We start from the raw sequence: 288358 nt of genomic DNA on the forward strand, positions 1-288358 counted from the left end.
TTCAACTTTTTCCCATTTTGTCACATGAATAACACAAACTTTAAAGTGTGCATGTGCAAATTCTCAGTTATTCGGGCCATGACAAAAAAAGGCTTTAATTGGTGACAACCGGACTTTCAGTCAGTTTTTCTGTAAAGGTTTTGACACCTAACCAGGAGTCTTTGTCAGTTCTGGCGTTTTGCACTTGAGCAACTTGTTGGAACATTGCTTTTTTTTTTCTTTTTTTTTTTTGCTTGGTGTTAGGTGATTACTTAGTCACCTGAATCATGATGAGACAGTTTATGTGATCTCCTTGTAATAACTTGGAGGACAGAGTTGTATATACTAGGAGATTTGTTATGCCTATTCTTGTACTTTGTATTTAGCTCTCTATTTTTCTTTTTGAAATCCTCTCTTCCCATGTTTCACTATTTTCATTCTGACCAATTATTTTCCTCTGTGTTCCCTTGTAATGACGCACCTGCTTTCTACCCAGTAATCACCTCTCTAGCATATACTTACCCACTGTCCATTGTTCTTTGTCAGATCCTGCCCTGAGCAGCATTTTGTGTCACAATTTGGTTCGTCAATGTAAATCCAGTCCAATCGTGCATCTTTATAATCCATTTAAACCATCTCTTTTTTTTTCTTTTTGTCAGCATCTATTTGGGTTTATAGTTGTGTAACCCAATGCTAATGATCTCGACAGTTTCCTTTGGGTATATTTCATATTCTTTCTCCTACGTGAAGTGAAAAAAAAAACACGGAGTCAGCTTTAAAACAAGCAAAAACGTCTGCAGTGTGATGCCAAAACAAAGTCCAAATGACTGTAATGTGTCTTCATGAGGTAAGAAACAGAGTCACTCAGTGGGATGTATGTTCGTCCTTACAAGTCTGCAGTTCTCAGAAATTATGTTGTTTACTTTGGAGGGAGCATGAAAGCTTAGCTGGCTCTCACAGCTTGCTGTCCTGTCTGCACTATTTATGCGGCAGTGGTATATTGCAGATCTTTGGGCTGTAGATGGATATCTGGAAATGTACTGTTTTTTTTAGGGAACTGAACTGATATCTATATTTTTATTCAACCTCCTGTTTGTTTCTTCTTTTTAATAAGACCTCCTGCTGCCTACTTGCTCCCACTTCCTATCAAGTCCACCTCAATACTCTTATCTTTTCCCCCCATCTCCCCCTTGACTGTGTCTCCAGCTGACGGATGAGTGTGGTCAGGGGTTATGTGGTTGTAATTAGGAGGGCTGTGCCGCAGCGATAGGCCCCGTTTCCTGTTTCCAAACTACAAGAGATCCTCTTGCAGCTCAGCCAACCCTGAGAACAGCTGTTAGCCCCAGGCTCAGCCTTCAAACTCTCAAACTTAAATAAAACTGTCTTTGAGCTGTCTTTATAGTCTCATAACTTGTACTGTAACGTTCCCACCGACAAGCCAGCTTTCCGCTCTGTGATTTCCCCTTTTTTTGTTGGATCTGTTACATAACTGCTGAACTGCCCACTGGAATTCACTGACCTCAGAGTGCTTTCACTCATACCAGGAGTTTTGATGCTGACTGTGCACTGAGTTCAGTTAAACAAGTTTATTTATCTGAAATTAGGAATTAGAAGCATGCATACTAAAGTTATGCTGCATGTGGGTCATGGATACAACAAAAAGCAAATAAATGCATTTTTTTAAGTGTTGGTCCCTTCACAGTTTTGGCCATGTGTCTTCATCAAACTTATTTAGATTAAATAAGCACCTCATCTTCAAAGTGTGCTTTTTATAGAAGTTTAACAAGAATATGACTAAGAGTACTTTTAAAGGGTGTTGGTTCAGCCCTAGCATAATCCTTGTTTAAGAGATGTCATTCTGGGACATGAATTAACCAGAAGCTTATATATTTTTTTCATTAGATGGACTGGAAGGCTCCAAATGTAACAGATGAACCACCAGGAGGCTAAAGTTCTCCTGGAATCCAGACAGTGATTTAACTGTGTTAAGTATATATTTCTTGTCCTTCGGTCTTTTGCTTTGAAACAAACATACAGTGCTTTAATGTTATTGTGCTCTTTCACATTTTGTCATGTTACAATCATAACTACAGATGTCAAGGCATTGGGGTTTTATGTGACAGATCAACACAAAGTAGAGCATAATTGTGAAGTGGAAGGAATGCAAAATTTTCAAAGACGAAAAAAAAAAAAAAAAAAAGGTCTGGGACGCATTTGCATTCAGCCCAACCCCCACAACCCCCTTCTAGATACTCAACCACCTTCCTCTGCAATTACAGCTGAGGTACTGTAGGTCTGCCAACAACTAAAGACTCAAATCTTTGCCCACTCCTCTTTGTAAAATGCATTAATCATCAAACTGGATGGGAAGTATGGAATTGTGAAAACATTGGTGAATTTCCTTTGTGGAAATCTTTATTTGTCATTGTACATTTGTACGTTCCAATGAAATTTGCCTTCTGTATTCAACCCATCCCTAAGGGGGTAGTGGGCATCTTTACAGTGCCTGGAGAGACATCTGGGGCTAAGGGTCTTGCTCAGGTAGACCTATAGTGGCAGTCTGCAGGGTTTCAACCAGGTATGTGCAGCCTTCTCAGAATGCAAGTATGTTGCACTGACCACTAGCCCACTACTCGCAGAGACAACAGTATATATATATATATATCATCCTAGTCTTTCCAGCTGTTTTGTGAAATCCAGTTGGAAGGCCATTTGTTTGGTTGAACTTTATAATGTTGGACGAAGTACAAGTAAACTCTCAAGTGTTACAAACAAAGTTCTAGCACAAGAGAAAATAAATGTTTCCAAATGGCAAGCTGTTTAACCTTGGAAAAAAAACTTTAATTTAAAGCCTGTTGACAGGTCATGAAGCATCTTCACACATCCCTGCTCCTTTGTTTCCAGTATGAGTCCCATCTCTGTGTCTGTGCTGGCTTTAGAGTCCTGTGTGGACAGGATTTCTTAACCCTGCCTTTGCTTTTAGAAAACGGTTGCTTTTGGAGCTGCTACATATCTAGACTATGTTTAAAAAAAGGTTGTGACTACTCCTGTTTTCCATTTAAGGACATTGAGAGTTGATTTTGTTAAATTGGTTTGTTACAAAAAAAAAACAATTATTCGAATCTTGCAGTGTGCAGTGCTTTCTTGGTGTACGGACAAAATAGAGAAGGGTGAAGGTAGGCAGCAGGTGTCAGAAAGCAAATTTTTCTTTTTCAATAATACTTGTGAAATTACATACATTTGAGAAAACTTTAATGTGGCTTTTTCTACATTAACTCTTCAATATAATTAGCTATTTTTTTTTTATTAAAGAGACAGAGTTGGTGTGCTGGTAGTGCACATCCAAGAGTGTTTGTACTAAATGTCACTCACAGAAAATTTGTATTTTCCCCACTAATGTGAAATACCCATCTATTGACACTGTGCAGACATGTAACAGTTTAAAACATACATTTATAAAGTGGAACTTAGTGATGGTAAAAACATTTCTCTTCCATCCCTGTTTAGAACCAGTGTCACACAAGAGCCCACAGTTTATTTATCTGACTCACTGCTACAGCTACATTAAAATTGCTGTATTGGGTATTTATGTTAGGTCCTTCAGGATCCCAGTCCCAATGTAGACTTAAGCAACCAATAAAATGTAAAGAAAAGTTACACTAAAGTTTTTTCTTTTACAAGTGTTGCACAAACGTGTGTATTTCCTGCTTTAAACTTCTACTGCATCAACTCTGTTTACTTCAGTTTCTCCTTATGCTGCCTTTTGTTTGCGTTCTCTCCAAGTACTCCAAATTCCCCCTACAGCCTCAGATGTATGGATGTTTATCTTTGAAATGTTTGCAGAGAGTAAAGTGTATTGCTTGAAAAAACGTCAAAAGTGATGTACTTGAACAGATGACCAATGAAACAGGTCAAAATAACAAGAAGGTGTATTTTCCAACATCTCAAACTTAAAAGTGTATAAAACGGAAGGTATTAGATTAGACATCTGCATCAAGTCAGTAATTCAGTACAAAGGTCAAAGGGGGGGGGGGGGGGATTTAATTCCAATGGATCCTCTGGTTCAAATAAATAAAAAGAATCTTCACAAGCAAGGCAGATGTAAAACATCTACTATAGGGGGTTATTACATTTAAATTCAGGGCAAGAGCTGAATGTTTGATGTGAAAAGACAATTTCAACATTCCTTATAAGATTTTCTGTGCACTCTTGTGGTTAGTATCAAATTACATGTATCCACTGAGCCAGGGCTATTTGATCCAGAGACCTGCCAGGAAGGAGATTTATATAACCAAAAGCGTGATTGGAGCATAACTTCAGTTTTCTACTGAACACGAAGGTCAAATAGAGTCCTTGGAGAATAGCATTCTTTAGACTGATAAAAGGAGATGTTTCCAGCCAAAGAAATAGTTTTTAAATTGGATGCAAGCCATATACTTCACAGGAGAAAAAAAGGAAAATAAGCAATCTTTAAAACATAATTGTTGACTGTTGCAGGTAGGATTGCTTTACTCCCTCTGGGACTGTGCATCTTACTGTTTAATATTTTTGCATAATATCAAAGATTTATGAAAACTGAATCTGAATAGCTAACAAAAAATAAATAAATTGGGAACATGGATTTACAAACACACCAAGGTTCGGGACGATGCCAAAGTTAAACTCTCCGTCGCATCCAGTTCAAACACTGTGGGGGAGATCCGAAGTGTTGTAAAGGCAGGAAAGTCCCCAAACAGCTGGCAAATGAGGGCGATGCTGCATGAAAGAGAAGTCAAATGTTTTACAGCTACAGAGGCAAGTGAACAATTATGTAAAGCACCTACATCAAGCTACAAGCAACATCAAGTCAGATGTGCCTTCTGTCTCCCTTGGAAACTGGAACATCTGCTGCAGAAGCATTTCTTCGTTGTTGATGTCTAGGGCTGTGGCAGAGCAGGTGAGCAGAAACTGCAAACATCGAGAAACTCATTTTCTCTTATTGCCAAAACAAGTTGCACTGACTGATGACTTTCTAAATTATTATCTAAAGTATTTTTATATACTCACATCAGTAACTGCAGATCACAGTTCTTTAACACAAAAAAACCCTACAAAAAAACTAACTAATTCAAGAAGAAATTTTATTCAGAAGTTTAACCTTTACTGAACAATCTAACTGTTGAACCCTTTTACATTTTATTATGTTACAGCTGCAAACTTCAATGTATTTTTATGTGATAAACTAACATGAGCCAACACATACAGTCGTGTATTCACTACAACCTTTTTTTCCTCACTGTCTGATGAGGCAAAACCTTTCCTGCTTCAGGTCAGTTAAAATTACCGCAGTTGTTTTTTGGTTGCTAATTGCCATTATAAGATATATATTATAAGATCCTTAATCAGAGATTTCTGCATTTTCAGACCTTTATGTGTTTCTCTCAGCATCATGCAGCATTAGCCTATAAACTGTATGAATTGGGTCAGATATTTCACAAGCTTCTGAAAATTGTCTGCTTGAATTTTGGCTCATTCCTTCTGACAGAACTGGTGTATCTGTGTCAGATTGGTGGATGCTCACACATATATTTTCAACTTTGCACACAAATTTTCATTGCAACCAAGATCAAGGCTTTTTGAAGGCTTATCGTAAACATTGATTTTGTTGTGCTTCAGCCGATTTGAAACTGCAGGTGAATGTGCAATGAACTGCAGTTAGTTCTACAAATGATTTTATCAGAGGAGCTGGAAAAAAAGATGCACACCAGATTTCGCTGATATCAATTTATAGAACTGAAAAAAATCCAGAATTAAAATATTACTTTGTGTTTTTCTGTTGAATAAAACCCCAATACAACACACTGAAATTTGTGGTTGTAAATTGGGATATTAGTTTTGTTAAGCCATTACTTTACCTGACTTCAGTTGTTATCTGTTTATTGATCTCCCTGCCTTCAGAAAAGGAAAGGGGAACTGATGGGATGAAGCCAAAGTATTGCCTCAGCTGGGGCAGAATATTGCATGTTTCTTTGGCTTCCATCCTCCTGCAGCCTCAAGTGCCTTGCAATGCACTTTACAAACAAACATTATTATCTATTTTCACAGAAGAAATGATAAAGTCCCTTGCCTCACATCCTCAATATGTGGCAACAAAGATGTCTGATTGCATCATCACACTGCTTCCATTTTGTCACAGATGATGTTAAATCCTTTCAGATCTCAAGCGGTTTCAAGCCTTACTCGTACAGTTTTCCTTCCCTTTTTTTGCTGCAGAATGATGGATTCTATCCAAAGAAAGCTCTTTCAGAACTTGTTTGGCTTTATGAGCAAATTCTTATCTATCTTTGCAATACTCTGAGATAAAGCCACCATATTTAGTTTTGTAATGCCCTGTCTTGGAACTTACGTTTCTTCTTGTTAGAGCGTTTGAATTTGTGCGATGTGAGAAAATATCCGTCAGTCTGCCTATCTTCCGCATATCTAAAATTGGCTTGCAGTTTTAAAGGTCCAGGAGGGAAACCCAGACATCCATCTCCAGGAAAACATTATCCAGCTCATTCTGGGGGATCCAAACATGTTCTCAGGACATGATATAAAGTCCCACAAGTTCTGCATTTCTGGATTGCTGCTAATGGGATAGATATGGCTTAATAGATGGAGCTGCAGACTCTTTTGCTGTTTCTGGGATGTTAACATGGGCTTTTAGTTGTTTATTTTGGAGATATGGCTAGATTATAGGGTTAAATCCAAAATACAACTCCTTTTGTGGGGTTCAAGTGCTCTAGAAAAAAACAACAAAAGCACCACAAATTAGATGGTCAGGTAACGCTCAAAGCACAACTGTGAAATCAACACATTTCTTGCATGTGCTTAGTTTTTGTAAAAAAGATTACAATTTTCTTGCAGATGATGTGTGTGGAAAATACGGACTCTTAGAGTTGTGTTAGTGTTGCAAAATAGTCGACCGGTAATCACGTTGTTTGCTGCAGTGTGCAGGATGCTTAGAGTGTTATTTACCTAATGCTATATAATGTAAATCCTATGCAGTTCAAACATAGGCTAGATTATAATGTGATTGGGCATAAGAGTTGACTGGTCGCAATAGTAATTGGACCCACAACCAGTGGAAATATGACGTCATATAAGATTGTACCAAATAATATAAAGTTTCACATGACATTTAAGAATTCTGATAATTAGTTATCTGTTATTCATCAAAACACTTGGGAATGAGAACAAAATAGTTTGCTTCTGGTTACGGAAATAGAAGTATGGACATGGAAATAGGTTGGGATAAAATGGGAAAATTGACCTTGAAACTTCCTAAATTTACCCAACATTGATGTGTTTTCATGTGGCGATGTATTGCTGGTGGACTGACAAGAACAATTCATTCCTCAAATAATGGTGAAACACAAGTGCTCTCATTGCTTGCTCCTCTCATTTGCCCAATATAAGGGTTATGTCTATCTCCTTGACATTTTTGCTGTTTGTTGATGCACTGAGGTCTCTTTTACACAGGTTGTGAGCTTGTAACAAAATTTGCAACTCTGTTTTGCCAATTACCCATTTCTCAATTTTGTTATGTAGCTCAATTTAACAAGAAATTATTACAGTTGCAATATTTGTAATATATAGTCTTCCTTTCCCATCTGCTAAAAAAGCCCTGTATGTTTATCTTGAATTTTGACTTGCTTGATGTTAATGGCTTACAATGGCTTATGGTTAACAACTTGAACAAGGCCATATTATAAACTTTCAGGGTGCTTTCTACTCACAGCATGTCTATTGTGTACATTGGAACAGCCTCCTTCATTCTGGGCTGAACCAGGAAAGATGCCATTTGTTGTTTCCCAACCGAGCCTTGCAGATCTCCTCTGAAAGTCTCAAGTATTTACAATGCCGCAGTGTGTTTTCCCCTGGCAAAATCTCCCGTTGGATGGCATCACTGCTAATGGGATAGATACGGCCAAACAGATGGAGCTGCAGACTCATCTGCTGTTTCTAGGGTTTTAAGATGGGCTTTTATTTGTTTATTTTGGAGAAGTGGTTCAATTCTAGGGTTAAATCTAAAATATGACTTCCCTAAAATATGATTTCAAGTTCATTATAAACCAAATGCACCAAGAATGGTCGGGTAATATTCAAAGCAGAAATGTGAGGTGCTTGCATCTTCTTTGTTTTTGTAAGAAGATTTATATTCAGATCTTGACAAAAAGAGGCAGATGCTATCATATTTGATGAAATGATGCAATATCTATTTATTTGTTTGTCTTAATGACAAAATACAAAAGTACTATAGAGAGGAAAACTTTACAGTTTGTTTACAGCCTCAACAAGATAAATGGTTACAAATATAAAAGCCATTACAGACAGGACATATACAAATATTTACATAAAACTGCTCTGCAGTTTGAGGTCTGTCCAGCAAGAACAGAAGGCATTTATTTAGTAAATCCCTGATGTTTGCTTGGATTGGAACACACAGCAGATTTGTTAGTCATTTTAAGATGTTTCCCTAATATTCAGTTCACTAAAATGACAGAAATACAGCTTTACCTGTGAAGGAAAATCTTTTTTTCTTTTTCCAGAAAGCAACAGTTAACAATATTGTTCTTTTTTTGTGTGTGGATTTTACCAATTAATCTTACTGACAAAGGATGAAACTGGTCTTAATGTGCGATAAAATAAAATATTTTACCCTGTTAATATTTAATTGAAAGGACTTATAGGTCAAGCATACTGTTATTGGGCTTTCTTTATGTCGTAAACATAACATACAAGAGGGGCGATGATGGAAAAACTGAGGTTTAACAATGTTATGATATGGCAATTGACTGAAATGTTCGTTTTATTTACTTTTTTGTTAGTAAGAAAAGCAAGTTCAGCCAAGCCTTTTTTCAGTTGATTAAAAATTACAGTAGTCTAAGAAAATAAGCAAACCAAAAAAACAAAACAAAAATATTGACTGGCCTCTAACAGACTACTTTGGAAGAACCTTTTTGAAATGTAGGTCAAACACAAACTTCTAACAGTAAAAGTTGCTATAAAATGGCCTTATTACATGGTTATTTCATATTTTAAGCCAAAACAAAATGTATTCTGCGAGCATTTAGTGGAGAAAAATCTAAATCTGCATGGGACTTGAAAATGAAAAGACACAGTATAGTATAACAAGATATCATCAAAAATGTGGTTCCAAATAGCTTTGTAACATGATATTAGTTAATAAGACTTTGTGGCCAACAATAAGGTGAACATTACTTTCTTTTAAACCCATATAAGGTTCTAAAAATCAGGTCCCAAAATGCTGTTGAAACCAGAAATTTACATGGACTGTACAAAAGACACAATGCCTTTTTTTATTTTCTGACGATTAGATGAGAGTAAACATATTCTGTTTAAAGTCAGAATTACCAAAATTACTTGTATTTCCTAAATGCCAAAAATAATGAGGGAGGGAAGGAATGCTTGATTACTTTTTCAAAATCAGGAGTTTGCATACATTGGTTTAGTGGTTGTTTAAACTGCATGACTTTGGTCAAACATCTTAGATATCCTTCCAGCAGCTTGTTTCAATAGTTTCCAGGAAATTTACCCTGTTAATCTTGACAGACCTGGTGTCAAGTAAAGAACTAACACACCTACACAACATATTGTCAACATTGTGCTTAAAGGAGCTATAAGTAATATATCTACTGTAAAATCAACCTAAATCATTCTCATTTGTCACCTGAGATGGAAGTAACAGTCCCTTTAAAAAGAATGGTCCTCTCTATCAACAATGTCTTAATCACTCTTTTCTCCTTTCAAACCTAGAGGTACGGTCCGGAACTACTTTGGTGCAATGTGCAGCCCGTGTTTACTTCCTGGTTCCTGAGCCAATCATATGACAGTTCCCAGGGTTCCCGAAGCAGAGCGCAGCATTTGGTATTTCACTTTAAATCATATCGAAGTAAAAATTCAGTGCAACAATGGACTGTTGAGTAAATGGCGGGTCTCCATGAAAGGCATTGTGTATGTGTTGTTCCGTTTTTAACAACTAGGTGTCATTATTACTTATTGTTCCTTTAACAGTTGGGACGGTGTTCTTAGGTTTGCAAATCTCCCCCTTTTAAGTCCAACTGTAACAATGTTCATTATGGTCTATATTGGCATGGTGCTCATACTGGTACATAAATGTTTACTTAGACAAAACAATAAAATAAATAAAAAGAAATTATCCAGCACATACAAACTTCTGGTTTCAAATCTGTTTAGATTTATATTTTAATTTCTATTTGTCAGAGAATAATTTGTGGAAGTAACATCTGTCATTCATTTAGAGTGAGAAAGCACAGTTTTGTTATGTTATCAGGTTTAAAGCAGCACCGTGTAACTTTTAGCCACTAGGGGGTACTAGACCTGTAACTTCCAGATTTAGTGCCCCCGGAGGCAAACTAAACAGTCTGCCTTCATGTTTTGGAATCTGATAGCAGATCTCTTTGGACCAGCAGGTTAATAAATCATCGAGTTACTTATAAAGACAAGGCCACATTCACCCCTCTAGATTAAATCCTACATCAGAGAACCAAAAATATGTCTGAACAGGTAAGTGTTGTATGGGCGTTGTTAAGCTAAAATGAACAAACAAAATAAACATTTACTAAGGTTATCTTAGCAGCCCATCAGAGCTGTATTCAGTTTGACTAATATGTCCCAAATAATGTTTCAGAGTGGTTGTGGTTGCTCTTAAACCTATTTTCCCCCTAAACTCCATGATAAGACTGATCTTAGATGAACTGATAGAGTAACAAACATTAGGAAACATGATTTGCTTTTGACAAAACTATAATTCAAGTGCAAAGGAAAGGTTTTTGTTGTTTTTCCAAGCATTGCCTTTTGTTACCTATGTTTTTATTGTTCCTTTTAACTTTTGGTATTTTGGGGCTGCCCCCATTTATTAAAACAGCATTTTTTTCCCCTTCTCAAGAGTGAAAGGAATAGCACCAGTTTTAGAATCTCCTCTACCAAAAATAATATATTTCTTTTTGAAGAAAAAAAAAACAATTTCAGAATGAAAACAAGTGAATAACCCAACCCAGATGTTATGCCAATCCTCATTTATTTCCAGTTTTACTGGAGACATTAGGTGCCACCAGGTAGCCGTTGAATGTGATGTAAATATCCACATCATCGCTGTATATAGCATTCTCCCTCTCCCTTTTGTAGAGCCGGACCCAGACCTCATCATTCAGAGCCAGATCCAGCATGACGCTCTGACTCTGCATGATGGACCTCTCGCTAGGCTGAGCATAAAGGATCACTTTCTCCTTATCGTTGTGCATAAGGTGCAGGTAGGTCTCCTTGAAGTTCCAGGTGTGGATGTTGATGTTAAAGAAGTAGATTCCTGGCACGTAGCAGTAGAACTTCCCTTTAAACATGTTGAAGTGCTCGTGGAGATTGACGAACACTGTGTCAAAGACCAGAGCCTGGTAATAATCCACGCTGTGCAGAGACTTGCGACGCCCCACGGAAAAGGAAGAGTGAAGGACCTTGCAGGCATCTCCGGGAGCACCTGGCTGGCCTTTGCTGCCTTTTGGGCCCATGGGTCCTTGCTGTCCAGAAGGTCCCTCCAGACCCGGTTTCCCGGGTGTGCCTTTGTCTCCTCTGTCACCTTTATCACCTGCAGAGACAGGATGAGGCAGAAGCTTAATGTATGTATTTAATATCTATGATATTAATGACATTTTATTTACATATGTAAAACACTAAGTCTTTTATTAGCAATAATAGGGTTAGGGTTATATTTTCATATGATATTATATGTTATATTTGCTTATAGTACATAGTGTAAGTTCCAGGATTTTTGCGGACATCTGCCCCCTCTGGCAACAAGTTGAAATGACACCACTGATGTGAACACGTATGGGAGAAGAGGAAAAACATCTGCGCTGCAACTGCACAGGTCTTTTTTTTAGAGGCATAATGTCTTCTGAGGTAAGGAAGCTATACGTATTGAAGTTAGCGTGTGTTCTCTTGCAAATGCATCGATTACAGCAGAGAATCAACAAAGTAGGCCAGATGAACGAGAGCGCGCAGCCCGTCACACCCACGCACAAGCCCAGAAAATCCCTCTCTTATGAACTGTGGATAACTCATTTCTGGCATTTGTAAGGGCATGTATGGCAGACAAAATAAATTATATTTAAGTTAAAAAGTTGCACTATGTACCTTTAATCTAATCATGGACTTCTCGGGCATATCTGAGCTTTAATAAGAGACCATCTGTTTTATTCCGATTTCATGATTTTCTATCAAAACTGATGAATTCAGTTTTAATAGAAAATCAAAACGAGACTTCTTTGCAAAGTATTTGTTCTCTTGATTCAAAGAGTGGTTTACACTTAAATAGCAGTTGCTTCTAAATAATGTTTGAAAGATTTTTCAAAGGAAAATGTCTTCTTTAATATAAATCTCCACATGCTGGGCTTCTCTGAAAGTATATTTTATGATGTATTTCCCTTGTTAGGAATTGTGAAAAGGCGTAAAGATTACTGGCACTTTGCTGGCTGATTGTTCACAAAAAAACATTGAACAGGGGTTGATTTTAAACGTGGTGCCGGGTTGTTTAGATCAGTGGAGCATCTAATTTCCTTTTCAACAGCATGTCTCTTTCTTATCTCATTTCCACTTAACCATGAATGCATAGTTAGTCTCTGCAACCCAGTCCCAGCATGATTGCTCTTCTGACTAAGCACTACTACACTGAGGCACACAGCCATCTGCTTTAGCACAGAGCGATGAGATGGTGGCAGAGATACATGAATTAAATGATGCAGTCAAGTACCATGTAAACTCATTGCAACTCCGCATTACTCTCTAAATGTAATCTGATTGTGATAAAAAGACAGATATGATGTTAGGATTTTGCATGTTTCAGGAACCAGAAGAAAAGAAGATGCATATCTGATTTATTTTTTATTTTATTTTTTGCATTAAACAGAGTCAAGTAGTAAGCTAACCAAACTGATGGTACCTTTGAGAATGGTCATGTTGATAACAGTTTTGACTTCAGGCATTTGATAATGAGCCGTGGTGGCTGGAGCATCCTGCTGGTCGCAGCATCGTCTGCAGAGTCTGGATGGAGATCTGGATTGAGAGGGGCTGCAGCAAACCAAGGGGAGGAGGAACAGCAGACTCAAGCTTACAGTCAACATGGCCATCATCACCTGGCAGGAGGGAAAAAACAAAATAAGCAGACTCATTTGAAAATCCTGAAAAAAATCATATATATATATTTTTTTTTACAATAAATCATAACTGTTTGAATTTTTTTATTCAACATCTGAAACATTTTGTAACATCAAGTAAAGCCACACCCATTTTTGCTGGTTTTACTGTGTGCTGGATTTCTTACATTCCTGTGGCTTTCTGGTCAAATGTGAAGATACTTCTTTGACAAAAACAACATTTTCTGCTTAAAGTAATTCTCACAGATTACTGCCAAACTTTATGACTGTCTCTATAACTCCTGGCAGTTAATGGACTCCTGGAACAGACTGCACGTCCCAGACACTCAGGATAAAGAACATATTTGTACTGTGACTTTGCCAGGGATGTAGTCTTTAAAACATAAAAGCAAAGCAAATCCTAAAATCTCCATGACGGAATCCTGGCCTGTCAGAGGTTTTAGACCAGAAGCACGAGACAAAGGTATAGTTTAAAACAAGCAAGTACTGAAATAATGTTTTCAGATGTACAAGTGTCCTCTGGATTCAAGTGGATGCTAAAAAACATTAGTAGGGATATGATCATTTGATTGGCTTCTAAAAATATTTACAGAGAAATGTGTGCACTTTCTTTGCCCATGAACTTCATTGGATATTTTTTTTCTGAATCACTTAAAATATTTCATTCAGAAGAAGTTTGATTTGCATAAAAATGTGACAAACCACCAGAGCTTCCCAGAGCATTCAAAAACAAAGAAACAAATCTTTTTTTTCTGCATCTTTTTTTCAATTGAGTCAATCACCTCAGCATTGTATCTACATACTTTCTCAGGACTGGTGCACGAGATAGGTCGGGATAAGGCTGTGGAGAGGTTTGAAGCAGTGTCTGCTTATATCCAAACCTTTGAACATACAGAACAATAGAGGCACCACTCAGTCATCAAAAATATGGCACAACTGCAGACATATCAGGATGTGGTTGTTTATCTAAACTAAGAGACTGGGCGGGCATTAATCTAAGAAGCAGCAAAGAGGTCCAAGGCAATTCTAGAAGAGCTCAGGTGGAAGAATCAGTTGACAGATACTCTAGTTGTTCTCACTATTGTACATTTGATGGATAAGTGGCCTGAAGAGAGCTGTTGATAAAATAAACTATTTTGGGGATACAGCAAACATTTGCTTTCGTCAGATGAGACCAACTCTGAACTTTTCATCCAACATGAACAATGGCACGCGTAGCAGAAACCACTGCGCCATCATCCTGTACACACCATCCTGGATGTGAAACACGACATCGTCAACATCATGATGTGAGCGTGCTTTTATACAGGAACGGTGAGGTCGGTCACGGTTGTTAGTGAGATGGATGAAATAAAAAAATACAGGGTAATCATGGAGGAAAACCTGTTAGAAGTATATAAGTATATTCATCTTCATCTTTGAATCTCTCTTCCTTCTTCAGACTTTCATCTTTTCCCCCCACCACTTATCCAAACCCTTCATCTATGGCACAGAAAACTGAGGAAATAAAATAAACAGGGATGAGACACAAGAGAGAAATAACAGAGCCTCCCTTGTGTTTTTATTCTGATGAATGAATGTTAACAGGATTTTTTAAATGATGGATGTGGCATGACGGTGAGAAAATGAAATGGCTGGAGTTCTGCCTCGACATTTTTATCCGACCACTGCCAGTAAAATCTAACCACTGTAGTTATGACGAGCATCAGTATCTCTGTTCCAGTCAGCCAGATGTCAGAGGACATGCTAGTGATACATTTTGCAATTTGTTAGCATATTTAGTTAGGATTTGAAACTTCTCTGATTTTTGTCATCTGCTTTAATACTTATTGTATTGCTAATATATATCAATCGGAACAAGTATGGACATTGATATCCTTTCAACTGTATTCATGTAATAAAGCCCCAGTCAGTCGAGACGGATGGATAGATGGTTGGTGGTACCTTCCTGTTAAAAGTGAGTCCGACTTTTCAGCCATTGCCAAATGCTGACTCGGTATGGTATTTGTTGTAAATTGGCGTTATATGAATAAACTGAACTGCATTAATCAAGATCAACTGTAGGGATAAATGATGCAGAGTAAATTAGCTTACTTGTACTTTCTTTTTCTTTTGTGCTTAGTAGCAATCCCAAAAATGTCCTTAGGCTCCTCTAACAAGTGATGATTTCAGGCCATTGCAACTGAACTACTTTCTGTTTGCAACACAGATAAACCGATGCACCCACTGATTCACAGACAAGGGGAAGTAGTAGGGTTGCTGGTAATAATTAAGCATCTTGTTTGATGGATGCATTAAATAAACTTTACTGACAAGGAGGTTTCGTTCTAGTCTTGGCCACATTAATGTTCTTTGCAGATGGAGCAGGACTAATCGTGTGCTGAACTGGAAACAGAACATTTCCTTCATACAGGAGAAACTCTGAGAAGATTTATTTCAAGGCAAAATGGTTTTGCTTAGACAGTCATGATCTCACAGTGTGACATGTATTACTTTAGGTGATTCTCTTATATTATAATGGGCAGTTTACATTTATAACCATGATTCAAAATTCTTTGAAAGTCATGAGGGTTGGCACCATATCCACAGCAGATGGAAATTGGATTGCAGTCATACATATACTCATTGTTGTAACCAGACTTGACGTTTTAAAAGAATATATTTGTGCAATTCACAATGAGCTGTGACAGGGTTCTTTATGTAAACATAATGGATGATTGTGTTTCGCAAGGAATATGACGGTCTTCTGTAGGAATTTCACTTTTTCTCCAAAGTAGAAATATAGTGTAATAGTGTTGCACACATTTGCCAAATCTTTTAAAACAGAGCGCGAAGACCACCAGACACAAAGGATGCCTTGTAAGTGCATTAGACAACAAAAATAATTTGTCTAAGTTTGGTAGGTGTTGCATTATGTTTATGCATGCATTCCTGTCAATGTTTTGCAAGTGTAGCAACAGAAATTACTCGCAATACAGGATCAATAATCGGGTTGTTTTGAGCCTTTGCTATTATAGTATAGTATAGGTCAAAATCAAGTATCAATCAATCTTGACAAAAAGACAGTTTCTAATGGGAACATGTCAAATTGATGAAATGGACAAGAATTGACAAGAAATGGACAGTATGAACACCCCTAATTTCCCTTTGACATACGTCTTGCGGGAAAACTGAGGGAGATCTGTGTAAATAGCTGAGCAATAAAAATAATCTACCTCTCTAAAAAAAAAAATTTAACCCACAATTTAATAAACAGTTAGAATCTTGGCTTTAAAGTAAAACCCCAAGACTAAGCTATGACGACACAAAACATTTGACGAATCAGGTGGTGGTGTCCAAATATCTGACCAATCCTTGGCACAATTTTACAACTAAAAAGAGTATGCTAGTTTAGTAAGTATTGTCTGGAGTTTCGGTTTATTTTTCTGGACTTTTTGTGGACTTTTAGTCTATGTTTAAGCCACTTTTAGGCCAAGCAATCTTGCTTGTTCTAAGTTTTGAAAAAAGGTCCAAATCAGAACTACCTGACAAAATGTGGGTTTATGTGTAGCCTCGACCTTGGAATCGAAGGGTCAAGCTGAGCAGTTTTAGGTTGCAGAACTATATACTTCTGCTACTTAAAACCACTTGTTCTGAAAAGAAGTGTAGCTTTACTTTTATAGATAATTCCACAGTTGCTATGTGTTGTTTCGTAAAAAGCTTGCATTATAAAATGACCTCAACATCCCTCATTCTAAAATTCCCCCCGTCCCTTAAGAAATGTGAGCACATCTTGTCCAACTTAGTCATAAACCTAATGAGCTGAACACGCTTTGCTGGAGCTGATTCAACCAGAGCACACATCCAGCAGTCAGAGGGATTTCATTGTGGAAGCCACGTCTACAACGCCTGAGCATCAATTTGGCATGCAGCTGCACTTCGGATAAGCCCAACAAAAGAGTTACACAACTCTCCCACACACACACACACACACACACACACACACACACACACACACACACACACACACACACACACACACACACACACACATACGCACACGCTCGCGCGCATAAACAGAGTCGGCCAGTGCGTCGAGCGCGTGAGAAAGCGCGCGCCACCGTTACTGTAACTTTTGAACAAAGAAAACTTCTGCTGAGTTGGCGATTTATGAGGAACTTCAATAATCCTGCACGTCTCTGCAGGCACCCAAACGCGCCGCCGGCTGCTTCTTTTGCTTCTTCCTGTCCCCTCTTTTCTTTGACATTTTACTCCCTTTTTCCCCGTCTCTGTCTTTCCAAAATTATGATGCAGACCTGGGACGCGCGCTCGTCGCAAGTCGCTGTCACATCGTGCGCGAGAGTGTGCGGGTCGCTTCTCTTACCTGGTGGACTTTCTCCACAGTTGAGGAAGGCGGAGGAAGAAAAAAAAAAGCAAGCTGCTGTTGCCGCTGCTGTCAGATTGAGAGGTGGAACAACTGAGAGGAAACCTCTCTAAAAACACACACACACTCTCCCTCCCTGCTGCTCAAGTCTGTACACTCACACATGGCACACTTAACAGTGCTCCCTCCATCATGAAACAACACTAGAAGTCAGAAGTTCATCCCTCTGCACATCAATCACCCCTGCAGAAGAGATTTAGGCTTGCTGTGCCTCCTTTCAGATGTTTTGCAGCAGAAAGCTGTGAGTGGCATTAAGGGACTACCCAAAGAGAAATATATCTAGGTCATCACTCCTCCCTCTCTCCTGCTTAGACTGTACCTTTTGGGGCGGTGTTCTGTACTGAAGTTGCTGTTTACATCTGGACTCATACAGTCCGATTGTGGCTCTTTAATTTCAGCAAACTTAACTGCAGACCAAGCCATTAGCTTCACATTAGGTTAGCTGTCTCTTGCTGAAAAGGACAGTCATATGGTGTTAAGGTAATTTAAGGTAAACACACTGAAAACTGCTGGGTTACGTACAGTATGCTTTTAGCTGGGTTGAAAATGGGGCCCATAATAAAGGTCTCAGAAATCATACTCTTTGTGTTGAAAAATGTACAATAAAGCAGATCAAGGTCGGACCAGTCTGGGTATTTTATATTTTGAAAAAGGGAGGATTAAAAAGTAATCCCTGTGCTTAAAAAAGAGAGATAGCCCATTCATTAGTTGTCAATTAAACTCATTAACACCAACCATTGGCAATAAAATAATATGTAATATAATTTCACAATCTTTTTATTTCTTTGTTTATCCTGTTGAAAAGGTTTAATAAATTCTGATCAGGTCGTCCTATTGTTCAAAATGATGGTCTGTTTCTTCTTTAACCCATTTTAAAGTTTTTGACCTGGTAAAGCAGGGGTGTTCTAAGGGTGCCCCCGTAGGCCATATGTGACCTTTGGAGTAATTTTTGAGCAGCCTGTAACCACAATACAAGCATGATACAAATGTGACGCTCCAGCACACAGTGTTACCTGACAAATGAGAATGTGCTTTAAATGTCAGATGTAAGGATAAACACAAAGTATTTGTGTTTTATAACCAGTGCTTTTTGCCTTCACCTTAAATTCCCACTAAAAAGGACCACAACCATCCAGCAAGCTTTACTCACACAGACATGTGCACACCCAGGTTATGACCTTGGCTAAATTCAAATAGCATTTTTAAAGAATGAGTGACCCATTCTTTTTGGAAACCATGTTCTTTTGTTTAACCAGGAAAATAGAAAACTATCAACCAAAACATTTTGTAAACTGAGTGCCTGGTATACGGGAAACATGCGAGATGCTTCTTTTTATTTTATTTTCAGATCTACAGTGATTCACAGATGCCTCTAAGAAAAATCGAGTTGCTATTGATCAGCTTTTTTGGAAATGTGGCATGGATAATTTACTGCTGGGCAAATATAAAAGATCACAACAAATGTGTCTTTTTAATGAATAACTATTTTTTGTGGCCCACGACTACTTTCCCATGTGGCAAAAATATCGAACACCTCTGGGTTAAAGCCATCTGTGTTGACAGCACCAATCCAGCAGAGTAAAAAAAAAAAAAAAACTATTACACAACAATCTTTTTTCCTCCTTTCTTAGACTAAATTAAAGGTGATCAATTTACTTGATGTAGATTTCATTCCATCTTTGCTGTTAGTTTGTGTGAGGAAAGATTCATTCACTTCAAAGTCCTACCTTGCAGATACACTTAATGTCGCATAGCTCAGGAATAGAGGACTCTAATGCAAGACCCGACACAGTGGATTCAGACTCAAAGTTCCTTTAATATAGTCCGATGTCGAACACCAAAAATCCAGCAGAAACAGAGGCATCAAATACAGAGGCAAAGACAGGTCCAAATTCAAGCTGGGGTCAAAAACACTAGAAAGCTAAAGTCTTACTTTAGCTTTCTAGTGTCAAAAAGGCTGGAACGCTAGGCTCTAAGAATAAAGATGAAATGGCAAAAGGAAGAGGCATAAGTGAGAACTAAATAGGCCAACAAACAAAGGAGGAGCACAAAGTCCAGGTGAATGGCATTAGGCTGTGGCAGATCCTGATTACAGGGAGGAACTCAGGAAGTGAAGCTGCCTATAACGAGACAGGAAATGAGTACAAAATAAAACAGGAAGTGAAAAGAAGGTTTTTTTTGTCCTGTTTTGTTGTCCTGTTGCAAGCCAAAATGTAGGCTCAATATATCTGGCGAAAGTCAGGAAATGAAAAAAATAACAACTTTTAACATTGTTCCTTTTTAATTTTCTGTTTCTTTAGACCAGCTTTCTTTTTTATAACAGTCCTCTAAAAAAGACTTAGACCTACATTTATCTGTTACATTAGTTTGCTATTGTTTACTCATATTGATTGTAATTTAAAATGTGCGTTGATGTGTTTTGACCACAATCCCTTCTTAGATCCTATGTTTATTCAACGCTAAAACCAAAAAAGTTTGATATTCAGACCTAGTTATTAAGACATTTCCACACTTTTTCAGCTTAGTTTTTAAAAAAAGCTGTGAAATAACTTTTCTTAGAAGACCACTGACATCTGGAAAAATAACATTGTTTATTAGAGCTCACTGAGTGTCTTATTTATGCCCAAAGCTTCTTGATTGATTGCAGTACGTACTAAAGAAAATCATCAAGTGAGTCGCTTTCAGAGCAACTAGTGAAAAACCTTTTTATTAACATTGATCCCAAAATCTACCAATTAATATTAGAACATAACTTAAGCCAAAAACTCAAATTACCAGACAACAATCTCCATTGACAACATTTGATTTGATGACATATCTTACATGTCCTGATAAGTATCAATTAATTATTGTTTAGTAGAAAGCCCCTAAAGAAATTAGTGAAACACGTACATTTCAGGGCAATTTGATTCTATTTAAAGATATTAGCTTTCATCTGAAAAAAAACAGATCAAAGTCAAAGTACAATAAACTCCCATTTTAGTGGCGTCTGGCAGAAGCCAGTTCATGCAGCTGTCCAAAAATAAGCACTGAAAGAAGGCTTTGATGGTAAAAACGGATAATTACACATCGAACACCTCATGCATTGCCCCAGAAAGTTTATTTGTTACCAGAAGCTCTTTAACGACCTTGCTGAATTCCTGCAGCATGCTTCATACGAATTCCTTCATTTAAAGGTATGTCAGTGCGCTGAACTTCAGCGCTTTTTCTCTTAAATTCATAATGATCTTTTGGGCTGCTTTCATTGACTCACCTTCTACTGTCTTCCATTTACGGTACTCACATCTACCTGTTTGCTTATTAGTTTAGACATAGCATTGTTTAAATTTAATGAATGTCCTATTATAATTTTTTTTACCCTTAACTACCAAATAAAACTGTATTAAACATACATAACTTGCATTGCAATAAATGACTGGCTTAATTCTCATATGAGTCATAACAGCCTAGCATGGTGGCCAGACTAATAATGTATTATGTGTTTGCCCCATATTCAGACCCAGTCTTCTCATCTGTCTGTCTGTCTGTCTGCCTGCCTGCCTGTCTGTCTGTCTGTCCTTACCATTTTTGTTTCATCTCCTTTTAACTCTTTCAATTCAGTTTTTCAATCTTTTTTCATTCGATCATTTCCTACATCCAGCACTCATCACGCCCTTCTCCTCATTTTTCATGTCCCACTTCTCATTTTTCAGCCATTTTTTTATCTTCCTCTCATGCTGTCGATTTGACTAGGCCTCGTTTTCATCTGTAACTTTGATGTCTTTTTCTGTCTATTTCATTGTCAAATTCCTCCTTCCTCCTCTCTTTTTTAAGTAGCTCGGATGCCCCTTTCTCTCCATACACTTTTATAGACATTCTTCTTGTCTGACTTTAGTACAGACAATGGTGTGAATTCTGTTGTTCCTCGTCACAGAATGTCATCAAAGAACAAAGCACAACATTACAGGAAGGTCTTCATTTTTTTTTGCATCTCTAAGCAATATTTTGAGAATCACACTGTATTGGATTTTGTTATTTCTATCTCTTCTTCAACTACAACCAGATGATTTTAGTGAGTTCACTATTACCTCTTTTCTTATCAGAACCCATAAAGTTGGCAAATATTGTGTTTAAAATATCTACTTATTCTCAATATATTTTATTATAACTTTAATGTAATGGTATATCTCTATTTTATGTTGTCTCACAAGTAATTTCCCTCACAAGTAATTTCCCTCCAAAGCCTCCAAAGCAAACCCTTTTTCTTTCTGAAAAAGGTTTGCTTTCAAATTTTATCCAGCAACCTACAATAGTGACGTAAATATAAGAGATGTTAGAACTTTTCAAGGTAGTAGGGACTCTGTTTAGCAAGAATTTTACTAAGAAAATAACATTTTTCTGTAAATTAAAAGGTAAAATGTTCCTTTTATGTTCCACTCTTAGGTGAATTAAGCACCTTTCTCGCCACTTTTCTGATTCTTTTCATCTTACAATAAAGATCATTGAATAAAAATGTTCCTGTTCTCTGAAATGTGTGTGTTAGATCTGAGCCAACAGATACTATAGATATGAATCCCATTACCATCAGCACTGAAGCACTCTGGCTCAAATGCATGACTCAGCACAAAGTAAGCAGCTGCTATTGCACTCCAGCTGCAGACCTCAGGTCAAGTTTTCACAGGTAGTGGAAGTAGGTCAAACTAATCAATGCACAATTTCAAAGTCACCAATGATCCCTGTTTGCCATATATTATGTCTGACTCTCACAGCATCACTGCCACCACTGCAGAGACACGTTACAGTGCGAGAATGAGGTGAACCCGGTCGAAGACAAACTGCGGCACCTTCTGAAGAAGATTCAAAATCTCCCCCCGTTTACTTCAAAGGTTCTGGTTCCTCGCAGGGGTTGGCACTTAATCAAACGTATATCATCAAGACAGAACCAGTGTTATAAGACTACTATAGCAAAAGACTAAAATGCATTATTTTCTGACTGTAATGTTAGCATAAATTAATTTTTAGTTGATATGTTTGCCCTGTTGGATGGATACTTGCCGCACTGGATGAGTTGAGCGGGACTCCTACTTAAATATGATCGACTTTTAATTGTGGGTGATTTTAATATTTACGTCTGCTGGGAAACTGGACTTCAGTCAAAGAGTTCTTAAAGATTACTCACTATTATGAATGACGCAGTCTGTGTCTGAAAAAGGCCACATCCTTGGCTTTTGGGTTGGATGAACATGGTTTAGCAAACTGTCAGACTCGTCTGTCAGATAAACTAACTACCTGTGATATTTTCTAATACATTATCAGGCATAATAAAAAAGTGTTTGTGTTATGAATCTTTCAATTTCAGAGCGTTTTCATACAATATTTAAAAACTTGGTTCGTTGGAACCTGCAGCTGTGCCCCGACGTGCGTGTTGGCGAGTCTTTAAACTGTTTTAACTTCAACTCTGTTGTTCACTTCAAACCAAGCGCATCAAACCATTATCTCAGCCCTAGTTAAATGAAACTACTACGTTCTCTCAGACGTCAGCACAGACGGGCTGAGACAGAGTGGAAAAAAGACAAAGTTTAGCACTCTAAGGGACTGTTTGTTAAAGTACCAACGGGTCGTAAAAACAGATTAAACTGCGTTTCTCTCCAACATAGTTTTTAAACAACCACAGACCTCAGGTTTTGTTGGATGTTCTTAATTTGTTGTCAATCTGTGTCCTCTAAATCCTTCTGTGCTGTCCCCTGCTCTGTGTGAGAAGTTTTTACAAATTTTTGTCGAAAACATTTGTGCTTTCGGAGTCTCAAAATCTCATCTTCTCCCACATGCTCAGCTGCTCTTCAGTAGTTTGAGCCTGTGAGTAACGTTCTCTGCTTTAAAGCAGACAGGTTTTTACCAAGCGGTTGTGCAGCCTCTTTTGAAAAAGAAAAAAAAGAAACATCAAACTATTCTCTCTCTACCTATAGGCCAATATCCAAACCACACTTTCTCTCCAAAGGGTAGAGAAAGGTTTTTTTAATCAACTCCAAAATTGTTAGAATCAGGTTTTAGATCACTCCTCGGGACCAGAACAGCCCTGTTAAGTGTTTTAATGACACTCTTTTAATTGGAATCCTGTTGTTTTAGTGCTTAAGGACTTATGAGCAGCCTTTGATACCATAGACCACAATGTTCTGCTGTCCTGGTTGGAACATGTCGTAGATATTAAATGTACAGCTCTGAGCAGGTTCAAGTCATACCTCACAGAGTCTGTCAGTCTAGGGACTTATTTTCTTTCAGCAGGCCTTCTCCATTTTTGGGATTCCCCTGGGGTCTATACTGGGACCGTTGCTGTTTGTTTTGTACATTTTGCCACTAGGGTCTCTTTAGGAACCATTACATACCTTGTCCTTGTTTTGCCAGACAAGCAGGCCTCTATTCTGGTTAAACTAAGCAGAAATAAAGCACTGACAACCTCATTAAACTGTCTAGCTGAAATGAAAATCAGGATGAGGTTAAATTGTCTTTACTTTAATGAAAAGAAGACTGAGGTCATCTAGTTTGGAACATCTAATCTCCCCTCTATTACGTCAGCTGCACTTGGTTCTTCATCTTTATCTAAGGAATTTGGGTGATTTTCTGGACAGTTCTCTTAAATTGGACAAAGAGATGAGTGTTGTTATTAAGTCAAGCTTTTTTCCAACAACTGTTTGCTAAAGCAAAGCCTTATATCTCTTTTAAGGGATTTCGAGAAGGTTATTAATGATTTTATTACCTCTCATCTGGACTATTGTAACTCTGTATATGTCGGATTAAACATCCCTGCAGCATCTGCAAATAGTTCTGATGGCTGCAGCTCGTCTTCTAACTAGTACAACGAAGCATAAACACAGTAGCCTACTCCAGTATTAAAATCTCTATATTGGCCTCCTGTCCGTCATCACATTGGTTTTAAAATTTTATTGCTTACCTTCAAAGTTTTAGAATGTCACGTGACTATCAACATCCACACACCCTTTAGGTTACTCTGGTCAACCAGCAAGTTTTTCCTCGATGTTCCACAGAAAAAAGGTAAAACACAGAGGTGATCAAGCATTTTCTGCAAGAATGTGATATACCCTACCCATATATGCCTGCGCCGCTCCGAGAATGGAATAATTTACATGTCTTTTAAAAACTCTGATCTTTTCCCTCTCCTTTGACTGATTGAGTGTGGGAATGCTAAATAGTTCTTAGAAATCTTAACTGTTTTGCATTTTATTTATTTGTGTTACAGCTTTATTCTGTTGGTTATTTTATGATTGTTGGTGTAACTGTGAAGCACGTTGGTACATTGCTGTTGTTTTTTAAACTGTGTGCTACATCAGTACATTTGGCATTGACATAGATGCTTCTGCCTAAGAGAATAGAGTCAAAACGATGAAGACAACAGAAAGTGCACAAAGTTTGATGATAATACAAAACTCTAATGTGATTGCAAATAACATCAATAACGACGATATAGTCCGAATTGCATTATTTCCTGTGAGCGTGCAACCCTAGATTCTGGTTTATAGAGCATATTAAGCATCCCATTCAAGAATTGTAACAAAAATAAAGTGATATTTAGTTATTGATTTATTTGAAGATTTTCTTTGTCTGAATGTTTCACATTAAAAGCTACTGAATTACCTGAATCAGCTGACGTTAATATTGTTAAAGGTCTTGTTCCTGAGGTAGTTTGTCAAACGATTTTAAAACCCACCGCCGCTTGAATCGTAGCACAGAGGGTTTCCAAAGGGGTGTGTAGGTCAGTAAGATATAACACATAATCTTGACACCTCTTTATCATCTAAACAACCTCACTTGAAGTATATTCCTTGGAAAAGTTTTACTTCAGTAATAAATAAATTGACAATTTTTAGAGGTTTTTTTATGTTCCAGGTGAAGCAATAGTTTAAACACTGAAGCACATTTTTCTGTAAATGGGTGCAGAATTACAAAGATCTGTTTAAAAAAATCCATAAAATTGCAGAAATCTAGGAGACAACAAGAAGAAAGGGGAGCATTTTAACCAGGCGTGTTTCAAATATTTGCTTGGCTTTTTTTTTTCATTCTTCGTCTTTACAAATACTTTTGTCCTCTCCTCTCATATTTCTTTGTAACCTCTGCACACCCTAAACACCCTCCTCCCACGTCCTTCTTCTTCCTGAGTCTAACCACTGCTCCCAAGATAAATCTAAACCACTGCTAGAAAAAAACACCCACACAGGCTTCAGCTGTGGAAGCCATCAACCAGGGAGAGGAGCCCAAGGGAACAACGGAGAAAAGAATACATGAAGAGAAGAAAAACAAAAACAAAAACCTTAAAAAAAAACAAGATTTACCTCCATTGTATTGTGAAGGTATTGAGAAATTTTGAATATTTTCACATTTTTGTCACCGTAAACCCAAAAAACTTTGATGTGAGTTAATTAGACTTCATGTTCCAGACTAATGCAAAGTAATGCGTAATTTACAATTTACAAATGAAAATGTGAATAGTATGGTGTGCTCTAACTTCTTGAAGGTGAACCTCCATTCTTGAATTTTTTGCTCTTCCAGGAAAACCCTGTGTTTTTCCAAATTCTATCTTCCTATCAGCCTCGCTCTGCTCCCCTGTGGCTAGTGAGGAAATGCATCTCCATAGCATCATGCTGCCATCACCATGTTTTACCATGGGGAGTGTGTTAATGCTGATGAACAGTCTAGGCATGTCCTTCATATGGCTTGTTGCCAGCTTTGAAATGGTATTTTCAAGGCTCTGTTTTAACACTGGCCTTCATCTCATTTCATTGTCCCACCTGAGCTATGGATCTCTGTAGCTCCTCCAGAGTTTCCATGGGGCTCTTGCTTTTCTTTTCAACGTTGGTTTAGATTGACAAATAAGTGTTGCTCGGTTTACGGTTGTGCTCTGTTCTTTCCATTTTCGTATGGTGGATGGATGCCAGTTCTTAGTATTTAGGGAAAACACCTCTACATGTCTGCACAACTTAGAGACTAAAGAGATGGCTCAACACAAAGCTATTTAAAAAAATGTAGACTTTTATTTGAAGGGGGGGGGAAGTAAAGCATTTATTTAGTCACTTTACTTTCACTCAAAAGTATAAAAGTCTGCTTTGTCTATCACTTAAAATACAAATTAAAACATTGCACTTAGTGGCTGTAATTAAAGGAAAACTGAAGTATTTTAAAGAGCATACTCTTGTTCTGAATATTTTTTTCATCAATTGCAAACCGAAATTTGCAGCTTTCCAAAAAAAAATTATAAACAAGAATAAATACAAAAATAATATTAAAGAAATATGTGCATGCTTCTCTGTGTTGATACTTATAGGTTCTGCTCTACAAGATTGTAGTATTGGGCTTTTTTCATTCTAGTTTTTTAAAGCAATTACTCTGTGTGGGAGTAATCTGTTATCTGTGGGGTCACCGGGGATGTTGGTGAACATCCATCTCAACGTTACCGGGGGGGAAAAAACCTCACTAGGGCAGGATAACATCCCTCCACCAGAGTTTGACTTCTGTCGGTTCTGGAAAGGGCTGTTATCATTTGTCAGTCAAAAGAGAGTTAAAGCGCCAGGAGCTGTTTATCCACCTTATTGGTATGGTTGCAGATGGATTGTTTCATGGTTGGGTTGCTTTTAGAGAGTGTTAAAACTTGAAATGACTTACACATTATGCACTAGAAAAAAAAGGTCAACATCCCTCTCCTCATAGCCATGGGACAAAAATGTAAACATTAGTCTGAACAGAGTAAGACAAGAGGGGAAGCTTACAAACCCTGAGGTTCGCTGAATAAATAGAATGTTGCCAGAAAAGCAGAGAATATTTTAAAGGCCGTCTATTGTAAAGCAAGAAAGAGATTTAACCTTTTGTTGTTCAATGCAGAGAAGATACAGACAATGTTTTGTCCCTAGCACTAAAGAACACAGCAGCCCACTAAACAGGTTGTAAAAGTGCACTCAGCTCTTGTTAACAACATAAATCCATGAGGATGTCAGTGCAATCGCAGGAACCCTTTTGACCAGGGAGTGAGGAGCACTTGATGGGACTATTTATTTATATAACCTTGGTAGCAGTTTGTTTTTATAAAGGTCTGAGTTTTCCTACAGGAGCTATTTATGTAACTGTAGTACGTAAATTATAAGTAACCTGACCAGTTTGGGGGGGCAAGGCTTTTACAAAGCCACTGTTTGTGATTAAAACAATAATAAAAAAAGGTAAACATATTCTGCTTTAAACCATAGAGAAGACACGAAATGTACTCATCTCCAAAAGTGGCTGAGTGACCACGAAAACATCTGGAACTCATCTTCAGGGTCTCTGGAAAAGAGCAGTGGCCACAGCTTGTTTGTATTTCTCCAGGCGTCAGCTTTAGATGTCCATCAGCTCTCTGCCCAGTCTCATTTTTACACTGATATGATATAAACGGTTCAAAATGGAACAAAAAAACAAAAACAAAAAACATTGGGTACATTCTTTGAACACAGATGTGGTATCTCCAATGGTATACCAGCAAAACTGTTACCCTAACTCGGCTAAGAGCTGGTCTTCAGTAAACAACTACACAAGTAATTTGTACACCCCCCCCCCCCCCCCCCCCGCAAAAAAAAAAAAAAATTTAATAAATAAATAAATAAATAATTACAAGGGGGCATGGCTGCAGGCTACTGGACAGAAGCGTTAACAAAACAGTCTCCTGCAGCTTGGACATTTGCTCTCCTCCCAGTAGCTTTTAACTCTGCTGAGATCTGAACATAGACACTAGACTATGATTATCTTCTGAACAAAAGCAATGACATTTTGTCCCATTGTATATTTGCCAAATATTATTTATATGAATGAAATGACAAATTAATGACTCTCCACTTGTTACATACACATGCATATTCCCTCCCTATTGTTTAATTCCAAGTGTAGCTTGTGCAAATATGCTGAAATTGGCTCATAAATATTGCAATTAGTGTGTAAAAGGGTTTGAGTCTGATAATGACGAGCATTATTATGCCCCGTTAGCTTAAATTAAACCAAATTCATCTTTCATAATTGCATTTTTAAAAGAAAGTGAAACACCAGAGCAATAAGCTGGGCCCAAGCCAACTATTTAATCAACATCCCACACTAAGTTTACAGGTCTTTCTTTGGTAGTCATTCTTAATTATTTATTCTCCACATCAGACTTGCCTCGTTTATCTGAATCTGTATTACCAAAATATCTCTTGATCTCACCCAGCAGCTTCTGGCCACCCTTTGGCAGAATAGTCTGTTTACTTCTTTTCCCAGCTGCCACTCTTTTTAGCATAGCCGTCTATCAGTGGCATGAAAATGATTACGTCCCGAAGGCAAAGTCTGGCACAGTCGATTATGCAGCACAGCAAACAACCCTAGACAGACATTTTAGCAGAAGTCTTACATTTTGGGAGGTAAATATAAACGTTCCATCAGAATATGGTCTATATATATATATATATATATATATATATATATATATATATATATATATATATATATATATATATATATATATAATACAGCAAATGGGAAGGCAACTACGTTTTGTAATTATTGCTAACAAAATTTAACCATCTTTGCAGACAACAACATGACGCCATCATAAATTGCACGCTCATGAACCCAGTCCCCTTTTAAAAGGGGGAAAGAAATTATCTTCCTATTTTGCTCAGACCATGTAAACACCGGAAGTAAATGAAATGCCTACTTGTGCTCGGCATTGTTCTAAAGCGTTCACAAGAAATATCAGCTCTTTTACAGCTTTATGAATGTGGCTCAGCCAAAATGGCCATTTGAAACACACCCAACAGGAAACTGTGGGTCATTTCAAGGCAACAAACATCGCTTCAGGCGGCTGGTTTGATTGATTGTCTCTGTTGCTGCTGAAGTCCTGTTTTGTGGCTGTAGTTATGCTTCATAGAACAGAACTTCTCAAACGGTTTGCCGCCTAATAAAAGCTCAACTGCAACAAAAATGGAAAGTTTAGGATGAGGAAACATCCCCTGAGGATAGGGACTCATTTACACAGAAATAAGAGGGTAATATGAATGAATGCAGGGAAGCCTGAATTACAATCAGTTTGCTGAAAAAAAAGGCCTTTTTAACCAAATCTGGCCACCATAACCCATGACTAACCAGCTGGAGGGAGAGATGACAAGCATTTTCAGTATTCCACATGCATTAGCCCTTTATCTTGAGCAAGAAAATATCAGAGGTTTATTTATGTCCTTGGCTTCATGCATTGATTTTAAAACGACAAAGTTGACTCTCAGATGGTCCCTGACATCTGAGAGAACCACAGACAATGGAGACTTTTTAAAAAAAGGACTAAAAACATTCAATTAATTTACCAGAACTGAGTTTTAACCTTACATAAAAATGTTGTGCAATATTACTACATATATATTTTACATTGATGTTTTTATCTGCCTTAGAATCTGACTTGTAGCACTTTGACTTTTTTTTGTAAAGTGCATTACAAATAAAAATTATTATTATTATTATTATTATTATTATTATTATTATTATTATTATTATTATTATTATCATCATCATAAGTGTTAAAGGCTGGCCTCTGAACTGGTGAAAAGATGTACTTTTATCCATGCCAACATTATGGCTCCGGGAATGATTTTAACATTCATATTCCGAGCTGTTTGCTTGCATAATACTTTGGGTGAATCTGCTTTGAACCCTGGTAAATACCAAATGTTTAAACCGACATTACTCTCATAAACTCTGCCAGTTGACTGCTATTTTTCTGCCCATGTGTGCATGTAGGTTTGAAAGTGTTTCTTGGAGTAGGTTCTCAAACTGTAGTGAAAAGACTAGTTGTGGCACTTGAGCTGCCTTTTAGTGGTACTCAGAGAAACCTTTGTTATAAATTACCAGCAAGGTAAATAGAAACACATCAGGTGTGAAGAAAGCTGTATTACTCATCAACGGTCAAAGAAGTGTTTAAAACACATCCATGTTTCTTCACAAACATCTCAAAAGAGCAGTAAATTGGTTAGAACTGATAGAACTCTCAGCATGAGCTGAATGAAGTGCAGACCAGAGTGCATATGGTTGCTTGCGCTAAAGGGAGTTTGCTAGAACTTTGTTTGTGAAACATTTGATGAGATACAGGATATGTCCCCCAAAAGCCGAATCGTGTTTCTGCACAGAAAAGTTTGAGCACAAAGATGAAACCGCACACAGCCAGAGGAGCCATAATAGACGTTGTAATACCTATGCTGTGCCAGTGAGTGGTGCGATAACGCTGCCCAAGAAGTAAAGAAGAAAAAAGAAAGAAGAAAAGCAGGGAGAGAACAGCAAATGCAGGGAAGGCGTTTGTGTGGACGGACGAAAAGGCAGTCCACACACACACACACACACACACACACAGTAGAGGTGCAAAATGTTTTAGTGTAAAATCCACCATAAATTCGAATAGTGCTTGAAACACAACCACAATTTTGAAGACTGTTGTTTGTGTTAGCACATGCGTTTTAAGGGAGAGGCGAGGTCTATGTTGTCATGCGCAGACACGGCAGTTCGTAGCTGGTTATGTGTGTCCAGACAGAGCCACCAAAGGGGGCAGCTTCAGATCTTCCCACTCTTGGAGCTGGTTCCAAATGTTGTCGGTTCTGTTGCCACTTTGTCTGGATGGGACCCCCGATCCAACCAAGAAGTTTGTTAGACACAGCCAAATCCGTCTTCTTGTGGATGGGGCCACAGAAACCATATAGCCCATGTAAAATAAAAAACAGTGGCTGCACCGGGTTTTTATTTACCTGGAGACATTGTGACTGGTAAAAGTAGCAATTTTAAGGGATGAAGAAATGAAGTGCAAATAATACTGTCCATTTTTAAAACTGTGGTTATCAGTAACATTTACATGAAAAGAAGCCATTTTGGATTTTGGGGTTAGGGTAGGTGAGTAGCTTATAATTTTCACACATAGCATTTTGACGGCTGACCTTTTAACTTAATTTATCTACCTTATTACTGGAAAATTTGACTTCTGAGTAAAAATGGAAAGTATAATGAAACTGCACACTTCATGAATAATTTCCTGTTGTTTCTTATGTTGTGACAGCTGAGGCTCATTCGGCAATTAGCAGTCTACTTTGTAACTCATTAGGAACATAAAAAAATGGTGATTCCTACGTCACACAGTCAACGAGAGCTGTGCTGGTGCTTCACGCGTGATCTCCCACACACTCATCAGCACACATAAACTACCTCACCGATTTGAGTGGTCTATTTAAGGTATTCCCCATGCCTTGACGCTACTGGTGGAGACAACCATTGCTCTATGACAAGTTGAGCAACACAGATTCCTAATTAAAAGGTTGGTATCTAGACATCAACCACAAACTTATTCTACACTCTAATAAACATCCATATTTAAACAATTAGATGTGAGTTTAATAACGGAGCTGAAAATACTGATCTGATCGTGAAAACAGACACACAAATTAGCAATATTTTTGAAAAAAACTCATCCTTCAGTTTAAATAAAGTTTAAGTTTTACTAACTATAAACTGTAACCAACCTATGTATTGAACTTCTTACGATTATTTCATTTAAGGTGGTTATGGAGCAAAAAAATTATTGTAAATGCATTTTTTGCATATTTTTAACGAGCAGAATAAACGTCTCACCCATCAAATTGGGTTTTATTGAATCTCTGTAGCATTTTGAGGGTCAAAAGATTTCCAGACTCCTTAAAAATGGAAAAGTAAGGCCATCAATTTGGTGTCTAATCATAAGCTGCAAATCTTTTACCAACTCACGCGTCATCAGAGAAGTGAGGTGTACAGCAGAGCTTTCCCTGCTTGCATTGCATGCAACACATTGGGGCACCCACTCCTTATTGGCTGGATAGGTAAATAAGGACAAGAAAAATCATGTTGGCTGAAATTCACAGATTACATTTTATTGTGGACCCCAACAGGTAATGTTGACCATGAACCCACATCGCTTATATTACAGAACAAAACTTAGTGGCTAAACTGCATTTGTCTTGAGACCTGACTGATAACTGCAGCATTTTTAAGGGAGGAAGACAAGATGGCGCTTTGATCTGAGGGCAGATAATAGACATGTAAAAAATTATTGCGTCTTCTGTTAAACTACAAATCCAAATGCATTCAAACGCGCTGTGTATGCATATGCAACCAAATTCATGTGTTCACGTTGCAATAAACTTGCGTTTTATTGTTCATTTCAAGCAAGCCATTCAAATACAGATTTTAAAGGAAAAAGAACAAACAATTTTTATCAGAGGACACAATTAAAGAATAACGGAGATACAATTCTTAAATTGATCAAATTATCTTTAAAAGGTGCCTCATAAATAATGACATGCACTCTATTACTTGATGACTTTCAAACAAAGTCTGTATCATTTTAACTAAAAGCTTTGCTGATGTGCCAGAATTAATCTATCAGCGTTTCAAGTCATAGTTTGACGGGTGTTTGTTGATTTATGGGCTGTTGATGACCTTCTTGATCCATTCAGTGAGTCTCGTGATGCGTGTGTAGACACCGTAGAAGTCTGGGCGGCCGCAGCCAGCGCCCCAGCTCACCACTCCGGCCAGGAACCAGCGCCCTGATGGCTCCTGGCAAACCAAGGGCCCGCCAGAGTCTCCCTGGCAAAGAAAAGCAGGAAACTATGATTGTTATACTGTCAAGAAAAAGATAAATTAAGGACAGAATCTCTAGTTTTTGTCAGCAGCACAAAGTGATTGGTGTCAAGCTTTTTTTTGGGAATAGTATAAACCAGGGGTGTCAAACATACGGTGCGCGGATCGGTCCCGGCCCGCCGAACAATTTAGTCCGGCCCGATGGCTAAATGCATTATCATTATTCAACAACAATTTATTTTATTTTTTTCCAGTGTCCTGACTGGCAATGTTGCAATAATAATTGTTGTCTTAATGGCAAAAAGAGCTCAACAGATTTGACTTTCACAAGTGGAGCAGTACTGCTTTTGCCATAGTGCTCCGCTTGATTTATGAATGTGAATAGTTTTATTATGTTTCATGCGGGGAATATGTCAAATGATATGGACACTACAATGGGAAAGTAGGAGAGGAAAGGAAGAACAAGAAGAAAAAAAGAAAAGGTGAAAGAAAGAGGAGATAAAAGGAAGAGAATGATAAAACAATTATTGAAAAAAACATGTACTTCGTTTAATTGAAAATCTGCAGTTCCTATATTATCCATGAGGGGTGCTGTGTTTTAATCAGCAGATGATAGCATTGTCTATCATGTAAAATTCAAACAAAATAAATAAAAGTTTGTTACTTGACAATTGGCCAAGAGTTATAAGTACTTCTAAAAGGCACTTTAATTATAAGATCCACTAGGTGAATAAATCCAAGGAAAGGAAGGCAGATCACATGTGGAATGGGTTGAAAAAAAGTGTGTGCTTGTGCTATCTATATAAATCCATGAAGAAGTTTTCATTTGCAGACCATTCCATTTTAATAAATAAGTTAATGAGTGCTCTTACTCATGTAACTGGCAGCAGACATATTGCTATTTTCTGCACCTCACCAAATAAAAGTTGTGTTTATGTCAATCCAGGTTTAATACAACTATGTCAAAATGGCAAAGATATAGTTTCAAGGAAAGTTCGCTTTGTCAGAGATGCACAGCAGAGTTCTGTGGCTCAAAACTGGAATCTGACATGTACAACTTTTTTGCTGATAAAAAGAAATCAGTTCATATTGGTTTACAAACCCTGGTTTTAAGATTCTGTGTCTGTACCTGACAGGCGTCTTTCCCTCCACTACGATAACCGGCACAAAGCATTCTGGGAGTGACTCTGTAGCCGTAAGAGCGAATGCAGGCTTCCTCGCTGACGAGTCGAACGTCCACCTTCTGCAGCATATTACTGGCCCTGCCTGCAGGAGATCAGAGGACATACATCAAAACACGATGGATTCAGCAGCATCAGAGACACTGCCAAGCTATGTTGTATTTAATGCTATTCATATTCGGCTCCAGAAAACAAAGCTGTAACTGACTGCTTAATAGCCAGCTCCTCCACTTCTGATTGTGTTAATCATTTAGCCATCTACCAGCCTCTGACATCTGTCTGGGAAAAAGTCTGTTCCACTTCTCGATGTCTGAAGGGTTTCTTGCAAGCAGCATGTTTGAATTCAGTAGATAGCATGTCACTGAGATCAAGATCTGGATTTTGACTCTGTCCAGGACTTTCCATTTCTTAATTTTCAGTCAGTCCATGATTGATTTATTGGTATCTTTTGTGTCAATGTCAAGTATCAGTGTCCATTTCTGTTTCTGCTGTAATTGTTTAACAAATGGTCTCACGTTTTCCTTAAGCGCCTTCTGACACATGCAGGGGTGCCACAAAAAAAACTCCATGTGGCACCATGGACTCATGCTATTCTAATCCTTCCCCTCTATACACCCCCTCCTTCCCCCGTATACAAGGTATAATACATGACGGATTCAATGATATGAGCTTTCTAGGTAAAAAGCACGACCCTTCCTGCTGATTCACAATTGGAATTAAGTTATTTTCCTGAAATGCTGTGTGTGGTTTATGCCAAATGTGTCTTTTGCTCTGGTGTCCAAACAATTCAATTTAAAACTCATCTGTTCAAATAATAATATACCAGAAGTCCTGATCTTAAACTGGATTCTCTGAGAGTCTGCCCTTCATTTTTTTCTTAGACAAGAAAATCAAACTGCCTTCCAAACACTCCATTAAAAGTCAAACTCGTGCAGTCTCTTTGTGATTGTCATGGTCAGCACCTTCAAATCAAACAACAGCAACAGCCAGCTGTGGGTCCTGTGATGTCAATTTAGAGTTTTTGGAGATTTCTTTTAACATCTTGTGGTCTCCTTTCAAGGCAAATATGCTTAGACGGTCAGACCCGGGCATGTTGACTGTTGTTTGGAGTGCTTTTCATGTAGTGACACGGCTCATTTGAAATCCTGCTGAACTCCTGACCTAATGGGGAGTGGTGGGCTAGTGGTTAGAACGTGGAGCTTGTGTCCTAGAGAAGCTGTAAATTCCCCGGTTTGAATCCCACATTATAAAGGGTCCTGCTTTTTTTTCTTCTCCTCACAATAGTAGTTTGGTTTCAACAGAGGCAGATGACCGTTCATACTGAGCCCGGTTCTGCCGGAGGTTTTTCCTTCCCGTTAATGGGTGGTTTTTCTTCCCACTGTCGCTTCATGCTTGCTCAGTATGAGGGATTGCAGCAAAGCCATGTACAATGCAGATGACTCTTCCTGTGGCTCTACGCTTCCCCAGGAGCGACTGCTGCTTGTCGGGACTTTGATGCAATCAACTGGTTTCCTTATATAGGACATTTTTGACCAATCTGTATAATCTGACCCAATCTGTATAATATGATTGAACTTGACTTTGTAAAGTGCCTTGAGATGACATGTTTCATGATTTGGCGCTATATAAATAAAATTGAATTGAATTGAATTGAATTCTATTACTGGGACACACTGCTTTCTTCCCAAGACCTCTAACCTCTTGGCCAGCTTACCTCCCTCCTGCTGTGCTCCCCAGCCGGTGACCCAGCAGAGCAGGCCGGGTTCCAGCTGGTGGGTGGGCGGTGGCAGACAGGCAGGGCGAGCGTGCCCAGTTAGCAACGCGTATGCAGGCCGGTCCAGTTTCAATAAGGCCAGGTCATAGTCATGAGACTCATCGTCGTAGTACTGGTGGAGGTGTATTTGTTGAACTCGAGCCACCTCTTCCGTGGGGCTGCTGCGGTTCAGCAGCAGTTTACCCAGATACACTGTCCACACTGAGGGGGAATACAGACTGTTGTAGGAATACAAGAGAGACGGGTAAATCACAGAGGGTTTGCTTTTTCTATATTCAGCCAACATGGCACACCATATGTATACAAAGATGTTTTAGATTAAATGACAGGAAATATGTGTCCAACTCTTTATATTTACCCATAATGTTTCATTCATCAGACAAAATAAAACAGTAAAATCTATAGAAGCTTTTAATCCTTTGCAAGAAAATTAGGTAACTGTTAATCCTCTGCAAAATGTTGCGATATTGATTTTATCCGCAGTCTGATTAAGCTGTTTTTGAGAGACAGGTACAAGAAGAGAACATAAATCCACTTATTCCCACTGACATGACTTTAACTCATATCCTCAGCGATCATTTGAGCTGAATACAGAGGAAGAAAACGAAGAGACGATCCTGATTTATAAAATAGAGAAGTCAAAGAGCATAACTCAAAGTGTAGGTAGGGAGTGGAAAATGCTGAAATTAGCACCCCTAAGTGCCCGCAGTTATCTGTTTGCTTTTGGCACTGTCTGAGAATGCAATCATCACTTTAGCTCTTTCCTTCTTACTTCCTGTACTCACCGGTCATCATAGAAGCAGTGGGCGGCAGACGCTACCCACTGACTGGAGATCAGTGCTCCTCCACAGATGTGGGTGCCCCGCACCTGCAGACTGGCCTGCCAGGGCCACTCCCCCTCTGATGCTTCGGTGCCCCCTACGATGCGGCTGGAGAACTGTCTTAAGCCACAGTCTGAACGTAGGCAGAGATATGGTAGTTAACTGCGCTGCTCCAAATATGCAACACCTTGCAATGGCATGTTTACCCTCTGCACTTTTTCACATTTCATCGCATTACAACTAGGTGTTTGAATTCACTTTTTTAGATTTTAGTATGACAGAAAGCAGCACGCAACTGTGAACGGTAAGGAAGGAATATGTAGTTTAAAACATTTTTGGGTTGAAAGTGTTGTGTGCATTTGCATTCCTTGTCCCTGCTGAGATTAACATTGCCCACATCATCTGACAACTTTTACCAGGTTTGATACGTTCCTTTCATTGCTTGCGGCAAAGTTGCAAGGTAAATTGTTATGGGTTTGACACTGGCTGTTTTCCTGGGACTGTTCCATAAATGGCAGATTTTTTAAGTGCCTATAGTTATAACTAGTTCTCTAAACAGATTTTTCTCAAGGGAGCTGTGGATCTCTGTCCAACCAGTTGCCATTGCCTTCTTGGCCGCTGCTGTGATTAATGCGATCCTTACATAGTTTGGCAAATAAAGTTTAAACCAATATTTTTGATAGATTTGCTTTTGTCATAACCTCTATTGTTTGACAAAAAAATTAACTGCACTATATGAGCTGTTCACAGCTTTGGTTTATAACCCTTAAGCTTCTCAAATGTATCCCTGACCTGTCAGTTCACTAACCGTTTGTTGTTTTAATAAAACTCTGAGGCCTTCACTGAACCGCTGTCTTTATACTTTAAACAAATTACACACATACAAAGTGACTTCTGACAGCACAATGGATGAACTGGATTTTATTCAGAGGTATCCGATTAAAGGGGGATTATTCACATAAATTCATTAAATGAAGTGCATAAATCAAGTGTTTTATAGCTTTCTTGTTTTTACAGTTAGAGATGTGTGTAATGTACTTTTCAGACTCTTTTTGAAATGCCAGAAAAGATGGAATAGTGTGACTAAAGTTAGAATTATGTGTTTTTATGTTGTTTATGTGTATTATCAGATTTACAATATGAAGTTCTTTCTACTTTTTGCTTTTGATATCATTAACTCCAAACAGTATGTAGTCCCAACTTAGACAGAAATCAGATATGAATGTAAATTGACTCTGGTTTCTAAGTTTCCTAACTCATATTAACTGGATGACTTCTTTCCAGCAGGTGGTAGTAGTGTTACAGTGCCAGATCAGGAGTATCACAGTCTCAGGTGCCGACCCACACAAAGAACAATATCCTGAAACAGAAGCCGGTGTGGCAGTAATTATTAAAAAAGCTGCAGTTACTGCCCAAACAAGCCCAAAGGTGATCGCTGTCTTACTTTCTTCAGTGTTTCTGTGCTTCTATCATGGCTAATTCAGTTACAAGTAGAAGATTTTACTTTAAAATTGTCCCCAACGTGGATGTTTTTTACTGTACTTTGACATGGTGTCCTCCTTCCTGTCTGACTTGTTCAGACAGGAAGGATGCATAACTTGATGCATAGGAGTGTGGAAACCTATGCATCAAGTTATTGTTAACTTGATGCATAGGTTTGACAAAAATAGGCCTGTGATCTATTTTGGACAGTCCAAGATGCAGTCACAGGGAATCTTAAGCAGTCTGCACGGCGCCATTCACTTCAGGGTATTCTAATTGCTACGGACATCATGCAACATGATTTTCTGTTGGATTGAATAACATGCCAAATCCAATGTGTTTTGTCCCAAAATGAATACAAATGCACACCACACTATTCAGATTATGTGCACTTAAAAAAAAAATTGTAAAGCATATATTATTTTACTTCCACTTTTTCCAAAGTTGTGCAATACTTTGTGTTGGTCTTTCAGCTCATGTCCTAATAAAGGGATATGCCTGACAAAATGTAAACGACTTGGAGAAGCATTAACAGTTTGAAATGCTCTACATCTAATAAAAGTGCACACCCAGTTCACTCCTAAGATAACTGAACAGGAATGTCTAAACAATCTAATTTATAATGTGATGCATTCAATTATTAAACTGCATGGTAAAAAAAATGGCAAGTAATTTCATGTTATTTTACATTGTTATTATACATCAGGACTATTGGGCACCTACTGCATTTCCCATGTAGCTGCTTTTAAACATTTACATCAAGGGAGCAAAACCTTTTTTGGTAATGTTTACTTAAACCTATAAAGTCTTCATGAGCAATGAGAGGAATACAACTTTAATCTGCTGGACTCTAATCCTCTGTTATTCTTTGCACCCAGTGACATCTTACGGAAGCATATTGCTGTCACGAGAGAAAATACATTTTTGAAAACAATCATGTTATAACATGATAATTATGTTGTACAAATGTGATAATTACATTAAATAAATGTAATAACTATATTGTATAAATGTGATAATTATATTGTATAAAAGTGATAACTATATTGCATAAACGTGTTAATTATATTATATAAACATGATAGCATTATCCAGATCGTGGCGGTATGCTTTTACCCTGCATGTCATCTAATCGGAACGTACAATGGCAAATTTACAGGACTTGATAAAGTTTTACTCTATGCTCGGTCTAAGACACGGAGAGATACTGATGCTGCTGCACACTGTGGATGAGATCATTATTAGCATTCTCACACTGAAAGGAATCCTCAAAAGATTGGGACTCTACAGAAGGAAAAATCAATCAGATCCTCTAGATGTGGCGGCCTTCCTTATTGACCAGCTGGAGAGTTATGGGAGCCTGCATGGTTGCAATTACTGGACCCCAGGAGTGTGGAATGAAGGCGGAGGAGGAGGCCGATGCGACGCATGTATATAAATCTTGGATCTAGTTTCATGTTGCATGTCGACTCCTATGATAAACTGAAGCTGGTTGGAGCAATGGGCTGTCCATCTTTTTAGCCATCCTCTCCACTCGAATCAAAAGTTTACCTGGAACGCCAACTTCTTCTTATTCTTATTAAATGAGTCTCATGGTCAATACAGAGTAAAGGCATGCTACTGCCACCATCTGGATAAAGTTATTCACTTTATACAATGTAATTATCATGTTTATGCAATATAATTACCATGTTTGTACAATTTAATTATCACGTTTATACAAAGTAATTATCATGTTTATACTATGTAATTATCTTGTTTATAGAATACAACTATCACATCTGTACAATATAGTCATCACGTTTGTACAACATAATTATCATGTCATAACATGATAGTTTTCAAAAATGTATTTTGTTTCGTGACAGCAAATCGCTTCCGTATTTTAGCGAAACTGCAGGAACGTTGTAAGATCTCACCACATTGGTTCTCGTCTGAGGCATCGGGGCAGTCGGTCACAGAGTCACACTCTGGGTTTGGTTTCTTCAGGCACGTTCCATCAGAACAGATGTAGGTCATGTCTGTACACTCCACACCTGGACACACAAACAAACCCACAAACAAAGAACCCAATGCTCTGCATGGGCGATGATGATTGCTATTGTACTGGAAAGCTAAAGTGGAGGGATATTGTGACTTAATGTTGCATATCTAATTATACACAAGCTGTTTGCTTTGAAATGCTTCACTGCAAAGATTAAAGGAAACAGTGAGGTTTTTCATGCTGTGACACCTTTTAATGTGTGATCTGTTGTGTGTGTGTGTGTGTGTGTGTGTGTGTGTGTGTGTGTGTGTGTGTGTGTGTGTGTGTGTGTGTGTGTGTGTGTGTGTGTTGGAGGTCAGAGTGTTACCATCAGTACAGTTCATCTCGTCTGAGGCCTCGGGGCAGTCTGGATATTGGTCGCACACTTTATAGTAGTCGACACACTGACTGTCCTCGGGGCACTTGTACTGTGCCACACACACTGAAATATACATGATAAAGTGACAGTTTGCACATGTCTCTGTTTACTTGGCTGCAATCGCTGAGGCAAGATAACCCTTAAAGCCTTGGAAAACCTTTAAAAAATGGATTATTATAAACATTTTATCAATGTATTGATTTTAAAGCAACATAAAGCATCAAATAAATACATATTTTCAGTCCTAGCTGTAAAATATTTAAACTTTTTTTTAACTACACAGAATAGCTGCTGAATCTCATAGATTTTTAATTGTTAAGATACTTTCTGGTCACTTCATTGTATTTGAAGATTTACAGAGAAGGAGTTCATCAGTATCTCCTTTTAGGCCACTCTGCTTGGCAACACATGTACTGATCAGACTTATATTCATGCTTTTGTTTTGTTTTTTTCCTTATTTAAACATAGCAACCCTCATAAGTTCAACATTTTTCATGTTTATGCGTACTGAAGTGACCGAGGTCCAGGGCTGGTCTAGGATAGAATGGTGGGCAAGAAGCAAAGTTTGATTAAGGAGCCCACTTTAAGACTAGACTATTACCTCCCATGAAATGCAATATGGTTTAGAAAGAATAACATATAATTGTATCAAATGACGTATCATTTGAGTAGTTTTGTGACATTTTATTTATAAATAAAACACTTAACTATAAAGAAACAAAAAAACATGTTAAGTTTCTGGGTCCAAGATGGTTTGTTTACAGGGTTGGGATGGAAGCAGGAACGATTGAAAAGACAATGTGTACATATTGGGGTTCGAACCAGCAAAGGGGTGAATTTCAAGATTTTGGTAAACTTTACCACAAGCAGTAAGAAGTTCTGAGATCAACGTTGCTGATATTTTAAAGGCACCTGCTATAGTCTGGGGCTACAAAAAATGGACACAGAATATGGTTGCCATTGTGTTGAGTGTTTGAGTTTTTAGATTTGACAATATATAAAATGTTTGCCCTGTGTCTGCAAAAAGGCCTTCAGGACAGAATTAGAATCAGCTTTTTGTGGCATGTGCACAATCAAGGAATTAGACTTTGGTCAGGTTGGTACAGGCATTAGGTATAAATATATACAAAAACTATGCTTTCTGTTTTGTTTCTGTAATATGTAAATACATAACTACATACAGTAGGTGATGTATGTAGTTATGAATTTAAAATCTGAACGTCATACCACAGTTTCTCTCATCCAGTCCATTGGGACAGTCCTTGATTCCATCACACAGGGGGACACAGAGGCCATTCGGAGTGCACAGGAACTGACCTGGGCAAGCTACGCACACACACCAATAACAACAAAAAATCATGTTGGAGAAGTTATCTCTTCTTGATCTGCATTTCGTGGGGATCTTTCCTGCATCCACAACTTACGGTCAGAAATGTTGAAGATGCTGTAGCGAAGCTGGAGGCCTGGCCCAGTCAGTGACACCTCAGATGTCATAACAACAGTGGTTGAGTTTGTGAGCAGCAGGAGGCGTTCGCAATAGGGCTGCAGTACTCTTGTACCACACAACCTAAGAAGAAAGAAAAACTGCAATTCAATGGAGATCTAAGGTTTCTCGTCAATTAGACTGTAAAAAAAAAAACTGAAAATATGACAGTTGCATCCCAACAGATTGATCTGATTTTTTGCCTCTTACAGCACAAAACAAATTCTCAAGATAAATAAAGACGAGAACATGAAGGGTTCAAATAAAAAGATAAAAAAGATGGTAGATGGTAGTAGGAGGGTTCGATGAGACAATAGTGCCACCCGGTGTTTAGAAGAGGACACAATTGTGGAAATCCCTCCAACATAATTTCTTTATTGTTATTTAATACAAATTGAAGTCATAGTTGTAAAAACAAACTTTAGTATTAATTGGGAATTGGAATCTTTCAGGTTGCTTAAACAAAGCTGCTACTGAGCAAATGGTTTGGCATATGGACGATATTTATTGTATTTCGCTCAAATGTACATTGTAAGTGTGCAGTTGAATGACAATAAAGTCTGTCTATGTCATTTTTATCTAACTGTCATGAAACTGGGATGCAGTGAGTGAAAACTCCGATCAGCTGATTCATCTGTAAATGTCATGTGTTCTAGATTTTCAGCTGCCACCTGCATGTGTCGTCTAAATGTGGGAAAATTAAAGGAGAAGTGGACCTAAACCTAAAACTTTTGTCTAAAAACCTCAGTGGAGCAGCACCTGGGCTTTGCAGAAAAAGATGTACGCAAGACTTTTTGTTTTGTTCTGTTACCAAGATAGCTTCTGGACCAGAAATGCTTTTGAAATGAGACGTTTTTTTCCTCATTGTCTAACACTAAATCACACATAACCTTTCCTTTTATAAGTCAGTTAGGATTATGAAAAAATATATTTTGTCATAATTGTATTTATGTATGTAATATCGGGTTTGCACCTGTATATCAGTTTAACATTCGAGAATGAGAGACTATCCAGGTATGCCAGACTCAATATAACAGAGGGTACCTGCGGTTCTGGATGATCCACTGACCCTGGGTGCAGGCGTGATTGTAGCTGGCTCTCCTCAGCTCATAGCCTTCGAACTCTAGAGCCAAGCCCATTTCAGCACTGGGCATCTAAGACAAAGAAGGAAATTTAGTGTCTGTCTGTCTGTCTGTCTGTCTGTATATATGGATAAAAAGAAAAGAGACACTGACAACAAAAGTCCAGGTACAGTTGGTGTTGGGTGGGAAGAAGCTGGGAAAGAAAGGTGTCCGTAGAGTCCCCTGGGCCCCTGGTACTTCTTTCAATTGTACAAAGGAGTAGCAATCTGAGAAATACCAAGCAGAGATGGAAGAAAATGTTAGAAAACACATTAGAAATCTATTTAAGCTTGTGGAAGAATCGCAGGAGTTAAGCAAAATTTGGCATGATAATAAAACTGTTTCCAGGTCTCAGCTTAATGATTGTTTGTTGATTTTTTTTTTTTTTACACACATTATTCATATCAGTATAAACTAATGCAAACTGACCTACTGATGTCAGGATGTATTGCTTTGAGACTGCAGATATACAGACACTTTCTGATTGCGTTCATGGTTTGCTTTCATATGTAATGCTAAACATTACTACTTGTTTTCTCATTTTTTGAAAAAAAATAATAAAAATTATTATTAAATCTGCTGCTAAAAATCTGACAAGCATCAGGTCATATTTAAATAAAATTGTTGGCTTAACAGATCTTAAAGGGGGCCTATTATGCAAAACTCACTTTTTGCTCCTTTTTGTACTTCTAAAGTAAAAAAAACACATTTAGCCAATTTTTGGCAATAAGTTAATGTTTTGTTGGTGTCTGAAAAAACGAGCCATTTGAAAAACCTGCCAATTATCACGTCGCAATCGACAGTCACTGCCCAACATCGAGCAACCTCAGCCGAGCCCAGCCCAGGCCCTCACCTAGGAACCCAAGCTCTGCAGATGTAGCTCCGGAGCTCTGCACGCAGCACGATTTGCCACAAGACTTAAATGGGCAACTGAAAGAAAGTTATGTCCCTACTGTTCGTTGCAAAGCTGCCGATGAAGGAAATTTAAGTACTGAAAGTGTAAGTTAACCCGATGTAAAGGCAAAATGCCACAAAAGTAAACGGATACATTTTTATGCAGTTGTACCTTTCATCCACGCATAAACGGTGTTTTACTTGCCTAAAAACAGATGATACAGGAAAATCCAGCCAAGGTGGAGATTTATAAAAACTCGGCTTTTGAGTCTGCATGTGTAGACAGAGTTTTAGGGTCCCGTGCATCATGGCCCTGATGTTACATGTGTGCCCATTATTTCAGACTTGGCTATACAGTGGAGTAAAAAAAAAAAGAATGCTTCAAAGTAAAAGCATGCATAGATCATTATAAACATTACAGTTGGGTCAAACGCTTTTTGTTTGTTTGTTTTCACAAGGCTAGCTGCTCCAATATGTTGATGTGCAAAGGAGAAAATGTGCTTGAATGTCTGCTGTTTCACATCTCTTTTGTTTTAAAGGACTCTGAATGGCTGATGTAGGTTTTCGCTCTGCGGTACACTGCCCACTATGCGTCTGGCACCATGTCTATGGTGAATTTACACGGGTTTGTATGCATGAAAACGTTTCTAAAAACGACCTTGTTTTTATTATTTTTAAAAACAATGTGGGGGGCCTATTTTTTCTAAGTACCCGGCTACGTGTGTACAAGGCCTAAACGTGGGGATAAGCGGTGGGTGTTGTTAGTGGTGGGAGTTGTTAGTGGTGCTTGTTGTTAGTGGTGCATGTTGCTGAGGTGGTCACGAGGAGAGAAAGTGACATGTGAAACAAGGAGTAACCAAGGCGGTCTTGTGGTTTTGTCACAGAACTGTTTTTCTGAGTTAAAGGATTTTTTAATTCCCCCAAATACAGAGCTATTATGAAGAAAGCATGTACTGCTTGAACATATATGAAAATTGTACTGCAATGGCCACTGTTCAACCCTAAGAGGGAAGCACTAAAAAAGCTTTAGGACAAATATTGAGTTACACTTTATTGATGTGTCTTGTGTATTGCTGTTCAACATGAACATAATTTGTCATTTAGCACAAGCTAATGCTAACAATAAGCTACAGATAGCCCTGTGTTCATTTAGAAACGTACCGTTCAGAAACCGTTTGCTGCATCCTTGCTACTTCTGAGTATGACTCAAGGTCAAAGATCAAAGGTTGTACCATTGTGCATCTGCTTGCAGCCATTTTCATGTGTATGAAGTGTGAGTGTAAATAATGAGTTGGGGGGCTTGGCCAGTTACATTTTATTTGCATAAAAGTGACAAAGCCCTAACACACCTTATTATGAAAGAGCCTCAAAATAGGCAGAACTGAGGAGGGGAAATCTCATTATCTAAGAATGATTTTGTGCAGAAATGTTTTGTATAGCAGGATAGACGTATCCTGACTTGTTTAAAAGGAAGCATAATAGGTCCCCTTTAAAAGGGCTCAGGTACTGATGGAAAGCGGGATACAGTAAGCAAGCAAAGATACTTCGTTCCAGAGGCTTGTGGACTTTGTGAATTAATGAAGGCATCATTCAAAAAAATAAGAGACTCTCTAAAAGTCCTTAAATCCTCCTTATTGGCAGACTAGATTATGTTGAATACGGTAGCACTACATTGTACAATCTTATCATGTCTACTTTTCCCAGGTTCAACAACTGATTTTAAGGTAAATAAAGTGGTATTTAGATGGCATGTTTTGGTTAGCTCTATTGTGAAGAGAGGATAGATAGAGGGACCATTTATAGTTTCATCTCCTGTTAGCTCTACGAAAGTAATGCTACACAAACCTTTTAGACATTGGTGTCAGTAAGTGCCATAGAATGAATGCAACTGGTGTGATGATCTTCATCCACATTCTTTAATTTAAAGAAAAATACTAATATTATGTTTATGAAATAATTTTAACATGTACTTTTTTGCTATACCATGTTAATAATTTTAAAGTGAGACTAAACACTGTTGAAATTGTGAACAGAAGTCTAGTGGAAAGCAGTTTTTCCTAAAATGATTATGTACTTTTTAAATTTGAACATGTTTTAGATAATAGATAAGCTCTCAAAATCCACAAGGAATAAACAATAATACTTTTACAACATGTCTAAGAAATATCTTTGAAGCAAAGTTCAGAATAATCAGTGACCCCTCATTCCCTAATAGATAGTGAGTTTAAACTTTTACTTTCAGGGAAGAAGTAGAAAGTGACAATTATAAAGAATCCACAGTCCTTGATCATATTAACGTGATAATACACCAGTTCTCACATCTACGACCAAAATATAAAGTGCAACATATTTTATTCAGCAGTGTACGTTACAAAATAGTTTTCTGTTTCCTTTTTTTTTTTTTTTTTTTACATAAAATGTATTACCAGGCTGGTTGTTGGATAATTGTGTCTTTACATGATTTTATGTATCTTAGGTCATGGTGAGACCAGTGGTAAATTTCAAGTTTTCTTATTTATACTTTGGGTTATCTCGGCAAGATAGTGCATTGATTTATTTTTTCAAGAAGTAATTTAGAAACATACTCTTTTCTAAAATTGCAATTTTAATACTTTATGTTTGCTTTGATTTGGCTAAATCATTTCAAAGCCAATTGTACCTCTCTGCCTGCAACATTCAACAGAAAAATCATCTCTATTCAAAATTCCAGACTGCGGCTGCATAAACAACATTTCTTCACGCTTTCTGTAAGATGTTGTTTGACAGTTCCAGGCTTACCCTGTTGGGGCCAGGCTTGTGCAGACAAGGAAAAGGGGTCTTTGTAGTTGTAAAGACCTTGTTTCCAAACCACGGTCATCCACTCGCCTGAAGAGAGGACGCGCACCACATCCTCGTGTCTGCTGCAGCCGTACACCCTTTAGTAGAAAATAATGTTTTCATGTAGCTACATCATTTCCTTATTTGTTTGATTTGAAGTTAAAGCACAAAAATTTAAATGATGAGTGAGCTTGTTATAAATGTACGTGGGTAATTTTGTTGAAAAAAAATGTTGGAGGTAAACTTACGATGTAATTAGACGATGATCTGAGGGGGTGAGGGAGTCGTAAACCACCAGCCTGTCACGGCATTCCGGTAGCAGCCACTCTATGTGGAGCTCCAGCTGGTAGCCGGGGTCAGCCTGGAGATGCCACAAACAGGAGGGACGAAATGTTTCAGGACCATGGAGGGCCACGGGACTGCTGGACACCACCTTCTGATAACGGTAACAATCTTCGGAAAAAGAAGTCAAAAACTACAATCAATGCTTTGAATAAGGATAAACTTTTCACATATGCTTGAGGGGCGCATCAACCAATGAGTGAAAGAGAACAAATAAATGAAATGTTATCATATCACTTTATAGTCACAAACGCCTATGTATTTTACTGTGGTTTTATGTAAGAGATCAACAACAAGGAGCTCATAATTGTGACGTAGAAGGAAAATGAGCCGTGGGCTTCCGAATTATTTGTGAAAAAATCTGAAAAGTGCGTCATGCATTTGTATGCTGTTCATCTGAGATACTTCATAGAAACACCATTCACCATAACTATATCTATGACATCTAAAGACTGGCATTCTTCTGTTCAAAAAGGTTAATTGGGTGCTTGAAGATTGGGTGCCTAAAGATCAACCAGTCTTTTGCAGCCTTTTCTTTCAGTATATAGCTACATCCCATTTCTTTTCAACTTTGACTTTCCTCCATGTCTTTTTTGGAAGAAAAAAAACTGTGGGGATGGTGTGTTCAGAGGTTTGAGGAGCATTAGTTTTCTACCAAGTATTTAGCAATTTAAAAAAAAAGTTTTATTTAGGGATAATTTAAGCAAGGTATCCTTAGCTACATGCTTGCAGTGGCTTGTGGCTTTAGCAGTGGTCCTTATGGTTGTTTCTCCTTTAAGGCTTTTTCTCCCCGCTTTTCTAGAGTTTTGGGAGTACACAACCAATCGTTATCATGTCCCCCACCTGAGCTTTGAATCTGCAGCTCCTCCGGAGTTACAATGGACCTATTGGCTGCTTCTGTGATTGAGGCTCAGTTGCCCATTCTGTCTGTTGAGATGAATGACCATCTTTAGAAAGGTGTGCCATACTCTTCTCATTTTTAGATGATGGATTATCAGTGCTCACTGAGATGTTCAAATTTCAGATTTGGTTTCATAATCTAGCCCTTCTTTAACATTCTCCATGTGTTTCTCACTAATGTTCTTTAACAAACCTCTGAGGCCTTCATACCACACTTCCCTTCACTCCACAGTTATGGCCCTTTCTGGGAGATGTGATCTACAGTATATGCGAAGGAAAATAAATACTGCATATTTGTAGCACTTTTTATATTTTCTTTTTTGTTCAAGCCAGTATTTAGTATATTGTACCTCAATATTTATTTGCTGAAAATGAATAAACATAAAATCAAAAAACGTTATAAGGAGGCAAATGAAAAGAAAGACTTCATACCGAACGAAGCTGTCAAAAGCTCTATAACTTTGGTGTCCGTTTCTGTAGGGCGCAGAACAAAAACAAATGAAACCAAAGTAAAAGCATAATATCGCTTTCTTGAGGTAATTTCTGGCTTGTGCACATAACTCACACCCTCTTTCTCTCACCACTAACAAACAATGTAGGGAGGTGGAACAGGTAGCCATCAAAATATGCTGTTTCCTCCTGCTTTGATCCGTCGTACCACCTGAAGCCGTCCACCAGGGTTCTGTTGACCTTTTCTACTGTGACTTTCCCAGTGTGACTGCTGGGCACAGACAGCACAATCCAAAAGTGAGCCACCACGCTCCCCTGCCTGCACACACAAGGTCAAGCATTAAATTAACACAATCATTAATGTAATAAATGGATGAATAATAAAACAATATAATAATAAAACACCCTCTAAATAATAATATTTAGAGGGTGTTTTATTAATTTGAAGTGTACCATGTTGGTCAACTTGACATGATGTCACTATGTACTCAAATCTCATGAAGTACATTTCTATAGCAATTCTCACAAGATAACTTGAGCTACTTTAAGAGAGTTTTAATTGAATTCTGGTGCTTGCATCCTCTGTGCACATGAGCATCCTCATTAATATATATCACTGGAATTTTCCACAATCACTTGCTTTATTATTCATAAACACCTTCTCTGGCTGATTTGGACATTACCCACTACCAACAGGCTCTTCCAGATAAATAAATTATGACACCTATTTGCAGAATTTCAGTAAAGTCACAGGTTTTGGCCTTTGTTACTCTACCGCTGGTCCACCTACCCAAATGCGAAGACAGTGGTGTAGTTAAAGTATTTGGAAAGAGATGAAGCTTTCATGATCTTCTTCAACTAAAACACAAAACAAACACTTTAACATTCAACAGTGGATTAAGCCGTTACTTCACAATCTTTTTGAACATTTATGTTTCAGTTAGCATGTTTAAGTGTAAATGTATTTTAGTTTCTGATTTTTGTTGCCTGTACCCACTACTTTCCTCAAGGACCACCTGCAGAGACGGCCAATTGGGCACCTGACTGGCTATCTCTCTGTTCACGGCCACACATACTTTCTCTATAGGAGGGCAGAATCTATGTCAGGGCGTGGTGGACCTGCAGCCATGACCCTCTAAGAATGCTGGGAAGAGGGTACTGCCATTGGATTTTACAGTTTGATTAATTAATAATTATCTGGGAGGGCAGTTATAAATTTTCGCAGTCAGTGACGATTTGGGGTGCCGTGTCATCTGTTGGTGTTGGTCCAGTGTGTCTTCTAAAGTCCACAGTCAACACAGCTGTCTACCAGGAAGTTCTAGAGCATTTCATGCTTTAGCCTGATGACAAGCTGTATGCAGATGTTAATTAATTTTCCAGCAGGAATTGGCATCTGCCCACACTGTCAAAGGTACCAAAAGCGTTCAGTGACTATAGTGTTACTGTGGTTCTTCTGACCCAAACCCCTTAGCAAGTCTATGGGATGTTGTCAAGAGAAAGATGAGAGACCCAACAATGACCTACTGACCTGAAGCCCACTATCACAGCTACCTTGGCTTTCATTAAACCTCAGCAGTGGGATTGATTTGTGTTTAAAATATACTTTAATATTGATCTCATGTAATATTATTTTTTTCTGAAACACTTGGGGTTTTCTTTTCTGTAAACCATATATAAAAATTATATTTATCCAGACTACCAGAAGTTAATGACTGAAATCTTTCAATCTGTGTGTATTGAAGATAATCAACAGTGTATATAGCATTGAGTTTCTCTATCTGAAAGTAGAAGCTTTTTCTCAATATTCTATTTTTTCAGATGTACCTGTACCTTTAAAGTTTTAATGGACACTTGTGTCTGAAACTATGTTCACATCAGGATTACTTCAGTTAAGATCAAACTTTGATCTTAGCACTGCTGTAGTTTTATTGGGAAATTAGGAAGAGCAGTTTGTGTCTGCATGTCTCATGGTCACTAATGCTGTATATTTTAGTATGAAACAATATCCAGAGAAAACCACGTGTCCTACTCACCGTGTTCTGTACATGTTTTGCTTCATTCTTAAACGTAGGGCTATTGTGAAAGGACAGATCTGTGGAGAAGTTCCTGTTGAGGATTGTTAAGTAAGCTGTGTACTGCTGCTGGACCCGGGGCTCTAAAGTCCAAACCCTGTATTCTGTCACATAAAAGAAAGAAAAAAACATGCACACACATTACACATAAGTGTTTAGCTATGGACAATGACTTTTGACAGATTTTACATTGTTCATGCTGCTTTACCTTATAGCGCCTTATAAACTTTTCACTTAATTTTTACATTGACATCATTCAGTTGTAAATGGTAAATATACTCAACTTATATAACACTTTTCCAGTCATACCGACCACTCAAAGCGCTGTGCACTATAGCCACATTCACCCAATTGCACTCACTAAGGTGCACACATTGATACACATACAACTTGGGGTTAAGTGCGTCGCCCAGGGGCACGTCGATTTTTGACGGGGGAAGCTGAAATTGAATCCACAATGTTCCGATTGCAAGACGACTACCCATTGAGACTGTGGCTCAATGGGTCTATATCAGGAGTCACCAACACGGTGCCGGCAGGCACCAAGTAGCCCCCGAGGACCACATGTGGTGCCCACGAGCCTGTTTCAAAAACGGCACAACCTGCCAGTGAGCTGCATCTAAAACTTTATTTTTATTTTGTCCATCCTCCTGTTTATTCGCTCTTGCATTTATATTGATTTAAAAACAACAATATTTATAGCAAAGCATGAAAATATGTTTATTTTACATAAAGTTAAGGTGAACCCTGACTCTTCTAATGCAAAGGTCAGCACAGGTTAGCCTCTAGTATGACACAACACCAATGAAGTAGCTCTCAGTTTCAAAAAAATTGGTGACCCCTGGTCTAGTGGAACTGCAATGCTTTGGTCAGAATTCCTCATTTTGTTGCCCCACACCCTTTTTTACCCCTGTTCTGAGGTTCATCTGAGAGCAACTTGTTTTGATGGGGTCTATTTAAAATCAATTGAGGCACTTAACCCCCCGCCACATGAATTCATGTATGGCATATAGATATAAATGTTATCTATAATAAATGTGTGCTGTGACATGCAGCTTCATATGTGAATGAAAGAAGATTTCTTTATGCTGTAAAGCCCAATCATTTCAAAATTGACTTTAAAAAAAGGCTCGCTAAAATCGATTGATTCAAAGTGTGGAAAAAAATCATATGGAGCTAAAGGTAAAAATGAAAAAGCCTTCTTCAGTGGTCTGAAGAAGCGAAGAACACTTTCTGGATTATAATTATGCTATCCTTTAAAGGTTTTACATATAGACAACTGTGCTAGTGCATAAACAGTGGGTTACACTCAAGATCAAAACCATTTCTAAGTACACTCGTAAGTGTCAGGATTCTGCAGGCAGTGCTGTGCAGCTTTCTGCCAGCACTGCCTGCTCTCTCTTCTCTCCCTCTTTTACAGGTAATTGCAGTTTGACAGGTGGGCGTGGTGCGCACCTGCGGCTCGTTCAGCAGCTCCGGGCGGGTGCTTAAAAGCAGATTGAAGGCAGCTCAAGGACGCCAGAGTGTTAAATCGTTGTGTACGCTTTAGCGGCCGCTGGCTCTCAACAGTTTCTCTGTTCCCAGCGCTAACTCGTGTTTCCTGTTTCTCACAGATCGCTTCATGCTCAGGATCACTCTCTGGACACTCTTCCAAGTTCTGAAGTCTCAAGTCAAGTCCCTGTATCCTCTTCAAGTTATGAAGTCTGAGGTCAAGTCCCTGGATCCTCTTCGCTCAGATTCTGCTCTGGCACTCCTCTCGAGCCCCCTTGGTGTTACCACGCTGGACATGAGTTCCCCTCTGGATTCTCCCTGGTTCCTTCAGCTGCTCACTGCCCGCTGCTTCCAGCTGCGGTGCTGCTCGGACTGCCTTGCTCCATCTGCCCGCACACCTGTCGCTCAGTCACCTGGTTCCCCAGCCCGGTTCACGTGCTCTGTGGTAAGGTCCCTGCTCATTCGCGCATCTCGCATTCATTAGAATTATCGAAGCACTCTCCTCTCGTCCTTAGATCGAGTGAGTCCTGGCTTCACATCTCTCACTGGCGCTGCCCCATCGTGATTTGTCCCCTTGTTCTCCTCTTTTTCGCCTGAGTGTCTTAAATAGACATCTTAAATGGAACATGGTATGATGTCACACACCATCTCTCTGTGTTGTTCTCCAGTCTCTTGTTTAAAAAGCAGGGCCGGCCGAAAGTGCATGTACGTGCATGTGAACAGCTGCCACTTTCTGCCCATGAAATGCAACCACCACGTTCACCTGCAGATCAGGAATTGTTGTCACACAAAACAATGGTGTTTGGCAAAGAAGTTGTCAGATAAGGAAAGAGACAAACGAGAGTTAACATTGGCCTCTCGTTTCCAAGGTGGAGAGCATTTTGAGAGCAGAAGCTGCTCCAGTTTGACTCGGAGCAATTTGTTCTGCTACAGACAGGTTGGTAACAGCATGAAATCAAATATTTGTTTTAGTTGGTGTTACAGTCTTGTTAGATTTGTGTTGCTAATTGATGCTAAAATTGTGGCATGTGAGATAATGTTTGGAGTTTGAGCAGCAATTGGGCTGGAAATTACTGTTATATGTGGCGAGTAGCCAGTAGCACCGCTAACACAGTTAGCATTGTTCAATGCAGCCGGGCGGGCTGATGACCTGACAAATGTGATCCTCATGTACATACGGGTCATTCTAAAAGTAAAATTGAAATGGACAACTGGCCTGTTGCTTAGATTTTGGAGGTAGAGAGAGGTGTGGCTTGCCACACATCTTGTTTTGGTCTAAAGACCATGCTCAACAGTGCACCTAGTGGTGAAATTTCAGTTATTGCTCAGTTTAAGAAATATGATGGTAAATATGTCTGATGGAACTCAGTTTCTTATATTAAAGTAAAGGCAAAAAGAACAAAGGATTGACAAGCCATAACTAAAGGAAAAATCTGTTTTTTTTTTCAGATGTTCTGAATGTTAGATACTCCCTGCTCCAAATGATCAGTAACAATGTATAAAAGATCCATCCATCCATACATTTTCCAAACCGCTTAATCCCTCATGGGGTCGCGGGGGGTGCTGGTGCCTATCTCCAGCGTACACTAATGTTTCACTTAATTTGTTAGTATACAGTTTTATCTCTGTACATGTGAACACTTGAAAAATGTGCTTTTTATAAATTACAAGAGATGATTAATAACCTGCCAGTTTAGCAATTACTGTGTGATATTAACCTCCACATGTATGGACCTAATAGGATAAAAAGAGACACTTATGCTATGAGGAATTAACATGTGATCAGGAGGATAGATTTGCTGACTTTTGCTTGGAGTGCAGGAATTCAAAAGCATTTGTTTTTGCTAAAGCTGAATAGTCAGATAAAAAAAGAAAGAAACGCTCACCTAGGAAGTACCAGGCCAGTGTGGCTGCTAGAACTATGAAGATGATGATAAGGACGAGGAGGGAGGCAAGCAAGCCCTTGCAGGTCTGTGTCTTCTTTCTTGGTAGAGCTACATTTGGTGCAGCAGTTCCTACCTGGTCAGAGCAAAACAAAAAAAAAAACTGATGTAACTAAAATATTATGTGTGCTGTACAAATATGTACTACCATGGTATCTGAAAGTAAGTTAAATAAAAAAAAGTGCTTTATTTTGGTAGAAAAATGCAAAACATGTTTTTGTTTTGTCATCCGGTATCTTGATTAATCAGAGATAAATACAGATCTCAGGTGGTTTCTCAGTGGATTCTTGCCATATATATCCCTTCAGTAAGGTAGCTGGGGTTATATTCTTTTAGGTAAAAAGATTTCAGCAATAATAATAATGACCTGAATTCAAGTGGGAAATAACTCAGAGATTGTATGAGTTCAGAGTGTTCAGGGTGTCATTCACTATTTCTCTTAACATCTGTTCATTCCCATGTTTTTCTGTGAGGTTCTGCTCTCTTCGTTTCCCTGTGAGATCATTGTGATCTCTCCCTCAGCTTAAAGTCTAACTCTTGGACTGAATGTATTTTTTGCCAGATGCATTCAAATAGTCACCAGAGTAAAGAAATGTATATTATGTGAATTATGTGCGCCGTTTGGAAGTAATTTCGATAAAACTTGCCGTATAAGCGAAAGAGCACGAACGTTTTTCAATCGAGCAGTTTCGGAATGCGACGTCACAAACAGAACCAGTACCGTGCATCCGGCTGCAAACACTATGACTTTCGCTACCGATTTATTAATTTTAATTAATAACTCTTACTCTACGTACAAAAAAAAAAAAAAAAAAAAATGTCTGATACATCTACAAACTCCACCTCAAGCATCGGCGACTCCAACACCGAATATATATGCGAAGAAACGGAGTTTGAACAAGGTGAACCTGAGGAGACTATATCTAACGCTGGCCAACACATAGAGCCCATGCTCCATTGTAAGTACCCCTCAAAATCCTCGCTCGTGAAGTGTGAATTGCATAAAACACTTTTTTCACTGCCGGCAATTCAGTCCTTTCGCGTTTCTTTTATGAATTTATCCCATTTCTTTCAGACCTTTTAATCATTCGGCCAAGTATGTAGCACTACTTTCTGGCCTGCACTAGACCACAGTGAAGTTGGCTTGACATGGACATTCAAGCTCCGCGGCGTCAGCGGAGCACTCTTGAGAAACAAAAATCAAATCAGATTTGTTGACGGTCCCACCACGTATGGGAGAAGGGAGCAGCTGAGAGACGCTAGCCGAAATCGGAGTCCTTCAACCGTGAGCTAGATCCCGCCCCGCTGACTCCGCGGAGCTTGAATGTCCAATGTCAAGCCAACTTCACCGCGGTCTGCACCACAGCCGCTAACTACGGCGATTTTTGTTTAATATACGTACATCTACAATGTATGCAAACCCTCTGGCATGAGTCTGTGAAAAGGATTAATAGGACAAAAACACCGAAATAATCCTTAGTGAACAATTGTAGGTTAAAACAGTTGTAACCTACCAGGCGGCTCGTCCTCTTTGCTGAAGCCTGTGTGTGTCCGCTGTGTGTCCGCTTTCTGATGTTACACAAACATGTCTGAACGTCCATCCATCCATTTTCTTACCCGCTTAATCCCTCATGGGGTCGCGGGGTTGTCCCGATATAAAATAATTCTTAGCCGTCCAGTGGTTTCATGGTTCCATGCTCTGTCGTGTGTGCTGCCTGCCGTGTTTATAAGGCAGCTATACTACTAGCTATGTCGCCGTACGGAACCCTTGGCCAGCATTTCACAGACTCGCTCTGTCCCTTCAGGCTTTTGCTGTATAAATCTGGCAATATGATACCATCAACCATCAACTTACTCTTAAAACGATCTTGTGATACGTTATCTAAAGAAGAAAAATACGCCGTGAACTCGTCAGCTTCCTTCCAGTCCAGCGCGCATGCGCGAAAAACCCGGATGAAAACGATAGAAGTGAACTGGTCTAAAGCGACCCTAGAAGGCATTTTATTGTGGATTTAGTTCGGCGATTTTTTTTAAAAGCGCTTGCTCAAAGTAGACGTGGATCAGCAGATTTGGTGTGTGAAAGAAGATACTGGAAAACATCCATATAGCCTTGTTCGCCGTACCGGTTGTACAACCTAAACGCCTGTTTCTATGCAAGTTCGCTGCGCGCATTCTCGGTGTTCTGGAACTGACGTCACACGTCGGAAATGGCCGAGCGTAAACGAAGATAGCACAAAATTCGGAATACCAAAATCGGTGTATAAAATGCGTAATATTTCATATTTAAACTTAATTTGAACACTTTTGACACCTGAATATTCAAAGTTTACCTTGTTCTGGAAGTTATTCAACGGTTTTCAGGATTTTTTTTCAGTCCAAGAGTTAGACTTTAATTACCATTACCTGTGCTAATTGCGCCACCTGCCTTCCCCTCTGTCTCCTCCTCTATTTATTCTTCCAGTTTATTCGCACTCATTGTCAGGTCCTCGCTATGCTGTCCCTGCCGTGGTTCTCTCCTTGTCATGTTTCTAATCCTTGTTTTACATGCCTGCCTGCAAGTTAATTATTCTCAATAAATCGTCTTATCCATTCTACCATGCGGCTCCCAAGGGCTTGCCTCCACTTTCCTCTTTTCCCCACAAACAATATTCTGACAAATTCTCAGTATGGCAGTTTAAAGGAAATGATTTTGTAAACATTTGACTCATACTGTACTTTATGTAGACTGCTACTACTACACTACTACTTTTGTTTCTAAATATGGGACAGTTGTTTTTTCTCAAGGGACAGTTGGCAACCCTAATCATGCTCGTCCAGTTTTAGAAAAAAGTGTGAAGCAAATTTCATCACTCATGATGATTCAACTTTTGGAATTTTGGAAACATTTTAGTTTTGACAAGATTCTTTAATCTAACACCAGACCTCAGCTGCAGTAACACTTGGCTTACAATAATATCTAAAGTGAAACTCGATTTGGCTTTAGTTCAGGTCATAGAACCACGTCAGCAGCATTTAAAGGTGTCATGACATCACTGTATAAACCATTTCATGTAGTTGATATTTCTACATATGTAAATTCTCCAAAGAATTCCATTAAAATATAACATAAGCTTTTTATAGGGGGTTGCTTTGGCAAGCCAAATGTCCTTCCTTAAAAAAAGGGTTGGGTACAGTAATGATATGCGGCTCTGCTTTCTTATTGGCTACAACCATATTTGGAAAACCGGTCAAACGTGCCCCCCATACCCCTTCCCCCATCCATCCACACCTCTCTACTTGGCACAAAACTCTGTCAAAAATCCATAATTATGGTATTATGGCTAGTGGAAATATTTATGTTGCAGGATGATGAACAGGCAAATCCAAATTGATCAAAGACTTTAAACTGGCGCCAGGATTTATCATCCACACAGTGGGACCGAAGTTCAAAGCCAGTTGTTTTATACAGGCTGTACAGCCACGACACAGGAATGTTGCTAAGTTAGCACCGAATGTCCGCTAGTACTAGCCTCTGTTAGTCTCCATCAATAACTTACTATTAACCCTGGTAAACATAACTATGATAAAACATGCTTGTTTTTGTTTGCTTATACTTGAATAGAGGTTGTCACCCATGTATTCCATATGTGTGCAGAGTTTGCTATTAAAAGAATACCAGTGCCTGAATCATCCATTCAACTAGTGTCATAATATCAGCTGTTTGGGCTGATATTAGGCCAATACCTAACAGACTGAGGGTTATTTGATAAACATTGAATGATTTAAAAACACGCATAGTGGCACAACATGTATTTTGAGGCTAATGTCAAATTTTCATCTTCTTGCCTTACACTCCCTTAAAAAAGGTTTAATCTAAAGACATCTTCTGGTCCCTTTAGATTAAACAAACAAACAAAAGAAAACATGGACCCAGAAAAGTTACATTAAGCTGAAACACCATAGGGAAATCTAAAGCTTTATACTGTTACTTTTACTGCAGTAAATCAAACAAACATGTAGAAAGAACATTATATGTTTTAGGGAACTGAGTACTTTCATGTCTAATTTAATATTTTGCAAAGAGTTTCAAGTGGTTTTCTCGGTTATCATATTAGTTCTAAAAACATTTTTGTCAAGAAAGAAAAGCAAAAACTGAAAGGGCAACTTCCACAATCATAATCGTAATCAAATTTGCATATCAGTGTTTCCATCTTTTTAAGTACCTGAAGTACCTGCTGTGGCATTAAGCACAGCTTCCTTGCTTTATCTTTTCTCATCTTCAAAGTTATAGCAAAAGCCAACTCTGACTCATAAGTCACCGCCACACGTCAGCCTGTTTAATTTTTTTACGTGTGCAACTGTTCCCTTTAAGATGAAAAATATTTTATTGTAAATATGGAGGAGTTCCCCTCTTAGGTTTCTGTGAAATTGTGTACACGACGGTTTTTAAAACACAAAAAAAAAAAAAATCAAGCGTGGTTGAACAGGAAGAGGTTTTGAGTACAGGAACCTGAAAGTTATTGCGAGACTTAAGCCACGTAAATGCAGGATTCTTGTCATGTGATTCCAGTTTTCACTAAAAACCACACCAAAAGTTTCTGTTTACATTAACGCTCCAAGAATGTCTATCCTGAAATACACAACAGTACAATTGGCATTTTAGACAATAACTGAAAGCATTTTGTCGTTTAAGCATTACTGACCTCATTGCTCAGAGTAGCAGGTGTAACCTCCTCGTCACATGAAACAGACTTCTTTGAGCCGCACCCGAGTGCCATTGAATCACTCCAAATAACTTGTTGGCTGAATAGACATCGTAGTCTCCTTGAGGGGTCCCTGTTGTAAAAAAAAATTCAATGTAGAAGCTGTTAAATTTTTTTGTAGTTTGAAAACAGCAAAAGAGGCTGCTTTTCAGACAGAGTTCACCCCCTGTTCTGTTTGCAAGTCCAAAGGTTCCCAGGGCTCGTTTGAATTTGGACATTGATGTCAGACAGAGCTGTCTCTATGCAACCACAAAGCTCAGACATGCTTCATTTTGTTTGAACACAGTGTTAGCCATATTCGTATTTAATAACAGGAGCAGGAGTCAGGTGCATTGCAGTTACGCCAATGCCATCGCCTGGCAACCGAGAGGTAACCAGTCAACACCCCTGCTCTGGTGAGTCTGTGGGGGAAAAAGCCAGTGCCAAGGTTGTTTCTCCAGTTCATTTCAATTTCAATGCAAAACACATATGAGTTTATTTAAATAATTTGTCAATGCTTATTTCATTTGGATATAATTTCTTACATTTCTTCATGTTTTGATTTGATAGCAGAAGAAAAAGAATAGCAGTTTACAATATAACCAGAAAATCCCACAAACATAAAAGATACATAGCAACATATACAGAAATATGATATAAAAAAACTACCATGCAAAATATTGTAGTTATTCCTTCTCTTTTAAGCATTTGATCCCCAAATGGGCCATGTTGACTATAAAGTCAGTTGATACAGTTTTGGTGATAAATGCACATTTCTTTTTAGTCACCTCGCAATTAAATTCTAATTTGTGGTATATGCATTTGCTCCCTCCTTGTTCTTAGGGTCACCCTTGCAGTAGCACAGCAAAACCATTTCTGAAAGAACCCCAGTGGAGTCAAACTAAGTTTTTTTTCCCTTCCCCTCTTCATCATTTTTACCTGTGATACCACACCGGCCAAGGAGGAGATTCTCAGGAAAATATTAATGACATGCAGGAATGCATTTGCTTTAGAATAATAATTACATTGTTAAAAAACAGAATTTGATTTAACATACATGCAGATAGTGATGTTAGCCCCATTACTCAGTCCAGTGCATGAGGAGTTAACATCCCCCTTTGTAGAGTTGGCGCAGCCTGTTTGTTGGTGGAGGAAGAGGAGGCACATTGCCTGATTGGCACTTTATCCCACCCGACATCTGTGAGAATTTCCTAGGCTTTTTTCAGGATAATGGCAGGTGGTGTTCCTCAAACTGACCACGCATTAGCTGGAGGATAAGATAACTTGTGATATTGGGCGTGTTGGTGGCACAAGGAGAGAGCGTGGGACCCATGTTCAGAGGCCTCAGGTCCTCTACTCGTCTGTCCTGGGTTTCAGTCTAGGCCTGTGGATCTTTGCAGCATGTCTTACCCCTCTCTCAACCACAATTTCCTGTCAGCAAACTGTCAAATAAAAGCCACTAATGTCAAAAAAAAAAACAGAACTTGTGACATCCTGTTTGCTTGTAGCAAGAGCTCTCACTCTCTCAGAGCTCTCAGACAAGCTACCCAGGGTGGCGTTTATGCAAAAATGGCCACTGCTTGCTGTATCAGTTGCATCACCACAACTTTCAGAGCAGTTTATGCTGGCAAATAGGATAAAATCCTCACAAAAAGTAGTTATACGAGTAAGTAATGAGTAAGTAATCGCGCATATGCATAAACCAGCTGCGATCTAGAGATGTGAAAAAGACACTAAGGGGTTTACCAAGGTAGTAGGCTGAAGAGGAGGAAACAGGAAGAGAGTACCTTTGGTGGTCCTATGATACTCATTTATGCTGTCCTCCTGATTCTCCTCAACAACCCTGCTAACTCCTGAATTCAGGCTTTAGACTTAATTTTTGGCCTGAAAAAGGGTTTTATATTACCAAGATTTTGTTATGATGGATAAAAGCAATGATTTCGCTCAAGACTTTCACAAACAACCCTATGTTGGAAAACATAATGAACACATTGCTTACATGACATGACAGTGTATTATAAATGTCTTAAACGTCCAGGAAGCACTGTAAGCAATCAAAAAGGCCCCTAACAAGAGCTCTGAAATATAGTCAGAGAGACCTAGAAATAACTTGTACATTTTTTTTTTTTTATGACAGCAAATAGTAATACTCAACACAACAGGCTTGTGTTTTTTTTAGTATACGTCTCACATTTCTCAATTCCTCAACCTAAACACAGCCGCGTGGTTGATACTGATACCACGTCATGTGGTTTGAAGTCACTTCTTTTTTTAACCTGTAGGTGTGAAAGCTAATAATTACTTGTAGGTTTGAAAGTTAAAGATTACTTATCGCTGACTGGGGTGACGTTCCTAACACCTCAAAGCCAATTGCTTTTATTTCCTTTGAACACATTTTTTTTTTAGAAATACCCAGATTTCCGAGAAGCTTATTAATATTCATCATAGGAATGAAGGTTATAACGGTCATTATTCATTAAAAATAAATAAATAATAATTTGGTGCACATGTTTAAATTTGGCAAATTTCTACATTCAAGGAAAAATATCTCCAAATACCCAAACTTTGATAATTAGGGGTACTCTTGGGGTATTTGGGGATTTAATATTTGGTTAAATATCCCTGAGCAAGTTGCTCCTGAATAACAGACAGATATATGGTATATTAATGTATAAATAAATACTTAGTTTCATACTGAAATTCTTTGTTTCATGCTATTTAACAAAGACAGACATATGGTGTGGTATATTATTAAATATGTAAATAGATACATGTTTTCATGCTACAATACTTTGTTTTATGCTCTTAAACAAAGACGTGTGGTATTACTAATTAATAAATGTATACATTAATGCATTTTTATATTTTAATAAAGAAACAAGTTGGATTGCTCGTTTACATTTATTTACTCTCTCACACACGTACAATCCCGATCGTTCTCCGCACACGAACAATAATTTCTTCCTATTTTTGCGTGCTGTGCGTGCACACATGCATACACAGTTTTATAAAGGCCGGGAAAAGTGTTCTTTAAAATTCACTCCACACTGCTTGCAACTAGGGCTGGTGCTTAAGATCCTTGAAAAAGAACTGGTTTTCACAGCCTCTGACATGTGCTGGCACTCTGTAACTCCTGGTAATTTGGCAACGTGAATCAGCCTTAGTTAGTGAAATACAGAAACAAATTAATAAGCACAAAACTATGGTACATGGGTTGGGTTTCTGCAATATTCTCGCCAAGTAAAAACACATCTTCAGGACCATTCTCAGCTCAAAATGCTGCTCTGCACTGAGTGATCTACTTTCAGTAGTTATCGCTGGTTATCGCAACCATAAGCTGCAAAAAATATGAGAAAAGTTGCTCCCTCTGCGTTTACTTCCATTGGCCCCTATGCCAGCCTGGAGTAGGAGAGACCCATCCAATATGGCAGCGATGCCGGATGTGCTCCAGCACGTAATGAGATGTATTCATGTCTATGGATTCTATCAGGTGTTGCATGTTCATGTAAGTAAAGGATCTAAACTCCAATCAGGTCAATTTCATGCGCAGAAACGGTTTGGGCTGAACGGCTGTGAATGAAAATAATACAGCTTGGGTTCTAAGATCACCTCTGCACTCATGCAATCATCATTACATTTTTTACAGTTTGTGCATTAACTGATGGAACTGGACATGAAGTGTCATTCACTATGTGCTTGTGTTGTCACAGGTTCAGTTGCTAATGGGCGCAGTGAAGCAGCAGGTAGAGGAGGAGGAAAGAGAGTCGACATGGGCACACGCTTTGAAGGCTCAGATTTATGTCTCCGACAGGAAAACGCTGCACTGGTGGACATAGCTTGCATTGACCTGCCAAGGAACTGTCATTCCCACCAACAATAAGTCTAGCTTGTTCCCCAGCAGCTTTGATCTGTGCTGTAAGCATTATTGCTCTCTGTAAAGTAAACTGCGGCTTAAGAAGCAGCCCTCTCGTGTGATGATTTGCAATGTTTTCCACTAGCTGACCACACAGCTTTTAGTCCAACTCTGAACCAAACTTGATAAAGGTGTTGCGCTCAGACACAACATTCCGTCACAGAGAAAAGTGCATCTTCTGACAGCTTTATGCCTTCACCTTCATTTGGTAATGTGTAAAACAGTCCCTGTCCCTCGGTTTAGAAGCAGTTTAAAAGGAGAGTTCACCTCCAAGAATTCGGCAATCCCTTGGAACTAGTTGCAATCACTTGTAGATCTGGAAGATCTTCATCCATGTGTCAAAGGCCTGAGTGGGCTCACCAAGGCATGGAAGAAATGGCACAGAGAAAAGAGTTGCAGCCATTGTCTCGTAGAATGGGAATAACTCATTGACAATTTATGATTTAAGTAGAAGTAGAATTATTAACCATCTAACATTTGTTGAAATTTAAAACAGTAGCAAAGGGCATCAGCCATGAAGCTAATTCTTACAGTATTTTTCGGACTATAAGTTGCACTTTTTTCATAGTTTGGACCATACTGCGACTTATAGTCAGGTGCAAATTATATATGAACTTTAAATGGTAAATCTTTCTGACCAAGATGAACCAAGTAGTAAACATTACTGTTTAATAGTCGCAAGAGGGCACTCTTGGCCTGTGAAAACTACATGCTGCTCTTGCACCGTTTAAAAATTAATTAAAACATTAACCTATAAACAACAAAGACTGAACACATGTATAAATGTTGTTTCACTGTTTCAGTATGCATTCATGCAGTGAAGCGTTGCGTGGTGCAGCTCAGAGGAAACAGACCGTGACAGAACCCTGTTATTAGGCTGTCAATGAAGCTAATAACAGCTAGTGCTAGCTTACAGGTCTGTTCTCTGGGCAGGTTACAGCTTCCCTGATGCAGGTCAGCTTTATGTTGCACTGAAACATCCGTGTCATACTGTTAGCTTAGCATGTAGCACCGTTACATTCACGGTCTAATTTAGGCGTAATTAGACCCAAATGCTCTGACGAGAACTTTCCTGGTTTGAGTTGGTGGCTTGTTGTGCTAATTTACCCCATCCAACCTCCCAGGTATGTTCCATATTATTTGGCCGATTGTGGATGCAGCTGTGTAATTTAATAAGTTTCCTTACCAGATTAAATATTTGTTTTTAGTCTTGGATTGCAAAAAATAAATTTCTAAATAAATACAACTTATAGTACGAAGTGATTTATAGTCCAAAAATGCAATACTCTTCTGTCTTCTTTAATTGTACATACATGTAATAACATATCTGTACTCACGCCACCTGTTGGCAACTTAATGAACACAATACACATCGGCAAGCACAACAGTGAGGAAGGCAGACCGAGGCAGAAACAAAACAGAGAATGTTGGAGAGTGAGCTGTCAGGAAACCACTGAACACAAACACGCTGTAGAGACTGACCATGAATTGGTTTCCAGGAAGTTATTTTCACAGATGTAGCTTGAACTAGACTCGAAGGAAGAGTGTGTTCCGATGAGGAACTGTGAATGTGGAGGCACCAAAACTAAATGATGAGCTCAGAGTTAAGAGAAGGGAGAAAAAAAAAACTTTTTAGTGGCTGAGATATTAAGTTCACAAAAAAGGGTGAGAACATTTTGTTGAAGAAAAAGAGAAAAAGATTAGCTAACTGTAAGCAATGCTGTCATCCTGTTATTGAGCAACAACAGCACAAAATGTTATCCTGATGTTGTTCTGCCGGGGCACAAGGGCTCTCCTTCGCCCAGTCTTGTCGTTGAGAAAATTTGATCAATTACAATGAGAATCCAGCTGATCAGATCCATAATTTACAATTTGGAAGATATGTAAAGAGAGGCTCCAAACAGATTGATAGAAGCAGAAGGAGGGCATATACGGGGGAGAGAGAGGGGGAAAGGAGAGGAGAAAGAAAAGCGTCCACCTTCACCAAGATCAGGAATTACTGCCCTGTTTATGTGTGTTTTATTTAAGACTTATCTTCTTAAAACCTCCCAGATAAATTACGTCACAGTTGTAAAGTTGTTATAAACGAGAATATGGTTTCTCCTTCTTTTCATCCCAAGTTTATTTGTTCTCTAGCACCTTTAATCAGCTGCGTTATTTAAATTGAAATAATGTTACATATAATCGGTTGATAAATAAAGACGGAAGAAAATAATGCAGGTGACACATTCAATGCATTGCAAGAAAACAAACAAAACAAATTCCCACAACTCTAAACAAATCTTAAAATTATCATTTAACAATTAGGCCTATATATGTTAAGTTTCAAAACGAGCCAAAAGGATTTAAGCATTAAGCTAAAAAAAAAAAAAAAAAAACAGTGAAAAGTTCAATAAAATTACATTTTGGTAAGCTGACAGGCTTTAGGTGACTTACTTGTCTTAGCATGTCTATTTAAAACTTAAAGTTCAGATTTTCTCAACCAGAGAGCTTAAGGAGAGGACAATATTCAGTGTTTGACTACTACGAAGTGTCACCACAGAAGCTATGTCTTTTACGTCATCAGTGTGAATTCACCTATGATCTCTTTAAAGCTTTGCTTGTGGGAAAACTGAATATAACCACTGAATGTGGTGAAGTGCATTTTCCTTTTCAAGTTGCAACATAAGTTTCTAGTTCTACTTACCAAATCTGTGTGGTTACATGAGAAAATAAAAATCAAGCACAATAATATGCTTGCAAGTGGATGCTGGTTGCATCAGGACTTGTGTAAGCATTTTTTCACCCTCATTCAATGTTACAGCTAGTTTTTTTTGTGTCTGATTTCCATTGCATGTTTTCTGCATTTGAAGTGAGCAATTACACCCAGGATGTGGTACAATGGGTAGAACTGTGATCAAACTGGAACAACTATGTCATTATGAATTTCTACAACAACTTGAGCAATTTTGTGTTTTTGTTGTAAACCTGTATGGGTTTTGTCAAAGTATCTGTTTTACTGCCACACAAATAAATCAGACAAATTTTTTTGATTTTCAGTTTAGTGAACCCTTACTTTTCCTCAAAGACAGTTTGCTGGACAGTCAGCACGCACACACACGCACATAGTCTTATTATGCTGAAATTTATCAGTCTGATGAGCCAAGATAAATGCAGCAAGTTTGGTATTCTTATATTATTTTTTTTTTGTTTCCTGTCTGGCAATGTGGCAAAAAAAATTCTAACAGATTTTACTTTCACAAGTGGAGCTTTACTGCTTTTGCCATAGTGGTCTGCTTGATTTTTATAGGCAATAAGCTTTATGCTGGGACTATTTTATACTCAATAGACACTGAAATGGTGAGGTAAAAGAGGGAAAAAAAGGAAAGAAACAAATGAGAGAAAATGCTAAAAGTAGAAACGGGTGAAAGAGGAAGAGGAGATGAAATAGAGATGGCAACATAACATCCTCTGAGTTTGCTTCTTCACCTGCAAAGAGAGATAAAAAACACAGCAAAATAAACTGATAAAGTATTACAAGTAGAAACAACCAATGTCTTGATACCATCATAGAAAGATATACAGTATTATAAGTGACAGCTAAATATATTAATAGGGGTTTTCTGTACGGAAGTGTATCTGTAAGTACCTGAATCCAAGCATACACTGCAAAAACAGAACTAAAAGTAAGTGAAATTTTCATGAAATCATTGTATTTTTCCTTGATTAGAGCAGGTAAATAAGACTATTTGCCTATGGAATAAGATTTTTGCACTTAAAATAGGAACAATTCATCGCCATCGTCTTATTTCAAGTGCAGGATGTCTAATTATGTTATTTTAGAGATGAATTGTTCCTGTTTTAAGTGCAAAAATCTCATTCTATTGGCAAATAGTCTTATCTAACTGTCAAATCAAGGAAAAATACACTCATTTCAAGACATTTTTACTTATTCCCTTTTTGCAGTGTATGTAGGTGTTTACGAGAGTGCACTTGTGTATGCAAGGCTTTTCCATATGAAAAATGCTAAAAATTGGTTGCGATGAGCCAAAGACCCCGCCTCCACAGTACTTAATCCATGCAGCTGGTTGACCGTTCTGTCAGCCAGTAACTGGTCTTTAGCTCCTCTGGTGTTTTTACATATGCCTTTCTGGGCCAATGTCATGTGTTGATCCATGACATTGGTTGAGCCTGACAGAAGCTTCCATTTTGTGGAGAGACAGGCCGATAGTTGGTAGGGGCCGTCACCTTCTGGGGGTCTTTCATTATCAGGACTGTTCTGCCCTCTGTCAATCATTCAGGGTGGGTCCCATTCGTCAGCAGTTGGTTCATTTGTGACGCTAGGTGTTCATGGAAAGAAGTCAGCTTCTTCAGCCAGTAGGCGTGGATCATAATCCTAATTCTGTTTGATCGTAGAGAGAAACCCGAGGTTAAGAAGGAAGGCAGAAAGGAATGATCCAGACATCTGGGAGTCATTGTTGAAGGCTGCCTCTATTAAACTACATCTCTCAAAGAACAGTGCATTTCTCGGTCTAAATTAGGATCCAACAAATACTGATTGAATGAAAACCACCCATCTTCTTCTTAATTCAGAATAGTATGTTTTTTCCTTTAACAAGGGTAGCAGTGCTAACGACGGCGCCACCATGCAGGCCCCGTTAGATTAGTCTTGTCAGATGGTATATCAATTTTAAAACAATGCATCCAAGTGTAGCTAAAAAAGCAGGACAAAACACAAAAAAACGTTTACCTTTCACATGTATTTATTGAAAATTCAACCATAGCTCTGAATGCTTTGAAACAAGTTGAAAATCATAGACATTAAAATGTAAAAAATATAGAAAAAATACATTCTAAAAGAAAAAATCAGATCCTGGTTGCTGATGCATGGTTTAGTAAGCTATTAAATAAAATAGAACCAAGACACTAGAGCTGCTACTCTGAAAAGTAAGTTTCCTATGTTTAACATTATTTGTGCTATTAACATTTGTGTTGCTGATAGAATCATCTGATCGGTCTAGGTGTCACTATCAGATAAAACGTTACTTTCCATCATCACCATCACCAAATTAAGACCTTAAGGGTAAGCAGTTTATTGAAATTTTTCACATCAGTTCACAGAATTTTTTATGTTAGTACATCTTAGTACATTGATCACCGGATAAATTCCAGAAAATAATGTTATGGTATGTCTGACTGTAATATAAGGTCTGCTGCCCATTATCAGGTCTCTTTCTGCCTCACCGGCATGTAGCCATCATCACAGGACTGCTGCTGTGCACTACCTGAAAGAGCAATCTGCTTAAGGAAGTCATTAACATGGAGAGATGGTAAGAATGGACTCCTAGTTGACTCACAGATGTTTAAGTGCTGCTGTGGTAGGGTGATGGGAGGATGAGGAGGGAAAAGGAAGCTTGTCATTTCAGAGGGCTTATCGTCCTCGTCTGTTCTGTCTTCCTGTATCTCCTCAGCTGTCATGTAATTTGACCATTTCCAAATCTTTTTTGCCACTAATTCATGTTCAATGTTTATTTCTTCAGCTTGGCCCCCAACAGGCTTGTAGGGGGCATCAACTGGACAGGCCTGCAGTTTATCAGTAGGCACACAAGAAGAAGTACACAGCTCAGAGAAACTGGGGTTGGAGAAGCTGGAGCAGCTCGTGTTGTAATTGTCGCTTTCTGTAATAATTTTTACAGTTGGCTTGCAGAACTGCACGGCATCCATGGTGGAGGTTACTTCATAAGGGACAATGTCCACTGAGCTAAAGAAAGACTGGACATTTTCACCAGTAAAGTGAGACCCCAACCAAGTCTGTGGAAGAAACAAATAACAAGGTCAGGGGGGGTTGAAGGAATACACCCAAAAAACAGCTCTTCTATATGAGTTATAATGCCATAAAGTTATAGAGAGGTATTTCAACACATTTAAATATCATCAAAAAGTTAATTATGAACACAAAAATCCTTTATGACTTGTTATGAGCATGGTATGGCCGGCCCTACAGAATTATGAACAAGACAGTTGGCTTGTCTGTGTTTTCTGTAGTAGTCCAGCAGACTGTAAGCAGCGCCCTCCACGGGACGTTCCATCCCAAAAGTTAATTGTTAAAGAAGCTGGAATTTCACAAAGTTCCTCAGAAGATTCACTGCAGACATTAAATCATATGCTATACAGTCATATTAATAGTAAGCTGAATGATGGGAAATGAGGGATAGAAAAAGTTAGTCCAGCAACACCCCAGAATTTGTTTTTTTTTTTTTAGCCAGCAACAGGTTTCTGAGACTTTCTGGTTCAGTAATGGAAGGAATGTGTCAGCTGCAGCCCATGTCCCAGATAAGTTTTATGTGGTGGTTCTTGAAGCGTGAACTTGCTGCACAATCTCCTCAAGGTTGGTGTTATCCCTGATGGTTGTGCAATTTTTTTCTTCTACTCAGCTTTCCATTAATGTTGGCAGATAAAGAACACTGCCCCCAGTTCTGCCCTCCAGTTCAAGAGTATGGTTTATTTTGGAGACGACATACTTTTGTGACCATGATTTTTTCCCCCCTTTTTCCAGAAAGCCTTGTGAGCTGCCATCCATCCATCCATCCATCCATCCATCCATCCATCCATCCATCCATCCATCCATCCATCCATCCATCCATCCATCCATCCATCCATCCATCCATCCATCCATCCATCCATCCATCCATCCATCCATCCATCGTTCCGCTTATCCAGGGTTGGGTCACAACGGACCGGTACAGCAGTGTGTGTGTGTGTGTGTGCGTGTGTGTGTGTGTGTGTGTCTGTGTGTATGTGGGGGTGGGGGTGTTGTATAAATGCACCCATTGATTTTAGATTTTTATTTGCAATTATACACAGGCATGTGTTGTGCTATCGAATTAAATCATAACAAAATACAATAGTTTGTGGATTGCAAAGCGCTGCTGCAAATGTGTGCTAAGGCCTGCATGCAAGAAAAATGTATTCTAAAGTCAGTGAAAAGTTAAAATATTAAAGTCAAACTCTATTTAAAGGTACCTAAGCAGTACTAAAAGTGAAAAAAGCTATCTCTCTCTCTTCTCTCTCTAAAATCTAAATAAGGCTCCTCTGCTAAAACATTTTCCAATAAATGGCTTGCATTAAAAACCTCATCATAACATGTTCTCTAAAAACATGCTCCCTCAATTGTCTGCCTACTAGCTCCTCTCTCATTAACTCTCAAGAAGATGTAACAAATCTGCTCTTTTTGGAAGAGTAGAAGCCTGAGAGAAGACAAGAACTATTTAGCGTCTTACCTGCATGTGAAGCAGTTCGAGATCTGCCTCAAATTCCTCAATTTCCCCCCACGCACTGTGAAAGAGCGTCATACAGGGTTTTTCTCTGAACATATATCACACAAAACCACTGCTAAGATTGATAAGATAGAAACTGTCTGAACTATTGAAAGATCACTACTAAGAACTGCCACCATAAAAAAGTGTTAAATGTCTTTTAACTGTTTGATTCCACCCTCTTTGACTTCTGCACTGCTTTAACACAGTGGCTTGCAAAAGTATTCATACCCCTTGAACCTTTCCACATATTGTCACATTACAACCACAAACATAAATACAGCATATTTTTGGAATTTTATGTGAAAGACAAACAAAGTGGTATACAGTCATGAAGTACAAAGAAAATTATATGTACATGATTCTTTTTATTTTTTTTATTTTTTTTACAAATAAAAATTGAAAAGGGCATTATGCAAAAATATTCTGTCCCCCTGAGTCGATAAATTGTGGAATCACCTTTTGCTGCTATTATAGGTGCAATTCATTTAGGGTATGTTTCTGCCAGCTTTGCACATCTAGTGACTGACTTTTTTATCCAATTCTTCTTTGCAAAGCAACTGTAGCTCAGTCAGATTAGATGGAGAGCATTTCTAAACAGTAGTTTTCAGCTCTCACCACAAATTCTGGATTGGGTTTAGGTTGGTGCTTTGACTGGGTCATCACATAAAATGTTTTATTTTAAACCATTCCATTGCAGCCCTCGGTGTATGTTTAGGGTCGTAGTCCTCTTGGAAGGCGAACCTCTGTCCCAGGTTTCAAATTATTAGCAGACTCCAACATGTTTTCTTCCAAGATTGCTTTGTATTTAGCTCCATCCATCATTCCGTAAACTCTGGCAATCTTGTCATGGTTTTGGGTTTTTGGGTTTATTTGGGGACTATTCTGGACTGTTTATTGTTTCATTCCTCTCAGCCACCAGTTATTTTATCAGCTCATTAAATTCCCAGCCAATCTGTCACCGCCCAATCAGCTCAGTCCATTCCTCAGTCACTAGTTAATCAGTCAGACCAGCTCCACCTGCTGCCACTAATGAGGGCCAACTTGGATCACCTGTCACCCTCAGCCAACCCACCTCTCCCTGAACATATCGTCTCCTGCCAGGCGTCCTTTTACAGTCCAGTCCAATCCAATCCATCCCCGAGCTATCGATCCAGTGGCTGAGCTGGTGGGTCCAGCATCTCCCCACAGCCTCCTCTCCATCCTGCTCTCGTCCCTGGCTTGGATGGGTCCCCCTCCATCTGGCCAACGTGCGCAGCATCGTGAGCGACAGGTCCCGGCTCATGTGCGCCTCACCATGACGCCGGTGGCTCCTTCACAAAATTGTCTGTCTGTCTGTCTGTCTGTCTGTCTGTCTGTCTGTCTGTCTGTCTGTCTGTCTGTCTCATCACTGTGTGTGGCCGCCCCTTTTCTTCTCCCCCTATACTCACTGTGTAATTAGTAACTGGCCAGAGGGAGGGAGTAGGAACCGGTGTGTCCTGCAATAAGCATGCACAAAAATGCACAACAACCATGCAACAAACCTACACAGTCAAAACCAACATGCACCTAAAAACAGCTACCTTTCTACATGTGCACTGTCTGCTGCTGAGATTTCTACCAGCTCCTGTGTGCTCAGCCAGCTGGACACTGTGTCTCTGCTCATGTTCAGCCCCACCGATGTTTTGGTTCCAGTGTCTGCGTTATGCTCATGTCAGCTTTGCTCCTTGGGAGATCCTGCTTGCTCTGCCTGTCCTGGTGGTTCCTCCGTCTGCATCATCAACTCTGGTCAGTTCCTGCTTTCATCTCTGGTTCTGGTCTGCCATACCTGTTATAGTCTAGTCTGCATGCTTGCCTGCCTTGTCAGCCTCTACTTATCAGTCTAGTCTGTTTCTCTCTGCATACATCATCAGCCACTATTCATCCATTTCAATAAACCTTTTAAAGCGTAACTCTGTTGTCTGGCTGAATTAATGGGTTCTCAGAACAGTATTCGTAACACATCTTCTCTCTCCCTGTCGAAGAGAAGCACCCCCAAAGCATCATGCTGCCACCAACATATTTGACATTGACATGGTGTGTTCAGGGTGATGTTCAGTGTTAGTTCTCCACCACACATAATGTTTAGCATTTTGGTCAAAAGGTTCAATTTTGATCTTATCTCACCAAAGCACCTTCTTCCACATTTTCTGCGTCGCCAACATGGCTTCTGACAAACTGCAAACATGACTTCTTATGCTTTTCTCTCTTTTTTGGCACTCTTCCATAAAGACCACATTTGTGCAGTGCACAACTAATAGTTGTCCTGTGGACAGGTTTCCCCACCAGAGCTGTGGATCTCTGCAGTTCCTCCAGAGTCACCATGGGCCTGTTGTGTCTGATGAGTGCTCTACTTGCTCGGCCTGTAAGTTTACGTGAAAAACCTTGTTTTGGTACGTTTACAGTTGTGCCATACTCTTTCCATTTCTGGAAGATGGATTGAACAGTGCTCCGTGAAATATTCAAAGATTGGAAAATCTTTTTATAGCCTAAGCCTGCTTTAAACTTTTCCTCAACTTTGTCCCTGTCCTGCCTGTTGTGTTCCTGGACTTCATGATGCTGTTTGCTCCCCAATATTCACTTAACCGTCCTCTGATGCCGTCACAGAGCAGCTGTATTTGTACTGAGATTAGATTACACACAGGTTGACTCTATTCAGTTACTAGCATCAGGTAACTTCTGAAGGCAATTGGTTGAACTCAGAGAAAAGCGGGCTGAATGCTTTTGCTCACCACACTTTTCAGTTTTTTATTTGTAAAAAAAAGTTTTAAATCATGTATATTTTTCTTTCTACTTCACCATTGTATATTACTTTGTGTTGGTCTTTCATATGAGATTCCAATAAAACATATTTATGATTGTGGTTGGGATGTGACAAAATCTGGAAAAGTTCAAGGGGTGTGAATAATTTTGCAAGTGACTGTATTTTCTAACAAATGGTTAGAAATCTATTTGACCCATTAGAGAAGTAATTCTACTTTTCATCATCTGATGAGCAGGGAAATGTTTATAAAAACGACCACTCTGGGGCTAACTCTGTATCAGTAGCATAAAGAGTGCATAATGTATCATTACAAAATATGCATTTTCAATTCTGCTATATATTTGCATGCTTTCCTTATGTTATCTCATGTATGTCCACATACTCCGGGTGAAATTATTGTCTTATGCCATGCAGGTAAAGCTACTCATGATTTTATTGATGTGTGCTGCATAGGCAATCACCAAACCCGATCATTCTCATCTTTTCCATCAGAATCACAGGAGCATTTGAAGTATGACACAAACGGGATGAAAAGATATGCAAATGTGGGTTTCATGTAGAATTAGCTGTCTGTGGTAATTTTAGTCAAACATCCACAGCCCCCTGCAGCATCTACTTTGCACAGCAACAACAGCAGGAGCAAACACTGCTACGAATTTCCAGTCATTTATGCTGAAGAAAAACATTTTAAAAGCTCTAGACACTAGTATAGATTAAATATTCATCTATCATATGCATCTATCATATTAATTTACATAAGGAAAGCAGGGGATATAATTCAGAACATTACCAATTCCAAACCGACACTACTGTACACAACTGTGCAAAACCACATCCAAATAAATTGAGTCATTCTGCACAAACTGATTAATGGAACAATTGGTGACAATTGGTAGCTGCACTTTTCGATTAATGTAATCATTTCTGATGATGCGTGTTTTCTTTCATTTCCGTGCACTAAGGGACAAACGTGTTCTCGCTCTCTCCGGCCACCTGTTTATGAGGTTTAATAAAGGTCAAACTATTTTTTTTCTTCTAAAAACCATAAAACATTCCATTATTTTGACAGGTGCACATCCTGCAAACAACACCTCCACCCAGGTCAATGGCTTTAATCTGAATAGAAGGTAAAACTTTTTAGAAGCCGACCAAATAGGGATGCAGAAAAGTAAAGTGTGTATTTTAAGTTAGCAGAAATTAGTAAGTAAACAATTCAAAGAGCAAGACTATATTTAAGCGACATTTACTGAATATTCTTAGTGTTATCATAGGAAATTGCATTTATTTTTGTATTAAATGTTCCAGTTACGCTGTTAAGCTACAGATGGCGCCTACTGGGGATCAAAAACGTTTATCTCAATATTAATTAATCCCTTGCTGTTGTTAAAAAAATATCACAATTCAAACAGGTCAAATGCACTTCAGTACATTCTTGATGATTTAATTTGGCATGTTCATACTTAAACATGTTTGTAGCTCTGCAAGGAAACAGAAAAACTCTCTTTGAAATAATGAATTTATAAGGACCCAAAGCCAGGCAAGAAGTTTGCTTGTGATATCACTTAACCTGTTGACATTATTAAGGTTGGGCAACAACATAATATGGAATAATAAGATTTTTGTTGGTGTATTTTAATATCATACTGCAGATCAATCATAAGCTATTTACTGCTGAGTTAAGACATAATCTTTGCAAATATATTTTTTCCCTGAAATCAGTCATTTGGACTGACCAACAGCACTTTCTGATAAGCTTAAAGCATGCAGATAGTCTTTAGCATCTAATAACACTCATTTCAATTCAAAAGACACATAGAAGTCCCTTTACAAAGCAATCAGATTACCGTGCAGTTGCATAAGTATATCACACAAACGCTCCAACATGTGATCCACTTATGCACACAATAAAATACTGTGCAATAAATGTAGTTCTTCAAGTGACAGAACTGTTCAGTTTACATGGATGTCCAAATACACATTCCCTGAGAAACTGAAGTGTGCAAATAGACATTAGAATGTGAGAGACAGTGTAAATGATTCACATGGGACCAAGAACGTGTCACCATGTGTGATTGTAATGTATAACAGACAACTGGGCTGGTGGTTTGATTCTCAGCAGGAGCAACTTTGGGATACTAAGGTTAATTTTACAACATAGTGCAAAGTAGCAAAAAAGACGATGCATACATTTGCTTAATATGATCTATTTTTTACATCCTAATAATGTAATGCAACAGCTCTGTTTTGTTTTGATCATGCCTGTTCTTTCCCTGACTGCTCTGCTTCCCTCGTTAGCTCCAACCAGCAACACCTCCCACCACTAATTAGAGGAAGTGGCAGCACCTGCACTACTCACTATATATACCTGTCTCGTCCTGCACAGCTCAACAATGCCACCCTGGGAGTTTTCATCCAGGAAATATAAACCTTCTTAAGGTACACATGTTAGTACATTCAAGACACTGAGATGTGGTTCCAAGTTGTCGAAAATTTGATTTATTAAACCTCTAATAAAATTCTAAAAAACAGACTAAAGAAAGGATTAACCTAATCAGAAGCTGAGTATACCAGTTGGAAAAGGGCAGAGGGAAACACTAAAGACAGCAAAATAAAACCTGTAAGAAACCCAGACACTTAGTGAGACAACCCAAATTCAGGAAACACGGCTCTCTCTGCCTCAACAACTGAAAAGGAAATAACAATTAACCCACCCAACTATCTAGGTTAGAAAACAGATCCCCCAAAATAAGTAAATGAAACAGACTACATCCATCAAATCACAGAAAATAATAATAGTTTTAACTACAGAAATCAAAAATGGGGAATACAGCCCATACCCCAACAAATGACTCAATTTAGAATTTAGGCCCAGGTCTGCAGTGGGGCCAGTTGTCCACGTCACCGTCACACAGGAACCAAATGGTCACAGAAGTGAAATACTAAGTTTTTACCAAGAGCACTGACATGCCCAAAAAACAGCCGCCTCTGTAGGTGGACAGCAATCAACTGGAGACAAAACAGCAGCTGCCCATTGGTCCACTGGGTAAATGTTACGTGGTGCCTACTGGTCCTTGCAGCTTCACACATGTAAGGAGGAGAGAACAGAAGGCAGCAGCTAGTGTTTACCACAGTGGAGTTAAGGCAGATTGCACCAAACCCAACACGGAAATCTGTTTGGTCAGATGCCAGAAAGTTCCGTCCCGGAAGTGAGGTATGCAGTGGGAACGTCAAGAGGAAGCATGAACGAAGAAGGAGCTCCGTCGCTCCTTTTATACCCCACTCACTCATCTAATCGGAAATGACAGTTATAGAAATACACATTTCTTTACTGCTACAAAACCTTTAAACCTGCTCCAGTGTTTCAGCTGAATTATCTGGTCCATTACTTGTTACATTACCAAAAAAAAAAAAAAGCTTCCATGTCAACAGATGTGGGTACACTTTAAACAGAAGCTGGAATTCTAGTTGCTCTGCGGATAAAATCATCTCCAGTATCACCTCCAAAGACATTTCAAAAGCTACTTTTTACCTCAGTTTTGATTGTAGACGATGGTTTCCAGATAGATGTCTGGTATAATTTGATAACAGGGTAAAAGAGGGTGGAAGGAGAAAGTAGCTCAACAGCAGGATGTGACATGTGGGAGTAAACAGTCTAAACCAAGAGAGTAGCAGCAGGCGGTGTGTGACTAATCAGTGGAATAATGGTGTGGGTTTGTTGCTAGTTTTAAAATACAGTGATTCAGTTGATAGCACTGTTGCCTTCCTGCAAGAAGATCCTAGATCGAAATCCAAGCCTGGGAGTTTGTATGTTCTCTACATGAATGTGTGAGGTTTCTTAAGGCACTGTGGCTAACTCTCACAGTCCAAAAACAATGCTGCTAGATTGAGTGGTCTCTCCAAATTGTTTGTGCTTTGATGTGTCTCTCTATGTTGCCCTGAGATAACCTGAGCCTAGCCAGATGAATTTTGTTCTGCCTAGCTTCACTCACATCCATCTGGGACATCTTCCATAGAGAGTGATTTCTTCAACCAATTTCATTGTCCAGCCAATCAGGACGCAGGGCTGGAGTTTCATAGATGTGACGTAGTGGAGAAGCGACCGTGACGTAAGACTGTTTTGATTCAGACAACAATGGCGGCTCGCATCGAGGAAGCAAGTGTTAACATTGATGCTGCTATTTCTTCCGTGTTGTCCAATCTACCTAATATTGTTTCATTAAAAGAACATCAGAGAACGGCTCTGAAGGCTTTTGTTGGTGGAAATGATGTTTTCGCCCTTCTCCCGACCGGATTTGGCAAGTTTTGTTTTCCGGGGCGCGCCCGTGGCGGAGCGGTTAGCGCAAACCATATTAGGAGGCCTTTAGTCCTTGACGCGGTCGGCCCGGGATCGACTCCGACCCATGGTGCTTTGCCGCCTGTCTTCCCCCCTCTTCCTGTCAGCTCACTGTCAATAAAACGCATGCCACTAGAGCCGCAAACACATTTAAAAAAAAAATAAAAAATTCCTGTGTCGCTCTCATTAGTGTCACGGGTTGGCTTCGGTGTGAGTGGTTGAAATAGCACGTCGATAAAGATGACAGACAAGTGGCTTACCCAATCATATGCATGGGTTTTTTATAAGGCCCAGCCTTCTGAAACGCCATTCCTATGGGTCTGTTCCAGATGGATGAGTGGAGCTAGGTGGAGCGAAATTCATCTGGCTAGGGTCAGGTGAGCCCTGAGATGGACTGGTGACCAAAAAGAGAGCCCAACAAATTTATTTTCACAAGTGGAGCATTACTGCTTTCACTATAGTGCTCCACTTGATATGTGTGTAAAAAAAAACCTTTATTGGATATTAGTTTGGGATTATTTCAAATTCAATGGACACAGAAACAGTAAGGTAAAAGAGGAAGAAAGGATGAGGAAAACAAAGAGACTACAAGATAATATCCTTCGAGTCTGCTTCTACATCTGAAGAAAGAGATATAGAAACAACAATACAAACAGAAAAAGTATCACAGGTACAAACAACCAATGGCTATCATAACACTGCTGATAAATATGCAGTATTATTTAATACAAAATGTATTTAGTCACAGCCAAAGCTAACTATAGGTGCACTTCCACTGGCCTTACTTGATTTCTCCCTCTCGACTTGGCTCTTGCCTACTCGGATTATCTTTGCCCGTCTTGTAGTTCGACTGGGCTGGAAAGGCCTAGAAGAGGGAAAGGCCTCCTTGGGGGGGCTTTAGGGAGAATCAAGGTCATAGTCTTGTTGATAGTAATTGTAGGGGAAAGACCTGGTGCCATGGCAATGAGGTGGCTGCCATCTGCCTGGACTGCAGTATCGTCTCTCTTAGCTGAAGGAGTGGTCATGGCGATAAGGTAGGGTGACCAAACATCCGTATTTCCCGGGACATGTCCGTATTTCACGTCCTGTCCCGGGCATCCCGGGTTTTTTTTAGAAAGTGAGGAAATGTCCTGTTTTTTAAATTACCTTCATTGGACCATTAAATTGACAGGCACTAGGGCACTGCGCACAGCGCTGCGTGTGACGTAATCTCCGAGCCGCGTCAGTGCGGGCAGCCCTGTTCTTAATCAGAAGATAGATAGCGTGGCTGTCAGTACGCCAACAACATGCCGAAGCGCAAATGTATGTTTACCGACGATTTATAAAAGAGTTTCCCCGCTTTCAGACCGGGTCGAGACAAATGGGAGGCCTTTATTGTGCTATTCATTCATTACAGGAATTGTTAAGCATTTTTTAATAAATTAATTTTGAATAAAATTATCATTTGTTATTGGAGTTATTGCTGTTGACTTTTACTGAAAAGCATTTTTAGTAAATCAACTGTAAATATCATGTTATTGTAGGATTACGTAGGCCTATGTTAAGTGAGTGCATGCCACAGACATCTCTATGCATGGGAACAGAGATCCCCCCCCCCCCGCTCCAAGGTGTCCTGGTTTTCCCAAATGAAAATGTGGTCACCCTAGATAAGGTGGAGTCAATGGAGGTGTAGGTGAGCATCGGCAATCACGATGGTCCAGCAAATAATAATAATAATAACAATAACAATAATAATAATAATAATAATAATACATTTAATTTATACTGCACTTTCCATCAAAAGATGTCAAGGTACTACAGGTAAAAAAGAAAAAAAGCATACAATTTTTTTAAAAAATAGCTATTTTAGAAGAGATGAAAAAAAAATCTAAAGGGAACCAACAGCTTTGCTAAACATAAATCTTTTAAGGCCTTTTTTAAACACTCAGTGGATTGAGGTGCCCTCAAGCTGTCAGGGGGGACATTCCACAGATGTGGGGCAGCAGCACAAAATGCCCTATCTCCCATTGTCCTGAGTCTGGTTCTGGGAATGTGGAGGAGGTTTGAGTGAGTGGAGCGAAGGGAGCGGGTTGTCTTCTGTGGGTTGAAAAGTTCTTTGAGGTAGACGGGGTCATGTCCATGGATGCATCGATGTGTGAGGAGGGAAACCTTGTACTCAATCCAAGTGGAGATGGGAAGCCAGTGTAGTGAATGGAGAATGGGGGTAATTTGCTCATGTTTCCGCACTCTTATCAGGATCCTAGCTGCAGAGTTTTGAATGTACTGAAGCCTCTGCAGACTTTTTCTAGGGATCCCTAGCAAATATCTGTTGTAGTTGTACTCACACTGCAATTGGCTGGGTTAATGATAGATGGGTGTACAGTAGTGAACATGTCAGGCAGGAGGCACATATTGTATAATCTGATTGAATTTGACTTTGGAAAGTGCCTTGAGATGACATGTTTCATGAATTGACGATATATAAATAAAATTTAATTGAATTGAATTGAATTGGAAATTTAATTTATGGAGTGCGGCAGTATCTCTCTCTGCCTCTTTCCCATCTGGAGTAGTCAGAAATTCATAGTCAGGTCTGGATAAATGATGTGAACTGGCATATCTGCTATTGTGTTCTTGATGTTTAACATGTAGTTTAAGGGCCTGCCCATTTTTGGTCAGCCGTTTAATTGCATCAATAAGTTCCTCTGATATGTCTGTCTCTTTTCATGTTATGTGAACACCATGGCAGACAGTGGTTCATCTCTAGTTAGGGAAGGAGTTGCATAGAGTTTGGTGCCAGGCGAAATGGGAGGAGGTAGGAGTTTCAAAGCCTCTTGTGCAAGTTCCCACTTACATGCAACTGCTAAAGCATCTTCCAGTGTACCTACACCATGCTCGTGACATTTTGACTGAATAATGGGGTCTAGTCTGGCAAAAAAAATCTTCTAATGCTCTCAACAGCAATAGCTGGCTTGCTGTAGTTGGGAAAAGCTTCCAGGACTAACCTTGGGATTTCAGCAGCATAAACCTAAAGTGTTTCTTTAGGCAGGTGTTGTCTTGCATTAGCAAAAGTTTGAAAATGAAGCAAAAATTCTTTCCTGACAAAAGCAGAATTTAGTTTAGCTGCAAATTGTTCATAGTCCTTTTGCACTTCTATTGATAGACAGCCAGCAAGCTAGCACATCTCCACTAATGCGGATAGGAAGTAATTTGTAACAATATCTAGTTGTTGTCCATCTGTGCAGGCTTTAACTGCAAGCTCCAATCTGGTTTCCCATAAAGCAAAACTTTCTTTGTGGCAAATGTGCTCGGTTGTGAACTACAGCCTTTGAAGTGTCCTGTTGAGCCTGTGCCTCGATGACGCGGACAGCTGAGTCATAAAGCAGGGAGTCCTCAATGTCGACGTCAGACAGCTGGGGCAGCATAGTTGCTGTCAAACTAAATATAACTGAATGTAACAATTACATTCAATATCTACATGATCCCTCTAGCTCAGATCATAAGAAACAACATCAGCTACCATAACTATGCAGATGACACACAACTCTACATCACCATGTCACCAGGTGACTATGAACCAGTTCAGGCACATTGGTTTGTTTAGAACAAACCAATACGTGGATGTGCAAAAATTTTCTTCAGTTGAATAAAAACAAAACAGAAGTAATAATATTTGGACCAATAGAGGAGAGATCAAAAGTTAGCACACAGCTTCAGGCCCGAAATCTGGGTGTAGTAATGGACTCAGACCTGAACCTCCAAAAGCATCTAAAGACAGTTACAAGGTCGGCTTTCTATCACCTGAAGAACATTTCTAGGATTAAAGGACTGATGTCTCAGCAGGATCTGGAAAAACGAATCCATGCGTTTATATTTAGTCGAATTATTTACTGCAACGGTGTTTTTACAGGTCTGCCTAAAAAGTGGATCAGACAGCTGCAGCTGATCCAGAACGCTGCTGCCTGCGTCCTCACTAAGACTAAGAAAGTAGAGCACATAACCCCAGTTCTAAAGTCCTTACACTGGCTCCCTGTATCTCAGAGAATAGACTTTAAAATACTTCTGTTAGTCTATAAATCCCTGAATGGCTTAGCACCTAAATACATCACAGACTTATCAGTGTATCAACCATCCAGACCATTAATGTCTTCTGGCTCCAGCCTGCTCTGCATACCTAGAACAAACAAGGAGAAGCAGCATTTAGTTCCTATGCTCCACTTAACTGGAACAAACTTCCAGAAAATTGTAAAGGTGCGGAAAGCCTGAGTTCCTTTAAATCAAGATTAAAAACACATTTGTTTAGGATTGCCTTCAACTGTTTTAGTTAACTGAATCACCACTTTTTTGTTCTTTTTTCTAACTACATTTTATTCCTATTTGCTTTTATTCTGTTATATTTTGCTATATTTTATTCATGTAAAGCACTTTGCATTGTTTTTGTACTAAATTGTGCTATATAAATAAATTTGCCTTGCCTTGCCTCACTTCTTCAATCAACATCCAGCCTCATGTCACCTGGCAGTGTTACTGTATCAAATCAAAAAGGAATGATTAGTCTTACAATAAACAATATAATGGGGCTGGGCAAGAGGTTTTTTTTTTTGTTCTTTACAAGCCTTGGTGATAGTATATTTGACTTCTGGATAAATTAAGCCGGTTGTAGTCTGCAACAAGTAAAAAAAAAAAATATCAGAATGCACACATAAAAGAAAACCAAAACTCAAAAAAACTCTGGATAACGACAAAACAGTTGAAAACATGTATAAATACATTCTGTTTAACAATACATGTAACCATTTTTTGCGGCATGATTTTTTTCATTTAGGTAATTTAGGATTACCAAAATAATTTTATTCTGCCCAATGGCAGAATGATTATTATTTAATTATTATTTATTATTATTATCATTCCATCCATTTCAAAAACGTTTCATCCAACTCATGCAGTTCTATCATATGCTAAAGAAGGTTTTATGAAAACTGAAGCAATTATGGTAATCCTTGTTCACCTTAAACAACAACAGTTTAGTCTTATCTAATTCTGTGTTGACAAATAGTTATAAAGGTTCTACATGTCAGCGCTTTTATGCGGATGCTTACATGCACTGTTTAAAAAGATACATAACCTTTTTCCACCTGCATTTATCTTTCTAGGCGAACAAAAACTGCTGCTGCAAAAACGGAATAAAATAAAATAAAAATCCAAAAAGTTGTGCTGAGGCAGGTGAAAGTTCATTATACCAGCAGGGCCCATTTAGCCTCCATCTATATATAAAAAAAATGCCAGAGCCTCCTACAGAAACAGCAGAAACAGAAAAAGTGGTGAAACAAGAAGCCCAATTACCCTGCCATGTCAGCCACATCCTTGTTTGGGAGGCTAGCTGGCGTGAATGTTCAACAGCTTCTTTAACATATCATAAAATTGTGTGACATGTTGGCTGGGACACTGCTATATAAGTTTCATTATTAAGATATGCATACAATGCTGTGTTTTTGCCACTTCACGGAGTTGCTGTGTTCACACCTCGGAATTGAATTATATAACAGATAAATCTTTGGAAACATCTTACATCTCCAATTTAAAACTTCAAGTTGTTCTAATGTAAAGAGTATTTTGGGTTCTTATAAGCTATTGTTTCTGTGTACCTAATTACTTAGACTTAGACAAACTTTATTGGCTTTTTGTATGCACAGAGTGCATACAAAACGAAATTTTGTTGCATACAGCTTACGACAATGTAATGAGATTGCAATTGAAATAAAATAACATTACAATATAAAGTGATAAGGATGTGACAGTGCAGGAGAAAAACAGTTTTGTTTTGTTTTTTTGCAGAAAAAAAGTGTACAGAAGAATGTTCCACAATGTCTGCGTCCTTTGGAGGATGCTGATTTAGTTACAGAACTGCGGTTTTCAGAATTAATATGTGAAGAGGATGTCAACTGTAGACCAATCTTAAGGACTTTGTTCATGTTATGAGAAAAATCCAGAAAAGGAACCTCTGGGCTTTGTGGAGAGCAGAGGGAGGCGGGTGCAGTCTTGATCGGTGTTTGTGACGATGGAGGTTCTTGGTCCTCTCTTTGTCCTGCTGAGATTTGGGATGAATCCTCCTGTAATTCTGATGTAGCCTCTTTCTGTGACATCTTTCTGGCCATCTTTATCTTGGCTTGTTCGGGCTGTACTGGGCTTATCATTTGTTTTGGCACTGGATGAACTTTGTTTTGGAACAAAGCTGATGGTGCATGGTTCACAGAATAGAAGATGTTTGAAATCAGCCGTTTTGCACCTGACCTATTTAGAGAGAAACCATCTCTGTTGAACAGATGTCACCTCTCCCAAAAGATGTTAAAGTTGTCTATGAAGGTTACAGTTGTTTGTTTGCATGTTTTTTCCAACCAATTGTTTAGCATCAAAATTCTTGAAAAAATCTCGTCTCCACAATTAACAGGCACATGAGGGCCACTGAGAAACACCTTGACATTAAGGCCATCAACTAAGTTCAACAGATGAATGTAATCCTCTTTCAATACTTCTGATTTTCTTATCTGGGTGACGTCGCCCAGGGCTTCAGCTTGTATTATGAGTTTTTCCAAGATCGGGCGTTCTTTCAAGATCCTTGGAAGGATGTCTGATATATCAGACACCAGGCCACAGTTCGAATCGTTATAAATCAACACCTCTGTGTTTTTCTTGTTAGAGAAATGTTTAATCCCACTTACAGATCGATTGCATAAAATCAGGGTCAGTAAGTTGCTGGGCTGGTGGTCACCGTTTGGAGTCGCAGGCAGGGTTGTTTCATTTCCATACGCACCGTTTACATCATAATTCAGTTTGAGTCGGCATATCTTCTGTTCTATAACAGCGATCTTCTGTAGAAGCGTGTCAAGGTCCACTGTGGTGAAGGTAGGCATCTTTCCAAAATCAAAATCAAAAATAAATAAAAAGAAAATAAATAAAATAACTAAATCCAACTTTCCGTGGTTTTGGCAAAGAGATAAAAAGGAGATAAAAAGTAAAAGGCAGGAAAATGCAAGCAAGCAGGGAGCAGAGAAAAAAGCATCCGAGCAGGCAGAGAGGCGGAGACAGATGAAACAATGTACAGGGTCTACACTGTCTGATTCATATGGTGTTTAGACAGAAATTTCTGCTGTACTTTGGGCTGTTGTCCTTCTCTCTCTACCTTTGCTAATCACACACATAAAGCATAAATGGGGTTGAATGTGCATACAACACCTTGAACTACACAAGCCAAGAAGCTACTGGAGATAAGCCATTTCCGTCTTTTGGTTGAGGGGTTGAGCGATAGTGGGACTGAATCCACGTTTTAGCCGGATATAGCTTGTTGGTCACATTTAGGTTTAGATTGAGTTTACAGGGGTTGAATAATTGTTTCACGGCTGACAAACTAACCTAAGACTTTTTCTTCTTAGTTCAGAATAGTAATATTTTCCGTTAGTAAGGGTAACAGTGCTAACAACTGCACCCCCACACGAGCACTGTTCGATTAGTTTTGTCAGCTGTTGTGTGAATTTTAAGATTATCGAAGTGTTGCTAAAAAGCAAGACAAAAAACAGAAACGTTAACCTTTCTCATGGCTTTATTGAACATTTAACAATGGCTCTAGAATGGCTTCTCAACAAGTTGAAAAGCACAGACCTTAGATATAAAATTATATTGAAAATATAAATAAAATACATTCTGAAAAAAATCAGATCCTGGTTATTGATGCTTGGATTAGTAAATTGTTAAAATGAAATAAAACCAAGACACTAGAGCTGTAACACTGAAACTTAGGTTTCCTATATTACCAGTATTTCTGCTTTTAACATCTGTGCTGCTGATAAATCATCTGATCAATCTAGGTGTTACCATCAGAAGACACATTATTTTTCCAACAACACCATCACCAAAGTCAGACCTTTAAGATACGCAATTTATCAAAAATAATTCACGTCCGTTCAAATATTTATATCATGTCAGTGCATCTTAAAGCTAACATACACATTTAAATCAGGGACATTGTTAAAAATAGAAACGATGCCAATAAATGCTGCGCCAAATAAATAAATTAAAAGATCTGTTAAACTTCTTGCAGGACATCATCAAAAGACGTCTTATCTTTACTGACACTATGCCATATCCAACAGAAATGCATTGCATTCATTGTGACTGAAAGAAAGGAAGAAGATAAACTAGAAACGCTACAATACTGTTTGTATAAAAGCTTTAAAAATTGACTTCTTAAGAAAACAACACCGTCATTGTAATGAAATTACATTTTCTGACTTAAGTTACTGCACCCTGAGCTCAGAGATTTAATCTGTCTGATTCACATCAGAGGAACTACAGATAGTAATGACTAATATGAGCAGTAAAAACCTTCATTGCTTAGAAATCGAAGAACAACTGTGAAAAGTGTCTGTTGTACAAACATAATTCACATTAACATGCAATTTTTTTTAGACATACAACGGTTCAGCATCCAGATTGACACATCTCAGCTGTTTTAATGAGCAAGATCAATGAAAGACATTATCATATTCAAATAGCATGTTGGTTATGTCTCGTATTTCATAAGATAAGATAGACTTTATTGATCTCACAGTGGAGAAATTCACGTGTCACATTGGCTCAATAACCAAAAGAAGGTGCCAAAAGGAGGAAAAGGTGCATGAGGTATATGATGTATATACTGGTAAATACACTAGTATCAAAATGAGAAAATACATTCATTAAAACTGTCATCTTCCGTTAGTACATTGAGCACTGGATAAATTCCTGAAAATAATGTTATGGTATATCTGACTGTAATATAAGATCTGCTGCCCATTATCAGGTCTCTTTCTGCCTCACCGGCATGTAGCCATCATCACAGGACTGCTGCTGTGCACTACCTGAAAGAGCAATCTGCTTAAGGAAGTCATTAACATGGAGAGATGGTAAGAATGGACTCCTAGTTGACTCACAGATGTTTAAGTGCTGCTGTGGTAGGGTGATGGGAGGATGAGGAGGGAAAAGGAAACAAGTCATTTCAGAGGGCTTATCTTCCTCGTCTGTTCTATCTTCCTGTCTCTCCTCAGCTGTCATGCTAACATCTTGCCAACCTGAAGGTTGCAGCCCTGGGATTTTTTTATAACCTGAACAAATCTGGATAGAGTTTTTGCCCAAGATGCTCCCGCTGCCTCCAAACAATGTCTGGAAATCAAACTTTTTCTCATTCCCTTCCTTGTCTTCCTCCTCTATTTGTCCCTTGTGGGGTGTCTCCTCATCTTGTCCATAACTCATATTGATGCTGTCTGCTTCCATGCTTTCCTGACTGACTTCTTCACAACTGCACATGCCTGAATCTACACTGTGGAGCCTGTGGCGCTCGGCCTGTTGCTTTTTAACCTTCTCATAGTCTGAAACAACCACTGACACCTTTTCATTACCACTCATTAACAGTAACTTGACCATTTCTGAATCTTTTTTTGCCACTAATTCACTGTCATGTTCAGTGTTTTTTTCTTCAGCTTGGCCCCCAACAGGCTTGTAGGGGGCATCAACTGCACAGGCCTGCAGTTTATCAGTAGGTACACAAGAAGAAGTACACAGCTCAGAGTAACTGGGGTTGGAGAAGCTGGAGCAGCTCGAGTTGTAATTGTTGCTTTCTGTAATAATTTTTACAGTTGGCTTGCAGAACTGCACGGCATCCACGGTGGAGGTTACTTCATAAGGGACAATGTCCACTGAGCTAAAGAAAGACTGGACATTTTCACTGGTAAAGTGAGACCCTAACCAAGTCTGTGGAAGAAACAAATAACAAGGTCAGGGGAGTTGAAGAAATACACCCAAAAAACAGCTCTTCTATATGAGTTAAAATGTCATCAAGTTATACAGAGGCATTTCAACATATTTAATTATCATCAAAAGTTATTATGAACACTAAAATCTTATATGACTTGTTATGAGCATGGTATGGCCGGCCCTACAGAATTATGAACAAGACAGTTGGCTTGTCTGTGTTTTCTGTAGTAGTCCAGCAGACTGTAAGCAGCGCCCTCCACGGGACGTTCCATCCCAAAAGTTAATTGTTAAAGAAGCTTAAATTTCACAGAGTTCCTCAGAAGATTCACTGTAGACAATAAATCATATGCTATACAGTCATATTAATAGTAAGCTGAATGATGGGAAATGAGGTATAGAAAAAGTTAGTCCAGTAACACCCCAGTAATTTGTTTCTTAGCCTGCAAGAGGTTTCTGAGACTTTCTGGTTCAGGAATGGCTAAACACACAGAATGTGTCACTTGTAGCCCATGTCCCAGATAAGTTTTTGTGGTGGTTCTTGAAGCGTGGACTCTGACATAGGATTTGCTTCACAATCTTCTCAAGGTTTTTCCTTCCACTCAGCTTTCCATTAGTATTGGCAGATAAAGAACTCGAGGAACTGCTAGCTTCATTTTAGCAATGACCATTTTTTTTAACTTATTGTCCTTGTGGAGGGTGTAGTAGACCATAACATATCATTTCTGGCCTGAAACCCACAATTTTAAATTAGTCTTATTTAATATCAAAGTTAACAGAAACCAAACCAGAAATATAACATGAGTAGTAATAATATATGTGCTTTACTTTTTGAAATAGTTACTGAAATAAATTAACATCTTAATGATAATCTATATTGTTGAGCTTTACCTAAACGTTATAGAAACAAAAAATTAATACCATTTTTTAGTGAATTTTAAGTCAAATTTTTTTTTCCGATTACTTCACTGATTCCACTTTTTTCATTTTCCTGGCTCTTCCAAGTTCTTCGACAAAATCTGGTTGTGTTTTTATCACGACTGTACAATTTCACGATCTAAATGCTACCCTATGCTTAATTTCTTTGACTGATGCCTTCAATCCAAATACCTTTGAAATATCCCCATTTACAAACTGCCACAGAAAAAAAATCAATCTGTTCTGATAAACATTTTAATAGCTTCAACTCAACAATATTAAGGCAAACACTAAAAAAAAGAAATTAACAAACTTACCTGGACTGCAGATCTCTCCGGTTTTGATCCAAGAGAATCCCCTTTGTCTTTAGAATTCAGAGTAAACCAGTCCTGTGAAGAAAATACAGTTTCACAATTTAACCACAGTTAGCGTTTAGCATGTAGGCCCAAAAAATGCAGTTTTGGTATCCTATTGTGCACCTCCTTAAACATATTTGCTTGGGTCCAATAGATGCTTTATTTTAGACTACAAACAAGATTTGATTTCATTTACCTTTTTTTTGCCAGTTCTTGATAAAAATCTGATTTATTTAGCGTACGACTAAAAGTTATGTCACAGATTATTACAAAAAGCTCTGGATCTCTGCAGTTATTCCAGTGTCACTATTCTCTAATGAACACTCTCCTTTGCCAGTTCTTCAGTTTAGATGGACGGTCCTTACTTAGTTTGCAGATGTGTTTAAAAGTTTTGAACAGTACTTTATGAGATGTACAAACTTTATAATTTAACCCAATTCTGCTATAATGGCTTTCACAACTTTATCTGTCTGCTGTGTTTCTTGGTCTTCGTAAGGGGCTGTTTGTTCACTCAAGTTTTCTAACAAACCTTCACAAAATAGTTGTATTTATACAGAATTAAAATACACAGAAGTGGACCATATTTTCTGATTAATGTACTTCTAAACTTTGAAAACATGAGCTCTTGTCTTACTTTAGACAGGTCTACCACATAACATCCCAATATAATGTACTAAAGTTTGTGCTTTTACTATGTAAAAAGTGCTTGCAAGTCAGATTTAATGGTGTTTACCTTATGTAAAGTGTAAAGAATTGAAAAAGTCATATTTTTCATAGAGTAAACAAGTGTGATATCCTCTTCAGAAATCAAATGAAATAACAAAACTAAATCTAGCAAACCGAATGTATGGTATAAATATTAGAAGAGATCAAAACAAGAAAATAAAAGCGATACATTGGCTGTTGATTATTCTCTTCTCTCATTAACTGGCTTTTTGCTATACTCAGTAGATGGCCAGGTCTCTTTAACTTATTGTGTAGCCTGGAAGCTAAGACGATTTGGGAAGCATTGCTCCAAGTCTATAATATATTTGTTGACTGCTACATTAATCTTAGTTTAAGTCTGATTCAACCCTTCCAGTTCATGAGTCTGGTTTATTTAGGAGAAGATATACTTTTGTGACCATGTTTTTATTTTTTCCAGAAAGCCTTGTGAGCTGCACAGCATGAAATCATTTTCAGATACACTACAGATTTCCAGCCTCTTGCCCTAAATATGGAGTCATTATTGCCACGATCTATGTTGTCTACTTACTCAAACGTCAACAAGTAAATTGTGGCATTTCTAATTTTTCTTTGTGTAATATTTTATAAATTAAAGATTTACAAAAAAAAGTACATTTGGTCAAATAAACAGCTTAAGAGTAAATTAAAGAAATCTACACGATTACCTGGAAGATGTCAGATTTCCCAGGGTCTGGTAAGGGTGGACCTTTAAAACTCTTCACCATGTAGATCCTGAAACAATTAAAAACATAATAAATTATCAGAGCTCTGATTACCCCGTATGTTCCTAACAGAGCACTTCGCTCTCAGACTGCAGGTCTGCTGGTGGTTCATAGAGTCTCTAAAAGTAGAATGGGAGGCAGATCCTTTAGCTATCAGGCTCCTCTCCTGTGGAACCAACTCCCAGTTTTGGTCCGTGAGGCAGACACCCTGTCTACTTTTAAGACTAATCTTAAAACTTTCCTTTTTGACAAAGCTTATAGTTAGAGTGGCTCATGTTACTCTGAGCTACCTCTATAGTTATGCTGCTATAGGCTTAGGCTACTGGAGGACATCAGGGCCTATTTTTCTCACTCTAATGAGTTCTACTGTTCTCCAGTTTTGCATTGCCTGTCGTCATTTCAGCTTTTCACTTTTTGTTCTCTCTCTTTTTTTTCTTCATAGTAGGTACACCTGGTCTGGCGTTCTGTTAGCTGTGACATCATCCAGGGAAGACAGATCATCCGCTATTATCATCTAATGTAGAACAGATTACTAGATCAATGTGTGCTTCTGTGCTTCTTTGTCTCTCTTGTTGTGTCTCTGCTCTGTCTTCTCTAACCCCCAGTCGGTCGAGGCAGATGGCCGTTCATACTGAGCCCGGTTCTGCCGGAGGTTTTCCTTCCTGTTAATGGGGAGTTTTTCTTTTCACTGTCGCTTCATGCTTGCTCAGTATGAGGGATTGCTGCAAAGCCATGGACAATGCAGATCACTCTCCCTGTAGCTCTACGCTTCTCCAGGAGTGAATGCTGCTTGTCGGGACTTTGATGCAATCAACTGGTTCCCTTATATAGGAAATTCTTGACCAATCTGTATAATCTGACCCAATCTGTATAATCTGACCCAATCTGTATAAGGTAATATGATTGAATTTGACTTTGTAAAGTGCCTTGAGATGACATGTTTCATGAATTGGCGCTATATAAATAAAATTGAATTGAATTGAATTTAATAACATTTTCCAAAGATGTTTTCATCACAATAACACAACAGCAGATTAACATTGCATATTGCAGTCTGATAAAATGTTTTGTGAAAATGATCTTATAGTCTCTCACAGTGTCTTTTTACGTATTATCAGGACCACACCAGTGAGTAAAAGACCCATCGCTGCCAGGGTTAAAACACCAGTTCTTGTAACTCCCATACCCATACTCTGAAAAACACAGAACAGAGAGATTAAAATTAGTTGAGATCAATGCTTACAATATTTATATTGCTGCAGAGATTCTGATTAAAGTGTGTTGTGGTTGAGATTTAGGCGGCATTTTTATACCCGACTCAATTTAAAAATATAAATCTGCAATATTCCTTCGGTTTGGGAGTGATTCATACATTAGCTAAACTACCAAGGAGAGTTTAATGTCCTGCTTCTAATCCAGTTTTTGAAAGCTTCAAACAGACTTTAACTCTTAAACTAAGGACTGTTGAGATTAAAATATGGATTCAGCCAGACCGAATAACTTTATTCAGTTTTCCAACATTTTACCTGATATTGGTTTCTGTGTTCCCACTGGTGACACCCATGACTCTGTGGGGCTCCAATCACTCCAGATCCCATTTAGAGCTTCTTCAGAGACTTTCACGCGAACACGCGCTTCATAAGTCTCGTCTCTTATGAGCAAACTGGGATCCAGCTGCACCTCACAGGACCTTTCGCACCGATCCTTCTGTTTAGTCTGAACAGAAGGATCCTGACAAAGAAAAACAATTAGCAGATAGTTAGCAGGCTGTTACAGTTTATAGATTACTCACTTAAAACAGTGTAACAGTGTAATTATATTTGAATATTTACTTACATTCCATGACTTATCTTTTTGTTTCCACTGTAGCTGGGACTGGAATTGTGTAATTACGTCATGCTCTTTAACTTGTGTAAACCACGTCACAGTAGTCTGGTTTACATTGGGTTTTCCTGGTGGATTCAACTTAACTGTAAAATCCAACAACCAGTTGTCAATAGCTAGATGGATGCCAGTTAACGCAACAAGAGGTTATACAGTGGCAGGCAAAATGATTTACACCTTGTTGAACTTTCTCAGATTTGTCACTTTACAACCACAAACTCCAATGTATATTATTTTATTGTGATTTTACACACTGGACGAGACAACAGCAACATGCAGCGCCAGAGTCCCATGTGGCTCCTTGGCTCTTTTACTGTGGCTCATAGAAAAATGTATTAAGTAGTGTTTTTAGCCACTTAAGAAGTGTGGTTTTAGCAGTTCCACTGTATTTTATGAAATATCTGTTTAGAATCTCTACAAAAGAATGAAAATAATGGTACAAGGATGTTTTGCCATTTTGTTTTATTAATTTGCAAAGTATGTGCTTAATTTATTTTTATTAGAACACCTATTTTTCCTTGAATTTAAATAAATATTGAAAGAATCTTTGCCTGTAAAAATTAGATGATTTTCTTTGTTTTTAAATCTGGAAATAGAGTTAAAATTAAATGTTATGATTTATCTTTGACAGTGAAACATTTTACATATTACAAGTTCATACAATTTTATATCCAACTTGTTGATGGGAGTTCCTGAGGACTGATTATGTTAGCTTCTTCCAACTACACTAATTTGGCTTGGTCTGATATGTACCAAGCTGCATTTTTAAGTAATTGGTTACTTTAGCTAAATTTCCACGTATGTGTTGCAATAATGCAGTTGCACTTTAATCAGACTAAGATTAATCTGTGGCTTTGTGGCTGTTAAAGACAAATTATTCCAGCTATCAGTGGATAATTTTCCTTCAGTTACCAACAGATGTGGAATCAAGATGTATGTAGCTAAAGAATCTAAATTTAAAGTGACCCCCAAACCTCCGCAGTGGTGCTGATTTTTAGTTATCCACTAAATGGATGATGAAAATCTTTACCCCACTGCCTGGGCCGATCGACCGCCAAAGGAAAAACAACAGCTTTAGAAAAGGAAAGACAACTCTGCTGACAGCATATCACGCATGACTTTGAATTTAAAAAATAGCAACATAGTTTTGCCCTTTTATGATTGGTAATAAGTCATTAATGAATGATGGCTGGTGAAAAGAAAATTTCTCTCCAGGGACAACAATAACATTATACTGACTTATTCTGGCCTTTCTCTTCATGGCAATAATCTCAGCTGTAAGCAAAAAATTACCACAGAAAAATACTCAATACACAACTAATAAGACACTGTGATATAAAAGCATTGAAAAAAGAAAATTAAGGGATTAAGACTTAAATAAACATTTCCCTGTAAAATCCCACAGAAGGGAAATTTTCCTCTGTGTTTAACCCCTTCCTTAGGGCACAGGGTGCTGCCACACTGAGTGGTGCATGGGGAGCGATCTGTGGTCAAGGGTTTTGCTCAGGGACCCAGACTGCAGGCTGAGTTTCAAACCAGCAACCTTTTCTGCTTCTCCAAGGGGCAAATGTCCAGCTCCCTAACCTCTAGACTACCACTCCCACTTCAGCTTATCCTCCCATCTTTGAAAGACAAATGATGATGCTATTAAGGTTAAGATGTAAAAGCTGATGTTCCCTCATGCTTTTAACTAAGTTTTGATGTACAAGAGGCCATTTTTTCTTTTTACAAATAAAAATGTTGTACTAGAAGTTGCCAGCACATGTTATTTGGCAAAAAGTTATACAACACATCTTTTTCTCAGAGGTTCAAATAAGTTTTGCAGCTCTTGGTATATTTCAGTTTTTTGCAGTGGGTAAAAAGATGGCTCTTTCGATTGAAAAGACTGCTGTTTCCTGGGACAGTCCCACAAAAGTAATACAGAAACTATGAAAGGAAAACAACACAATACTATTTTCAAAAACAGTTGGTTGCACTAGATTTTATTTAGGGTTGTCAGATGAAAAAGCTGTTAATGCCTAAGTATGCCACAGTTTTTATATTCATATTTGTAAAAACCTTTCATTATGATCCAGTTTGTGTTGGTCTGGTTGAAAGTTTGTCGTTGTATAGTGACAACATTTAAGGAGCAGAGATACTTTTGTAAGGTGTGCATCAATACTCACTGTGACTCGAAGGCTTGTAGAACATGTTTTGAATTTGTTTTGAATGTGTGCAGTTCGCCTTAACGGATAACACATCAGAGGACATAAACTGAAAATGAATAAATCAAATATTTTTACATTTAGAAAGTAGGTACATACCAATTTACAAAATCTCTTGAAACAATAACATCAGGTTATTCCTATGTGATAATGAAACATCTTTTTTTCTTTCTTGACAATATATATTTTAAAATATTTTATACGTTGAGCAAAGATAAGACAGGAAAAGTTCCACATCCCAGAAAAAAATAAAACAGGGAAACAGTGTAGAAACAGTGTAGGATTTTCAGTAGTTTTTAAGCTGTTTTTTTTTTTTTTTTTTTTTTTGGCCAACACAAAGACTGATTTTAATCCTGCCATCTAAGTTAATTCAGCACATAGGTCAGACTTAACATGAAAAAAGTGGAAGCAGTGGCGCAGTGGAAGGACTATCATGTTTGGTTTTATGGAAAAGGAGAACCACACCGTCAGCATGTGTGAATTTGATACCATTGATTCATCTCAATGTGTACTCACAATATAATCCTCTTCGAAGACTAGAGAGAAGCTTTTAGAAGCTGAGTTCAAGGCATCAAATGGTTTTAAGTCACAGGAAGTCCTGTAGGGCCTGGTAAAAAGAGAAAAAGTCTTTGTGTTAATTTTTTTCATCATACTATGTTACATAAAGCATTTAATTTAAATAAAAACAGCACTGCTTATTACTCTGAATCATTCGGTTCTGGAACTTGTTCTGCTTGCACTGTGCACACATCATCTGTATGATCACAGACAGGTGACTCGTTCCACACACAGGTGATGGTATGATCATAGTCATTGTAGCAAGTAAGACCTAGAATAGAACATTGACATTTTATTAAGGGAAATAGAACTATTATAGGTTTTTATCGAGTAATAAGTTGAAAAACTCACCCTTCAGTGGAAGGCTGGTGCAATGATCACCTCTAGCTCTGTAGAGTTGAAGAAAATATAGCAGAAGAGAAAGAGAAAATCCCATTCTAGTTCTCCCCATTATTCCATATATGGGTTCTTCTTTTGGGAGATATGATCATCTGGGATGGATGGATTTCAATCTTCTGTGGCCAGAAGGTTTGAGGGTGTCTGCTTGATTGAGAGCATCAATCACTGCCTAATTGATTTTCTTTCCATCTTCCAGCTGACAAAGGAAAAAAAGGGAACAAATTAGTTTTACTCTTAGTCACAAACTCTCCTGAACACTTACATTGCAACATAAAGACATAATAATCAGGAAATGTTCCACAACCTATAAGTGAACAATCAAAACAATCTTTAACTGTTTCTGTAGGTGTGAGTGTACAGGTAGGCAGATTAAAATCACTTAGAATTTAACTGAAGATTTTCTGCTGAAATATTTCCTAATAAATGTCTTTTATGCAAACCTCATCAAAACATGTTCTCTAAAAGAAAGTGCTCCCTCAATTGCCTACTAGCTCCTCTTCATTAACTCACAACAAGATGTAATAAATCTGCTCTTTTTGGAAGACTAAAAGCCTGAGAGGAGACAAGAACTATTTAGCATCTTACCTGCTTGTGAAGCAGCTCGAGATCTGCTTCAAATTCCTCAATTTCCCCCGACACACTGTGAAAGAGCGTCAAACAGGGTTTTTCTCCCGGCAAAAACCCTATATCACACAAAACCACTGATAAGATTGATAAGATAGAAACTGTCTGAACTATTGAAAGATCACTACTAAGAACTGACAGCATAAAAAGGGTATTTTCTCAAAGACGTCTGCACTGCATTAATATCTTCTAACTAATGGTTAGAAATCTATTTGACCCATTAAAGAAAAGTGTTTTATTCTATTACTCATCGGCTGATGAACAGGGAAATATTTATAAAAACACCTACTCTGGGGTTGACTCCACATACTCAGGTTGAAATATTTGTCTTATGCCATGCAGGTAAAGCTACTTATGATTTTCTTGATGTGTGCTGCATAGACAAACACCAAACCTGATCATTCTCATCTTTTCCGTCAGAATCACAAGCGCATTTGAAGTATGACACTAACAGGATGAAAAGATATGCATATGTGGGTTTCATGTAGGATTTGTGGTCTGTGGTAATTTTAGTCAAACACCCACAGCCCCCTGCAGCATCTTTGCACAAAAACAACAGGATCAACAAGTGCAAATAATTTCCAGTGATTTGTGATAAAGAAAACATTTGAAAAGTTTTAGACACTAGCGTAGGTTAAATTTTCATTTATCATATTCATTTATGTATGGAAGGCAAGGGATCTAATTTAGCACAACATTAACAATTCCAAACACTACTGTAAACGTCTGTGCAAAAACACTCACAGATTTATAAATTGAATCATTCTGCATAAAAATTTTTGCAAACTGATAAATGGAACAATTAGTAGGTGCACTTTCCATTATTTGAATTATTTCTGCACAGCACTGTGGATGTTTTCTTTCATTTCCGTGCACAGGTGGAAACACATGTTCTCACCATCTCTGACCACCTGTTTATGAGGTTTAATAAAGGTCAGAAGGCTTCTTTTTTTTTCTAAAACCATAAAATGTTCCATTATTTTGACAGGTGCACATCCTGCTAGGAACACCTCCACCTCAGTAAACGGCTTTAATCTGATTAGAAGGTGAAACATTTTTTTTCAAGCCGAACTAACAGAAAAGTGAAGTGTGTATTTTGAGTTATTAGAATACAGTTAACGCATACTAGTAAAGAGGAAGAAGATATTTAAGTGGCATTTCACGAATATTCTTGGTGTTAGTAAAATAAATTGCATTTATTTTTGAATAAGATATTCCACTTAGGCAGTTGAGCTACAGGTAGCGCCTATTGGGGATCAATAGATCTCTCAACATTAATTAATACCTTGCTATTGTTAAAGAACATCTCAATTCCAGACAGCCAAGATGCCTTCAGTACATGCTGGATGATTTAATTCGAGTATTTACACACCTAAAACTGCAGCTCTGCAAAGTAAAACAAGTAAAAAAAAATTGTAAATGAAGCTATGAAGACCTAAAGACAGCCAAGAAATGTGCTTGTGTCACTTAACCTGTTGTCAAAAACAAGTGTATGCTCTTGCAATGCATACTGTGTTTTGATGAGAATGAGACTCAATGTAGCCTAGTTTTTTGCAATGGGAAATCACTAGAAATTCAATTGACTCACTATGGTTGACCTTGTGTACAAAACAGCAGAAACATGTTTTCTTTATATGGCATTATCAAATCAAGAGTTCTGTCTTATCTTACGCCTATTTTAACAGTGTATCTCTCTATGGCTTAAAAAAAAAAAGTATGTTCATGTTCGGTATCCGTCTTCCTCTGACATTTGGACTTCCCCTAAACAAGTCCAACTGAAAAACTGAAAACACATACTGTCTCTTCTCACTCTGTTTTATGAAGACCTGAGCAAGAAAAAAACCACAAACTACAGAAACTAAAGAGAGACAAAAAAACCCACTTCCTAACCTCTTTTTCTTCCCAGAAGATGACTTTAGTTTCAAACAAGAAATGTAGAAATATGTATATTTTGGTCATGTCCTGCTCTATATATTTTATAGATTTTTACATGTAATGTAAATATACTGAAACCAGACAGAAATGCATGTTGTTGTTTGTTTGTTTTTTTCAAAGCAGTCCTCTTAAAAGTAATACTGCAGTTGTGCAAATGTTTAATCCAAAGTTTTGCTGCATTAAAATCATGTTAGGATGACATGCTGTTGCACTGTGGTGTAGTTGGTAGCACTGTTGACTTGCAGCAAGAAGTTACTGGGTTCAAATCTTAACTTGCATGGGGTTTGTATATTCTCTCTGGTTACTCCTGCTTCCTCCCAAAAACATGACTGTCATGAAAGTCTCTCCATATGTGCATGGTTGTTTGTCTTGTGTGTCTCAATTTCCCCTTTTCCAGAGCCTCTACTTAGGACAGCTCCATTCAGCCCGCTATGTGAGCGTTTTCATTACTGTTTTCTGCCCCCACCTCCAAGAAGTGTTTCCTCTCATCCAGCCATTCCTGTGTCAATGGAAAAACAACAAGTTCTTGGCCGAGTCGCGTACAGCAGCGTGGAGCTGAAACCATCAATACAAAAGGAGTGCATGTTACCTCTGATGGACTGGTGAGCTGTCTTGCCCGATAAATGTTGCAGATAGGCATACTTTTTTGAAGCAGATTTAGGTTCAGTTCCAGTATTCAATCTTCTTCGGTAAACTCCTACTGTCGATTCTAGATAATCTGATAAACCTAAAATTAAGTTTAGCTGTCCTATAATTATTTTGACATTTGCTCATTTGCATCCTTTAGATAAAAAGACATTACAAAGGACCAAATGATCTCATAGCACAAGGTATCAGCCATGGGAAGGACATAAAGTATGACCACAGCCCTATATTTATATTACGGTGATAATATCGAATTTTTGACAAGGTCACCTACTAGATGTAGCAATAACCTCCAGTATAATCTACATATGTCTGCTTTATGTGAGTTAGGTCGGAAGGCAGAAAGCTTTTGGTAAAGAATACATTTGTAAAAGCACACCATACTTACATTGACATTCATTCTTTTTCATGTTCTACAATCAAGAATCTTTATTGTCATTATGTGCTACCATAATGACCTTTTTGAATTTCCCTTAGGTGTGAGTGTATTTGTGCTTGGCTGCGTGTCTGTATGTTGGCCTGTAATGGACTGGTGACCTGCTCAACTTGGACCGCCCACCACCACCCACACCTCAGCAAGTAGAAGCAGGAATGGATGATGGATGAATGGATTTATCTTAATTAATCTTTCAATCCCTGGCTCTACCAAATGGGTTATATGTTTGTCTTCTTTGAAATAAAAATAAAAAAATCTAAGTTTGTCTTGTATTTACATTCAACAACTCAGTTGTAACCCCTTTGACCACAACATTGAACTTTTTATAAAGGCTGGTTGTCTTTCGTTTTGGTTTTCCCATACGGTTTACACCTCCACAGTGCTGATGTCATTTCTCCTTCTTGTTATACTTTCTTCAAGCTTCCTGCTTTTACCACACATTTCATTTACATAACACAGCAAAAGTTTCCATTTCGTCCTCTCGTCTTTTCCTATGAAAGACACATTTACTCTCATGAGATACTTTTCGAAGCGGTGAATAAAGGTTTGTGATCATTCACCAAGACGGAAATCTTCATTTTGAAAACATCGTATAGATTGACCTCATCTCCAAGTGACATTTATGGATACGTTTCAGCTCTACATTAAATGACACAAGAAAAATAACAATTTTGTTAAACTACACTACAATATTTTTACTGGCAGCTTTATCTCCCTCAGCCAAAAACGTAAAACTCGAAAAACCACACTGGTAACTTCTCAAAGTACTCAATCTTATCAACCTCTACATCAGGATGTCAAGTCTGTCGTGACACAACTTCTCGCCACAGACTCATTCATGTCTTACAATGAAATGCCTGATTGACACAAATAACTGCTTGATCAACATCAATAACTGTTAGCCCAAAATCAAAAAGCAAAGGAGCCTACCTTCAAAACGGTGTTTTGTGAAGAGTTCTGACCTTTTCTGATTGTTTTGTATCTGTTGAACTCAAAGTGACTAATCTGGAGTTTTCATGCATGTTACTCAGGCTCCCCCTCTAAAGTGACGACCTGGAAAGGTTGTGCGCAAAGCACTAAAAAAAAGCTGTGGCTGACTGCGGCATGTGGTTTAGTTGATAGTAATTGTGTGATCTTCGATCCATCAAGCAATGCAAAACAGCCGGGTGGAATCCCCAAAGTATATTTTCTGTTTCCTTTTCTCAACACTTCATCTCTATGCTGATGGTAGGAGAATCTGCCTTTCTGGAAAATGTTGTTTCATTTATCGTGTGATCAATTCACAAACTTCTAAGAAAGGATGTGACTTTCAAATGTTGATGAAAAATTTTAATTCTGAAAAGAGGAAGTTATACTGGATGCAAAAGATCTCACATAAGTACTGGGGTGGTAATTTTATGAGTGGATATAAATTTCTCCTTTTTAATGACTGAATAATTCAATTGAACAAATAAATAAAAGTTCACACTCTTTACATTAGAACAACTTAAAGTCTCAAATGGAGATGGAAGTAGTTTCCAAAGATTTATCCGTCAAGTAATTCAGTTCCGAGCTGTGAACACAGCAACTTAGTAAAGTGCAAAGACACAGCATTGTATGTATGCCTTAATAATTAAACAGTGTCCCAGCCAACATGTCACACCATTTTATGCTATGTTAAAGAAACTGTTGAACATTCACTTCAGCTGGCCTCCCAAACAAGGAAGTGGCTGACACGGCAGGGGAGCTTTTTTTTTTTTTTTACCACTTTTTCCATTTCTGCAGCAGGTTCTGGCTCTAGATCCAGAAAGACAAATGCAGGAAATGGTAAATGGCTTGTACTTGTATAGTGCTTTAACTAGTCTTGACGACCTCCAAAGCGCTTTACACTACAGTCAGTCATTCACCCATTCTCACACACCCTGACGGTGGTGAGCTATTTTAGTAGCTACAGCTGCCCTGGGGCAGACTGACAGAGGCGAGGCTACCATGCACCGGCACCACCAGGCCCTCTGACCACCACCAGCAGGCAATGCGGGTGAAGTGTCTTGCCCAAGGACACAACAACAGAGACAGTCAGTGCGGGGGATCAAACCGGCAACCTGCCAATTGCAAGATGAACTCCCTAACCTCTGTGCCACGTCGCCCGGAAAAAAGGTTTTGTAGTAACCATCTACATACGACGCTGACATGTAGAACCTTTGTAACGATTTGTCAACACAGTATACAGATGCTCACTTACAATGTATGAAAATATTTTTATATAAATATTTTTTCCTCACTGACATTTAATAAGACTAAACTGTTACTGTTTAAGGTGAGTAAGGATTACCATAATTATCTTAGATTTTCATAAAACTTCTGATTCCTTTAGTATTTGGCAGGACTGCATAATTTGGTTCAAACGTTGTGGCAATGTTTCATCTAGGGTGGTTGGCTTTAATGATTTCAATACGGTATTTTCTCAAAAAAATGTTTCCTTATGATGTCATCAACTTTGTGAAGTGTAGCAGTCCCTCCAGCAGCTAAACAGCCACAAACACAATACTGGGATGTCCATATTTCCCAGTGGAGAGGGTGTTTTCAAGCTTGAAAGATCCCCCTTGTTGTTCCAAATGTAACAATGGTCATCATGGCCAAACACTTCAGTTTTACTTTTATCAGAACACAATTATCCAAATTACTCCAAAAGTCAAGTTCTTTGCCCCTAGGTGTGCTTAAAAACTTTAAAGTCTAACTCTTGAACTGAAAAAAAATCCTGAAAACCGTTGAATAACTTCCAGAATAAGGTAAACTTTGAATATTCATGTATCAAAAGTGTTCAAATTAAGTTTAAATATGAAATATTGCGCATTTTTTACACCGTCAGCGGAATCTAGCTCACGGTTGATCCGGTTGAAGGACTCCAATTTCGGCCAGCGTCTCTCAGCTGCTCCCTTCTCCCATACACGGTGGGACCGTCAACAAATCTGATTTGAATTTTGTTTCTCAAGAGGGCTCCACTGACTCCGCGGAGCTTGAATGTCCAATGTCAAACCAACTTCACCGCGGTCTAGTTCAGGCCAGATAGTAGCACTACATAGTTGGCCGGTGGATCAAAAGGTCCGAAAGAAATGGGATAAATTCGTAAAAGAAACGCGAAAGGACTGGATTGCCGGCACTGACAAAAGTGTGTTATGCAATTCACACTTTACTAGCGAGGATTTTGAGGGGTACTTACAATGAAGCATGGGCTCTATGTCTTGGGCAGCGTTAGATATAGTCTCCTCAGGTTCACCTTGTTCAAACTCCGTTTCTTCGTATATATATTCGGTATCGGAGTCGCCGATGCTTGAGGTGGAGTTTGTAGATGTATCAGACATTTTTTTATTAATTTTTTGTACGTAGAGTAAGAGTTATTAATTAAATTTAATAAATCGGTAGCGAAAGTCGTAGTGTTAGCAGCCGAATGCACGGTACTAGTTCTGTTTGTGACGTCACATTCCGGAGCAGCCCAATTGAGGAATGTTCGGGCTGTTTCGCTTATACAGCAAGTATAAGCACATAATTCACATATAATATACATTTCTTTACTCTGGTGACTATTTGAAAGCATCTGTGTTAAAATACATTCAGTCCAAGAGTTAGACTTTAACCTGGCTTTTAATGTTTATTTTGGAGTAATGTCATAAAAGCATAGAAATGCTGGTAATATATACAATGCCAGGGTGTTTGGATCCAGCTAGCAGACCGCTCTTTGTTTAGGTCAGACCAGACGGCAGCCGCAGAGAGAAGCAAAGATGGGGGCTAGCAATATACATCCACAACACCTAGTCCACAGCTGCAAAGGGGATCAGAATCTTCTTCTCCCCTGACAGTACAGACCATTTAAAGTTGTTAGATACTTCAGCTTTGTTATCTTCATTGCAGCAAGCATCCAGCCAAAAGCTTTATCACCAGACAGATTTATCACCAGTCAAATGAACAGTAACCAAGAAGCAGCTGTGGTTGTTGCAGGAGACTTTAATCACTTTGAACAAAAAGCTGCGCTCCCCAACTTCCATTAATACATTAGATTCCAGAAGAGAGACAATAATATATTAGAGAAAGTTTACTGCAATATCCCAGTAGCATATAAATCTGCTGCAGCTCCTCATTTTGGATCATCAGATCGCATCTCTGTGGAGCTGATCCCATTCAGGTTTGGACTGAGGAGACCTCCTCATCTCTACCGGACTGTGTTGAAAACACAGACTCGGAAGTTTGTGTTAACCTGTTGGTTTATCTGGTCTGTAACCCTATTGGAAGTGCCGTGCAAGGTCTGTTCATAAAACTTACCTTTATGATGGCTCTGCGTTGCCTTCGCTGCACTGTTGGTCCTCGACAACCTCAAATCATGACACATACAGGTTTGGACGGAAGAGGCCTGCTCAGCTTTCCAGGACAGCTTTGAAAATACAGACTGGGAAGTGTTTATGTGGCTGACGTGGTAAGCTTTCTGCTGGTCGATGCATGTGACGATATTTTCTTTTTATGTTCATTCCACATTTGACATTATGCATCCATCTATAAAAACAACCTTTCCAGTATCTTTCTTTCATTCTTTGTCTCATAGTGTTCTTGTGTTGGTGCAATTGTTGCAATCGTTTGTCTCCATAACGTTTGATGACAGAAGACCTTTGTTTCTGTTGAAAACAGGGTTAGGGACACATATGACCTCATGCAAGATTTAATTTTATCTCTGAATACAAGACATTCTCTTTACGTTTTCTTAACACCTTCTTTTTGCCTTTCTCTGAATATAGAAGATTGTGCATTTTTTTGATATATTGTGTTTTTTTGTTTCTAGTTTCCTCTCTTTGTTGATAGATCCTCATTCGTGCTTTCTTTTTTTTTCCCATAAAACCATCTTTTTCTCTATACATTATTCTGTAATGCTCATTTTATATACAGAATATTTTTGTCCACATTTTTCTTCTTTGTCTGATCTGATTGGGTTGTTTGTTGTTCTAGTTGGAGCAATAATCTCTTCCTGATTTTTATCTTTTCCAGTTTGTTATGTTTCAACACTTTATGTGAAAGTTCCTGTAATGCAGAGCAAGAGATGTTTTCACGAGCTGTCTTAGTTGAGGAGGATCATTTATTTGAATGATTCTGAGACACAGCATGACAAGTCACTAGTGTTTGCCTCATAGATGATGCCAGTGTTTGTTTTAACAAATAATCAGAGGGACAATGGTTCATTTATGCAGAAGCGGTGACATGTGATAAGGAATCCCTTCTGTGTGATGTCACTTCATCTGGATCATTGGAAAGGGCAGTGTCTTCAGTTAAATTTACCTTTCACAAAGTTGTTGTGTGTCTGTTCAACAGGTGTGTGGGAACTTGATTCATGGACAGCTTCATCCAGCGTTGGTTGCACTTTTGTAGCGGGTTGTCTATAATCTGGGGTTTCCGTGGCATTTCTCTGGCCAGCGGAGTTTTCACAGCAAAACGTGACTGGCTGAAGATCATACTGGCAGCGTAGAGCAGTTTTCTGTAGACAAGTTTGATCCTGTCAATCATGTCATGAAGACGAGTACATTTCAGCATAACAGCTCTTCCACCAGTTACACCTAGAGGCAATGGCATTCCCGTTGACTTGCGTGAGGGTCAAAGTACGCATGTTCAGGACTCAAGAATCAGCCGTACTTTAATGATCCCAGGGGGAAATTACTTTTGTTACATGCTCCAGAATACACACATTGTTATATATATATTTACAACATTCCACACAAGGTATTACCATATCACAATAGTCATATAACTTCACTGGGGAATCCCAGTGAAGTGATGGTGACTTGTGCAAGAACAGTGCAGAGAATGCTTAAATGACAGTTACAGAGGGGGGGGTGTTAGGATAACTGAGGGAGGCATTGTAGAGATTGAGCGCCACAGGCAGGAATGATTTCCTGTGGCGCTCAGTGGTACATCTGGGTAAGAGGAGCCTTCTGCTAAAAGAGCTCATCTGCTGGGTCAGTGTGTCATGGAGGGGGTGTGAGACATTATCTAAGATGCACTTTAGCCTGGACAGCATCCTCCTCTCTGCCACTGCCGTCAGAGTGTCCAGCTCCTCCCCCACAACATCCCCCGCCCTCCTGCAACCCCTAGCCCAATGCCCCAGCATGTGACAGCGAAGAAGAGCGTGTCGGCAACAACGGACTCATACAACATCCTCAACAGCGTCCCACAGAGGTTAAAGGACCTCAGCCTCCTCAGGAAGAAGAGTCGGCTTTGACCCTTTTTGTAGACCGCCTCGGTGTTCCTGGTCCAGTCAAGCTTATTGTTAAAGTACACTCCAAGGTACTTATACTCATCCACAATGTCAACAGGGACCCCCTGGATGGAAACAGGGGTCACAGGTGTTTTTGTCCTCCTCAGATCCACTATTAGCTCCTTAGTCTTTGTCATGTTGAGCTACAGATGGTTCAGCTCACTCCAAGTGACAAAGTTGCCCACCAATGACCTATATTCACTACTGCTGAGTCATCAGAAAACTTCAGAAGGTAACAGGACTCAGTGCAATAGTTGAAGTCTGAGGTGAAAAGGGTGAAGAGGAAGGGGGAGAGGACAGTCCCCTGAGGGGCCCCGTGTTGCTGACCATCCTGTCAGACACACAGTTCTGCAGGCGTACATACTGTGGTCTGCCCGTCAAGTACTGAACAATCCAGGACAGGATGGGTGCCTCCACCTGCATTGCCGTCATCTTCTCACCCAGTAGAGCCAGGCGGATGGTGTTGAAGGCACTGGAGAAATCAAAGAACATGATTCTCACAGTGCTCGCTGGCTTGTCCAGGTGAGTGTAGACTCTGTTCAGCAGGTAGATGATGCTGTCCTCATCTCCCAGGTGGGGCTGGTAGGCAAACTGTAGTGGATCAGTGAAGGGCCTGACCATGGGCCGTAGCTTCTCCAGGACTAGCCTCTCAAAGGTCTTCATGATGTGGGACATCAGTGCTACCGGTCTGTAGTCCTGAGGGCCGCTAGGTCGCGGCGTCTTTGGCACAGGAACGATGCAGATTGTGGGGGACGTGAGCAGTGGGGAGGGGTGGAGTCGGTGGATGTGGATTGGTGTGGAGAGGAGCGGACAGGGGGTCTGACCGGAGGAGTAGGAGTGGGGGGGGTGGATCTGGCCTTGAAGGCAAAATAGAAGTTCAGTTCATTGGCCCAGTCCACACTACTTTCCAACCCCATGACAGTGGACTTCTGGAACCCTGTGATGGCCCTCATCCCACTCCACACATCTTTCACATTGTTGGTCTGCAGTTCCTTCCCCAGCTTCCTCCTGTATTTATCCTTAGCCTCCCTGATTTTAGGCTTAAGTACTCCTTGAACCCTCCTCGTGTCTTCACGATTGCAATCTCTGAATGCCCTCTTCTTCTCATTCAGAATGGCCTTTATTTCTTTGGTGATCCATGGTTTATTGTTGAAATAACTAGATGGACAATCTCGTCCATCTAGTTATTTAAAGAGCGGACGTTTCCCATAATAACGGATGGGATACACTGCTTAAATCTTCTCCTTTCAATAAGCCTGTCACGTCTCGGGGTTAAAATAAAAATAATCAATTTGAATGAATTTTTTTTTCTAATCAGCCCATATATTCCCGGGGCGATGGACATCATGCCACATTAGTTACCTCACTTGCTTATTGTACAAAGTCAACTTTAACCAAATCTCAGCTTCAGAGCCTTGGCGTCATCCTGGACAGCCCTCTCCATCCTCTCCTTCACTTTCCACAACCTTGGACTATGCAGGACACATAACCAACACTATGATGACGTAATACATTTTAATTTAACTCATATCACACATTACAATAATCAGTGTCTGCTTAGCCTGCTTTTGCGCAACAATTAACTATCACAACTCATGAGTTTATAAAAAGGCATTATTACGTTTTATGGAAGTTTAATAAAACTGTTAAATTTTAGCCCTGTGACTGGCGACCTGTCCAGGATGGACATGGTTAAAGTCTCCCGACATGATGATGAGTGCATTAGGATGTTGGGTCTGTAGTTTAGAAATGGAGGAGTGTATGATGTTGTTGGATTTGGTATGTACAGGACTGAGGGATCTCTCTAGGTAGCATGTAAGGACGTAGTTCAACGACCAGCATTTCAACATCTGGACTGCAGAGCTGTTCTTTAATGGTGATGTGACCAGGGTAACACCATCTGCTGTTCACTAGGATGGCGAGCCCTCCTCCCCTTCGCTTACCGCTCATGGTGTCCCGGTCAGCACGGACGGTGTGAAATCCTTCCACGGAGACAATCTGGTCTGTAACGTCCTTGTGCAGCCAGGTCTCGGTAAAACACATCAGGCTGCACTCGCGGTAATCCGGTTGACTCCGCGTCAGCGCCGTTAGCTCGTCCATCTTGTCATTTAAAGAGCGGACGTTTCCCATAATAACGGATGGGATACACCGCTTAAATCTTCTCCTTTCAATAAGCCTGTCACGTCTCGGGGTTAAAGTAAAAATAATCAATTTGAATGAATTTTTTTTCTAATCAGCCCATATATTCCCGGGGCCGTGGACATCATGCCACATTAGTTACCTCACTTGCTTATTGTACAAAGTCAACTTTAACCAAATCTCAGCTTCAGAGCCTTGGCGTCATCCTGGACAGCCCTCTCCATCCTCTCCTTCACTTTCCACATCCATAACATCACCTGGCTAACTTTCTTATTTGCAGCATCAAGCAACTTAATTTTTGCCAAACTGGTTTACAGTCAACTCACCTCTCCACTTTACAATTTCAACTACCTTCCCTCCCTGTTCCCCAGAAAACCCTCCATAAACTGTAACTAGTACAAAAGACAGCAGCTTGCATCATTACATCATCCACTTCCCACCTGTACATTAACTCCACTGGCTCCCTGCCACAATAAATATTGCACATTGCACATGTGCACATATGCCATCAGACTGTTCAACTACTGAAACCACAAATGGACTCTGTACCACATTCGTATATTGCACGGTTTTAAATAATACTCACCTGGACACAGTGAATTGCACACTGTCTATTTCCCCTGCATTGTTTACATTGTTTACATTCAATTGTTTACATAAATCACTGCTGCGTCTTTATCCTGAAACTTACTGCAATTTACTGTCATTTTTCAAGCTGTATGCAAGCGAAATTTCGTTCTGTACGCACTTTGTGCATACAAAATGACAAATAAAGTTGTCTAAGTCTAAGTATAAATCAATCTTATGAGCATACAAGGCCAGCCACAACCTTGGACTATGCAGGACACATAACCAACACTATGATGACGTAATACATTTTAATTTAACTCAGATCACACATTACAATAATCAGTGTCTGCTTAACCTGCTTTTGCGCAACAATTAATTATCACAACTCATGAGTTTATAAAAAGGCATTATTACGTTTTATGGAAGTTTAATAAAACTGTTAAATTTTAGCCATGTGACTGACGACCTGTCCAGGATGGACTCTGTGTCCCAGCCTCTCACTCATTGACTGCTGGAGATAGTCACCAGCCCTATGACCTCCGACCCTGTTACATCGAGCCGCGTTTCTCCATCAGAAATGGCTTGGAGTAACACCTGTTCGGAAAAGTGGGTAAAGAAGATCCATGGATGAATGCGATGTTAAATTTTGTAAAAGTTTAATAAAATTGTTCAAAGTTTATCAGAAAAACATGTAACTTGATTTTAAAGATGAATGCCTTTTAATTAGACAAATGTCATTAAACTTTTGCGTAAAGTCAAATATTGTTTTAGATAATCTTGGGTCTGCCAGGTGTTTTTGGGTTGGAGTAAAATGAGTCCATAGATCTATAGGAGGCTTTTTCAGCTGTTTCTTGTGCGACTTGCTTTTACAATGTTGCTTCACATCATGCTCTCCTCCGTGTAAAAAAATAAAATAAAATCATAACCAGAATCGCCTTTCTCTGGCCTCACCCAGTGAGAAACCACTTTCCAGTCTATGTTATGGCAGCAGTTTATTTTTTATTTTATTTTTTTTTTTGACGTAGTTTCCTTAATGATCTGTATGCATCAAAATCCTTGTGATTTTATTTGAGTGTCCTGGTGCGCAGCTGCTCATTAGGTGAATGCTGAATTCTTTGTTTCAGAAAAGCGCATGTAGAATATATATATTTATTTATTTATTTATTTTACTTTTTCCAAATCGGACCAAGTCAAATGCGGGACGTTGTTTCACATTCTGACCTTTCTTCAAAAAAAGCGCTTTCATGCTAAATTACTTTCTAAATGCTCACTTTTGGAACCTTACCTGAGGTTCACTCTGCATCTGTAGAGGTTTGGAATTTTGTAGATGTAAAAACAGGCACCCTACACAATTTTATTTTATTATTTGCTTCACATAAAATATATAAATACTGATATGGTACCATTGTAACTCAAAATGAGTAATCGCTATACCTATGCTTGCCACAAGAGGGCGCACAATCCGCAACTGATAGAGAGTAGAGCTGCACACCACCTGATGAAAAATAAATTAAATTCAGTTCAATTCAATTAAATTGTATTTATATAGCGCCAATTCATGCTCATGTCATCTCAAGGCACCTTACAAAGTCAAATTCAATCATATTATAAGGCTTCAAAATATAACCCTGTCTAAAGATATGATATCGAGACAGAACTATAAAAATAGAAATAGAAGCTGGTTGCTCGTTTAAAGCTGCATTCTGGGATGTTAATGGAAAGTTAAGTGGAAGGGAAATCTTAGCAACACCACAAAAAAGCAGTCACCCAGCCTAACACATGCACCCACAAGACAAAATCTGTAATGGAAATATTGGAATTGGGCAGATTCAGTTTCAATTCTGTTTCTTATGGATCAATTTCTCTTAAAAGAAATATTTCTTCTCATGTAATATCATATCACACTTAGAGAGGCAATGACAGCAAAATTTTTCTGAGGTTTTGGGGGTAGAATATTGTCTGTTGTGCACGGATGAGGCGCTGTTAATGTCAAAAGTGAATACCAAAGCACCTGCTCCGGGACGGTCAGTTTTCTTAATTAGCTCAAAAACGATCATAGATCAGAAAACAGGTTGTCTTTCTACGTAGTTCATATTGTGCAATCAGAGCACACCATCAAGCAAACAGCCCATGTACAGCAGGCCCCGATGTTGGGGGAAGAATTGGACCTTTTTTCATTACAATTTACAAGTTCATTACTGTCAGTTGTCTTAGAGCAATTCGGTATCCACAAAATATCTAAAATTAAACCAAGATTATTCAGGTGGAGTTTGTGATTACTGACAAAAATATAATTACCATATTTTCCAGCCTATAAATTGCATCGGAGTTTGGGTCACACCAGCCACTATATCCATTATAAATAAGAATAAGCCATAAATAAGTTGCACCAGACTATAAGTCACATACAGGTATGTTAACAACATGAAAAGTTCGGATGATAATATTGTGACGGCAAAAGGAAGAAACAGCACCACCTAGGGTTGAGAAGATTTATTTGACACAATGCATGCAAGTAGTTCTGCAACAGATGTCATTACTCACAACAACCATGTCACCCAGGGTGAAAACTATATATATTTGCATGTGTTTCTAGGGTCAAACCATAAAGCATTTCTTTAGAATATTGCACCAGCTTAGAAAAGAAATAGTCAAGTATGAAATGATAGTACATCAAACCAGTACAAATGTGAAAAGACTTTAATAATCAATTTTCCATAATATTTAGAAATTTATGAAAGCAAAATGTCACTCTAACAATTTTTTTAGGTTAAAAAAAACTATGTACAGATTGGAAGTGCAAAACCTACAGACTCACATTTTCAATTCAATTTCTGTGATTAATTTACCCTCAACAGACACATTTGCACACACATTCCTTTTTTAGCTCCTTATCCATCGGCTGCCATGTATTACTGTCAATAAACAAGTTTTCCTTGTCTTTAAGAAACAGCTCATACAGTCTGTCTGAGATGCCTTCTTCAGGCTCCAGTACAGCAACAATGGTGATGATGGTCCTCTTTTTGACTTCTTTTTTTCTGTTGAAAAAAGATACAACCCATATTTAAAAAAGACAAACAAATCAGTAAGCAAGGTAATGTGCTGTTTAAAGTGTATTTATATAGAACATTTCAGTATCAGGACAATTTAGAGTGCTTAACATAACTCAACATGTGAAAATGTATTAAACCACAATGTACATTGAGAAGAGGAATGAAATATTTTATAGCAGTCTGAAAAAAAGCTTTAAGAATGTATTATATGTCTGTATTTTATGTATATAAATTGGTACAGACTTGTGTGTAAATAATCCTGTAATTTAAAGAACTGCAATAAAACAATAGCTTATAATGGTATTCATACCCTTACCAGGTTTTGTCAGATTCCAAGTTCAAATGTTTATCCATTTAATTGTTTTTTTTCCTTGTCATAGGAAAAAAAAGAAGGGAGAAATACATGGTTACCAGTTTTCTCCACAGATACGTAAATAAAAAGTTAAGTTCTCCCTGCTTCACCCCAGACAGTTCCAGATCCTTCCACCATTCTTCTTCTTCTTCTTCTTTTCTATTATGGCGGGTCGCAATCAACTTTGAGGTGCATACCGCCACCTACTGTACACGAGTGTGTAGCTACTGTATTCTACATCAGTCATATTCTATTTTTTAATTTTGTGTTATGAAGAAAAATAAATAACGCTTTTCTTATCATACAAATATCCATTATATTTCCATCATTTCCCAATATTCCTTTCAAACTCCATTCTTGATCTGTCTTTCCAACTATTCTTCTCAATTTCTCCCTTTCACGTTCATATGTTTTACATTTCAATAGTATATGTTCTACATTTTCTTTCTCTCCACATTTTTCGCATTTATCATTATTTTTCTTCCCTATTAAATATAAAGTATCATTTAAATATGTGTGCCCTACTCTCAATCTACTCATTATTATTTCTTCCCTTCTATTTCTCTCCTTAACATTTCTACTAAATATTGACTTCTGTATTTTATATAATTTCCTTCCTTTCTTATCTTCATTCCATCTTTTTTGCCATATTTCCATTTCTTTATTCTTAATAATTGATTTCCCTTCCCCTTTGCCAATAGGTATTTTAATCGTTATTGCCTGATCTAAAGCCCTTTTTGCTAATTTATCTGCCCTTTCATTGCCTTTTACACCTTGATGTGCTGGTACCCAACAGAACCAAACATCAATGCCACCTCTGTATAATCTAAATAAGCTATGTTGAATTTCTAGTACTAGATCTTTCCTATTGTTTCCTTCTCCTTGAATACTTTCTATGACTGCTCTGGAATCTGTGCAAATTACTACTCTGTCTGGTCGCACCTCCTCTACCCACTGCAAACTGATGATAACTGCCACCATTTCTGCCGTAAATACAGACAGTTGATCAGATAGTCTTTTAGATATGTCAATTTTAAACTCAGATATATAAATTCCTATTCCCACACATCCTTTTGAATTCTTAGAACCATCTGAATATATTTTAACATAATTATAATATGAGTTTCTTAAGTATATATCGGTTTTTACCCCTATTTCTTTTAAATACCAATCGTTTTTCATTTTAAGTAGTTTTATGTCTACATTTACTGCCGGAAATATCCATGGAGGGCTAACGTTAATTGGATTAAATTGAGCTATTTCTTTATCTTCTAATTCATATATTTTAATCCATTTGTTTATGATCCATCCAAATCCATTACTATGGAACTTTGAATATTCCCAACAATATTTTAATATTGTTGCATTTACATTTTCATCTTTTTTACTTTTTATTTTCATCCAGTATGTCAAAGCTAATTTTATTCTTCTTATTTCTAGTGGAATCTCTCCAGTCTCTACTAGAAGGGCATTAATAGGTGTCGATTTTACTGCTCCTGTACATATACGTAAAGCCCTATTCTGTAAAGTATCTATTTTTTGTAATGTTGTTTTAGCTGCTACTCCATATATAAAACTACCGTAATCTATTGTTGATCTCATGAGAGCCCTATATATGTTTAATAATGACTGTCTATCTGCACCCCAGTTATTTCCAGCCACAGCCTTTAATAGATTTATCACTTTCTTACATTTAGTTTCCAGATTCTTTGTATGCGTTTTCCATGTATATGATTGATCCAACCATATTCCCAGATATTTAAATTCTGCTACCCTTTCCAATGGTTGTTCATATAATGTTATTGTACCTATGTCTATGTTTTTCTTATTTGTAAAAATCATATAACAAGATTTACTTGTTGATAATTTAAAACCCCATTCAAAGGACCATTTTTCTACTTTATTAATCGCTTTCTTAATTTTACCTATAACAAATCTTGTATTCTTTCCTCTCATCCATAAAACTCCATCATCAGCATATAATGCAGATTTTATACATTCTTCTGTTTCAGAAAAGATATCATTTATCATAATATTAAATAGTATTGGGCTAATTGCACTACCTTGTGGAATTCCATTTTCAATATTCAATTCTTTTGAGTAATCATTTTCAATCTTAACTTTTATTTTTCTATCCTTCAAAAAATTTGCTATCCAATTAAACATTTTCCCTCCTATTCCCATCTGTTTCATTTTTATAAGTAATCCTTCTCTCCATAATGAATCATACGCTTTTTCTATGTCAAAAAATACTACAATCATAATTTCTTTCATTTTTAAAGCTTTCTCTATATCATTACTAACTCTAGTTATTGCGTCCATTGTTGATCTTCCCTTCCTAAATCCGCACTGATTTTCATTGATTAATTTCTTATGATCAAGAATAAATTCTAGTCTATTAATCACTATTTTCTCCATCCACTTACTTAAGTGTGAAGTTAATGCTATTGGTCTGTAATTATTTGGATTTGTAGGATCTTTCCCTGGTTTATTAAACGGTAGAATTATTGCTCTCTTCCATCTATTTGGTATTACACCTTCTTTCCATATTTTATTAAACAGTTTTAATATTAATTCTAATGTTACTTCAGGAATCTGTTTAAACATAGCATAGCATAACTGATCTTCCCCAGGAGCTGAATATCCTGTCCCTTTCAATACTGCTTTAATTTCCTTCATAGTTATATTTATGTCTAATGTTGAATTATATGTTTGACTTTTTCCCAAAATATTTTTATGTTTGCTAATTTTTTGATTCATCTGTTGTCTATGAATGTTTGTAAGATGTTCCCCACTATGTACTGCCGCAAATGCTTCCCCCAACAAATCTGCCTTATCTTTATTTACCACTACTACTTCCTGATCTCTGACTAAGGCTGGTATTTTAATACCACTCCTTTCCCCAATCATTTTCCTAAACATTGACCATACATTTTGCAATTTAATTTCAGATCCTATTGAGGAAGTATATTCTCTCCACGTTTTCTTTTTGGCTTCTTTAATAATTTTTCGAGCTACTGCTCTTTTCTTTTTATAATTAATAAGAGTTTCAAGTGTTACATTTTTCTGCAGTATTTTAAATGCCCTGTTACGATCTTTAATCGCTTTAGTACATTCATCATTCCACCAAGGGACTACTTTTTTCCTTCCTTTTATTATTGTTTTTGGTATACTTGAATTTGCAGCATTTAAAATATGTTTTGTTATCTGGCTTGTACACTCTTCTATGTTACCTTTTAATGTAACCAAATGTCTGCTTTCCTCACACTTTACTTTAAATTTTTTCCAATCAGCTTTATTAAAACACCATCTTGTGATTATGACATCTTCTTGCCTCTTTATATTATCATTAATTATAGTACTTACTGGAAAATGATCACTCCCTATTGTGGATTCCCTATTGACGTTCCATTCACATGATCCTACAAGACAGTCAGATACTAATGTAATGTCTAGACATGATGTTGTATTTTTATGTACATTAACTCTGGTACCTTTTCCATTGTTAAGACAAACTAGTGACCTTTCATCCATTATTTCTTCTATTATGTTGCCATTTTGATCTGTCTTTTTGCTGCCCCAGAGACTATTATGAGCATTAAAATCACCGCACCATACTTCTCTTCTATGTAATTTCCCAGCCATTTCCTTAAGCTTTTTACAATCAAGATTTTTACATGGATTATAATAGTTTATAATTTTAATATTGTTATGATATATTTTTCTGGGATGAACCCGGACACAGCACGCACACACAGAGTCAGTTCTTATGAGTGAGTTTTATTGAATAGTTTGGAAGATGGAGGATGAGACCAGAGTCTTTCAACGGACGGAGGTGAAGGGTGTAGAAGCTGGCTGGCACGAGGAGTGTGGAGAGACTGACCGGGAGGAACTCTGGAGCCGAACACTGGAGAGCAGGACCTCTGAGCAGAGCCGTGGAGCGCAGAGCATCAGAGCCGAGCAGAGCAGTGGCGAGCAGAACGTCAGAGCCGAGCAGAGCATCGGAGCCGAGCATCAGAGCCGAGCAGAACGTCAGAGTCGAGCAGTGGCGAGCAGATCATCAGAGCCGAGCAGAGGCGAGCAGAGCATCGGAGCCGAGTAGTGGAGCATCTGAACGTCTGAGCCGAGCGGTGGAGGTCTGAACGTCTGAGCTGAATACTGGAGGAAACAAAACTGTCGGAAAGTCTATGGGCTGACTGTAACATGACCAGGTGAACGGAGTCTTCAGGCTGACGGGTACGAACGGAGCTGACAAGAAAGACTGGCAGGGACTGAGCGGGAGTGAACGCTATGGACCGGCGACGGGAACAGAAAGAGGTGAGTCTGATAAAGCGGTGGGAACAGGTGGAAGCAGTTGTGGGTTAATTGCAGCCTGCCAGGTGAAACTGATCAGGCTGCGCAGGAACAAGAGAGAGGGAGAGAGGCTCAGCATGCAGCCAATAAGCTGCATCCTGACAGTACCCCCCCCCCCAAGGCCGGACACCGGACGGCCCAGAATCCCCACGCCGGGCGGGTGGAGGGGGCCCAGGAAGGCGGGCAAGAGTCGAAACCGAACTCTGAGGGACCAAAGAGCCTGCAAACACAAAAGGGGCCAGAGAACACGGGGAACCAAGGAGCAAGAGAACACTGATGTGCCAAAGCACAATCAGGGGGCGGCACATCAGGGAAAGGCACGAACGCTTGACTGCACCGGGGGAAAAAGCGAGTGCTTGGCAGCGCTGGGGAAAGAGCGAGCGCAGCACAGCGCCAAAGGGAAGGAACGGGCGCAACACAGCGCCAAAGGGAAGGAACGGGCGCAACACAGCGCCAAAAGGGAAAGAACGGGCGTACACAACGCCAAAAGGGAAAGAACGGGCGTACACAACGCCAAAAGGAAAGGATCGGGCGTACACAACGCCAAAAGGAAAGGATCGGGCGTACACAACGCCAAAAGGAAAGGATCGGGCGTACACAACGCCAAAAGGAAAGGATCGGGCGTATGGAAACGCCAAAAAGGGAAGGATCGGGCGTATGGAAACGCCAAAAAGGGAAGGATCGGGCGTATGGAAACGCCAAAAAGGGAAGGAACGGGCGTACTTAACGCCAAAGGGAAGGAACGGGCGTACTTAACGCCAAAGGGAAGGAACGGGCGTACTTAACGCCAAAGGGAAGGTACGGGCGTACTTAACGCCAAAGGGAAGGTACGGGCGTACTTAACGCCAAAGGGAAGGTACGGGCGTACTTAACGCCTAAGGGAAGGAACGGGCGTACTTAACGCCAAAGGGAAGGAACGGGCGTACTTAACGCCAAAGGTAAGGAACGGGCGTACTTAACGCCAAAGGGAAGGAACGGGCGTACTTAACGCCAAAGGGAAGGAACGGGCGTACTTAACGCCAAAGGGAAGGAACGGGCGTACTTAACGCCAAAGGGAAGGAACGGGCGTACTTAACGCCAAAGGGAAGGAACGGGCGTACTTAACGCCAAAGGGAAGGAACGGGCGTACTTAACGCCAAGGGGAAGGAACAGGCGTACTTAACGCCAAAGGGAAGGAACAGGCGTACTTAACGCCAAAGGGAAGGAACAGGCGTACTTAACGCCAAAGGGAAGGATAGGCGTACGACAACGCCAGAGGGAAGAATAAGCGTACGACAACGCCAGAGGGAAGAACAAGCGTACGACATCGCCAGAGGGAAGAACAAGCGTACGACATCGCCAGAGGGAAGAGCAAGCGTACGACAACGCCAGAGGGAAGAACGGGCGTACTTAACGCCTAAGGGAAGAACAGGCGTACGACAACGCCAGAGGGAAGAACAGGCGTACGACAACGCCAGAGGGAAGAGCAAGCGTACGACAACGCCAGAGGGAAGAACAAGCGTACGAAAACACCAAGGCTCAACAACTCCTGCTGGAACACGACTGGTGTACAGAAACGCCAGGGGAAAACCCGCCGGGGCGTGAGGGAAACACCGGGGCTTGGGGAAGAGAACGCCGGGGCGTGGGGAGAACGCCGGGGCGCGAGGAAGAAGAATGCCGGGGCGCAAAGGGAACGCCGTGGCACAAGGGAAACAGGAATATCTAAAACACCAGGGAACAAGAACGGAGGGCGTACTAACACGCCGAGGAACCGAGAAAAGAGGGCGTCCTAACACGCCGGGGAACCACGAATTAGAGGGCGTCCTAACACGCCGGGAAACCGAGAATCAGAGGGCGTCCTAGCACGCTGGGGAACCGAGAATCAGAAGGCGTCCTAACACGCCGGGGAACACTAAATCTAAACGCCAGGAAAACAGGACCTAAACACCAGGGAACTAGAGGGTGAGCTAGGCAGCAACAGGCCAAGCGCGCCAGAGGGCACAGACAGCGACTTAAGCACTGGAGGGCTCTGGCAGCGACCTGCGTGCGCTGGGCAGCGACAGGATGGCGCACCAGAGGGCTCAGCCGGCGACATAGGGGCGCCGGAGGGCTCTGGCAGCGCCTAAACAAGGGAACAACAACAAGAGGGTGAGCTAGGCAGTAACAGGCCAGGCGCGCCAGAGGGCACAGACAGCGACTTAAGCACCGGAGGGCTCTGACGGCGACCTGCGTGCACTGGGTAGCGACAGGCTGGCGCACCAGAGGGCTCAGCCGGCGACATCGGAGTGCCGGAGGGCTCTGACGGCGACCTGCGTGCACTGGGTAGCGACAGGCTGGCGCACCAGAGGGCTCAGCCGGCGACATCGGAGCGCCGGAGGGCTCTGGCGGCAACCTGCATGCGCAGGGCAGCGACAGTCTGGCCCACCAGAGGGCTCAGCCGGCGACATGGGTGCGCCGGAGGGCTCTGGCAGCGACCTGCACGCGCCTAAACAGGGGAACAACACAGATACACTAGGGCAAGACAGAACAAAACAACTACGGAAGGGAACTAAACTAACCTAAACAGGGCAAAACATACAACGCAACGAAAACAGGAGACGGGTGTAGGGACCTAGAAAGCGCAGGGACCTAGAGAACGCAGGGACCTTTAAGAGCGCTGGACTCCATCCAACGCAGGAACCCATACAGCGCAGGAACCCTGACACCTAAATACTAAAGGGGGGAAAAATAAGGACAAAACAAAACTAAAAATAAGAAAAAAAAACAAAAAAAACAAAAAAAAACAAATACAGAACAAGACTAGAACTACAGGGCTAGGACAGAAACTACAGAGGCTAGACTGGAATTACAGGGGCTAGACTGAAACTACGGGGGCTAGACAGGGACTACAGGGTCAAGACAGGGACTACAGAGCTAACGAAACTACAGGGCTGACGAAACTACAGGGTCTCAAACTGAAAAATCAAAACAAGACTGGTAAACTAGGAAAGGAACCAAAAGCTAAAGCAAAACCATGAAACGAAACAGAACAGGGAGATGAGGGCAAGTACGACTAAATTAATGAAAAACTAGATAACTAAAGCTAGAAATCTGTACAGAAGCAAGCAAGAAGTCTAAAATAAAAACCTGGAACTCAAAAACAAAACTCAGAAGACTAAGGCGAACCTAGAACACTAAATCAGGGCTATGGCTAAAACAAGAAGACTGAGAACAAAACCCGAACTAGCTGACTAAGAAAACCAAAAACTAGACTACTAAAAAAAACCCGAACGACTAGAGTAAACCTGGGACACAAAAACCCGGACAAAACCAACAAAATAAAACACAATACTCAAAAGCAACATAAATCTCAAAAAATCCTAAGTAAAGCAAAAACTAAGGTTGAGCCAAAACAAAGAACAGAAGGCGGAAATAAATCTTCTAAAACAATAAAAAATATACAAAAAGACTAGAAACTAAAGCAGATCTAGAACACAACACCAAAAAATAACTCCAAACAAAAACCAGAAGGCGCTGGGCAGCAAAGTCTGAATCTGCTGGGCAGCAGCAAAAGTTAACGCTGGGCAGCGACGACGAGGAGCGCCGTCTTTAACGGCTGCGCAGCGTAGGAGGCGGAACTTGCAAAAAACGAACCAGGAAACTGAGTCAGAAGCGGGGCGTCGCGGATGCGACCTCGGCAGACGAACCAGAAGCGTAACGTCGCAATCCAGCGACCATGGCGAAACAGAGGCAAGGCGTCGCCGCACGGCGACCCAGGCGAGGCGAGACGGAAGCGTGGCGTCGCAACTTTGCGACCCAGGCGAGACGAACCGGAGGCGAGGCAGATCCTACCAGCTTCTACACCAGGCTCTGTGCGTGCTCGGGTTCATCCCTTGGCCGGTCCATAATGTTATGATATATTTTTCTGGGATGAACCCGGACACAGCACGCACACACAGAGTCAGTTCTTATGAGTGAGTTTTATTGAATAGTTTGGAAGATGGAGGATGAGACCAGAGTCTTTCAACGGACGGAGGTGAAGGGTGTAGAAGCTGGCTGGCACGAGGAGTGTGGAGAGACTGACCGGGAGGAACTCTGGAGCCGAACACTGGAGAGCAGGACCTCTGAGCAGAGCCGTGGAGCGCAGAGCATCAGAGCCGAGCAGAGCAGTGGCGAGCAGAACGTCAGAGCCGAGCAGAGCATCGGAGCCGAGCATCAGAGCCGAGCAGAGGCGAGCAGAACGTCAGAGTCGAGCAGTGGCGAGCAGATCATCAGAGCCGAGCAGAGGCGAGCAGAGCATCGGAGCCGAGCAGAGCATCAGAGCCGAGCAGAGCCGAGCAGATCATCAGAGCCGAGTAGAGGCGAGCAGAACGTCAGAGCCGAGCAGTGGCGAGCAGATCATCAGAGCTGAGCAGAGGCGAGCAGAACCTCAGAGCCGAGTAGTGGAGCATCTGAACGTCTGAGCCGAGCGGTGGAGGTCTGAACGTCTGAGCTGAATACTGGAGGAAACAAAACTGTCGGAAAGTCTATGGGCTGACTGTAACATGACCAGGTGAACGGAGTCTTCAGGCTGACGGGTACGAACGGAGCTGACAAGAAAGACTGGCAGGGACTGAGCGGGAGTGAACGCTATGGACCGGCGACGGGAACAGAAAGAGGTGAGTCTGATAAAGCGGTGGGAACAGGTGGAAGCAGTTGTGGGTTAATTGCAGCCTGCCAGGTGAAACTGATCAGGCTGCGCAGGAACAAGAGAGAGGGAGAGAGGCTCAGCATGCAGCCAATAAGCTGCATCCTGACAAATATTACCATATTTTCTTACATTAAATATTTCTATAATAATACATTCTAATTCATCATTCATTTGGATTTTCTTATAAGCTATTCCATCTTTAATTAAGGTAGCACATCCTCCTCCATTACAATCACTTCTATCCTGTCTTTCCATGTTATATCCAGGGATCTTAAAATCTAGATTTGGTTTTAACCATGTTTCTTGTATACATATAATATCAGGTATTATTTCTAATTCATAAATATACTTTTTAAATTCTTGTCCATTGGCTATTAAGCTTCGAGCATTCCATTGAAGTATATATAGAACCATTAAAAAGAACACTTGAATCCTAGTCCTGGGTATTTCCTGTAGTTTCAGTGGCACTTAGAATGGTATGTATTTGATCTGCTTGTATTTCTTTCATATCTAAAAATCTTCCAGCTGCTGTAACTATTTCCTTTATTTTATCACTTTTCTTCTTCATTTGCACTGTTACATTAACAATATGGCATATAAATGCTACGAAATTTTCTTTTTTCACCACCATCGTATCTTCATCCACTCTACATTTATGCAAGCATGCATTTTGGATATTTGGATTTGGAGCCAGTATTTGTCTCTGCCCGTTCTGCACTTGATTTATATTCCAAGCTGAGTTTCTTTGACCTGTTTCTCCCATTCCTCTATTACTGTCTTTCTTTACTCTTTTTAAGGCTTCAGCATATGAAATTCTTTCTGTAATTTTAACTCTTTGAGCTTCCCTAGCTTCCTTTTGTATTTGACATCCACCATAAGCTGCACTATGTTCTCCTCCACAATTACAACATTTGATTTTTGCATCTTTCTCACATTTTCCATATTCATGTGGACCTCCACATCTTGCACACCTGATTTTTCCTTTGCATTCCTTTGCAGTGTGTCCCATTCTTTGACACTTGAAACAGCGGAGGGGTTTAGGGATATACTCTCTAACTCTATAGTTCATGTAACCCAGCTGGATATTTCCAGGCATACTATTTTCAAACTGTAAAATTACTGCCATAGTATCTTTAAGTTCTCCGTCTCTTTTACTTTTAATCCTAGTGGCATCAGTTATTTTCCCTCCTTTGATTTCTGCTTTTACATCTTCCATTGTCATTTCCAGCGGAACTCCTGAAATCACTCCTCTTAGCCTCGCTAACAATCCTGGTATATGAGTTCTAACTCTTTCCCCCATTAGGTTTTTCATTTTCATGATCTTTTGTTGCTGTGATTCGCTGTTAGCATGTATCAACACTCTTCTGTTGTTCATGATTCTAGCCATTTTTATTTTTCCTATTTCTGCCTCTATTGCTTTAGTCAGTTTTATGGGATGTATAGCTCCCCCCTCTTGCTTGAATTCTACCACAACTTTATATTCTGCTTCTAAATTAACTTGACTGTGTTCATCTGAATTCGCCCTTTCATTTGTTTTTGTTCTTTTGCTAATGTCTGCTCTTGTCTCACTTTCTTCTGACCAACTTCTTGCTCTTTCTTGTCTTTTCTTAATTGTTCTTTTCATTCGTGATGATCTAGAAATCATCCATTCCATCTCATTCCCACTATTTCCTCCTGATGTAGAAGCCATGTAGCTACAGTCAATGTACAGTTTATGCTAACCGCCAAAATTCAAATCCTACCGCCTTGTTTGTTCCGTTCACTCTCCCCCTTCCACCATTCACTCAGCCCAGTTCCACTCCATGTCTGATCAGTTTCACCTGTTGCAATAATCAAGTCCGGACTCAATACACCTGCCAGCTCTCCTATATATACTCACCTCAGTATGCTCCTCCCTGCTGGTTCCTCGTCGTCTTTCCTACGTCTGCTCTGTCCTACCTGTTTGAAGTAGCACTTTTCTGATCCTTTTACTCTGGAAGTACAGTGGAGGCGTCAGTGCAGGCACTGATCTGACAAGTTGCAGCCCATACCCAAATAAATGACTCAGTTTAGAAATTAGGCCCAGGGGTCCGTTCTTTGTACGTCGCTAACTCAGTTAGCTGGATTTGATTGTTTACGATTTGGCTTGATCTTGGATCGTTTGGTTCTTCGAAACTCATCCTGGACTTGCTGTCATAGCAACATGTGCGCCAGCTTAAACCTGCTCGAGAGCAGGCTTATTTCATGTAAACAGGATTAGATTGCGGCTTCATAAGCGGTGGAGATAGGGAAGTCTGTCGTAGCCATGTCTTGTCCATTTTTACGACAGCAACCTGTTGCGGAAGGTGCAAGAATAATTTGCAGAGCTTTTCGAATGAATCGCATATTGCGAAATAGACAGGATCCTTTAGCAGTGAATTGTAGAGAGATTTTTTCTTGGTGGCTATTTAAACAGACAAACCTCATTTAACAGTGGTTTTTAAAAAGAGGGAAAAGTGGCTTTTTAAAATACAGTATAATAATTAAAGGATACCATTTTGAAGAATATTCTTGCACTTCACTTTTACTTGTCCCCCATGTTCTAGTGCAGGGGTGTCAAACATAAGGCCCGCGGGCCGGATCCGGCCGAACAATTTAGCCCGGCCCGGTGGCTAAATGCATTATCATTATTTAAAAAAAAATATATATATTTTATTTTTTTCAGTGTCTTGTCTGGCAATGTGGCAATAAGAATTGTTGTCTTAATGCCAAAAAGAGCTCATCAGATTTGACTTTCACAAGTGGAGCAGTACTGCTTTTGCCATAGTGCTCCGCTTGATTTATGAATGTAAATAGTTTTATGATTCATGCGGTGAATATCTCAAATGATATGGACACTACAATGGGAAAGTAGGAGAGGAAAGGAAGAACAAGAAGAAAAAAAAACAAAAGGTGAAAGAAAGAGGAGATAAAAGGAAAAGAATGATAAAACAATTATTGAAAAAAACATGTACTTCGTTTAATTGAAAATCTGCAGTTCCTATGTTGTCCACGAGAGGCGTTGTGTTTTAATCAGCAGATGGTAGCACTGAGCTTCAAATGTGGAAAATTGATTTTAAATAATTTCTTAATTTTTATCTGTTTGATGTATTTTGTCATGCAGGACAGTGTTTTTAAGTTCCAAAAAATGTGAATAAATGTTTTTCAACATTGTACAATCACTGTGATCAGTTCTTATGCATAATGCAATTAAGTACATGTTTAACTGAGTAAAAGTATTGTTGAAATTGCACATACTTTCTTAAAAACGCTGAGGTTATTCATAATGTTTAAAAGTGAGATTAATTTAACATAAAAATCAACAACAAGTCCACTTTTATTAGTTCTATTTAATCTTGCAATGAGTTAACTCGTGTGGCCCTCTTGAGATCAGATTCAGCTGAATGCGGCCCCTAAACCAAAATGAGTTTGACACCCCTGTGGGTCCCCTTATTTTGTAAGTTGATGTTTCAGGTGTAGGTAGATCCTAAGGAGCTTATATGGTTTAACTCGTCATAACCAGGGCAGCATAATACTCAGCCTGTGAAGCCTAAACAGGTGGCGCAGTCCAGGCATATGAAAACTCCAAAACTCTGTACCTGTAACATTTACAAGTGGCAGCAGGATATTCTCTGGAAAACACCTGGCTGTGCTTAATGAAAGATCTAGCATATAAAGCAAGAAAAGGAAATTGTATAGTGCACGTGTCACCAACATGATGCCCGCGGTCGCCAAGTAGCCCTCAAGGACCACATTTGGTGCCCACTAGCCTGTTCCAAAAAAAGCACAATCACCAAAACTTTATTTTATTCAGTTACTCTTCTTGCTTAATCACACTTGCATTTATGTAGATTTAAAAATTACAATATCAATAACATCCATCCATCCATCCATTTTCCAAACCGCTTTATCCCTCATGGGGTCGCGGGGGGTGCTGGTGCCTATCTCCAGCGTTCAATGGGCGAGAGGCAGGGTACACCCTGGACAGGTCGCCAGTCTGTCGCAGGGCAATATCAATAACAGTGCAGGAAAAAAAATATTTATTTTACATAAAGTCAAGGTGATCTTTGACTCTTCTAGTTCAAAGGTCAGTACTGGCAGCCCTTCATATGACAACACCAATGAAGGTAGCTCTCAGTTTCAAAAAGGTTGCAAGCAATACCACTTGTCTAATTGTGCATGTTGGGATATGATTTATCCAGTAGCCATATCATAAACGCCCCCACCCCCTCTGTTTTCCAACCCACTATGTTAACCAAGGTGACCTGCTTCAAAAAATGTAAATGCTGCCGCTGGACGTTTAATGTGGGTGACTATCCATCGAATACTATGTAAAAACGTATGAGGAAGAGACGTAAGAGGACTGGGAGCTCCACTCGCCGATCAGGCTTCTTTATTGCATGGAATCGACGAGGAGGGGGCTGTAATCAGGCTGATAGGAGTGACCGAGGAGGATGCATGACCTATTAGGAGAAATGCATTCTCTGATGACATACTTTGCAAAGATTTTTGTGATCTAATTCATAGAAATACTAGCTTACCTTCCATGCCACACGATTTCCAGTGATGATTCTGCTCAGCAGTGTGATGAACCTCAAGGTCTGTTGTTTCCTGCGTCTGTGTTATAAGAATTATTATTCTGAAGTCACTATGGCGACCTGATGTCTGTGTATAAGATCCACTGTTTGCTGATTGCAAGGCCAAATGCTGCAGCTGCTGAGGGATACTGATTGTTTACTATAGACTGTCTTAGTTTTGTCTCATGGGAAGGTCACTGTGCAGTATTAGGGGAAAAGCAAGACGGGCAGAGACAGTGCAGACGCAGACTGCAGCGGGACCGGGACAATTATAGCCAAGCATAACTTCCTGAATGTTAAGGGCGCCGGCATTTTGATTTGCTTGAGTCGCTCCTTAAATCCTAGAGAGCAGTAGTACCGTAGATCGTCACTAGGAGGCGAGGAACCGTGCTAGCGTGATGTGTAAACGGTCGTCAGAACCAAGCTCGGCATGGTTAACTGATCCAAACAGAACTTTGGTGAGGCCAAAGTGACTTCAGAATAATTCTCCATTAACAGTGTTACTATCAGAAGACACATTATTTTTCCAACATCACCATCACAAATGTCAGACCTTAAAGGTAAGCAATTTATCAAAATAAGTTACGTCCGTTCAAATATTTATTTCATGTCAGTGCATTTTAAAGCTAACATACACATTTGAATCAGGGACATTGTTAAATATAGAAATGATGCCAATAAATGCTGCCCCGAACTAAACAAATTAAAACATCTATTGAACTTGTTGCAAGACATCATCAAAAGACATCTTATCTTTACTGACGTTATGCCATATCCAACAAAAATGTACTACATTAATTGTGACTGAAAGAAAGGAAGAACAGGACTCTGAAGATTCACTGAAGACATTAAATCATATGCTATACAGTCATATTAATAGTAAGCTGAATGATGGTATAGAAAAAGTTAGTCCAGTAACACCCCAGTCATTTGTTTTGTTTAGCCAGCAAGAGGTTTCTGGGACTTTCTAGTTTAGGAATGGATAAACACAAAGAATGTGTCAGTTGTAGCCCATGTCCCAGATAAGTATTTGTGGTGGTTCTTGAAGCGTGGATTCTGACATGGGATTTGCTTCACAATCTTCTCAAGGTTGGTGTTATCCCCGATGGTTGGGGACCTTTCTCTACCGTGGTTTTTTTTTCTTCCACTCAGCTTTCCATTAGTATTGGCAGATAAAGAACTCTAGGAACTGCTAGCTTCATTTTAGCAATTACTTTTTTTTTTTTTTTTTTTTTTTTTTACTTATTGTCCTTGTGGAGGGTGTAGACCATAACATATAATTTCTAAATTACTTTGAACTGGTCTATCCCATAGCATTCCAATAAAATATATTAAACTTAGTAGTTTTATGTAAAAAGTGCTTGCAAATCAGATTTAACTGTTTCCCTTTATGTTCTATTTAAAGGGTAAAGAATTGAAAATGTCATATTTTTCATAGAGTGTGATATCCTCTTCAGAAATCAAATGAAATAAAACTAAATCTAGCAAACCAAATGTATGGTATACATGTTAGAAGAGATCAAAACAAGAAAATAAAGTGATACATTGGCTGTTAAAGCTTCCCCTGCTGTCATTATACCACTATTTAACTGGCTTTTTGCTATACTCAGTAGATAACCAGGTCTCTTTAACTTATTGTGTAGCCTGGAAGCTAAGAAGATTTGGGAAGCATTGCTCCAAGTCTATAATATATTTGACTGCTACATGAATCTTAGTCTGTTTCAACCCTTCCAGTTCATGAGTCTGGTTTATTTAGGAGAGGACATACTTTTGTGATTATGTTTTTATTTTTTCCAGAAAGCCTTGTGAGCTGCACAGCATGAAATAACTTTCAGATGCACTTAAAACATACAGATTTTTCTTTGTGTAATGTTTTATGAATTAAAGATTTAAAAAAGTGCATTTGGTCAAATAAACAGTTAAAGAGTGAATTAGAGAAATCCACATGATTACCTGGAAGATTTCAGATTTCCCAGGGTCAGGTAAGGGTGGACCGTTAAAACCTATAAAACTCTTCACCATGTAGATCCTGAAACAATTACAATCATCACAATAACACAATAGCAGATTTACATTACATATTGCAGTCTGCTAAAATTGTTTTGGGAAAATGTTCTTATGGTCTCTCACAGTGTCTTTTTACGTATTATCAGGACCACGCCAGTGAGTAAAAGACCCATCGCTGCCAGGGTAAAAACACCAGTTCTTGTAACTCCCATGCCCCACTCTGAAAAACACAGAACAGAGAGAGTAAAATCAGAGATCAATGCTTACAATATTTATATTTCTGCAGAGATTTTGATTAAAGTGTGTTGTGGTTGAGATTTAGGCTGCATTTTTATACCCGACTGAATTTAAAATATATATCTGCAATATTCCTTCGGTTTGGGAGTGATTCATACATTAGCTAAACTACCAAGGAGAGTTTAATGTCCTGCTTCTAATCCAGTTTTTGAAAGCTTCAAACAGACTTTAACTCTTAAACTAAGGACTGTTGAGATTAAAATATGGGTTCAGCCGGATAACTTTGTTCAATTTTCCAACATTTTACCTGATATTGGTTTCTGTGTTCCCACTGGTGACACCCATGACTCTGTGGGGCTCCAATCACTCCAGATCCCATTTAGAGCTTCTTCAGAGACTTTTACGCGAACACGCGCTTCATAAGTCTCGCCTTTTATGAGCAAACTGGGATCCAGCTGCACCTCACAGGACCTTTCGCACCGATCCTTCTGTTTAGTCTGAACAGAAGGATCCTGACAAAGAAAAACAATTAGCAGATAGTTAGCAGGCTGTTACAGTTTATAGGTTACTTACTCAAAACAGTGTAACCTTAAATTATATTAGAATATTTACTCACATTCCATGACTTATCTTTTTGTTTCCACTGTAGCTGGGACTGGAAACGACGAATTCGGTAGTGTTTTTTAACTTGTGTAAACCACGTCACAGTAGTCTGGTTTACATTGGGTTTTTCTGGTGGATTCAACTTAACTGTAAAATCCAACAAGCAGTTGTCAATAGCTAGATGGATGCCAGTTAACGCAACAAGAGGTTATACAGTGGCAAACAAAATTATTTACGCCTTGTTGAACTTTCTCAGATTTGTCACTTTACAACCACAAACTCCAATGTATTTATTTTACTTTGATTTTACACACTGGACGAGACAACAGCAACATGCAGCGCCAGAGTCCCATGTGGCTCCTTGGCTCTTTTACTGTGGCTCATAGAAAAATGTATTAAGTAGTGTTTTTAGCCACCTAAGAAGTGTGGTTTTAGCAGTTCCACTGTATTTTATGAAATATCTGTTTAAAATCTCTACAACCAAATGAAACTAATGGTGCAAGGATGTTTTTGCCATTTTGTTTTATTAATTTTCAAACTATGTACTTCATTTTTATTTGAATTTAAATAAATATTATAAGAACCTTTGCCTGTAAAAGTTTGATTATTTTTAACATCTGGAAATTTAAAAAGTTCAGATTAAATGTTATGATTTATCTTTGACAGTGAAACATTTTCCATAGTACAAGGTCATACAGTTTTATACAATTTATTCTTGATGGGAATTCCTGAAGACCAGTATCACATTTGTAACGGCACTAAATTGACTTGTTCTGATATGTACCAAGCTGCATTTTTAAGTAATTGGTTACTTTGGCAAAATTTCCACGTATGTGTCTGTTGCGATAATGCAGTTGCACTTTAATCAGACTAAGATTAATCTGTGGTTTTGTAGCTTTTAAAGACAGATTATTCCAATTATCAGTGGATCATTTTCCTTCAGTTACCAACAGATGTGGAATCAAGATGTATGTAGCTAAGAATCTAAATTTAAAGCGCCCCCCAAACCTCCGCAGGGGTGCTGATTTTTAGTTGTCCACTAAATGGATGATGAAAATCTTTACCCCACTGCCTGGGCCGATCGACCGCCAAAGGAGAAACAACAGCTTTAGAAAAAGAAAGACAACTCTTCTGACAGCATATCACGCATGACTTTGGATTTAAAAAATAGCAACGTAGTTTTGCCCCTTTATGATTGGTAAATTTAAGCTACTGTACATATGTGTAAAACTTTATTCGCAGTAATATCCACCTGCTATTGCACTTCTGGTTAGACCTAAACTGCATTTCGTTGCCTTGTGCCTTGTGTTGCCTGTGTAATGACAATAAAGTTGAATCTAATCTAATCTAATCTAATAAATCATTAATGAATGATGGCTAATGAAAAGAAAATTTCCCTCCAGGGACAACAATAACGTTATACTGACTTATTCTGGCCTTTCTCTTCATGGCAATAATATTCAATACACAACTAATGAAGATCCTGTGATATAAAAGCATTTCCTCTGTGTTTAACCCCTTCCTTAGGGCACAGGGTGCTGCCACACTGAGTGGTGCATGGGGAGCGATCTGTGGTCAAGGGTTTTGCTCAGGGACCCAGAGTGACAGGCTGAGTTTCAAACCAGCAACCCTTTCAGCTTCCCCAAGAGGCAAATGTTCTGCTCCCCAACCTCTAGACTACCACTCCCACTTATGCTCATCCTCCCATCTTTGAAAGACAAACGATGATGTCATTAAGGTTAAGATGTAAAAGATGATGTTCCCTCATGCTTTTAACTAAGTTTTGATGTACAAGAAGGCATTTTTATTACAAATGCAAATGTACTAGAAGTTGCCATTTAACAAAAAGTTATAGGTTCAAGTAAGTTTTGCAGCTCTTGGCATATTTCAGTTTGTTGCAGTGGGTAAAAAGATGGCTCTTTCGATTGAAAAGACTGCTGTTTCCTGGGACAGTCCCACAAAAGTAATACAGAAACTATGAAAGGAAAACAACACAATACTATTTTCAAAAACAGTTGGTTGCACTAGATTTTATTTAGGGTTGTCAGATGAAAAAGCTGTTAATGCCTAAGTATGCCACAGTTTTCATATTCATATTTGTAAAAATCTTTAATGATGATCCAATTTGTGTTGGTCTGGTTGAAAGTTTGTCGTTGTATAGTGACAACATTTAAGGAGCAGGGATATTTTTGTAAGGTGTGCATCAATACTCACTGTGACTCGATGGCTTGTAGGACATTTTGTCAATTTGTTTTGAATGTGTGCAGTTCGCCTTAATGGATAACTCATCATAGGACATAAACTGAAAATTAATAATAAAAAAAAATAATTTACGTTTAGAAAGTACTCATTTACCAATTTTCAAAATTAGGTTATTCCTACGTAATGATGAAAAGTCTTTATTTTTTCATTCTTGACAAGTAAAGACTTTACAGGTTGATTAAATATAAGACAGGATAAGATTCACATCCAAAAAAAAAAAATAAAAGCATGAAAAACAGTTTTAAAACAATAAAAAGTGTAGGTTTGTCACTGAATTTTTAAACTGTTTTTTTTTTTTTGGGGGGGGGGGGGGGGGCACAAGAAGACTGATTTTAATCCTGCCATCTAAGTTAATTCAGCATTTAAATCAGACTAAACATGAAAAAATGTGGTGCAGTGGAAAGATTATCATATTTGGTTTATGAAAAAGAAAAGAGTACCTTGATGATAACGATAAAAAGCTATTTAAGGAGCAAAAACTGCCCCCTCACACACCACCACCACACCTTCCAGCATGTATAAATTTGAGACCATTGATTCAACTCGATGCGTACTCACAGTATAACGCATTTTGAAGACTAAAGAGAAGCTTTTTGAAGCTGGGTTTGAGGCATCAAATGGCTTCAACTTACAGGAAGTCGTGTAGGGCCTTGTATAAAGAGAAACATATTTGTGTTAATTAATTTTGTATACATCAGTTGTTATATGGATGTGTTTAATGTCTAAAAAAGATACTGCTTATTACTTCGTATAACTCGGTTCTTCTTGAACTTGTTCTGCTTGCACTGTGCACACATCATCTGTATGATCACAGACAGGTGACTCGTTCCACACACAGGTGATGGTACGATTATAGTCATTGTAACAAGAAAGATCTAGAAAAGAACATTGACATTTTATTGAGGGAAATAGAATTATTATAGGTTTTTATCGAGTAATAAGTCGAAAAACTCACTCTTCAGTGGAAGGCTGTTGCAATTATCACCTCTAGCTCTGTAGAGCTGAAGAAAATATAGCAGAAGAGAAAGAGAGAGTCCTATTTTAGTTCTCCCCATTATTCTGTATACGGGTTCTTCTTTTGGGAGGTATGATCATCTGGGATGGATGGATTTCAAACTTCTGTGGCCAGAAGGTTTGAGGGCTTCTGCTTGATTGAGAGCATCACTCACTGCCTAAATGATTTTCTTTGCATCCTCTAGCTGACAAATGAAACAAAGGGAACAAGTTAGTTTTACTCTTGTTTTCAAATAGTCACAAACTATCTCCTGAACATTTTCAGTGCAACATAAAGACATAAAAATTAGGAAATGTTTCAGATCATGCTTCAGTAACTGCTGTGATTACACCTTCACCTACTGAGAGAACATGTGGTTAAAATGCGCTATAGTAGAGTTACCACTTACTTCAGGTAAGACCAACCTTATGAGTACTAAACTTCTCAGAACAACTGGATTCATACTGAAACTAAAATACACACAGATCAACTCTGTTTTTAAATTAAGTGACATCTTAACATTGGTTGCATTGGATTTCATTTTGGGATTTTAAAGTAAGGGGTTGGGGGTTATAAATGAAAAGATGAAGATTCAATGTAAAAATGTACTTAAAGGTACCTAAGAAATACTAGGAGTGAGAAAAAGCTGTAAATGTACAAATAAGTTAAACCACATGTAATTGTTGGAGTTTTTCACATCCTATAAGTGAACAATCAAAACAATCTTCCATTGTTTCTGTAGGTGGGAGCGTAGAGGTAGGCAGATTAAAATCACTTAGAATTCAACTGAAGATTTTTTGCTGAAACATTTCTATAATAAATGTCTTTTATCCAAACCTCAAAACATGTTCTCTAAAGAAAGTGCTACCTCAGTTGTCTGCCTACTAGCTCCTCTTCATTAACTCACAACAAGATGTAATAAATCTGCTCTTTTTGGAAGACTAAAAGCCTGAGAGGAGACAAGAACTATTTAGCGTCTTACCTGCTTGTGAAGCAGCTCGAGATCTGCTTCAATTTCTTCAGTTTCCCCCCCACGCACTGTGAAAGAGCGTCATATAGGGTTTTTCTCCGAACATATATCACACAAAACCACTGATAAGACTGATAAGATAGAAACTGTCTGAAGTATTGAAAGATCACTACTAAGAACTGCCACCATTAAAAAAAAAAAAAGGTAATTACTGTTTAGGACCACCCTCTTTTCTCAAAGACGTCTGCACTGCATTAATGTCTTCTAACTAATGGATACAAATCTATTTGACCTGTTAGAGAAAAGTGTTTTAGTCTATTACTCATCGGCTCATGAACAGGGATATGTTTATTAAAACACCTAGGGGCTGACTCTGTACCAGTAGCATGCATAGCGCATAATGTAGCATTACAAAATATGCATCTTCAATTTTGCGATAGATTTATATGCTTTCCCTATATATTGTGCATGTTCACATACTCAGGGTGAAATGCTTGCCTTATGATATGCAGGCGACTGATGATTTTCTTGATGTGTGCTGCATAGGCAAACACCAAATTAAACTATTAAACCCTATCATTCTAATTTTTTACCATCAGAATCACAAGCGCATTTAAGGTATGACACTAACAAGATGAAAATAAATGCATATGTTGGTTTCATGTAGGATTTGTGGTCTGTGGTATTTTCAGTCAAACACCCACAGCCCCCTGCAGCATCTACTTTGCACAAAAACAACAGGATCAACAGGTGCAAATAATTTCCAGTCATTTGTGTTAAAGAAAATATTTAAAAAGTTTTAGACACTAGCGTAGGTTAAATATTCATCTATTATATTAATTTACGTAAGGAAAGCAGGGGATCTAATTCAGCACAATGCTAACAATTCCAAACAGACACTACTGTGCATGTCTGTGCAAAAACACTTCCAGATAGATTGAATCATTCTGCATAAAACTTTTTTACAAACTGATAAATGGAACAATTAGTAGGTGTACTTTTCCCTTATTTGAATTATTTATGCACAGCACTGTGGATGTTTTTTTTATTTTTATTTCCGTGCACAGAGGGAAACACATGTTCTCACCATCACTGGCCACATGTTTATGAGGTTTAATGAAGGCCAGAAGTTGTTTTTTTCTCTAAAAACCATAAAATGTTCCATCACTTTGACAGGTGCACATCCTGCTAGCAACACCTCCACCTCAGTAAACGGCTTTAATCTGATTAGAAGGTGAAACGGTATTACAAGCCGACCTTCAACAAAAGTAAAGTGTGTATTTTGAGTTATCAGAATACAGTTAACATATACTAGTAAAGAGGAAGAAGATATTTAAGTGAAATTTCATGAATATTCTTGGTGTTAAGATAAGATAGTCTTTATTGATCTCACATTGGAGAAATTCACTTGTCACATCAGATCAATAGTCAGTCAATAGTCAGGAGAAGGTGCCAAAAGTAGGAAAAGGTGCATCAGTTATATACAGTGTACCTTCCTATATACAGTGGATCAAAAAGAAAATGAGAAAAAAATAAGAATGAAAATACAAAAGAAATCGGAGTAGGCAGATGATGTCATGTGTACTTTCATGGTACACATGTTAGTTAAAGAAATTGCACTTTTTTTGCATCAGATATTCCATTTAGGCAGTTGAGTTACAGGTAGCACATATTGGGAATCAATAGCTCTCTCAACATTAATTAATACCTTGCTATTGTTAAAAAAACATCTCAATTCCAAACATCCGAGATGCCTTCAGTACATGCTTAATTTGGGCATTTTCATACCTAAAACTGTTTGCAGCTTTGCAAAGAAATAGAACTGTAAATTAAGTACTGAAGCTATAAAGACCTAAAGCCAGACATGAAATTTGCTTGTGATGTCCCTTAAACTGTTCTCAAAAACAAGTGTATGCTCTTGCAATGCATATTGTGTTTTCATAAGAATTACACTCAATGTAGCCTAGTTTTGAGCAATGAGTAATAACTAGAAATTTGATTGACTCACTATGGTTGACCTCGTGTAGAAAACAGCAGAAACATGTTACGGAACAGGAGACTTTGTATGGCATTATAAAATCAAGAGTTCTGTCTTATCTTTGTCATGTTTGCTTTTAAATGTTTGGCCCGCATGCAGAATACACTCGGTGAAACAGATTAGATTTCCCGGGTTTTATTCTCAAAGGAACAACAGGGAGGACGAGGGCTAATCTGCCACAGCAGACGCCGGGGCACACGAGTTGGGGACCAGGGAACCGGAACACACTAAGGAGGAGAACAAACGGTTAGTCCACAGAAGAGAGCCGGCGGAAATCAGTAGGAGCGTAAGCTTACCACGAAGCGCTGGGAACCTGACCGGGGAGGGGGCAGTGCGGTCTCAGCCCTTGCACACGGTGGAGGAGACGGGTGTCCATGGGAAGCTGGGGCAGGAGCGGGTCCGAGCAGCACCGGGGAATCCAAGGGATCAGAACAGCGGGAGGAACCAGAAGGTCGTCGGGGGGGTACCTTGGGTCCGGAGAAAGGGGACAAAAAATTTTGCAATGACAAAATTGAATTCTATTTTTATATATATATATATATATATATATATATATATATATATATATATATATATATATATATATATATATATATATATATATATATATATATATATATATATATATTAGTCTCCTCAGGGGACTGTCCTCTCCCCCTTCCGCTTCACCTTTTTCACTTCAGACTTTAACTACTGCACTGAGTCCTGTCACCTTCAGAAGTTTTCTGATGACTCAGCAAGAGTTGGCTGCATTGAAGGGGGTGATGAGGTGGGCAACTTTGTCGCTTGGAGTGAGCTGAACCATCTGCAGCTCAACGTGACAAAGACTAAGGAGCTAACAATTTCAACTCCCTTCCCTCCCTGTCCCCCAGAAAACCCTCCATAAACTGTAACTAGTACAAAAACACAGCAGCTTTCATCATTACATCATCCACTTCCCACCTGCACATTAACTCCACTGGCTCCCTGCCACAATAAATATAAATCAATCTTATGAGCATGCAAGGCCAGCCACAACCTTGGACTATGCAGGAAACATAACCAACATTATGATGACGTCATACATTTTAATTTAACTCAGATCGCACATTACAATAATCAGTCTTTGCTTAGCCTGCCGTTACTCAACAGTTAATTATCACAACTCACGAGTTTATAAAAAGGCATTATTAAGTTTTATTGAAGTTTAATAAAACTGTTAAATTTTAGCCCTGTGACTGGCGACCTGTCCAGGATGTACTCTGTGTCCCAGCCTCTCACTCATTGACTGCTGGAGATAGTCACCAGCCCTATGACCTACGACCCTGTTACATCGAGACGTGTTTCTCCATCAGAAATGGCTTGGAGTAACACCTGTACGCAAAAGCGGGTAAAGAAGATCCATGGAAAAATGTTATTAAACTTTTACGTAAAGTTAAATATTGCTTTAGTTAATCTTGGGTCTGGCAGGTGTTTTTGGGTTGGAGTAAAATGAGTCCATAGATATATAAGAGGCTTTTTCAGCTGTTTCTTGTGCGACTTGCTTCTACAATGTTGCTTCACATCATGCTCTCCTCGGTGTAAAAAAAAAAAAAAAAAAAAAAAAAAAAAAAAAAAAAGATTTCATAGCCAGAATCGCCTTTCTCTTGCCTCACTAAGTTAGAAACCGCTTTCCAGTCTATGTTTTGGCTGCAGTTTATTTTCTTTTTTTGACGTAGTTTCCTTAGTTATCTGTATGCATCAAAATCCTTGTGATTTTATTTATTGAGTGTCCCGGTGCGCAGCTGCTCATTAGGTGAACACTACTGCATACTGACAGCTGATGCAGCTCTCAATGATGATGACTGCAGCTCTGAATTCTTTGTTTCAGAAAAGAGCATGTAGAATATATTTATTTATTTATTTATTTTACTTTTACCAAATCTAACCAAGTCAAATATGGGACATTGTTTCACATTCTGACCTTTCTTGAAAAAAAAGGGAGTATTCATATTTCAGCTGAAAAAGTTAGTTCATTTAATGTAATTTAACCTTAAAACTTCAGTCACTTTTCTGTATTTGCAAATCCAATTCTATTTGCTTTAAGGATTAAATATAATTAATTATTTCTGTTGGCTTTTATTTATTCCTACCTTGAAGGTTACAGTTTTGCAGATTTTTCGCTCTTATTTTGACATTTCTTGCTGTATTATTTAAATTTCAAAGCTTGCAAGTGATTTGAAGCAATTGCATTTTAAAAGGTGCTGGAAAGAAATCCTCTTACCGTCTCATGAAAGACAGGTTCGAATTTGATCCCGCACCGAAGCCCCAGATTCGTCCCGAGACCAGTAGCCCCTCCTCGTCCATTGAATCTGTTCGGGGTATCACAGGCTGGAAAACTTCTCCTGGCCGGCCAAGCAGCTCCTGTCCCCGGACTTCCTGGCTCGTTGGTCGGAGATTGTGTCCGTTTACGTAAAAAGTGGTAGGAATTCTAAACAATAACTGACTTCCTAGAATTATTGAATAAGGAAACGGTGGAGTGATGAAGTTCCAGCACTTTTATTGAGAAAGAGCAGAGATCACATAGATAGAAAATAATCGCACCGCACAGTCCGGCTGCTAGCCTGTCTGCCCTGTGTCTGTCTCTCCTCTGTCTCTCAGCTCCCCTAATACCCGACAGTGACCTTGGCGTGAGACAAAACAGAGACAGTCTATCCTAGACAATCATCATCCTGCACAGTATCTACGCAGCATTTGGCCTTGTCAATCAGCAGAGCCATGCTCACATGTCCGAGTGGAGTGACTTTAGCATACTATTCCAATAACAGGCAGCAAAGGAAGAAAACAATTATCAGAGACAAAACACTTATAATACGCATATATTTATTACAATTGAAATTCCAAAGGGAGACAAACACCTACAACGTTACCATAAAGCTTCATTTAGTATATTACCAAAGTCCCCCTCCATGACCATTGTAAGCATCTGTCTACCCGAAAACCCCCAAACACATGTTTATTATGCCGGCTCATCATGGAGTAACTGGGGGTGTTGTCCACGCACACACAATCTCCAAGTGCTTATCTTCCCACAAGCAAAACAGATCCTCAAGTGTCAACTCAGGAACAAATTTTTAATTAATAGCCCAGGTGGTTTTAAGATTCTAACAGGAAAAACATTAGGAACAATAAAAAAGCCTTTCAAACCGTATACCATTTTGAAAGGTCCCCTTTTTTTATGAAAATACATGTTTAACACAAAAATTATATATTTCCATAACAGTGCCATTCAAACATTTGAAATGTATTAGTAATTCATGATGTGATTCAAATAAGTTCATGGGTTATGATATTAAAAATGCAAATGTGTGTGCTTGATAAAAATTGGAATTTATTTAAAAAAGGAATGTTATAAATACTGTATTTCATTTAATGATAAAAATGTTAAAAAGCGTAAATATAGTGTAAACAGTGTGATGCATAAGAAATTTGTGTATGCAAACGAAATTTCGTTCTGTATGCACTTTGTGCATACAAAATGACAAATAAAGCTGTCTATGTCTAAATATGATACATGATCAACAAAATGTATTTTATTTTGGTTTACTTGTGAATGTAATGACTGCAATACCTTAAAGAAGCCGTGGCCATGATATTTTGAATCTGGACTTAACTAAGGTCACATATCTAGTCAATATGGACATTTAGATAATTAATAGGTTACTAAAAGACTGAAGTCATGTTGGTTTTTGAGGAAGAATAAATCCTCCCGTTGGGACGTTCGCATCAGCTCAACACGTGTGCTGTCTTTATTCTTTATCACAGGTTGGTAAACACAAAACCTGCTGCAGACTTACAGGAAATATTTGACTTTTGTCATTGACAAAAAAGGTTATGCTACAAAGTATTGAGATGAACTTTTGTTATTGAGCAAGAAATTATTTTCCACCATAATTTAAAAGAAATTCTAAAACAAATCTTACAATTTGATTTTTCCTGGATTTATTTGTTTATTTTTTTCATTTCATCTGTCATAGTTGAAGTTAATCTAAAAATGAAAATTACAAACCTCTCATCTTTCTAAGTAGGAAAACTTGCTAAATCAGTGGCTGACTAAATAGTTTTTTGGCCCACTGTTTTTGAGAAAAAACTACTCTTATGCTATATTACCGGCATGAAAAATTAATTGAGGTCAGACTGAATTCTGAACAGTGGAAGAGTTTGACAAAATAATTCTATAGGCCCGTTTACACTACACTTTAACCGAGCCGAGACCAGTCCGAGCTCGGTAACCGAGATAACTCTTGTGTGTAAACGGTCAGCAGACTGAACCGGACCACGCTAACTGCAGACCAGTTCCTGAGTAGGTCTCGGCCTGTTTTTTTTTTTTCTGGCCCGGTTATCTGATAAAGAGCGCATGAGCAGACCGCGTCATCCCCTTACAGTCAGCTGACTGTCCGCGGTTTTTCCCGGCGTGTCTGGCTGCACGTCCCGATTCACACTCCATTCAGACAAATTTCAGACATTCATAATAATACTAGCTTCCTTACCGTGCCACACGGTTTCCAGAGATGATTCTGCTTAGCAGTGTGATGAACCTCAGCGTCTGTTGTTGTTTCCTGCGTCTGTAAATCCTTATTAGACGTTCGTTTGTCTTATCCACGTCCCAAAAGCCAACTCTGTCTAACCATAACATCCTGAATGTTACGTTCGCCGCCGTTTTGTTTTGCTCGGTCCCGCCTTCAATCCCAGAGAGCGGTAGTACCGCAGATCGTCACTAGGAGGCGAGGAGCAACCAAGGAACCGGGATAGTTTGGTCATCTTGGTTTGGGTAACTGATCCAAGCTTAGACTGGTCTTGGCTCGGCTCAGTTAAAAAAGTGTAGTGTAAACGGGCCTTATCTGGCTGCAAACATAAGGAGACAGGCCGGAAGGAACCGCGCTAGCGTGATGTGTAAACGGTCCTCAGAAACAAGCTCGGCACGGTTAACTGATCTAAGCTCGGTCCGAGCTCGGCATGGATCGGTTTAACAAGGGTAGTGTAAATGGGGTTTATATCTGTTACTTCTTAATACAGAATAGTAATTTTTCCATTAGCAAGGCTAACAACTGTACCACCATACATGCACGGTTAGATTAGTCTTGTCAACTGTTATGTGAATTTTAAGATTTTCCAAGTGTTGCTAAAAAGACAAAAAACAAACGTTAACCTTTCACATGGCTTTATTGAACATTTAACCATAGCTCAAGAATGCTTTTCAACAAGTTGAAAAGCACAGACCTTAGATATAAAAATGTGTTGAAAATATAAACGAAATACATTCTGAAATAATTTCAGATCCTGGTTATTGATACATGGTTTAGTAAGCTGTTAAAATGAAATAAAACCAAAACACTAGAGCTGTAACACTGAAACTTAGGTTTCCTATATTAACAGTATTTGTGCTTTTAACTTCTGTGCTGCTGATAAATCATCTGATTAATCTAGGTGTTACTATCAGAAGACACATTATTTTTCCAACATCAACATTACAAAAGTCAGACCTTAAAGGTAAGCAATTTATCAAAATAAGTTACATCCGTTCAAATATTTATTTCATGTCAGTGCATCTTAAAGCTAACATACACATTTGAATCAGGGACATTGTTAAATATAGAAATGATGCTGCCCCAAAGAAATAAATTAAAAGATATATTGAATTTCTTGCTGTAATGATCAGAGGCAGGTGACCCAGAATTCAACCAGACCAGCAGAAGTTTAGTACAGGCTATTTATTAATAAAAAAAAATTAATAAAATTTAAAATAAAACAGCAAAAAGCAAACATGACCGTCACACCAAAAAGACAGCAGAAAAAAAAAACATCCAACAGGGCAGGAAAAAGCAGGTAACAGGCAGAACAGGATGGCTCAGATCACTGGAGTGAATAGGGTCAAAATCCATAAGCAAAAACAACATTTGCTGGAGAGGACTCACCCGTAATCTCGACAAGACGACCTGGAACTGATGTCTCGTCTGAACGCGGCTTATATGGTGGTGGGAACAGGTGAAACCGGTGAAAGCTGATGTGAGGAATGATTAATCAGACCAGGCATCCGTGCCAAGACCCAAAACAAACTCAGGAGCAGGCCAGAGACAGAACATAAACAATAACTGGACTAAACAGGAAAATAACTCAAAACAGAGAAAACTAAACATTGGGCAGAAGGCAAGCTATTACACTTGCAGGACATCATCAAAAGACATCTTATCTTTACTGACGTTATGCCATATCCAACAAAAATGCATTACATTCATTGTGACTGAAAGAAAGGAAGAACATGAACTAGAAAGGCTACAATACTGTTTATATAAAAGCTTTAAAAATTGACAACACCATCGTTGTAATGAGATGACTTAAGTTACTGAACCCTGAGCTCAGAGATTTAATCTGTCTGATTCAAATCAGAAGAACTACAAATTCACATTAACATGCAAACTTTTTTAGACATACAACGGTTCAGCATCCAGACTGACACATCTCAGCTGTTTTAATTAGCAAGACAAATGAAAGGCATTATCATATTAAAATATCATGTTGATTATGCCTCATATTTCATATATACTGATAAATACACTGTTATCAAAATGTCCGATGAAATGGAAAAAAATACATTCATTAAAACTGTCATCTTCCATTAGTACATTTTTAGTACAAATTCCTGAAAATAGTCTTATGCTATGTCTGACTGTAATATAAGGCCTGCTGCCCATTATCAGGTCTCTTTCTGCCTCACCGGCATGTAGCCATCATCACAGGACTGCTGCTGTGCACTACCTGAAAGAGCAATCTGCTTAAGGAAGTCATTAACATGGAGAGATGGTAAGAATGGACTCCTAGTTGACTCACAGATGTTTAAGTGCTGCTGTGGTAGGGTGATGGGAGGATGAGGAGGGAAAAGGAAGCAAGTCGTTTCAGAGGGCTTATCTTCCTCGTCTGTTCTGTCTTCCTGTCTCTCCTCAGCTGTCATGCTAACATCTTGCCAACCTGAAGGTTGCAGCCCTGGGATTTTTTTATAACCTGAACAAATCTGGATAGAGTTTTTGCCCAAGATGCTCCCGCTGCCTCCAAACAATGTCTGGAAATCTAATTTTGTCTCATTCCCTTCCTTGTCTTCCTCCTCTATTTGTCTCTTTAGGGGTGTCCCCTCATCTTGTCCATCACTCATATTGATGCTGTCTGCTTCGATGCTTTCCTGACTGACTTCTTCACAACTGCACATGCCTGAATCTACACTGTGGAGCCTGTGGCGCTCGGCCTGTTGCTTTTTAACCTTCTCATAGTCTGAAACAACCACTGACACCTTTTCATTACCACTCATAAACAGTAACTTGACCATTTCCAAATCCTTTTTTGCCACTAATTCACTGTCATGTTCAGTGTTTATTTCTTCAGCTTGGCCCCCAACAGGCTTGTAGGGGGCATCAACTGCACAGGCCTGCAGTTTATCAGTAGGCACACAAGAAGAAGTACACAGCTCAGAGTAACTGGGGTTGGAGAAGCTGGAGCAGCTCGAGTTGTAATTGTCGCTTTCTGTAATAATTTTTACAGTTGGCTTGCAGAACTGCACGGCATCCACGGTGGAGGTTACTTCATAAGGGACAATGTCCACCGAGCTCAAGAAAGATTGGACGTATTCACCAGTAAAATGAGACCCTAACCAAGTCTGTGGAAGAAACAAATAACAAGGTCAGGGGGGGTTGAAGAAATACACCCAAAAAACAGCTCTTCTATATGAGTTAAAATGCCATCAAGTTATACAGAGGCATTTCAACACATTTACATATCATCAAAAGTTATTATGAACACTAAAATCTTATGTGACTTGTTATGAGCATGGTATGGCCGGCCCTACAGAATTATGAACAAGACAGTTGGCTTGTCTGTGTTTTCTGTAGTAGTCCAGCAGACTGTCAGCAGCACCGTCCACGGGACGTTCCATCCCAAAACTTCATTGTTAAAGAAGCTGGAATTTCACAGAGTTCCTCAGAAGATTCACTGTAGACAATAAATCATATGCTATACAGTCATATTAATAGTAAGCTGAATGATGGGAAATGAGGTATAGAAAAAGTTAGTCAAGTAACACCCCAGTCATTTGTTTCTTAGCCTGCAAGAGGTTTCTGAGACTTTCTGGTTCAGGAATGGCTAAACACACAGAATGTGTCAGTTGTAGCCCATGTCCCAGATAAGTTTTTGTGGTGGTTATTGAAGCGTGGACTCTGACATGGGATTTGCTTCACAATCTTCTCAAGGTTGGTGTTATCCCCGATGGTTGGGAACCATTCTCTACCGTGCTTTTTTTGTTCCACTCAGCTTTCCATTAATATCGGCAGATAAAGAACTCTAGGAACTGCTAGCTTCATTTTAGCAATTACCTTTTTTTTTTTTACTTATTGTCCTTGTGGAGGGTGTAGTAGACCATAACATATCATTTCTGGCCTGAAACCCACAATTTTAAATCAGTCTTATTTAATATGAAAGTTAACAGAAACCAAACCAGAAATATAACATGAGTAAAAATAATTTATGTGTTTTACTTTTTGAAATAGTTACAGGAAAAAATTAACATCTTAATGATAATCTAAATTGTTGAGCTTTACCTAAATGATATAGAAACAAAAAAAATTAATACCATTTTGTAGTAAATTTTAAGTTTAGTTTTTTTTTGTTTTTTTGTTTTTTGATTACTTCACTGTTTCTACTTTTTTCATTTTCCTGGCTCTTCCAAGTTCTTTGACAACATCTGGTTCTGTTTTTATCACGACTGTACAATTTCACGATCTAAATGCTATCCTATAGTACCATATTCAAGTTTAGCTATTGTTTGTGTCCTGATTTTACTGCTTAATTTCTTTGACTGATGCCTTCAATCCAAATACCTTTGAAATATCCCCATTTACAAACTGCCACAGAAAAAAAATCAATCTGTTCTGATAAACATTTTAATAGCTTCAACTCAACAATATTAAGGGAAACCCTAAAACTTACCTGGACTGCAGATCTCTCCGGTTTTGATCCAAGAGAATCTCCTTTGTCTTTAGAATTCAGAGTAAACCAGTCCTGTGGGAAAAAAATACAGTTTCACAATTTAACCACAGTTAGCGTTTAGCATGTAGGCCCAAAAAATGCAGTTTTGGTATCCTCTTGTGCACCTCCTTCAACATATTTGCTTGGGTCCAATAGATGCTTTATTTTAGACTACAAACAGGATTTGATTTCATTTACCTTTTCTTTTACCAGTTCTTGATAAAATCTGATTTATTTAGTGTACAACTTAATATTATGTCACAAATTATTATAAAAAGTTGTGGATCTCTGCAGTTATTCCAGTGTCACTATTCTCTAATGAACACTCCTTTGCCAGTTTTTCAGTCTAGATGGACGGTCCTAACTTAGTTTGCAGATGTGTTTAAAAGTTTTGAACAGTGCTTCATGAGATGTACAAACTTTATAATTTAACCCAATTCTGCTATAATGGCTTTCACAACATTATCTGTCTGCTGTGTTTCTTGGTTTTCGTAAGGGGCTGTTTGTTCACTCAAGTTTTCTAACAAACCTTCACAAGATAGTTGTATTTATACAGAGATTAAAATACACAGAAGTGGACCATATTTTCTGATTAATGTACTTCTAAACTTTGAAAACATGAGCTCTTGTCTTACTTTAGACAGGTCTACCACATAACGTCCCAATATAATGTACTAAAGTTTGTGCTTTTACTATGTAAAAAGTGCTTGCAAGTCAGATTTAATGGTGTTTCCCTTATGTAAAGTGCAAAGAATTGAAAAAGTCATATTTTTCATAGAGTAAACAAGTGTGATATCCTCTTCAGAAATCAAATGAAATAACAAAACTAAATCTAGCAAACCAAATGTATGGTATAAATGTTAGAAGAGATCAAAACAAGAAAATGAAAGCGATACATTGGCTGTTAAAGCTTTCTCTTCTCTCATTATACCACTATTTAACTGGCTTTTTGCTATACTCAGTAGATAGCCAGGTCTCTTTAACTTATTGTGTAGCCTGGAAGCTAAGAAGATTTGGGAAGCATTGCTCCAAGTCTATAATATATTTGTTGACTGCTACATGAATCTTAGTCTGATTCAACCCTTCAAGTTCATGAGTCTGGTTTATTTAGGAGAGGACATACTTTTGTGATTAAGTTTTTATTTTTTCCAGAAAGCCTTGTGAGCTGCACAGCATGAAATCATTTTCAGATATGCTACAGATTTCCAGCCTCTTGCCCTAAATATGGAGTCATTATTGCCACGATCTATGTTGTCTACTTACTCAAACGTCAACAAGTAAATTGTAGTATTTCTAATTTTTCTTTGTGTAATATTTTATAAATTAAAAAAGTACATATGGTCAAATAAACAGCTAAAGAGTGAATTAGAGAAATCCACGTGATTACCTGGAAGATTTCAGATTTCCCAGGGTCTGGTAAGGGTGGACCTTTAAAACTCTTCACCATGTAGATCCTGAAACAATTAAAACTTAATCAATTTTAACACAACAGCAGATTTACATTACATATTGCAATGTGATAAAATGTTTTGTGAAAGTTATCTTATAGTCTCTCACAGTGTCTTTTTACGTATTATCAGGACCACGCCAGTGAGCAAAAGACCCATCGCTGCCAGGGTTAAAACACCAGTTCTCGTAACTCCCATGCCATACTCTGAAAGACACAGAACAGAGAGAGTAAAATTAGTTGAGATCAATGCTTACAATAGTTATATTGCTGCAGAGATTCTGATTAAAGTCTGTTGTGGTTGAGATTTATGCGGCATTTTTATACACGGCTCAATTTAAAAATATATATCTGCAGCATTCCCTTAAATTGGGGGTGATTCATACCATCGGGATTCTGCGGGCAGCACCGGTTAGGTTGCTGCCGGCTTCCTCTCTCTCTCCCCCCACAGATGGTTGCTGATTAGCAGGGAGGCGTGGGTCCGCAGGTGGTCCGTGTTACACGGCCCTTGCGGGGAGCATATAAGCGGAAGGCTGCCAGCACACCACTGCCAGAGTGTCAACCTTAGCGGTAATGGCTCAGTCGGCCTCCGTCTTTAAGACATCCCTTGTTTCCTCGACTAACCTGTGTTTCCTATGCTCCAGGTTGTGTCTGCTCCGGATCCCGTTCCGCAGCACTCCCTCGTCAAAATCTCAAGCCGTGTCCCGTCGAAAACCTCTCAGTAATCTCCAGTTGGCAGCTGGCTGACTAAGTTTCCTCAAGCCTTGCCCATCGGACCCTGCTCACCCTCCATCGCCCAGTCTCCCTGCCTCGCTGCCACCTTCCGCAACCGCAGCCCTGACATTGCACGTCTGACTGTATGCCCCGCAGAATCCACTCGTCTCCTCCCCCCCTGGCGGATTCCCGACGTGCCCGCAGTAAGCTTCTTGCCCCATCGATCTCGCTGGTCCGTAGTCCCTGTGCCAACCTCTCATTCTCTGCCTCCACAGTTTTGATCTTGTTCCCACACCTCCTGAAGTCATCGGCGTCTCTCTTCGCTTTAGACTCCATCGACCCCCTTCGCCATTATACACCTGCTTGCTCAATAAACGTTGTAACACCGTATCCTTGGTCTCCCGAGTGTGTCCTACATGTGGGCCAAGAACCTCAAAACCATGACACATACATTAGCTAAACTACCAACGAGAGTTTAATGTCCTTCTTCTAATCCAGTTTTTGAAAGCTTCAAACAGACTTTAACTCTTAAACTAAGGACTGTTGAGATTAAAATATGGGTTCAGCCAGACCGGATAACTTTGTTCAATTTTCCAACATTTTACCTGATATTGATTTCTGTGTTCCCACTGGTGACACCCATGACTCTGTGGGGCTCCAATCACTCCAGATCCCATTTAGAGCTTCTTCAGAGACTTTCACACGAACACGCGCTTCATAAGTCTCGTCTCTTATGAGCAAACTGGGATCCAGCTGCACCTCACAGGACCTTTCGCACCGATCCTTCTGTTTAGTCTGAACAGAAGGATCCTGACAAAGAAAAACAATTAGCAGATAGTTAGCAGGCTGTTACAGTTTATAGGTTGCTTACTTAAAACAGTGCAAACTTAAATTATATTAGAATATTTACTCACATTCCATGACTTATCTTTTTGTTTCCACTGTAGCTGGGACTGGAAATGACGAATTCGGTAGTGTTCTTTAACTTGTGTAAGCCACGTCACAGTAGTCTGGTTTACATTGGGTTTTCCTGGTGGATTCAACTTAACTGTAAAATCCAACATGCAGTTGTCAATAGCTAGATGGATGCCAGTTAATGCAACAAGAGGTTATACAGTGGCAGGAAAAATGATTTACACCTTGTTGAACTTTCTCAGATTTGTCACTTTACAACCACAAACTCCGATGTATTTATTTTACTGGGATTTTACACACTGGACGAGACAACAGCAACATGCAGCGCCAGAGTCCCATGTGGCTCTTTGGCTCTTTTACTGTGGCTCATAGAAAAATGTATTAAGTAGTGTTTTTAGCCACCTAAGAAGTGCGGTTTTAGAGTTCCACTGTATTTTATGAAATATCTGTTTAAAATCTCTACAACCAAATGAAACTAATGGTGCAAGGATGTTTTTGCCATTTTGTTTTATTAATTTGCAAACTATGTACTTCATTTTTATTTGAATTTAAATAAATATTATAAGAACCTTTGCCTGTAAAAGTTAGATTATTTTTAACATCTGGAAATTTAAAAAGTTCAGATTAAATGTTATGATTTATCTTTGACAGTGAAACATTTTCCATAGTACAAGGTCATACAGTTTTATACAATTTATTCTTGATGGGAATTCCTGAAGACCAGTATCACATTTGTAACGGCACTAAATTGACTTGTTCTGATATGTACCAAGCTGCATTTTTAAGTAATTGGTTACTTTAGCTAAATTTCCACGTATGTGTCTGTTGCAATAATGCAGTTGCACCTTTAATCAGACTAAGATTAATCTGTGGTTTTGTTGCTTTTAAAGACAGATTATTCCAGTTATCAGTGGATCATTTTCCTTCAGTTACCAACAGATATGGAATCAAGATGTATGTAGCTAAAGAATCTAAATTTAAAGTGACCCCCAAACCTCCACAGGGGTGCTGATTTTTAATTGTCCACTAAATGGATGATGAAAATCTTTACCCCACTGCCTGGGCCGATCGACCACCAAAGGAGAAACAACAGCTTTAGAAAAGGAAAAACAACTCTACTGACAGCATATCACGCATGACTTTGAATTTAAAAAATAGCAACGTAGTTTTGCCCTTTTATGATTGGTGATAAGTCATTAATGAATGATGTCTAATGAAAAGAAAATTTGCTAGAAAATTTCTCTCCATCGACAACAGTAATGTTATACTGACTTATTCTGGCCTTTCTCTCCATGGCAATAATTTCAGCTGTAAGCAAAAAATTATCCCAGAGAAATATTCAATACATATCTAATGATGACCCTATGATATAAAAGCATTTCCTCTGTGTTTAACCCCTCCCTTAGGCACAGGGTGCTGCCACACTCAGTGGTGCATGGTGAGCGATCTGTGGTCAAGGGTTTTGCTCAGGGACCCAGACTGACAGGCTGAGTTTCAAACCAGCAACCCTTTCAGCTTCCCCAAGAGGCAAATGTTCTGCTCCCTAACCTCTAGACTACCACTCCCACTTATGCTCATCCTCCCATCTTTGAAAGACAAACGATGATGTCATTAAGGTTAAGATGTAAAAGCTGATGTTCCCTCATGCTTTTAACTAAGTTTTGATGTACAAGAAGGCATTTTTATTACAAATACAAATGTACTAGAAGTTGCCATTTGACAAAAAGTTATAGGTTCAAGTAAGTTTTGCAGCTCTTGGTATATTTCAGTTTGTTGCAGTTGCAAACAATTGCTTGCACTAGATTTTATTTAGGGTCGTCAGATGAAAAAGCTGTTAATGCCTAAGTATGCCACAGTTTTCATATTCATATTTGTAAAAATATTTAATGATGATCCAATTTGTGTTGGTCTGTTTGAAAGTTTGTCGTTGTATAGTGACAACATTTAAGGAGCAGGGATACTTTTGTGAGGTGTGCATCAATACTCACTGTGACTCGATGGCTTGTAGGACATTTTGTCAATTTGTTTTGAATGTGTGCAGTTCGCCTTAATGGATAACTCATCATAGGACATAAACTGAAAATTAATAATAAAAAAAAATAATTTTTACATTTAGAAAGTACTCATTTATACAATAACATCAGGTTATTCCTATGTGATAATGAAACATCTTTTTTCTTTCCTGACAATATATATTTTAAAATATTTTATAGGTTCAAAATCAGGTTATTCCTACGTAATGATGAAAAGCATAATGATGACAAGTCTTTATTTTTTCATTCTTGGCAAGTAAAGACTTTACAGGTTGAGTAAATATAAGACAGGATAAGATTCACATCCAAGAAAAAATAAAAGCATGAAAAACATTTTTAAAACAATAAAAAGTGTAGGTTTGTCACTGAATTTTTAAACTGTTTTTTTTTTTTTTTTTTTGGGAGGGGGGGGCACAAGAAGACTGATTTTAATCCTGCCATCTTAGATAATTCAGCATTTAAATCAGACTAAACATGAAAAAATGTGGTGCAGTGGACAGATTATCATATTTGGTTTTATGAAAAAGAAAAGAGAACCTTGATGATAATGATAAAAAGCTATTTTAGAAGCAAAAACTGTCCCCTCACACACAACCACCACACCTTCCAGCATGTATAAATTTGATACCATTGATTCAACTCGATGCGTACTCACAGTATAACGCATTTTGAAGACTAAAGAGAAGCTTTTTGAAGCTGGGTTTGAGGCATCAAATGGCTTCAACTTACAGGAAGTCTTGTAGGGCCTTGTACAAAGAGAAACATATTCGTGTTAATTAATTTTGTATACATCAGTTGTTATATGGATGTGTTTAATGTCCAAAAACAATACTGCTTATTACTCCGTATAACTCAGTTCTTCTGGAACTTGTTCTGCTTGCACTGTGCACACATCATCTGTATGATCACAGACAGGTGACTCGTTCCACACACAGGTGATGGTATGATTATAGTCATTGTAACAAGAAAGATCTAGAAAAGAACATTGACATTTTATTGAGGGAAATAGAACTATTACAGGTTTTTATCGAGTAATAAGTCGAAAAACTCACTCTTCAGTGGAAGGCTGTTGCAATTATCACCTCTAGCTCTGTAGAGCTGAAGAAAATATAGCAGAAGAGAAAGAGAGAGTCCTATTCTAGTTCTCCCCATTATTCTGTATACGGGTTCTTCTTTTGGGAGATATGAACATCTGGGATGGATGGATTTCAAACTTCTGTGGCCAGAAGGTTTGAGGGCGTCTGCTTGATTGAGAGCATCACTCACTGCCTAAATGGTTTTCTTTGCATCCTCTAGCTGATGAATGAAACAAAGGGAAAAAAATAGTTTTACTCATGTTAAAAATAGTCACAAACTATCTCCTGAACATTTTCATTGCAACGAAAAGACATAAAAATTAGGAAATGTTTCAGATCATGCTTCAGTAACTGCTGTGATTACACCTTCACCTACTGAGAGAACATGTGGTTAAAATGCGCTATAGTAGAGTTACCACTTACTTCAGGTAAGACCAACCTTATGAGTACTAAACTTCTCAGAACAACTGGATTCATACTGAGATTAAAATACACACAGATCAACTCTGTTTTTAAATTAAGTGACATCTTAACATTGGTTGCATTGGATTTCATTTTGGGATTTTAAAGTAAGGGGTTGTGGGTTATAAATGCAAGCAACAATTTCAGGTTTTTATTTGCAATTATACACAGGAATGTGTTGTAGTATCCTATTAAGTCATAACAAAATACCATAAAGTTTGCAGTTTGCAAGGCGGTGTAGCAAACATGTGGTGGGGCTAAATGCATGTAAGAAAAGATGACTTCTAAAGAGAGTGAAAAGGTGAAGATTTAATGTAAAAATATACTTAAAGGTACCTAAGAAGTACCAGGAGTGAGAAAAAGCTGTAAGGTACAAATAAGTTAACATTAATAACATTGGGGCTATTCCACATTCTATAAGTGAACAATCAAAACAATCTTCCATTGTTTCTGTAGGTGTGAGAGTACAGGTAGGCAGATTAAAATCACTTAAAATTTAACTGAAGATTTTCTGCTGAAACATTTCTATAAGAAATGTCTTTTATGCAAACCTCATCACAACATGTTCTCGAAAAGAAAGTGCTACCTTAATTGTCTGCCTACTAGCTCCTCTTCATTAACTAACAAAAAGATGTAATAAATCTGCTCTTTTTGGAAGACTAAAAGCCTGAGAGAAGACAAGAACTATTTAGCGTCTTACCTGCTTGTGAAGCAGCTCGAGATCTGCTTCAATTTCTTCAGTTCCCCCCGACACACTGTGAAAGAGCGTCATACAGGGTTTTTCTCCGAACATATATCACACAAAACCACTGATAAGACTGATAAGACAGAAACTGTCTGAAGTATTGAAAGATCACTACTAAGAATTGACACCATAAAAAAAAAGGTGTTTACCGTTTAGGTCCACCCTCTTTTCTCAAAGACGTCTGCACTGCATTAATGTCTTCTAACTAATGGATACAAATCTATTTGACCTATTAGAGAAAAGTGTTTTAGTCTATTACTCATCGGCTGATGAACAGGGATATGTTTATAAAAACACCTACTCTGGGGCCTGACTCTGTACCAGTAGCATGCATAGCGCATAATGTAGCATTACAAAATGTGCATCTTCAATTCTGCTATATATTTGCATGCTTTCCCTATGTTATATCATGCATGTCCACATACTCAGGGTGAAATGCTTGCCTTATGCCATGCAGGTAAAGCCACCGATGATTTTCTTGATGTGTGCTGCATAGGCAAGCACAAAATTAAACCCTATTATTCTAATATTTTACCATCACAATCACAAGCGCATTTAAAGTATGACACAAACAGGATGAAAATAAATGCATATGTGGGTTTCATGTAGGATTTGTGGTCTGTGGTATTTTCAGTCAAACACCCACAGCCCCCTGCAGCATCTACTTTGCAAAATAACAACAGGATCAACAGCTGCAAATAATTTCCAGTCATTTGTGCTAAATACATTTTTTTAAAAGGTTTTAGACACTAGCGTAGGTTAAATTTTCATCTATCATATTAATTTATGTAAGGAAGGCAGGGGATTTAATTCAGCACAACATTAACAATTCCAAACAGACACTACTGTGCACGTCTGTGCAAAAACACTCACAGATAAACTGAATCGTTCTGCATAAAAAGATTTGCAAACTGTTAAATGGAACAATTAGTAGGTGCACTTTTCCATTATTTAAATTATTTCTGCACAGCACTGTGGATGTTTTCTTTCATTTCCGTGCACAGGGGGAAACACATGTTCTCACCATCTCCGGCCACCTGTTTATGAGGTTTAATAAAGGTCAGAAGGTTTTTTTTTTCTAAAAACCATAAATTGTTCCATTATTTTGACAGGTACACATCCTGCTAGCAACACCTCCACCCCAGTAAACGGCTTTAATCAGATTAGAAGGTGAAACGGTTTTACAAGCCGAACTAACAGAAAAGTGAAGTGTGTATTTTGAGTTATCAGAATATAGTTAAAGAATACTAATAAAGAGGAAGAAGATATTTAAGTGAGATTGCATGAATATTCTTGGTGTTAGTAAGGTGTAGCAAATAGAATAATTTAATTTTAATTCGCAGTGGCACCCTTTCAAGAAACCTTACTCATTATTTTTATTTTATTTTTTTTATTTTTTTATCTTCTTTTTTGTCAGCTTTTCTCATTTAGGCATTAAGGCAGTTGAGCTAGAAATAGAAATAGAAAAACTGTAAATGAAATACTAAAGCTATAAAGACCCAAAGCCAGCCAAGAAATTTGCTTGTGATGTCCCTTAAACTGTTCTCAAAAGCAAGTGTATGCTCTTGCAAAGCATATTGTGTTTTCATAAGAATTACACTCAATGTAGCCTAGTTTTGAGCAATGAGTAATAACTAGAAATTCGATTGACTCACTATGGTTGACCTCGTGTACAAAACAGCAGAAACATGTTACGGAACAGGAGACTTTGTATGGCATTATAAAATCAAGAGTTCTGTCTTATCTTATCTTACACTTATTTTAACAGTGTACCTCTTTATGGCTTAAAAAAATATACGTCTTCCTCTGACATTTGGACTTCCCCCAAACAAGTCTAACTGAAAAACTCAAAATGCAGACTTTCTCTTCTCACTTTGTTTCATAAAGACCTGAGCAAGAAAACAACCACAAACTACAGAAACTAAAGGGAGACAAAAAAAACACTCCCTAACCTCTTTTTCTTCGACTTTAGTTTCAAACGAGAAATGTAAAAAGAATATATATTTTGGTCATGTCCTGCTCTATATATTTTAATGATTTTTAAATGTAATGTAATTATACTGAAACCAGACAGAAGTGCATGTTGCTGTTTTTTTTTCAAAGAGGCCCTCTTTAAAGTAATACTGCAGTTGTGTAAATGTTTAATCCAAAGTTTTGCTGCATTAAAATCATGTTAGGCTGACATGCTGTTGCACTGTGGTGTAGTTGGTAGCACTGTTGACTTGCAGCAAGAAGTTACTGGGTTCAAATCTTAACTTGCATGGGGTTTGTATATTCTCTCTGGTTACTCCTGCTTCCTCCTAAAAACATGACTGTCATAAAAGTCTCTCCATATGTGCATGGTTGTTTGTCTTGTGTGTCTCAATTTCCCCTTTTCCAGAGGCTCTGCTTAGGACAGCTCCATTCAGCCCGCTATGTAAGCGTTTTCATTACTGTTTTCTGCCCCCACCTCCAGGAGGTGTTTCCTCTAATCCAGCCATTCCTGTGTCACTGGAAAAACAACAAGTTCTTGGCCGAGCGGCATACAGCAGCGTGGAGCTGAAACCATCAATAGAAAAGGATTGCATGTTACCTCTGATGGACTGGTGAGCTGTCTTGCCCGATAAATGTTGCAGATAGGCATACTTTTTTGAAGCAGATTTAGGTTCAGTTCCAGTATTCAATCTTCTTCGGTAAACTCCTACTGTCCATTCTAGAGAATCTGGTAAACCTAAAATTAATTTTAGCTGTCCTATAATTATTTTGACATTTGCTCATTTGCACCCTTTAGCTAAAAAGACGTTACAAAGGTCCAAATGATCTCATAGCACAAGGTATCAGCCATGGGAAGGACATAAAGTATGACCACAGCATTATATTTATACTACCATGCATTACAGAAACTGAACATTTCTCTATAAATGATAAAAGGAGAAGGAACTGATCAGGGCGGCTGCCAAGAGCAGTGCAACTAAAAAAAGCAGCAGGAATTTCTGACAAGGTCGGCTTCTACATGTGGCAATATCCTCTCATATAATCTACTTATGTCTGCTTTATGTGAGTTAGGTTGGAAGGCAAAAACCTTTTTGTAAAGAATGCATTTGTAAAAGCACACCATACTTGTCATGATGCAGCAAGAAGGCTGCATTCTGAAAATTTCTGACCCTGTCTCCAGTGCAGCCCTGATTGGGAACACCTGACAGGCTGCAATCAACCACAGACACGCTCCACCTGCTCACCCTGCCATAAAAGCCTACTTCAGTTTGTTCTTTGTCACCGGTTCGTCTCCAGTCCTCTGAACAGCATGCCTGTCCTGTTCCTGCTCGTGTCCTGGTCCTGGTCCTGGTCCTGTTCCTGTTCCTGTCTGCCAGTTCCTGCATCCCTGCAACCTCCGTCTGGTAAATGGGTCTGGCTTTCATCATCCACTTCTTGCTGCTTCAATAAACTCTGGAAACCAGCTCTGTGTGTGTGTGTGTGTGTGTGTGTGTGTGTGTGTGTGTGTGTGTGTGTGTGTGTGTGTGTGTGTGTGTGTGTGTGTGTGTGCTGTGTTCTGGGTTCATCCAAGACAAATCATGACAATGACATTGAAATGCCATGTTTTTTCATGCTCTACAATCAAGACTCTGTACTGTCATTATATGCTACCATAATGACATTTTTGATGAGACAGACACCGACGTAGAATGCATTTAGATTATGCACAACATGCAGGCACAACCGACAGAATCTTTCCAAACCCTTTTTTTCTTGAAATCAGTTGATTGCACTGACCAAACAACACTTTCCAATAAGCTTAAAGCAAGCAGACACTGCTTAGCTTCTAGTAAGACTTATTTTCGAGTCAAAAAACACAGTGTGTTCTCTTTGCAGACAGTATAGATTACCGTGCAGTTGCATACGTGGATCACATGCACACAGTAAAAATACTGTGCAATAAATTTAGATTTTCAAGTTATAGAACTGTGCAGTTTGCATGGCTGTCCAATTAGACTTCTGAAGTCTGCAAATAGACAACAGAATGAGAGAGAGACAGTGTAAATAGTTCTCATAAGACCAAGAACATGTGTCACCAGTAGTATGTTTGTAACATGTAACAGACGATGCACTGGGATGGTGGTTTATTTATTCTCAGCAGGGGATGATAGCCCTCACAGCTTTGGGATACTAGGGTTACACTTCTTAAGATGGCACTAGGAAAGTGGCAAAAAAAGGGGATGTAACTAACTTACTATGATCTATTGTTTTACATCCCCAAAAGCTGGCATTTCAACAGAAGTGCGTATACTTCAAAAAACAGAAGCAGGAAATCTAATAACTCTGTGTCATGATTTTGAAAGTGAACCCGAACACAACCACAGACAGAGATATGTTTTAAAAGAGTTTATTGGATGATGAGTAGTGGAAGCAGGAAACCAGAGAGACTGAACCGGACTGGAGCCAGAGGATGTTGATGGCAGGAACTGGCAAGCAGGATGGAGCCGGAGCACGTAGGTAGCAGGACCAGCAGCACGGCCAGGGCTCTCAACTCTCACGCATTGACCGTGTGACACACGCATTTCACTAACTCCACACGCTCACACGCAACACATGACATTTCACACGCAAACATGGAATTTCTCACGCATAAAAATCACAAAGCCCATCTGGGCTGCGGACGACAAAACTCCGCCTTCTGCTGAGCTGTTTCGGCTTCTTTCACAGCTTGTGGCCATCAGTAATTCCTGCTGCAGTTCGTGTTAACAGAGCAGCAGGAAGAGTGATCAGAGTTGTGAATAATTTTAGTCTTAACAGTGGTGAAAGTAAGCCGGTAAGGTCCTTTACCGCGTACACAGGAGGGGGGGGGGGGGGGGGGGGGGGGAGAGCTGCTGCCAGACAGGTGGAAAGAGTCCTGGCTTGATTAGTGGCTGACAGGTGTAGGTGATTAGAAGGTGGAGTGGAGACTGGGGTGTATGGAGGGTGGAGAGTGCCAACAATATGTCCATGGTGCAGAAGGCAAAGCTGCAGCATGACACTGGAAATTAAACCCTCTCCATTATCACCTCCATTTCATCAGCAAAGACTTTGAAACAAAAAGCTACTTTTTTTTATCTCAGTCTTGCTTGTACATGATGGTTCCCTCATAGATGTCTGGTAGTTTTTGATAATTGGGTAAAAGTGGGCCGAAGCAGAAAATAGCTCAGCAGCAGGATGTGACATGTGGGTGTTAGCAGTCAAAACCCAGAGAGTAGCAGCAGACAGTGTGGGTGTGACTGATCAGTGGAATAAAAGTGTGGGTCTGTTGCTACCTTTAGGATGCAGAGTGGTGCAGTTGGTAGCACTGTGGCTTTGCCAAAAGAAGGTCTTAAGTTCAAATCCAAGCCTGGGAGTTTGCACATTCTCCCTGTGCATGTGTGGGTCCTCTCTGGGTGCTGAGGCTTCCTCTCACAGTCCTAAGCCAATGCTGTTAGGTTGAGTGGTCTCTCCAAATTGCCCTTAGGTGTGTGTTTGTGCTTGGCTGTGTGCCTGTATGTTGCCCTTTGATGGACTGGTGACCTGCTCAGGTTGGACCACCCACATCTCCAGTAAGGAGAAGCGGGTGTATTGATGATGGATGTATGGTTTTATCTCAATTAATCTTTCAATCCCTGGCTTTACCAAATGGGTTAAATGTTTGTTTACTCTGAAATAAAAAAATAATCTAAAATGATCTTGTATATACCCCTTTGACCACGAAATTTACCTTTTAATACTAAGTAAAGTTTGATTGTCTTTTGTTTTGGTTTTCCCATACGGTTTACACCTCCACAGTGCTGATGTCATTTCTCTTTCTTGTTACTTGTTGTTTATGTGAGTAAGGTTGGAAGGCAGAAACCTTTTGATAAAGACTGCATTTGTAAAAACACACCATACTTACATTGAAATGTCATGCTTTTTCATGTTCTACAATCAAGACTCTGTACTGTCATTATGTGCTACCATAATGACATTTTTGATGAGACAGACACCGACTCAGAATGCATTCAGATTACGCACAACATGCAGGCACAACCGACAGAATCTTTCCAAACCCTTTTTTATTCCTGAAATCAGTTGACTGCACTGACCAACAACACTTTCCAATAAGCTTAAAGCAAGCAGATAGTGCTTAGCTTCTACTAGTCAAAAAACACAGCGCGTTCTCTTTACAGACAGTATAGATTACCGTGCAGTTGCATACATGTATCACATGCACACAGTAAAAATACTGTGCAGTAAATTTAGATTTTCAAGTTATAGAACTGTGCAGTTTGCATGGCTGTCCAATTAGACATCTGAAGTGTGCAAATAATCAACAGAATGAGAGAGAGACAGTGTAAATAATTCTCATCAGACCAAGAACATGTGCCACCAGTAGTATGTTTGTAACATGTAACAGACGATGCACTGGGATGGTGGTTTATTTATTCTCAGCAGGGGATGATAGCCCTCACAGCTTTGGGATACTAGGGTTACACTTCTTAAGATTGGCACTGGCAAAGTGGCAAAAAAGCGGATGCAACTATCTGCTTACTATGATCTATTGTTTTACATACCATATAGCTGACATTTCAGTGCGTATACTTCAAAAACAGAAGCAGGAAATCTAATAATTCTGGAAATTAAACCCTCTCTAATATCACCTCCATTTCCTCAGCAAATACTTTGAAACAAAAAGCTACTTTTTTATCTCAGTTTTGCTAGTACATGATGGTTCCCTCATAGATGTCTGGTAGTTTTTGATAACTGGGTAAAAGTGGGCGGAAGCAGAAAATAGTTCAACAGCAGGATGTGACATGTGGGAGTTAGCAGTCTAAACCCAGAGACTAGCAGCAGACAGTGTGCGTGTGACTGATCAGTGGAATAAAAGTGTGGGTCTGTTGCTAGCTTTAGGATGCAGAGTGGTGCAGTTGGTAGCACTGTGGCTTTGCCAAAAGAAGGTCTTAAGTTCAAATCCAAGCCTGGGAGTTCACACATTGTCCCTGTGTGTGTGGGTCTTCTCTGGGTTCTGAGGCTTCCTTTCACAGTACAAAAGCAATGCTGTTAGATTGAGTGGTCGCTCAAAATTGCCCTTAGGTGTAAGTGTATTTGTGCTTGGCTGTGTGGCTGTATGTTGCCCTGTAATGGACTGGTGACCTGCTCAGGTTGGACCGCCCACCACCACCCACACCTCAGCATGTAGAAGCAGGCATAGGTGATGGATGAATGGTTTTATCTCAATCTTTCAATCCCTGGCTTTACCAAATGGGTTAAATGTTTGTTTACTTTGAAATAAAAAAAATCTAAGTTGATCTTGTATTTACATTCAACAACTCAGTTATAACCCCTTTGACCACGAAATTGACCTTTTTATACTAAGTAAGGTTTGTTTGTCTTTCGTTTTGGTTTTCCCATACAGTTTACACTTCCACAGTGCTAATGTCATTTCTCTTTCTTGTTTTACTTTCTTCAACCTTCCTCTTTTTACCACACTTTTCATTTTTAAAGTTTCCCTTTCGTCCTCTCGTCTTTTCATTTACTCTCAGGAGATACTTTTCGAAGCGGTGATTGAAGGTTTGTGATCATTCATCAAGATGTAAATCTTCATTTTAAAAACATCGCATAGATTGACCTCGTCTCCAAGTGACATTTCTGGATATGTTTCAGCTCTACATTAAATGACTGGTTTTATGTAACGCGTTGAGGAAATAGACACAAGAAAAAGACTTTGCGTTTAAACAATTTTGTTAAACTACACTATAATATTTTTACTGGCAGCTTTTTCTCCCTTAGCAAAAAACGTAAATCACGAAAACCCACATTGATAAATTCTCTAATACTCAGTTTTATCAACTTCTACAACTTCTCGCCACAGACTCATTCATGTCTTACAATGAAATGCCTGATTGACATCAATAACTGCTTGATCAACATCAATAACTGTTAGCCCAAAATCAAAAAGCAAAGGAGCCTACCTTTAAAACGGTGTTTTGTGAAGAGTTCTGACCTTTTCTGATTGTTTTGTATCTGTTAAACTCAAAGTGACTAATCTGGAGTTTTCATGCATCTTACTTAGGCTCCCCCTTCTAAAGTGACGACTGGGAAATGTTGTGCGCAAAGCACTGAACAAAAAGCTGTGGCTTAGTGTGGTTTAGTTTAGCATGTGGTTTAGTTGATAGTAATTGTGTGATCTTCAATCCATCAAGCAATGCAAAACAGCCGGGTGGAATCCCCAAAGTATATTTTCTGTTTCCTTTTTTCAACACTTCATCTCTATGCTGATGGAAGGAGAATCTGCCTTTCTGGAAAATGTTGTTTCATTTATCGTGTGATCAATTCACAAACTTCTAAGAAAGGTTATGACTTTCAAATGTTGATGAAAATTTTTTATTCTAAAAAGAGGAAGTTATACTGGATGCAAAAGCTCTCACAAGGTACTGGGTTGTACATTATAAACATAATAGGATATATATTCTCCTGTTTAATGACTAAATAATTCAATTGAACAAATAAATAAAAATTCACACTCTTTACATTACATCTTTTACAACATTACTTTACATCTTTGGAAGCATTTTCCAAAGATTTATCCATTAAGTAATTCAGTTCCGAGTTGTGAACACAGCAATTTAGTAAAGTGGCAAAGACACAGCATTGTATGTATGCCTTAATAATTAAACCTATGTAGCAGTGTCCCAGCCAACATGTCACACCATTTTATGCTATGTTAAAGAAACTGTTGAACATTCACTTCAGCTGGCCTCCCAAACAAGGAAGTGGCTGACACGGCAGGGGACTTGAGCTTTTTTTCGCCACTATTTCCGTTTCTGCTGTTTCTGTAGGAGGTTCTGGCTTTTTTTCTAGATCCAGATGGAGGCTAAATGGGACCTGCTGGTATAATGGACTTGCCTCTGTCTCAACTCTTTTTGGAATTTTTTTATTTTATTTTATTAATTTTTAATGCAGTTTTTGTTTGTCTAGAAGGACAAATGCAGGAAACAGTGTAAGCAAGCATCTATATATGGCGCTGACATGTAGAACCTTTGTAACGATTTGTCAACACAGTATACAGATGCTCGCTTACACTGTATGAAAAGATGTGTGAGCTTTTTTTCTCACTGACATTAAATAAGACTAAACTGTTATTGTTTAAGATGAGCAAGGATTACCATAATTGTCTTCAATTTTCTTCAAACTTCTGATTTCTTTAGTATTTGGCAGAACTGCATAACTTGGTTCAAATATTGTGGAAATCCTTCACCAGGGATGGTTGGCTTAGTGGTTTCAATATAATATTTTGTCATAAAATTTCTTCCCTCATGATGTCATCAATTTTGTGAAGTGTAGCAGTCCCTCCAGCAGCTAAACAGCCACAAACACAATGCTGGGATGTCCATATTTCCCAGTGGAGAAGGTGTTTTCAGGCTTGAAAGATTCCCCCTTGTTGTTCCAAATGTAACAATAGTCCTCATGGCCAAACACTTCAGTTTTACTTTTATCAGATCACAATGATCCAAATTACTCCAAAAGTCAAGGTGTTTGCCCTTGTGTGTACTTGAAAACTTTAACCTAGCTCCATCCGTCCGTCCGTTTTCCTCCGCTTATCCTGGGTCGGGTTGCGGGGGTAGCAGCTTCAGTAGGGAGGCCAAGATGTCCCTCTCCCCAGCCACTTGGGCCAGCTCCTCCGGGGGAATCCCAAGGCGTTCCCAGGCCAGCCGGGAGACATAGTCCCTCCAGCGTGTCCTGGGTCTTCCCCTGGGCCTCCTTCCGGTGGGATGTGCCTGGAACACCTCTCCAGGGAGGCGTCCAGGAGGCATCCTAACCAGATGCCCGAGCCACCTCAACTGGCTCCTCTCGACATGGAGGAGCAGCGGCTCTACTCTGAGTCCTCCCCTGATGACTGAGCTCCTCACCCTATCTCTAAGGGAGAGCCCAGACACACTACGGAGAAAACTCATTTCAGCCGCTTCTATCCGGGATCTCGTTCTTTCGGTCACGACCCAAAGCTCGTGACCATAGATGAGGGTAGGAACGTAGATGGACGGGTAAATCGAGAGCTTTGTGTTTTGGTTCAGCTCTCTCTTCACCACAACGGACCGGTACAGCGCCCGCTTCACAGCAGACGCCGCACCAATCCGCCTGTCGATCTCCCACTCCACCTCCCCCTTATTTGTGAACAAGACCCCAAGATACTTGAACTCCTCCACTAGGGACAGTACATCCTCCCCAACCTGGAGGAGGCACTCTACCCTTTACCAGTTCAAGACCATGGTCTCGGATTTGGAAGCACTGATCCTCATCCCGGCCGCTTCGCACTCAGCTGCGAACCGCTCCAGTGAGAGCTGTAGATCACGCCATGATGAAGCCACTAGGACCACGTCATCCACGAATAGCAGAGACGCAATCCTAAGGTCACCAAAACGGATCCCCTCAACACCTTGGCTGCGCCTAGAAATTCTGTCCATAAAAGTTAAGTCGGACTTGTTTCTGGTGAGAGTTGGACTCTGCCAAGGTTGCCCTTTAACCAAGCTTTTAATGTTTATTTTGGAGTAATGGCATAAAAGCATAGTAATTATGCTAATATATTATGGTAATATATACAACGCCAAGGGGTTTGAATCCAGCTAGCAGACCGCTCTTTGTTTAGATCGGACCAGACGGCAGCCGCAGAGAGAAGCAAAGATGGGGGGCTAGCAATATACATCTACAATACCTAGTCCACAGCTGCAAATGTGATCAGAACCTTCTGCTCCCCTAATCTGGAATATGAAATAGTTAAGTGTGGACCATTTAAAGTTGTTAGAGACTTCAGCTCTGTTATCATCATTGCAGCAAGCATCCAGCCAAAAGCTTTATCACCAGACAGATTTATCACCAGTCAAATGAACATTAACCACGAAGCAGCTGTGGTTGTTGCAGGAGAGTTTAATCACTTTGAACAAAAAGCTGTGCTCCCCGAGTTCCATAAATACATTAGGTTCCTGACTAGAAACAACAATACATTAGATCAAGTTTACTGCAATATCCCAGGAGGGACAGAGCAGGGAGGTAGTGAGCAGCAGCAGCAGGAAAAAACGGCCGCCTCTACTGAGAGACAGACCAGCAAAGGCAACACATGTCTGAAACCTTACCTGAAGTGCCGTGCTAGTTCTGTCCATTAAAGTTACTTACCTTTATGATGGCTCTGTGCTGCCTTTGCTGCACTGTTGGTCATCAACAACCTCAAATCATGACACATACAGGTTTGGACAGAGGAGGCCTGCTCAGCTTTCCAGGAAGGTTTTGAAAACAGACTGGGAAGTGTTTAAAGATGATGCTAACATATAAAGTTAAACATCATCTGTGCTCTCTTATATTCACTTCTGCCACTATCCAAGGAGACAATAAGGTTTATGGTTTCCTAACCAGAAACCATGGGTAGATAGCACGGCGCAGTTCCTGTTGAAGGCCCATGATGCAGCATTCAGGTCAGGAGACAAACTGGCCTACAGCAGGGCTAGAAGTGAACTGAAAAAAGGCATCCAAAAGGCAAAACACATGTACAAGCAGCGCATTGAGAACCACTTCAGCATAGAGCGATATGTGGAGAGGCTTCAGAACCATCACAGACTACAAGCACAGCAATCACCAGCTAAGCAATGACCTGGCTCTTCCTGACACCTTAAAGGGTTTCTTTGCACATTTTGACTCGCACATCAGCCCCACTGATCCTTAACACAAAAATCTCTTCACTCTTTTCACCCAGGACTGTTCGACTATCCACCCCACAAACACAGTGGTGAAGTTTGCGGACGACACCACTGTGGTGGTTCTCATTTCCAACAATGATGAGACCCAGTACAGAGATTAGGTCCACAATCTGACACAGTGGTGCTCCAGGAACAACCTGATCCTGAACACGAGTAAGACAAAGAAGTTAATAGTAGACCACAGGAGGTCCAGGAAGACGGAGCACGCTCCTCTCTGCATACAGGGCGAGGTGGTGGAGCGTATTGACAGCATTAGGTTCCTGGGCATTCACATCTCCTCCGACCTCTCCTGGTCTATGAACACCTCCCACATGGTGAAAAAGGCCCAACAACAACTATTTTCCTCAGAAAACTGAAATGAACTGGACTTTCCACTAAGGTGCTAAAAAAACTACATTGCTACAACAGAAAGTGTTTTATGTATCAGCATAACTGCGTGGTATGGGAGCTGCAAAATGCAGGAGAATAAGGACTTAGCATGGGTGGTGAAGATATCGCAGGGGATTGTGGGATGCCGTCTACAGGATTTTGACTCAGTTGATGTAGCACGAGAAGGGCCACCCTATCTCCACTGATCCCACCCACCCAGACAATGCACTGTTTGCCCCTCTCCCATCAGGCAAATGCTTCAGAAGCATCAAATCCAGAACTAATAAACTCAGAAACAGCTGCTTTCTAAGAGCTCTGAGGGCTATCGCCCCCTGCTGAGAAGACTGTGGTCCATCAGATGTTATAACACAAGTCATGATTTAACTTCAGTGAATAAAAAAGTGTTACATGTCTTTTTAAAAATGTGAGTATAGATATATGGTTTAAACTGATTTGAGGTGACCAAGAGTATTTTGGGTTTAGAATTTCTATTGTATACGTATTCTGATCATTTTGTTGTTCTTTCTGTGTTCATCATTCATGCTAGGTGTGTCAGCATTAGTTCATTTCTTAGCACTTAGCTGTTTAGTTTAGTTGTGGGTAATTTCTGTAAGATATTACCCTATGTTTTTCTATCTACCCATCCATAACATATGTCCGCTTAGCGGTCATATGTTATGGATACGGTCATACCTGGGGACATGTCCGGGCAACCAGTGTTGCCAACTCAGCGACTTTGTCGCTATATTTAGCAACTTTTCAGACCCCTCAAGCGACTCTTTTTCAAAAAAGCGACTAGCGACAAATCTAGCAACTTTTCAGGTGTCACTGGCGACCTTTGGAGACTCTTACGTGAAAGCACGTATCGTTCCTACTCTTGTCCTCCAGCGGCAGGCGCTGCCGTGGGGCGCCTCCCCCGTCCCAACCCCGTTCTCCTGCTCCCGCAGGTGGTGTCCCTCTCAGCGCTGCAGTCAGAGGCACAGCATGTTTACTCTCAGTGTCCAGACTGCAAATGAAGCGCGCATGCGCCGGGATTGGCGCCGCAGGTTGATCACGCGGTGCCGCCCCACCCTGGCTTACATTCAGGGTGGGAGCGAGCGGGATGTAAATGTAAAATGTTATTTGGTATAAAATAAAAAACTGAATTTTAAATGTTTTAAAATTCACACAGCCCCATATTCATGTTTTACCGTGATTTGTAGGATTTGTAGGGGACCACAAGGGAAAAAAGAAAAAGTAAAAAAATATATATTGTAACTCCGCCATAGTGTCTAGTTATGGTTCATTTTGCCGGTCCCAAGCCCGATTAAAGGAGGAGGGTTAGTATTGTAATAAAATAAACATTAATTTAAAAAAATAAATAAAAAATAAAAATAAATAAATAAACTTTAATGGACAGAAAAAAGTAGGTCTATATAGTCTGAGTGTTTTTACTCACTTTTTGTCTCTCTAATGATGTTATTTCTCCCACAGTGTCAATAACATGCACATCACATCATGTGGCAGATTATCCAAATTAGGTGATGACGCCATTCACCAACTTCTAGCGACATTTAGCACAGCCAATAGCTACTTTCCTTACTGAGGAGTTGGCAACACTGTGGGCAACTCAAAGTTAAGTCTGCTGTCTTAACCTCAGCGTGAGGAGCAGGAGTAAGGGATCCTGTCTGCCAAAAACAGCTTTGTTTTATTTCTCCTCAGCCGTTACAGGAAGCAAAACCCAGACGGAGCTGGAAAGCAGACGGACCCGCATTCAAATGCTGAGGAGAACCGGCTTAAATCTGACTGCATCCAGGTCAGAGAACGTGGCAGAGACCAGGCAGGGGACTTTAGCTTTTCATGAAACATGTCATCTCAAGGCACTTTACAAAGTCAAGTTCAATCATATTATACAGATTGGGTCAGATTATACAGATTGGTCAAAAATGTTCTATATAAGGAAACCAGTTGATTGCTTCAAAGTCCCGACAAGCAGCATTCACTCCTGGGGAAGCGTAGAGCCACAGGGAGAGTCGTCTGCATTGTACATGGCTTTGCTGCAATCCCTCATACTGAGCAAGCATGAAGCGACAGTGGGAAGAAAAACTCCCCATTAATGGGAAGGAAAACCTCCGGCAGAACCGGGCTCAGTATGAATGGTCATCTGTCTCGACCGACTCATGAATGAGTCGGTCGAGGCAGATGATAAATCACCACGTATAAATCAAGAGGATTTAAAAAAAACTATTTTCCAAGAAGAGTGAGAGAATTGAACATTTTTAACATAAGCACTGCTAAGCTGCAAACAAAGTTTCACATCTTTATTTTCAGTGTGTTTGTATTCCGGCACTAAAGTGAGTTCCTCATTTTCAGTATTAGTAACAGCACTGCGGGATCTTAAAAAAAAAAAAAAAAAAACTATATATATATATATATATATATATATATTTGAAAAAATGCCATCAAGGCATTTTTTCAAGGTAGCTCAGTAGGGTTGAGGTCACTTGACATTTTGTCATACTTCCTGCCAGCACTCTAAATAGTCTTGTTACTGAAAAGTGCCTTGCCTTCCTCCCCTGTTTTCATACCCCTGAGGTATGAAGAGTCCCTTGATACTTTTGCAGTGCGTAGGATTAGGCATACCTATAGGGTGGGTTCATTCCATTTAATTTAAGTTTTGACATGACTGAAAGTCTACCAAACATATTATTGGATCTTTAGTCTGTCCTATGATGGACTGGCAACTTGTCCAGGGTGTACTCTGCCTCTCACCCAATGACTGCTTGAGAAAGGCACCACGGCACATGATAGGCACATGACCCCACATGGATAACCAGGTATAAATATGGATGGATAATGGATGGATGGGTTAGGCTTTTGTTAATGTCATAAATACTGTTATGACAAAAAGGGCAACAAGCTGAAAGCCCAGTGTACTGCAAGTCTTCAGCACAACAATGATTTATCTCTTAGGTCCTGTTTCAGGTCTTTCTTGGACTCTCTTCCAATTGTTTAAAGAAATACAGTTTATCTGTTGGTCATTAGGTCTGACACGTGTTTTCCTCTGCTCAAACTCTCTTAATTCTCTGAGCACACGCTTTCCTCATACACAATTGTGACCGCACTTTGTGCAAAGAATGAAAAGGGGTAAAAACTTTGAAAATACTATCAGAAAGCAAACCCTTTAAAACGTTTAAAAATCAGAAGATGGTTTCGCTCCTTGGTAGAATGATATAAAGAATAGTGGGAAGTTTATTTTTTTTCCCACAGAACCACATATATTGCCTAATGATACTACATGCTACACAAGTAAATGTATAGAATCAGTCACACTTAAATCAAGTGACACACGAAATGAATTTAAGTTTGTATTGGTAGTAGAAATATAAAGATTTTTTTGTTGGACTTCATAATAAAAGTGGACCAAACAGATACATTCTGAGTCTCGTTCCTAATAGTTTAACTGATACGCAAGATAACATACTCACCGGTTGCAGCTGGAACAGTGAATCCCTCAGGACATAATAGCTGCCATAAAGAAGTTAGTTGACCATTATTCTTGTATCCGTAGCTACATGTGTATAGGGAATAGTTGGAGATAAAAAAACAGACTTTGTGCAAGTACTATGCGGTTTCATAACTCACACACAAAAGAGGAAGAGACAAGCTTCCTTGTCACTATTTGCTGAAATGTTTTTCCTCTGAACAGATGGGCGTTCCACATGCTTATATTGACCCACTTCAAACCTGTAATTGCTTAGGCAATTACAAACGTCAGTGCTTTAGAAACATGACAGTTGCCATTCAGGAAAAAAGAGAACAGATGACGGTGCTGAATCACTAATTACACAAAGAACATTTTTACCAAAACTCCACAGAAAATTCCCATCGTCGTTTTCATAAGTTCATTGTATTGCATGTAAACACAATGACTCTAAGCCAATACTCCTATTTTACCGCTACCTCCCATTATAAAGAAAGAGAAGGAGCTAGCGCTCTGTATTCTTTCTTCTCTCTTTGATATGGGCAAAGTGTTCGCTAATAACCCAAAGCAGAGAGACATTTATACTGTTTCTTTTTTTATTGTAAGTCATATCATTATCACAAGATTCAGTATAATTATCACATTTGACGGACATTTTTCTTAATATTGTGTAGTCCTAGAATCCAGTGTAAACAAAATTTGCCTAATCTCACAGTGCTATATATTTTACAGTCTGGGAATTATGCACCTTATTGTTTTAATGAGTTTATTGTTGAATTAGTTTATTTTTCTTTTTTACTCGACACTGCAAAAGAATTCCACACTATGGGTACAAATAACAAAACAAAGAGCTACCTCAGAAAAACTTGGAAACACCCAAAACCTGAATACATATAAAACACAAATTTGGAAAAGCATAGAAAAAAAAAAAAAAAATATATATATATATATATATATATATATATATATATATATATGAGAAATATATGAGAGATCAGTTCAGTTTTGAAGTGTAAAAGCTCTTTCTTTCATTAAAAGTATACTTCCTACTTCATGTGCACTGGATGTATTTCTTACTGGGAACTATTTTAATATTGCAAGAAATTAAAGACTCCACAAGCAACATCTGTGCAAATGAGCATGAAGAATGTGCAGCTTAGTGGTCAGGAGTCCAACGACTGAGTTGTGCTTTCTAGCAAACGCTACAAACAGAAGTTTGGATCAGTGTTTCTACAAATCCAAAATTACATTCAAATGCACATTTCATACTGATTGCAAACAGGAAACAAATTAAAACATACGCATTGTTTATTTTAAAATGAACATTCAGACTGTAAAACTGAATAAAAATGTAATTTTGTATTATTTATTGCTTGCTTTTCACTTTTATATGCATTATGTGAAAAGTACACTTTTAGGATAAAGGTTAAAAAAATTATAGATACCTTTCTTAGCAGAAAAGGGAGCAAAAAAAGGATCTAGTTATCTGAACTGAATCCATGAGTAAACACCGCTGTATATTTATGGATCAGTAGTGTTAAGGTAGTGTCAGTTTCAAAGACCTTCTTTGTGACATTAGAAAGAAATTCAAAGCTGTTGGATGTCTGTGTTCATGCCAGATCCACAGCTGGCTGTAACTTTATAATTTCAGGTGCAGAATGAGGTACAGTTAATACGGTCCCAGTCCGATCTGGTCCCACACCACGTCTTCTCAGCTGGTCACACGTGCTTCCCCCTGCCTTCAGATATGACGTGCTCAGGAACGGCACGGGTGTACCACTCGGACCATGCACCGTCGTACACGGACACCTGCGGGTGTCCACACTCGTGGGCTGCTAACGCCAGGTGGCACGCCGTCACGCCTGAGCCACATGACACACAGATGGGATGGCTGAGGTCCACTCCAGCACGAACGAAGAGCTCCCGGAGCTTCTCCTTAGGCAGAAAGTGTCCAGACTCAGACAGGAAGGAGTGAAAAGGAATGTTGACGGAACCGGGGATGTGGCCGGGCTCTGTGTCTGTTAATCAGAAAGAAAAAAAAGAAAATTATAAAAATACCTTTTCTTTTCTTGACACAAGTTCATTCATAAAATAATATGGCAAAATAGTTAAAAGATATATAAATAGGTTTGTGTTACTATAAGAGCTGCGTGGACTGAAACAAGACCAGTGCCATTTTATGACATTTTAAAAGGCAGTGGAAAACATGGTTTTATATGTTAGATAAACCCTTAGGTTCCCCATGTTTTCATCAGCTAGTGTGCAATTTCCCCTTACTTACTTTCATTAAAAACAAAGAACACTGATAACACCACTTAAAGACTTTAAAAAAAAATGTAACAAAAGTTATTGAACTGCAGGTCTGAAAACCTAAACAAGATCAAAGGTACTAAAATCAAACCCAATCAAAGGCCTTTGTTTTTTCATTTGGGCATAATGGATATTAAAATTTAGGGTTAACTTTAGCGAAAAAATCAATACAGAAATAACAAACAACAACAACAAACAGAAGAAAATACCTTTTTGTGAAATGTAAATAAAAAAGGCAGATTCTAGCAAGGATTAAATTAGGACTCCGATATATGCTCCCAAACTGACTGAAATCACACACAGATGCATTACGTCTGGTATGCATGAATACAACATCGTTCTCAGCATTTTGAAGGATGTTTTCCCTGTCTAAACCACAGCCATTGAGTATTTTGCGCTCTTGACTGTTTAAGTGAGAGTGAACACCATGGAGCGACCCAAAGGGCTGCCTGTGGCAAAGTTAGCATGAGTTTCAGATGCACCGCACAGTCACATATGATCTAGAAGATGCCTCGACTGGCATGATGTGAAAGGCCAAAGGGATGCATAATGGGGAATTAATTATTTGGATGGACATATTAAACCCTGGAAGAGAACACACGAATTGACCTAAACCAATAACATAATTCCAGAAAAAGAAGCTCAAAGCATTTGTGAAACAGAGCTGAAAGTGTCATGTTCTGTTTTTGCTTTGTAGCAACAGGAACTGGTCCGATTACCATCAAACAATGGATCATTCTACCAGGCATCTGATGGCACTTGAAGAGAATGTGAGACCATCTAACAGTTGAACAGTTAAAGCTGAAGGAGAACTGGAGCATTTTTGTCTTGTATCGGTATCGGCTGATACGTGCATGCGTTGGTCGATCCATTAGCGCATTCAGCCGCCGTGCCTTGACGTCATGTGAAGCGCATACATTGCTGCTCCCTCCCGGCAGAGAGTGGCTGGTAACGTAAAACTGGTTGTAAGACAGTAAGTTTTCAACTCTTTTTGTATTTTTAACTATCTAATTTAGACCTATTTGCCCTTTGAATGTCTGCCTCTGTGTATGTGAGCGGGCTGAAACAGATTCTGTTTCACTCGAAGGTCATCTGCAGTGCATTTTTTTTTTTTTTACTTTTTCTTTCACTCTGCCACTTAAACTCGTGTGTCAACGTTGTTTTTTTAAATGGTGGTCGTGCCGCTTAAAGTCGGTATAAAACTCGTTTTCCACTGTTTAAAAAATGACGTCTGATCTCCACCTAGTGTGTGTGCAACTTTTCTAATTGAGGCTCATTGTTAATGTCAGCTGGTCTGTGCGCTGGTCGTTAGCTGCACTTGTGCTGAGCGAAAAAACTGAGTAAAAGTCCGGTTGCCTCAGATTTAAGCCTGTTTGCTGCTGTGAAAGAGTGGTGTAGCTACAGCAGCTCTCTCTTTATTTGTCCCTTTGTTCTTGTGTGTGTACATAGTTCCTTAGTTTCTTTAATCTTTAACTTTGCTTAGTAGTTTAGCTAAGTTTCACTAGCCTACTAGTAGAGCGGATTAGTTGATTGTAATATAATGTTAATTCAGATAAACAACATTCTATAGTCATGTTCCCTGGATGTGCATTTATTTCTCTTGGTAAATTCTTGCACTTAAGAGAAGTTGTGACTCATTTTATTGCTTATGCAAGAACAAACATTCGGTGATGTCATGGAAATGATCTGCATAAACGCAACCAGACTGTTCCGTTTTCACTAGAAAGCGTTGTTTAAACAAAGACCTTAATTCTGGTCCATTTCTAAAAACTGCTTATGGAAATCCCCAGCTGTGCCACAACATTTTAAGATATCATGGTAGTCAAAGTGATGAAAGTATAAACTTTAAAATATGTTAAAAATATTTTACTAAATACTAAATTTCATTAAAGGAAGAAATACTTGACATTTGACTCATTCACTTCCTCTTTGATGATTGTTCCCCAGTTTACAAAAGACCTTTACCAAGAAGGGAATCAGGCCTCTCTCGAATCATACTGACAGAAAGCCTTACTTGATGATTAACTTTGCAACTTTAGAAAAGAAGCTGTTTTAGGTTTGTGTATTGCCCTATAATTCTTGAATTAATTCTTGATTGTCTGCCTGTGAAAGTTCTTTCAAACAATGCTTTTACGTTTTCTTCTGGCTTTACTTTACATGTTCGCAGACTTTCTGGCATCCAACAGCAGCTCATTATTTGTGACAGGTGAGAAATGGGGAAAACCTTACATGTTTACAGCAAACAAACGGCTGATGAAGTGGGCGGAGCTCCACAGAGTAGGGATGCAAGTTATTGATTAATGAATGAATATAAAGTTGATTGATCTTAAAAATCTTATAACGATTAATTGATAAGAAGCCATTTTCTCTTGTATGAAGAGGGTCTTTCTATGACATAAAGAGCAAATTTTCTATATGATATGCCAAATTTTAAAAGAGGCATATCATTAAAAAATAGTGCAATCTACTGTGATTTTTAGAGTGATTTCTAGAGTGATTTTTTTCAAGCTGTATGCAAACGAAATTTCGTTCTGTACGCACTTTGTGCATACAAAATGACAATAAAGATATCTATCTATCTATCTATCTATCTATCTATCTATCTATCTATCTATCTATCTATCTATCTATCTATCTATCTATCTATCTATCTATCTATCTATCTATCTATCTATCTATCTATCTATCTATATTTTAACTGTTTATCGTGCCACCTGTATACTGACTGAATAAACAAAAATTGTGGTTTTCTTTAAACTTGGACATATTTATAAAATATTCCAAACCAAAAACCTAATAGGTGACTGAATAGAAACAAATAAGTTGAATAAAATAAAATATATGAAACACTAAGAATTCTCACAAAAGTCCTCACCATTTTTTGGCATCATGTCTTTTTTTTAATCATTTTAACATTTTTCTGTGCAATGCTTCTCTGTCGTTAGTGTAAAATAATCCCACAACAGACTCTGTTTGGACTGCTTGCCTACGCCATAATTGTTTTTTTCTTTTACAGCTACTTTGCTTTGGCTCTACTTTATAATGACCGGCAGTGCCCTCTTCTGGATGGCAGCCCTACCATAACACTGAAAAAAGGTCCATCTAAGCGGACGTTATCAGTTAATCGGATGGAACAACCTTTACACCTTTAAGAAAGCTGTGGGTAAAACATCAAGGCAGCAGGACGAGTAACTTAGTTGGTGTACGTTTTCTTTTAAGCTTTTGTAGTTTATTGGGCTGAATTGGGACATTTTTACCAAAATCTAGTTGTTTGACGAAGTTAGCAAATCCACTGCAGGCTCTGGTGGAGTGGAGTTCAGATGCCACATCACAGATATTCATTATTAGAGTCACATAAACCACATTTCCATGCAGTAGAATATAAAAACAAGCAGTTTTCCAGAAAGGATCCTTTTCAGACCATGTTCCTTCACATACCATATGTTTTATGTTTGCTTCACATATCTGAACATGATTTGTATTTTTTTAACAAAAACATAAACCAATGTATGTTATAAGTAAAGTACTAATGCCTTTGATAAAAATTGATTATTGGTCACCTCTGCTGTGCTGCCAACTGGAAAACAACTCGATCAATAACATTACAGCATTATCTTGCCCTGTTTATAATTGTAACAAATAGCAACACATTAAACTGTATAATATTAACCTTTAGTGGAAGAAAAGTCTTTTTTAATTATGTAGAGCTTTGCTTTTTGGCCCAAAGCTTTCTTCACTAAGACTGATCTGTCTCGTGCTTCATCCGGCCATTATTGATGAACAATACAGTAAGATAAATTAATTCCTTCTCTTGAGGGATGGACAGGCCATGACAGGCCCCTCTTGGTTTGTCAGTGATGAGAAATGTTTCTTTTTTTTTTTTTTTTTTTGCGGGATCCTATTGACCTTACGAGGCATGCCATCAGATGTAGATAAAATTTAAAAATGTCAGGCCCTATTTTGAGTTTTTACAGATAGTAATTCTTTGGGCATTTTTACATGAGAAAGTGTCTGAAATGATGTATCCTAAATTAAAAACAAGCGGCAAATCACTGTATTCAGCTGCTGGTGTATCTGTGTGCAACATACATGTTTAGAGTGATCAATCAACTCCCACCCACTGGGCTGGAAATTTCATTTCGGTGTTCCTCGTCTCCCTAAAAGTGTATAACCGGATTACGGCCACGCTATCTTCTTACAAATAATTAAGTTTAATGAAATCACTTCACTATCACAATCAATTACATTTTACACAATTTAGCCATCACTTTAAGGTGTTAAAACATTCTGAGTCATATTCTTAGACCTGAAGAACAGGTAGACATCTGACTCAGCATATCTGTTTACTTGAAACCTCAGGACGGACTGTTTGACAAGTCCTACGTGTGCCCTGGCAGGTTTTGCTATTTCAAAAGGCAACCGAGTACTTTTGGCCTCCAGTGATGAATAAGTGTTCTAGAGTTTTCACTCATATGAAAAAAACAAGAATCCCACAAAATTAGAATTTCTGCAACAAAGAAAAAAAAACTATTCTAGATTTCAGTGTCTTCAACAAGACCCATGACCTATTTGTTTTTGAACATCGCTTTGCAATATTATTCATACTCATCGAACTTTCTCATGTTTGTCAAGTTAAGAACGCAAGTTTCAGTGTAACATTCTCCCTTACCTGTTCTGTTTGTTTTATAACAAACCTTCACAGAAATAAATGTGTGACTTTTGAAGGCAATTGGTTGGACGTGGTTTTATTCCGGGATAACAGAGTAAAGGCCGATGTTAGGCAAGCCACACTATTATTTTTTTTATATACAAATATTAATATTTGTAAAACATTGAAAATAATTTCCACTTCACAGTGCCCTGCCCTGTCAGTCAATCACTGCAAATAAAATAAAAATACACTGAAGGTTGTGGGTGTGATTCAACAAAATCTGAATAAATACCAGGGGTTTGAATATTTGTTTCAAGGTACTGTAGCTGTGTCCTAAACCAGAAATACAAACTTTTTCCAGGTTCCACACCCAAGAATTTACCGCATTTTATGCTGGTGAAGATTCTCAGTCATCCAGGTTATGGTCATTCCAAAAAATGACCATGACTTGGATTTTTTTGGAATTACCGCATTTTAAACATTATTATTCCTCCAAGAAATGGCATTTGATCTTCACTATTTGGGAACTGGCAAGTGCCTCGTATAAATTCAAGGGGTTTTATGACAACAGCGTCTTGAAATTGGAATAAGCAGCTGGAAAAACTGGATGAAAAGTTGTTTTGAAATGCAATCCAGTTTAAGTTACCTGACTAGTCTTAAATAAGCCAAGGTGACTATGGAGGATGAAGTCACCTTGACACATATCAGCTTGTTTACTCTCTCAAGAGTTAAAAGCAACTTAGGAGATAATCCTACTCACTGTCTCTGGGTTCAGGGTCCAGTCCTCTGAATCGTCCCGAGGGCCTTGCATCCACCACCTGGAACTCTTTAGTGTCCAGGTTGTCCAGTAGATCCTCATAGGACTTCAGCCAGGAGCGCTTCAGAGATGCCTTGTATTCGGTGGGAGAGGGTCTGACGTAGCTGTTGCTCACCGGTCGTCCCTCCAGTTCCCAGTTCCTGAACCCCCCGTTGAGCAGAGACACCGCGCTATGCCCGAACACCCGGAACATCCACCAAACGCGGGGCGCCGAGAACGCACCAAACTCGCTGCGGTCGTACACGACGACGTGCGTGTCGGTTTCTATTCCCAAATTCCCAGCGTAGTCAGCGAAAACTTTCTCCGACGGCAACATGTGGTCCAGGGGGGAGGTTTTATCGCAGCACTGGTCTATGTCAAAGAACGCTGCGCCAGGAATGTGCCTCATCTTGAATTCGCTTTTGGCGTTTCTCCGCAGTTTGGGCAAATACCAAGAGCTGTCCAAGATGCGCATTTTCCCCCGGGTCGACATTGCGTCCGCAAGCCATTTGGTGCTGACCAGAGCTCTAGCTTGAAGCGCCATGCTCGGTCCCGGAGAGTGCAGTGAGTGACAAAGTGCCTGTATGGACCTGTGCCAAAGGTTGAATACGGCAGACAGGGAGCTCAGGTAAACGTGGTGGAGCGCAGCAGAGCGCGCACCAACCTCCAGTTCACAGCCCGGAGCGGTGAACAACGTAACGTAACAAAACGGCCAAAGCATTTTTGAGTGGAACTTTGCAAAACAGTTTATATAAAAGCAAATAATAAGACATTGATTACATAGTAATAGTAATATCATCTTTATTGTCATTGAAACATACATTACAGCGACATTTGTTTGCTGCTTTTAACCCATCACCCTTGGGCAGCAGTGGGCTGCCATGTACATAAAAAAGAACAACAAAAAAACTAAACTTCATGATAAAAACCTACACCGCACAATAAATTCACAAATTATATTCCCATAACCCTGTCTTTTTATTTGTTTACATATTTTTTAGTTGCCCGGACCTTTCTTGCAATTCGATATCTTCGTTATTGATATTTTATGTCTTCCTCTTCCTCGAAGTCTTCATTTTCATTTACTCCTCCTCTTTTTCTAATTATTAATATTATTATTAATTATTATTATTATTATTAGTAGTAGTAGTAGTAGTAGTAGTAGTAGTAGTAGTAGTAGTAGTAGTAGTAGTAGTAGTATTGTTGTTGTTGTTACTGTTGTATATTATTATGATCATTGTTCTTTGGTAGGAGCCAGAGTGCCGGTAGGAACTAATTGCAGGTAGGAACTATTTGCAGATAAGCTGTTTACCGGGGAATTGCTTTCGGGAGCACGCATAAGGAATCCGACGGACACACACATGTTTGGTTGTTCTAAAGCTGATATATTTTGATCCAATTCGAAGACAGTGAAACATATCAGGTATTCTTAAGCAGACATGTCGCTGTCGTTGATCAGGAGAGGTCTGGAGCTGCTGAACGACGACATTAAAGGTCAGTTTAGCCTGTTAGCTTGTTACTCTGCTCTGTGGAGCTCATTGAAGCTAACTTGATGCTAAGAGCTTGCTTTTTAATTTTGTTTCTATGAACCATATTAATGAAAATTGAAATAGAATGTTTAGTAATCAAATAAAAAAAATTAACTGCCCTAAAAGAGTATTTTGAACTATTTATACTTGACGAAAAACATAATGTTTTTTATGAAGGTTGTAGGCGTTTACGTTAGTATAAAAGTAAAAAACTATTTAGTAAAATTTAAAAAATATGTTTCGAGTAGCTTCCATCCTAAACTTTTTTTTTTATTAAAGATTTGAACAAATGTACAAAATAACGTGGCATGTACAAATATAAAGAAATGAGGTCTTACAGTATTAAGGCACACATAGAAGATAATAAATCAGAAACGAGAAAAGCAAACAGAAAATACAAAAAATAAAATAAAATAAAAACAATGGGGCATTAGTTCTCAAAAAAATTGAGATCAATATAGGCATTCAGGAGCTGTATTCCATGCTTGTTTTTTTTATCAGTTTTAAAGTTCTTAAGTAGTTGTACATTAGAAGGTTTTTAAAGGCTGGCTTCCATCCTAAACTGACGTTGCTGTCCTTCTTCCAGACAACAGCAGAGGGAAGAAAAAGAAGCAGACCCCCAGTTCAGCCGCTGCCATGGAACTGGTCAGCACCAAGCGGCAGGGGGTCACCAGACAGGTCAAGAGGCTGCAGGGCCGCCTTGGACCCGGAAAAAGCAAAGCCACAGTCAAAGACAAGTGGACAAGATCGGCAGTGGGTCAGGACCGTTTTTCATACTTTTGTTGATAACACGTATTTATATGTGTGGGCTGCATAGTGGTGCAGTTGGTAGCACTGTTGCCTTGCAGCAAGAAGGTTTTTGGGTTCAACTTGGGGTTCTCTTCGGGTACTCTGGCTTCTTCCCACAGTCGATAAATACGACTGTTAGGTCAATTGGTGACTCTAAATTGCTCTTGTGTGTGCGTGCCTGTGTGTGCGTGCGTGCGTGCATGGTTGTTTTGTCCTGTATGTCTCTGCGTTGCCCTGTGATAGACTGCCGACCTGTTCAGGGTGTACACCTCCTCTCACCCATGCACCATAGCGAACAAGTCACAAATTGCGCCTTTTGCGCTCCATTTTCCCTGTAGTCGGACAGTAGGAACAAACATGGACGCTCGTTCTAAAGCCATCATTAAACAAATACAGTCAACCTGAGTCAGAGAATGTTTTAAAGTCACATTTTATTGTAAAGCCTTTGTCCTTTTTTTAAGTCATGCTGAACTGTTCGACTGAACATGAAACTTAAACAATATAGTTTGGCCACTATAGCTACCGCTGTTAAAACAATACCGACAATAATGCTGTTCTACGCTGTATTTATTGCATATTAATAGAGCTGAAACATCTGGTCTAATGAACACTGAAAAGTAGTACGTGTATGAAAACTGCTAAAAACAGTCAAAAGTATAACGTTTTTTTGTTTGTTTTTTACGTGTCCTGTCTGGCTGTGTAGAATTGCTTTCTTAATGCCAATGAGACCCCAACACATTTACTTTCACAAGTGGAGCATCACTGCTCTGCTATTGTGCTCCGCTTGATTTAAATACCTCATGCAGCTTTTCCTCCTTTTGGCACATTCTTTTGATTATTGAGCCAATGTGACAAGTGAATTTCTCCACTGTGAGATCAATAAAGTATATCTTATCTTATCTTAAATGCTTTATTGGATATTATTTTGGGATTGTTTCAAGTTCAATGGACACAGAAACAGAAAGGTGAAATAAAGGAAAACAATGAGGCAAAATGTTAAAAGGGGAAAAAAGGTGGAAAGAATAGAGCAGATGAAGAAAAAGCGAACCAGGATAACATCATCAGTCTCCTGCTACGCATGCAGAAAGGAGATATAAAAATAACAGCAAAACCAACCAATAAAGTATTTGAGGTTTAAAATTCAACGCCTTTTGATAACATCACTGAAAACCGCGCAGTATTGTTTAATAAGCTAATTACTGGGTTTATCTCTATAGAAGTGTATCTGTAAGCATCTGGATCCAAGCACCTGAAGGTGTTTGAGAGTGTGTACTTGTATATGTAAAATTTTATCCGTAAGAAAAATGCTGGTTGTGAGGAGCCAAAGATCCAACTCCCAGTGCGCCGAGGCAGATGCCAGAGAGACCAGAACCCCAGACCTCCAAAAGGGCACCCAGAGCACAGGAACCCAAGAAGGACCTACAAAAGGCTAGCTGCATCCCCCATCCCAGGGAAAAGCAGAGAAGAGTCCCAGGAAACCCCCCAACCGCCACAGAGCAGAAGAACCGCCGGCAGCCAGCTACAACAGAGTAGATCCAGCCATGAGCCCAGGGACACACCGCCCCCCAGCGGGGCCCTGACAGAGCCACGGAGCTCAGGCCGAAAGTATGAAGTTTTACTCAGTATAGTTGTGAGTAGCAGCCATCATGAAAATGGAAGTTGGTTGAGATCCTGTTGCACCGACTTTCCAGCCCGTAAGGCCAATTTTCGGAGGTCGATAATTCAAACTACAGAGGACAGATGGAACAAAGCATATTGTGTCCAGAACCAGGATTACTTGTAGTATAATACACAGCTGTCCAGATGGGGAGCAATGTATCCTGGTTCCTCAAATATTATTTGATATATAATATTTTTGTGGAGATGGTCATAGCATTGGTACTATGAACAATAAGACATCGTTTTTGGTTTTAATTAATTTTCTTGTTTGTTGTATTTTTGCAGAGGATTTTAGGAAAAACCAGCCAAAGAGCCAGATGAGTGCCAATCTGAAGTACTTTTTGGAGACAACCTGCAAAGCAACAGCTTCTGATTCAATGAAGGTAAAGAAGAGTTATATCTGTCATATAAATGTGTTTGCTTTATAATTCAGAACTAATAAATACAGAAATGAGAATCAACACAAAAAATCCCATAAGATTTGATAAAATTATTACTGATCTTTCAGGCCCTTGAAAGGCTGTTTATGGTCAAAATAAGTTAAAAATACACTGAATTTGATTTTATGAGTTTCAGCTTTGTTAATTTATATTGTGCCAATTCAAAACAAATATCTTTTTAAGGTATTTTACAAGAAAAACTGTTTAAAGGTGCATAGCCACGTTATTTGACTTTTTTTATTTATTTATATGTCAGTGGCTCACTCTGGTTGCATACAAGGTTTTATGAAAGATGATCACGTCCCACTGGCGTATTAGTTGTTAACAGCTGTGGGAAGAACAGTTTATCCAGGTGACTAAGCCTACGTTCACACTGCAGGCCTTGATGCTCACTTCCGATATTTTTGTGAAATCTGATTTTTTTTTTTGCGTGTCCGATCACATTTCCAAATATATGCGACTTGTATGTGATCTCCTGTGTGAACTGCATTCATACACCTAAGTGTCCCGCATGCGCAGCAGAGGATGCACGATGACGTCATACGTAGCAAGCGTGCTCATTGTTTGTGCAGAAGTGAACATGAATCGTAATGATGCAGCGTATCTTGCGTTCTTTACGTTATTCTCCAAGCGGAGCTAGCACTTTACCAACGCAATCTTTTTAAGAAGATCGAAAAGGAAGAGAGCCAAATTTTTGTGATGTGAGCGGCTTTTCTGAGTCTGCTGTAACTTTAAGCTTTAGCAAAAAGCAAAGTTTTAAACCATTTTTTAAAGGCAGACCGAGTGTGTTCCTTGCAGACAAAGACTAAGCTGGCTCCACAGGAGTAGGGCCTGTTAACAGAAAGTTCCAGCTTTCATTTTCAGAAACCACCGTGTATCTGGTCTGAAAGCGAAGTGTTCTGCTGGGAATATAAGGAACACAATAAATATAACTCTTGATTATTTAGGGCTTTATATATAAGAATAACAATTTTAAAAATATAGTTTGCATTAAAGAGGGACCTAATAAAGAAAATCTTAAATTGATGAAATATAATCTCTAGTTTTAATTTTTATCAAAACTGTCACTGAATTATTTTGGATAAGTTTTTTTTTCTTGGACTTTCTGATAATAGAGAATTGCAATAGTCTTGCCTTTACAGTAACAAAACCCTGGGCTAGTTTTTCCTGGATCCCTTTGGATAATTATGGTTTTGGATATATCCAATAGATTAAAGCTGTTCTAGAAACCTGTTCAGTATGGCGTTAAAAGGAAATGTCTTGGTCAAAGATGACACAGAGGGTTCTAGCGTTCTGGGTCCGTTCTTCGTACGTCGCAAACTCAGTTAGCTGGATTTGATTGTTGACGATTTGGCATGATCTTGGATCGTTCGGTTCTTCGAAAGACATCCTGTGCGCAACATGTGCGCCAGCTTAAACCTGCTTGAGAGCAGGCTTATTTCATGTAAACAGGATTAGATCGCAGCTTTATAAGCGGAGGAGATGGGGAAGTCTGTCGTATCCATGTCCATTTTTACGACAGCAACCTGTTGCGGCAGGTGCAAGAACAATTTGCAGAGCTTTTCGACTTAATCGTGCAGACAGGATCCTTAAGTGCAGCGCAACAGTGTAATTGTAGAGAGATTTTTTCTTGGGGGCTGTTTAAACAGACAAACATCATTTAACAGTGGTTTTTAAAAAGAGAAAAAAGTGGCTTTTTAAAATACCATGGATAGTACTTATGCCGTTAATTTGTCTGCTACTTTTTGCCAGCCCTCTCTCCTGACTTTAGCAGACTTTGAGGTGTTCCCTGTCATTTTTTGTTTTTTAATACTTAATTTTTGTCATTTTAGTAGTTTTAGAAATGCACATACATTGAACAATTGGACCCCCTCTCCAACAAAAATTACAGAGCAACTAGTTTGACAGGAGCAGTTGAATAATAATAATCCAAAAAAAGGGAAAAAGTAATTACATTACTTATACAGTTTGTGTCAAGTTCCGATGAGTGTTTTATCACTCCTGACCAGTAGGGTGCGATCTTAGTACATTCCCAGAAGACACGAAAATGTCCTGCAGACACATTTCCACAGTTCCTCCAACATTTTGCCTTCTCAGTGTCGTTACAATGTTTACTTTTAATGTAAGGTGTAACCAAAAAACGCAGGAAAAATCCCTCCATAGGTCAGAACTTGACGTGTGGATCATAAAATTACAAATATTTGACCAAACATCATCAGTTATTGTTATTTTAGCTTATTTTTCCCATTTAACCTTAAGATATGTTGTATTACATTTTTTCTCTGTTTGTAGGCATGAGTATAGTTTGGATATTGTTTTTTTTGTGAGGTCTTTCGTTGCTGGAATCTAATAAGATTTTAAGTATACCTGTCTCATCCTGCTCCAAAAAATATATATTTTTATTGTAACAGTATCTTAGCTGAAGGTATCTAAAGAAATCACAATTTTCCAGGTTATAGTTATCTTGAAGTTGTTTAAAACTCTTGAATTCACTATAGCTTGTAATATTCCAGTAACTTTTTTGTGACTACTGTGTAAATCAGTCTTGCCGATTTAATTAATGACTCAAAATACGGCATAACCTTCCATTAAAAGCTCTTGTTCTGCTTGGGAGAAAAACTGTGCGCGTTCTTTGGCCATGCTGAACAGCTGATCATTGTTTCTACTATCGATACATTTCCCCTTTTAAACAAACGCACGAACGTGCAGTTATCTCGGATAACTCAGTCCAGCCATACTAATCATAAACAATAGGTGTGTTCGAAGAACCCAATTAGCCGGATCATGATTAGCCGGATTAAATCATCTTGGATGTCTCATTTGATCTCGGATGTTTTAAGCAACGTACGAAGAACGGACCTCTGGAGGCTAAATTAACGCTTTTCCGAGTACGTGACTAAGATGTTTGGGGTTCAGATGTCCTGCAATGTAAAATACTTTGATTGTCCCTTCACAAAAATAAACGAGCCATAACATTTGGGTCCATCACACATGATTGATTTTCTTTCTATTTTGGTTTGACAGATTTTAAGCCACAATAAAGGGAGGCAGTCGAGAAATCGCCCGATCAAACCCGTCAAAAAGACCAAGGAGGCTAAGTCTTTATTCACTGAAGAGGAGTTCCAGCAGTTCCAGAAGGAATACTTTGGCAGGATGGTGGAAGACAACAAATAACACCAACTCATAAAAAAATAAATAAGACTCTCAAACTACAGTTGAAGGAGCGGGGCTGTGTTTCGTGGATCAAAGTGAATTGATCCAGTCAGACTGTGTACCGGAAGTCAGTTCCACTACAATTCACAGGAGAATTGTTCTGTTAAGAATACATGAAATACAAACTTTAACATTATAGATAATAGATCATATTTCAAAACTTACTGTGGAAACAATGGATATGTGCTGACAATGTAACATATGAATAAAAAAAATATTGAATTCTTGTTTCACGAATAGTTATTAAAATATCATGTTTGAGTTTAAAATGTTTGATGCAACACGAAAAAGTGTGAAGAAGTACATTATATTGCTAAAGATATTTGCTCAGTCATTCAAATAATCAGAATCAGGTGTTCCAGTCATTTTCAGAAGTCAGCAACTTTCTGCAGTCAGTCGCTACACACGTCATGTGACCTTCAGATTTACCTCAAGAACTGCAGGAATGAGTTTCCATGCCTGAGCGGCGGCATCCAAGCCACACATGTCTAAGTGCAAAGCATCTGATGCAGTTGTGCTTTACAGTTACTGTTTACCTAAATTAGTTATTCTTTACCTAAATGAGTGTGGGGCCCAAACCTAAGTGCTTCAATTTGGTTATATCTTTGTCATTGATATAGTTTGCTATGAGAATTAAAGTTAAAAGGTTGAGCTCACATGGATCAGTGATGCTGCTAAATTTGTAACAGTTCATGAATTGAAATTATAACCCCTGGATTATACTTTGATCCTTTCTAACTATATTCCTCAAGAGACCATGCTGTATTCCGGGTTCAAAAAAGATGTCACTTCTTGTTCCTTGGTATGCTTACGTTTTGTAATATCAAAAGTCTGATCAACACAAAGTACTGCAATCTCAGAAAACTTACTGAAGCTTGTCAAGTCTGGAGATCTTTAAGACCAATGAACCGTAAAACAGCTCAAATATCTTGTCCAACAAGAATAACTGTTAACTTCTAAAACCTTAAGTTTCCCTTTTGCTATAAACGCAGTTGGCCATGGCACTTTTTACAGGTGTTTGTCATATTACCATAAATTATAATAGTTAATCATATTAGGGTTTTGATAGAAGCACATCACAAAAGCATGAAGTTGTTCAGGGCATAAAGCCACTTGTAAAACAAATCCAGTTGTGACTGGTGAAGCAGTAAAGCTCCTCAAGGGCTTCCAAAGAGTACATGGTACTCACATTACAAGTTGTTTTTAAAAAAAAATTAGTGTAAGATTGTGCCACTGCAATTAAAGCATGATTTGTTAAAAACTCAATTTCCAAGGCAAAATATTAACACATTTTATTATTAGACTTTATGTATTAATACTTATTTATATTATTTTCTTACATCTAACAAAACAGCCACTTGGAGATTAAATAAGTGCTACAAATCATCTGGACATATGTAGTTCTTCATCTTAAATGGGATAACATCGCCATACTGGTCCGAAACGCTTTCAAGGATTTGGGAGATGACCTAAAGAAATGGACTGTTTTACCTGCATTTATGTCTGTGTCTCCAATTTAACTGCGATGGACAAGAAAGTATAGGTAAAAATGTTATTTTAATTTATTTGGCATTATCGATGCTTTTCAACCCTGACAGCACATGCATACATCCATCCATTTTCTTACTCGCTTTATCCCTCATGGGATCACAAGGGGTGCTGGTGCCATCACCAGCATTTCCCTGACAGCACATTCTCTGCATAATGTTTTTTTTTTCAGTCATTTCTTGACTGTCTGTTAAGGAGACAGTCAAGAAATGGAAAGAAGGGGATGCCATTCACTAATAACAAGCAATTAAAGTATGTAAATACATTACTTGATATTTCTGAAAGCTAAAACTCATATCTGATCTGCCTCCATCAGTGCTGTCGATCCTTTTCTGAGTTAGATATATCTTCTCTGGTGGTTGGTTGTAGCTCATGCATAAGTGGGGTAAGGATTTTCCTCCTCCCTAGGCTTAATTCTACAAGAATAAAGAGTGCACTGATTGCGGGAGTTATCCAGATTCCTTTTGGGTGGCTGTTACACATGAAGCTACAGGTCAAGGTTCATCTGATTAAAGTTGTATCTTCACACGGTGCAACAGGTAAGCATGTCTGAACATGGGCTTCCCAGGGACATAGGTGTATAATTATCATAATAGACACAATTGAAGATATTCAGCTAAACTGCAAACCAGTTGCTCACAAAACATTTAAATGCCTAAAGATACAGTAGAAAATTAGGTCTTCAATTTCAGAAGCTCCCATTTATTTACCCACATGAACACTGAAAAAAGAAATACTGATTGTTTGTTTCAGTCTTCTCAACACAGTTCATAGGCTACTGGCTCACTTGATGTTTAGCTGCTATACTATCTGTCTGTTAAACCTGCAAAGATGTGGATAATTGCCTTTTCTCATGCTACCCTTCTGAAAAAGTGAGGTTTGGGATGCCATGGGAAATAACACAGGAATAAAAAGGTTATAGATCAGGTGGGTGTTCCACAGAAGATCAGCTTATATTCGTGATTTAACTTTAAAGGATTGCAAGAAGCTATGCTTACGTGTACATTCAAGGCACAATAATATTTTAGAGAGGTGCTTTTGTTTCGATCACACCCTTTCAGTTCACCCTTTCAGAGTTTTCTTTGTAAAGCACATTTCAGCAACGCACAATTCAAAATGCTTTTAATGATTAAAATAAAACAGAAGTATATTGCAGTGGCATAACAAAGGAAAGTTGTAGTACAGACGAGAAATAATGATGTTTCAGTTAAGTTTAAATAGAGCAATCAAAGGCAACTCAAAAATAAATGGGGTTTTAACCTTGACATTTTTGCAGGTTTCTGTTAAATAAAAAAGAAACAATAAAATAAGTGGGATAACTGAAATAGGTGAAGTCTCTTATTGTACAGGATTATTGCACAGGTTGTTGCACAGGGTATTAAATTGTTAATGCACAGTAGTTATTTCACAGTTATTGCAGTGTTATTACACCAGGTGATAGTGCAGTGGCATTGTAAAGTCGGATGGCTCACTCCAAAGGACCTCAGCCTCCTCAGGAGGTGGAGGCGGCTCTGGCCCTTCCTACATAAACATTTATGAAAATGTTTATGTTTTAGTTTTAAAGAATTGCATTACTTTTAACAAAGAGTTAAACAACTCTTCTTACTTATTTTGTAAAATTGGTCACCATCTTAATATCAATATACGCACACATATTTATGAGGCTCATGTCTGACCCATAACCATGGGCCACCTGGACCAAAGATGGCAGGATCACATTTTTGTACCAGTCCTACCCTGACAAATATAGTTTGCTTGTATTTCCGGTTTCTCTATGAGTTTAGAGAATGTGGTAAAAAAAAAAAAAATAGGATTACATTTTTAATATTGTCTGTGTAACACATTTGGAGTCCACATCTGATTGGGTGATCAGAACCTAGTGGAAACTCCTCACCCAGGAGCTACTGGCTTCAGTGAAGAGCTCGGTAGAGACCTGAATAAAAGAGATAGAGGGACACAGAAAAAACGATGAGAAGTAATTAGCAAAATTACCTACCCTGCATGCTGTCAGATTCCACAGTCCTGTTAATTAACTTAATAGCAGAGACACATCTAAAAGCTGCAAGACGCTGGCTCTGACTCATTCCTCAGAAACGGCCTCCTCCCTGTAAGCTAACCAGACCTCACAGCATGAAATAAATTAATCAAACAACAAAAACAGTATGAGTGCAAATCAGTGCATGCAATAATTTATTTCACATGCTTAACCAAATGTTGTTTTTTTGCAGTAATGGTGTTCAATTATTTTTGATCAATCAAAATGGAACAAAAGGAAAGTGCAAAAGGAAAGAAAAGACAACCTTTTATCTGTTTGTAGATGTGAACACTTAGGAGAATGTTTGTGTCAGATGTTGTTTCGGCTGCTCACTTAGCTAAAGCAAAACCAATGCTCATATGTTGTACCCACATGGACATGTTAATGTATGCGCATTACAGAAGCATGCCAGTAAACATTTGGTGCAAGTCAGCCGGTGCTGTCTGTGTCTCCACAACTCAATGTAGAGTAACAACTAACGAAACAGGCTTGCTTTAAGACTAGCTGCTAGATTTGCACACTGACTGCTGGACTTTCCAGAAATTATACTGAGGAACTGCGAGACAAATTTGTTTGGGATTCCTGGAGGGAATTTCTTGTCTAAAGCAAAAAAAATAATTGGAAAATCTCCAATATTTTCTCAAGAATGTTGTATGGGAACATCAGAACGTGTTTTAATGAAAAAAGAGACAAACTCAGATCTCTTGCGTGACAGATTGTATACCTTCAACAATGTTCACTTGCACCATATGGATGATTCTCTATGAATTTATTTTTTTATTTTTCAATGTTTTCTTCTTGGACAGAAGTTCAACTATTATTTTTAAATCTAACCCTGTTTGTGAGCATTAGGCTGTACACACAGGTGGCGCTAAGGGGAAGACATATTGATTTTCTTTGGTGTTTGTGTTTTCAGTATTTCCTTTTTATTTATGTTAATCTAGGTCATGCTATATTAGTTCATGCTTTTGTGTTCTGTTTCTTAGTTTACTCTTGCATTCTGTTCTTTGTACATTAAGTATTATTTCTGTTACATCTTTTTCCTTTGGTTGGTAGTTCCTTTGTGAATCAGCTCAGCTGTATTTGTAAGTCTCTGTGTCGCCGCTGCCTGTTATCATGCTTTGCTGGATTCTTCAGTTGTTCCATTGCTGCCGTTCTACTGCCATACTGCCATGTTCTCCGCTACTGCCCTCTGTGAGTTTGCTTTTTGTAATCATTAAACCCTTACATTTATCATGTAGCTCCTGAGTTCTTGTCTGTGTTTTGGTCCAGGTCCTAAACAACAAATCATGACCGCTGTATGTAGAGTCCAGTGATATTTTATAAAGGCGTTTTGTTTTTTGTTTTATCAGGCCCAACCCCTTCACCTTTTTACAGTCTTAAGTGCTTGTGCCAAAAATGTATTAAAAGAATACCAGTTGAACACGTTACAAACGCCTCTGACTTTCCATCTTGTAAGATTCTCTGATAAGAGAACATTAAGTTGACTAGTCGAACCAGCAGAGTGAACACAGAGCAACGAGATAACACAAGGCGCAAGATGTCCCAGATAAGGAAAAAGATTATAAAGAGTTTATTTTTAATATTGGAGATCTGGCAGTGCATAATATTACATCATCAAAATTAAACACACAAAATATATTCTGCATAATGTTCAAATTGAATTTGCTGTGGATAAAGAGAATCAACAGACCTTTGCATTTAACTTCTGGTTTTAACACAGTGAATCCCATTGAGGACTTATCCTGCAAACTCATTTATATGAACATAAGCTTTGCTTTTGGAATGGTGCTTTTTTTTTTAGTGTTACTGTTGGGATATTAAAATCTAACTAATCAAGTTAGTGAGCAAGTCTTTTCTACACTGAGACCTGAGCAACTTATACACTCTCACACTGTAGCATTTTAAATGTCTAAACCAATGCCTGTCCTTTTTTATTACTGCAGGTGTTAAATATTACTTTTATCATGCTAATTGCATATTTTAACGACTCACAGCATTAAGCATTTACAAACTATGCTCAGTTATTGGAAACTATAGCTCAGTCAAACCGAAACCATCCATTAGATTTACTTTCGCAATCAGCTGCTTTTCATAGTGAACAGTTGCAGCATTTTCCCTGTAATAACCTAAAATACAATATTGCTAAAAAATGATTTGTTATTACAACGATATTTTCTTACTGGAATCAACTGTGCTTAAACCGAAACTGCAGAAAACCTAGTCGACAGAGCTTAACTGCAAAATCCTTTTGGACAAGGTTTACAACCCTTTTTTATTGATTACAGGTATTAAAGAGATAGGTTGGCAAATTTCAAATGGGGTTCTGATGGGATAGTGTGAACAGTAAGCATCTGCTCTCAGCAACACTGAAATTAGTTTTCCAGTTTAAGGGCTCATGATCAGCGGGTCAAAACAAAAGCTGGCCTGTGTCGTGTTTTAAAAAAAGAATTCCAGTCTGAAAAATGTACATAGGTCTTCCTCCTGCCTGCGAGTTGCGAGGATTTTTCTATTGCTTTTGAATTCAGCAATGAATGGGCAATGCTGCATTTCAATTCTGTTTTAATTTACTTCAAATACAGAAATACAAAAACATTTTACTGTTGTTCAGACAAAAGCAATTATCGCACCTTACAGCAAAACAGAATGCATTGAAATTATCCTAAGGAGGAATTATCTGATGGAGGTGGAAGTCCCTGCCAAAATCAATAAGATACCATTCACTTACATTTTTTGTTATGAGATGGTTACACACTTGTCTGATTAACATTTCTTGTTCCATTTTACACTGCACATTTCCTTGTTGAAACAAGATTTTCTGCATATTTTGTGTGTAAACATAAGTTACTAAGTTAAAAGTGTCTGATAGCTGTATTGGTTAAAGATAAAATAAACATTGCACGTAACAACTACAACATTTTTCATCTAAAAATAAGTTTTTCTTTTTTTGCCATGTCCTGTCTGGCAATGTAGCACTAAGAATTGCTGTCTTAGTGCCAAAAAGAGCCCAACAGATTTACTTTCAAGTGGAGTATTACAGCTTTCACTATAGTGCTCCACTTGATATGTATACAAAAAAGTTTATTGGATATTATTTTGGGATTATTTCAAACTCAATGGGGCAAAAAAGTCATCTTAAAGTGTTAAACTGTATGGTTGAAAGAAAATAGTCAGAAAGAAATTCTAAAGTTGTGTATTAAAAATATGAAGAATCTGAACTCACAGTTGTTTACATTATGGGGTAATGGAAACATAATGGAAAGGGAAAACATGAAAAGTACTTTGTTCCTTATCACGTTGTAAAAGGCAATGACTCACAACACCGTCCATTGCCAACGAGACCTCCCAAAAAACATATGAAAATAAAACGGTAATACGGGTAAGTATTTACAACTTATTATGCATTTTTCCTCACTAGATCCTAGATAGATGAATTAAATGGTTTGTCGTGTCTGTATGTGTTTGGTTTTTTTTATTAGGGTCATAATGCGTCACTAGGCCCATCAAATAAGGCGCTGGGGTTCTTGATAAATTTTGCCAGATGTTTTTAGGAGTCTACCAAGATAAACATTGAAGAACAGTATAAAATTTTTAAACCATAAACTTTCTTGAAGGTTACCCACCATAAAACCTCATGTAACTCTTAGGCTACGTTCACACTGCAGCCTGAAGTGACTCTATTCCGATTTTTTGGCCCATATCCGACCTGTATCCACCAGTGCTAGGTGGGTTATTTACAAATAAGGCAATAATCAGCTGTGACATAACATGATGACATGTGTGACATATTGTCATTTGTCCTTAAGTGATGGGACGCTTGCCTCACCGTCAACTCCTGCCTCAACCTCAGAGGAAAGTTCTACATGAACTGATGATACAAGCTTTAACAGCAGTGCACCTTCCACATCCACTGGTTTTGTCAAACATAATTTAATACCCATGATTATCCTCCTGCCTTCCGGTCTGAAGATGAGGATGAAATGTAAACCAGCTTTAAGCTTTAAGCACTTTTGAGCAGTTCTGATTTTTATTTTGAAAGATGCAAATCTGCGTTTTGCTTAAATACTACGCAGTTCCAGTTAAGTTTGCCTTATTTGTTAATCCATGAGTTTCAGAAATGCAATATTTTTTTACATGCATTGTCCTGTTTTTTGTATTCTAAAACATTGTTAAATGTTGTTAAAGTCGATAAAAATTGCACTACAAGAGCTTTACTATTTTTTTATATAAGAGAGTAAAAACATGTAACATTGTTAAAAAGTTTATTTTGCCGGTATTCAACAAAAATGTGTGAACCTGTGTGTTAGTAAGCAGTAAACCACCACAAATAAAAATGTGGTCATTATGTAAGTGACCTTACAGACACCATACTAAGTGCCCTGCCAGGCCATAGTAACTAAACCTTAGGTAACTCTTACTGTTTAATAAAATACATGATTAATACAAAAACTAATTGCATATTTCCATAACAGTGTACATGCATGTTTGTGTGTCTGTGTTCCCCTGGGATGGAAGTGAGACCTTTCAAGGGAGTGCCTCACCTCTCCACCAGTGCCTGCTGGAAATGGGCAGCAAGTGAGTGGTTATAGATGGTAAGTGGTTATAGATTATTTTTTATTCTGAAATTGCCCGTTTCAAGTATAAACATTTTAAATGTAGGTCACCTGAAGTTAGAAGTCCGAGACTAAAAGTCAGAGATTTGTCACCAGCTAGGGCCTTCAAATCCAATATGGCTGCAGCATGTTTAAAACACAGCTGCAGTGATAAACTATTTAGTTGTACTTTCTAAAGTTTCCACCTCATTGAATCTTTCACACAGCTCATCATTACTGCACAATCTCTTTAAGTGAGTATGTTCTGTAGCATTTGACAGTTTTCTGCAATTGTGCAGCTTTGTGTTATACAATTGAGGGGAAAAAAATCTCTAAATGTTTATATGCAAATCAGACACCAGTAGACTATATGACTTCCTTTCCTCTTTCAGATAATATAAGTGGGGGCTCGTCCGGGAGCTTATGTTAAGCGCCCCGTTGGCTGGAATAACGGGGTAACATAAAATCAAAGAGTCTAGTTGGTAAAAATAGTTTTTTTTTTTTACATACATATATTTTTAACAAAAAGAGACAATGTCCTACACGTTAAACTAGATGAAAACAAAAAAGGGACTTAACCATCTTATGATAAAGAAAACAGCCTCTCAGCAAAACAAACCCAACTAGAAAACACAAACAGGGGGAAGCACTAAACTCAACATTTTGAGGGTTATGAAACAATACCCTAGCCTAGCCAAAACTAATATCTAAGTTGAGTCTTTCAAGTTTAACAAGTTGAAAAAAAGCAATCAAAAGGCAGATGTAATGATCAGAAGCAGGGGACCCAGAATTCAGCCAGAGCAGCAGAGGTTTCTTTAAAACGAAGGATTTTAATAACAGAAATCAAAAACAGAGACAAAATCCAAAAAAAACCTGTTGTAACAAAAATGGCAGAAAAACAGACAGTCCAGTTGTGCAGGCAGGGCAGGGCAGGAACAGACGGAACAGGATGGCTCAGGTAACTGGAGACAAAGGGGGTCAAAAATCCAAAAGCAAATCAAAAACAGACTCTTGCAGAAGGAGACTCACCCATAACTCAACAAGACGACCTGGCACTGATGTCTGGTCTCAACTGTTAATATGGAGGAGGAAGCAGGTGGAACCGGTCAGAGATGATTGCAACAGGGGTGGAGTAAGGCAGGTGTGCAGAGTGGGTAATTAGACCAGACATCAGTGCAGAAGATCAAAACAAGAAATAAACCAGAAACCAAAGCTAAAAAGCTGACAGGACAAGTGGACAGAAACTACACCAAACTTACTGAGAAACAAAATCACTGTAAAGTAAAAACCTAAAACAGAAAATAAAGCTAAGACTAAGACAGATGACAAAACAAGATAAACTAAACAGTAAATAAAAATCCAGACAGGACACAAACTCAAAGCAAGCAGAGAACCTAAAGCAGGAGAGGAAAATGACTCAAAAATAAAACCGGAACAGAAATCAGAATATTACAGCAGAATTTAGAGCATTCACAAGGTTCCCAAACCAATAGTAATGAGCAAACAGTGTTGACAGTTCAAATGCAGGTCCATTTAATGTGGCTTTCAGAGTCTTTTGAAGGGTTGAGGGAGGTCTTGATTGGTCCATGGCTTCTAGAAATGGTTCACACAAGAGCTCAGTATGTTGGTGGGTCCAGTGTCCATAACAGCCAACCCCAGGCACGTGCTGCTACAGTCATTTTTGCATGATTAAAGTAAAGCCCAGTCTGCACTACTGGGTGAAAATCGACAGCCGTAACATCAAGAAAGACTGAAATACCCGACCTGTCAGTCAGCTTTCTCTGAAAAGTTCCAGTTACAAAGAAAGCAGTGTAGTTAGAACCTGAAGCTCAACTACACACATGGTTACTCCTAGTTTCCCTCTGTAACACTGGGGCCGGTCCAAAAATAACACTAGACGTTATGGGGTAGAATCTCTCATGAAACAAAGTTGAGGGGATATCGTCTAGGTACAGAACTAAATAATGTGATTTTAATGAATAATTAACAGTTAATCTAGACAAACTATCATTAAGCGGTACTGTTGGGAGTATGAAAACCTGACTGGTTATTGTTAAGAAGGCATTTAACCATAGAAACAGCTGTTTTTAGTTAACATGAATGGGAGATTTGGGATGGGCCTGTAATCTTTCAATTGGAACTTCATCAGTGGTATGATAATTGCTGTTTTTAAGGCCTGGTGGAAACTGCAGACAAAAGGGATGAGTTTATTGTTTCAAACAAATCAGACGTTGGGACAGGCACACCTCTTTTTTAAACATAGCTATGAGTAAAATACTACAACTGCAGAAGGAGGAGCTTTATTGTTGTTTCTTTTAAGCTTTTGTAGCTGAAAGTGAAATTGAACATACCTATATTTCAAAAGTAACAGGGATACCAGTTATGTCTCATTCAGTTTAAGCTCAGAAGAGCAAGTGATTGCAGGCATCATCGTGGCACAGGTAAGAAAAAAAATTGTTTTGGATTCTGCAGCTGTAAGGGAGAATAAAAGTCACAACATATTTAACATAATGCAGCAGAGGTTTTCTTTTTGTAGTGAATACATACATTTATAATCATACACACTTGAAATTGATTTTGACTGTGTCAGTTTGAAACTATTTAAACAATTTTTTAATAAAAAGGGAAACTAAAAAGCAGATTATTTTCATTTACATATCTCATAAACCATTCATCTCAAAAATCCTATTTTGCTTTAAAACTATAATCTTAGAGAGTTATTGCACAAATCAGTATTTTGTTAAAATGTCTCATGAATACACCGAATGTCTGATCAGAATTCCTACATTTCATTGAAAGAGAAAGAAGTTTCACACAATATAATAAAAAATGTTATGCTGAAAATAAATGTGTTCTATACCAAAATGTTCAAAACAATACCTATTATAGCCTGACTTACGATCAAGAATGTTTTTGATGTCACTTTATCAACTTTACACATTGCATGGACATCTAAGAGTTGTTTAATTAAATGTATTGCATGAAGTATGATTAGATAATAATACATATAAACTAAGTTCTTAAAATAATTACGAACAACCTTCTGCTTTTAAAATCCACAGCTTTTCACTTTGAACCACTGCAGGTATGTCTGATTTGTTTCTGTAAAGAAAAATCATAATAAATATTCATATTGAAATAATTTCTGTTTATTTATGCTCTCAAATAACTTTCTTTGTGAGATATTAAACTTTTAAAGTAAAAGTGAAAGAAAGAAATCTGGATGCACCAGATTAAACGTTAAATTGTGTATAACAAGTCATACAAGATTTTTCTTTTAATTGTTCATTGGTAAGCTTGAGTATGTTTTGTGAGAATACATTGTCACTGAATCTTTTTTTGCTGATCAGGTTTTAGATTTGTGTGTGCGTGAATGGTTGTTTGTCCTGTTTGTTACTGTGTTGCCCTGTGATAGACTGGCGACCTGTTCAGGGTGTACCCCGCCTCTCGCCTATTGATAGCTGGAGATAGGCACCAGCACCTCTCGCGACCCCAATGGGGAGAAGCGTGTTATATAATAGTGCTATAATAGTATGGCAGAATGATTTGAAAACTGGATAGATTTGCTAAACTGGTTTAAAGCTTCCCTGTTGGTAACGTTTGACATTTGGCAGCTATAAATTTAAACAAAGACTACATGTAGGGTTCCACAAGGCACAAGGTAGTATTAAGACATGTCCAACCTTGTAAATGATGACACTCGGCTTTATATTTCTGTGTCACTACTTGACTGCAGTTAAATATAGTTGGTAAGTGTGTCCATAAAATGTAAGATTGAATGGGTCAGAATTTTCTCATACATAAAGCATAAAAGACAAACATTATTCTGCTTCACAACTACATTTAAGAGACTATCACTCAACTGAAATGTGTAGGATCAAAAACCACCTGTATTCACACCTACAATTTACCAAATCCAGACACAGCCTGTTGCAGAATCAGACTACCACCAGCAGCAAACAAGCTTAAATCAGAAGCAACCGCACTTTCACTCAGCTCTTTCTGATAATGTTTTGACACCTATCCCTGTGCTGTTCTCTCCACCCGTGCTAAGTCCTTCCTCTCCTCGACTGGGCAGCTCCCATACCATACCATTATGCTGAGACATAAAACACTCTCTATGGTAGCTCTATAGAAGTTCTTTAGCAGCTTACTGGAATGTACAGTCCTTTTCAGTTTCCTAAGGAAGAAGACCCGCTGTTGGGCCTTCTTCACCAGGTGTGAGGTGTTCACACTCCAGGAGAGGTTGGAGGAGATGTGAATGTCCAGGAACCTAATGCTGTCCACATGCTCCACTACCTCCTCCTGTATGCAGAGAGGAGCGTGTTCAGTCCTCCTGGACCTCCTGTAATCTATTATTACACCTTAAAGCTCTGGATGTTGTGGGGCTGTGTTGGTTAATGGGACTTTGCAACATTGTGTGGACATTGGGGGCAGTTCCCCTTAATTGGCAGACTGGGGTGGTGGTCCCCCTATTTAAAAAGGGGGACCCGAGGGTGTGTTCCAACTACAGAGGAATTACACTCTTAAGCCTCCCTGGTAAGGTCTATTCAGGGGTTCTGGAAAGTAGGGTCTGTTGGATAGTCGAATATCGGATTCAGGAAGAGCAGTGTGGTTTTCGTCTTGGCCATGGAACACAGGATCAGCTCTACACCCTCAGCAGGATCCTGGAGGATGCCCAACCAGTCTACATGTGCTTTGTGGATCTGGAGAAGGCATTCGACCGTGTTGTTCGTGGGTCCTGTGGGGGATACTCCGGGAGTATTGAGTACCGGGCCCTCTAAGAAGGGCTGTCAGTTCTCTATGTGACCGGTGTCAGAGCCTGGTCAACGTTCCTACCCTCATCTATGGTCATGAGCTTTGGGTCATGTGTGTAGTGTGTTTGGGCTTTCCCTTAGAAATAGGGCAGGGCTGAGGACACAACCCTGTGGCATTCCTGTGTTGAGGATCAGCGGAGCAGATGTGCCTTTCCCTATCCTCACCATCTGGGGTCTGTTGTTTAGGGAAGTCACTGATCCAGGAGGGGAGAATTGTGGATAATCTCATGTTGTGGAGCTTCAGAGCCAGCATGTCTGGTAGCACGGTGCTGAATGCTGAGCTGAAGTCCATGCAGAGCATCCAAACATAAGTGTTGGAATCCTGCAATTGAGTCAGAGTTGAGTGAACTGCTAATGAGACAGTACCCTCCGTGGAGCGATTCTCCCTGTAGGCAAACTGCAGGCTGTTCAGGCCAGCATGGATGCCATCCTTGATGTACTTTAGGAGGATGCTCTCGAAGCATTTCATGATGACGTGGGTTGGTGCAGCAGGATGATAATCATTGAGGCAAGTGATGATTGGTTTCTTGGGAACAGGCAAAATAACGGATGATTTCAGACAGGCAGGAACCATTGAGAGCTGCATGGAGAGGTTGAAGATGTCCACAAAGACCCCTGCTAGCTGGTCAGCACACAATTTCAGCGTCCGACCTGGCACCATGCCTGGACCTGCAGACTGGTTGGTGTTGACCTTTTTCAAGTCAGAGGTCACTTGGTGGAGTTGCAGGACGAGAGACTGATGGTGCCCCTCTGGCTGGGGAAGATGTTCCGGCTCCCTGCTGCTTGGAGAGTCAAAGCGTGCAAAGAAGCTTTTTACGGGTCGTAACCAGCCGCTGGTTCCTACGCTTGTAGTTCATGATGTTTCTGATGCCTCTCCACATGTCGAGTAGATTGTTGCTGCTGAAGTGGTCCTCGATGCTCTGCTTGAGTCTCTTGTAATTTCTTCAACTTTATCTCAGTATTTAAGCTAATTGCTTGTCATCATGCTTGGCTGGATTCTCCGGTTGTTCAATTCATTCCATTCTACTTCCATGTTTTCTGCTACCCCTTCTACCTGCCTGTGCTCCGTGTCCTGTGTAAGTTCGCTTTTGAAGTCATTAAATCCTTACATTTATATTGCTGCTCCTGAGTTCCTGTCTTTGTTTTAGTCCAACTCCTAACCGACAAATCATGACCAGTGTTTGCAGCATCCAATGATATTTCACAATACCGTTTTTACAGTCTTAACTGCTTGTACTGAAAATTTATGAAATGAATACCACTTGAGCATGTTAAACTCATCTGACTTTCCATCTTGTAAGATTCTCTTACAAGTAAACACTGAGTTGACCAGTCTGACCAGCAGAGCGAAAACAGAGCAACAGTATAATACAAGCTGCAAAATGTCCCAGGTAAGGAAAAAGATTATAAAGAATTTATTTTTTTTTTATGTTAAATATTATGCATCTGCCAGTGCATGATCTTGCATCATCATTACACAAATAAAATATATTCTGCACAATGTTCAAATTTAATTTGCTTTAGTAAAAAGAATCAACAGAATTTCTGACCTAAATTTTACATGCAATGCTGGTTTTATTAAGGAATTTAATTACATTAAATAAAGAGTTGCTTCATATTGGATTTTTCCTGCTGATATGTTAAAATGTAATAAAACAATAATTGAGCAGCTCTTCTTTGCACTGTGACATGAGCAACTTTTAAACACTCACACTGTAGCATTTTAATTTTTATTACCGCAATAAGTTGTTAAATATCACTTTTGATTATGCTAATTGCATAATTAGAAAAATATAACATTAAGCATTTAATAAATCTGATTAGTTATCGAAACCTGCAGGAAGTCCTTCATATCAACCAACTGCTTTCATTAAACAATTATTGCATTTTCTGTGTAAAACCTAAAATAGAATATAGTTAAAAAATAACGGTTTGTTATCATGACAAAATTTTCTTATTTGAGTCAACAAGGCATTATACCAAAAAGCCTAAAACCTGGTTAAACAAGCTTCACTGCAACATCCTTTTGAAAAAAATGCTTTTGTGTGTAAACATTATTTATTAAGTTAAAACTGTCTGATACAAATATCTTTATGACTTAAATATATAAAACGTGTATGTAACCACTACATCATTTTTTGCTTAAATACTCTGGTTTTGGCTCTGCTCTGTCAAACCACCAGATAAAAAAAACAAATATCTCTTCAGTGTGAATACGCTTGAAGTTATCAACACTGAAGAACTCTGAACAATCCTTTAAAATTTATCCTTTGCAGGCTGGATGGACATTTGGATTACAATTTTTTGTCAAGATCAGATCCCTGACTAGATCTGAGCTTTACATCATGTTTTGCTATTAAAAAATGCCATAGATTTTGTAGATATTTTTTGTAAGACTTAATTTCCAAGCAGTGCTAAAATAGCTTATATAAGCGGAGGGTTCTGAAATAGTAATTGACACTCTTTTTGTTTTAAATCATCATAGCATCAAAATAAGTTTAGCATCCTACATAATTCCTTCTGAAAAGTCCTGAATTTTGCTGAAATAAGTTTACAGAATGCAACCATCAAGTGCATAAATAAATGTCTTTCATCTCATTTTAACAGCAAAATCGTCCTGTTCCTGCTCCAAGGAAAAAGTTTAATCTTCCATCACATTCTATGGATGATGAGCTGCTTAGCTCTAGCTCCACTCCACAGTCTGAGGTTTGGAATGTAATGAAATATTATATTTAAATATGGATTCTGTAAGTGAAAATTATATGCAAAAAGGTTTAGATGGTTCCAATTGGTTTGATTAACGTTTTGTTCATGGATGTGGACTATGGTAATTGCTTTTCTTTTAAACTCAGAGATATTCAAGGGATTCTTCTGCACCACGTGTTTTACCAAGGAGTTTGTCGACACAAAATGACACCGTCTACGACAAACAGCAGAAGGTACTATTTTTTCAGTTAAACCTTTATCTTTTTTACAATATGACAGTGATTTTCTTGTCAAGGTTAGTCTCTACAGGATTTTGAAGAAATACTCTTATTTGTTTACACCCAATATATGTCAGCACCAAATCAAATGTGTAGTTACAGGAGTGTGTAGATCTGCAAACATTTTGGGTAATAGGCCTACATGGTTCTAAAATACAGAGCTTAAAATATTAGATTTTAGTGTCAGGTTCTACATATAAAATTAAAATTGTCCAATATAATGACTTAATCAGTATTAAGTTCTAAATCAGATTAGAAGTCTGAGAAGTAAGTGAGGACCTGGTCAATGACGCCAAACAACAAACAGATAATTGCCAAAAGACAGATCAATAATTCTGGTTTAAAGACGATTGCTACTTCTCCTCCCCACTGAGTACTTTTAAGAATGTGGAAATTTAGACAGGAGTTGACTCTTTCAAACATTATTAGCATAATAATCCTGCTCAGTGTTGGGCAAGCTACTTATCCAGTGTAGTGAGCTAAGCTATCAGTTACTCAACAATAAATTAAGCTTCACTACACAAAAGCTACCACCTATAGAAATATAGCAAGCTAAGTTACACAAATGTGTTAAAAGTAGCTTAACTACATCAGAAGCTACTTAACGTTGTACCAACCTAATGTCAGATCAATTCAAAATGAGTCTGATACACTGGTTAAAACATTTATTAATGATCAGCCAATGACCTAACACAGTGTAGACATTGCTTTATGAGCAGCATAATAAAATACAAACTGAAGTAATTACTGCTAGAAATAAAAAAAAAGGGTTATTGGCCTAGTACGTGCGGTGGCGTTAATAACGTTTGGTGGCGTTTTTTGCATATTATATTATCAGGAGGTTGTCTTTCATGTGCTCAGCCACTAGATTTAAAGGTGTTTTACCCAATAAGAACACTGCAGCACCAGACACAACCAGGAGGTCCCTGATCGTTGGGGAAAGGCAGAAAGAAGATGCACCATAAGCTTTTTCATATTTCTTTTGTCATTTTAAACATGAAACTACCAAAGCACAAGCCAAGTAGTAGAACTAAATGTTGAAAAGAAATTAAAAGCTAAAAAAAATAAACCAGGTCACTTAATAAAGCTGCATTTTCTGTATGCTTTGTATTTATATTCACATGATAATATTTTTAGAATTAATAATAACATTTCTGTTAAAGATTTTATTTATCTTCTGAACCAAGGGCATAAGAAGGGAGAACAAGCAGAGTGTCCGTCCATCCGTTGTCTTCCGCTTATCCGGGGTCGGGTCGCGGGGGTAGCAGCTTCAGTAGGGAGGCCCAGACGTCCCTCTCCCCAGCCACTTGGGCCAGCTCCTCAGGAGGAATCCCAAGGTGTTCCCATGCCAGCAGAGAGACATAGTCCCTCCAGCGTGTCCTGGGTCTTCCCCTGGGCCTCCTCCCGGTGGGACGTGCCCGGAACACCTCTCCAGGGAGGCGTCCAGGAGGCATCCTGACCAGATGCCCGAGCCACCTCAACTGGCTCCTCTCGACGTGGAGGAGCAGCGGCTCTACTCTGAGTCCTCCCCGGATGACTGAGCTCCTCACCCTATCTCTAAGGGAGAGCCCAGACACACTACGGAGAAAACTCATTTCAGCCGCTTGTATCCGGGATCTCGTTCTTTCGGTCACGACCCAAAGCTCGTGACCATAGATGAGGGTAGGAACGTAGATCGACCGGTAAATCGAGAGCTTTGCCTTTTGGCTCAGCTCTCTCTTCACCACAACGGATCGGTACAGCGCCCGCTTCACAGCAGATGCTGCACCAATCCGCCTGTCGATCTCCCGCTCCATCCTCCCCTCATTCGTGAACAAGACCCCAAGATACTTGAACTCCTCCACTAGGGGCAGCACATCCTCCCCAACCCGGAGAAGGCACTCTACCCTTTTCCGGTTCAAGACCATGGTCTCGGATTTGGAGGCACTGATTTTCATCCCGGCCGCTTCGCACTCGGCTGCGAACCGCTCCAGTGAGAGCTGTAGATCACGCCCTGATGAAGCCAATAGGACCACGTCATCCGCGAATAGCAGAGACGCAATCCTAAGGCCACCAAAGCGGATCCCCTCAACACCTTGGCTGCGCCTAGAAATTCTGTCCATAAAAGTTATGAACAGAATCGGTGACAAAGGGCAGCCTTGGCGGAGTCCAACTCTCACCGGAAACGAGTCCGACTTACTGCCGGCAATGCGGACCAGACTCTGACACCGGTCATACAGAGACCTGACAGCCCTTATTAAAGGGTCCGGTACTCCATACTCCCGGAGTACCCCCCGCAGGATCCCCCGGGGGACACAGTCGAATGCCTTCTCCAGATCCACAAAGCACATGTAGACTGGTTGGGCAAACTCCCATGCCCCCTCAAGAATCCTGCTGAGGGTGTAGAGCTGGTCCAGTGTTCCACGGCCAGGACGAAAACCACACTGCTCTTCCTGAATCCGAGATTCGACTATCCGACGGACCCTCCTTTCCAGAACCCCTGAATAGACCTTACCAGGGAGGCTTAAGAGTGTGATTCCTCTGTAGTTGGAACACACCCTCCGGTCCCCCTTTTTAAATAGGGGGACCACCACCCCAGTCTGCCAATCCAGGGGAACTGCCCCCGATGTCCACGCAATGTTGCAGAGCCGCGTTAACCAACACAGCCCCACAACATCCAGAGCCTTAAGGTACTCAGGGCGAATCTCATCCACCCCCGGAGCCTTGCCACCGAGGAGCTTTTTAACAACCTCGGCAACCTCAGCACCAGAGATGGGAGAACCCGACCCAGAGTCCTCAGGCTCTGCTTCCTCAATGGAAGACGTGTTGGTGGGATTAAGGAGGTCTTCGAAGTATTCCGCCCACCGACTCACGACGTCCCGAGTCGAGGTCAGCAGCACACCACCCCCACTGTAAACAGTGTTGGTACTGCACTGCTTCCCCCTCCTGAGACGGCGGATGGTGGACCAGAATCGCTTCGAAGCCGTACGGAAGTCTTTCTCCATGGCCTCTCCGAACTCTTCCCACGCCCGAGTTTTTGCCTCGGCGACCAGCCGAGCCGCCTGCCGCTTCGACTGCCGGTACACATCAGCTGCTTCCGGAGTCCCACAGGCCAAAAAAGCCCGATAGGACTCCTTCTTCAGCTTGACGGCTTCCCTCACCGCTGGTGTCCACCAGCGGGTTCGAGGGTTGCCGCCACGACATGCACCGACAACCTTGCGGCCACAGCTCCGACTAGCCGCCTCAGCAATAGAGGCGTGGAACATGGTCCATTCAGACTCAATGTCCCCCGCCTCCCTCGGGACGTGTTTAAAGTTCTCCCGGAGGTGGGAGTTAAAGCTCCGCCTCACAGGGGACTCCGCCAGACGTTCCCAGCAAACCCTCACAGTGCGTTTGGGCCTGCCCGGTCGGACCGGCTTCCTCCCCCGCCATCGGAGCCAACTCACCACCAGGTAGTGGTCGGTGGAGAGCTCCGCCCCTCTCTTCACCCGAGTGTCCAAGACATGCGGCCGCAGGTCAGATGAAACGACAACAAAGTCGATCATTGAACTGCGACCTAGGGTGTCCTGGTGCCAAGAGCACATATGGACACCCTTATGCTTGAACATGGTGTTTGTGATGGACAATCCATGACGAGCACAGAAGTCCAACAACAAAACACCACTCGAGTTCAGATCAGGTGGGCCATTCCTCCCAACCACGCCCCTCCAGGTCCCACTGTCATTGCCCACGTGAGCGTTGAAGTCCCCCAGCAAAACGAGGGAGTCCCCAGGAGGGGCACTCTCCAGTACCCCTTCCAAGGACTCCAAAAAGGGTGGGTAATCTGAACTGCTGTTTGGCGCATAAGCGCAAACAACAGTCAGAACCCGTCCCCCCACACGAATGTGGAGGGAGGCCACCCTCTCGTTCACCGGGGAAAACCCCAACGTGCAGGCACCGAGATGGGGGGCAACAAGTATGACAATACCAGCTCGGCGCCTCTCTCCATGGGCAACTCCAGAGTGGAAGAATGTCCAGCCCCTCTCAAGGAGACTGGTTCCGGAGCCAGAGCGGTGCGTCGAGGTGAGTCCGACTATCTCTAGTCAGAACCTCTCAACCTCGCGCACAAGCTCAGGCTCCTTCCCCACCAGAGAGGTGACATTCCACGTCCCAAGAGCCAGCTTCTGCAGCCGAGGATCGGAACGCCAAGGTCCCCGCCCTCCACTGCTACCCGTTACACATTGCACCCGACCCCTTTGGCCCCTCCGACAGGTGGTGAGCCCATCGGAAGGGACAAGCAGAGTGAGTTTTGTGTAATATCAGACTTTATTATTGAACTAAGCAGGATTTAGAAAGGAAGGTGCATCTTCTTTCTGCCTTTCCCCAACGATCAGGGACCTCCTGGTTGTGTCTGGTGCTGCAGTGTTCTTATTGGGTAAAACACCTTTGAATATAGTGGCTGAACACATAAAGGACAACCTCCTGATAATATAATATGCAAAAAACGCCACCAAACGTTATTAACGCCACTACACGTATTTTACGCGAGCGCGCCGTTTTTTACGTCACCGCACGTTCTGGCCACTGAGCTATATAATACACTGGAGTGCTAATCACCGTCTGTTTGAACGAGTCGCTTTGAAGCCACCAGCCGCCATATTGGTACTCCCTATTTCCCCCCAGTAACTAGGGAATATGTGCGCTACAGCATCGAATAACGAGGATTTTCTCAAGTTCAGGGGGGGCTTAAGACTTTTAAAATGTCAAATGCCATATAGTTTTATGTTATGTTCTAAAAATACCAAGTACTGAGAAAGTCATGTGCTGGAATATTTTGCATTTTATTCATTTAAATATATATGTTTAACATTTATAAATATATAAATAACAATATACAAAAACATATATTTACATATGTGTATACATATATATACATATATACATATACACATACTTGTATATACATATATATATAGATATATATATATTTAATATGAATAACATGTAAAATATTTCAGCACCTAATTTCCAAGTAGTTGATAGTGTTAGTACATCCACCGACTGTAGAATTACCTGTGAAACGTTTTCACACAGCCAGAAAACTGCTTGTTGTTGCAACCAAATCCTATGGGATTCTGTGAGAGTAGGGAGTAGCAAGATGGCGGCCGGTGACTTCAGTTTTTCGGCTAAATCAGCACTCCAGTGTATAATATAGCTCAGTGGTCGGAACTGCATGTTATTGTACGGACGATAATTTGCCTAATCGGCTTGCCATAAGTTCCACTGCCGTATGCATGCGCATGTTTCGATAGATACAGACAGGAGAGGCAAAGTAGAAGCTCGCGCATGAACATGTCCAACCAACAACTCTGATTGATTGTTCACTCTGAATGTTGTTTCAAAATAGCAAACCTGGTTTCATTTCTTAGTTATGTCCTGGATTTTGTAGCGTTTGTGGACGCTATAAAACAAAAAATAATAATCCAGTATTCCCAAATCAAGCCATTCCACATTGCTTTTGTAAAATTTTATTTAAATGTCATCATCAAAATTTAGCCGTCTCCATTTTGGTTTTGGTTAAAATTCTGTTTATTGATATAGTGACTGGTTCCGGTTTCTGTTTATAACACAGAGATTTTTAAGGGATTCTACTCCACCACATGTTCTACCAAGGACATGGTCAAGACAAAGTTCTGCACTATATGAAGCTATTCATTCATTCAAAATTTTATTTGTAAAGTGCCAATTCATGATACATGTCATCTCAAGGCACTTTACAAAGTCAAATTCAATCAAATCCTACAGATTGGTCAACAGGTTTCCTATCTAAGGAAACCCGGTAGATTGCATCAAGTCTTGACAAGCAGCATTCACTCCTCGTGAAAGAGTGTAGAGCCACAGGGACAGTTGTCTGCATTGTCAATAATCATGTAAAGCACTTTGCATTGTCTCTGTACTGAAATGTGCTATAAAAATAAATTTGCCTTGCCTTGCCTTGTCCATGGCTTTGCAGCAATCTCTCATACTGAGCATGCATGAAGTGACAGTGGACAGGAAAACTCCCCTTTAACAGGGAGGACAACCTCCAGCAGAACCAGGATCAGTGTAAACGGTCATCTGCCTCGACCGACTGGGGGTTAGAGAAGACAGAGCAGAGACACAAAAAAGAGACAAAAATGTCCAGAAGCACATTTTGATCCAGGAGTTCTTTCTACATTATATGGTAATAGCATATGATCTGTCTCCCTTGAATGATTTCATAGCTAACAGAACACCAGACCACGTGTACCTACCATAAGAAGATAAAATGACAGAGACCAAAAAGTTAAAATAACAACAAGTAATGCATATTGGAGAACAGTAGGAGAACTCAGAGTGAGAAAAATAGACTCTGGTGTCCTCCAGTAACCTAAGCCTATAGCAGCATAACTAAAAAGATAGCTTAGGGTAACCTAAGCCACTCTAACTATAAGCTTTGTCAAAAAGGAAAGTTTTAAGCTTAGTCTTAAAAGTAGACAGGGTGTCTGCCTCACGGACCAAAACCGGGAGTTGGTTCCACAGGAGAGGAGCCTGATAGCTAAAGGATCTGCCTCCCATTCTACTTTTAGAGACTCTAGGAACCACCAGTTGGCCTGCAGAATGCAGCATTTTGGATCGGTTGAAGGTTTCAAATGGCATTTTGGGGACTTCCTGATAGTAAAGAATTACAATAGTCCAACTTTGAAGTAACAAATGCATGGACTAGTTTTTCAGCATCACCCCTGGACAGAATATTTCTAATTTTGGCAATATTCCCAGAAGTGAAAAAAGGAAACCCAGGAGAGCTGCTTAATAAGGGATTTAAATGACATGTCTTGATCAAAAATAACACCAAGATTGTTAACTTTATTACCAGAGACCAATTTAATGCCATCCAGATTAAGTCATTGATTAAGAAGTTTATTTTTTGAGGACTCTGGTCAAAAGATTACAACTTCTGTCTGAGAATTTAAAAGCAGGAAATTTAAAGTCATCCAGGTTTTGATGTCATCAAGACATGCCTGTAGTCAAAGTAATTGGTTGGATTTGTCAGGATTTATAGATAAATATAGCTGACTGTCATCAGCATAACATTGGAAATTAATATTGTGCTGTCTAATAATTTTTCGAATTGGAAGCATATATATAGTAAAAAGGATTGGCCCAAGGCCTGAACCCTATGGTACTCCACAAGTGACCCTAGAATTTGAGGAGGATTTATTATTTACATGAACAAACTGGAGTCTGTCAGACAGATAACACTTAAACCAGCCTAATGCTGGTCCTAATGATTTTCTCTTAAACGTTTAATAGTATGTTCAAGTCTTTTTAGGAGAATATGTTCAAGCCTTTTAGGAGAATATTGTGATCAGCTGTATCAAATGCAGCACTGAGCTCTAACAGGACAGGTACAGACACAAGTTCATTATCTGAGGCCATCAGAATATCATCAGTGACCTTCAGCAGAGCTATTTCAGTGCTATTATGAGCTCTGCAGTCTGACTGAAACTCTTCAAATAGGTGATTAGTTTGTAAGTGTTCACATACTTGATTGGCAACTTTAATTTCCCAATTTTAAATAGGAAAAGAAGATTATATATGTTCAGCCACACACGGAGCCACATTTTAAGAGCTTTTATTGAAGATGATGAGTTGTGGAGGATGAGAACCAGAGAGTCTTTACCGGGATGGAGCAGGTGGATGGTGAAAGAGATGTAGGTCTGTGGTTGCTGCGCTGTGGGGCCAGGAAGCCTCCAGAGCAGGTGGGAGAGCACTGGGGCTGGAGAAGCAGCAGAACCAGCAGCACAGCAGAGAGAGTACTTGCAGGCATGCAGGCAGACGTAGAGGAAGGGAACTCTGTCAGACAAACGTGGGAAAGCTCTGACTGGCAGACGTGAAAAAGCTCTAACTGGCACACGTGGGAAGCTCTGATTGGCAGACGAGGTTTGGGTGAAGACGAACCGACGGTGAAGAGCAGACTGAAGTGAGCTTATGTAGGAGATTGGACATGTGGAATGAGGCTGGGCTTGATTATTGCAGCAGGTGGAACTGATTAGGCATGGAGTGGAGCAGGGCTGCATGGGAGATGGAAGGTGCTAGAAAAGTCCAGGGTGAAGCAGGAAAAAACGGAACCCTGACATGATATAGGTCTGTAATTTATTAAGTCATCTTGATCAAGTGAGGGTTTCTTAAGTAAAGGTTTAATAACAGGTTCTTTAAAAGCCTGTGGTACATATCCATTTACTAAGGATAGATTAATCATGTCTAAAATAGTGCCACTGATCAGAGAGAATATCTCTTTAAACAACTTGGTTGGGATTGGGTCTAAGATACAGGTAGAAGGTTTAGATGAAGCTAAAATTTTAGATAGTTCAGAAAGCTCTACTGCTTCTAAACAGTTCAGACACTGATCAGGTTCTAAAGATGCCTTCAACGCTGCCTCACTTACTGAGGATGAGGTAATCATGTTTGGGTGGATGCCAATGATTTTATTGTTAATGGAATCTATTTTATTTATGAAGAAGCCAATAAAGTCATTGCTGCTGAGAGCTGAGGGAATGGATGGATCAACAAAGCTATGACTCTGGGTAGATTTGGCAGCTGCACTAAAGAGAAACCTAGAATTATTTTTATTCTCCTCTATTAATGATGAAAAGTATGCTGCTCTAACTCTGCGAAGAGTCTTTTTGAACATTAGACTGTTTTTCCAGATTAGGTAAGATTCCTCTAGATGTGTAGAGTTCCATTTTCTCTCCAATTTCCTAACATTGTGCTTCAAAGAATGCAGCTCTAAATTAAACTAGGGAGCCAGTTTCCTGTGAATAATCACCTTCTTTTTCAAGGGGGCAACATTGTCTAATGCAAAATGCAACGAGGAAGTGGCACCATCAACAAAGTCGTCAATTTGTGAAGGGGAAGAAACAGCATTGCTGCCATTTGCTGGGCATTTCTGTGATACTGAGGAAATTAAGAGGGACATAATCTTTAAAGTTTGACACAGCATTATCTGATAAAGATCTACTATAGAAAGAATAGACTAATCATTAAAAGTTGACTTTTACTTTTTTCTTTAAAGATGGGTATGGAGAGAATTAAATTCCGACCTCCACCCCCACCAGCTAAGCCACCAAAAAAACAGCTTACAAAGGAAGCTGACAGCCTGGTAATTACTAAAAACTGTTATTGCACAATATTAATTTTAGATGCAACAGAAACAGTCGAGTGATGGTATACACTATTTTTTTCCTACAAGGATGAAACATCTTCATCTGATGAGGAAATGAAACGTGAGTAGGACGCCTCCATTACATTTATACTGCAATGTTTTTACATAGATTCTCTTGATTGCTAATTTGGACGTTTGTTGACACAGCTTGGAGAGAAATAACTAAAGAACTCCAACTTAGAGGATCCTCAGAGATAATGCAAGTATATTATTTAATTATTTTTATTGAACACCGACAGACTGATGATGGAAGCTGTACCATCATCTTGGTTTAGTTTGGGATATTTAGAAGGGATGACCTGTGGAGTTGTTATCTGCTGTCAATATTTTACCCACAGCAGACATTGACTAACCAAAGGCCACAGAAGGGTGGTAAGAAGTGTTTTCACATAAAATTAAGTTTACTGCCCCCTCAAACATTCAATAAAAAACATTTTACCATCCTGTAGTGTATTTATCCCATTTTTTACTGTTTTGCCACACTTAAATGTTTCAGAAATCATTGTTCAAAAACTGCAGTTTTTTTGTATACCCTTGCACTATGTCAATTAGTGACTTCATAAACAGTTCCTCGTTGCATTAAATACTCTTTATTTAAGTCTTAGATTGAAGTGAACATTTTCCTGGCAATAAATGGACATCTCTGATTTAAGTATCCTTTTAAAAATCTTAGAGCCATCAATACTAAAGCTGTAAAGCTCTACAAAGCCATTCAGATGTACATCCGGTTGATATCTGAACATGGTGGGGATCTCAAGTCTCTAATCCATGAGCTGAACAGCATTTCTGACAACTTGAACAAGGTAAAGTGATTTTTTTATGATGTCAGAAAAGATTGAAAATCTGTTTTTTTGTAAAAAAATAAATAAAAAAAAATCAACATTTATATAACATTTTTTTTAGTTAAAATATGGGATTGTGTTTGAGCTGACTAAACATTTAAAACTTTATCTGGATTCCTTTAAGTTTTCAAAGAACACAAAGATTGCTGGGATAACTGGAGGTGCGTCGTCAGCAGCAGGAGGGGTAGCAGCAGCTGCTGGGGTTATTCTGGCTCCTTTTACAGGAGGAGCTTCTTTGGCCCTTACGGTTGTTGGTGCCGGTGTAGCTGCAGCCGGCGGTGTCACTGGTGCATCAGCAGCCATTGCACACAAGGTAACCTACAAAATAAACCTGACAATGACAAGACTTTATGATTTGTGTGCATTAAAACATGTTTCTCCTCTGTCTCACATCTTTCTTAAGTATAACAAAAATATTTGTTTTTGCAGTGATTTTTTTTCTTGCGCTACTTAATTTGTTAAAATTAGCCATCGTTTACATCTGACAAATATGCAACAACAGAAAAAATTATTCATAGCTTTCTCATTCCACTTTTGATAACGAGACCAGAGATGACCAGCGACAGTATCGTTATATAATATTTTTTGCCCAGACATGCGTTTTTTTTTATATCATTACCTCAAAGGAAAGATATAAACAGATAAATCCTACAACCAGCCATCTTTACTTTAAACCTTTTGTATGACATTGTCTAAAATCTATTTTTTCCAGGCGAACCTTAATCAAGACACGAAGAGACTTGACAAAACATTAAATGACTTTAGTGTCCGATATGATGAGATTCTAACCTGCCTGAGATACATCAATGAAGGCATGGACCAGCTGAAGCAATACGGTGTGGCTTTTCTCAACAAAACCTTGATGGATTCAAAGGCGGCAGCCTGTGCCGTGAAGCTGGCTACCGGAGAAGCAAGTGCCATGGCCTCAGAGAAGAGCAGCACTGCTTCTGGAATGCTGAAAGGCTTCGCAGTTGGTATGGATTTCTACTTCACACAAGACAAAGACGGGCAGAAGCTGAAGAAAGGTCTCGAGTCGAAGCTCGCCAAAAAGGTCCGCAAACTGGCGGATGACCTTGATGAGGGATTGAAAGAGCTCATGAATATAAATGATGTGTTCAGTAAGCATGTTTAATAACATTCTTTTCCTACTGTATGTGCCTGGGGTTTAAGTAAAGGCTGAGGTTTAGCATTGGGGTATGTATATTTACACAACTTTAAAATGTTTAATCAGGGCAGATATAGTAGTATACACAGTAGGTACTGTGCCTTTAGTTTACTTAATTTGATTTATTTTGTTGTCTCGGCCTGTTGTTTTTATGAATTTTCTTTTGAATAAAGTATGGAAGATAAGAGTCAAGTTAACATGAGTTCTGTTAAATCTCTGTGTTGGAACGATGCCTGTTATTGTGACCATGATTCCAGACTTGACCCTTCACCCACAAAAATGCTTTTACTCTAGTACCTAAAATATGTTCTTAATGAATACTTTGGGCTATCTAAAAATTTTTTACACTGATGAGATCCCCAAAATCAAAGCATAAATTTTTTTGTCAACCTGAAGGATTGTAGTCAAAAAAAGTGTTGTCTAAATGCCTGTGACTAGGTTTCAAAGTACTGCATCTAATGAGAAAGCAGCTCTGGGCATTGGATAGTTTGAGCTACAAAGATCAAAGCATGACTAGTAAACAGACATGCTCGCTGGGCCGGCACACTTTTGGGCCGATACATTTTTTTATGTTAAACGATCAGCCCAGAAATATCTAATTTGATTTTTTTTATTTAGACCTGCCCAGTTCACTCCACATGCTGACTCGCCCCAGACGCGCACTCTGACAGGAAAACTGCTGTGCATGTCCCAATTCTTCCAACGTTCCCCAGTTGTCCTAGAACAAGAGGAACAAAATAGTGTTTGAAAGCTCCTCTGTCTTTGCAAGAATAAGCACAGTTCAGCATAAAAACTGGGGGAATAAAAACACAGAAAAAAGTTATACTTTTGCGTAAGCATACTTAAAAACAAATCTTTTTCCCATCAGAGGTTGTGGTTTGATTTGGATTTCTTCTAGATTAATGCAAAGCTTTAAAATGTTCAATCTCCATAAATGCAATGATTATAAACACTGGAAAATAAGTCTGTATTTACTTTCCCTTAATATAGTGGTTTCGTTGACACTTCGTGTGCCTTTTATAAATCAACTTTCTTAATAAAGTTCTGCAGTCAATGATCAACAATCACAGTAGAAAAAAATATCGCTTATTTGTGTCTGTTAAAATTTTGTTGGTGCGCACGTATTAACCTCCAGGGGGCAGTGAAGTTCCTAGCTTTACCAACAGCTGTACTAAACAGACTCAAGCCCATGAGATTGTTTAACAAACTAACAACAGACCAAAACGTTTGTTATGGAGTAGAAATAAGATGTACTTACATCTTAACCTAAACATTTACAGACATAGCTCGGTTAAAATATTTTAAGTTTTATCTGTGTTTAAGTAATTTGATTAAAAATGACAAGCATTTATTTTATGTTAATATTGATTATTAAGGCTTACAGGTCATAAAAACACAGTTTGGTTTCTGACATGAAAATCACATAAAGTTAATTGAAAACAGATTTTTAATACAAAAATATTGTTGTTGTTTTTTTGTATTGTAGCTTAAACCAGGAGTGTCCAGCTCCTGTCCTCAAGGGTCAGTAGTCTGTATATTTTCAATACGTTCATACATAGCTGAATTAAATTACTTAATTGGATCCTCAGAATCATATCAAGCTCAGCATGAGCTTTGTAATGATAATCACTCAGGTTTGTTGAACGGCTGTGACATGTGCAATATGCAGGACACTGACCCTTTAGGACTGATGTTTTACTCATTTCAAGTGTTGCTGAAGTCTTTACCTTAACAGGGCTTCGTCCCTCTTCATGCATCTTGGAAGTAGGTGAAGTTGTACCAGAAACTGTTGAAGACTACTATCTACCCTCCACAAGGAAGGCAGGCTACAAAAAGTCATATAATGACCCTAAATAAGCTAGGTATTTAGTGCTGTATCCAAGCTTATTAAAGGTAAGTTGAACGGAGGGAAAACGTGTCGTAGAAAACGTTGATGCCAGTCACCACAACCTTGACAGGAGCATGAAGCAAAGCCCATTCAGGAGTTTACAGGCAATTTACAAGGTTTAAGAGTTACCACATGTATGTGGCAGGACATAGGCTATAACTGTCCAGGGACAGTTTATAAAAAAATGCTAAACAGGAAAAAAAAAATTTCAACTGTTTTCAGGTTGTAGTAAATTTCACATTTTATTTGGAAATCAAGTTCTGAGAGGCCAGAGTGAATATTTTGTACAGGCCATGGGCATACGTTTCAATGGTGAGAGATTTAAAATCCTTTATGCCAATGTCATAATAAAATCATCTGATATCATATTCATATACAGTATATAATAAGAAACAGAGTTTTAGGTTTTCACTGGCTGAGTTATAATGATCATTATAAATGCATGGGAACTAAATGCAGGCAGACAAGAGGCAGAGGTGGATGCCAAAATGCAAGGTTTAATCATAAAAAAATAAAAACATAAACTGAGTAGGTCCTTTGGATTGGTTCTTGGTTGAATCATTTTTGCTGTTCTTTAAAAGACTACTTTAGTCTGAGGAGTAACTCCTCCAGACGACATTTTCTTTCTATCTGGATTATTGAGATGCATCTGGACAAAAAGTCAAATAATTAAACAGTAACAAAATCTCTGTCCAAATGTTCAAATATGGAAAAGTGAATCCAAAAACAAACAAAAATCAAAGTAAGGAAACAGGTACAAATGTAAAATAGTATTTGAGACAACAAAGAACTGAGCAAATGATAGCCAATGAAGCAGAAGGTGAGGTAACCAGAATGGAATATATACTTAAGAGAGATGATCTGCTGAACAAGACACAGGTGGAAGAATACTAAATAAAGTGATAGCAGCTAAGTGGGAGGGCTCTGATCTGCTTGAATGAATGGGAGAACAGAAATTGAACAGAGACCAGAAAACAGAATACAAACAGAACTACAACCAATATGAAAAAGACTCAAAACCCAAAACCAACAGGAGACTGGGAAACTACAAAAGAGAAAGAAAAGAAAAGAAGTAGTAAAGGGAATAAAGAACAGAACAGCATTAACCAAAACAATGCAAGAGTTTGCGAAGGTATTAGATGCCTTAGAAGTTAATGTAGCTAATAATAACACAGCTTATGGTGGAGCTAGACTGAAGCTGATACATTGAGCATAAAAAAGTAGGACTGAATGGCAGCAACTCTGCTACTGGGCTGATCATTAAAGACAATATTCAGCAAAAGATTCACAAAGACAGAAGTTACATAGGGCTGTTTCTGAATACATTTGCATGGACCAGATATTTGTTTACACTGTAAAGGAATTTATGTTTTGTATGCGCCAGATCCATGTTTGTTTTGAAACAAAATTTATTTAAGTACATAATGGCTCACCCTCAGCTGTAAAGTTTCTTTGTATCAGCAGCATATAGACATAAAAAAGGAAGCACACGTTGGTTATAAAAATACACAGTTATAATAAAATATACATACTTCTACAAAAAACTTCCTTATATTAAGTGTTATCTTGTCTACTGTTTTTCAAACCAAAATATATATATACTTTTAAATGACATATTTTTCTGGAAAAGAGCTTGACTGTCCCCTACTTAAAGCTTTTGCCCTAATTAAGGAAGTAATCAATTATATTTTTTGCTCTTAACTGTAGAGAGCCAAATGGCTTCAGAAAATGTTGTTCTTGTTCTGTTCATATCCCTTGTCATTGCCCGTCTTCACTGTAAGTGTTGCTGTTATTATTTCCATAAATTATCCTTTTCATCTCACTATGTGTCATCTGCGTTTTGGTTCATCTGCCACTAATCAAGACATGGCAGTAATGTGTTTGCCCTTTGTAGTTAGTCTGTACCTAAATAAGTGTGGCCTGTGCCTACCAGAGCTCAGGCACGAACGTCAGTACTTCAATTTGGTTACATTTTTGTCATTGATAGTTTGCTTTGAGGCTTAAAAATGAAAAGTTGAGCTCACATGGATTAGTGATAGATAAAATACCTCTGTGCTAAATTTTTAAAAACTGATTGATAGAAATGTATACATCTGCATTACACCTTTACCCTTTCTGCCCAACAGTGTATTCTTCAATACACATCATGCTGTATTTGGGGCAACCTTGGGACGTTAAAAAAAGGTGGTTTGCTGTTCCTACATCTACTTTCATTTTGTATTAAGGTCTGATCAACACAAAACACTACAAAGTACTCTTACTCAAGCTTGTCAAGTCTGGAGATGTTTACGACCAATAATTCATAAAACAAAGCTCGGATAGCTTGTCCAACAAGATTGACTGATTATCTGGTTCATCCAGGTTTCTAATAGTTTCACTTTTGCTATAGATGCAGTTCACCATCGTGCTTTTTTTTTACAAAGGTTCATCATATCAGTATAGATTAGTTTAATTGTAAGCCATATTAGGGTTTTGCTAGAAGCACATCCTGAAAGCATGAAGTTGTTCAGGGTAGAAAGCCACTTGTTGCAAAACAAATCCAGTTGATTTGAATAACTAAGGTCATATAGAGTTTTAATAGATAATCAGAGAGATCAAATGCTTGTAAAAAGGATTGTCAATAAAAGATAAATGTCTATGCAATTTAATAAAAATGAAAATTTGATATGTTAGCAGATCTAAACAATATATATAAAACGTTTTCAATGTTTTATCATTCTCACAGGAATCCAAGGGTCTAATGTACAAAAGAGTGCACAGCTCTCATACTAAAAGTAGGTGATGGTAGGTTGTATGTGATTTACCTCGGTTTTTCATTCTGGCACTTCCACATCTTTTAAACACATGGATCCCTTCCAGTGCACAGGCAACAATACTGCGGTTTTCCAAATGGTATTCAGGAGGGTAAAAAGAAATGCTGAAGAAATTCAGAAATCACATCTGTGTAATGCAGGAAACATGGTTTACAGGAGCAGAGTGGAAATCTTTACTCTTAGTCCGCATGTGTATCTTGGGCTGTCCGCACACGCGGAGCCTACTCTTATTGTTTTCCAGACACAACTAATATAATGACAATAATTATAACAGTATGGCGGAATCCTGAGTAAAGAAGGCCAACACAATACAACATATCAGGTCACCAGTCCATCACAGGGCAACACAGAGACAAACAGGACAAATAACCATGCACGCACACACTCATACCTAAGGAAAAGTTAAAGTAACCAGTTAATCTAACAGTCATGTCTTTGGAATGTGGGAGGAAGCCAGAGTGCCTGGAGAAAACCCATTCATGCACAGAGAGAACATGTAAACTCAATGCAGAACCACCCCTGGGCCTTCTTGCAACACGGCAAGAGTGCTACCAACTGTGCCACTGTGTAGCCCTAAGTTAAAAATGTGTTAAATAAAACTGCTTTCCATTCACAAAAGCAAATTAATTTACATATGTTCCACGGTGTAATGCTGTGTCTTTGGCAGCATGGCCTCAGTAAATCGTCTACCCCTGAAATGTTTGTGATGTATTGATGTTATGGCGGTTGTACTGAAAAAGTAATTTCCCTCTGGGATTATTAAAGTATATCTGATTCTGATTCTGATTATAGCAGTATGAGAGCAGTCATAGCTTTGAATACATTTGGAATTGGCCCCTTGCTACAAATGAGACCCACAGTTAAGGGGACTTTTATGTATCTTAACATGGATGAGGCCCTCTCATGCCGCTGGCAGCACACAGGTAAAGGAAGCCTGAAAGAACCGACCTGTCAGTCAGCTTTCTCGGAAAAGCTCCAGTTTTAAAGTAAGCAGCATAGTTAGAACCTGAAGCGCTAACACACGGTTCCTCCCAGTTTTCCTCTGTAACAGAGTTGAGGGTGATGTTATCCAGGTACAGAACTAAATAATGTGATTTTAATGAATAATTAACAGTTAATGTAGAAAACAAATGTCACCAATAAATGACCCAGTTCTCCAGTCCCTCCAGTAATCCACCATGGTCAACAGTGTTGAAACCTGTGCTGATGTCCAATAATACCAGCACTGTTATTCAATGTTATTGAACACCTGACAGGAAGGCGGCTACTCATTGTTAAGAAGGCATTTAACCGTAGAAACAGCTTCTTTCAATAAACATGAATGGGAGATTTGGGATGGGCCATGTAACCTTTCAATAGAAACTTGTCCAGATTGTTTATTTTCAGCAGCGGTTTGATAACTGCTGTTTTGAAGGCCTGGTGGAAACTACTGACAAAAGGAATGAGTTTATTGCTTCAAACAAATCAGACGTTAGGACAGGCACACCTTTCTTAAAGAAAGCTGTAGGTAAAATATTGAGGCTGCAAGAGGAGGAGCTTTATTGTTGTATAGTTTCTTCTAAGCTTTTGTTGCTGAAAGTGAAATTGAATATGCCTACAGTATATTTCAAAAGTAAGCTATGGATACCAGTTATACCTCATTCAGTTTAAACTCAGAAGAGCAAGTGAGTGCAGGCTTCATCGTGGCACAGGTAAGAAAATATTTTGTTTAAGGGTTTTGAGTTCCTCAGCTGTAGGAGAGAATGAAAGTTACAAAATATTTAACGTAATGAAGCACAGCTTTCCTTTTTGTCTTGAATGCATAAATTCATAATCATTCACACTTAAAATGTATTCTGATGCAGTCAGTTTAGATATATGTTTAGATTTTTTTTAATAAAGAGGGAAACTAAAAAGCAGAATTTACCTTTTATTTTCATTTACACATCTCAGAAACCATTTATCTCAAAAATGCTATTTTGCTTTAAAACTATAAAGTTAGAGTTCTTGCACAAATCAGTATTTTGTTAAAATGTTTCATAAATACACCGAATGTCTGATCAGAACTCTTACTTTTCATTGAAAGAGAAATAAGCTTCACACAATACAATAAAAAATGTGATACTGAAAATAAATGTGTTCTATACCAAAATGTTTAAAACAATACCTATTATAGTCTGACTTACAATCAAGAATGTTGTTGATGTCACTTTATCAGCTTTAACTACACATTGCATGCGCATCTAAGAGTTTTTTTTTTTCCAAATCTATTTCAGAAGTATGATTAGATAATAAAACATATAAACTAAGTTGTTAAAATAATTATGAACAGCCTTCTCCTTTTTAAAATCCACAGCCTTTGACTTTGAACCACTGCAGGTATGTCTGATTTGTTTCTGTAAAAAATCATAATAAACATTCATATTGACATAATTTATGTTTATCTCTCTTTGTGAGAAATTTAAGTTTTAGAGTAAAAGTGAAAGAAATCTGGATGCACCAGATTAAACGTTAAATGGTGTAGATTTTTCTTCTAATTGTTCATTGGGTTCTAATTATAAGACTTGAGAAGCATGAGTATGTTTTGTGAGAATAGATTGTTGTTGATTCTTTTTTTGTTGATCAGGTTTTAGATTTGTGTTTAACACGGGATTCTAGTGAAAATACACAAAGCAAATCAATATACCACTTTTATGAGCAACGTGCGGGTATCAAAGGATCCACCCTATGTAGGCCGGGTCCTTCGAAGGATCCAGCCCCTGAATTCGGACACAGCTTATATACCCACATTTGTGTACCCATATGGACCAGATTAATTCCCAAGTGGCCTTTGAAATTAAATTCACCACCCAAATAATTTATTTTTAAAAACTGGAACTTTGTGAATGGCTGAAATCAGTGTCATGAGTTACAGAATGGCCGTGTTTGTTTTTATACTGCAAGATTAAACCTCTCTGAAAGAGGCCTAATCTGAAAGTTTTAACATAAGTAGTTACAGACTTGATTCTTGCCAAACATGTTTTGACAACTCATCACTAAGAGCACATTGGTAGAATTCCTAACATAGAAGCCTTTAAAATTTCTGCTTAGTCATTACTAGATTTCAGTGCCGTATTTGATCATAACATTATGACTGAATGATAGGAAAACTGGGTAGAATTTCCTTGTACTGTACTAAACTGGTTTAAAGCTTCCTTAACTGATGACATTTGGCAGCTATAAATTTAAACAAGGATCACTTGTGGGTTTTCATAAGGCCCCATTATTGAGTCACATTTATTTAGGGCAGGCAAGGCAAGTTTATTTATAAAGCACTTTTCAGTAACAGGACGATTCAAAGTGAGATAGGATCTGAATCCTCTGTCTCAGAATATGTAGTATAAGGAAAATTCTTACTTTGTGAATAATGATGATGACACACAGCTTTACTTTTATCACTACTTGAATGCAGATAAATATAGTTGCTAAGGATGTCCATAAAATCTAAGCTTGAATGGGTCAGAATTTCCTCATGCATAATGCATAAAAGACAAACATTGTTAGACCTCACAAGTAAATTTAAGAGGCTAGCCTCAACTGATTAAAAACCACCTGGACTCACCGACATTTCAAAAGGTGAACAATTAGTTTAATTATCAGGGAAGGCCTTCGTCCCTCCCTGAAATCTAACCAGATCTCGCAGCAAACATCAAAATAATCGCACAACAATTAAATTAATTAAAGTTAATGTGATGTCTAAAGTTTATTACTGCACTTTTGGAAAATCTTAAACCTTTCATCAACATTGATGTGTCAGAATAATTTCAGAAAACGTTTGGATAAAAAAAGACATTCTGATCTCCTGTGTGACAGACATATACAGGGGTTGGACAAGGAAACTGAAACACCTGGTTTTAGACCACAATAATTTATTAGTATGGTGTAGGGACTCCTTATGCAGCCAATACAGCATCAATTTGTCTTGAGAATGACATATACAAGTCCTGCACAGTGGTCAGAGGGATTTTAAGCCATTCTTTTTGCAGGATAGTGGCCAGGTCACGATGTGATGCTGGTGGAGGAAAATGTTTCCTGACTTGTTCCTCCAAAACACCCCAAAGTGGCTCAATAATATTTAGATCTGGTGACTGACCAGGCCATGGGAGATGTTCAACTTCACTTTCATGTTCATCAAACCAATCTTTCACCAGTCTTGCTGTGTGTATTGGTGCATTGTCATCCTGATACACGGCACCTCCTTCAGGATACAATGTTTGAACCATTGGATGCGCATGGTCCTCCAGAATGGTTCGGTAGTCCTTGGCAGTGACGCGCCCGTCTAGCACAAGTATGGGGCCAAGGGAATGCCATGATATGGCAGCCCAAACCATCACTGATCCACCCCCATGCTTCACTCTGGGCATGCAGCAGTCTGGGTGGTACGCTTCTTTGGGGCTTCTCCACACCGTAACTCTCTCGGATGTGGGGAAAACAGTAAAGGTGGACTCATCAGAGAACAATACATGTTTCAAATTGTCCACAGCCCAAGATTTGCGCTCCTTGCACCATTGAAACCGACGTTTGACATTGACACGAGTAACCAAAGGTTTGGCTATAGCAGCCCGGCCGTGGATATTGACCCTGTGGAGCTCCCGACTGACAGTTTTGGTGGAAACAGGAGAGTTGAGGTGCACATTTAATTCTGCCGTGATTTGGGGAGCCGTGGTTTTATGTTTTTGGGATACAATCCGGGTTAGCACCCGAACATCCCTTTCAGACAGCTTCCTCGTGCGTCCACAGTTTATCCTGTTGGATGTGGTTCGTCCTTCTTGGTGGTATGCTGACATTACCCTGGATACCGTGGCTCTTGATACATCACAAAGACTTGCTGTCTTGGTCACAGATGCAACAGCAAGACGTGCACCAACAATTTATCCTCTTTTGAACTCTGGTATGTCACCCATAATGTTGTGTGCATTGCAATATTTTGAGCAAAACTGTGCTCTTACCCTGCTAATTGGACCTTCACACTCTGCTCTTATTGGTTCAATGTGCAATTAATGAAGATTGGCCACCAGGCTGGTCCAATTTAGCCATGAAACCTCCCGCACTAAAATGAGAGGTGTTTCAGTTTCATTGTCCAACCCCTGTATGTACCTTCAGCAAGCCCACTCCGACAATGTGAATCTTTATCCATGAGATATTTTTTTTTCCATGTGCAATAAACAAGAAACAGTAATATTTTCATTGACGACTTATCATATCGTTTCACTGGAAACTCACAAATGCATTGGTAATCCTTACGGCCGTTTCCCACTTGCACTGAAGCTCAGCTAGTATTTTTAAATCCAACCCTGTTCGTGAGCATTATGCTGGACACACAGGAGCTGTTAAGGTGTTTGGGTTTTGTTTTTTGTGTGTATGTGTTTTCAGTATTTCCTTGTTATTTACGTTCATCTAGGTCAGGGGTCTGCAACCTTTAAAGTCTAAAGAGCCATTTTGCCTACAGTCCACTTGAATTAAACTCGTTCAGAGCCGCAAATGTTGTCTGGTATTTTGAAAAAAGACAAGTTATAATTTTTGATAAAGATCTACTGAAGGAAATATGTGGTCATCGTTAAAGAAACACCCTTTTATGTCTATTTTGAGGTTCAAAAAAGAGGATGAACAGGATGTTGATATTTGTGGATAATGATGTAAAAAAAATCATAGTTTCTAACATAATGAAAAAACATTGATTTAAAATTAAATATTACTGGCAATTTTAGCATCATACTGTTGTGAAAATTATAAGCAATTATTCCAAGAAAGAACTGCTAAAACCTGCATTTATTGTCATTATTACAGACCCCTGATCTAGGTCATGCCATATTAGTCCATGCTTTTGAGTTCTGTTTCTTAGTTTACGCTTATGTTCTGTTCTTTGTACATTTAGTATTGTTTCTGTTACATCTTTTTTACTTGGTTGATAGTTTCTTTGTGCACTGCTGAGCTCTGTTTGTGTTAAGTCTTTCTCCCCGCTGCCAGAGCTGCTCTAGATCTCTGACGTCCTCTAATTGCTCTTGTCATTTCTCTACCTCTACCTCAGTATTAAAGCTCACTGTTTGTCATCATGCTTTGCTGGATTCTTCAGTTTTTTTACTTCCATGTTCTCCATCACCCCATCTACCTTCCTGTGCCCTGTGTACTATGTCTTATTATAGGTTTGTAAGTTTGATTTTGTAATCATTAAATCCTTACATTCATATTGCTGCTGCTGATGTGTTGTCTGTGTTTTGGTCCAGGTCATAACCAACTAGTCATGACTGGTGTTTGTAACATCCAATGGTGTTATAAAGTTTTCTATTTAATTTTTTTGTTCTTCTTTTTAGGTTTCTCATGTCCAGTACCTAGAACTTTTTACAGTCCTAGCTGCTTGTACCTAAAATGCATTAAATTAATCCAACTTGAGCAACAACGAAATCTGTAATTCCATCTTGTAAGAATATCTGATCAGAGAACATTCAGTTGACCAGTCGGGCCAGCAGAGTGAACACAGACCAACAAGATAATACAAGCTGCAAAATGTCCCAGGTAAGGAAAAGATTATTTAAATATATATATATATATATATATATATATATATATATATATATATATATATATATATATATATATATATATATATATATATAACTTTTTTTCTTTTTCTTTTTACAAGATTGTCAGCAATCTTTATTTTAACACGGGGAAGAAGGCTGCACTTTGTTGTAAGAGTTGGTGGCCAGTTCTGGCACTGTTATATTTGTACTGAAAAGTCTTGGAACCCCTGACTTAATCCATTCTGTGGCCTTACTTTAAACACACAAATACAAAAACATTGCAGTGTTGACAAAAGGCTGTTTAACAATGATCACATCCTTCAGCAAGACAGAATGAGCTGAGCTTATCCTACAGAGGAATTATCTGATGAGAATGGAAGGCCCTACCAAAATCAATAAGATACCATTCACTTGGATATTTTTATTTTATTTTATTAAAAAATTACACATTAAAGGGGAAGTCCGGTCAACAAGGAAAAATCAGGGTATCATCAGCTATAACTAAAACTAATACGTTTGTGGTTATTTAATGAACTTATCTTTAATCAATAAGAAAATAAAAACATAAATTGTCGTCTGAATCACTGTGTATGGGGGCTGAGATTACTGCCCATATTTGGGCAGTAAGGGGCGTTTGACATCACATCCTGGGGCGTGGAAAAGCGGAAGCGGCGACAGCATTTCTCTCCGCTTTCCATGCAAAGTCAATAGGAGCCGTTCTACACAGCTGCGATCATCAACAATTTTTTCGGATTTCCAGAGGACTTCACCACTGACATTCCCAAGAGCTTTTGCTGAAGCAACAATGCCCACGTGCATGGCCATCGGATGTTCCAACACAACTGGTAAAAGTAGAAAAAACATTGCTTATTTCAACTTCCCGATTCATGAGCCACCGGGCTCGTAGCTGGATTGCCAACTTGAACACAGCGGATTTGCCATCTAACTTCTGGCCAGAGAGAAAACACGTCATATGCAGTGACCATTTTGAAGAAGAATGTTTTGAACATGACATGAGAGCGAGGATTTTCGGTAAGTTATTTTTTATTTTAGAATTTTTTATTTAGAATTTGCGGGGATGGTCACCGAGCAGAGGGGCGGAGGGATACCACATGTGATGTGGTATCCCTCCGCCCCAGTATGTGCTGGAACGCTCTTATATTTTAATATTTATACAAAAAATGACCACCTGCCCTTTTTACTAGAGGGAAAATATATAACTTAAGTCACTTCAGCGATCTCTCTTCCGCTGTGTGTGTGCGCGCGCTCCGCTGCAGCGCCGCGGAGCGCGCGCGCACACACACACACACACACACGCGTGTATACATATATACTGTAGGACCCGACTGAGTTTGCACTGGAAATAGGTAGGCTGGATTCCGTCAAAAGTCCGGTTTCTGTCAAGAAACTCTTCTAAAAAAATCCATATCGCTATCAGATGATGATAGCTCCACAGAACTCTCATCACTGTCACTAAGTACTTCATCACTCTCTGCTTCGTACAGAGCACCAGTCGTCGCCATGTTGGAAAATAGTGTGCCGTGACAAACAGAGCGTTGAAACTTGCTCAACTGCGGGTCCGCCGAGTGACGTCAAAAAATGGGAGGTGACAGTACTATTCTTGACCAAGATGGATTCCTCCACATAAACATGATTAAATGAAAATTATTCATAATTAAAAAAACTTATAATTTTTTGCACAGTATGTAGTAGTTTTATATTTAAAGTACTTTCAGCAGTTTGAATTCTGATTTTGACCGGACTTCTCCTTTAAAAAGTTTACACTGGCCAGATGAACATTTTATATTCCATTTTATCCCACTTGTTGTTCTTGTTGAATCAAGACCTTCTGCAGCTTTGTGTGGAAACATTATTTACTATGTGAAAACTGAGTAATAAAATTATCTTTACGGTTTAAAGATAAAATTAAACATATATGTAACCAGTATTTTTAGCTTTAACTTTTGTTTTGGCTCTGTTCTGTCAAATCATTAGCTGGAAAAGATTGTAATGTTTTGTTTAGTCCAGATTCCTGACCAAATCAAGAGCCTAATTTATAAAGCTTTGCAACAAAAATGCACATGGATGATTCTAGTCAAATCCAGACCTGCAGCCTTCTGTAAATGGAATACAAACTGCGCCCTCTTCTCTCCGGACATTTTTGTTAATTTCCGTGAGGTGGGCTGTGCTTATACGTCATATGAATGCTGCTTGTCGGGACTTTGATGCAATCAACTGGTTTCCTTATATAGGACATTTTTGACCAATCTGTATAATCTGACCCAATCTGTATAATATGATTGAACTTGACTTTGTAAAGTGCCTTGAGATGACATGTTTCATGATTTGGCGCTATATAAATAAAATTGAATTGAATTGAATTGAATATCATGCAGAGGATTGTGGGATTCCTTATAGCTCCTTAACGCTGGTAGGGACATTGTGCTAAAGTGGCTGTGAGAGGAAGCATACAGGCTCCTTTTCCTACCTCCTTCCTTACTGACTGCACTATTCAGACAGCACTTATCATGGTGACTGCTGATACACTTCTGCTTTGGCTGAAGAGTCCTTACCCAGAAGACGTATCAGGATGGGGCTATAAAGCAGAATTGTGTGCTGGTGTGTGTGCGATTGGTTTTATAAATCTGAATTGTTTTTATCGAATGCCATTTTCTTTTTTTGGGTGTGCGTACTCTTTTAGTATGTATTCTACGCAGTGTTTTCTAAATGAGACCCCTGAGCTTTACACAATGTTATGCTTTTTAAAAAATTGCCAAAGATTCTGTATGTTTTTAATTTTTAAGAATTAATTTGCAATCAATGTTTGAGTTCAGATAAAAGCAAGTCCCTTCAGTATTCTAAAGTAAGCTGAGAGATCTGAAATAGTAATTGTCACTCGTTTCCTTTAAAATGATCATAGCATAAATAATAAAATGAGTTTATCCTCCTGCATAATTCCTTCTGAAAAGTCCTGAATTTAGCTGAAAATACTTTACAGAATGCAACCATCAACTGCATAAATAAATGGCTTTCCTCTCATTTTAACAGCAAAAGCCTCCTGTTCCTGCTCCAAGGAGAAAGATTAATCTTCCATCACTGTCTATGGACGATGAGCTGCTTAGCTATAGCTCCACTCCACAATCTCAGGTTTGGGATGTAATGAAATCTAATAGGAATCTTTAAGTGAAAAATGAAATGCAAAAATTAAAGAAATTAAATTTAGCAGGTTCCAATTGGTTTGATTAATGTTTTGTTGATGGATGTGCACTATGGTTCTTGCTTTTCTTTTAAACTCAGATATATTCAAGGGATTCTTCTGCACCGCGTGTTTTACCAAGGAGTTTGTCGACACAAAATGACACTGTCTATGACAGACAGCTGAAGGTACAATTTTTTCAGTTTACTTTAACTTTTTATACTATGTGACACACTGTGATTTTTCTTATCAAGGTTAGACTCAACACGACTCCCAATATTTATGTATATTTATGTTCCTCTCATGTCTAAGAGGACATGAGAGGAAGTGAGGACATGGTGGATGATGCCAAACTACAAACAGATAATTGCCAAAATACAGATCAATAAATCTGGTTTAAAGGCGATTGCTAATTCTTCTGCCCATTGAGTACTACTAGTGAATGTGAAAATTTTGATAGGAGTTGACTCTTTCAGACTTTATTAGTGTGATCATCCTGCTGCAACTAGGTTTCCATAAAACAAAAAATAAACATATTTTCACAAATCAAGCCATTTCAGATTACTTTTGGAAAATTAACTTAAATGTCACTATTAAAATTTAGCCGTCTACATTTGGTTATGATGTAGTGACTGTTTCCTCTTTCTGTTTAAAACACAGATATGTTTAGGGGATTCTACTCCACCACCTGTTTTACCAAGGACATGGTCAAGACAAAATGCTGCACTCTATGAAACCATTGATGACATAGAGGAGTACAAGGTAATACGCCATAACATCCAGGGGGAGAATTTAGAAAAGTGGGAAAGTCTGATTTAAATACACAATTTGTTCCGAGAACAAGCTGAACCAACTTTTCCTTCAGCTTTAAAGTCTTTTCATCGCTGTCTCCAGGATCCAATATTCCAAATTAGTTGGGCTTTTTTGCGTTTTTACTTCCAGATTTTATCCCATCTCACCTCTGAGTTCAACCACCACAGGCCGTGTGTTTGACACCCCTGGCGTAGAGCCACAGTGGACAGTCATGCATTACATTTCTTAGTTAATGCTCCTTTAACTTTGTAAATTCTGATTTCATGTCTTGCATATTTAAAGAAACTGAACTTACACTTGTTTTTGTCAATAGAAATATAATTAACTGATATAATGACTCAACCGCAAAACTGGACTGGAATTTTGTTTTTCTTGTAAGGTTGATGACAAAGTTAAACTACAACCTCCTCCATTGCCAGCCAGGACGCCAAAAAAACCAACTTAGCCCAACAACGGAAACACAATATTTACAATTTACCTCAATAGTACCTCAAACTACTGATTTGAAGTTGTGCTATAAACAGGCTGTCTGTGACCAGGATGTTTCCTTCCAGGGAATGACACGTGAGTGACTAGGCTGAAATATTTTAACCTTTCACTATATGAAATCCATGTTTTAAAGGTGTCAGTCATTTTATCCATTTGCCACTTCTTAATATTGCCATTTTTTGTTTGTTTTTATATCCAATTTATTCAGGTATGGAGCCAAGGGACAATTTGAATAGCCCAATTGTCGGTTTGTACTCGCCTTGGGCACGTTTTGTACCTACTTTGAAAACAGATGATTTTAAAGTAAATTCTGTATAATCTGCTCATTCTCTACTGTAAGGAAATGCCCTTATGTGATTCCATTAAGTAAAATGCCCCCAACAGGTGAACAGTGGTTGTTTTCTTAGTTTAGTAAGAATCATAATTTCTCCTGCTTAATTCCAAAAAAGTTAAAAAACAAAACAACTAGACTTTTTTATTTATTTCAAAGTTCAAAGACGTTTCGCTTCCTATCAAGAAAGCTTTCTCTGGAGTAGTGTGGAGTTGCAAGCCTTATATTACTGCCCAACAAAGGCCTTGTAATGGCTTAGATGACATGCAAATTAAACTGAAACAGGTCCACCCCCCTTATTAATGGGGAGTCGTTAAGGTTATTGTTGGCCTACAAATTAAACTGAAACTGGTCCACGCCTCTGCGATGGGGAGTCGTTAGGGTCGTTATTGGCCTGGTTTACCAGAGCGATGTTTTGATCACCCATATGGAGGTGAGGATTGTGGCGATAAATGGAAGACTTCAACCCTATAGCTGTGTTGTAAGTCTTTGAGAGTTGGAACCTAAGGCCCCCTCCTCTGTTTAAGGTTGGTTTCTCTCTCTTAACGTAGATGGTTTCCTTCACAACCCTTTCAAATCATCTGTCTTCTTTGTCCAAAAAGTGAACATTTTGGTCCTCAAAAGAGTGTCCTTTGTCCTCAAGGTGTAGGCGGACAGCAGAGTCTTCTCCTCAGGAGGTAGCTCTCCTGTGTTGAGCCATGCGTCTGTGGAGAGGCTGTTTGGTTTTCTCTAATATAAAGATCAGAACATTCCTCACTGCACTGAACTGCATACACCACTCTGCTCATCTTAGGTTTGGGGGTTTTGTCCTTGGGATGCACCAGCCTCTGTCTGAGGGTCCTGTTTGGTTTGAAATGTACTGGGATTTTGTGTTTGGATAAAATGAGTTTTTCAGAGACTTCACCAAAATCTGGGATGACAATGTTGTTGTTTTTTTGTTTATTCTTCTTACTAATATGTTCTGCAGCGTGTCTTTTGGATTTTCTTGTTGATTTGACAAAAGCCCAGTTAGGGTACCCACAGGTTTGGAGGGCATCTTTGAAGTGTTTCTGTTCTTTGTGCTTCCCTTCTGTTTTAGTAGCGAAACGTCTTCAAACTTCGAGAAAAAAAAAAGTCCAATTGTTTTGTTTTTAACTTTTTTGGCATGACCATGACTTGAATGAATGAGAATCTTCACCAGCACTCTCACGCTTAATATGAGCCAACTGGCTTAAACAAGAATCTTACAACCAATATAAATATGTCCAAATATAAAACATTCAGCAAATGGCTTAAAATTAATCTATTCACAAGATTTATTTATCTCAGTAGTTATTTAAGTTATATAAATAAACCAGTTTCCCAAAGTGGGGGTCGAGAGTTGGTACCCCCTCGGTGTTCGCACAATGATCTAAATGATGATCCAAATTTCTGACTTTACATTGTCAGTGATATTTTTGCTTTCATCCATCCATCCATCCATTTTCTAACACATTTATCCCTCACGGGGTCGTGAGGGGTGCTGGTGCATATCTCCAGCTGTCAATGGGCGAAAGGCGGCGTACACCCTGGACAGGTCGCTAGTCTATCGTACGGCATATACTTGTTTTGATATTGTATATGTTACTGTCTTCACCTACGGTGAAACACCCTCGGTGGACCCAGCTCTTTTTACCCAGTCAGGCAACCTCCACTTACTTGAATGTAGGACGCATAAAACAGACAAGTATACTTTTAGTTATATTTTATCTACGTAAAGACAGAGAAACAGTTACAGTCACACCAGCGCCGATGGGCTCTTGATCGGCAAGAAGCCCCGATTGCTCATCACACAAACATTATATAGGGATCTAGGTACACACCCATGCAAGGGCTGTACACATCCAAACTGTGACATCAGCAGAGAAACTGTGTCACCTCCGGGGTGGTATCTGATAGACATGTGCCAATCTTTTGGGTCAGTGCTATCTAAGTGTGCCATGCAGTTCTGGGATAAACAGCTTGTTCCACTTGACCTCGTTGATATCCTAACGTAAATTTATTCCTTTAATCATGGAAAATTATTTATTTTTTAAGGGTAAAAAAGAAAGGTATGAATAAATGCATTGATGTGAATATTTGAGTTTTGACAAAGGAGCAAACAAACCAGGGGCCTTTGGTTGCTAACCTGTAGTTTTATTAATTTGCAGCATGGAGTGATATATCAAGGGATCTCAAACTTAAAGGATTACCTGAAACACAGTAAGTAGACTATTACATCTTGCTGTTTTTTATGTGGGATATTTTTTATAGAATAGTATAGAACAGAATATAACAGGGCTACACATTGGAGTAGTAGTTGCCTTGCCGTTCAAAATCCGGCCTGGTATCTTTCTTCATTGTGTTTGGATGCTCTCCCCTGTGCATGTGTGGGTTCTCTCCAGGTACTAAGGCTTCCTCCCAGAGTCCAAAAACATGACTCTTAGCTTAATTGATCACTCTAAGTTGCCCTTGAGTCTGTGGGTGCATGTTTGTGTGTCTTTGTGTTGCCCTGGGATGGACTGCTGGAAATGGGCAGCAAATAAGTGGGTATAGATGATGGACGTAACCTGGAATATTCTCTGGACACAGGTGTGTCATCTTGATTTTCAGCTAATTGCTGCTATTTTATTTTTTATTTTTTTTTACCAAGTACTGTACCTAAGCTGTCACACCATACTGAGAGACATTTTAAAACAGTGACACAACTCAGAGTTTCTTGGGTTTATTTTATTTTTTTCAGAAAGACAAAATATTTCATATTGCGTTCTAATCCTATGGTGATGTTTGGCTGAACCGCAGGCTGTTACTGTCCATTTTATTTTGGATTCGGAAGTCATAAGATTCAAGTATGAAAATTAAACAAGGAAGGTCCCCTGATGTTACAAGTCCAAATGTAAAAGTAAGATATGTTTGACCAACCCCGAATTCTAAATGAAATATGACTGCTGAATGCTTAGAACAGGCCTGCAGCGATAAACTGTTTGCGATATTTTATTTGCACCTCGTTGAATCTATCAGACAGCTATTGCTGTGCAATATCTGTAAGTGGAGATACTATAGCATTTCATAATGTTGTGCAAGTTCAATTCTCAAAATTTAAAACGGAAATAATTTTTATTCATAGTTCACCATTCAGAAATAAGTTCATAATTCCAACATGAATCATCATATTTTTAATGTAATTTTGATTGCAAACATTAATTTAAGGAAATTATTCACCAGCATACAAATCATGTCATTGGGTGGCTGTTGCAGCCTTACCATTTCCATCTTACTATACATACATATTGTTCACATAAACTATACTTCTTTAATGCTAGACTCCAAACAACTTTTTTCACATTCAAATATTTTCTGGATTTAGTTGTTAGTAGTCTTTTTACATAAATAATCTGAAGCTGATTGTTCAAGTCTATCATGTAAAAACAGTATCAACAAAAAAACTCCAACAGGAATAGGGTTGGGTTTGATGCTTTTTTCAGCTACATGTTCTAACTTTAGATTTAAATGAACATGCCATAAGTAACCACTGTCTCTTGTTCCTCGCTCACAGTTGTTGGCTTCAAATTGTTCAGGTTATTCTCAAAATAGTCACCGTTGCAGTTTTCTTTTAAGCAGATTCTGTTTAGAGGAAAGCCCAATGTGCTTGAAAAATTCATATTTGTCCACTTAGTAAATGCAGCTTACTGATGAATGATCAGTGCCACAAAAGGCAATACAAATCCCAACATTGCTACTTCTAGCACAGTGGCACCATGGCTAAGCCAAAACACTGGTTCTACAGTGTTGTTCTTTCAGAACATAGCTCAACAACTAGCTCTACAAGTATAGAAAATAAACCTTACCCTCTTTGGTAATGTAACTGTAACTAGAGGAATAGTTAGCAGATGGACCAAATGTTTTTGCCAACCTGAATATGTGCAAATTACTCAAATCGTCTAGTGATGTTTCAGGACCATTACCAGTAAAGCTGAGCAGCTGTACAAAGCCATCCAGGTGTACATGCAACTAATGTCTGCAAATGGTCAAAAGCTTGAGGATCTTATCTTGGAGCTACAAGGCATCGCTGACAACTTGGACAAGGTAATGTTGCACAATACACATCTATGCAATAAAAAAAGTGAAAGTCTAAATATGCAAATCAGACACCTGCAGACTACGCGGCTGCCTTCTTTCTTTTAGAAAAAGTCTATTTTCTTTGACTGAGCTTGATTCATTGTATCATGTGTAAACTATTTTGCTTTAAGGTCTCTAAAGGAACAAAGATAGCTGGCATAACTGGAGGTGCATCATCAGCAGCAGGAGGGGTGGCAGCGGCCGCCGGGGTGATTCTGGCCCCTTTCACAGCCGGAGCCTCACTGGCACTTACTGTTGTTGGAGCTGGTGTGGTTGCTGCTGGGGGTGTCACCGGTGCATCAGCAGCTATCGCAAACAAGGTAACTTGTTGTTTTCAATGAGGCTATCTGATACAGAAAATCATGCAGATGCATTGTCTTGTGTTAAGCTTCAGTTAACCCACTTTATCCTAAACCTTCTCCTTGCATGAAGGAGCATTATGGCACATCCTCCTTCCTGCAGCTTTTAGACTTCATGACCATCACTTCTCCTAACAAACTCAATAGGTGTTTGTATCTCTGCTGTTTTCCTTTATTCTCGTAAATCAACATTTTTATGCATAAATCTACATGTGCATTTTGACCATCTTGTGTATGTTTATGGCAAAAGACTGAACACGCCACAAATGGCCAAACACACAAACTCCAAAACTAAGATATTTATTTTCCTCAACAACACAAAAAAAAACAAATACAACAGAGAAACACTCCAATCAGAAAATAGACAGAAGCAAAATGAAAAAAACCTGCAAGTACCAACAACAGCGAGTTTAAAAGCTGCTAACTCGCTTTACAAAGGGGAAGTGTACACTCTTTAAAATCACCCTAGTTGCACACTTTAATTTTATGAGTGTGCTATTTTTGAATAAATGTACAGTATTTTCTTCTTATGTTGTAAATTTGCTGTCTGTTGCTGGTACACCTGAATTTCCCCACTGTGGGACATTAAAGTGTGTTATGAGTTAAAAGCTTTTTTGTACAATCTAAACTTCTAAAATCTTTCTTTTTTTTCCAGGCCAATTTAAATCAAGACACAAAGAAAATCAACAAACTCCTACAGGAGTTTAAGGATAGTTATGAAAAAATATTAACGTGTCTGAGGTTCATCAACGAAGGCATGGACCAGCTGAAGCACCATGGTCTGTCTATTCTGAAAGAAACGCTGGACAATAACATGATACAGTCAAGGAATGCCGCCTCAGCAGTGCAGCTGGCTATAGGGGAGGATAGTGCCACGGTCCCTGAGAGGAGTGCCAATGCTTCTGGAGTGCTGGACGGCTTTGCACTTGGTATGGACATCTACTTCACCAAAGATGGAAAGAAGGTGAAGAAAGGTCTGGAGTCGAAGCTCGCCAAGAAGCTCCGCAAACTAGCAGAACAATTTGATCTTGGGTTAACAGAGCTCAAAAGGATGAAGGAAGTGTTCAGAAAGCATGCTTAAAAACAATAAATCTAATTCCATCAGAGCTTTTGGTTTTAGAATAGATTGTGGTTTGACTTGGGTTTCTTCTAGATTGACACTACGTTTAATCAGCATAGATATGATAATTATGGAAAATAAGTCTGTATTCACTTATAAGGTGGTTTCTTTGACACTTCCTGTACTTCTTATGAATGAGTCTTCCTAATAAAGTTCAGCAGTCAATGACCAACAATTACAGTAGAAGAAATCCTGCTTATTTGTGTATGTTCAGTAAGATTTTGCTGAGGTATCAAGTAACAATGTACAAATGCTTTACTTAAGTAGACATTTTTTATCCATAGCTACTTTACTGGAGTAAATATTTTCCAACAGCCCTCTGTCCCTCATGTTTTTACTCGACTTCTTACTTCTACTCCTTACATTTCAATTCAATTCAATTCAATTCAATTCAATTTTATTTATATAGCGCCAAATCATGAAACATGTCATCTCAAGGCACTTTACAAAGTCAAGTTCAATCATATTATACAGATTGGGTCAGATTATACAGATTGGTCAAAAATGTCCTATATAAGGAAACCAGTTGATTGCATCAAAGTCCCGACAAGCAGCATTCACTCCTGGGGAACCGTAGAGCCACAGGAAGAGTCATCTGCATTGTACATGGCTTTGCTGCAATCCCTCATACTGAGCAAGCATGAAGCGACAGTGGGAAGAAAAACCACCCATTAACGGGAAAAAAAACCTCCGGCAGAACCGGGCTCAGTATGAACGGTCATCTGCCTCGACCGACTGGGGTTACAGAAGACAGAACAGAGACACAACAAGAGAAACAAAAAAGCACAGAAGCACACATTGATCTAGTAATCTGTTCTACATTAGATGGTAGTAGCGGGTGAGCCGTCTTCTCTGGATGATGTCACAGTTAACAGAACGCCAGACCAGGTGTACCTACTATGAAGAGAAAAGAGAGAGAACAGAAAGTTAAAGCAGAAATGACAACACATAATGCATAATTGAAGAACAGTAGAACTCAATATAGTGAGAAAATTAGATCCTGATATACTCCAGTAACCTAAGCCTATAGCAGTAAAACTATAAAGGTAGCTGAGAGTAACATGAGTCACTAGTTATAATTTTTGTCAAAAAGAAAAGTTTTAAGCCTAGTCTTAAAAGTAGACAGGGTGTCTGCCTCACGGACCAAAACTGGGAGTTGGTTCCACAGGAGAGGAGCCTGATAGCTAAAGGATCTGCCTCCCATTCTACTTTTAGAGACTCTAGGAACCACCAGCAGACCTGCGGTCTGAGAGCGAAGTGCTCTGTTAGGAACATACGGGGTAATCAGAGCTCTGATATATGATGGAGTTTGATTATGAAGGGCTTTATACGTTAGAAGAAGAATTTTAAATTCTATTCTTGATATAACAGGAAGCCAATGAAGGGAAGCTAAAATTGGAGAAATATGATCCCTCTTGTTGATTTTCATCAGAACTCTTGCTGCAGCATTTTGGATCAGCTGAAGGCTTTGAACTGCATTTTGTGGAATTCCTGATAGTAAAGAATTACAATAGTCCAGCCTTGAAGTAACAAATGCATGGACCAGTTTTTCAGCATCACTCCTGGACAGAATGTTTCTAATTTTGGCGATATTCCGGAGGTGAAAAAAGGAAACTCTGGAAACCTGTTTAATATGGGATTTAAATGACATGTCTTGGTCAAAAATAACACCAAGATTTTTTACTTTATTACCAGAGGCCAGGTTAATGCCACCCAGATTAAGTGATTGGTTAAGAAGTTTATTATTTGAGGACTCTGGCCCAAAGATTAAAACTTCGGTCTTGTCAGAATTTAGATGCAGGAAATTTAAAGTCATCCAGCTTTTGATGTCATCAAGACATGACTGCAGTCGAAGTAATTGATTGGATTCATCAGGATTTATGGATAAATATAGCTGAGTATCATCAGCATAACAGTGGAAATTAATCCCATGCTGTCTGATAATATTGCCTATCGGAAGCATATATATAGTAAAGAGAATTGGTCCAAGGACTGAACCCTGTGGTACTCCACAAGTGACCCTAGAGTTTGAGGAAGATTTATTATTAACATGAACAAATTGGAATCTGTCTGACAGATAAGATTTAAACCAGCCTAATGCTTTCCCCTTAATCCCTACAGTATGTTCAAGTCTTTGTAGGAGAATATTGTTTCCATGCAATTATCTGTACTTTCTGCTCCTTACATTTTGAAAATTGCCTCGTTACTTCTATTTTATTTCAGCTTGTTTTTGTTGTTTTTATTCCAGCTTTTCATTGTTCAAATGAATTATCAAGAAAGGAAAATAGCACTGCCCGCACAAAATTAGTTTGGTTGGGAATGGAGGCGGTACTGCACCAATCAAGTTAGAATCAAAGTATCTTTATAAGTCTGCCTTGGGAGAAATTTACCTTGGATACAAGGATGAGCTGCATCATACTACATCTTCAGTTGCTAATAAAAGAAGTTGTTTGCCAATCCTCCTCTCCCCCACAAAAGAAGTTAAAGGTCATATGAAGGCTACATTAGTTTGTGAAATAACTGTAAATGCACAACAGATATGCATAGTAGAGAAGAAATGAATAAAGAAGAACATAGCAGCTGTATGTAGCTCAGCATGAAGATGTCTGTAGCAGAGATTACACACGCTTATTCTTGGTGCCAACCAAGAATAAGCGAGGAGGTTAGTAGCCAAGGAAATCAAACTCTTGTACAACCCAGGGCGTATCTGGAAGAATTTTTCAAGATATTTAGATGCAAAGTTAGGTTTTACATTGTTGCCATCAGCTATAGAATTGAACACAATATCAGGAAGGTATCAATAATGATTATTATGTGTTTTTTTTTAAATCATTTAGAATAATCGTTCATTTTGAGAGTATTGTATACTTTTATACAGACAACCATGCTGGAATAATTGTCCCTAAGCGTGACCTGAATATACAACTTTTCTTGTCTAGCTTATCTTACATCTGTTGTCCTCAGATTCCAGCAGCTAAGCTTGGATGTACATTTACTTTCCAATAAAGGTTATAGATAACATGCTTCAGCAGTTTGGCTTTTTATACCATTACAATACTCATATTATCATCTGCTCCATGAAACCAATGTTAATGCTCAGTGGTACACATATACGTAACATTTAATGTATTTGCATTGGACTTAACTGCGTTCTTTTTCAATGGGCACATGTGCAGGCTGAAACAGGTAGACTAGTGCATCACAAATCTAACAATAACACCTCAATACAACTTTATAGTCATTATGGCCTTTAGAAATATGTTTTTTATTGTTGCTGCTGCCAACAGCTGTCATAAACAGGCTCAACCCCTTGAGATTGCCAAATAAACTGGCAGCAGACAAAACATATCTTGTGGTTAAAAATAAAATGTATCTAAACTTACATCTTCACTTAAACAGTGACAGGCTCAAATAATTAAATTAAAATATTTAAAGTTATTTAAAAGTTATTGTTTTTCACTCATTGTTATTGTCATGTTTGCTGTTTGTGCTTGTTGCTGTGTGCCGTGCCTCCAAGCACTATTCCTTAGGTGTGTCAACAATGCTGTGGGATCCCGAGCAGCGAAAGGGTGGGGAGCCCCTCTCGCCTATCAAATGACAATGATACAGGCTTTGGCTCCTTTTTGGGATGGAGTCGGTGAGGGGGAGGGTGTATTCCAGCTTGTAAAACCTACAGACAATGATGTCTGATCTAAGAGAAGAAACGCCTTCTTTCAAGATATCCTTTTCAATGATTTTATGATTTTCACAATTTAAGGATTAAATCAAAAAAGGTAATTTTTGCAAATCAATAAAATACATAAGTAGTAATGAAATCACAGAAAACGAAGTACTATGTTAATGATTAAAATGGTCATGGCACATTAGATAATAAGTTTTATTTTATTTTGTAGCCTGTATGTTTTATGTCTAAAGTCAATCAAGCTTATTATAACACTCGCAAGATGTTCTTTTGTTTTAGTCACAGAGTTGTTATTAGTAGAGCTACAAGAGGGTCAAACACATTAAGAGCAAGAGCTGGCTCAATACAATGATGAGGGAATTTGACTTTCTAAGTTTACCAAAATCTAAAAAATGTCATTCAAACTGCATTTGCTTTGTTTTACTTTTTACTTATACTTTTTATTACAATTTTTTATTTACAGTAATTTTCATACTTAAGTACAAGACATTAAAGATACTTTAAGACATTTACTTAAGTAACATTTCAGTCAGTGACTTGGACTTTTACCAAAGTCATATTTTGGAGAGATACCTATACTTTTACTTGACTCCGAGATTTCAGTACTTTATACAACACTGGGTTTTCGCTCCTGAGTACCCCAGTGTTTTTGTTAGTTTTTGGATTTTCTTTATTAAACTCACTCTTAACCGCTCCCTGCCATGGTCTCTCTGTGTTTGGGTCCAGCCACCAACCTCACCCCAAACAAGACAACATCTGCAATACGTGTGGCACTGCTGGCCCTTAAGGACTGACGTTTGGCACCACTGACCTACACACTGATGGGGAAGACTGTTTACTTATTTCAGGTGCTGCAAAAGCCTTCACCTTACCAGACTTTTGTCCCTCTCCATGCACCTTATAAGTAGTTAAAGTTATGCCAGAAGCTGTTGAAGACAACTAACTTAAGAGTTGTCAGTCAGTCATTGACACCATCCTCAAGAAGCGTAGGGTACAAAAAGTCATCGCCAAAGAAGCCGGGTGTTCAGTGCTGTATCCAAGTCTTTTGAAGGAAAGTTGAGTTGTCTTCAGATTGACCTAAATTTCCTATTTTATTTGGAAATCAAGTTCTCAGATGCTGGAGGAGAACTGCAGCGGCACAAAGTCCAATTTGGTTGAGGTTCAATCTGAGCCTCAACCAACGACAGCCACAGTACTCTTAGAAAATGTACTCAAGCTTGTCAAGTCTAGAGATGTTTACAACCAGTGATTCATAAAACAAACAAGATGTCCAACAAGATTGACTGATTATCTGGTTCATCCAGGTTTATAATAGTTTCACTTTTGCAATAGACGCAGTTCACCATGGTACTTTTTTACAAAGGTTCATCATATCAGAGTAGATTAGTTTAATTGTAAGCCATATTAGGGTTTTATAGAAGCACATCCTGAAAGCATGAAGTTGTTCAGGGCAGAAAGCCACTTGTTGCAAAACAAATCCAGTTGATTTGAATAACTAAGGTCATATAGACTTTTAATAGCTAATCAGAGAGCTTAAATGCTTACAAAAAAGGTTTGTCAATTAAAGATAAATGTCTGCAGTTTAGTAAAAAATGACATTTGATATTATCAGTATATATATATATATATATATATATATATATATATATATATATATATATATATATATATATATAACGTTTTTAGTGTTTTACCATTGTTACAGGAATCAAAGGGTCTAATGCACAAAACAGTGCATAGCTCTCATTCTAAAAGTAGGTGATGGGGAGAATTCCAGAAATTTACAGGGCCACAAAAAGTATTCAGTTGTATGAAATTGTGCGTACACATGTCACTGCACACATTTCTTTCACACATCCCAGTTTGCCTGGAATAGCCGATTTACCACAGACTTTCATTCTGGCACTTCCATATTTCTTGGACACGCATGGATCACTTCTAGTACACAGGCAACAATACTGCAGTTTTCCAAATGGTATTCAGGAGGGTAAAAAGAAATGCTGAAGAAATTCAGAAATCACATCTGTGTAATGCAGGAAACATGGTTTACAGGAGCTGAGTGGAAATCTTTACTCTTGGTCTGCATGTGTATCTTGGGCTGTCCGTGCACGGAGCCTACTCTTATTGTTTTCCAGACACAACTGATATAATGACAATAATTATAATAGTATGGTGGAATCCTGAGTAAAAAAGGCCAACACAACACAACGTATCAGGTCACCAGTCCATCACAGGGCAACACAGAGACAAACAGGACAAACAACCATGCACGCACACACTCATACCTAAGGTAAAGTTAGATTTGGGATGGGCCTGTGACCTTTCAATAGTAATTTCTTCAGATTGTTTATTTTCATCAGTGGTATGATAATTGCTGTTTTGAAGGCCTGGTAGAAACTGCTGACAAAAGGGATTAGTTTATCAGACGTTAGGACAGGCACACCTTTTTTTAAACACAGCTGTGGGTAAAATATTGAGGCTGCAGGAGGAGGAGCTTTATAGTTGTATAGTTTCTTCTACGTTTTTGTTGCTGAAAGTGAAACTGAACATGCCTATATTTCAGAACTAACCTATGGATACTAGTTATGGCTCATTCAGTTTAAACTCAAAAGACCCAGCGACTCCAGGATTCATCGTGGCACTGGTAAGAAAATATTTTATTAAATGGTTTTGAGTTCCTCAGCTGTAAGAGAGAATGCAAGTCACAAAATATTTAACGTAATGCAGCACAGCTTTCTTTTTTGTTGTGATTACATACATTTATAATCATACACACTTAAAATTGATTCTGATTCAGTCAGTTTGGATCTATTTAAGCAATCTTTTAATAAAAAGAGAAACTAAAAAACAGATTTTACCTTTTATTTTTATTTACACATCTCAGAAACCATTTATCTCAAAAATGCTATTTTGCTTTAAAACTATAATGTTAGAGTTCTTGCACAAATCAGTATTTTGTTAAAATGTCTCATAAATACACCGAATGTCTGATCAGAACTCTTACTTTTCATTGAAAGAGAAAGAAGCTTCACACAATACAATAAAAAAACTTATGCTGAAAATAAATGTGTTCTATACCAAAATGTTCAAAACAAAACCTATTATAGTCTGACTTACAGTCGAGAATGTTTTTGATGTCACTTTATCAACTTTAACTACACATTGCATTGGCATCTAACAGTTTTTTTTATCTGCTGCATGAAGTATGATTAGATAATAAAACATATAAACTAAATTGTTAAACAATTACAAACATCCTTCTCCTTTTTAAAATTCACTGCTTTGCCTTTGAACCACTGCAGATATGTCTTATTTGCTTCTGTAAAAAAAAAAACATAATAAATATTTGTATTGAAAGAATTTTCTTGTCTGACAGAACTTTCTTTGTGAGATATTAAACTTTTAAATTAAAAGTGAAAGTAATAACTCTGGATGTACCAGATCAAACCTTAAATCTTGTTGGACAAGTCATACAGGATTTTTTTATTTTTTATTATTGTTCATTGGTTTTTAATTATCAGGCTTGAGAAGCTTGAATATGTTTTGTGGAAATAGATTGTCGCTGAATCTTTGTGTTAAGAATGCATCTGGTGAACCCGACATTCAGCCGAACACAGAGTTACATTTAAAAGGTTTATTGTGAAGATGATGAGTAATGGCAGGTGAGGCAGGCAAGCAGAACCAGACTAGGCAGATGGATCTTTGGCTGACGGTGCAGGCAGGCAGGGATGAGCAGGAGACAAAGGTAGTGACAAAGCAGAACAGGCGATGTGGGCCGGGGAACCACCAGAATGGGCAGATGATTCCAAATGAATACCACTTGAGCAACATGTTAAACTAATCTCCCTTTCTATCTTGTAAGATTCTCTGACAAGAAAACACTGAGTTGACCAGTCTGACCAGCAGAGTGAAAACAGAGCAACAGTAAAATACAAGCTGCAAAATGTCCCAGGTAAGGAAAAAGATTACATGGAATTTTAGTTTTTTTATGTCAGAGATTATGCATCTGCCAGTGCATGATCTTGCATCATCATTACACAAATAAAATCTATTCTGCACAATGTTCAAATTTAATTTGCTTTAGTAAAAAGAATCAACAGAATTTCTGATCTCATTTTTAGATGCAATACTGGTTTTATTAAGGTATTGTCCTGCAAACTCAGTAATTACATTAAATAAAGAGTTGCATCATATTGGATTTTTGCTGTTGAGATGTTAAAATGTAATAAAACAATAATTGAGCAACTCTTCTTTGCACTGTGACATGAGCAACCTTTAAACACTCACACTGTAGCATTTTAAATGGACCAGAGCCATGCTTATTCCCTGTTTATTACCGCAATAAGTTATTAAATATCACTTTTGATTATGCTAATGGCATAATTAGAAAAACATCATAACATTAAGCATTTAATAAATCTGATTAGTTATCGGAACATGCAGGAAGTCCTTCAAATCAAAACCATTACTCTTGATTTACATTTACAACCAACTGCTTTCCATGTAGAACAATTATTGCATTTTCTGTGTAAAAACCTAAAACAGAATATAGCTAAAAAATTATTTACGGTATGTTATTGTGACAATATTTTTCTTATTTGAGTCAACTGGGCATAAAACCAAAACAGCATAAAACCTGGTTAAACAAGCTTCCCTGCAACATCTTTTTGGACAACATGTACCACTCATCTTCTGTTTGAACCAACATCTTCTGCAGCTTTTGTGTGTAATTATTATTTATTAAGTTAAAACTGTGTGATAAAATATCTTCATGGCTGAAGGATAAAATAAAACGTGTATGTAACCACTACGGCATTTTTTGCTTAAATACTTTGGTTTTGGCTCTGCTCTGTCAAGCCACCAGATGAAAAATAAATCTCTCTTCAGTGTGAATTCGCCTGAAGTTATCAACACTGAAGAACTCTGAACAATCCTTTAAAATTTATCCTTTGCAGGCTGAATGGACATTTGGATTGCAATGATTTGTCAAGATGAGATCCCTGACTCGAGCTGAGCTTTACACATTGTTTTGCTATTAAAAAAATTCCAAAGGTTTTGTAGTAATTGACACTCTTTTTGTTTTAAATTGTCATATCATAAATATTAAAATAAGTTTACCCTCCTACATAATTCTTTCTGAAAAGTCCTGAAATTAGCTGAAAATAGTTTATAGAATGCAACCATCAAGTGCATAAATAAATGTCCTTCATCTCATTTTAACAGCAAACTCCTCCTGTTCCTGCTCCAAGGAAAAAGCTTAATCTTCCATCACATTCTATGGATGATGAGCTGCTTAGCTCTAGCTCCACTCCACAGTCTCAGGTTTGGAATGTAATGAAATGTTATAATAAATATGGATTTTGTACGTGAAAATTAAATGCAAATGTTCTTAAATCAAATTCAGCAGGAAATGCAAAAATTTAAGAAATTAAATTTAGCAGGTTTCAATTGGTTTGATTAACGTTTTGTTCATGGATGTAGACTATGGTTCTTGTTTTTCTTTTAAACTCAGAGATATTCAAGGGATTCTTCTGCGCCGCGTGTTTTACCAAGGAGTTTGTCGACACAAAATGACACCGTCTACGACAAACAGCAGAAGGTACTATTTTTCTAGTTAAACTTACTTTTTGTACAATGTGACACAGAGTGATTTTCTTATCAGGGTTAGACTCGACAGGTTTTTGAAGAAATGCTCTTATTTGTTTCCACCCAATATATACACTGTCAGGTGTCAGCACCAAATCAAGTCTCTAAATCAGATTAGAAGTCTGTGAAGTAAGTCAGGACCTGGTGAATGATGCCAAACAGATAAAAGATAATTGCCAAAAGACAGATCAATAATTCTGGTTTAAAGACGATTGCTAATTCTCCTCCCCACTGAGTACTTTTAAGAATGTGAAAATTTAGACAGGAGTTGACTCTTTCATACACTATTAGCATAATCATCCTGCTTCATCTAGGGTTCCATAAAACAAAATAATAATACAGTATTCCCAAATCAAGACAGTACAGATTACGTTTTGTAAAATTCAACTTAAATCAAAATTTAGCCATCTCCATTTTGGTTTTGGTCAAAATTCTGTTTGTTAATGTAGTGACCGGTTCCTGTTCCTCTATTAAAACACAGAGATATTTAGGGGTTTCTACTCCACCACCTGTTCTACCAAAGACATGGATAAGACAAAATTCTGCACAATGTGAAACCATTCATGACGGAGAGGAGATTGTAAGTATATTTTTTTCCTCTTGGGCAGAAATGTTAGTGAGCTTAATTTTTTAAATTATAGGGTTGATACAAAGTAATCAGGAAATAAATGGTTATAAAGATATACTGTTGGTTTTTCACACCCTAGAGAGTATGTGATCCGTCAGCACAGGATGAAGTGTATGTTGACAGGAGCAGATAGAGTTGTCAACATTTTAGATGAAGCCAAAATAGTCTAAAATAAAAAGGCCACATCAAGATTTTAGTTTCACTAGCTACACGAATGTTAAGATCCCTCGGTATGATAACTTTGTTAATTTAGTATTTAATATGAGCAGATTTTTAAGAACTAAACTCAATATACACGGCAAGTGTCAGGATTTGTTCTGAAGACCCGAACACACCACACGCTCAGAGCTTGGTTTATTGAAGAAGGATGGTTAGTGGAGGATAAAACCAGAGAGGACTGAACTAGGACCGGGGTGTAGATGCAGCTGGAACTGGCAAGCAGGACCAGCAGCACGGCAGAGTGAAGACTTGCAGGCCAGAGCAGCAGCAGGCAGAAGCTTCACTAGAAGTTTAGAGGTGAGACAGATAACATCCAGCAGCAGGCAAAGACTAAACTGCGATACAGAGGTGGCAGGATTCCAACAGCAAGTAGGGGCAAATCAGGTAGACAGGCGAGGAGTGAGTGGAGTCTGAAGACGGAGATAAAGATTTAGATACATAATCCTGCTACTGTGGCCAGGTTTCTGTAAAAAAAAAAAATCTGATTAGTTAAAAAATAAAGTCATTACAAATTTTATTTTTGGGAAATGTATACATAAATGTGAAAATGTTAACAATTTGTCAACATTTAACAGTCTCATTTGGTTTCAAATAAAATTTAGTTTATTAATGTGGTAATTTGTTGTTTAAACTCAGAAAGGTTCGGGGGATTCTTCCTCAGCCTTGATGATGTGATGAAGACTGAATACTGGACAAAATTAAACTGTCAAAGGAAGATAAAAGATGAAAGCATCCATTTTGCTTTTGCATGGATTAAAATGTTTGATAAACTCTTAGCAAACCTCCAATGACATTGCAGTGCCAACTGCAATGTCAACTTCCAGAGTTCATCACACAGAGAGAAATTCTTGCATCAATTCATGTGTTAACTTTGCAGATACTGATTTTATGTCTGGAAATTTTCACAAAGTTCACACTTGTTTTGGTTATGGGGGCCATAGAAACATAATGGAATAACTTTTTCATCTTGTAAGGTTGGTAACAATGCTGGTCCGCAATTTATCCCATTGCCAACAAGGACACCAGGCAACCAACTTAACACGACAACTATACGGGCAAGTATTTACAATTCATTGCACATTTTTCCTAAGTATATCCCTCAGCTTTAGCAATGAAGCTGTGCTATAAACAGTCTGCCTGTGACTAGAATGACTTATCTGTTGCCTACAAGGACATGACACATGCTTTTTTTTGTGTGTGTGAGTGTTTGCATGTGGGGCACTAGGGTGGGAACGAGTGAATGTGACTGTGTACGTGGTTTTCTGTTAGGCTATTTGTCAGGTTGGGTTTGTACTGCCCCCTCTCCTGGGACATCTCAGGTCTCCACTAAGTGTGGAGCCCATCCTGCTCCCCTTCACCGGCTGGTGCCTTAGTCTGCTGTTATATTGGTGGTCCTCAGTATCCGGGGCTGGGTGCTTGGACCCCCCGTGGCTCTGTCGGGGCCCCCCGGTGGGGAGCGGGGCGCCCCTGGGTCCTTGGAGCCCATGGCTGGATCTGTTCTGTCGTAGCTGGCTGCCGGTGGAGCCCACGGGCTCGTCCCCGCAGCTCCCGGGGGCTTCAGCATCGTGGTTGTTGGGGGTTTCCTGGGGCCCATCTTTCCTCTTCCCTCGGGTGGGGGATGCAACTTTCCCTGTGTTGGACCCTCATGGGCATCTTTGCTCTGGGGGTTCCTTTGGGCACCTTGGGTTTTGGTTCCCCCCTGCTTCTGCCTCTTTGCTTGGGGGGGGGGGGGGGGTGAGGGGGTCTTTGGCTCCTCACAACCACTATTGAGCTTTTTTTATGCATAAACCTTACACACAGAAGTGCACTCTCACAAGCACCTACAGGTGCTAGGATTCAGGTACTTACAGATTCACTTCTACACAGAAAACCCATATTATTAACTTTAGCTGCCACTTTATAGATATCATATTAAATAATGCTGTATATTCTTCAGTGATGGTATCCAGCCGTTGGTTGTTTGTACCTGTAATACTTTATTTTGCTGTTCTTTTTATGTCTGTCTTTGCAGGTGTGGAAGCAGACTCAGAGGATATTATGTTGCTCTCTCCCCTTTCTCTCTTCTTTCTCTTTCACCTTTTCTCTCTTTTGGCATTTATTCTCATCTGTTTCTCTCCTTTTTCTCTTTTCTATCTTCCCATTTCTGTGTCCATTGAACATGGAATAGTCCCAGTATACATACTAATAAAGCTTTTTGCATATAAAAATCAAGCAGAGCACTATGGCAAATACAATAAGCCTCCACTTGTGACATTGCAGTGCCAACATTTGCTGTTCCATAGTTCATCACACAGAGAGGAATTCTTTCAGAAATTCATGTGTTAACTTTGTAGATTCTGATTTTATGTCTTAAAAATTTCAAGAAGCAAAGTTCACACTTGTTTTTGTTATGGGGGCCATATGGAATAACTTTTTCATCTTGTAAGGTTGGTAACAATGCTGGTCTGCAACCTCCTTCATTGCAAACAAGGACACCAGGCAACCAATTTGACACGACAACTGAAACACAGGCAAGTATTTACAACTTATTGCACAATTTACCTAAGTATATCCTTCAGCTTTAGCAATGAAGCTGTGCTATAAACAGTCTGTCTGTGACTAGGATGACTCATCTGTTGCCTACCAGGAGACTACACGTGAGTGACGAGGCTGAAATATTTTATCCTTTGATGTTATATGGAATCACTTTGTTAAAGGTGTCATTCATTATGTCCCTTTGCATTTCCAAATGTTGCCATTTTTTGTGTTCTTTTTATATATGACTATTTTAAGTATGAAGCAAAGGGACAATTGTAACTGCCTGTGTATGAGTTTGTACTCGCCTTTGGGACGTTCTGTACCTACTTTGAAAACTGATGATTTTAAAGTAAATTCTCTATAAATTGCTCCTAATTTACTGTAGGGAAAATATATGAACAGCTGGACACACAGTTCTCTCAGTTTAATAAGGAATCATAAACTCCCATACGTAATATGATCCAACTGCTCAAAATGGGCATCTTACAACTTGTAAAAACAAGGCAAAAAAAATAAACAATTCAGAAAGTAGCTTACACTTTAATCTATGTATGAGATTTTAGTATGTTTAATTATCTCAGTTATTAAAAATACATAATCATCAAAATGATAAAGTGGAATAAATTAATAAAGTTCAGGGATTTTAATTAGTTGTTTTAAAGGAGTGAAAAACAGAAAGTATGAATAAATTGCACCGATAGTGCAATGTTCTTTTCAGGCTCAAAATGGATGACATAAGTAGGACGAACGCTTGGCATATATTGTTTTATTTGAAGATGGCTATAAGTGTATGGTTTTTGTGGGTTTTTTGTGTTTTTTTTATAATCATAGTTGGTGACTAGACCTCTTTAATTTTACCCAACTGGCCCAAACGAGAATCTCACAACCAACTAAAAATAAGGCATAATATAAAACGGCCAGGGAATATATTACAAATTAATCAATGCATGAGATTTTTGGATGTTTATCTCAGTAATTATTCAAAATACATTACCATCAAAAGGTTTAAGAAAAAACTAATACTAATAGTTAAGTACAGGGGCTAGAGTTTTTAAGTGTACAAAACAGAAGGTATGGATGAATGCGTTGATATGAATATTTTAATTTGGCAAAGGGGTAATAGCCTGGGGCCTTTGGTTGCTAAACTGTAGTTTTATTTTTATTCAACTTTATTAAACCTTTATTTAATCAGGAAAATCTCTGTTCATTAAGATTAAGAATTTTCTTTTCAAGGGAGACCTGGCAAAAAACCATCAAACAAATAAGAAACGGTTACAAAACATTACATGTAAAACATCTTATACAAATAACATTCACAAACACAATTCTTTTAAATGAAAACTGTCAAATGTTTCATCAGTAAGTTAAGATTACTGAAAATTTAAAGAAGTCATGTCTGAAGCCATTACTTTAGCTTTAAAATAATTCAAGGAGATCAAGCTTTCAAGCTGCAAGACATTTTGCAGAATGTACCATGCTGTGGAGCCTAGGTAGTAAAAAGCCTTTTTTCCAAGTTAGCTGTGAACATTTAGGACAGAGAACAAATATTGGTCATTCAAATGCAAAGAGTATTGCTTGTTGCTGTTTTGTATTATCATTCCACACAAATAGATAAAAATTATGTACTGATTTGCAGCATGGACTGATGTATCGAGGGATCTCCAACTTAAAGGATTATCTGAAACACAGTAAGTAGACTATTACATCTTGATGTTTTCTTAAATATATAAAATATTTTTAGAATATAGAAAAGAATACAATAGAGCTACACAGTGGAGTAGTTGCAAGCACTGGTGATTTGCATCAAGAAAGTCATGGTTTATGGCATCTTTCTTCATATAGATTAGATGTTCTCCTTGTGTTTATATGTGTTTTCTACACATACTAAGGCTTCCTCCCAAGTCCAAGAGCACTCAGAGCAGTAACCCCCACTCCAGAGAATTGGCTCCACCAGATACCTGGAGAAACATCAGACATCTCAGTCCAGAAGAGCACAATCTTAGATCCTAAGAAGAACCCTCAAGCTCCCAGACCTCTGGTAGAAGCCCCAAGCTTAAGAGATGAAGAGCCACATAATCCACTCACAGTAGTGCTACACTTGTGAAAGCAATTCTGTTGGGCTTCCACTTGGGAATCAGACAAGAATTCTGAGGACACACAAAAATATTTTAAAAATATTATGTAAATTTGTGAAATAAGTATCCGCCAGCTGTTGTTCCTGGCTCACGATTATTGTCTTTAGGTTATTATTATTAAGTTTTAATCCACTGGTTTAAAACTTGAGGGGACCTGTCCTTCCAAGCTCTAGCCCCCAGACTGTGGAGTGCCCTGCCCCTGTCTCGCCGTGTGGCCGACTCTGCTGAATCCTTTAAAAAAGCAGCTATAGACACTTTTATTTAGACAAGAGTTTACTTAAACGTACGTATTTTTGGATGTTATCCTTGTAAGCTGTTCTTCTGCTATTTCTATTTAATATTTATTACATTCTGTAAAGCACTGTTTGATTTTTATCTGTGAAAGGTGCTATGTTAATAACGTTTACACACTTACTTATTATGCATGTTCTTCCAATAGTCAACTTTTAAGCAGATTCTATTTGGAGGAAAGGTTGATGTGCTTGAAAAACACATGTTTGGCTTTTTTGTCCACTCAGTAGCTTTGTAATTAACATATGAATGTCTGATTCTACAAAAGGCAACTAAAAACCTAAAATTGCTACTTCAAGCACGGTTCAAAACACCATAGCTCAAATTTAATCATTCAAATCTAAGCCAAAACACCGTTTCAACCTGTAGTCTAAAATGTTGTTCTGCATGATTATAGCTCAATAACTGAGTAAATATTACCCTCTTTGATAATGGTGAGCGTAACTAGAGAAATAGTTTGCAATTGTATTTTTTGCTGGACTGAATATGTTTAAATTACTCAGATGTTATTTTTCAGGGTCATTACCAGTAAAGCTAAGCATCTGTACAAAGCAATCCAGAGGTACATCAAGCTAATGTCTACAAAAGGTGTACAGCTTGAGGGTCTCAACTCGGAGCTAAAAAGCATTGCTGGCAACTTAAACAAGGTAATGTTCCAGAATGCAATCACATGCAATAGAAACAAAGTAAATGCCTAAATATGCAAATCAGACTCTAGAGTACTCTCTAGAGTACACAACTGTTTTTCTTTTAGTGAACATCTATTTAGCTTGGGCTGAGCTCATTGTATCATGTTTTACTTTTTACTTTAATAATTTTACTTTAAGGTCTCTAAAGGAGCAAAGATAGCTGGCATAACTGGAGGTGCATCATCAGCAGCAGGAGGGGTGGCAGCGGCCGCCGGGGTGATTCTGGCCCCTTTCACAGCCGGAGCCTCACTGGCACTTACTGTTGTTGGAGCTGGTGTGGTTGCTGCTGGGGGTGTCACCGGTGCATCAGCAGCCATTGCACACAAGGTAACTTAAAACTGATTATTTTTCACTTATTCACACTTTATGTTTTCACTAGGTCTGGATCATACTAGAAAATCACGCAGATGTATATTTTTTTTAATGTTGGGCTTCAGTTAACCGAGTTTATTATAAACTTTGTCCTTGTACAAAGGAGCTTTATGGCAGACCCTCCTCCCAGCAACTTTTAGACATTATGACCATCACTTCTCCCAACAACCTCAATAGGTGTTTACATCTCTACTGTTTTGAAAATGTTTTTTTTTTCTTCTTGTAAATAGTCTTTTTTATGCATACATCTGTGTATACATCTTTACGATTGCCGACAGGTACACACACACAGCAAACAGCTGAACAAGCCACTAACAGTCAATTGCACTGCAGACACATGAATGATGCAAACTCCAAATCACACAAAAAACAGATTCTACAATCACAGAAAATAGACAGAAGAGAAATTAAAAATGCTGCAAATCCAGACAACATCAAGTTAGAAAAGCTGTTAACTCACTTTACAAAACAGAAGTGCACATTTTTAAAATCACCCTACTCAGTTGCACACTTTAATTTTAAGAGTGTGTCATTTATCATGGCTGTACAGTATTTTATTTGTTCTAAGTTTGCTCTTTCCTGCTTGTGCGCTTGGATTTCCCCACTGTGGGAGGGTGAAGGATCTTTTTATTCGTATTGTCACAATGTTCCTATCATTCTCTGTGAACTTTTGGATCTTCGCTAGTATCAACTATTGTCCTTTCCAAAGACATACCAGATATACCACTTGAACCTTTTCACATTTTAGCGCATTTCCGATTTTGTCTCTCCAGTGCTTTATTGAGAATTTAATTATGGACCAACACATAATTGTGAAGTTGGAGGAAAATTATATGTAGTCAAGACTTTTGGGCTACGTCTTTACAATCTTTTTCCTATTTTTCTTGAATTACACACAGAGTGGCTTTACTGATTAGGTGAGGGGGCAGAAAACAAATGCAAGCATGCAACACTTGACAGAAAAAAAATTAAACCAATCAATTATTTTCCTTCCACTTCACACATATATACATTTATTTCTTTTCCAAATAAAGCACATTATGTTTGTAGTGCTGACTTGATAATGTGAAAGATTTGAAGACTTCTACAAGATCGTGCAATTGGGTGTGGGTATATAATGCTGTGAGATTGTACCAGACTGGCAAAATACATATTTGGTGTGCAAAGTGTAAATGCATTGCTCTTGGAATGCAACAAAACATCAAACATTGTGGTATGAGCAGTCCCTTGGGTTACTGCAAAGGTGACTTCAAATTGACATATGAAGCTTTGGCTGGGGTATACAGCATTAAATGCATGCTTTTTAATAAAGCTTTCATCAAATATATTTGTTTTATCTGCAGCTAATATTAAAAAGTATTAGATGTTATAATATATTTCAGATGTACCTTTTTATCAGTACAAGAAACCCAAAAACTACACCATGACCAATCATGAGTAAAATGTTTCTGTGTGATTTCTAAACTTCTAAAATCTTTTTTTTTTTAGGCCAATTTAAATCAAGACACAAAGAAAATCAACAAACTCTTACAGGAGTTTAAGGAAGGGTATGAAGAAATTCTAAAATGTTTGAGGTTCATCAACGAAGGCATGGACCAGCTGAAGCACCATGGTCTGTCTATTCTGAAAGAAAATCTGGACAATAACATGATACAGTCAAGGAATGCCGCCTCAGCAGTGCAGCTGGCTATAGGGGAGGATAGTGCCACGGTCCCTGAGAGGAGCGCCAATGCTTCTGGAGTGCTGGACGGCTTTGCGCTTGGTATGGACATCTACTTCACCAAAGATGGACAGGAGGTGAAGAAAGGTCTGGAGTCGAAGCTCGCCAAGAAACTCCTCAAACTAGCAGAACAATTTGATCTTGGACTGACAGAGCTCAAAAAGATGAAGGATGTGTTCCGTCAGGCCCGTTTTCGCTAGGCGAGATGGACAAATGGTAACCCCTCCCTCCAACAATCTGGTATGACCATGACCAGATTGTCCAGCAATGTCCTGCAGTTCAAGGGGGAATAACTTTGGGAAACTTCTAAAAAAAAAAGGCTCTCTGAGAATCACTTTGTTCTGGCCTCACTCAGTTAGAAACCATTCCCCAGTCTTTGTAGCAGCATTTTCTTTATTTTGACGTAGTTTCCATAATATCTTGTACGCATCCAAATCCTTTTTGTTCTATTCTACGAGCATCCGGACACATAGCTACTCATTACGTGGGACGCTGCTGCATGTTTAGATTGACAGCTGACGCAGCTCTCATTGACCGTGACTGCAGTTCTGCCTTCTGTATTTCAGGAAAGGGCATGACGAATAAGTTTTTGACTTTTCTGAATCTGACCCAGTCAATTCAGGACATTGTTTCATTGTGTGTTGGACAAGAGTGAAAAATGCAGCACAGTCCTGCACAAATCAGGACATATGGTCACATATATATCATATATTACTCATGATGTGGGTAATAAAGATTTCCCACTCATTCAAATTTTAAAGCAACTTTGGTCCTTTTTATGCTTCTCCTCATCCTCTGTTTTCTTTTGCAATATTGTGACCCTGAAGCTTTTACCTTTTCATGGTGGCAGCATTAGTGACAATAAGAGTTAGAGGAGACAGTGGGGGAAGTGCGGCAGATGCCGCAGTGGATTGGGAAATTTACAAGTGTAAATGAACTGGGATCATGGGTGTTAATCTATTTATGTTTACAGACGTCTTTGGAATTTGAGAACATGCTTCTGTTATTATAAAATGGTTTTGGATGATGTGTAATGTTTGCAGCGATGTTGCTGATTCAACCAAATTCTTATCACAGTAAAATCGTAATATAAAAAAAAAAAACATAATTTGTTCCAGAGACCTTTCCGTGGATTGCCGCCCAAGGCAATTGCCAAAGTTGCCTACCCTGTGTTCAGCAAGCACACTTCAAAACAATAAATGCTTTCCCATTAGAGCTATTGGTTTTACTGGTTTCACTTGGGTATCTTCTAGATTCACATTAATGTCTAATCACCATATATGTAATTATTTGAAATTATGGGAAAATAAGTCTGCATTTACTTTCCCTTAATATATTGGTTTCTTGACACTTCCTGGGCTTATCATGAATGAGCCTTCTTAATAAGGTTCAATTGTCAATAACCAACAATCACAGTGGAAAAAATACTGCTTATTTGTGTCTGTTCAGTAAAATTCTGTTGCGGTGTGAGGTAACGAAGTACAAATATGTTGTTATACTTTGGGTATCTATATTTTACTGGAGTAAATATTGTTTTAATCAATTTGTTGTTACGTCTGTTCCTTACATTTTCACACAATTATCTGTGCTTTCTACTACTTACATCTTGAAAACAGCCTTGTTATTCCCATTGTATTTCAGCTTATTTTTGTTCTTGTTTGTTGTTTTTAGAAAAGAAAACTATCCAGATAGTTTTTATCTGCTAGATCAAGGATCTGCAGTCTGCACTTCCAGAGCCGTAAGTGGTTCTTTGGCTATGTGGCTCACTTATTAAACGGTGAAATATTGCCCTGTTTTATTTCATTCTTTTCTTCTGTGCCCCCATGAAAAAAACACTGTCCTCTCCGTGTTTGTTTACTTCAAGAAAACAAAGAAGAAGAACATACCAGGTGTCTGTAGAACACCATGAAGACAATCTCTGTAGCAGGGTTTGTAGTCATTATGGCCTTTAGAAATATGTTTTTGTTTGTTTGTTTGTTTGTTTAAGGACATTAAGGACAAAAGCCAAACCTTTTGTCCTTAATTACATTTATATATATATATTTTACATTTACTTTTATTTCATTTTGAAACGGGCACTTTTATATTTTTACTTGAGTAAAAACCTGGTACTTTAACTTCTACTGAAGTACTTTTAAACCCTGGTATCTATACTTCTACCTGAGTAATGAATGTGAATACTTGTGACACCTCTGAAATTTTGTTGTCTGTATATGACATCAATCAAACTATAAATGTAACTTAAATGCACTTATTAACCTCCAGGGGGCAGAAAGGTTCCCAGCTCTGCCGACAAAAATCCAAAACAACTCAACCCCATGAGACTGCCAAATAAACCAACAGCAGTCAAACATATGATGTGGAGAGAGAATACAATTTATCTAAACTTACATCTTCACCTAAACATTTACAGGTGTGGCTCAAATAATAAAAATATTTAAAGTTATTTAAAAGTTCTTGTTTTTCAGTCATTTGATTCAAAGAGACACACAGACTCATATTCCAAGCATGTTTTATATTAATGTTGACAGATTTTTAATACAAAAATATTGTGTTTTGTATCATGGCCTAAACCAAGAGTGTCCAACTCCAGTCTTCAAGGGTCTGTAATCTGTAGGTTTTAAATAAATTCATCCCCCAGAGCTGACTTAAATTACTTAAATGGATCCTCAGAATACCATCAAGGTCAAGATGAGCTTGGTAATGACAATAATAATAACTCAGGTTTGTTGAAACGTTGTGACATATGTAATATGCAGGACACTGGCCTTTTAGGATCTACACACTCATGGGGAAGACTGTTTACTTGATTCAGGTGTTGCAATAGCCTTCACCCTGCCAGCCCTTTGTCCCTCTCCATGCATCTTGGAAGTAGGTGAAGTTATGCCAGAAGCTCTTTGAAGACTATTAATTTAAGAGTTGTCCAGCGGACAGTCGCTGACGCCCTCCATAGGGAGGGTAGGCTACAAAAGGTAATTGCTAAAGAAGCTGGGTGTTCAGTTCCGTGTCCAAGCCTATCATTGGAAAGTTGAGTGGAAGGAAACATGTAGTAGAAAACAGTGATGGCAATCATAGCCTTGACAAGAATGTGAAGCCCATTTAAAGGTTTACAGGTAATTTATAAGGCAGTGCTTTAAGAGCTACCTGGCAAAGACATATCCAGGACATGTGCTACAGCTGTCTGGTAATGTCAGAAACATTCTATCAAGACTAAACAAACAAAATCAACTGTTTCCAGATTGAAGTAAATTTCCCACTTTATTTGGAAGTCAAGGTCAGAGTCAAGGTCTCCCCCAGTCAGAGACTGGGGGAGAACTGCAGTGGCACAAAATCCAAGTAGGTTGAGATCCAATGTGTCTCTCAACCAACCACAGCAAACTAACCTGGTGATTCCCTTCATGGACAGCTGGTTAAGTACAAAGTGATTCTGTACAGTCCGTGGGCATACTATTCAGTATTTAAAAGAATTTTTGCCATTGTAATAATCAAATTATATTATATTTGTATACGTCATAAGAAACTGAGTTTTGGATTTTCTCTAACTCTGAGCTATAATGATAATCATATTGGAACCAAGTGCATTGGAACCAAGTGCAGGCAGACAAGAGGCAGAGGTGAATGCCAAACTGAAAGGTTTAATAATTAAACAGTCACAAAATCTCTGTCCAAATGTCCAAAAAGTGAATTTTTGAATACAGAAACAAGCAAAAATCCAAGTAAGATAGCAGGTACAAATGTGAAAATAGGACTTGAAACAACAGAGAACTGAGCAAAATTATGAGCACTGAGCAATAAATCAGCGAGATAACCAGAATGGAATATATACTAAGAAAAGAATGAGAGACAGCTGAACGAGAGACAGGTGGAAGAATACTAAATAAAGTGAGAGCAGCTAAGTGGAAAGAGCTGAGGTAGATGGAATCTACTGGAAGGAATGGCAGAACAGAAATTGATTAGAGATCAGCAAACAGAATACAAACAGAGCAATATTCTTGTACACTCTGTGAACAAGACTCAAAAACCAACAGAAGGCTGGGAAACTCAGAAACCGAAGATAAAGAAAAGGAAAGTAAAGGTAATAAAGAACAGAAAGGGATTAAACTACAAATAAAAACTCAAAAACTAAAGACTATTGCTCTAAAGGCAAGAAACCTAACTACACAATAGACTAAACACAAAATCCAACCTATAAAAAGGAGCGCTACCGCAGGTCATTTATTCCTGCTGCTACCAGATTATACAATGCTGCACTATAACTGTAACCATAACTGTAATAACTAATGTGCAATAACCAATGTGCAATAATCTATTTAATACACTGTGCTATAACCCGTGCAATAATCCTGAAAGAAGTGACTTCTGCTGCTATCACCACCTGAATATGTCAATACATATATATATATATATATATATATATATATATATATATATATATATATATATATATATATTCACCGTGAATGTAAATAAGACATCATCTGCCCATTCCTATTTCTTTTTGTATTTTTATTCTTATTTTTCTCTTTTTCTTTGATCCACTGTACATATGAAGATACACTGCATATAACTGATGGACCTTTCATACCTTTGCACCTCCTTCTTCTGATTATTGACTAATGAGTCGATGAGGCAAGTGAATTTCTCCAACGTGAGATCAATAAAGCCTATCTTATCTTATCTTATCTTATCTTATCTATCTCATTCATGCCAGATTTATTTCTGAATTTCTTTAAAACGTCATATTTGACCACAGTCCTATTTATGATTAAAATAAACAGAAACAAAGAATACATCACTGTGTGTAATGCATCTGAAACAAGAGTTTTCCCTTTTGCGATTGGATTACTGAATTAGAATTTACTGATAATGACTTGTGTGGAACTTTACCAGGAAATGACCTCAATACTGGCAATACAGGAACACACACACACACACACACACACACACACACACACACACACACACACACACACACACACACACACACACACACACACACACACACAGAAAAAAGCCAGATGACAACATTCTAGTTTTCAGCATCATTGAGCCATCTTCAGGTAGTGCATTTAAACTCTGTGGAGTACCCCACAAAGTATTAGAGTTACCTTCAGCCTTTCAAAATCTGACCATCATCAGTCCAGTGTTGTCGTCTAGATAGTTACTCTGCTGTCTCTCACAAACAAAATACCAGATAATTTCTTTTTAACAATCCTCAATCCTTTTCTTTGGCCAAAGAAAAACTCTCACCTAATGCTTCTTCCCCAATCTTACAAGGAAGAGAATGGGATACCAAATCACACGTTGTTTAAAAGTTAAACGCAATCTATTATTAAAAGGTCATATAAATACAACACAATTAAACATGTATAAAATACAAAGAGAAAAGATTCGTTCACGCGATCCACATAAACACTGCGTTTTGTGTTGAGCAATATTTAGTTTGGGGCACAACTTTTAACCGTTTCATGATGACTTGATGTTTACGTTTCAACATTGGCCTACTTTTGATTCGTGACTTCTATTTTGAAACTCTGCCAGCTGTATTGACGGAACATCAGTTGATCTATGACGCTAACAAGGATACGTTCGCTAATAGTTACAGGAGTATCCGCGCGAGCGGAGCTACCCGTGTCTGCTCGTACAATCTTGAACGGAACTAGAAATTCCGCTCACTCGCGCTACCGTTTTCATTAAATGCACCACCAACAAAAAAAAACCGCAGCCGCGGAGGAATACAGTAGGCAGTGCTTCGGTTTGGACGCTTTATAGCTTGGTGTGGCCCTCTCCGCCTGTTCTTCGGTTCTGTTGCTGTGTCTGAGTTAGGATAGTCGTTAGAAGCTGTAAAGCCCAAACATGGCAGTGTAAAGGCGCGCGGCAGCAACTTTTGCAGCGGCAAAAACTCGCAGTGCAACGGCTAAGTGCACTGGCTATTTCTTGCAAAATGGCGTAAGTATTTTTGATTTATATTTTTGTAATTCGGGTCTTGTGGAATTGAGTCTTATGTGTCCTCCATTGTTGTCGGAGCTGTGTGGCCTAAACAGAATTGTGACACATGGTCGATTTTTATTTTTATAAATTTGGCTGGGCTATTTAAAATTTTATGGGAGTATAAATGGGTTTGGTGTGGCTGGTCAGTTTGTGATGGCCACACCGACAATGAAACTCTAGCCACATGTCAACAAACCTAGTTTGTGGCTGTGGAAATCCTCTTTATTTATCTGATAAACCGCTTTTACTGCGGTAATACAGCCGTTTGTAGTAAAGACCGGTCGTGTTTGTACACATCGGGCACTGTCAACGTGGCGTGGCCAAAATGGCGCGGGCGGTCTTTTCTCCCTGGCTCCACCGCCTCGCACAGATGGCCGTGTTGTGAAAATGGCGGTCATCCTCTCACTCCCGAGCTGTGACTCACGGAGGAGGGCGGAGCTTTCTGCCAAAGCATGACCAAATTAGGAAATGTTTTCCCCCGGTGGAGGGCGGGGTGCTTCCCATCATACGCGCTTCAAGCCGGATTAGCTAGAATTGTCCTCCACCCAGCGGGCTAACTGTTGAGACTCAGAGAAGTTGCATTGTTTGCACAAGAGTGAAATAGCTGCATTTAAGGAAGTAAAAACGGGGAGTTGGTTTCAGCAGCAAAACTGGCCAAACCAGAAACGTTGCTAATCATGCGGCTTCAACGTTTTATAGCTTTGACTTCCTTTTTATAGCTTTAACTTTATGCTCCAAGGTCTTTTAGACCAAGAAATACACTGTTGCAGATTTCCATAGAAATATTTTTTCTGCCATATTTATCTTCACTATACATAAGTGCCAATTTTCTGAACTTTTACTAGCTTTAGTGTCTTTAATTTAAAAGAATAAATGTTTTTTTTCCCCTTATTTTATGTATGTTTAATTTTGTTAGTGGCCCCACTTCTGAGTTTTCATTTTGTTCATGTGCAAAATCATGTGCACACATTTAATAAGTTTACAGAACATGAAAAATTCTCCCCCCTTGGTGGAAAAATGGCAAAACCTACAATTTAGTATTTGAAACTCGCCAGCGTAACCACTAGCACTTGCTCAAAATTATAGCAATAACAGCTGGTGGGTGATCAGTGAGCTGTTTCGAATCTTTAAAACGTCAATATGTCAAATACCAGCAATTAAAAACAACCAGTTTTTATGTTGTGGGCTGTAGCTAAGAATAAGCTTTAAATGGGAGCCACTGGCATAAAAAAAAAACCCTGAAAGGACAGATTGTCAATCATCGTAAAGGGCATATGAATAACGTTTCCATAACATTTCCATGAACACAGTTAAAAGTAAATTCATAAAAATGTCCAGGGACCTAGAATGGTTCCATGTGACTTGTATATTAAGTTTCCTAGAATTAAAATTTCAGAAGTGTTCCTTCATCCCGCAGTAAACATTTGGAATAATTCAAATTAAAACATTTGTTTATGTCTATAGTAAACATTTCCATTAACCCTGACATAATCCTGTCACCCCAGGTCTCTCTCAGCAACCACCCTCAGCTTTGCTGCCCTCGACAGCAGTACCGGACCCCTCGACTTGCCGTCAGAACCCAGTTTGTTTTCCTACACCCTACTGAGGCTACCACTGAACAGCAGCAGCCATGACGCTCTCCCAGCTTGCCGTGGAGGACATGGAGGCCCTGTGCTTAGGTTGGTGTTTGGGTGACAGGTGTTCCTGGCACTTCATGTGCAGAGTGTTTTAGAGACGTTAAAACTTGGCTTAGACCTCGACATTCACAAAAAGATGCATCTTGTACCTCACTTTGCAAATATTTCCTCCCCAAAAAATGACCCTTTTGTTCAGTCATTTGAGTGTGCTTATAAAACCCGCTTCTCTGCAGGGTCCTCGTTTTTGATGGCTGACCCCTTAGGGCCCCTTCTGGACCAAGATGAAGAAGAAGCTTTTTCTCCTTCCTCCTCTTTTGAGGTGAAGGCGCCTGCTTCGCCCTCCCTCTCTTTCTCCTCTTCCTATGCATCTTCCACATCTCCTTATCAGATAATGTCATTTTCCCCGCTCCCCTCCGCCTCCCCGCCTCCATCTCCTCCCCTCGCTCCTTCCCCCACCTACCTGGAGACCAAGGCCGACGCCGACCTGCTGTCCCTCTCCCTGCTGGGTGCCGCTGATCTGCTCGGTGGCCACGGAGCAGGCGATGGCAGAGGTAAGCGGATGTTAAATGAATATCTGAAATGCTTATTTGATGAAGTCTTACCAGGGGAAGTAATTATCTTTTTTATTTTTGTAACAGTTGATGATTTGGGCGACATGGACTGGATGTCGGAAAAGATCGACCTGAGCGACTTTGACCTGGAGTCCCTCATGGGCTCCTGTTCAGCCGACGAGTCCCCCAGCTCCCCGGGAGATCTCCTGGCCTCCCTTGATTCCCACATGGATCTCGATTCATTTGACACAACAATCTCATCCCAGCACTGCAGCCTAGAACCACCGCTGCCAGAGCCGGACGTCCCCTCCCGCCCCCTGGAAACTCCTCCTGTGGCTGAAGATGAGGAAAATGAGGTGGTTGCTGATCAGGTTGTGAAGTCTGAGCCTTCATCCCCAGAGCCCTCGTCTCCCTCTTCTCCAGCCTACACATTGGAGCTGGGGAGTGAGGTTGATGTTCTGGATCTTGAGAAAATGTCCCCGTCCGTCACCCCCACCCTGATCTCTGACCCTTGTGAAATCCTTCAGGCCCCCAGTCAAATTTTGGTCTCTCTTCCCACCACCGTTCTAGTGGTTCTTTCAAACAAAGACGAACCCCCCGTCATCTCTCTCCCCGATCTGTCCATCAGCAGCTCTCAGTCGAGCGACTCCGAAAGCGACTCCGGCTTCGAGTCGACCGCCGGGTCGCCCACGCGTCACCCGTCTCCTCCCGGCTCCCCTGCCACCGGTTCCTCCAGAACCAAGCCCTACTGCAAACCCGAGCCGCTCTCCCCCAAGACCCCCAAAGTCAAATCGGTGTCCGGCGCGCCCAAGGTGGTCGAGAAGAAGCTGAAGAAGATGGAGCAGAACAAGACGGCTGCCACTCGCTACCGGCAGAAGAAGAGGGTGGAGCAGGAGCAGCTGAACTCGGAATGCGAAGACCTGGAGAAGAGAAACAACGAGCTGAGAGAGAAGGCCGAGTCCATCAGCCGAGAGATCCAGTACCTCAAGGACCTGATGGAAGAAGTTCGCAAACACCACCGTGGGAAGACCGTCGTCTCCGTAGCTTAGGCGGCAAGATGTGGCGCAAACTCCCTAAGGGTTGTGGCATGTTTAGTTTCTGCTTCTGTGTTCATATGCTCTAGCAACAATTTGTAGTGTCAGGCGTTCATTTTAGGAAATTAAAGGTCTGCGAAGGTGTTGAAACAGATTCCTGAACAGGAAACGTTTGAGAGCTTTGAGAAGAGTATGAAAGTTCAGACTAGTTAGTTAGCAGGGGTCTGGGAGGTAGTTAGGTGAAGCATCTGTACATGCTGGTCTCTCAGTCCCCTGTTTGATCCCTCTTCAGGCGCTCCCTGTACAAACAGGCAGGCAGTGTTTCATTTTTTTTTCTTTTTCTTTTTTGCTAGACTAGGCATGCAAAACAGGAACCAAAGTAGCGCCTGGTAGGGTTGTAGATTTTTTTTTTTTTTTTTTTTTACTAACATCAGAGTATTTCCACACATGCTCAGTGCCAGTTAAATGCCGGACCCGTGATAAGGATAAATTTCTGTCAAGTATGATCTTCCTCCCACCTTGATATTATTATTTTTTTTTTTAAACCTGCTAAACCCTCAAGTTTCATCTTCCTCGACAGCTTCGTGTCCAGAAAGGGGCCTAATAATGTTTAAACTGTTGGTCAACCGTCAACATGAATTCTTGTGAATAACTTTGTTTTTCCTCATCCTTTGGTTGCGGATTGTGACTATTTAATGGTAGCTAAATCTTTATTTGCTGTAGTTTCCTGACTTGGTGCACATAGTTGGCTTGTAAATGGCATTGCTTTTTTTGGGTTTTTTTCTAATAAAGATCTATCTATACTAAAGCACTGTGGTGTGCCTCCTTTTTTAATGATTAGGAGTCAATAAGTGGATAAGGTCTTTACCTGTTTAATTGGAAAACGAATGCATTGTGCTGAATCTGCCATACAAAGTTTTAAATACATGAGGTGTAATTAAGCAGATATGTCTGTCGGAAATCGCAGATTTCAATCAGAAAATCGACTACAGCCGGCGCTAAAGTCAAACTTTCTCAAAGTTTTTTTTTTTTTTATTATTATTTAAAGCAGATTGTGGTATCCAGCTTTTGGCATCAACAGTAAGCTGCGATAAAACATGTTTTATTTTACAAGACAGTTGTGAGTGGCTGCAATTCTGAACCGAACAGATTAAGTGAGGTTGGAATGTGGAAAATCAGGCTTTAAAGGTTATTACAAACAAGCTTTCCTGCCCCTCGCCATATTGGAATTTTTATTTATACTTTTAGATGGCACACCATTTCCCATGCATTGTTTACATAGTTTTACATTTAAATTGTTTACATAAATCGCTGCTGCATCTTTACCCTGAAAATTAGTGCAATTTACTGTGATTATACAAGCTGTATGCAAACAAAATTTCATTCTGTACGAACTCTGCATACAAAATGACAAAGCTATCTACTGTATGTCTATGTAGATTTCCCAGGCAAATGGAATAGGTATAAGATGTTTGCTCAAATCTTGCCGTTCTATATAGAGTCAGACCCATTCTGTGGTATGGGTAAATAAACTTTGCACTAAAAGTAATGCTGATTTCTTTTAAACAATGCTTCAAGGAAATCTTGAAAGCCTGTTTATTTCCTCCTTAGCGGTGCCACAAAGGCTTTATTTGTGCCACAGCTCTTGAAGCATGCGGCGGTTGTTACGCTGCGTCTTTACGCATGATCCAGCTAATGACCTTTCCTCTGATCTGCTCTTGTAGATTGTTACATTTCATAACCTTTGTCATTACCTAACAGCATCAGGTTTGTCATCTCAACCTGCACCCTGACCAGACATTATTTCCCCCTGTATATGCGCAGGGCTTCTATAGGCACAATTATGCACACCGAAGGGTGGGTTTGAAGTTCTCCGAGCAGATGTTTCATGTTTGGGCTCCAAATGAACCCAGTCAGGCATGGACTCTTGCTTTGCCTTTAACACACTAACAATAGTCTTAAGCCTACAGGAAATGGCACTTTTAGGTCGTATCCCCAAAGTATGGGCGAAGCCCTTTAGGCTCTATGCTTCACTGCGTCTGTTTTCTACCATCAGCCAAGATGGCTATAGAAATATTGAGCTAAAATGTAATTTTTCAAATTAAAACTTTAGGCCCCAATTTCGCTCCATATATATAAACAATAGGCTATTTGGTTATATTGTCTGGTCGTGGCATATTTTATGCTCTGATACCAGGTTGAGGTGGTGAGGGTAGTGGAAGCTATTGTTTTCAGTTCTGTGCTGAGCACCAGGGATAAATATTGTGGGGAAAATGCATAAATCTAGACTATAAAGCACTCCTTTTTTATGAGAAAGAGGAGTGAGGGGTCTGGGCTAAAGCTGAAATGTTACAAGACCCTAAAAATGCCCCTTAACATAAAACACCAGCATTTCCGTGTGATTTTGCAAATTGAGTATGAGCACCTGAATTCAAGTGCAAGGCAATGGAACAGCTCGACAGCGCGCCTATGCCACCTCTTCTGTTTCGTGCCCTCTAAGAGGAAAGTCCTGTCCGGCACACATGACAATATCCAACACCACCTTCAATGCTGACGGTTTCTCAACAAGTGTGATGTTTTCTACATCTCTTTGCATTTGGCTCATTACAGTCCCACGGCTCTTAGGCGAATATCTCTCTGGGCTGCCGGTTTACTGAAAACTAGAACATGAAACCTGCTGTTTTCATGTTTGGGACAACCATAAACTCAGTTTTATTCTGCTTCATTTTATTTTATGATGTTTTTTATAATGACTAAAAGTGAAACCACAAGCCAAGCTACTCTGGCTGCTGCAAGTAAAGGCTCGTTAGCTCAGCAAAGAAATACTCTGTAATTCCGATAAAACTTGCTCGATAGCCACGCTAACGCTAGTTTCATCGGCTGAAGCCGCCATGTTCTTTAGACTGAACTGACGCGCTTCCCGTTACGTCACACCTCAACCCGCCTCAAAGCCAACGCTGATTGGACGTTCGTTTGGTGAACGGCTCCAAATTTTCTTCAACGGAGGGTATCCAGACTGATCTGCGAGTGAAACCTTGAAACCTCGCGAGATCAGGATGGTCTCACGAGGCTAAAAAGTGACACCCCTGGGAAAAAAATGTAATTCAAAGGAAAGCCACTTCATTGGGTGGGCCTAGGCCCCACCCATAGATACGCCCCTGGTTGCACCCATGCAAAATCTTCCCAGTTACTCCCTGCCGAGGCCAAACTGCTTTAGTGAAGGAAGTGTGACGGTAATAGTTAACGTCTACTTCACTGGGAAGCGATGTACACCATTGGAGCCTATCCCAAACTGGGATGATGAGATTCTGTAACCAGTGACAATCCCATATCTCCACCTTTTAAGGACTGAACTCTTCCCCAGGATGTCAATGCTGGCTCCTAAAGCTAGGCTTCTCAGAAGCCGCTGCCACAGTTTGGGAGTGGAGAACATTGTATGGCCTGCCAGCTGTCTTGATCCCAGGAGTTGAACACTGGTGGGATCAAATTGGTTGTGCTGCTGGTGCCAGTTAACCTGACCCTAACCAGATGAATTTCGCTCCGCCTAGCTCCACTCATCCATCTGGGACAGATCCATAGGAATGGCGTTTCAGAAGGCTGGGCCTTATCAAAAACCCTTGCATATGATTGGATAAGCCACTTGTCTGTCATCTTTATCGACGTGACGCTGATGAGAGCGACGCAGGAAAAAACAAAACTTTTTTTTATGTGTTTGTGGCTCCAGTGGCACACGTTTTATTAACAGTGAGCTGACAGGAAGAGGGGGGAAGACAGGCGGCAAAGCGCCGCGGGTTGGAGTTGATCCCGGGCCGACTGCGTCGAGGACTAAAGGCCTCCTAACATGGGTTGCGCTAACCACTTCGCCACGGGCGCGCCCCGGAAAACAAAACTTGCCAAATTCGGTCGGGAGAAGGGCGAAAACATCGTTTCCACCAACAAAAGCCTTCAGAGCCGTTCTCTGATGTTCTTTTAATGAAACAATATTAGGTAGATTGGACAAGACGGAAGAAATAGCAGCATCAATGTTAACGCTTGCTTCCTCGATGCGAGCCGCCATTGTTGTCTGAATCAAAACAGTCTCACGGTCGCTTCTCCACTACGTCACATCTATGAAAGTCCAGCCCTACGTCCTGATTGGCTGGACAATAAAATTGGTTGCAGATGGATGTGAGTGAAGCTAGGCGGAACGAAATTCAGCTGGCTAGGGTCAGGTTAGGTGCCAGTCACCAACACAACCAAATTGGCCAACTTTCCAGGCCATTGTATTATCCAATTATCCCACGCACTGACCTCTCCTGTTTGTTAAATAAGTAGATTGTTATATTGGCAGCATGTCTTATTTCAATCATCCAATCAAGTAACCAACCAACTCTGCTGCTCAACCGCAAATGCATTTTCTTTACACAATTAAGACACTACATCAACAGTCTTTCCAGAAATGAAAGTTTTATTGCCAATTACTTTTAAAAAAAAGAAATGGTTAACAAAAGGGGAAAAAAAAGTCCTTCAAAACGATTGTTCAAACAAAAACATACTAGAAGGAAATTTGAAACTCCCAAATATATAGGCTACTTTGCATTTCATGCATTTTCAAAACACATCTAAATTACTTTAAGCATCAGTGTTTGTGGTAGATTTTCAGTTAAATTGTAAACATCTTTTATTGTCTTTATTAAATGTAGTGTGTGAGGCAGGGTCACCTGTTAACACTTTGAGCTAAAACTGCATCTGTCTGTTATGAAAGACGAAAGAGGAAGGTGAGAAAACAGAAGAGAAACAGATTTGTGCGAAGGACCTTGTTATTGTGAAACCAGACTCGTCTCTCACATGATGGCCTTCACAGGTGGAAGTCTGGGGCGGGGCGGGGGGGGGGGTGCAGGAAACAGACAGTGGGGTTGTGTTCAGTTCAATCTCTAACGCAAATCCTTAATCTTTGACTTATTTCTTTTAATACTGGGCAAGATTGCAACATTTGCTTTTGTGTGGAAAATGAAATAGTATTCCAGTCTTGGCTTTCAATACAGCTCAGTTTGCTGACTTGGGTTAAGCCGGTGTGCAAATGTAATTCTGGCACTAAACCCCTTTAAACACACAAGTAAAAACAAACTCTGGGATGTTGTATTTACAGCCAGCAACCCTGCCCTCTTCAGAGGACACAAGTAAGAGAAACAGATAAACAAAAATAAACGATTTATTATGAAATATAATGTAAAAAAAACAACGGAATTTTTCCTTATTTGACAGCTTGTGTTGCCCACTTTTAAGCTGAAATAACTTTAGTCAGCCACCTCTTTTAGCTAACTGCTGGGTACATGAACGGCACGTCTTAAACCATCCCACTGCATCTCAAGTCAGATGGATATCTGGGCTCTGACTTGGACCAGGATTTTCCATTTTTCAATGCTCATTCAGTCCTTTTTGTGAGTTAACTGGTAAGCTCTGAGGCGTTCTGCCTCATCTTCATACAGATAGTTTTCTTTCAAGCATTCTGTCATTTATAATAAAAATCATTGTGGATTTAATGAAGGTGAGCCAGCTGGGTCCTGCTGCAGCAAACAACCCCCCAAACTATGACACTTCCACTTCAATGCTTTACATCTAGTGTACTGTTGTTCTCCTTGAATTAAGTATTTGGTTTATACTAACATGTCTGCTTTAGGGTCCAAATATCGCTGTTATAGACATACACATTCCATATACGCGTGGCACCCTTAAGAAAGGTATTATCACTTTTAAGTTTTAAGTTTGAAAGATAAACTCTTTGGTTAAAGTAGATGTTTTATTATTTAGATTTTTTTTATTGTACCATTTTTGCTTTAAGAAAGTACAGAACTATTGTTGTGGATTTGTTGGTCTGGTGACCTGTAAAGGGATGCCTTTCTCAGGTATTACCTTAGATGCAAACAGGAGGTAAACTCAATGCGTCCTGTCCTTGCTTCTCTGCTTTCCCCTGCTTCATACAGGTCAGAAATGTGAATTATCCCCCCACATGGTGCTTTATAAAAGTAGTAGGAAAGTTGGGGATGGTTTTACATCATTGTGTTCTAAGTTATATCACACAGAGGAGGGTTTATTTCAGTGGTGGCTGGTACACTAGAGGCCGGAGATTGCAATTCAACAATAAACTCTACTTGAATGTAAATTCGTCCACTGTCACTCGCCTGCTGCTGGATTTTTATGTCTGGTCCAAATTCTTCTATCCACGTTTTGTCCCCCAGAGAAAGCCACATAAAAATGGTCATTTGTAAACAAATCAACAATTTTTCTTTTGCTGCGCCATTCTCTCCTGTCTTCTTCTTGTTGGTCTCCGACTCTTCTCTTTGCATCGTGTGAGAGACATTTTCACCTGCGCATCTGAGCTGCCAGGGTGTGACTTTGATTGACTAGCATCATGGATTAATCTGATTGGATGAAGAAATACACAAAGGTGCTGGTTGCCCAGCCTCCCTTATTTTTTGAAGAGCTGCCCCCCCGAGTACAAGTTCGAGTTAGAGACCAGTGTGAAGTCAAAAGTATTAGGACATACATACACAGCCATTTTTCTGGCAACCAACAGTATTGAAACATTCAAAGTAGGAGGCCTACACACAAATATATAAACCCAAAATGGAATGGGAATGTTAGAAAATCAAAGGTTTGACACATTTTCTGAGAGAGCAGATGTGATGTTTATTTCCTAATTATTTTTGCGGCGGCTATGTTTGTGTGTAACTGCGCCCATTTCATTAAAATGCACTATGTTTTGTTGCAATGAGCCTGTCCCAGTTTTATCAGTGGAAAGTGGGAAACTATTTCTGGGACTTTTGTACCTTGTTGCATATGTTAAGAAGTCACAAGCTAAGAGCGATGTTTTATAAGAATGTTTTGAAAGGTAAACGTTGAAGTTCAACTGTTAGCTTTGTTGATAATCCCACGTCCTCACTAAGACTAAGAAAGAGCACATCACCCCAGTTCTAAAGTCCTTACACTGGCTCCCTGTATCTCAGAGAATAGACTTTAAAATACTTCTGTTAGTCTATAAATCCCTGTGTGGCTTAGCACCTACATACATCACAGACTTGTTATCAGATTATCAACCCTCCAGACCACTAAGGTCTTCTGACTCCAGCCTACTCTGCAGAACCAGAACCAAACATGGAGAAGCAGCATTTAGTTCCTATGCTCCACTTATCTGGAACAAACTTCCAGAAAACTGTAAAAGTGCGGAAAACCTGAGTTCTTTTAAATCAAGATTAAAAACACATTTGTTTAGGATTGCCTTCAACTGTTCTAGTTAAACTGTTCTACTGAAACACCATTAGTTCAACTTTTTAGTACAACTGTTTATTGATGTTCTATTTTGTTTCTACATTTTATTCCTATTTGCTTATATTCTGTTTTATTTTCCTGTATTTTAATCATGTAAAGCACTTTGCATTGTCTCTGTACTGAATTGTGCTATACAAATAAATTTGCCTTGCCTTGCCTTGTTTTGACAGCTGTTATAAGAAAAGAGGGTAAAACATATCACACAAGGACATTCTGTAAGGGCTTTTCAGTAATCTGTAGTTTACAGAGAATTGGCTGATGGGTCTCAATTCTTAGTGGATCATGTACTATAGTAAAATCCCACTGACTGTTAAGTGTTCAATAAGTCAAATGCTGTAAAATGCAAATTTTTTACACTAAATAGTTAATGGAAAAATGATGAACATGTGTCGATCACAGCCAGGATGGAAAGATGTGTTTTGATGAGACTGTGGCACAAAGAAGTTAGAGTAACTGTGGAAGGACATCATGAGTGTGATTATAGGGAGCAGAAATGCACTGTGTATTGAGTTTTGTAAGTTTCTCAATAAACAGACTCAAACTGGAGGGAAACACGATGCATCCTGTCCTCATTGCTCTGCTTTCCTGTTTCATACAGGTGACCCTTTTTTGTGAATATGGTTTGGACTCCTGGGACCCGTTACATAAGTTGAAATTGTGCTGTCTGTTTCTGATTGTGGAGACATGCACTTTCATATCAACAGTAGAAAGAGCCTGCTGCAGGTCCCCTGATGATATTTTAGTGTTTTTGAAACTCCATGACCGTCCTCCACTTGTAGGCTGTTTTCTGTAGAGTGGAATATCTGACTTCAAATTCTTTTGAGACCTCTTTATATCCCTCACTAGACTTATAGGACTACTACAATCTTCTTTCTGAAGGCATCAGGTAGCTCTTTAGATCCTACCATGTTGTCTTTTCTTGCTTCACAAGTCAGGAGCACACTACACTAGATATCTGAGGTTTAAACAAGGCAAGATATCTTCAAAATCCCTTGTATGAAAAACAAATGCTCTTGAAATCACCTGACAATGAGCTCTACATACTTGTTGAGTATAATAATCATAACTAAAGCGTTCAAAAGGTTTAATCACTAGACTATAAATACACTTAGAAGTGTCTAGTGGACAAAACACATCCTGCAAGTTTCCAAGAAGTATTCGCGCTTCAGATCTTTCATAGAAACATTTCCTGCCCTGTTACATTTCATAGGAAAGACAATGCATGTAAGCAGGAAAGAAATACAGGTCCTTCTTGTTCTTGCACATTTCTCTACATAAAAAAAGCTGTTTCAGTTGGTCATTTGCCTGCACATTTACATTCATTCATGCTGTTTATTTTAAACAGGATGGAGTTTAGAAAAGGGAACAGACCCTGTGTGCAAACTGTGCCAAATCTGCACACATAGAAAACATTTTTTAATGCAATATATGCAATCATTTTCAACAAATTATTTTAACATTCACTTATTTTTGTAATGTCATTCACAAGGTCAACCTAATGATTAATAACACATGAGCTGATTTTTTTTCAAGTTTTCATTTCTCGTAATTATTATGATTTTCTGCTTGCAACCAATAAAAATACAGTTAAGATAAAAAAAAATTTGCATCAATCAATTAATCAGCTTTATTTCTTGAGCACATTTTAAAAACCACATGGGTGACCAAAGTGTTGTACATTAAAACAATCTGCCTGCATCAGACCAAAAGAACAAAGCAAGAGATTTTTTTAACAGAGAACTGTGGGCTTGATGAAAAGTATGTTTAATACCTGCTTGAAGGTTATTATTTTCAAAAGGTACTTTTAATATGAAGAATAAGCCTCATCGTAAGGCATAGTCTAATTTATTCAGTATGACTGTATTTGCTAAACTGCAGAAATTGTACATTTACCCTATATTACCATACCTAATATCCTCATGATATAGTGTTCTGTAAAAGAAAATTCAACTTTTCTTTATAGTGGGTAGTGGATTTTTGTGGTGGAAGATGTTAAAATCCACTGTCTCTAACTGATGGGGGGTTCTTATGTTTTGTCTTTTGTCAGGACAGGGTCCTCCATGTGCACCATGTTGACCCTGAGTAAAGGATCACAATAAACAGTCAACTAGTTTCCCACAGACTCAAACCTTTCACGTCATCATGGGGCCAGCGTTGTGTCAAGTGTAAATATTGAGTCTGTGAGTTTGAGTCAACCTGGGAAAAGGTCATTTTGGAGACACCTGGTGTAGCAGGAACTGCCACAATAAAAGCTGGAATACTTTGGCAGGTGCGCTTATGTCTGTCTAAATAGACTTTACCATCACAGCATCATAACTGCCAGTTTCACTGGGGAATTTAATTAATTATTAATCTACGAACGTAGCCGTGATTGTGCTGCATTTTGGGTACAGAGCCATAATAAACGGATCTACAATCATTGGTCATTTTGGAACTTGCTAACTCATTCTACAGTAAAAAAAAAAAAAAAAAAAAAAAAAAAGGACATTTTGAGATCATTTGACATGGAGTATTATCAAGCTAGAAGTAGCCATCAGGAGATGAGTACAATACGGTCATAAAGAGATAGACATGGTTCCCACCATTGGTGAAAAATGTCATACACTATAATACCACCTCCACAAGCTTTAATTTGTGATACAAGTAAGGCTGGACGATAATTCAATAGCGATATATATTAATCGATAGATGTATATCGATGATAGAAGTTTTCCTTCCTTCTGCATTCTAGCCTGTCATGTCTGTTAGTACTACAGATACTAGACTCTCCCAACCAATCACAAACACAGACCCAGGAACGCTCCATCACCAAGCTTCAAAGTGAACAGAGAACACGTGTTGTTTTTTAAAGACTTACAGTTTTGGTAAAAAGTTAGTTGCATAAAAGGTTTATGTTTGAATTGAGTGTTCTTTATTTAAAACAGATCATTAAGCAACAGCATAAAATGATCAGGGTTGCACTTAAAATAAAAAAGTTTTGAATTTTGAATATGATTTCTATATGCTGTTTTTTCTATATCGTCCAGCCCTAGATACAAGGCAGGATGGGTCCCTGCTTTTATGTTTTTAATGCCAAATTGTGACCTTATACCACCTGAATGATACAGCTGTACTTGAGACTCATTGGACCAGGCAACATTTCCCAATCTGTTGTCAGGCCTGTGTGAGCTCTGGCCTCAGGTAACTGTTCTTAGCTAACTGGAGTAACACCTGGTTTAGTTCTTTACTGCTGCGGCCCATCTGCTCCAAGACTCTCCTTTACTCCTTCAATAAGCCATTTTCATCCACACACTCGCCAACGGCTGGATATTTTCTCTGTTTAAGACCTTTACCTATAAAGCTAAGAGATGGTTGTGTGTGTGAAATTCCAAGTAAGTCAGACATCTCTGAAGTTATCAGAGCAGCTCATCAGGCACCAACAACCATGCCAGTCTCTGAAATCCCTTTGCTTCCTCATTCAGATGCTCCGTCTGAACTCAAGCATGCCGTCTTTCCCACATCTAGATGCCTAATGCTTTGAGCCTTTGCCACGCGATTGGCTGATTCGCTACTCGTATAACCCATGGAACAGGTGTACCTAATAAAGTGAGTGTACACCAAGGGTTATTGTTGTCTGGTAAAAGATTGGCTCCATTAAGAGTTGAAGCTTGGATCAAAACCACAATACCCATTTCAAACTTGTGCCCTTTGCAGCATTTTACTTCAGTGACAGAAGCATTGTAGTTCAAGCTTTAGTGACTATCCTCAACTATGTTTCACTCCACAGAACATGGTATTTGTGCAGCCAGACTTGGAAATCGTGTGAGGCCGAGGGGCTATTCATAGTGGCTCTACTGTAAGGCGGAGGAAGCCAAGAAATCTGACACACCCTGGATGTTAACATGTCTATTTCTGACTGATCTGAAATGCAACACATGCAGCGTATAGGGCTTCATGGCTGCAGCAATGGTTTAGGATGATTTGAGAAAATTAATTCTTCAGTAATTTCATTTAAAGGGAAGCCCACCCTTACCACTAAAGAGTCAACATTTTAGTTTTTGTTTTTCAGCATATATTTTCTGCTCATTGCATTTGAAAAAAAATTACCTTTATTTTGCATCATAAACACTTACTAACTTCAATTTAAATGAATGTTCTAATCTCTGTTTTTTGTTTCATACACTTGTAGGGAATTTTATATAAAAGCATTGAATTAGATCTGAGAGTTTTCCCCACCCACATATCACAGGTTTGTTTTATGATGCGGATTGCCACAGTTTACTGTAAATAAAGTCAATTCTGGTGGTGAGAACAGCTCACTGTACATAACTGAACAAACACTTTAAATCTTACAGTAGCCACAGTTGTTTTAAAGAAATACCTATTTCTAAGATCATTTACTGCAGTAACAATAAAACGTTTCAACCAATAACTCAGTTTTGATTATAATTAATTGTATATGGAAATGTCTGATCACTCTTTTTACAGGTATTTGGATGTGACAGATTTAATTTAGATCATATTACAGTGCAACAAAAACTTCTTTAGAATGTTACTATGTTGGTTCTGGCTTGAATGATGCTTAGGGTGCCCTAAAACAATCAAAACTTCAATAAATCACGTAAAACCTGCATTGTAGGCCCCCACAAAACATGTTAACATGTTTTAGTCATGCTAAGAATGTTTTTTATGTCCATTTCTCTCTATTTTATTTTCATAATTTATTTTCATTAAAATGTGTATCTTCTGTCAGAATCAAGGTTCTCCCCACACTATATGTTTTTACACAAGTTTTGTTTCAACATCCCTTCGCATTGCCACAGGAAATTCTTTTTTTCCCTCTGTCTAACACCTTTGCCCTTTACCAGTAAATGAAACAAAAAAAAGAAAAAACAGAAACAGAAGCTTGCTAAAAGGGGAATAAGTGAATCAGGTGTTAAGGGGTTTAACCTTTAATCAGACAACTCTTGTATTATGCAATTTCCTTATAGGCTTTCTTCATTTTGCTTCTTGATCTGTAGCCTGCTTTTTTCTTTTTTATAGTTTTACCAGAAACCTTACTGGTCTTAAGGTTAAACCTTTGTAGACCATACAGACAGTACCTCACAAAAGTAGTCATATTCCACAAACTTGTTCTGACTTTGTGACATTGCGACCACAGATTTCATTGTGTGCTTTTAATATGATTTTTATGATTTTCTCCAAGTCAATACGTCTTTTAAATGGCTCAAGGTCGTTCACAACATCTGGGAACTTAAATCTGGACTTTGACTGGGCCAAAAATGACCCCTTTTTTCCAGAATTGCCCTGTATTTATCTCCAACTATCTCGACATAAACTCTGACCAGGTTTCCTGTCCCTGCTAAAAAGCATGATGCTGCCAAATCTATACAATGTTCAGTGTGCTTCTGACCGGCCTATAGTGTTTTCCATGTGGAACAAAACACTTCAGTTTTGTTCTCATCTGTATTTCTTAAGTGCTTCTCAATGCTTCTTTTATCCCTGCAACTCTTCCAAGTACTCATGTTTGGATTTTAGAGCTAAAAAATATTTGGTCAACAGATTTTCTTCCACCTGAGCTGTGCAACTCCGCGGCTCCTCTAGAGTTACCATACCACACCATACCGCCTTTATTTATGAAGCACTATATACATATTCTAAGTCAACAAAGCACCGTACATGTACAACTGAAAATAACAAGACAATTTAAAGAAATTGACAAATTAAACACAGACAAGCTAGAATAGACTAATAAAATAGTTAATGACGGTTACAACAGTTCAAACAGAGTCAAGCTCTCAAGATGTGTAAAAGTGTTCGGAAAATAGGTGTGTTTTAAAAAGAGCCTGAAACCCTGAAAGAGAACTGGCCTGCCTGACATGCAAGGGCAGGCCACAAAAAATCAAAATCACAAAAAGCTTAAGAGGTATAAATTATTTTGGAAACCAATGAAATGTCACATTTCAGGTAGCATTTCTAAATTTCACTGAGTCTGTCCCTCTATGTTCACTATCAAGGTGAATCATCCCCCCGGTCTTCAGATGACATCGTCCACAGAGGATATCTGAGCAGCTGAGCTCATTACTGAGGTCATTGGCTGCAGATTAAGAAGACAGATTTACTCACTGAAAGTGGGACAGCACATTTGTTTAAGCTTGGTAAAAAAAAAAAAAAAGATAGATAGATAGATGAACATTTAATCTATCTATTAATTCTATCTGTATGTTCCTTCCTAGACTGTACGTGGACTGGGTGGCTATAAACAAAATGTCCTTTTAAATAATTAATTAACTTCTCCTTACCGGACCTGAAAATACAAGGCTGAAAGTACAGATACAAGCTTTGTATTAGATTGTGAAAGATAAAACAGGGAAGTTGAGGTTTCTCGTAAATACGATTACAAATAGAAACAGCTGTGTGTGTGTGTGTGTGTGTGTGTGTGTGTGTGTGTGTGTGTGTGTGTGTGTGTGTGTGTGTGTGTGTGTGTGTGTGTGTGTGTGTGTGTGTGTGTGTGTGTGATTAGTCATTTAAGGCTTAAGTCGATCACTTCTTGTTGACATTCTGTGGAAGGAGGATGGTGTATAAATTTATATTTAGGTGAGTTCATACTGGTGGGGAAAGTGACAGAGATGAACATAAAAAGCTACGTGTATTGCAGCTCATTATTTTTGTAGTTCAAGGTCGCCCTCTAGTGTCAGCTCTTTTATGCACAAGCATCAGTTTTGTGGAATAACTGAAATAAATTGATTTAGTTTCATAATTTTTTTTCATTAAAATGTGTATCTTCTTTCAGAATCAAGGTTCTCCCCACACTATATGTTTTTACATAAGTTTTGTTGCAACATCCCTGCGCATTGCCACAGGAAATTATTTTTTCCCCTCTGTTTACACCTTTGCCCTTTACCAGTAAATGAAAAAAAAAACTGAAACAGAAGCTTGCTAAAAGGGGAATGAGTGAATCAGGTGTTAAGGGGTTTAACCTTTTAACCTGAATCATACGAGGACGAAAATTAACACATATATAACATAAGCTTTCACAAAACAATTTCTATCTAACTGTCCAACTTAGTTTTAAAGCATAGAGTTTCAGGTCCACCAATAATGACATTAGAAAATTACTTATTGAAGATTTTTTTTATTCTGCATTACATACATACAAACTGGCTCTGCCAGCTTTCATTAGTTAAGCGCAGCTTCTGTTTTAAATCTTGAATAAAAAGTCTACATGGAACATTTTGCACTCATTTTCAAAATGACTGAAATTTGTCGCAGCGACAGAGAACTTTAACCCCTGAGGATATTATTTATTCAGATCAGAGGGGGGGAGAAATGTATCCCCCCCAGGGATAAAACATGAATGACCAGAGGGGGGGACGTCACAAACAGAGGGGGGTAAATCCCCCCCCAGCAAATCGCACCCAGTATACATATATATATATATATATAAATATATATATATATATATATATATATATATATATATATATATATATATATATATATATATATATATGCACCTGTGGGCGCACTGTAAAATTGTGTGCCAACCCTGTCTGGATTTAGGCTAAAAACCGAAACCTTTGGAAAAATTGCACCTTATCCCCCATTCCCAAGGGGCTACATGAGTTCAGACCAGTTGCTCTCATTTCTATTGTAATAAAAACTCCAGAAAGGAGACTGGTAGGCCAACTGTGGATTGGCCTATCAGCATGGAAACCCTGGATAAGGTGTTTAAAAACCTAGAAGGGCCTGAAACCCAGTGCTAGGCTTTTAATTTCTGACTTCTCATCAAAATGGGAGGGTGGTGGGGGTCGTATGACTGTTTTTAGTGTTGTTGTGTTTTTTTTTTTTTGTTTTGTTTTGTTTTAGTCTGTCTGTTCCTTCCTAGATTTCCTTTTAAATAATTAAAAAACTTCTCCTGACCGGACCTGACAATACAAGGCTAAAAGTAAAGATACACTTATTTGGCCTGTTTCCTAAAAGACTAGATTTTCAATCGAGTTTCAGAGCTCAGATATCTATTTAACTCTCTTAAAAATAGAAATATATATTGTCCACTTGGATTTATTTGGCTTTTTTTTATTATACCTGTGGCATTATCAAAGAACAGTATTTTTTATGTTGAAGCTTCTCCCCATTTTATCAAGACTTCAACTTTTAATATCAACAGTTAATCTAATCAGCATTACTGTTTGTTTTAGACTGTGAAAGAAAATAAAAAATGTCGTTCACTACTTTAGAATACTTGTTTTTGTTGCTTCGATTAGAACTTACGACCATCCAAATAGGTTATATTACCGTAAGTCAAACACGGTATGAGCAAAACCTTCTTAATAAATGCTATAGATATTTGAGATTGCTGTTCTACATTCAAGTACGTAACAAGTAATTTGTTGTCATTTCATGTGTATCGAAACATACTTATATTGTCTTGAAGATGTTGATAAAGCTGCAGACTATTTCAGTCATCAGTCACCACCATCTTGACCTCCAAGCCGCAGGGGGCGCTATAGCAACAAGGAAACAGCGTGTGTGCGCTGTCGTTCAAACTTTTTAAACCTTGTAAATATATCACACTTTATTTCTTTATTTGAGTTGACCATAATATATTGCTTAAAATCCGTCTCGTAAAGCCGTTGTAACTAATGAGGCATCTAATGCACGTGTGCAATACTTTACCACTCCGTGTGTTTTGTTTTGTTCCGGATTATTACTTCCGCTTCCTGCGGAGCGCCTGTAGATGAGCAGTGTGTCATATGATTCAACAGATCGATGCCGCCTGTACCTTTAGTGAACATCCAGTTTTTGTTCCGATGCGATCGATGAGGCTGGGAGTGGGAGCCTCTGTCCTTTCTGCCTTTTTATTTTTTCGTGCAATATCTCACTTCCGGCGGACTAAAGAAATAGAGGACAGGTTGGTTATCGGATAGTTTTTCTTTCCTGCAAGTTTATGCTCGTTAGGCTCATTTTTCGCAGGTAAGTGTAAACTTTAACTTCTGACTCCATGCAGCAGCCCGTAGCTGATTAATAAGTACTTAGTTTATTCTGAAACCATAGTTACACGCATTAGCTGTAGAAATTAATATGTTTTTATCTTTATATCAAATCATGAACGTGTTCTTCAAACTTTGATTTGATTAATTTATTTATCGAGGAGGCATGCTAGTAACTGTAACACAAACTGAAAGAAAAACTTGTTTTCCAGGTCAAAGGATTGGGTAGAAGTGTAAACTTATCTCCACTTCTACATCAACCTGTCTTTTTGTTAACTATATAAATTAGAACCAGAATTTCAGAAATCATTTAGATACTGAGTCTGTCATTTGAATATATTAAATGTATATATACAAGTTTATTTGGTAATATTAAATATATATATATATATATATATATATATATATATATATATATATATATATATTCTTTAATATCACACCACAGACTGGTGGTACGAACGCTTCTAGCTTCAATTTCAAACTTTCACCGTCATGGATAGGATTCTTGTTGGGAATGGAACGTTCTTCAAATGTTTTCTGGTTAATGATTATTTCTTGGTTTATACATGATCTGTAATGTCTGAAACGTAGCTATATACATAGATTTGACCAGTTTAGATGTATTGAAAAGAGGGTCGGTACAAAAGCTGCTTTCATTACAAAACATTTTGTAGCAAGTCCTTACTGACTTCCAAAGAGCCCCCAGATCACCACACTGCCTCTACCATGTTCCATACCTCTACCTCTACCAGGTGGTATTAAGCACAGTTCTTGATCGTCTCCTTTATAAAATTGTCACAAACATTCAGTTTGATCTTGGGACTTAGATGTCATCAACTTCGAAAATCTACCAGTGTCCTAAAAATACTTTGTCGTTTTGTTGATTTTAGTATTTTCTTTTAGTTGACTTGGTCTGACATGTGGCTTTTTCTAAGAAATTCTACGATGTAGTCCAGCATCGTGACGTCGCCGTCGGACTGCGGAGCCTGGGGTGCATGAGAAGTACTATTTAGGGACACTGTCAGTTGAGGACCTTTGAGGCGTCTTTGTCTTAAAAAACCTCCTATTCTGATGCGTCTTGGACAGCTGTCGCTCAACATCATTTATGGAGTTTTAAAATATCTTTCCAGTTTTTCACACAGAAAAGCCTTGTTTTATAGCAAACAACAACAGAAAGACAGGTCTCTGTAGACAGTTCTTTTTTGGCAGTTATGAGCCTTTAAGTAATCCAACGGCTGATGCTTCAGACACTAAACTAACTTAAATAATACCATACTTCCCCTCTGCTTGGTTTTCAGCTGTGTGACACAAGTTTTTTTTATTCTCTAATAATCCATTTCGCCATGTTAGCAGCCATAAGGAGACTGACAGTTGCTATTTATAGACCTCTGTGCAAAGATGAAGCTCTTTATTTGGCAATCCCCTGATAAGTTTTAATTACTTGTTTGTGAACTACACAGAGTTGTTTTAGGGAAAGACATTTGCAAGCAAACATAGACTTTGGGACAGTTGTTCACCCCCCTCCCCTCCCGGGTCACATGGTGAAGTAATTTTGGAAGTTTTCAGGCACGTGGTCTTAAAGTGTGATGACCGTAAGCTGAGTCACAAGAGGTTTTGAAATTCAATATGACTGAGGACATTATTTAGTGTCTGATCTCTGCTTGCTTCTTGGTAAGATATGATTTTAGCTGCAGTATTTTCTAAAACCACCAACCAATTGTTTCACTGTGAATTACATGAAAATGTAAATGTTTGTCTCTCCTATCGTCAGAAGATGTCGGAAATCGCTAGTTTAAATCCTGCATTTCACCTCTAATATTCTCATTTGTAATGCATTTAAATGGCATTACGTCATGATAACTTAAGATTCTCCAGTCCTACCTTTTTAATGGGATAAATCTACCAAAAGCTTACTTGCTTTTCACAGCACTGTCTCTCGTCTCTGCAGCATGTCGTCCGCTCTATCCCGTCATGTTGTCTGGCAGTCAGAGGGGCTGGTGGCCTACCTGAACCCCCAGCCCTGGACCCCGGGCTCCGTCATCCTGGAGAGCAGCGCCCCAGGCGGTCCAGGAGGGAGCATCTTCCACCTCAGCGAGTCGGAGTATTTAACCTGGCTGCTGGGGGCGAGGACCGTAGCTGAGCTGCTGTGTGACAAGCTGGGGGTTCGGAGGTGTGCTCTGGTTAGCAGACCCCACAGAGACCGACCTCCTCAGGTGAGAATTACTCTGGAGTAAAACAAGCAGAAAAACCCCCACAGATTTAAAGCCCTTCAAATAAGAGGCCACAGAAGGTGGAAAAAAGATCTGCTTTTTTTTTTTTTCTGGCTATAGAGCTGTGAGTGTGTCACTTTTCCAGCCTCTCCCATCTTTTATTGTCCACTTTTCAGCCGGCTGAAAGGATGCTGCTACACTTTTACCTTCTTTGCAAGACAGAAAAATAAAAATCATAAATGTTTCGAATCATAGAAAACACGCTAAAGGAAGGCCAGCCCTCACTCCTACTAAGGTAACGCTGATTAAAATCTATCCTTTCAAACTAGAAGAGCCCCATCTGTGGGGAAATTCCAGCATACCTGTTGCAAAATAAACAGAAAGTTATGGTACAGAAACTGAAGCGCCACCCATCACTTAAAAACGTTTATTTAGTCTATCTTAATAATAATTGATAAGTAAATAGTAGAACTAGGTTATTGTAACTGTACTAATAAATATCTTATTGTATATCATTTTAGAAGCATTTGGGATTTTTTTTTGCTTTATATAAAAGAAGGTAGATCATGTTATACGTTTTTGCTTCATGTTCATGTGGCAATATGTTAAAATTGTTATTTTTTTACTCCAACTCATCATACTGCATGTGTCTCCTGCTGGTCGATGCCTTCTTAACAACAACTAAATGGATCAGATTTCAGTATGTGTAAAGTTTGAACTGATTTTTTTTTTTTTGTTTAACAAGCTTGCAAGCGTCACTTCAGCTGTGCAAACCTCAAGCCCAGATATCAAAAATTTTTACCAGATTTATCCTATAGCATTCATCACTATTACAGTAACCATGAACACATTTTGAGAATGATTTACTTGTGCAAAATTGGAGAAATGTATATAAACAGAAGGATATTGACAATGCATGTTACGGTTTTTAGCAGGATTGTCCTCATGACAAAAATCGTTTCTGTGTGTGGGGTGAGGCTGTGGAGCAGCTTAAGGGTGGAGCTCAGGCGCTGTCCAAGGATGATCCAGTTTAAGAAGTAGTATAGAAGTATGATTCTTAAGAAGTACAAAGAAGAAGAAGCGTTGGCTTCTCTGGTTGCTATCACAGAATATTTGTTTACTCTTTTTCTCATTTTATGCCTGCGGTTTGTTGTCCTCATTTCAGGGAGGTTTGTCATGTGGGTGTTGGATTAGATACTCAGAAGTAAAGAAAAAGGCCAGATTAGCTTCTGCTTATTTCTGCTTTCGGACACGTTTACATTTGTAATCTGTTTGATTGCTTGTTATTACCTCTTAATTAACAGGAGCTACGTGTTATTGGCTGCGATGGCTTGATTGATCCAGTTGAATTCCCTTTGGCCCCATTAGATCCGTGTCCTGCCACTTCATGGTCTGGATGCAGAGTGGCGCCCCCACCTGGCCGGAGAAGAGGAGCACAACGCTCATGACCCGGGCTACTGCACCTCCAAGACGGCGCCTCGATGGAGCGATGCCAGCCTGACGGCTGTTCGGGACAAAATCAGGGCGAAGCTGCCGCTCCCCAGCGCCCCGCCTGATCACACGTTCCTCGGGGACGATCCGGCTCACGCCGGCCTCTTCTCGCGCATCGTTCGTGGGGAGGAGCAGCAGTGGCGCGTGTGGGAGGATGAGCGTCACGTGGCCTTTCTCACGCCGTTCCCCAACTCCCCCGGCTTCACCGTGCTGGTTCCTCGGCGACCTTTGACCTCTGACATATTCAGACTACAGAAGGGAGATTATGAAGCTCTAGTGTTGGCTACCAGGAAGGTGTCGCTGCTCCTGGAGGAGGGACTCGGCGCCTGGGGGGTGGGGCTTATTTTTGAAGGCTTTGAAATCGACTACGCTCACACCAAGTTGATCCCGCTGCTTCCACCTTTATTGTCGAGGGCAGAAAATTATGCCGTCAAAGCTCTGACCCCCCAGTTCCACCCCACTTACCCTGGTTTTGTCACTTCAGAGGACGGACCTGAGGCCAACTCAGACAGTTTGAAGGAGATGCTCGTTAAAATTACCGGAGCTTGACGTTGCTACGTGGAGTTTCGTTCAAACTGAATCTTTGTTCACTTGGTAATTAATCAGCCTGCACAGCTTTGACAAATCACAACAAGATATTAAGGATATTAATGATATTAAAATCAAACAAGTAATCTGTTTAAAATCTTAAGGATTGTAACATGTTGGTTAATTTATGCATTCATTAAAGAATGTGATCTTTACAATAAAAGACTAAAATGTTTGTTCATTTCAAGTAATTTTTTTTAACAATTGTTCTATAAAGTCTGTATATTATATATAGTGTTGCAAAAACAATACCCCCCAACCCCAACAAAAAACACCTTTTTAGAGAAACTAAAAAAAATAACGAATTCTTAAAGTGACTAAACTAAAGGATAGTTGTTTACAATGCTACCTATCATTGGATGAGATATGTATTACGTTTGTTTATGTATTTAGTTAATCCTCTTGCCTAAACCGGTCACTCATTAAATCACTCCTAATTGGTCCCACTGGGAAGTTCTTCTTATGAAGCTAAATTAAATCAACCCTAAGTGTCCATTAAGTGTTTTCTAAATCACACTCTGCTTTAGGCTGTCATTAAATTAAAACTGTTGATCTTTATTGCTTGTGTTCGTAACAAGCAGTAAAGATCAACTATTAACAGATTTAAAAGAGAAAGTAAATGTAAAAGCCAACTTGCACTGGTTGTTAGTTGTTTTATTTTTTTCTTGCTTGCAGTAGGTTTAATAGAAGACCTTCAATATTTAAAGTTTTTATTTCATGTTGTACAATTTTTTTTTGCCAAAGCATAAATTCAGAAAAGTAAATGATCAATCCATGCATTTTTTTTAGCTTATAAAGACAAAATAAGACAAATACACTAATCAAAACATTCTTTACTTGATTTGGAGGTTAATTCAGTTCTAAATATGCTTTATATGTCCATTACAGAAATGTCCCACTATATTTTATTAATCAGTTGAATGTATAAAGTTAGTTACCCACTCGTTAACAGATGAAGATGGATGAAAGGAACCCACAGACTTTTGATCTTCACAGCATTTATGGACAACAGTTTGTAGTTGATTTTACTTGTATGGCACCAAGTCACACATACATCATCTCATCATCTCAAGGCACTTCAGAGGTTTTCAGTCCATGGATCTTCATCAGACCAAATGGCAATAAATGCTGTGGAGATCAAGTGTGCTTGGCTCTTCTCTGTCCTGATTATTAACCAAAGCATTGGAATAGTTTTTCTTGTCGGGGTATCTGACCTTTTTCATTTCTTTAAAACAAAAATTTAAATGGCTTATTAGGTGGTTGATTCACATAGCATGTCTGTTTCTTTAAATGTGCAAAAATATTAGAAAATTAACTACTACATCACCTTTTATAGATCCAAAATTATTTGTACTGCTGCAAAACCTGCCTGGTAAACCAGTTTAGACCTGACCTATTTAACATGGAAGCTGTTGCATAGCAATAAACTTCTATTTGCAGGGATAAAAAAACTAAATGGTAGTTAGGCTTGCTAGTTAAGGAAGAATTATGTTGTTGGATATTTTAAGTAGAAATATTTTTGTCTGTGATGAAAATGAGCCAGTCACTGGCAAAGATGTGTTAATGGGGTAAAGTGAACTGATCTTTCATTGCAGCGGCGTAATATAAAACTTAAATATTTAGAGAAAAATGTGAGTACATTTTTCAGTGGGGAGATCAATTGAACCTTAAAAAAAGTTTAAAATTTTTTTTCCAATATATTTTTTCCTTTGTGAAGTTATGCCATGTTGATTGGGTCAGCCAAAGTGTATAGGAACCTTTTAGTAGCCTTCCCGTTTTCCACAGGTACAACTGCAATGCGACACAGAACCCCATTTCTCTTATGATAAACAGTTAGTCTCCATAACTGTTTATTTTAAGACACTTGTTTGCATCTCTACCATTGGGGTGCCAATAAATGTGAAGGGCTTTGTATTAATAGTGGGAAATAAATGTACACACAGCCTGATTAAACCTTGACATCTACTGGGCTTTCTGAGGCCTTCTTCTTGCAGCACATACCAATCATTGCATCCAGCTTTCTGAAGTAGAGCAGGGGCTCAATGCTGCAGCTCAGATCCATGATGGAGAACACGCTGATGCTGATCTGACAGCGGTACTCAAAATAAGTGTAATAGGACACGAAGGGCATGAAGGCCACGGGTGGCAGGTAGTTGAAGACAATGATGCCCAGGTTCTTCAGCACCATCTTAAAAGCTCTCTTCTTCACCGGGTGCATCTTTTCTCTTCCTGCCACCGAGTGGCGGAGGACCCAGATGACAGAGATGTTGCAGAAGACCATGACCGCGAATGCAAAGAGGATGACCCCACCGAAGATGCCGCTGACGCTCATAATTCCCCAGACCCCCTTAATGACGCTGTAGGGGATTATAAACATCCATACCACGGCACAGATGCAAATGCGGGTGGCGGTCTCTTGGTAACTTGAGAAAAGCACTGGGTGTACTACAGCCATGTAGCGATCCACACAGATACACACCTGGGGGTGCACACAAGAACAAAGAAGAGGTCATGGTGTTAGCCGTTTATGTAAATCAAACCATCTGACATCCACCATTTATTGTAAAGAGCTGACAGCGCCAAAAGGTGGTTATGAGGTAATGAAAAACAATTCTTAATATTTCTTATGTAGTTTCGATTTTTAGGAGTGTAAAAATAACTAACTTGTGCTATAATTTCGAGTGCCTATGCCAAATTTTTACAAAAACCGTCAGCCCCAATTATTAAGAAAATAGGAGTTTTTCACATTAGAACCACAAACTTCAACATCGTTATGTAAAATAAAGATGGTGAAGTTTGTGGTTCTAATTCTTATTTCTTAATCTTTATTCTTCAATCTTTATGTAGAATAAAGATTGTGAAGGAAAACGGATGATTTTTAAATAGTTTTAAAAATAAGTTTGAGAAGTGTGGTATCCATTCACCCAAGTTGATATGTTTACAGTCTCTGAGATTGTAAACTAATAAAGGTAGTTACCAGTAGATAGAGGTGTAGAGCTGCAGAGCTTTGTAATGTTAGAATGGAGAAAGCTGCTACGCTTCATCTGCATTGTATTCACCGACAGCCTTTTGTTCCAACTGTGGTGTTTAAAAGTGAGACTGCAGGTTATTACAACTGCTGGCCAGGTTCTTCCAAGGTCAAATCAGTTTATTTTTATAGCGCCAATTCACAACAGATGTCAAGGGACTTTACAAAGTCCATTCGGTCAAATCACACAGATTGGTCAAAAGTTTTTTTTAAGGAAACCCAGCAGATTGCGTAAAGTCACTGAGCAGAATCAGCTCCTCTTGAAACAGCGCATAGCCACAATGGACAGTCGGCTGTGTTGTGTCGTTGACTTTGCAGCAATCCCTCATACCGAGCATGCATGTAGCGACAGTGAAGAGGAAAACTCCCCTTTAACAGGAAGGAATCTCCAGCAGAACCAGGCTCAGTGTGAACGTCCATCTGTCACGACCGACTGGGGGTTTGAGAAGACAGAGCAGAGACCCAAAAAACAGCGCAATAGTGGCTCCTGAAGTGGCTTCATCTAGGCAAGGCAAGGCAAGGCAAATTTATTTATATAGCACAATTCAGTACAGAGACAATGCAAAGTGCTTTACATGATTAAAATATAGGAAAATAAAACAGAATAAAAGCAAGCAGGGATAGTGTAGAAACAAAAAAGAAAATTTGAAAACAGTAAAACATTTTAACTTGAACATTCAAAGGCAATTTTAAACAGATGTGTTTTTAATCTCGATTTAAAGGAACTCAGGCTTTCTGCACTTTTACAGTTTTCTGGAAGTTTGTTCCAGATAAGTGGAGCATAGGAACTAAATGCTGCTTCTCCTTGTTTAGTTCTGGTTCTAGGTATGCAGAGAAGGCTGGAGCCAGAAGACCTGAGTGGTCTGGAGGGTTTATACGCTGATAACAAGTCTGTGATGTATTTAGGTGCTAAGCCATTTAGAGATTTATATTATATATCTAGGATAGACACACACAGCCAAGCCGACAAACTCCAAGCCAGCATTCAGGTCATCAGCGGCCCAGCCAATGTCCACCTCCAGGGCAGCGTAGCTAATCAAAATGGCGGGCAAGATGCACTTAACAAAAACAAACAAAGCAACCAAGCTTGTGATGGTAGAGGGGAACATGAATCAGAATCCTGGAGGACGATCAGATTTAGCCTGCAGGAGAACAAAGACTTCGGAGACTTCATCACAAACGCTTTCTGGTCAGATTAGTAGTGGGAGAACAGGAACTCTCTATCTCGTTGTCCTGCTGCTGGTTTTAACTTCACGTCGACAAAAACCGAAGCTGCAAAGATGAAAACGCCTGAGCTGGAGATGAATAACATGAGTGGACATCATCAGGTGTAGACCGTGCCACGAAAGACCCTGTACGATTTACCTCAACACGGAAACCGAGACCTTAAACACTTCGTAAGATGATGACCATCCACTGATGTGGTCTAAAAAGCAAGATAACGTCCATTCCTTCAGAAGAGGATGCAGACGGGAAGGAAAACAAAAAAGTGTCAAGTGTTCACACATTTGTCACAATGCCTTTAGAGGCACTTAAACGAGAAGGCCAACATGGCTTAGAGAAAGTAAGCAAAACGTTTAAATGTGAAATATTCAGACTGGGTTGTGGACCACCACCAGATGTTTAAAAGAAATACGAGAACAAATTATAAGGAAAGTTCTTGAGTCAAATGGTTTCAATGCATTTTTCAGGGATATCTGTGTGAATGGGAGTCAACACAAATGCGCACCGTAATCAGATTGTTTATTAAAGATAAATTTTTGACACCATTTAGCTTTTCCCTACACTGCAAAAACGGAACTAGAAATAAATAAGATTCTCTTAAAATTTGTGTATTTGTCCTTGATTTGAGCAGGAAAATAAGATGATTTGCCAATGGAATAAGATTTTTGCACTTAAAATAGGAACAATTCATCTCCATCATCTTATTTCAAGTGCATGATGTCTAATTATCTTATTTTAGGGGTCAAAATACTCATTCCACTGGCAGATAATCTTTTTTACCTGCTCAAATCAAGGATAAGTACACTAACTTTAATAATATTTTACTTTTTTTTAGTGCCGTTTTTGCAGTGTACTACTTATGAACTGCTTTGTGTTAGTGAATCGCAGGAAAACGCCAGTAAAACACGCAGAAATGTGTGGTTGTGATCTGACAAAATTAAAAGTTATTGGGATACGAATATTGTAATATTATAAGTCGCTGTAAGCGTTACTTCTAAAATGGTGTTTGCTAAACAATCTATTATGCAAAATCTGATTTAAAATATCCTCACTTTTACATTTATAATTATTCGTCATAAACGTTATCAGAAAAAAAATTAAACAAAATGAAAGAATCCTGTATTTCAGTCAAACCGCAACTGCTTTTATTCTCAGTTAATATACTTTTGTAAAGTGGGCCTATTTGACCTCTTTTTGGTTTAAAACAAATAAATACCTTCTTAACTTACGAGAAAGAGTGGTGCTAGGTCCTTCACCCCGTATGCAAACCTCTGGAAGATCCAGACCCTTTCGTCGCCATACTCTATCCTGTTGACCAACTCTATCGGGAGTCATCAAGCAGAAGTAGGCGTCCAGCACGGCCAGGTTTAAGATGAAGATGTCCGAAGTGGAGGTGTTCTTCTTCTTTGAAATGATCTGCCAGATGACGTAGATGTTTCCTGGAGTCCCAACGACCAGGTTGAACACCTTCACCACAAAGTAGAAGACAAAGGGCTGAGGGGCCACGACACATTCTGGGTAATGATACCACAGCGGGCGAACACGGCCCCCGGTGCTGGTAGAGTTGTCATAAAAGCTGGTGTTTAACATTGTAGGAAAGACGCTTTAACGCTGGAAGGAAATAAAGGGAACGCTAGAAAAAAAAAAGAGGTGGAGTAAAAGTTAATATTGCTCATATCTATCACGTTAAAGCTAATACTTCATATAGAAAGACCACATCAAGCATCTTACCTCAACACAGCACCGGTCTTCTTGGCTTACAGTCCTGCTATCCTGATGATCACTGGGACAAAGAACTTGCTCTACAAGGACCAATGTACAGTTTTGGGAACGAGGTAGTTTTTAGATCATGTGATTCATGTTCATAACATTAAGCTCAGTTGTAATTGGCTCTTAACGTGAACTTAAGTAACTCAGATGTCTTGAGCAATTGGACGGTACAGAGATGCATGAGGGGCGTGCTGTAGGCTGCGATGGCGATGGATCGCTGAGCTGAAAGGTAAAAATTAACGTGTATCAACACGAAAAGTTGTAAAAGCTCTTATCCAAATCTTTTTTTTTTCATTTAAAAAAAATATTATTTATGATACAGTCTCTATTCCCACTTCCAGCAACTTAGCTGCCAGCGTTCCCTTAAGCCATGCACTGAAGGCTGTTTAATTTTTCTCTCGCAGCACAATGATTTTCCCATGGGAATTTGATCTACAGCAACTCTGCAACTGAAGCTTCATTTCACTGATGCAACTTGAAACTGTAAACAGCTGATGTAAGGCAGGAATATGAGAAATCTAATGCAAGGTGTTGCTGCAGCGCTTCACCTTAGGTAAGAAAGTCCACCATCTTCAAAATTGGTGCCATCAAAGTAAACGTTGATAGAGTGTTAAGGGTATCTCACCTGTTTTAAAATGGTTTTAGACTTTTTCCTCATATGGAGATCGGGATTAAACATGAGTCACTATGACAGTTGCCCCTACGCCTGACCAAAAATTAAAGTTGTTCCAGAGAACAGAAAGATTTTATATGCAATTGCTTCAATGCAAATCATTTTATTTCATTAATTATACAAAATCTCATGTGAACATAGGTTTTTCTTTGTATTTTAAAGAAACATTAAAACCAGCAACCATGTGTTTACAGTAGCTATCTCTCATTCAGAGGCAAAATTGCATAAAATGAGCTGTAAAGTCAAAATGTAGCCTTTTTCTGAGGAGGTTTTTCCCTTTTAGGCCTACATTTAATTTAATTTATTTATTTGGTACCACTTTACAATAAGGATACCCTTATAGATGGCTAATAGTTTACATTATTAATCTGTAAATTGAGAGCCAAAAACTACACTTGTAAAGTGTTTACAGATTAATCAATAACATATCTATAAACAATTAGCTATCTATAAGGGGATACTTTTTTTTTTAAGTGATACCATTTATTCTAACATCAGTAGGAAACAAGAAAAACATGTTATAATCCTTTATTAAACATCTTATGTATAAAATTATACAGTTTATCAAAGCAATTTCAAAATTAAGACAGATGAATAATTTTTCTGCTTTCACTTAAATGAGGAGAAAAAACAAACAATGCATTTTTTCATGTTTCACAAAGTTTTATTTTTGCAAAAGCTTAGGAAGAGTTAGATAAATTGAACAGTCAGAAGATGAAATTAACCAACTGAAAAGCCTGCAAAACACCCCAACACGCTGTTAAAAAACAACATTTACGACATAAGCATGAGATGTCAGATATACCCTGTTTAGTAACATCGGTTTATGGATAACTAAGCTACGTAACTAACAAAAATAAAAAAAATTAGTATAGGCAAAGAGCTCCTTTATTTCAAATTATTCCCACTTTAACAGGAGGATGAAACACATGAAGGTGGCAATCTGTTAAAAAAACTGTTACACTTTACCCAACGACAGAGACACTAACAAAATAATTATTCCAAACTTTCATTTTATTTATGCATTGATTTTTAAAAAAGTGGATGTTTATGATTGAGTCAATGTCACCATAAACTTTGCATTAATCTTAAACCTCTGCTAGGATCTCAGTAAAAAAAAAAAAACAGAAGCCAAAAACTAGAAAAAACAAAACTTGATCCTAAGTTTGTAATTTTTGTCCACGTTTGAACAGATGAGTTAAATTATTTTCCCATCACATCTAGTGCATCTCAGGATAAAGTAGTACATATTCTTCTTCTGAATTATGTTTAAATATGCTGCACAACATGTAAACAAACAAAACCTACCGGCAGTTCTGCCAATTAATGTGTCGAAATGAAACACTTGGTGCTCTTATGAGAATTGTTGATAATTTAAGAATACGGTTGTTGTCGATCCTATCCTCCAAAGCAGGTATATTAAGAATTTATAAATTAAATATTGTCTACCAAAAAAACAAAAACAAATTAAAGTTGAAAACTTCATATAAAATCCTCTGTACAGAGAAGCAGAAAGAGATCTTTCATGCGTTTAGCACGGCGTCTTTCAAAAGAGGTTAGCAAAAAAAGATTTTCAAGTATTTCAAGTACCTGAAATAAAATCAGAACACCAGAGTCTCCTGTTAAGAGTGCAAACTATATCATACAAAGCTGCATATTTTTTTTTCTTTTTAGAAAAGTGAATCAAATTTACAATAAAAAAAACAAAAAAACAATACTGCTTAAAAAAATGCTTCACTGCTGCCTTCAATGATTCTCACTGGTCAGTCAAAATGTGGTACATCACAGCAGCCACAACCAGCAAAAATCTAAAATTAGTTTCAAAACGTACGGATGCCGGGTTTTTTCAGACCTTCGTTATTATAAAAACAAGAAATATTAAAAGCTGTTTAGCATCCAACATGGACGGAAGCTGTTAGCCACAAGCTGATTTCTATTCATTTTTTGATCTTTTCTAGGTCACACTATTTATTTATTCATATTTGCTCACTTGTTTTAAAATCAAGATTGCCCCCAAAAAAAGGCCAGAATATCACTTATTAAGGTACGACGAGAAAAGTTCTCACATAGCATTCATTGTGCACTGTAGGACAATGAAGCAGGAAAGTCCCCATAAATACAAATAATCAATAACAAAATATTAAAAATGATCTAGTGGCACGCTTATTGATTGTAAGCATAAAGTTACCAGAACCTCATGCTATTAAAAGGTTTTACTAGGTAGATTCTTTTGACAAACTTATTTAATTCTTTCATCTGCAAAGCCGAATGTGCACTGCACAAAAAGCTTGTTTTAACGTCTGTAACATTTGTATGAAACCACAAGAAAACCTGCAAAAAGAACAAAAACAAGCGGCTTTTTTACACACGGCTTTGCCATGGGAGTGACATTCCTCAGCAGCCGTTCAGTAGCACTTGCTCCTCAATCCGTCGGACCGTGAAGGAGAACGTCCGCGTCTTTAAGCGTGCGCGGAGCAGAGCGACTCTTATCCGGAGGCCATCCTTCCGTGAACACGGAAACGGTAAAGACACGTGTATTCGACTTGACCCCAGTTAGAGAGGACCCGCAGCTCAACAAACCGGTACACCTCGTCGCTGGGGTTCTGCGTGAGAGGAGGGGGGAGGGGGGGGGGGGAGAAAAGAACAGGCAGACAGGAAGAAGAGGACAAGAGGAGATTAGGAGGGATAAATGTTTAGTGTACAAGTTTTCTACAGTGGTGACACCCAAAACACATTTATAGAGCAGACTGTCATTGTTTCCCATTAACGCTGGGTGGGGCCGTCTTGTTGCAGAGAAACAAGGATTCACTTCATATTTGTGAATGTTTATATTAATATTATATTTAGAAAAAAAAAAAGAAAGATTCTAGGCGGTTGCATCCATTGATTTTATTGTATTTATCTGCCACACCTTAAAGGTCAGTCTGTGAAAACAAGAGTCTGACAATAGATCAGTCCAGGGCACAGCAAAAGGGTGGAGACCATTGCTGTACATCATGTGAAATGCAAATTGGAGCAATCTCCTTTGATGACAGGAGCTTTGCATGCTGCATTCAGGTACAGCTGGGAGATTAGGTTGTTTGGATATTTAAATAACTTGAAAGTAATTTAATTCAATTCAATTCAATTTTATTTATATAGCGCCAAATCATGAAACATATCATCTCAAGGCACTTTACAAAGTCAAGTTCAATCATATTATACAGATTGGGTCAGATTATACAGATTGGTCAAAAATGTCCTATATAAGGAAACCAGTTGATTGCATCAAAGTCCCGACAAGCAGCATTCACTCCTGGGGAAGCGTAGAGCCACAGGGAGAGTCATCTGCATTGTACATGGCTTTGCTGCAATCCACATATTGTCCACATATAAGCCGCACCAGATTATAAGTCGCATTAAATATTTTTTCCCAAGTGTGAGAGAGGGAGAGGTATCAGTCTCTGTCGGGAGGACAGAGTAGTTGGACTACACTGCTCTGTTTTTAACATAAGGCCAAATTAAACGTAACTTTTATATTGAATTAACTTACTTGTTTTTTTTGTTGCTAGCACGTACTGTGGGTGCAGGCTGCCTTACATGAATGCACTTCTAGTTTCAACATTACAATCAGGCAGTGTTGTAGACAGCTCAGGGGGCCGATCAGGTAGTGACACAGTGTACCGTAATGCTCCGAACGCCCATTGAGCAGAGCGGCTTCGTTGCTTACCAAAGTCATACTTACACATTTTAACAGATTTTGGAGCACATCGTACCACATAAAATCAGCCAGTAAGCACAACAAGTATAGTAATCATATATAAGGCGCACCATCAGTTTTTGAGAAAATTTAAGGATTTAAAGTGTGCCTTATAGTCTGATAAATACGGTACTGTTAGACCCCCCCTACTGATTATTTAGAGCAGTTTGAACTTACGGGCAGTTTAAAGGTCTGACTTGACTCTCCTTTGTCATCGTAAGTGAACGTGCCGAGCAGAGTTCCTTCCTCCGTGTCATTTTTTAACCCCTGAAAAAGAAAGAAACAAACATTACCTTAAGGTTGAGAAAAGCTGCACGACGGTCTCTCTCTGCTTGAGTTATTAAGAGTGAATCATAA

At 38.8% G+C, this 288358-nt stretch overlaps 10 protein-coding genes, 1 long non-coding RNA gene and 1 pseudogene across 17 annotated transcripts in view; 6 read left to right on the top strand and 6 right to left on the bottom strand.

The window, feature by feature from the left end:
- Positions 1-11045: 11045 nt before the first annotated feature.
- c1qtnf6b (C1q and TNF related 6b) lies at positions 11046-17857 on the bottom strand. Its single transcript, XM_012849536.3, has 3 exons — positions 17554-17857; positions 12977-13169; positions 11046-11623 (listed from the first exon to the last, which is right to left on the bottom strand). Exons 2-3 carry the CDS (start codon positions 13164-13166, stop codon positions 11058-11060), a joined length of 756 nt encoding a protein of 251 aa, XP_012704990.2. The 5' UTR covers positions 13167-13169; positions 17554-17857; the 3' UTR covers positions 11046-11057.
- A 14645-nt stretch (positions 17858-32502) lies between these two features.
- On the bottom strand, positions 32503-59410 carry LOC105915433 (transmembrane serine protease 6). Of its 2 annotated transcripts, XM_012849535.3 has the most exons (18): positions 59093-59409; positions 54354-54486; positions 50938-51080; positions 49695-49762; positions 49036-49223; positions 48887-48928; positions 47461-47665; positions 47174-47310; positions 43616-43728; positions 43425-43534; positions 42322-42464; positions 42125-42223; positions 40847-40960; positions 40415-40531; positions 36978-37146; positions 36133-36410; positions 34367-34503; positions 32503-33243 (listed from the first exon to the last, which is right to left on the bottom strand). In XM_012849535.3, exons 1-18 carry the CDS (start codon positions 59165-59167, stop codon positions 33079-33081), a joined length of 2436 nt encoding a protein of 811 aa, XP_012704989.2. In that variant the 5' UTR covers positions 59168-59409; the 3' UTR covers positions 32503-33078. The 2 variants fall into 2 exon arrangements, with proteins under 2 accessions (XP_012704989.2, XP_035993253.1); XM_036137360.1 differs by lacking the exon at positions 48887-48928 and having other exon boundaries at positions 59093-59410.
- A 25605-nt stretch (positions 59411-85015) lies between these two features.
- Positions 85016-150299, bottom strand: LOC105915387. 5 transcript variants are annotated; one of them, XM_036137368.1, is made up of 12 exons: positions 150263-150299; positions 95569-95623; positions 94936-95179; positions 94729-94855; positions 94543-94633; positions 93988-94075; positions 91775-91908; positions 91465-91669; positions 91034-91131; positions 89882-89948; positions 88452-88523; positions 85016-87216 (listed from the first exon to the last, which is right to left on the bottom strand). In XM_036137368.1, the coding sequence occupies exons 8-12, from the start codon at positions 91534-91536 to the stop codon at positions 86266-86268; spliced, it is 1260 nt and encodes a 419-aa protein (XP_035993261.1). In that variant the 5' UTR covers positions 91537-91669; positions 91775-91908; positions 93988-94075; positions 94543-94633; positions 94729-94855; positions 94936-95179; positions 95569-95623; positions 150263-150299; the 3' UTR covers positions 85016-86265. The 5 variants fall into 5 exon arrangements, with proteins under 5 accessions (XP_035993261.1, XP_035993257.1, XP_035993259.1 ...); XM_036137364.1 differs by lacking the exon at positions 150263-150299 and adding an exon at positions 99554-99640; XM_036137366.1 differs by lacking the exon at positions 150263-150299 and adding an exon at positions 96893-96979.
- LOC105915392 lies at positions 138857-165792 on the bottom strand. 2 transcript variants are annotated; one of them, XM_036137362.1, is made up of 12 exons: positions 165652-165792; positions 150069-150123; positions 148883-149126; positions 148673-148802; positions 148486-148576; positions 147786-147873; positions 145797-145930; positions 145488-145692; positions 144279-144375; positions 144109-144175; positions 142683-142754; positions 138857-141357 (listed from the first exon to the last, which is right to left on the bottom strand). In XM_036137362.1, the coding sequence occupies exons 3-12, from the start codon at positions 148980-148982 to the stop codon at positions 140407-140409; spliced, it is 1935 nt and encodes a 644-aa protein (XP_035993255.1). In that variant the 5' UTR covers positions 148983-149126; positions 150069-150123; positions 165652-165792; the 3' UTR covers positions 138857-140406. The 2 variants fall into 2 exon arrangements, with proteins under 2 accessions (XP_035993255.1, XP_035993256.1); XM_036137363.1 differs by lacking the exon at positions 165652-165792 and adding an exon at positions 158042-158127.
- A 1207-nt stretch (positions 165793-166999) lies between these two features.
- LOC105915393 (3-mercaptopyruvate sulfurtransferase) lies at positions 167000-174127 on the bottom strand. Its single transcript, XM_012849485.3, has 2 exons — positions 173369-174127; positions 167000-167665 (listed from the first exon to the last, which is right to left on the bottom strand). The coding sequence occupies exons 1-2, from the start codon at positions 174123-174125 to the stop codon at positions 167367-167369; spliced, it is 1056 nt and encodes a 351-aa protein (XP_012704939.2). The 5' UTR covers positions 174126-174127; the 3' UTR covers positions 167000-167366.
- Positions 174128-174707: 580 nt separating this feature from the next.
- On the top strand, positions 174708-181262 carry rps19bp1 (ribosomal protein S19 binding protein 1). The gene is made up of 4 exons (XM_021308940.2): positions 174708-174898; positions 175520-175690; positions 177667-177764; positions 180846-181262. Exons 1-4 carry the CDS (start codon positions 174844-174846, stop codon positions 180993-180995), a joined length of 474 nt encoding a protein of 157 aa, XP_021164615.2. The 5' UTR covers positions 174708-174843; the 3' UTR covers positions 180996-181262.
- Positions 181263-191600: 10338 nt separating this feature from the next.
- LOC105915401 (apolipoprotein L6) lies at positions 191601-208439 on the top strand. Its single transcript, XM_036136643.1, has 11 exons — positions 191601-191650; positions 192272-192294; positions 195328-195417; positions 196634-196732; positions 196879-196965; positions 206063-206149; positions 206240-206273; positions 206360-206411; positions 206886-207015; positions 207179-207367; positions 207767-208439. Exons 3-11 carry the CDS (start codon positions 195409-195411, stop codon positions 208184-208186), a joined length of 1107 nt encoding a protein of 368 aa, XP_035992536.1. The 5' UTR covers positions 191601-191650; positions 192272-192294; positions 195328-195408; the 3' UTR covers positions 208187-208439.
- Positions 208440-244191: 35752 nt separating this feature from the next.
- On the top strand, positions 244192-246012 carry LOC118563048. The gene is made up of 3 exons (XR_004930982.1): positions 244192-244263; positions 245519-245648; positions 245829-246012. It is a non-coding gene; the product is annotated as an uncharacterized LOC118563048 (long non-coding RNA).
- Positions 246013-253555: 7543 nt separating this feature from the next.
- Positions 253556-257416, top strand: atf4a (activating transcription factor 4a). The gene is made up of 4 exons (XM_012849491.3): positions 253556-253731; positions 255279-255452; positions 255644-255961; positions 256049-257416. The coding sequence occupies exons 2-4, from the start codon at positions 255404-255406 to the stop codon at positions 257008-257010; spliced, it is 1329 nt and encodes a 442-aa protein (XP_012704945.2). The 5' UTR covers positions 253556-253731; positions 255279-255403; the 3' UTR covers positions 257011-257416.
- Positions 257417-272997: 15581 nt separating this feature from the next.
- The window catches only part of LOC105915403, a 24106-nt gene continuing 8745 nt past the window's right edge, over positions 272998-288358 (top strand). The window contains exon 1 of the mRNA XM_012849492.3: positions 272998-273196. Coding sequence (XP_012704946.3) covers positions 273039-273196 — 158 coding nt within the window. The 5' untranslated portion in view covers positions 272998-273038. The remainder of the gene's footprint in view (positions 273197-288358) is intronic.
- LOC118556063 lies at positions 273132-277666 on the top strand. Its single transcript, XM_012849494.3, has 3 exons — positions 273132-273258; positions 275227-275491; positions 276857-277666. Exons 1-3 carry the CDS (start codon positions 273233-273235, stop codon positions 277526-277528), a joined length of 963 nt encoding a protein of 320 aa, XP_012704948.2. The 5' UTR covers positions 273132-273232; the 3' UTR covers positions 277529-277666.
- On the bottom strand, positions 279516-283613 carry LOC118563198 (annotated as a pseudogene).

This window comes from Fundulus heteroclitus, chromosome 5, assembly GCF_011125445.2.
Source record: "Fundulus heteroclitus isolate FHET01 chromosome 5, MU-UCD_Fhet_4.1, whole genome shotgun sequence".
Classification (NCBI taxonomy): Eukaryota; Metazoa; Chordata; class Actinopteri; order Cyprinodontiformes; family Fundulidae; genus Fundulus; species Fundulus heteroclitus.

What these genes read in the sequence shown, in the direction of transcription:
- LOC105915392 (XM_036137362.1), bottom strand. Translation starts at nt 148,982, where the DNA reads ATGGGGAGAACTAGAATAGGACTCTCTCTTTCTCTTCTGCTATATTTT. An exon ending in TCTTCAAAATGCGTTATACT is followed by an intron (nt 147,874 to 148,485) that starts GTGAGTACGCAT and finishes ATTAATTTTCAG; the next exon opens with TTTATGTCCTATGATGAGTT. An exon ending in CGGAGAGATCTGCAGTCCAG is followed by an intron (nt 141,358 to 142,682) that starts GTAAGTTTTAGG and finishes TTTCTTCCACAG; the next exon opens with ACTTGGTTAGGGTCTCATTT.
- LOC105915401 (XM_036136643.1), top strand. An exon ending in TCTACGACAAACAGCAGAAG is followed by an intron (nt 196,966 to 206,062) that starts GTACTATTTTTT and finishes TTTTCTTTAAAG; the next exon opens with ATGGGTATGGAGAGAATTAA. An exon ending in CAGCAGCCATTGCACACAAG is followed by an intron (nt 207,368 to 207,766) that starts GTAACCTACAAA and finishes TATTTTTTCCAG; the next exon opens with GCGAACCTTAATCAAGACAC.
- atf4a (XM_012849491.3), top strand. Translation starts at nt 255,404, where the DNA reads ATGACGCTCTCCCAGCTTGCCGTGGAGGACATGGAGGCCCTGTGCTTA. An exon ending in CATGGAGGCCCTGTGCTTAG is followed by an intron (nt 255,453 to 255,643) that starts GTTGGTGTTTGG and finishes GCTTCTCTGCAG; the next exon opens with GGTCCTCGTTTTTGATGGCT. An exon ending in CGGAGCAGGCGATGGCAGAG is followed by an intron (nt 255,962 to 256,048) that starts GTAAGCGGATGT and finishes TTTTTGTAACAG; the next exon opens with TTGATGATTTGGGCGACATG.
- LOC118556063 (XM_012849494.3), top strand. Translation starts at nt 273,233, where the DNA reads ATGCTCGTTAGGCTCATTTTTCGCAG. An exon ending in GTTAGGCTCATTTTTCGCAG is followed by an intron (nt 273,259 to 275,226) that starts GTAAGTGTAAAC and finishes TCGTCTCTGCAG; the next exon opens with CATGTCGTCCGCTCTATCCC. An exon ending in ACAGAGACCGACCTCCTCAG is followed by an intron (nt 275,492 to 276,856) that starts GTGAGAATTACT and finishes TGGCCCCATTAG; the next exon opens with ATCCGTGTCCTGCCACTTCA.
- LOC105915393 (XM_012849485.3), bottom strand. Translation starts at nt 174,125, where the DNA reads ATGCTTTGGCCGTTTTGTTACGTTACGTTGTTCACCGCTCCGGGCTGT. An exon ending in GGACCCTGAACCCAGAGACA is followed by an intron (nt 167,666 to 173,368) that starts GTGAGTAGGATT and finishes TCTGATTAACAG; the next exon opens with ACACAGAGCCCGGCCACATC.
- LOC105915387 (XM_036137368.1), bottom strand. Translation starts at nt 91,536, where the DNA reads ATGGGATCTGGAGTGATTGGAGCCCCACAGAGTCATGGGTGTCACCAG. An exon ending in AACACAGAAACCAATATCAG is followed by an intron (nt 91,132 to 91,464) that starts GTAAAATGTTGG and finishes TGTGTTTTTCAG; the next exon opens with AGTATGGGTATGGGAGTTAC. An exon ending in ATAATACGTAAAAAGACACT is followed by an intron (nt 89,949 to 91,033) that starts GTGAGAGACTAT and finishes TAATTGTTTCAG; the next exon opens with GATCTACATGGTGAAGAGTT.
- rps19bp1 (XM_021308940.2), top strand. Translation starts at nt 174,844, where the DNA reads ATGTCGCTGTCGTTGATCAGGAGAGGTCTGGAGCTGCTGAACGACGAC. An exon ending in GTGGACAAGATCGGCAGTGG is followed by an intron (nt 175,691 to 177,666) that starts GTCAGGACCGTT and finishes GTATTTTTGCAG; the next exon opens with AGGATTTTAGGAAAAACCAG. An exon ending in CAGCTTCTGATTCAATGAAG is followed by an intron (nt 177,765 to 180,845) that starts GTAAAGAAGAGT and finishes TTGGTTTGACAG; the next exon opens with ATTTTAAGCCACAATAAAGG.
- LOC105915433 (XM_012849535.3), bottom strand. Translation starts at nt 59,167, where the DNA reads ATGGCACTCGGGTGCGGCTCAAAGAAGTCTGTTTCATGTGACGAGGAG. An exon ending in CAAAACATGTACAGAACACG is followed by an intron (nt 49,763 to 50,937) that starts GTGAGTAGGACA and finishes TTTGTGTTTTAG; the next exon opens with TTGAAGAAGATCATGAAAGC. An exon ending in GCTTTTGACAGCTTCGTTCG is followed by an intron (nt 47,666 to 48,886) that starts GTATGAAGTCTT and finishes CTTTTTCCGAAG; the next exon opens with ATTGTTACCGTTATCAGAAG.
- c1qtnf6b (XM_012849536.3), bottom strand. Translation starts at nt 13,166, where the DNA reads ATGATGGCCATGTTGACTGTAAGCTTGAGTCTGCTGTTCCTCCTCCCC. An exon ending in CAACATGACCATTCTCAAAG is followed by an intron (nt 11,624 to 12,976) that starts GTACCATCAGTT and finishes CTGTCTCTGCAG; the next exon opens with GTGATAAAGGTGACAGAGGA.